Below are 234,180 nucleotides of genomic sequence, written 5' to 3' on the forward strand. Positions count from 1 at the left end.
CCAGCGGGGCAGCAGCCCCATTTGATACCCTCGTTCACCAGCATACCACAGACTGGTCCAGTGAGCGTCGTTCAAACAGACATATCCTTCTGTGACTCAGCCTTGCCTTCCTCCCATTCTCCTGGGTCCTACCTTCTCAGGGGACTGAATAATGATTCCCTTACTCTTTCATCATGGAATGTGGGGTACTTTCAAGGAGAGCTGGGTTCCTCCCTGGTTCTCCAGAGACAAGCCTGCCACTTCTGGAGGTCAGACCCAGTGAGGCGAGGCTTAGGCAATGGGAATCAGGAGAGGCCAGGCTAGGTTTCCAACTGGATCACATCCTTGTCTCTGATGATTCCAGGGAACTGAGTCCTGTCAATCAAACTCGGCAAAGACTGAAACATCTGAATTAGAATTTTTTAGATTTGGAAGAAACTGTTCAACCCCATGGCCAAATTATTTGTACCTGTTACCCAGACCAGCTTTTATTTTCAACTGAAAGAGATTCACATGGCAAGGGTATTTAAATATCAGGGGAGGGTCTGCTGTCAATGGCCTGGCCAGAGGTACAAGGATGTCTGAGTCCCAAGAGCCCATCCATAGCAGGCCTCGGGGAAGAAGCAAGATTTAGGAGGTGAGAGTCTGCCTGGGCCAATTCTTCTGTCGGGAAAAGCCTCCCTGCAGTATTCTCTGTCTCGTCAACGCTGCATTTCATTTTAAATTGCAGCTGAAAGCAGATATTTTCCCTCTTGCCTATTACACCTCTTAATTTGTCTCTCCCTCTGCTGTTATTTGTCTCTATAAAGTGTTTTGCATGAAAGACCCACACAGCACAATGTTGCTTTGCCCTGGGTTAGGCTTAACAGGAAGGAAAGACACAGAGAGACTTAAGTCCAAGGAGGAAGGAGTGACGGCCTTGAGGTGGAGACACACGTCTGGGCAGTGTGCACATGTGCTTGGACCTATGTGTTGTGCATCTGTGGGTATGTGAATGCACAAGTCAATAGTTGTACTCATATATCTATGTCTATGTCTGCTTTGGTATAATCACTTGGTGTCCACACCTAAATTGTTATGTTTGTGTGCAAATACACACACACACACACACACACACGTGCGTGTAATCTATGCATAGGAACAAACAAATGCACATAAACACACTCAGGCATCCAGGTACCCATGCACGCGTGTGCGGTCCTCTGTGCACATGACCAGGTAGGTCTCTTCCTTGCCCTTCTACCGCTGTGGTTAGCACCTCTCCCTGCCCCACCCTGGGGTCCTGGCCCGGCTTGGGGCTGAGGGAAAAGGCAGGCAGAGCAGTGGTCTGCAGGAGTCCAGTCTACACACGGCCTTCACCCGGCCCCACAGCAGCCACAGCTCCCGCCGTGGCCACCCCTTGCTCACAGCCGGCCACAGCAGCACCACCGCAGCTTCTGCGGAAGCTCTGGGGTCCCCGGGCAGGCCCCCAGCACCCTGCCAACAGGGACTGACCCTGAGGGGCGAGAGAGGTCACCTAAGGTGGCCAGAGCCCTCCCGACTAGCCAGACCTCCTGCCCCCAGGGACCAACCACCAAGTGGCGGGGCGAAGCGGGGCGGTCTCGGTCGCTTCCAGGCCAGCGGACGCTGGGACTAACCAATGGGCGACCGGGGATCCCTCCGAGGCAGCCAATGACCTCGCTGCGCTCGCCCCCGCCCCAGCCACCCTCCCGCCCCCGCCAGCCCTGCGCCGCTGGACCGTTGGTGCCGGGGGATGTGGGGTGTGCACGGCGCCGGCCACGGGAGGGGCGGGGCGGGGCTTGGAGTCCGGTCCCGCTCCCGGCCTCGCCGCGGCCCCGCGCTCCCTGCCCCAGACTCGAGGCCCGCGGCCGGGCTGCGGCGCCGCGGCAGAGGTGGACCGTGGGCGCGCGCAGTGGGCGTGGCCGGAGGGCGTGGCCCGGAGGGAGGCGGGGCCTGGGCGCCGTCTCTGTGACAGCCGGGCTGCGGCGGCGGAGGCGGCGGGCTGGCCGTGCGCTCGCGTGGGGCGCAGGCTCGGCAGCGGCGGCTCAGCCTGCGGCGCGGCGGCTCTTGTGGAGCGGCCGCGGCTGGCACCCCAGCTGCAGCGGGGGCGGCGCGCTCCGCGGAGCCGGCGGGGACCGGGAACAGGTGATCCCCGCGGGAACCCGGCGCCCTCCCGAGTTGGCGGGGCGGGAGCCCCCACTCCCGGGCGCCGCTGCGGCCGCCGGACGGCGCCGGGCTCCGGACCTGGGCCCGGGCAGCCCCCGCCCGGCGGGCTCCGAAGTGTCGCCCCCCGCGCCCGGCGCCGTCCGCGGAGGGCAAAGTTGTGGCCGCGCGCCGAGAGCCGCGCCGCGCGCTGTCGCCACCTGGCTGGTCGGCGCTCGGGGCGCCGCTGACCCGCCGGCCTCGCCCCCGGGGCGAGCTCTCGGGAAACTGCTTCTGAGGCTGAAACTTCGGGCCGAGGGGCTCGGCGTGGGGACCAGGCCTGCGGGCGCCTGTGCGTCGACAGCGGGCACCGCGGACGGCATGTGACGGCCCCGGCGGCGGCCGCAGCGCGGGAAGGCGCGGGCCCGTGGGCTCCGGTCGCGGCGCGGGGGGCTGCGCGGCGCGAGGGGGCGGCGGCGGGCGGCGGCCCTCGCGGGCCCGGGCCCTGGGCCGTGCTGCCCGGCTCGCCCGGGCCCCGCCGAGGCCGCGGCGCCCCCGCCCCGGCGCGGGAAGACTCGCTCCAAACTCCCCGAACTTCCTTCGGAGGCGGCCCCGGCCGGAGACACGCGGGGCCCCCGCCCGGCGGCGCCCCTCGACGACCGCCCCGGCCGCCAAGTGCCGGGACTCGGAGCTCCGGGGCCGGCGGGAGCGGACGGTCGCCAGCCCCGCGCCCGGCCACGATGCTCGGGAGGAAAGTGCCCGGCTTCGCGCCGGCCTCGCCGTGGGGGCTGCGGCTGCCGCAGAAGTTCCTGTTCCTGCTCTTCCTCTCGGGCCTCTTCACGCTGTGCTTCGGGGCCCTCTTCCTGCTGCCCCACTCCTCTCGCTTCAAGCGCTTCTTCCTGGCCCCCCGGCCCCGGCAGCCGGGCCTGGAGGCGGTGCCCGAAGTCCCGGGGCTCCCCCTGGCCGGAGCGCGGGAGTCACCCCCGAACCCGGCCCCCGCCGCGCCGGCCCCGCGGGAGGAGGACCCCAGCAGCCTCGCCAGCCCCCGGCGGAGGAAGGGGTGGCCGCGGCGGACCCAGCCCACCCGGCCGCGGGAGGAGGCCACGGCGCCCCGCAGCGGAGGCGGCGGCCGCGGGGAGGGCCCCCAGGAGGGGAGCCCCCCGTTCAGCTTTGACTTCCACGCGTTCCGGAGCCGCCTGCGCCACCCGGTCCTGGGGACCCGGACCCGCGGCAGCGAGGAGCCCCAGAGCCTGGTCCAAACCCAGCGGGAGAAAATCAAGGAGGTAAGGACTCTCCTCCGCCCAAAAGGAGAAGACCCTCCTGGGCTTCCATCCACTTCCCGGCCCGCCGTCACGCCCGGTCCCTGGTCGGCTCTGGACTCGCCTGGCGCCCCCTGCACCCTCCTCTCTCCTCCCAAACTGCCCGCCTCGGGTCCCCTCAGTGATCCCCACCCCTGGCCAGTGGCAGCTGAACCTCTGGACCGCCCCCCCCTTCCTCCCCCCCCTCCCCCCCCCCCCAGGCTCCAGTCGTTCCAGCCCAGGCCCCAGCCCAGGTGGGCTCCCTCCTGCCTGTGGAGTTGCTGGTAGAGTTTTGTGCGGTTTCCGGTCAGGTTCTTTCATGGACATCCTATCTTCCTGCAGGAGTCAAGGGCCCTGTTCTTTCTCACTGGAAATCCCGACTTCCCCCAAACGCCTGTAGGATCTGCTACCTGGAAACCCAGGGTTTGGGGGGGCATTTGGTGCCCTGCAAATCTTTTGCAATCCGGTCAGTAACCTACAAACCAGAGTGTGTTGTGCATTCTTGCTAACTGCTGCTGCTGTTGAGCCTTGGAACAGTTGCACATCATGGTATGTGATGCAGGAAGAAATGATCAGTAAGACCGTAGGAATGTTACAGACGCTCCAGGATTGTTGGCTTAATGAAGCCGTTCTTGGACTTGTTCCCTTATAGGGATTGTACTAGGGGAGTGGTTGAGAAGGATCACTTTGATCCGAATCTTAGTCTTAGTTTAAGAAGCCACAAGCAAACGCAGCCTCACCAGGGCTTGAAGACCGTTGCCAAGCTGCCACTGGTACCTAAATAGTCTGCTCTGCCACTGTTAGAGCTGCCGGTGGGAGGTTTTTGCCCAGCAATGCATAGGGGGCTGCGGTGACACCCCAGGCCACCAGGGGGCCTTGGGCAAGCGGTGGGCCAGGGTCTTCTCCCTAGAAAGGAGAGGATACCGCCCCCCTGCCCGCGCTCTGCTGTGATTTCCAGGGGGAGCAGGCAGCGAGGCCAGGACCTGCGGTGCTGAGACCTACTCAGCCAGTGGAGAGACTAGTTGTCCCCCTCTCCTTGTCCAGACTATCCTCCCCAACGCCCACCTTTCCCCCAACTCCTTCCGTCTGCTGCTACTCAGCTCTTCCGCTCTAAGCCCTGTTTGGAGACTGTCTTCATTAGTATTCGCAGGACATTTTGTGACATCAAGATAGAAAGCCACAAAGATGAGTCCTTGTTGTGGGTGTGTGTGTGTGTGTGTACTCTCACCTTCCAAATTCTTGTTGAAATCTCAAAGGTGTATTATAGGCTGGGACTTGCAGTAGTTAAGGAGGGGGTGAAGAAACTTGTCGAATACTCACCTGGACCACACGCAGCCCCCTTTCTCAAAGCTGCCTCTGAGTTTCTGCCCTTTCAGACCTCCCCAAGAGGGCAGTAACCCCCAGGGAAATGACATATAAGCTGCATGGATGCAGTTTTTCATGGGGTGTCCAGAGCTGCCAGAGATTTTCAAAGGATTAACTATTAACTACCGTCCTCTTCAGAAGAGGTGCTTTCTGCATTTGTGTCTGGATGTGTGACCCATTTCTGAGAGCCTGGGGTTGGGAGTCACGGTGGCCTGGCTAGTGAGGACTTGGTTTGGCCCCTCTATACAATGACAGCCTCCCTCGCGGGCAGAGGCTGTGGGCGTGACTTGCAGCAGCAGCTGGGGATGGTTGGGAGTTGGGAGGTGCAGGGACTATGCTTCGCAGGTGGGTGTAAAATAACATGATGGGTGGAGGTCCATGTTGGGTGCCACATGTCTGGATCTTTCTATGTGGCATCTCTGTGTGCCCCAGTAGTAGCTGGAGGCCTACTTGCATTTGCCTGAAGTTGATGTTCAGTGAGCCCTCTCTTACTGTCTTGAAGACCTTAAGCTCCTCAGAATGGAGGGGCCTGGACTATATACACTATTATGTTTGGAAGCCTATTGCCTCTTCAGACTTCCTGAGTTTGGACTCTCCCCGGGCCCCCACCCTTCCAAACAGCCTGAATAATGTGGGGCTGAGTTTTTGGTTTAGCTCTTAACCCAGAGTGACCTTGTTCCCTGGTGTCCTGCCTGATGGGAATGCATATGACTATTGCTGGAGAATGTCTTTATTTCCTCCTCATTTAAAGTTCTATCTGTGCCATGCCCAGGGGTGGATCATTTCAGAAAGGTGCCTGTTTTCATAAAAGGTACTGTGGATTTTCTCTCTGGCTAGTTTATTTCCAGACATGGATTGATTAGACCCCAGGAGCAGAGGGGGAGCTAGCATCAGATAAAAAGGGCTCTGTTCTTATGAGGTTTTTTTTTTAAGTGAAAGTAAACATCGAGAGAGTCAGAGAGGGTGATAAATGAGAGTAAACGAAGACTGGACACTGGGCTCTAGATCGACGAACTGTATTTATAAACATTCTGGTTTGAAAGATGGACATGGGTGCAAGGTCTGTGCTGATAAGTTGGGTTGGAGCTGCATGCTCTGGTCCATGCATCAGGAAACAATCTGTCACGCAAACCAACTATTTCTCCTCACCTTGCGATTTTGGGACCTTAGAGGAGGCAATGTGCTGTAAAGGGGAGACCCAGAGAACGTGGGGTTTGACAGTGTAGCTCAGCTGTCAGCTGTCTGACTCTGGGCAAGTCACTTCAGCTCCTTCCTGGACCTTATTTTTCCTTCTGTGAAATGGGGTGAGGGAGGGGACAATAGGCTGGCCACATACACTCTTGTTTCCAGACCTAGCCTCTAAGTAGACTGCCAGTCTTCTCTCTTAGCAGATGGGCTTTCCCCAGCTCAATATTCAACATGTCTTAGTTCCATGAAGTCAGGGACAGAAGAGTGTTGCTGTTGATGGTGGCAGTGTTTATGTTGTATCCCTAACACCTAGCTGAGAGTAGATATTTATAGATTTGATTAAGTTAATTATTCCTGTCACCCATAACTTGAGGTTAAAGGTGAGATCGAACAGTGACAGATCTTCAGCTTGGGATCATGAAGAGTAAAGGGTTGGCAAAAATGTAAAACGGCTTGCTAGCTGTCTTTTCTTTCAGATCTGATGATAATCTAGGAAATTATTGTTAAAATTAGTATAGAGACCTCAGCTATAGGTGGGTTTCTGATGAATTTAAGTTCAACAGACTCTTCTTCTCACTCATGACAAGAATTGGGGTTATATAGCTTGTCAGGGTTACATCCCAATGAAGGGATTCAAACTCTCTTGGCCCCTATTAATGAGGATTGGTTGCTGATCTGGGGAGCCTCAGTTGTCCCTTCTAGTAAAGGGGGCTTTTGTTAAAGGGAATTGAGCAGCCTGGACAGTGAGTATTGGAGTGGGGCTGCCCTTAGCCCTATGAAGAATATGGATTAAATTTCAGCCTCGTTCCCATCCCCTCTACCCTTACACACCACTGTATGTGGCAGTCCCACTAAGAATCCAACCTGTGTTCATGCCCTAGCCACACTATCACCCCAACCTAAGAGGAAAATCCCTATTTATCACTGTGCCTCAGTTTTCATGGTAAAATGAACAGACTGGCATTTAGAGGATTCTTATCTCTCCATCACTCCCACCTGTTTACTGTTTTGTTTATGGATCTGCCCACACACCTGGAGTAGGGTATGGTACCTAGTTGGCTCAGATACTTGAATAAGTGGCTACAGCAAAAATCTATAAACTAGCAGTTAAAGTTACTGGTGGCAGAGGCTGGCCCTTCTTCCTAAGGTTCTTGATTCTGAGACTCAGAGTAGGGGGCCACAGCCAGATTTGGGGGCTTCTAAAAGACTCAAGAGATCTTATAGAAGTGCAGTAATTTTCCAAGTCCAAGTTTAACTCGAAGGGAGTGGGGAGGGGGCAGCCATGAGTGAAATCTTTCATGCCAGGGTAGCAGGCATCTGCAGGATGCCTGAGTCTCCCTGGAATGCCTGCAACTTGGCAGGGAGCGCCCGGGCTCTTGCCGTCCGTGCCTGCTGCGTTCAGCCTCCAGGATATTGCTGGTTATGATATGTGGCTATGTCTGAGTAAGTCATCTTGGCAAATGATCTTTGCTCCCCATTAATGGGCTGGTTCGTTAGTCATGTGTGGTTTCTCTGTATGTCTGATTTATCACCGCCAGTGTCAGGGACAGGTAGGAAAATTAAAAGGCTTTGTGTTCTTTGTAGCATGTGAATCTGAGCCTGTGAGATGTTAAGATAATTAATACTAGGAACGCCTCAGATTTAAATAGCTTTCCTTTGAAGAGCTCTGTTTAAAGTGCAGATCCATCGAATGCTGGATGGATCCCTCCCCTGTCCTTCAGTTTCACTCTTGTTCTGCTCTGTGATACAGTTAATATAGATAGGAAGAGTGGCCTATAATAACTGGAAAGGTCCCTTGGGAGACCCTTGCATCCTAAGCTCATTCACAGACCTCATCCTTCCTCCTTAGAGCTGAGTACTGCAAGGAAAGCTTAGAACTCGTCCCTGCCAGGTGAACAACTTAACACCTGCAGGTTGGGTGGATCTCTTTCATTTTGAGTTGCACCATCCCTTGGGGGAATTAAAAGCAGACATTCCAGGAGCAATTGCTTCTTGGGCCTCAGATCCCTAACTTTCCTTAGTGTTTGGTTTAGAAACAAGTAATACAATGACTGTTAAAAGTCAGCTGTTTATTTCACATTGTAGTTAGCAGGGGGGTAATAATATAGATCCTCCTGCAGTTTTCAGAGTGACTGATTTACATCCAAACTCAAGAAATGCCTTTTCTCTAGCTTTCCCTGAAGACTGATCCATTACTCCACCAAAAATAAATATTGTGATAGGTATCAGGCATACTTTGCTCAAAGGGACTTACATCTTTTCTCTTATTGAAAAAAAATAAATAAATCAGGCATGCAGATTGGAAGGCCCTGTGTAGGGAAGCTGTTTGGTAATCTAGGTGGGCACCCAGCCTTGAGGTAGTGCCTCTGGCTGGGGGAAGGTGCCTGCCTCTGCATCCTAAGTTGAGTCTGTGTTAAGGGAGGAGGTGGGAGCTTTAGGAAATTCTCTCCCTACCTTGCTTTCATAGGTCAGATCAGGAAAGCCTTAGCAAGGAAATGATGGACAGGATTCAGGAGAGTAGTTGCCTCAGGTGAATTCATGGGCATTTATTACATTTCTTTAAAAGAAGGGCCATGCACAGGGCTGGGATGAATGTCATAAACCAAGGATTATTATTCCAGTCCTGTACACCTGCAGTCCAAAAAAAACAAACAAACAAAAAAACCCACAAAAAACAGGCTCATCAAACAGTAAGCCCTGGCTCTTGATTTCCCATTACCCTGGGGCCAAGGCCTTATGCACAAGTGTTTGCATAATTTGGGGAAATTTCAGCTTTCTTAGTTCTGTATTTTCATGGCAGGTGATGGTAGGAAACAAACTGGAGACTCCTCAAAGACTCAAAATTCACCCTCACTCAGCTCTGGGGACTAGTTAATAGGTGAGGCAGCATACATGGTTCTCTCTCTCTCTCTCTCTCTCTCTCTCTCTAATCCTCAGCCAAGGATATTTTTCCATTAATTTTTAGAGAGAGTAGAAGAGAGAGAGAAGACAGAGAGAAATAATGATGTGAGAGAAACACATCAATTGGTTGCCTCTTGCAAGGGCCTTGACCAGGGCCCAGGCCGGGGAAGGAGCCTGCAACTGAGGCACGCACCCTTGACAGGAATCAAACCCGGGACCCTTTGGTCCACAGGCCAGCACTCTATCCACTGAGCCAAACCGGCTAGGGCTATACTTGGTCCTTTTAAATGCAGAGATCATTGTAAGCTACACTTGCTTTTTGGTGTCTCCATTCCTGGAGAACAGAAGCTATAGAGATCACATGGCCTTAGTGTGATGGCCCAGTTGAAGATGTTTCTTCCCCTGAGAAAGCTGTTTTTGAAGATTTGGGTTGAGAGCTCTGCAAACTCAGCAGCAGAACAGCTAGACTACAAGGGGTCTGAGTATATCTCTTAACTCTGAATTTTCATTAATTAAAGACCAGGCAGTTGTCCATCTGTGTTAGCCCAGCACTGTTAGTGGTCACTTTTACCAAGGAAACTTTGATATATGATTAGTGTCCTCCTTAATAGATAAGCAATATTTATGCTCTTATCTGGAATGTTCTGGGAGTCAGCTGCTCCACAGGTGAAACTTATAGGCAAACAGTTTTCACTCCATAGCAACCATTTTCGCTGACTGAAGAAGAGATTTTACTCCTCTCCTTCCATCTCTACCATGACATGGTGGTCACATAAAATCCACTGTGCAATACAGCAATGTTCTATAGGGCCTGATGAGGTGCGTAGGTAAGACTGTTAGCCTCTCAGTGCCTGTCCCTTGTGTTCTCGTCTTTTTTTTTTTTTTTTTTTTTACAACAATCCTGTGATACAGGTACCATCTATTTATTTAAGTATAATTTACATATAGCAAACTGCACAGGTCCTAAATAAACAGTTTGGTAAGTTTTAACAAATACAGAAAGCCATATAAACTACTCCCCTGTCAAGATATGGAGCATTTCCACCACCTCAGAAAGTCCCCTCTACTCCCTCCCAGTCAGTCCCCTATCATCCACCCCCAACCACTGTTTTGATTTGTCACCAGAGATTAGTTTCACCTGTTCTAGAACTCCAACTAAATGGAATAGCATAATATATACCTTTTTGCACAAGGCTTCTCTCATGCATGTGATCAGTACTTCATTCCTTTTTATTGTGGAGATGTATTCTGTTGTATAAATATACCACAATTTGTTCATCTGTTGACCTGTTGTTAGACTTCTTGGTTGTTTCCAGTGTTTGGCTATTATGAATAAGCTGCTATGAACATTGTATGTACAAGTCTTTGTGTAGGCATGTTTTCCTTTCTTTTGTGTAGTTATGTATTTTTAACTTTAAAAGAAACTGGGACACTTTCCCCAAGTAGTTAGACCATTTTATACTCCCACCAACAATGTGTGTATGAGGGTTTTGTGTCTTCAGTAACACTAAGTATTGTCCACCTTTTTAAGTTTAGCTATTCTGTGTGTTGTGTACTGATATTTCATGGTGGTTTAAATTTTTGTTTCCCTGTTAATTATTGATAGTGAACATCTTTTCATGTGTTTTATTTGCCATTTCTGTATCTTCCTTTTATGTGCCTATTAAAATATATTGCCCTTTTTTGTTAAAAAAAGCTCTGTTTGCCATCTTACTGAATTCTAGAAATTCTTTACATATTTAGATGTAAGTTCTTTGTCAGATATATATGTATTTGCTCTCCTTCTATGGTTTATCTTTCCATTTTCTTAATGGTGTCACTCAGAGAGCAGAAGTTTTAAATTTTAATGAAGTCCAATGTATCAATATTTTTTATGGTGATTGTTTCTGTGTGTACTTAAAAAAATATCTTTCCCTACCCTAAGGTCATGAAGATTGTCTCTTTTTAATTCTACAAGCTTGATCATATTAGTTTTTACAGTTAGGTCTCTCATCTACTTCAAATTAATTTTTCTGTATGGTGTGAGGTAGGGGTTGCAGTTCATTATTTTCCACTTAGATGGCCCAGTTGCTTAGTACTTGTTCATCTCTTCCCCATTGAATTGCTTTGATGTCCTGTTAGATTAATTGACCATATATACATGTAGTACTGTTTTAGGACTCGTCTGTTCTATTGATTTATCTTAATGCCAATTCATACTATTTTCATGCTGGAGCTTTAGTAAGTGTTAAGAACTTAAGGTCATCTGATTACTCCATCTTTGAACTTATTTTTCAAAATAGATTTGGCTATTACATAGGTCCTTTACATTTCTGCATATATTTGAGAACAAGCTAATCAGTTTCTGTGAAAATTCCTGTTAGGACTTTGGATTTTCCTTGAATTTATAAATCAACTTGGGGAGAATTGATATCTTAACAGTATTGGGTCCATGAATGTGGTATCTCTGTTAATTTAGATTTTCTTTAATTTCTCTGAACATGTTTTGTAGTTTTTAATGTAGAGGGCTTGGATATCTTTTATTAGCCATATCTCTAAGTATTTTATATTTTTTATGCTGTTGTAAATGGTATTCTTTAAATTTTTATTTTTCAATTGTTTGTTGTTAGTATGTAGAAATACAATAGATTGTTTTGTACATTGACTTTTCATCATGTGACCTTATTGAATTCATTTATTAATTTTTAAATATTTTTAGGATCTTTTATGCATATACTCATATTGTCTGCGAGTCAAGACAGTTTACCTTTTCCTTTCCAATGGCTATGCCTTTCATTTATTTTTCTTGCTTCATTGCACTGACTAGGCTGTCCAGTTCAATGTTAAATAGATGTGAGATAGAATAGAGAGTCCAGAAATTAGCCCGAACCAATATGCTCAATTAATTTTTGACAAAGGAGGCATGAACATACAATGGAGCCAAGATAGTCTCTTCAATAAATAGTGTTGGGAAAATTGGATAGATATATGCAAGAAAATGAAACTAGACCACCAACTTACACCATACACAAGAATAAACTCAAAATGGATAAAGGACTTAAATGTACGACAGGAAACCATAAAAAGTCTAGAAGAATACAAAGGCAACAAAATCTCAGACTTATGCCAAAACAATTTCTTCACTGATACAGCTCCTAGGGCAGTTGAAACTAAAGAGAAACTGAACAAATGGGACTACATCAAAATAAAAAGCTTCTGCACAGCAAAAGAAACCATCAACAAAACAACAAGAAAACCCACCTCTTGGGAAAACATATTTGCCAACGTCATATCTGATAAGGGCTTAATCTCCAAAATTTATAGGGAACTCATACAACTTAACAAAAAGAAGATAAACAATCCAATCAAAAAATGGGCAAAGGATCTAAATAGACACCTTTCAAAAGAGGACATTCAGAAAGCCAAGAGGCATATGAAAACATGCTCAAAGTCACTAATCATCCGAGAGATGCAAATCAAAACAACAATGAGGTACCATCTCACACCTGTCAGAATGGCCATCATCAACAAATCAACAAACGACAAGTGCTGGAGAGGATGTGGAGAAAAAGGAACACTTGTGCACTGCTGGTGGGAATGCAGACTGGTGCAGCCACTATGGAAGGCAGTATGGAGGTTCCTCAAAAAATTGGAAATGGAACTCCCATTTGACCCTGTGATCCCACTACTAGGAATATATCCCAAGAAACCAGAAACACCAATCAGAAAGGATATATGTAACCAGATGTTCATAGCAGCACAATTCACCATAGCTAAGATCTGGAAACAGCCTAAGTGCCCATCAGTAGATGAATGGATTAGAAAACTGTGGTACATCTACATGATGGAATACTATGCTGCTGTTAAAAAGAAGGAACTCCTACCATTTGCAACATCATGGATGGAACTGGAGAGCATAATGCTAAGTGAAACAAGCCAGTCAATGAAGGAAAAATACCACATGATCTCACTCATTCATGGATAATAAAGACCATTACAAACTTTTGAACAATAATAGATACAGAGGCAGAGCTGCCTCAAACTGATTGTCAAACTGCAGTGGGAAGGCCAGAGAGAGTTGGGGGGCAGGAGGGAGGGGAGTAAGAGATCAACCGAAGGACTTGTATGCATGCATATAAGCATAACTAATGGACATAAGACACTGGGGGGTAAGGGAAGGTAGGGGTTTGTCAAGGGCGGGGGGGGGGGGGGGGGAAAAAGGACACTTATGTAATACCCTTTGTAATACTTTAAGCGAAAAAAAATAAAAATAAAAAAAAAAAAATAGATGTGAGAATTGACATCTTTGCCTTGTTCTTGATAGCAAGGGAAAAATGTCTTTCATCACTAAGTATGATGTTAGGTACAGGTTTTGATAGATGCCTTTTATCAGATTGAGGAAGCCCCCTTCTATTCCTAGTTTGCTGTGAGTTTTTATCAGGAATAGGATTGAATTTTTTCAAATGCTTTTTTCCCTGTATTTATGGAGATGATCATCAAATAATTTTCTTCTTTAATTCTGTTATTATTGTGATCATAATGATTTTAACAGAATGTTAAGCCCAACATGCATTTGATTTTCTAGTATTTGATATTTTTGCTGGATATAGAATTTTAAGTTGACCTTTTTCTTTTTTTTAACGTAAAAGACCCATTGATTTGTAACTTGCATTGTTTCTGATGAGAGGTTAGGATATATTCCCTTGTGTGTAATCTTTCCCCCTTTCTTTCCGTGCTGTTAAGATTTTCTCTTTATCTTTATTCTTCAATAATTTGACTATGTTGTGCTTAAGTGTGGATATCATTGTTTATCCTTCTTGGGGTTTGTTGAGTTTCTTTGGGTAAGATTTTTTTCATCAAGTTTGGAAACATTTTGTCCATATTTCTTTTTTTTCCCATAAAGAAAAAATTGCATGATTTTTATTAATATATTCAATTTTCTCACTGTTACTAACAGAACAAACCCAAAGTTTTTAGTATAACAATTATGTCCTTCCATCATTGATTGGGGTTTCTGTTTCATCTATCTATCTATATATATATCCTATATAATAAAAGCCTAATATGCTAAGTGTCTGGCTGTCGGGTTGGCTGACAAAAAGCTTGAAGTTGTCCCAGAGGTTCAACCAATCAAAGCATAATATGCTAATGATATGCTAAGGCCGCTCAACTGCTGTTATGACGTGCACTGACCACCAGGGGGCAGATGCTCCAACCAGTAGGTTAGCTTGCTGCTGGGATCCAGCCAATTGGGATTGAGCAAGACAGGCTGGACACACCCTGGAGCCCTTCCATGGTCCTTCCCCGGCTGGCCAACCTCCCGCGTCCCTCCCTAGCCCCGATTGTGCACCGGTGGGGTCCCTTGGCCTGGCCTGCACATCTTGTAATCTGGGACCCCTCGGGGGATGTCGGAGAGTCAGTTTTGGCCTGATCCCACAGGCCAGGTCAAGGGACCCCACTGGTGCACAAATTCGTGCACCGGGCCTCTAGAGAGAGAGAGAGAGAGAGAGAGAGAGAGAGAGAGTGTGTGTGTGTGTATTTAATCTTTATTGTTGAGGTTATTACAGATGTCACTCTTTTTTCTCCCCATTGCCCCGATTCTGGCTCCATCCCGGGCCTTCCTCACCCTATGGTCTGTGTCCATAGGTAATGTATATATTCATATAAGATCTTCGTTTAATCTCTTCCTGCCCTCCAACCCCCTTCCCTCTGAGAATCATCAGTCTGTTCCATTTCCATGCCTCTGATTCTATTTTATTCACCAGTTTATTCTGTTCATTAGATTTCGTAGTCATTTATTTTGATTTTTATATTCAATTGTTGATAGGTATGTATTTGTTGCTATTTTGTTGTTTATATATATTTTTTTAAAGTCTTTTTTTTTTTTAAATATATTTTATTGATTTTTTTTTTTTACAGAGAGGAAGGGAGAGAGATTGAGAGTTAGAAACATCGATGAGAGAGACATCGATCAGCTGCCTCCTGCACATCTCCTACTGGGGATGTGCCCACAACCCAGGTACATGCCCTTGACCGGAATCGAACCTGGGACCTTTCAGTCCGCAGGCCAACGCTCTATCCACTGAGCCAAACCGGTTTTGGCTGTTGTTTATATTTTTGATCTTTCTATTCTTCATCCTCTTCTTACAGAATATTCTTCAACATTTCATATAATACTGGTTTGGTGGTGATGAACTCCTTTACCTTTTTCTTGTCTGTGAAGCTCTTTATCTGACTTTCAATTCTAAATGATAGCTTTGCTGGGTAGAGTAATCTTGGTTTTTGGTCCTTGCTATTCATCATTTTGACTATTTCTTGTCACTCCCTTCTGGCCTGCATAGTTTTTGTTGAGAAATCAGCTGACAGTCGTATGGGCATTCCCTTGCTTTTCTCTTGCTGCTTTTAAGATTCTCTCTTTGTCTTTACCCCTTGGCATTTTAATTATGATTTGTCTTGGGGTGGTCCTCTCTGGTTTCCTCTTGTTTGGGACTCTCTGTGCTTCCTGGACTTGTACTAGTAAGTCTATTTCTTTCACCAGGTAGGGGAAGTTTTCTGTCATTATTTCTTCAAATAGGTTTTCAATATCCTACTCTCTCTCTTCTTCTGGCACCCCCATAATGTGAATGTTGGTATGCTTGAAGTTGTCCCAGAGGCTCCTTACATTATCTTCATATTTTTGGATTCTTATTTCTTTTGCTCTTCTGGTTGGGTTTTTGTTTGCCTCCTCATATTTCAAATTGTTGATTTGATTCTCAAAAATCTCTACTCTACTATTGAATCCCTGTATATTATTCTTTATTTCAGTCAGTGTATGCTTAATTTCTGACTGGTTCTTTTCCATTTTTTTGGAGGTTTTTAGAAGATTCTTGAATAACCTTAATAACCGTGGTTTTGAACTCTATATCCAGTAGTTTGCTTTCTTCCATTTCTTTCATTTGTGACATGTTTCTTTGTCTCCGCATTTTGGCTGCTTCCCTGTGTTTGTTTCTATGTATTGGGTAGAACTGCTATGTCTCCTTGAGTTGGTAGAGTGGCCTTGTGTAGTAGGTATTCTGTAGGGCCCAGTGGCTCAACCTCCCCAGTCACCTGAGCTGGGAGCTCTAGGTACATCCCTTTGTGGGCTGTGAGCACAGTTTTGTTGTAGTTGAGACTTGATTTCTGTTGGTGTCACTGGGAGGAATTGACCTCCAGCCCAATTTGCTGTGAGGACTAGCTGTGACTACAGTGGGAGAGCTGCTGTGTAGGAGATACCCCTATGGAGCAGAACTTGCTTCAGTGGGGCTTTGGTGCTCACTAAGTCTGCCCCTTTAGTGTGTCTCTTATGGTTGTATAGAGTTGTAATCTGCTATGGTCTTGACACTGACCACTGGGTACACTGGCTTTTGGGTCTCCAGGGAGGTCCAAAGTCAGCCACTGCCTGGGCCCACCCAGCAAGAGCTACAGAGAGATCTGCAGATTCTTCCTCTTTGTATAGGGTTTGGAAGTGCCCAGGCGAGGCCCAGCTATGAAGCAAGGCAGGCTGGTGCTAGTGCCAGATCTTGGGCCTTTTATTGATAGGTCTGGGGCTCCCTGACCCAGCTGCAGCTTGTTTGCCAGATTTTAGCCTGAGAAAGAACAGGCCATTGATATGAAAAAGCTGTTGCACACAGGTTGGTTTGGATTGTAAATTGGATGAGGCAGGGTCTTAGGGAATCATTAGGACAGAGCAAACAGAAATGGCTGCCAGTCAGCCCCGCGACATGGGAGGTCCCAGCATAGGAACAATGATCCCTGAGAGCACCTCAGTCTGGGAGAAAACTGCCCCAAGTTCCTGCCCTGATGTCAGACAATCCAGTTCCTCCTCGTATGTGTCTGTGTCTTCCAAAGCCTCACCCTGGTGCTGGAAGTGGAACCTTGTAAGTTCTGTTTGTGGTGCTGGCCTTTTAAGAGGAACAGCTAGGTCTCCAGCAGCCTCTGTGTCACTGAGCCCCAAACAGCACTGGTTTTTATAGCTTGTAGTTACGGGAACTTCTCTTCCCAGCTCTAAGACCCTGGGCTGGGGGTTTGGTGTGGGGCTGGGACCCTTGCTCCTCACAGGCGGCCTCTGTAGAGATGATCTTCCTCCTGATTGAAAAAGTGACACACGTGGGTGTCGGACCAGCCCATTCTGTGCCTCTGCACCTCCTACTAGTCTCAGTGTGCTGTCTTCTTTACCTCTCTAGTTGTAAGACTTCCATTCAGCCAGCTTCCGGCAGCTCTGGATGATGGTTTCTGTATTTTGGTTGTAATATTGATGTGGTTGTGGAAGGCAGTGAGTACAGGCGTTACCTATGCAGCCATCTTGGTTCCTCTCCTGCCCATATTTCTTTAATACATTTTTTTACCCCAATCTATCTTCTTTTCTTTTAGAACTCCAGTTACATATAAGTTAGATTTCTTAATATTTTCCTAGAGGTCACTGAGTCTCTATTCATTTTCTTTTCAGTCTTTCTTTCTCTCTGTGCTTTGGTGTAGATAATTTATATTAACCCACCTTGTAGTTTACTGAACTTTTCTTCTGTACTGTCCAATCTGTTATCAAGCTTGCATCCAGTGAATTTTTTATTTCAAGTAATTTTTTTACTTCTAGAATTTTAATTTGGACCTTTTCTTTATTGTTTTTGTTTCTCCAGTATTCCCTCTCTATTCACTCATTGTTTTCAGAAAGTCTTTGCTATTTCCAACATCTTTGTCATCATCGGGTCTGTCCCTATTGACCATTTATCTCCTGGTTATTGCTCACGTTTTCCTACATGTGTCTACCCAGTTTTTAAATTTTATGACAAACATTGTGAATACTACTTTTTTGAGATTCTAAATTGTCTGCTTTTAAGCAGTTTTTCTTCCCCGTTATGCCAGGCTATCAGCTGTCAGTGCTTTTAGCTGACAGGATACCTGCCTCTTGCTGCTTTATTCCCTACTCTTCCGATTTTGCTATTTTCTAATCTGCAGTTAGCTAGGAAACCATTCAATCTAGCTTGTTAGCATTATGTAAAGTACAAATAAGCAGACTTGAGTAGGTCTCTGAGGACTCCTGAATCAAGTGCAGGAACTTTAATGTACATATTTTAGTGTAGTTTAGATATTTAAAGATTCGTATTCATTTTTGGTAATTGGTATTAGATGAATGAAACACACTTTTGTGTTGAAATCATGCCCTGAATAGAGACAATAGTTCTCAAAAGGGCTCCTAATTTCTGGTTGATGTCAACTTAAGTTATGTGTGCATATTTTTGCTTTTCTGCTTTTAGATGTTAGAAGAAATATTTGTTGATATTTGTGATGTTCCAGCAGCCTCCATTAGTGTGACTTTCCTCTTAGGATTTTTTAATGCGTCTAATATTTTCTCTGGCTCTTTGCCTTAAGTCTAATGACAGCATTTTAAAATTTGGTTTGTAAATCCTCACATTAAAAAAAAAAGTACTGTTTGAGTAGGCCAAATAGCCGAATTATTGATCAGAAGGAAGCTAAATGTACATGGCTAAAGGATTTCCAAGGTGCATCTGTGAGATTTGATCCCTTATTTCCCCTTGTTCAGGAAAGCTCAGAATGAAACAAATGTAGTATATTTTTGAAAAGGCTACCTTTAATTGCGTTTGTCTCATTGGGCTATGTGGGAGTTGAGAAAAAGTTATGTCTCTTACTTAAGATCCTTCTCCCCATTTGCATCCCTAGAATGAGCCTCTCAGAGGTTAAGGGGTGGGCAAACTTTTGACTCAAGGGCCACAATGGGTTCTTAAACTGGACCGGAGGGCCGGAACAAAAGCATGGATGGAGTGTTTGTGTGAACTAATATAAATTCCATTTTATAGTGAACAGAACAAAGACCTTTTTTTTTTAGTTTTATTCATTTCAAACAGGCCGGATCCGGCCCGCGGGCCGTAGTTTGCCCACGGCTGGGCCGTTAAACCTACATTTTACCAAGTAAGTGCTGGTTTCCTGGGAAGACATTTTGGCATCTTTTTGTTTTTCTGTACTTGTGTCCTTGACCTAAATTAGCAAGTCTTCCTCTTTTCCAACTCTTCCCGAAGACACTTTTCATGTCTTGTCCGTGTCATACCTGACAGAGTTCAGGTGTAGTCTTGGTTTTTAATTATAAGGATCATGGGAAAAGAAGACTTTAGTGTCTTGCTTTCAGAACTGGATCTTTTAGAGAACAGCCTATCAAATGCAAGCAAGTTTGCTACTTTAAATGATAAGGAAACCCTCTATCAGAAAGGTTCATGTATTGACAGAAAAATAGAAGTTTGGTCAGTTTCAGATACAGGCTTTCCTGGGTGTATAATATTATGTAAGGGGTAGAGACTTCACACTGCTGTCTCTCAAAGGTGGTCTTGTGTAATAGCCTCCCTATTACCATTCTAGAAAGTCTATGTCTAATTATCCATCTTTAAGTAGTGAAGAATGGCACCTGAGTGGCAAGAGTCCAGATGGGACTGCGGGAGACAAGCAATGTTAGACATTTCCTGTGATTAGGCTGGATTAGATTGAAGCATAATAAGATTTTCTGTGCTCTGAGTAAAGTGCTCTTAAATTTGGCACCAGTGGGAGCAGAATTCCAGTTGGTCAGCCGTGGAATTTGAAGTCTTCTTGCATGTTAGAAAAAGGTTTTCGGGCTCTTTGGCCTCTGTATCACCCATTGTCTTCTAAATCCCCAGGAAAATCTCTAGGGGGCCTGCTTTGGAAGGAGTGGGGCCTGGGTTGGCCTGATGCCCACCCCCGCATGACAAATCAGATCAGTAATTCCTCCTGTGTGTGGTATTCGTAGTAGAGCCCTAGGTTCCCATTAAGAATTTAGCTGATCCCCACAACAGCCACTGGCCTACAGGGCACGTACTATAATTCCATTTTATAGTGAACAGAACAAAGACCTTGAAAAGGAAGTGACCAGCTCCAGGCCCTGCCAGTTTAAATTGTGATGCACTGACTTAAACCTCTTCTCCTGACGCTTAAGTTGACATTCTTTCTGTTACATCATCTGAAAGCTAATGTGTGATAATTAGAGGAAGAGTTCACTTTGGGATGGAATAAAGTAGAAATTTTCAGAGTCTTGGTAGATATTCAAAAGAACTGGTCTCATTAATCTTTAGAACAGGGATTTTAATCTTCATTGCAATCTGGAACCCCCTAGGATAGTGGTTGGCAAACTGCAGCTTGGCAAACTGCGGCTCACAAGCCACATGCGGCTCTTTGGCCCCTTGAGTGTGGCTCTTCCACAAAATACCGGCCCTTCCACAAAATACCGACTTCTGCGCATGGGCCACGAAGTTTCAATCGCACTGTACGTGCGCGCCCGTACGTGGTATTTTGTGGAAGAGCCACACTCAAGGGGCCAAAGAGCCTCATGTGGCTCGCGAGCCGCGGTTTGCCAACCACGGCCCTAGGAGATCTTAGTAAATACTGAGGCCCCAGTTCCTCCCCCCAGAGAGTCTGATTTAATTGGTCTGGGGTGAAGCCTAAGCATTAGAATTTTTAAAGCCTTCGGAGGTGGATCTATCGTGCACCATGCTTTAGACTCATCTATGTCAGTGCTGTCTTCACCTGGGCTGTATCTCCTCTCTGGCTAGATTTCCCTTTTACCCACTTATGGAAGAGGTTGGACATTTTCTATATTTATTAAGACCTCAACCAGGATTGGGAAGAAAAAAATGAGCTGGAGAAAAGACTCCATTAAAATTGAGTTTTCTAAAGTTAAGAGCACATGCTGTTAACATGATCAACAAAAGCCATGAATTTATTAAAACTGTAAGAAAAATATGGAAAACAACAACTAATCGAGCCCCAGTTTTACACTGAAAGCTATATGAGCTGAAGGAACAGCAAAGGAACCTCTGGCTTTAAGACATTTTATAGTGTAAGATTGTCGTGTGTCTGAATCATTCCCACCACATACAGATGTATGGAGGGAGAAAAACATTGGTTAGCTGCATAAATATTTGCCTGTTCCACCTAAATCTCTTTTGGGGAAGCAGGTGGGGCATAAACATCTGAAATGAAAATAGGTGCTTGCCCAGAAGTAGATTTCCCAAAAGGCCGTCACCCTCCCTCCCGTGGCTGCTGCCTCTGCTGCATTCCAGCTAACAGAGCAGCCTTTTCACATTGCTGCTTGGGCCTTAAAATCGAATAACAGCTGCTCAGGAAAAAGGAGATATTGAAGGAGTAGAAGAGCCAAACCCAGTCCCCGGTGTTCAGATTCACAGCAGCTGCAATCATATCATCTCCACCTTGCCAGGAGCCACATGTGACTTAACCTGAGAATTGCTGTCCTGGGTTGATCAGATCAAATCTATCCAGGCCACTTCCGGGGGAAGTTGCAGAAGGTGAGAATACACTGTATGTGAGCGTGGGTGTCCTCCCCGCAGTTTAGTGATGGTCCCCTTGAGAGCTGTTTCCATGTAAGAAACCTTTGAATTCTCAACCAGTGCCAAGTTGCAATCTTTCTTTAATCTGTCCCCACTACTTCTAGCAAATTCTTTGGCCGATGTGGACTATAGAACAAGTCCTTTTTATCCTAAACTTATTTCATTCCAGCTTACAGGGCGTGGGCATTTAGAACTAATGGAGAGTCAGACTTCGGAGAAGAAATTTCCTTCTGTCGTTCAATCTTATGTTCGAGTGAGCTCACTCGGAGGCACTGGCTGCAGGAGCAGTGAGGAGGATGGAGCCTGGCAGATGGCTGTGGCTGCGGCTTCCTGCAGGCCTGTGTGGGGAGATGATTGTTTGTATATTGGTTTTCATTTATGTGTTGGTCTTATTTTCATCTTCCTGAGGTACCCAGATGCTATGGTGATAGATTGGTTGGAAACGACTCATTTGTCAGGGTTCCATGGGGGACGTGGCTTTCCTTCCCGTGTGCAGTGGAGTCTAAAATGTTTAATTAGATGCTGAGGCATTTCTGCAAGGGTCCATTTCTGCCAGTTCTCCCAGGTGGGTGCCAGTCCTTAGGTTGGAGAGGGTTTGGGGCTTTTCTGAGCCAAACCTTCTCTCCCCTCATTTCTGTCTTGATATAATCCTCATCCACCTCCTTTTAGCTGCTGGGATTTTGTTCTCTATCATTTTTGTTCTAGGAACTGCCTTCATGTGACTGCCAGAATCTGCAGAGCTGATGCATGTTGGAAATCTAGTTGTCAAACAGGTTCAAACCAGACTTTATGAAATAATGTAGTTGAACTGATATGTAGTGAGAGGAATATTAACAACCTGCTGCTTATCTGTCTCATCCCAGTTCAACTTTTCCAGAGAACTTACCTTGCTCTGATTGCGTGCCAGGCAGTGCCCTGGAGACTGAGGATACAGAGATGGGGCTCTGCCCTCAACGAGTTCAACATCGAGTCAGGGTGCGACAGACGCGTACGCAGCGTACGTGTGCACAGTTGTGACACCATGAAGGTGCCAAAATAAAGGAGTGAACAAAGGGCTGGGGAGTCATGTCAACGTGATGTGAGCTTTGGGGAAAGGATGGCATTTCAGGCAAATGTGGAGAGTAGTGGGGCAGCGGGCTTGCAAAAAAAGCAAGGTGTTCCATGTGCTGGGTCTGGGAGGTGTCATAGAGTGGGTGTGGGAGGGGAAGTTTGAAATGGCTAAGGTTTCCACCTGGGGTACATAGAGACATCAGGAATTGGGAACGGGGAGAAATCCAGGGAAGGGGACAAGAGTTGAATTCTAGACAAGATAAAAATGATGCGCTTGCAAAATCTAGGTGGTTGGAAATGTGGGTGTGGGACTGATGGGGTGCTGGCACAGGAGATGCAGATTTAAAAGTTGTCATATGGTGTGTCAGGGGTGGAGGCTTGAGCACAAAGCTATCCAAGGAAAACCTGGACTGAAAGACAAGGGGTCACAGCCTTCAGGACAAGGGAGAGTTGGGTGGCAGAGGGACCAAGAGAGCCGGGCCCACTCTTCTTTTCCTTTCACCGGCTGGTCTGTCACACCTGGCTGCCCATGGAGCCCAGTGAGCAGTTCTCAGCCTCATGCAGGCTTGCACCCAGTGCTTCTCCTGGGCTGCCCTGAGGTCCCACTCCTCCCCAGATTCAGATTCTTTAGCTTCAGATTCTTTAGTTGCCCTGCCCTGCTGGCATCAGGGACAGAGAGTCTCTCTCCCCTTTGTTTCCTGATGGAATAGCAGGGCTCACCATCAGACTTCTGCTAAGAAGAGCTGGGTGCTCTGAGCTGTTTGTTCTGACCGAGAGCCCAGGAGCAGCCTGAGGATGGTGTGTGCCTTCTCCTGGCTGATGCTGAGTGAGCTCAGCCTTGTAGCTCGCTTTCTCCTTGCCCAGCAGACACGCAGAGCCACCCTCCAGCTCCTTGCAGGAAGTGGGATGTGTGCCTCCCCGGCCGGGCCACTCACTGAAGATTCACAAGCCAGCTCCTCCATCAGTGAAAGAGGGGGCCACTGTGTTGGGAGAAGTCGTAGTTTAATCTTCATTGCTGTTGAGGAGGAAGAAATTGTGGAATGGTGAGGATGCACGTTGTCTTTTCCTAATGACCACAGCTCAGGCAGTGGCCACACAGATACCACTACGTCCTTCTTGGGTTGTGGCCGGAATCCTCCACTCAAATGGGCAGATTCTTTAGAAACCAAGCCCCTGACCATCGAAGGAAGGGTCATTCGGCAGAGCCCCCCACTGACACTGCGATCTAGGGAGTGTCTAAGTGGCATTCTCACCCTGACCACCCTCCCGGATTTTTTCCTGCCCTCACCTGAGAAGCCACCTGCTTCCTGGCCCCATCCTGGGATCAGAAACAGACTCCTCAGCTGAGCTGTGTGTCTAGAAGAAATCCAGAAAGCTCTGGTGCCAAAGCAGTCCCATCTTTGGCAACCAGGTAGTCTTAGCTTTTTCTGTCTTGCCCAAACCATTCTGACTTCTCCTGTAGCGGTTTGAGCATCCTGAAGTCTGAATGTTTAAGTCTGCTCGCCCCCTGAGTAACTGGTGAAACGCTGAGTGCTGGTCAGTTCTGGTTTATTGTCAGAGAACTGAGAAGCATGTGGTGCTTTTCTTCCTTGTGGTCAATATGTTTCCAGCAACAGCCTGTGTGGGGTTTGCTAGCCTCCTTGAAGGGGTGCTGAGAGTTAAAATGAGTTCCTGTTCCTTCATCCATGCCCATCCTCACCCAGTCTTTTTGTTGGCAGAAGATCTTGTTGCAGTTCCCAGCTTTGTTGAGAAGTGTTTGACTTCCTGATGCTGTATACACTTGCTTCCCCCTCTGGGCCCGAACTTTATGTCCTCAGTACTCCTCTCCAGTTCTGGAGCTCTCAAGACTCCACAATCTCACAGGAGTTAAGGCTGCAGAGCCTGCTGTGTGACGTGGTAAACTTTTAAAAACAATATGTCATTCTAACCACTTAAAAGCATACAATTCAGTAGCAATAAGGATATTCCTGGTCTATTCATGATGGTGTGTGACCATCACCACTGTTTGCTTCCCAAACCTTCTCATCACTCCCAACAAAAACCCTATAACCATTGAGCACCACTCCATCCCGACCCTCCAGCCCCTGGCAACCACTATTTTGCTTTGTAAAGTCTCTATGGATTTTTCTATTCTGAATATTTTACATTTATAAATGGAATCATATACTATGTAGCCTTATAACACTTTCAGGGTTCATTTCATGACGTAGCATGTGTCAGTTTCATTTCTTTTTATGCCTCAATAATGTTCCATTGTTTCTCCATTAACCTGTTGATGGACATTTGGGATATTTCTACCTTTTGGCTATTAGGTAATGCTGCTATGAACATTCATATATACTTTTTTGGGTGGATATATGTTTTCAGTTTTTTTGAGTACATACCTAGGAGTGAACTTGTTGGGCCACATGGTATTTCTGTGTTTAACTTACTGAGGAACTACCCAACTTCCACAATGGCTGCTCCATCTTCCATTCTCATCAGCAGCCTCAAGGGCAGTGGTGACCTTTGGAGCCAAGTGTGTCAGCCTCACTGGCATAAGCCAAAATAGTTATCTGGGGTGAGCCTTAGTGTAGGGTAGCTGGGACCAGTGAGGAAAGAGCAAGGAGGGAACACAGGGCCTGGGGAGCTCTGATCGAGCTCAGGACCCAGCCCTCAGGGGTGGTTGAACCTCTCCAGTTTGATGGGAGTGTGTGAAGTGCAGGGGTAGGTGACTAGTTTAAGGGCCACATGGTGAGCTTCGGAGGGCTGATCCAGGTGGTGCCTGTTGTGTGAGGTGTTAGACCCTGAGCCTGAGATGGTGGCAGAGTAGCCTCACCCTAGGGAAGACTGGTTACCAGCAGAAAGAGGAGGCAGGTCCAAGCCCTGGCCACAGAGGAGGCTGATGAGGGGCAGGGAGAAGGAGCGCTGTGATGCAGGGTGGGGGTACTTCCTTGGACTCCAGTATGGAGGTGCCATGTCTTACCGCAAAGCACAGCCCCTCTCCTGAGGCTAAGACAACTGCCTCAAATCTGGGCTTAGGTTCTGAATTGGCATGTGATTGAAATCTAAGCATGTATGGTCAAAACTGTCTTTGAAGATCTCTCATTGCCAGGATCCAGGCCTTTGGAGCTTCAACAGCCAAATTGTAGCTTTTTGTGTTTGCTTTTCAGGGGTAGTTTCTCTTCCTGGAGCAGAGGAAGCCAAGGTCTTGTTTGAGTGGGAAAAGGGTAATAGGGAGAATAAAGAGATCGAGTGGCAGAGAGGTAGAATTGATTGTGTGTGAGTTAAATGTATACATAATGTGACTCCCCCCTCCTTCTCTCTGCTGTACTGATGGCTTGGGACCTGGAGTAGGTGTGGGGCTGGGGAAGACCAGAAAGGCTGACATCAGAGGCTCTGGGGCTGTGGCACGTGCGCAGGGATGTCCTCTCACCTTGTATCATATCACTCATGGGGAGATGGAGTCAGGCTGTCATAAACCCACAGCAGGGTGGAGGTGGGTCCCGTCACTGGAACCAGCCTCTGGGAGCCCAGCCTGCATCTGGCAGAGGCCTCCTCGGGGGCAGGTGAGCAAGTCAGTGCCGCCTTGTAAGCAGTGTTACAGTTTAATAGTGATGTGTCTACACTCACTGCTTCCTTGGAGCATCTGGTAATCAGGAAGCATATTCCCAGTTTACAGATTGTGGCTTAGAAAAAGAGTGGCTTTCATAGTTCCATGATGAGGAAGAGACAGAACTAGCATACACACCTGGGACTTCTGACTCTAGTTTCAGCGTTCTTTTTATTGTGTTCCACTTCCTGGGGAAGCTGTCTGATGGTGCTAATCTTTTTCTACATTATCTTTGTTGGAACAGATCAGAGTCTTGGGGTCATGAGGTATTAAGAACCTGGGGAAGGATCAGGGTCATGTCTGATTCTTACACAGGTGGCTTTTGCTCTACCTGAGCTCTGGTCAGACGTGAGATGGAGCTGCTTTCTCTGGCTCTGCCAAGGCTACCTTGCCCCCCTCTGCACCCCCCAATCTTTCCCCCCATCTGTCTATGTCCCTTTCTGGGCAGCAGCCTCCCAAAGAGACAGATCTTATCGGAAGTTGGCTGATATTTTGGGGTCGAGCCTTGGTTCTGATGAGGCAGAGGTAGCATCTCCTGTGGCAGCCCCAGCTTTCAGCAAATGGTAAATGCTACTTGAGGGCAACATTCAATTATGAAAATCTATTTCTCTTGCCACATTAAAAAAGTCTCCTAATGTGCCTTTGTGCACACGCAAATTTAGTGACACATCACTAAATGTGTATGTGGTTGCCATGGAAATGTCTCTCTTCTAACATGGCATTCCAAAAGCAAAGAGGAGGGAAGTTTTCTTTGTAAAGAGAAGCAGAGCAGAACTTGGCTAATTGTCATCGCACTAATCCCCAAACTGTCACTCTTCCCTGACTACCTGTCTCCTACTTCCTGTCAACGGTGGAAGCCGAATCAGCCTGCTACTGAGCTTCCTTAGGAATTTCACAAGCGTTGTTCCTAACTTTTATGCCAGGCACGTACCAGGAAGGATCCCAGGACTCTCGATCTGAGTTTTCACCTGACTTAGTGCACCTTCCTGGACTGCCTGGCACTTGAGTCTCATATACACTCAAGTCTCAGAAGAACTCTTGGACCAGGTCTTCTGAAGATGCTTCTGAAGATGCTCTGAGCCTCAGTTTTAGTCTTTGTGACAAATGCATGGTATGATGGTGTACACAGGGTGCTAATACTCAGGTACTTTTTGAATGTCAGAAATCCCAGACATGTTCCTGGTAGCGGTACGAATCTGCAGAGGGTGGGAAAGAGGGAGGACTTCAAAGGCCTCAGTCTGACTGAATGCCCTCTGTCTCTCTGGCCCACGCTTGCCCCGTTTTCAGCTCTGCCCTATTAACTGTCTTGACTGAGCCTCTCTTGGGCAAAGAAGTCCTTGCATTTCTGGATTTTACCAGCACCTTCTGGGAGATCCTTGGTCCCTATTGGCTGATCCTATGCCTACGTCATTGGGCTGTACCAGCTTCCCCAGTCTGGGAGCTAGGTAGCTGTTTTTTGTGGTTCTGAAGTTCAAGATGATGGGTCGTTTTGCTACTATAGTTCACCAATGGCAAGCTCTGAGGCAGAAACCTTAGCATCTTGCCCTGAATACCTGCCCTGGGAACCTGTCATTTCTATTCTCAGTGGCTCTGCATTTCTCTGCAGGCCCCTTTGGCCTGTGAGATGCCCCTGTCATTTCATAGTCAAGAGATGGTTTGGGGGCGGTCAGAGGCCAGTTTGTCTCTAGGTGCATGTTTCTGTCCCTTGAGTACAACACATGGGTGGCTTCTAGGCTGGAGTGTCCCAGCACACTGGACTCCTTGCCTCCAAGGGGACTTTTGTGGTTCCTGGGGTTCTGAGAGCCTGCCTGCTGCTCTTCTCCAGCTGCCCTGCCTCTGATGGAAGCATCTGGTCCCTGACAGTGTCACAGGGTGAACTCCAGAGGTTAAGTGTATTCCAGCCTTGTTGCTTTCAATGCTTTTAAAACTCTAGATGCTCCATCTTGTTCATGGAAATACTGGCTCCTAAAACGATCTTTGGCCACAGGCCATGCCGAGTTGCCAATGGTGTGGGACAGAGCTTCTGACTCAGAGCAGAGGGTATAAATGCTGGTGGACTCCGTGTACACAGATCTGCATCCCTGGTGGGGTCCTGTGCATCTCCACTTACCATGGGCATGAGGCGGGTCTTTTCTACCAGAAGACAGATTGTTCTTCCTTTTATAAATCAGGTCCTCAGCATTGTTTCTTATCCAATATTTATGTATTCTGCCCTAAAGGAATGAATAAGGAGGTATCTGGCTCATTGCTGGGCTGTGACCTTGTGGAACAAGTATAAGTGACCCAAGAGCCAGAGAGCCGAGGGGATTCCAACTAGCAACTGTGTAGGAGTTTGGAGCCTTTTATTTCCAAATCAGTGCCCAGTGCTCACCATGCTGGGGCCTCTAGGAGACCCATCAGCCTCTGCAAGCAACCACCGCTCCAGGCTACTTCAGTGTAGTGGTTGCTTCTGAGGTTGTGCTGAGCTTATTTTCAGGTCTGTGTTGAGAGCTCATGACCTGCCCCGAGAGAGACTAAGTCCGACATTGCCTGCTTGACTGTGTTCTCTCAATGGCATAACCCAGGTCTCCCCTGCAGTCAGGAACAGGGGCTTTTAACAATAGAAAGCTCTATTTGGGACAATATAGAAGTTATCTCTGACATAATCATGTTCTGATTTCTCTCTCTGCCATTTTAGACGCTGATAAATCTGCCACACTTGGATGTATAAATAGCTGTTAGGAGAGCTGGCTGTCCCTTTTTGCTCTTGGCTTGTGCAAGTAAATGTCAATTTAGTCCTTATAGAAGAAAAAGAATGGAGATTTGGTTGTTTTTCTAATCCACAAACCCTGTAATTCTAACCTGGAAAATCTGGCTCTCCTATTTCAAATCAGTTTTAATGGCAAAGGCTAACAGAGGCTTTATTGTTCTTATCTGAGCTTATTTTTAAACTTTTTTCATTTGTTTGTTCAATAAATAAGAACCCCTCAAAGGAGAACTGGAGGAGACTGGCTTAAGAGAAAGAGAGTACATGACCAAGAAAGAGTTGGGTGAGGAGCTCGGTTCTGGAGAGATTCCCACCTGCTGTACACTCAGAATGGTGTTCACCAACTAGTGAACAAACTTTCTAGAAATCAATGAATGCCAAGAACCAGGTGCTGCCGGGCGGGCCACTGCTGAGGCCTGGAGTGCCAGTTGGAAACCCCCTCCCATTCTTTCTTGTGTCCCAGACGGGAAGTGCAGACTAGCTCTTGCTGGGGACTTCTGATGGTAACCAGGCCCACCTGGCCAGACAGACAAACGGCCATGTTTGAGAGGAAGAGGGTTCTTGGTTCTTCCAGACCTGGCCTGAGCTCGCTTAGCTCTTCAGCTGTACCTTAAGCCTCTCCCAGCTCACTGCCCTGTTCCTGGGGCTGGAGGGTTGCTTCAGGCTGCTCGTGGTCCTGTATGAGCTGGACAGATTCCTGCTCCCATTTTGCCTGTGTCATTGTGAGCAGCTTCCCAGCAGGTGGGAAAAGACAGCCATGCCCAGCTATGTGACAAGACTCCACAAAGCAGTGACCTGCCCTTCTGTGTCCGTGGAGCTGTGACCCAAGGAACTCCATTTCTCCAAGTAAGATGCTCTCTGCAGGGAGAGGCTAATGTGTGCGCCTCTCTCTGGCTCCTGTCACCGAGCAGGTCACACAGAATTAACGTGCTCATCCTTTAACCACAAACTGATGCTCCTGGCCTGTGAGTGGGCATTCTAATCCCCGCCCTGGCGGAGGCCTGAGGTCAGCTGTCAGAAAGAAAGTCTCCCTGGGGAAAATGTGTGCTTTCTATCAGGCTTCTTTCAGGTGTTTCCTCAGACTCCTAGGTGTGGGATTTAGAAAAGCAGTGAAGTGTGTTCTATCTGAGGCGTGTTAGCAACATGGTCCCATATCAGTGTCATGGGGTCCTGAGTGGGAGGGAAGCCCCTGCAGCCTGCCAGCCCACTGCCTTTAGACCAACCTGAGCAAGGATGGCTGAGTAGTTTAGGGACTCGGTGGGCCTGTCCCGCTTCCCAGCAATGGCACCCAAGCCAAGTGCTTCATTTTTCCAATATCCCCCTTCATAGTAGCTCCTGACTGCTAGGAGTCTGACCAGCTGACCGCCAGGCCTCCAGGCCCTTCCCAAGGACAATGGTAGACACTCTACTCCTAGATTCCCAGATGAGGATCCTTTGCCCCGAGTGTCAGGGCTGGAAGGCTGTGTGGTCCCCGGCAGAGGCCTCCCTGACCGGAGGTCCAGGCAGCGCCCGTGACTCCTGCCACAGGAGGGCTGCCACCTTCCTGGTTGCTGTGGGAAACAAATGGCTTCTCTAAGGGACACAGGGACTCCTGCGAGTACTATTTGCTGTCCAAGAAGAATACTCAGTGTGGTGAAATTGCACTCTCCTGGGAAGTGAGATGCTGCTAATGTGTTCTCAAGTTCTGTTCCAGCTGGTGTCAGCTGTTCCTGCCCCACCAGCTGGAAGGCCTCTAGCACCCACATGGGCATGGGGCTGAGCTGGTGGCAGCACTTGGCACGTGGATGTTTAGCAAAGATTGCTGCTGCCTCCAGTCATGCCATCTTTCCCCCCTACTTTAGTGGGTTTTTTGAGCTGGGGCCAGAGCCCCACAAGGCACTATCATGAGGTTGTCTCCTCCTACAGTAGAGCTTGGGTGCACAGACATGCAGGATGAACAGGGGCCTCAAACAAGTTACTTAACTGCTGTCTCAGTTTCCTCCTCTGCACAATAGGTGATAACCTTGGGGTTGGAGTATTCATAAATTACTTAGCATAGTTCCTAGCACATAGTAGGTATTTAATCATTACTAGCTTCTATTGTAACATCTCTGCTGAGACCCCTAAAAATTTCCTAGCACTGCTGGTCATGGCCCATCTCTCTAAGGGTTCCTTATAGGAAACCATCCTTTTGTGTTGTGATGTGACTGTGTGCCCCTAATTCAAATGCCTTCTAATCAGCTGTCCTGTCACCCCACCTTGGATGCTCTTCAGACTCCCTGATTTTTCTAAACCCTCTTGCACCCAGCAGGTGTCAGTATTCTGGGCTGAGGGGCCATGTTGGAGAGGGTATTGGTCTTAAGCTACTTTCCCCAGAATTAGGCTGCTCTTGCTGGCCTCAGCTTCCCTCAGCCTGACTTTTGCAGGAAACTTGCTGAGTGGCCCAACTGTTTCCTAGGGGGCAAGGCATGTTTGGGAGGACCATACAGGGGACTGCACTCTCTGAAATCTGCTGTCTTTTCAACTGGGGTAACTTCCACCCCCCCCCCCACCCCCCCCCGGGGAAGGAGACATTGACAATGTCCAGAGACATTTTTGGATGTCACAACTAGGAATGCTATTGGCATCTAGTGGGTAGAGGCCAAGGATGCTGCTAAACATTGACAATGCACAGGATAGTCCCCTACAATGAAGAATTATCCAGCCCAAAATGTCAACAGTGATGAGGTTTAGAAACCCTGATCTATTCCTGGTTGACAGGGAGACAAGTTTGGGAACTCTAAGAATTGTAGGAGCTGCACCACCCAGATAATCAGCCTGAGTCCTTCATTCATTCCTTCCCCCCCTGCCCAAAACCTAGAACTACTTATCTCTTACAGATGTGCTGTGCAACTGTAGACAAATTAATTAACCCCTCTGAGCCTTGTGTACAGTGATACTGGGGGTTGCCTTTCTAGATGAGGGTCTATCAAAGACTTCAAGTCTAGAGATTGTTGTCTTAGGAGACACTGTTGTATGGGTTCATGAGGCACCTGACTCCTTCCAGAGGGTAAGGCTTTGTAAAAGAAAAGCAGTTCTGACTTTATTTTTTGGGGGGAGTATTGAGTTGGATCCAGCCTCTGAGTTAAGGAAGTTATGACCCACAGTTTGGGTGGACCTCTCCACCCTGCCCCCAGCTCTCCCAGGTCCCAGGACCTAGCCATTGCCAAAGCAGTTTTTCTCTTCTGCAAATAATTGTCCTTTCTTCATGCTTAGTGGAGCTTTCACCATAATCCGTGTATGGCCGCATTGGGAAGACTGACTTTATGGCAGCTGCTGTGGAACGTAATCTGCTCACATTTAGGTTGTAAATTTTCCGTGGTTCCACAGTGCTGTGGACTTCACCGGAACACATGCTGTTCTCTGAAAATTGACGTGGCTTAGAACAAAGCAAGGCCTTATTGGTTTGAAATAAACATCTTGTGAGCTCGGCTATTTTAAAATAGAAACAAAACTTAGTGCCTATCTCTGATTGAGGGCTCCAACCTGCTTCATCCCCAAAGGTTGTGGATTAAGGAATTCATTTACTGTGTGACCTTGGGTCAGTCCTTTAGCATCTCCAGGTCTGAGTTTTATATGTAAAATATGGGGCCCAAACTAATTCCATTCCTGCTGCAGCCTCTCGCTCAGCTCCTGGAGGTTATGGAACTTGGGGAGGGAATCTGTTATCTGTGACTGCTCTTTCAGAGCAAAAATCACCCCTCTAATAAGAGTGGGCAGTGCTCTCGCCTCATCTCCATAATTACAATTCTCAGGTGCTCTCAAGAAACCAATCATGCCTGGCCGGTGTGGCTCAGTGGTTGAGTGTCAGCCTATGAACCAGGAGGTCACAGTTGGATTCACGGTTGGGTTCAGGGTACATGCCCTGGGTTGCGGGCTTGACCCCCAGTGGGGGACATACAAGAGGCAGCTGATTAATGATTCTCTCATCGTTGATGTTTCTATCTCTCTCTACCTCTTCCTTCCTCTCTGAAATCAATAAAAATATATTCAAAAAGAAAAAAGAAACCAATAACTAGTTTAGCTACACCGAATGGGCAACACTTATAGTTTAAATCTGTTTTCTTGGCTTCAAAGGAGTGAGCCAAGTTTGACAAATATAAATAGAAAACTGTCCTCTGGCCCGTGGGGACAGAAGATGATCGGCATGTGGGGCAGAGTGTAGCAGGTTAGAAGGCAGGCTCTTCCTCTTGCATCCTTCCTCCACTCCTGGTTTCTCTCCTCGGGTCTATTGTTGGCCTCATATCAAGGGTACTGACTTCTAAGTCTGTTGGTTAAAATCTCTTCCTTTTACAAACTGTCTAGAAGAAGCCACTTTTCCCTCAGGGAATTGTGCCAGTGGTTAATAGGACAACGTCAGGAAGTTCACTCTTACCCTGAAACCTCAATTTTTCCTGTTGTAGTTTGACTTAAAGGAAAAAATCGCATCCTCAAGCCTGACAGTGTGAAATAGCTCCCCTGAGGCTGGGGTGGCCGGGGACCCCGGGGCCTAGACTGGGGTCCTCAGGAGCTGCTTCCTCTTGGGGTGGGGGTATCTGCAAATGGATTGTGTGCAAAGGACTGTCTACAAAGCTGATGTGGGTCTTAGGTTGGCTCATCATGTCCTTTTAAAGACATCTTTTCATAATACGGCTTACAGGTACATTGGCACCTTCTCCAGGGTTAGCGATTTGCTGGTTTTAGCAGTGATTTGCCAAAGTGTTAGCTGAAACACTTGCCTCAGTTTTATAGGGTCAGCTTCATATTTGGAACAAATAAGTATGAGTATTAAATTCCTTTTGGGTCTCTACCTTCTGCAGGCAATTCTGTGTGTGTTTCTCTGCTGTCCAGCTGTGCTTATGCCTGCCTAGTTGTAGTGGTTCTTTTGTGGGTGCTGTTAGAAGTAGAAAATTAAAGGACAAGACATTTTTTGATCATGCCCACGCTGGCATCTTTCTCTCTGTTTAGGTTCCTTGGCCAGGGAGGAGCCAGAGATGAGACAGGGGTTGAGATAGACCAACTTGGGTTGTAATTAGGCAGAGTAAAGGTCTGAAGTGTGGATGTAAAATGGATCCCAGGGCCTCAACCTTCTAAGCAAGAACCTGTCATTGTCATGAAACTCTCTAGGAGTGAAGAACTTTAATTCTGAGAAAGCCACCCTCAATATTTGCCTTTTTCCAGAGATTGGAGAGAAGGAGGGACAAAGGTTATATGGATGGGGGTGAGGGTGTTCTTGTCGGGGAGTGGGGGGCTTGAAATATAGGAACAAAGCCATGAAGCAAGGCCCCGAGGCTCTAACTTCCTTTTTCAGTCAGAGTTGCTCACCTTCTAGTGAATCATCCATACACACAGCAATTTATGGTCTTCATTATTCTTTAGCAAGAAATAATTTCCTACTCATCTGTCACTTTGAGACTAAGGGCCTTACACTTCCTGTGCTGAGAATATAGTAGCTCTTTGTACATCAATTCTATTTATGTCCCATTTGGGGGCTTGGGGATGCCCTTTGACAAACATACAAAAAAGAGATTTAATACAGCAAGAGCCATAGAAAAACAAGAAGGCAGAACCAGGGAACTCAGTGACCTAACGTTAGACCCTGTTACCCACAGAGCTTTGGCCTCGGTAAGTTATCACCGGCCCCCCGTCTTCCTTTTATATGTTATTCTTACTAGAATAAAAACATCCATGTAGCTTGCACAGCAAATCACTGCCCTGTAGTAGAGTCAGGGTAATGAACTCTAGGCCATGGCCTGCCTCCGGTTTTCGAAAACTACCTTCCAATTCAGGAAAGAATCTGCTCACATCATTGACAAACAAAATAAATTCTGGTATGTTTTTGTTATTTCATTTTTGTCTTAGTTTTTTTTTTTTTTTAATCCTCACCCCAGGAGTGAGGATATTATTTTCATTGATTTTTAGAGAGAGTGGAAGGGAGAGGGGAGGGGGTGAAAGAGAGAAACATTGATGTGAGAGAGACAGACACATTAATCTGGGGGGCAAGAATCAAACCTGTGACCCTCCAGTGTGCAGGCCTACACTCTAACCACTGAGCAACGCCAGCCAGGGCCATTTTTGTCTTACTTTTTAAGATAAATGAAAATAACCAGTGCTCATGTGGGAACTACACCTTTGCCAGGACACCACTAGGTACAGCTTTGCTGCATGGCCCATCTGTGTTACCACTTCAGTGCCTTGACTGGCATGCCCAATTCCCCTTTCACTCACTGACTCATTTATTTAACAAATAAGTATTGAGTGTATATTATGTGCCAGGCACCAGAGATGCAGCAGGGGACAAAATAGACAGTAAGCAAAATCAATATGTCAACCCCATAGTTTGCATTTTCAACCTCTTCCCTCCTTCGAGGCACAGGTGCCCCCTCCCCTCTCTGTGTCTTGATCATCCCCACCAAGAGCGAGCTCTGCCTCCACTGTGGTCACATCTGTCAACTTTGCATTGATGGGGCTGAGCCTTGGCTCAGCTTGAGGACAGAGTCTGAGCAGAGTCATGTGTGCATGGCTTGGAGCTTGAATGAAGGCCCAGGATTGAATATTAAAGTAGTTTTGTGGGAGAAAGCCAGTAAGAGGGAAGCAAAGTCACAGTTCTTTAGAGTTTGTGAAAATGGGATGCACCCTCTCAATCTAATGATTTGTTAGCTTTTCTCTGTGCTATGAGCTTGGAGGACATCAAAACTGAGATCTTTGCACCTGAAAGGGCTTAAAAATATTTAATATAAGAAATATTACAGAGTAGCCTGCTGATTCACTCATCTATTTGTTCAGCAAATACAAATGCCTACCCGGAGCCAGGGGCTTGCAAGCTGTATGAGCTGCCAACCCAAATTATCCACGGTCTCTCCCTGTGAGGGATTTTCAGACTCGTGGGGCAGTTTATAATCCAGATTGCTGGCCAGTGAGCAGAAGCCTTCCCTGTCTCTTTGGAATCAGGCCCCGTGGGTAGTCTTTCTCTGTTCTCCCCAGCCTAGCATTAATCTCAGTGTGTACTTATATGTCTCTGTCCATGTTTGATGAATGTCTGTCTCTCTCACAAGAATGTTGGATCCAGAAGGGCAGGGACCCGTGTCTGTCTTGTTTACAGGGTACAAGTAGGCACTCACTCAGGAGAAACTTGTCGAATAAGCAAAAGGAGGGAGGAACAAGCATGGAGGAGGGAGATTGATGTGGGTGAGAGGCCCAAAGGGCATTGGAGGAAGAGGCTTGAGCTAGAAGAATGAGTCTTCATTCTTTGAGTTGGGCCAGGTGAAGCCAAACTCATGCACTTGTCAAAGTCCCACCCAAGCATCACCTTTGTGGCATAGCTTTGTCTTACCGCTTCTCTGTGGCTAGATCTCTGGCATAGGGCACAGCAATTTGCATTAAAGCTTTATGTGATTCTTAACCTTTCTTGAGTCACAGATTCCTGTGTTAATCAGATAAAAGCTATACACCCTCTTCCCCAGACTAATGCTCATGGTGTGCACATGTGTGCACAAAAAACACACACAGTTTTCCTTTAATTTCAAAGGATTCACAGGCTCCCCTTCCAACCAAAAACCCCAAATCAAGAACCCTGCTTTTAAAAATGATTCACTTTGACATAGGCATGCATCCTGTTCCTCTGTAGCCCCACTCTCAAGCATGATTCTGGCATACAGGCAGTACTTAATGTGGAATAGTGGGTGGATGAATAGAAGGATGGATGGGTAGATGATTATGTTAAGAAGTGCCCTGATTTGCTATGGCTTGTTTAGAATTGAGCTAGTAATTCCATTGAGGTCATCAGGGGGGAGACTTCAGCTTTGAGCAGAGAATGTAGTACTCTTTATACCACTGCTCTGTCCTTGCCCTAGGAGTGTGGTTCTGCCCACACCAGGGAGGCCCACCAATTCAATTTTCCAAATAAAAACTTAGGACATTGTGTCTGACATTGATAATGGGACAGAATATTTGAAATTCGGCCTGTCTCAGAAAATCAGAGATCATGTGATTCTAAAGGAATATAACCTAGTCCTGAGGCCGATTGGCTTGTTCTTAAAGCTTCTTTAAACCCAGAAGGGGATGATTAGGGACTAGGCTGCACTCCCCATAGAGATCAGGTTAGTCCTTCAACTCTGGGTGGAGGGAAACAGCATCGCAGGCCATCTGTCCTCCAGATTCTTCTCCATGGTCCTGTGTTGAATAAGTGATCCCTAGAAGTACCGCTAAATGTTGCCCATGTTTTGCTCATTACTGTCCCACCCCCCAAAAGGCAGTGTAAATCCCTGGCTTTAAAAATGTTCAACTCTAGAAGCTTGAACATTTTTGGCTTCTATTTTAATCCCTATTTTTCACATTAGGGCATTTGACAATGTTGATTTTTAGACATCAGAATAGTTGAAAACTATGGGGTAAAAAACCCCACAATACTATCATTTGCTTGTAAAACAGTTGTCAAGGGAATGGATTTTGCAAAAACACTTCCTCCCAGGAGAGCTCTCTTTCCATGTATCCCCACGTTGAACATTATTGGCCTGCGCGATATTGATAGGCAAAGGTACCCTTGGCAGGTAATTTGTCTAGCCAACATCTCATCATGAACTGAAGCCCTTGCTGGCATGTTCTCAGGTCAGCAGCTGATAGTAGACGAAGTTCAAGTTCAATTTATAGTGCATCTGAAATGTTCTTGGACTTTCAGCAATGACGGAAGAGTTCTTGGCCTTGGCTATAGACTGGGGAATAGGATTCTGCAAATTCTATTAGCAGACCATGGAGGTGCCTGATAAATGGAGCTGATATTGCAAAACATTGGTCGATTAAAAGAAAAGGTGAAGGCTCCTGGGGCAGGGGCTGTGACTCAAGGTGCTCACATAAGGAGATACTTATCTCATGATGAGCGTGCTGGAGCCCAGGCCCCAGCCAGTGGTACTTGAAGAATTCGTCACCGTTAGACATGCCAATGTATATATGTGCTGCTCACTTGTGGTCAGACCTTGCAAGTGAGGCTGGCGGGTTTAATTATCACTGGAAAGAGCTTAGTCAAGGAAGTGCTGCCCCAGTTAGAGTTATGGCCACCGACACTGACAGGTTAATACAGACCTCTCTAGTCCCATAGAAGTGCAAGGTCCATGTGTAGACAGGAGAGTTGCTGACAAAGAGGCAGAGAGATGGCTGTGTCTCCATTATTCCCATTTGTGTGGGGGTCTATTGTATTTGCAGTAATCTTTAATTATAAGAGCTATTACCATGGGATGGACTATCAATGTTATTCGTTTTTGTCATGTTGCCTGGTAACATCCCTTGGTGCCCAAGACACACGTTTCTGTAGTTACAGGCGGAAGAAGTGAAACCTTTCTTAGCCATTTTACCATCACAATATTATAAAAAGCTGTTCGGAGAGATAGTTGAGTCCTACCTGGGTGGGTGAAAAATGGACCTGATGACAGCTCGAGTCTTTAAGATTCTTTAAAGACTTTTTTAAAGTTCCCGTTTTCTGGAGACTGAATAGGAGAGCCCCACTGCACCACTGGCGCTCCCCAAGGGCAGGGACCAAGGCTTAGTCTATATTTTTAAAAAATTTTAGAGAGGGAGGGAGAGGGAGGGAGGAACATCTATGTGAGAGCAAAATATCAATTGGCTGCCTCCTGAGCCCACAACCTGGGAATCGAATCAGCAATATTTCAGTGCACAGTACAACGCCCAACCAACTAAGCCACATTGGCCAGGGCCTAAGACTTCTTTTGAACCATAGTAGTTCTTTGTGATGCAACATTCCCCAGTAGCAAGACAGAAAAAAACAAAACACACAAAACAAAACAAAACAAAAAAAACCCACTTCTAAACAGTTGACTGCATCCTGCTCTCCTCTTTCGGATAACATTCTGCCCCATTACAGACCGATCTCTACTGCGGGATCCATTCTGCACACCCTTACAGACTGCATGAGAAGGAAGAAGTTGTGAATCTTTAGGTTTTTGATGATTTCCAACCTCAGAAATGATCACCAATGGAGAAAATAGGAGATCAGATATTTCAAGTAGACTCTATTTGCACTCCTGTGAAGTCAGGTTATCTCCATCACCCTGCTGGTTCTGAAAATGCCCCATTAGTGGAAGAAATGGTGGCAGAGTTATCACCAGAAATACTCAAAATCATTCTCTTTAAAGGTCACACTGGTGGAATTTTCAGATAACACTTGGCATTGCTATTTTTCTTTTAAGTTCGAGGCAGCTGCTCTGGGCACAGGGAGAGGTCATCTATTGGGTTTCAGATCTCTAAGGCTTAGCCCCCCAAAAGTGGTTATCGTTTAAAGATAATTACATTCTACATTTTCATGCTAAACTCTTGATATGGACTGATTGGCATATTTAAATCTCATCTCCTAGGCATTTTCTAATCATCATAGCCTCATTGGGGGGAAAAACACCTAATCAAATAGCTGTTTAGAGATGCTTTGCATTTAAAAATTTTGCTGGGTTTATCTGATTTTCCTCTGGTTCTTTCCCTGACCTCAAGAAAGTTTAAACTTCTAATGGTTAAATAGCCCCAGTGAATCACTCAGGAAATGTTTTTGCATTTACATTCTCTGTCTCTTTTGCATCATTTCCACCCCTGACCCCCTTTCATCACCTGGAATGAAGCTTTCTCACTTAGTGACTTCCCAGCCATGAGGGGGCTATGGAATTCCAGCTAATGAGGCTCAGCCTTTTTTTTTTTTCCACTGTAAGTAGTACCCGCCAGGTCTGGAATCGGATCTGAGAGTGAACAGTGATTCACATCTTTTTCAGGTTCATAAATGGGGCACCAAGTCCACAGTAAAAGTAAGAGGACTTCCTTCCTCTTGCCCAGAAAAAGACAGACACAAAGAGCAGCTTCTCAGTGCTGCAGGTTGAGTAGAAGCCAACCTCCTTAGAAAAGGCACCCGAGGCTTGATATTATTTTATTAACAGTAGCTGGAGAAGACCCCACCCCGCCAGCTGAACTGATATCATTTTATACAATGTTTTTTCAGCATTGTGCTCAGAATTGAGAAAACAGGATGGTCCTCTTCCTTATACATGGCTGTCAGTGACGGAAATTTCACCAAGGCCTTTCTTTTGTCGGGAATGTCTGAAAGGGCCTGTCTTTGAGATTTATGAAAGAGCCCCAGTGAGCCACCACCACCTATAGTTGTACCTCAAAAGCAAGACAGGGAAGAGAAATTGTGTGAAAGCTCCATCACCTGTCACAGCCATCAGTCCGTCTGTCTGCCTTCTGTGAAAGGGTCTGTTTTGTCGGCTCTGCGGGAGCTTCCACCTTCCTGCCACAGGTTCACAGGCCCCAGCAGGAAGCTCAGATCTGGTGGCAGCTTCGTAAAGAGAAAATCCTGATTCCATTAGAAGCCACAGCAGCGGAGCTGGGGCTGGGAAATTCAGTTCTTTGGGAGTGGGATGTGTGCATTTGAGGGAGGTGGGAGGGGAAAGCAGAAAATCAAGCCAGGCCTGTCTGAGCTTTGATTCTGATCATTCAAACAATTCAAAAATCTGTGAAACTTGAGGATCCGAGTTCTCTCTCTCGCTCGCGCTCTCTCTCTCTCTCTCTCTCCCTCTCCTAGTCTGTCCCATTCGTTCATCAAGATTAGAGCCTTCTTGGTTTTCTTAGTTAATTATTCTGTGGTATTCTATTTCAGGGTTTTGGAATCAAATTACTTGAAATTTTACTCTCTCCAGTGTGATTAGGTGATCTTTCATAATAGAGCTGTAGGAATCCTTTCAAGATCATAGCACTTCGGCTCAGCACCATCAAGGAACGTGCCCCATGAAATTCAGTCTTAGAGGAATGAGAAATCTCCATCAGCCCCTGATTATGAATCCAGAATATCTCTGCACATCATCCATCTTCACAGACCTAGAAAATATGAAAAGAAAACCTATGCTGAGCTGTCTGATCAATGCAAAATCAAGGAGCTTACAGGATGGCAGCTACTTGGCTTCCTAGGACCAATGAGCTCCAAGACCTGAGTCACTTTAACAGTTTTTGTAGGGCTGAAGCGGGTCTGTTTACTGCTTTGAATTCTCTCTTCTGGTGTGAATGGGTAACCTTATCAGTGGATTTTGCAAGCCTTTCTAGCCAAAAACAAAACAAAACAAAAACCAAAATATGTACTTTGAAATCTCTGCTGATGGGCACCTAGGAGGAATGAAGAGAAAAGTCAAATGCATTTCTCAGTTACATGTGAGAAGCAGAAGGAGCTTTTATTTCAGATACTAATTAAATCTCAGTGCAGATGTTCTCTTGGAGGCCTTCCTTGGTCACCTCCACCCACTGTCATCCCGTATCCCCTTCCCTTGCTTGATTTTTCTTCATAGAGCTTGTCACCATTCAGAGTTACCCTGCTCATATGTTTCTTTCTTATTGCCTGTCTCCCACAGGAGGGAACACCAGCCGTGAAGGCAGGTGCTTTGCCTGTCTTATTTACTGCTGTAGGTACCAGAACACGGGGTACGTAGTGGATGCTCAATAGTGGATGCTCAATACATATTTTCTTTTTTAAAATATATTTTTATTGATTTTAGAGAGGAAGGAAGAGGGAGAGAGATAGAAACATCAATGATGAGAGAGATGCCTCCTGCATGCCCCACCCTGGGGATGTAGCCCGCAACCAAGGGCATATGGCCTGACTGGGAATCGAACCGTGACCTCCTGGTTCATAGGTCGACGCTCAACCACTGAACCATACCAGCTTGCTTTAATACATATTTTCTGAATGGATTTCAGATGCGGGGAGGTTGAGGAAAGAACAAAAAGAGGCAAAGGTTGGAACCAGACCTGGGTTTGAATCTAAACCTTCCACTTATTGGTTGTATGCCCTTGGAATAGTTTCAGAACCTCTCTTAACCTCAGTATCCTTATCGATAAAATGGGCATAATACCTGCTTCCCAGAGTAGCAGTGGAGGATTAGATGAGATGTATGTGATGAACTCTGACACAGGGGCTGCTACATGGAGATGCTCTGTGGCTCATTCTCCAAGCTTTGATTGACACAAGTTTACTGGACAGGAAACAGGGCCTTTTCCTGCCCGTGAGTGTCCAGGAATGGAATCTCCGAGGATTCTGTACCCAGAGCCGGTTCCTCAGATAGTGATGCTGACTGGAAAACGAGGCTCCTGTCAGCCTGAAGCCTTTGTTCTCATCCTCAGCCAAGGGCTTCCCTGTGAACCCCAAAGGCCCAAAACAGGACACCCAGGCCGCTGACAGTCGAAAGTGATTATCAAGGCTGACCTTCCATATTTCAAATAGCATTGCCTCCCTGGGAAACCTGGCAAGAGAAATTACTTCTCTCCATGGTCCACTCAACGTCTCTCTACCTCTTACTTTGGTATTTTCCTTGTTTTCACTTAAACCTGTGTTTGTTTGTTTTTTCTCTTTAATTCTTGATGTTTAGGCAAAAGAACTGATTCTGCCTCTTTCTCATTTCCAGAGGCTCCAGGCTCAGCTGGGGCAGCTTTAAAGCAGGTTATCCATTCCTTCTAGCAGACTGAGCCTCTGAGAACAGGGAATTTGGACATGTCTTGTTTTCCAAGAGATGCAGAACCTCAGGATGGGCCAGTTGGCCCAGGCACAAGGCAGCAGCCGGTTCTCGTTTTGAGTCTCGGAGGGCCATGTGCTGTCCATAGGTGCCGGGTTGATGTTTTGTTCGTGCATTCATTAGACAGCGAAGCAGCCTGGTGGGATGGAAAGGATACCACAGGCTTTTGAATCAGCCAGACCCCAGCTTCAAACACTGGCCCATCCACTTGCCAGCTGCATAGCCCCACAAGTTGGGGAAAAGAGGCTTGTTGAGTGGGAGGCAGTGTGCTGCCACAGTGAGAGTGCAGGTTCCCGACCTTCCTCCTGCATCCGTTGCCTGGCTCTGCCACGAATTGGTTCTGTGTCCTTTGCAAGTTATTTAACCCTCCAGGACTTGATTGCTTCTTCCAGTAAAATAGGGGCAATAATGGTAACCTGCCATGAAAAGGTTGGTGCAGGGCTTGGCTCAGTGCTCGGCGCACAGTAACTGCTCAACAGATGTCCACTACTGGATAACAGAGGTAACACACGTAGCCATTACTGTTACTATTTGACTTCCTCTGTTTGGCCAGGCTCTGTGCCAGGGGGTGGGTTGCAGAGATGAATAGGTCACAGAGCTCAAGGACACGGGAGGCAGACATGAAAGGAATTATCCTGCAGAAGGGTTAAGTATTATTGAGGGAATCTTCAAGTAGAATGGTACCATCTTCTCTGGGCTCTAAGGAGAACCACCAGGGAATGTAGACGATGCTGATTCCCATCCTCCAGAATATCGGAATTTCTTGTGCATAAAAGGGGCTATGGTGGAATGAAAAGTGCATTGGAGATGTGGTAATTTATTCATTCAGTTTTTCGTTGGCAAATGCAAGGGCCTCAGGGTGATAGTTAGTTTCCTATTGCTACAGTAACAAATCACACAGACTCTGTGACTTAAAACAACATAAATTTATTCTCTTATAGTTTTGAAGGTCAGAAGTCCAAAATGGGTCTCACTGGTTTAAAGTCAAGGAGGACCTTCCACTTTGCAGTCAGGGAACCGACCTCAGTGCAGTGACAGAGCTCGAATTTGCTTTCGATCTTCTTCATCAGCTTCTTTTGTCCATTTTCGAACTCCATACCAAGATCCTAAAGATTCTCAATAGGAAAGTGTCTCATCTGTTTTTGCTACCCCCTGTGGCCTCACAGTTGGAGCTGTTCCTTTGTTGGGCCTTTGGTAAATCCCTGTTGAGGCAAAGCCACTGGGGAGTGTGTTTCTGTCCCAGGCATCGCCATTTTCTCATGGTCCTCACAGCAGAAGGGGGGGCGGGGGCGGGGGAGGAAGGGGGCAGGGAGACTCCCCCTCTGTTGGGAATTTATTCAGCATATTTTCATGGAGGGCTTCTAAATGCTAGGCACTCTGCTAAGTGCTGGGGAACAATAGTGAGCAATGTCGTCTACATTCTGGTGGGGGAAGTAGGTACTAATGAATCAATCACACAATTAATATAAAATTCTGACTTTAATATTCCTCCGTAATAGGGGCATTCAGACAACCTAGGAGGCCAGGCTGCACTAGGACATGGCAGCTAAGTCGAGATCTGAAAGATAAGTGCTATTTGCCAGGCCAAATGAGGAGTGACGGGTGGTTCAGGGAGTGAGGCTGCGGTGTTAAGAGGCCCTGTAGCAGCAGGAGGAGTGGATTTTTGAGGAACTGAGAATGGAAGCTAGTGGGCTGGGACAGAGATGGGGAGGACAAGCTGAGGCTGGAGGCATGAGTGGTGGGGCTCTGCAGCTCTTGATGGGCTTTAATGAGTTTGATCTTTATACTGATGGAAGTGTGTGAGTGTGTGCTGGGGGTTGGGGGGTGGAGATATGAATAAATTTGCATTTCAAATAATCTCCAGGCTACAGTGTGGAGGAATGTGTAGGAGGCCAGAAAGGACTCCTCCAAACCAGTTACAGGCTGCTGCAGGAGTCCCATGGAGAAATGCCAGGGGCTTGGGTTAGAGTGCAGAGAGAAATGGATGGAAAGATACTTAGTAGGTAAATTATCTAGCAACCATCTTATGGCTGCTTTTTATTGAGCACTTATTATGTACCAGCTGCTGTGCTAAACATTTCACATATGTTATCTTATTTACTCTCAGGGCTATTGTAAGGATTAAATATTCCTACCCTCCGTTTACAGATGAGGAAACTGAGTCTCAGAGAGGTTAGGTCACTCATTCAGGCCACATAGCCAATAGGTGGCAGAGCCCTACAGCAGTGTCTAACTTTATTTTCTTATTAATCCTCACCAGAGGATATTTTTCCATTTATTTTATTTTATTTTATTTTATTTTATTTTATTTTATTTTTTAGAGAGAGAGTGGAAGGGAGAGACAGAGAGAGAAACATCAATGTGCGAGAGGCACATCAATTGGTTGCCTCCCGCAAGCGCCCTGACGGGGCCGGGGACGGAGCCTGCAACTGAGGTACATGTCCTGGACCAGAATTGAACCTTCGACCCTTCAGTCTGCGGGCCGGTGCTCTAACCACTGAGGAACCGGCTAGGGCAGCAGTGTCTAACTTTGATGTGCATTTGGATCCCCTGGGGATCTTGTTAAAATGCTGGCTCTGATTCAGCAGGTCTCAGGTGAGATTCAGGATGCTGCGTTTCTAATATGCTCCCTGGGTGTGCCCATCTGCCCTCCCCCAGACCACACTTTGAGTGGCAAAGGTCTGTCTGCCTCCAGGGCCCACACTTGCAACCATGGTGCCTCAGAACAGCTAGAGATGGAGTAAGATTTCTGAGACGGATCAAATCTGAATCTCCATAGGCAGGATGTGGGAGACCTTTGTGGACCTCAGATAGGTAGGGAGTCATATCACATTTTCATTTTCTATATGTGCCTTTTTTTTCTTTCTTTTTAATATACTTTTATTGATTTCAGAGAGGAAGGGAGAGGGAGAGAGATAGAAACATCAATGATGAGAGAGAATCATCAATCAGTTGCCTCCTGCATGCCCCCCACTGGGGATCGAGCCCACAACCCGGGCATGTGCCCTGACCGGGAATTGAACCTGGGACTCTTCAGTCCACAGGCTGATGCTCTATCCACTGAGCCAAACCAGTTAGGGCTCTACATATGCCTTTCAATAATTCATTGAAACCCGAAAGTGAGAGGGTTCTACTCCTCCCCCCACTCTCAGCATATAATCAAAGTCCATCTGCATCCAGCTTCTGAATTATAGATCGGGGGTTATGTCTCATCAGCAGGCGCGAATAAGATCATTTTGTGGAGCACCCATAGATGGGGTGAATTGAGAAATCTAACAGATGATGTTCAGGTACCAAGCTGTCTGCTATTTCCCTGGACTGTGCTAAAAGTGAAGGAAAAATATCAACTCGATATTCTGATCTCTCTATCTGTGTGGTCATTAGATCCCAGGATTATTAGAGACCAAATCCTTTCCCATTCTGCCCCTGCTAACAGGCCAGGTGTCTCTGCTGGGAGATGTAAATAAGGTGTAAGCACATCTTTAATGACTGGGGAAATCCATTTCCCTTCTTGGCAGCCTCGAGTTGTTGCAACTGTGGTTCTGGGCCAGACTTGATCCTGTCTGTGTGTTTGTTTTATTTTAAAAAGAGGAGCATAGCCCTATCTGGTTTGGCTTAGTGGATAGAGCGTCAGCCTGTGGAATGAAGGGTCCCGGGTTCAGTTCCAGTCAAGGGCATATATGTTGGTTGTCGGCAGGCAACCAATCGATGTGAAACTCTCACATCGATGTTTCTCTCTCTGTCTCTCCCCCTCCCTCCCACTCTCTTTAAAAATCAATGGAAAAATATCCTCAGATGAGGATTAACAACAACAACAAAAAGAGCGGCAATAAAAGGAGAATATCTCACTGTTTCCATGCTCACCTCCTTCCTCCCCAGGTGCCTTCAGAGAACTTTCCAGTGCAGACTTTCTATTAGTTTTCCCCTCTGGAGGTGGTCTGCCAGTATTCCCATTGCCTCCCTCCTCAAATGCAACCTTTCTCTCTTGGTTCCATTGTTCTGAGGCTCCCTGGCTGGGGTGGGCTTCTGTGCCTGGGTGACACACTGAATTCTAGTCACTTTTCTACAGGAGAGGATCCTAGAGTTCCAAGACAGGTAGAAAGAGCATCTTAAATAAAATAATAATGTCTGCCTCACACTAGTAAACTATTTTTCACTTTAAGATTTCATGTCATTGTAATTTGTTCCGGTGGACAAGAAGAGCTTTCGTTTGAGAAAGAACTGACAAGATGTCTTAGGACTCAGCTCCGACTGCTCTGCCTGTCTCCCTATCATTGGAGCTTTGTTTGCTGCCTTCGCAGGACTCGGTGAAGGGAAGGCTTTGCAGGCTATTGTTAGGTGTTCTGTGAATCCATAAATCACAGACTGATGGAAGGAAGGGGCTTCCAGAGACCATCTAGAGCTGCCTTCTGTCTCTAGCACAGACATGTGCATACACAAATGATAACTGCCTGTTGTGTAGTTCTAGAACCCAGTGGGAGCAGAGCTATAATTTCTCTTGGTATTTAGTCTCATGTCTCTTGATTCTTACAGTCATATTCTTGATTCTGTCCCAAATTTCACGCCACAGCTCAGGCCACCCTGGGCCCAGTCAGTTGCTTCACTGTCCTGGCCCGTGGTTTGAAGACACAACCAGCACTGTGCTAATGACATCTGTGTCCTGGCCGTGACCAGTCACTTCTCCTGTACGGGTCTCACACAGTCCTGTACAGTGTGGCTTTGGGACTAGATGATGTCTCTGGCACTCTCGTTCTGTTTGACTCTGAGATTCTGGTTCTTGCTTTTACGTACGTTGTTTCCCTTGCTGATGGGCTTTCTCTCTCATCAAAACTCAGTTCCATCCCATCCACCCCATGGCCAGCCACCAAGCACTCCCTTCTGATTTAGGAGTAGCACCTTATCATTTATTCCTTATGTTTTCCACTTTAACAACCTTTAGTTTTCACATTACAAACATTTCTAGATATTAACCATAGAAAACCTAGGTCAGTAAGAAGAAAAAAATAACTTCTGACAAACATCACCACTGTCAGCATTTTTGGTATATTTCCTTCCAGTCTTTTTTTTTTAATTTAATAAACTTATACATAGGCCAGTGAGTTTCATACTATATAGTTTAGTATCCTGCTTTTCCACTTAATATATAGTGAGCATTTTTTACATCCCTAACATTTGGAAACATCATTTTTTAAATTGATCTGAGAGAGAGAGAGAGAGAGAGAGAGAGAGAGAAACATCAATCGGTTGCCTCCCATGTGCATCTCAACCAAGGATCGAACTCACAACCTGGGAATGTGCCCTGACTGGAAATCGAACCCACCACCTTTTGGTGCATGGGATGACACTCCAACCAACTGAGCCACACCGGCCAGAACTGGAAACATAAGTTTTAATATCTGTTTAATACTTTACATCTCATACTTTATTTAGCCATTGCATGGTTATTTCTGAATGAGAGCAATACCTATCCTGTCAAGCCCCTGAACTATCCAGATAAAAAGATAAGCTTTTCTATGTGCCGTCCTCTTCTTGTGCCCCTCACAGTCCTACTTGGCCATCAGGACACTTGGGTACCCACAAAGCTCCCTTGAGATACAGGCTTACTCTTTTCTGAGCACCTCTGTTGCTCATAAGACCCTTCCCTCTGACCTGTTACTTATCCGGTGCCATGTATGGTTCACCTTGAGTCTCCCAGCCATATATTAAGCTCCAGAGCCAATTTTCTTATGTGTTATTATATTCATTAAGCAAATATTTAATGAACAGCAGTCATATACCTGTGATGTCCCTGAGTGAGTTGCAGGGCTTGTGGCAATGGATAAGTATAAGGGGACTGACCAAATAGTTGCAAGCATAAAAGCTTGGCTGCAGGCTGCTAAGGGACTGGGTATCAGGAATGTGGGGTAGGAGTAGGTCCTGACTTGGGCTTGGCTGGGGAGGAGGTCTTTCTGCAGAAGTGCCCTTTCAGCTGGGATCTCAAGGAAGACAAGCAGTTGGCAGGGAAGTAGAGGGTGGGAGTCGGAAGAGCACTCCCCACATAGCTGCAGTCCAAACTGCGGCCAAGCACAGACAGGACATCTGGTGAGTGCTGCTTTGGGTGCGTGAGAAAGAGAAATTAGGACTTCTTGGCTGGGGGTCTTTCCTGTTCCCTGCTCATCCAGTGCCTGGGCTGAGCCACTCATGACTCAAAGTAGAAGACCCAAGGTTTGCGGGTCTGTGTGTACTCTCTGTGTGTGTGTGCGAGCATGCGATTGAGAGAAACTCTGATGGCCTTCTGAATCCAGTCCCCAGTGGCATGGGATCACTGATGCCATCATTCCCTTTCATTGACGTGGATGGCTATGAGAATGGCCCATGTTTCAAACATCTCGGCATCCCTGCAGTGACAGCTTCTTTGAGAATATGTAGATACCCGTGATTTTCTTATTACTCCTGTACACCCACATCTCTCTCCCTCCCTTAAGCAGAGGGGATATTGAGGATAGGGTACTGTCTTTCCCCCTCCAGACCTCTGCTCCTTTTTTCTGCTGTCATTTATGTTCAACACCCTCCTGCTGCTCTTTCACCCACCACCGCCCTTCCCTCCCCTCACACTGACTTACTCAAGGGGCTCCGCATAAGAGAGACTGAGGGAGGAGACCAGACTTTCTCAAGCGCTCATACCCAGCAATTAGTTTCTGTTATTGGCAATTCAAGATAAATAGAAAATAACCGAGGAATGGAACCAGGACCAAAGCCCATGCAAAGTGCTTGGCATGCATTATCATGACATTTACATGTGTGTCACGTGGGCCAGGCACGGGTTGGGGGAAGGGGGGGTCGGGTCCGGTGGCCCAGGAGTTGAAAGAGCTGGATTCCAGCCCTGCTGGCTGTGCCGCCCTGAGCGTTTTCTGTTTGCGGGCCTCAGTTTCATCAGCAGTGAAATGGAGAGGTACGAGGTTATTCTGCCATTGATAGAGAGCACAGGTCGTAGATGTGTCACGTCTGCCCTCCTGGTCTGTGCAGCAAGCACAGCAGAAGTTACTGTCCTGATGTGCCTAGAAGAGATGGGGCTGCAGAACATAGAGGATGCAGGTGGAAATGTCCAGAAGGAGGGGGCCAAGGCAGGAAGGGAGGCCAGAGATAGAAGGAAAACAAAAGAAAGCCTGGAAGTGAGGTGACAAAAAATAAACACATATGATAGATCAGTGGTTCTCAAGTGTGGCCCGTGGACCAGCAGTGTCACATGGGAACTTGTCAGAAAAACAAACTCTTGGGCCCACCCCAGGCTGCTGAACCAGAAACTCAGGAATGAGGCCCTTTTTACAAGCCCTCCAGGTGATTCTGGTGGGCGCTGAAGTTTGAGGACCTATAGGATGGATCGAAGGAGGAGTGGACAGAAGAGGCTAGGAGAACCAGATGGGTATGTTAAAGGCTGACCAACCAGTGTTTGTTGATCACTGGCATTTCATTTAAACCTTTCAGGATTGTGTTAAAGCAGGCCTGTTATTCCCAATTCAAAGATGAAGCAACTGAGGCTCAGAGATGTTTAGTCACTGGCCAAAGTCATAGAGATAGTGACAGAGATAGAATTCTTCCCACTATACCAAGCTGCTCCCCACCCATCTGTCCCTTAGCTCCCTGCCCTGGTTCCCTCCTCGGTCCCACAGTCACCCCAGAGCTCTGCTCTGCTCTCCTGCTCTGCAGCTGCCATGCAAAGGCAAAAAGGTGGCACCATAGAAGCAAATAAAGGAGGCCCTGGGGAAGTGGACTGGGCCCACTGTCACCGTGCATTCCTCCAGCTCAGTGCCAAATGCAGCCAGGGGACCAAATTCCAGTGTAACGCTCCCAAGGAGCTGACATAGTTGCCTTAATGTAGTAACAACTCACACACTCGGTGACAACATTGACAGATACTCATTGCTGCCTACGTGTGCCAAGCCCTGTGCTGGGTGCTGTGGGAGAAACTGAGGCAAGGTCCATCTAGTTTCTGACTTCAAGGAGTTTATAGTTCAGAGCCAGGAAAACAACCAATAACAGTGACCAGCTGGGGTACCAGGGAGCCTGGGACAGCCAGGGTAGGTCCAGCCAAGTGTTGGAGGAGTTCGAAGAGACTCATGTAGGGACAGCACCAAGGCTTTGGGGACAGTCTTAATGCTTTGAGCCAGAGGCATGAGTTCAATTCCCAGCACTGATTCACTGTGTAACATTGGGCAAGTCGCCTCACATATGACCTGTCTTCTTTTCTGCAAAATGGATTTCGCTCTCCTTCGCTCGGGGATTATTCTATTTGATTATAACAGGCATCATTCAGTGAGTTGTTTCCTTCCTTCAGAGGATCGCTTGAGGCCAGAGCAAAGCAGAGGCTCCTTCCTGGACGAGGCGGGCCTCTGCTTTGGCTCCGGCTGTCTTCTCTAGGAAATCTATGCCTCGGTTCTGGACATGTGGGGTTGTCCAAGGACAATGGCCTGTGGGCAGCTGTCACTAAGAATAAAATTATAGCGAGAGGAAGTCATTTTCCTCAATTTGGAAGATTATTTTTTGAATGTGATTTCAAACCCTGTTGCAAAGGGCAAAGCTGGGAGGCCAGTCCACACTCCTGGGAGTCGCCATGCTCATGTTGCCCACCTTTTCTTATAGATGATGCAGTTCGCCTGGCAGAGCTACAAGCGTTACGCGATGGGGAAAAACGAGCTCCAGCCCCTCACCAAGGACGGCTACCAGGGCAACATGTTCGGTGAGTGGTCGTCGGGGAGGCCCACTGCCCCCCGGTGGCTGAGCTGAACTTATTGTTGTTGTTTTTTACCTCCTGAGCTGTGTCCCTATTTCTCCAAGTCTGGGTTCCTTCTGGACTGTTCAGGTTTCTGAGCCTTCTAGATCTGGGGCAACCCTTACTCTCCTCGCACACTTCTTTGTATGCCCTGATCACTTATTTCTTGGATCAAACAAACTTGGAAATGTAAGTGGGGACCGTGAGTGATGGAGACTCGTTTAACCCACCCTTCCAAGGATAGCTGTAAAACGACATTGGGTGTTTTCACAGAGACACTGAACACATTTCCAATGAGATGGCCACATACGCTGCCTTTAGGGTCCGGGGGGTGTCTCTCGCTCTCTGACTCGGTGAAAGTGTGAGGGAGTAGCACAGGTACTGCTGTGTGTCGGTGGCTTGTCTTTGGCCTGCGATTCTCCTAACCCAGCACCTCAAAAGCCTCTCTCAGCCAAAGAGACTGCAAGGTGCCTTATTGTGGGCAGGGCCTTGGGTTTCAAATTTAACACCCGTCCAAGTTGCCAGCTCCCCTCTACGCAGGTTTCTTATGTGAAAAGATGCTGGAGGCAGCCTGGCTCCCTTCTTCCCTGAGAGGCAGGAGCTAGCTGGGGCTGGAGACGGAAAAATTCAGTACCTGTATTCCTCACCCCTTAGAGACATAGGCTCCTGAAATCGAGACCCAAAGAACCAAGTCGGATCACAAGTCCCAGGAAAATCTCAAAAGCAGGTTTACAAGGGGCAGCCCCCCATGTATGGCCCTGGCAGAAGGACTGGTTTTGTGGGAAAAGGGACCTCCCTGCCTTCCTCCCAGCGGTTCTCAACCTGTGGGTCGAGACCCCTTTGGCGGTCAAACAACCCTTTCACAGGGGTCGCCTAAGACCATCCTGCATATCAGATATTCACATTACAATTCATAACAGTAGCAACATTACAGTTATGAAGTAGCAACAAAAATAATTTTGTGGTTGGGTCACAACATGAGGAACTGTATTTAAAGGGCCAGAAGGTTGAGAACCACTGCTTAACCATCCAGCTTCACAACTGTTTTGGCTGTTCAGATAGTTCACTCCCCTTGTGAGGAGGAGGGGTGTATTTGAGTAGCTCCCCTGCTCCCCAATTATTATAGGACTGTAGGGAATTGAGAATGTATCAAAAAAATGTAAAGCAGGCCAAAAAAATCTCTTTCTACCACATAGATGCAGCCTCTATTGACATCTTGGCTCATATCCGTCCAATCTTCTGTGTGCTTTTCTCCCTTCCTATATACAATTTTATGTCCTTTTTGCTTTCTTGACTTAATGTTATATCATAAGTGTTTCTCTAACTCATTTAAATTTTTTCATAAAGAATGCTTTTAGTGGTTGCAATTATTGCCGGGATGTGCCATAATTCATTTAACCATCCACTAATGTTGGACAAAGGTTGTTTCCAATTTTTCGCTCTTAAAAATAATGCAGCAATTATCATCTTTGTGCATAAAATGTTGTCTTAGGATAAATGCCTAGAGAAGACTCCTGAGTGAGAGGGGAGGATGACAGATGTTCCTTTACCCTCAAATAGGCAATGTGTGGATTCCAGGTTAGGTGCACAGCTGCCTTGCCTGCCTAGAACACAGACTTTCCCCACAGCCCACATCCACACTGGGAAAGGTGGCTGGTGTGGGTCTCAGCTGTTGGAGCTTTGGCTTCTAGTGTAAGTCAGGGATGCGATCCAGGAGGCTTCTTCTCTCTTTCTTCCTAACCGTCTGCAGGTAGTCAGGGGATTGGTGGAGGTTGGGGCAAGGCTGTTGATTTCTGACCCTGCACAGCATGGGTGTAGCTAATAATCAGACTGTCAACCGGAGTAGAGGGAGCGCCATGGGGAGCACTCTGGGAGGGATTAGGCTAAACCAAGTCCCATTTTGCAAAATTCCTCAAGGCCGCAGATGTAAACCTCAACCCTCCTGCCCCTTTCCAATCAGTGAGCATGGTGGGGAGTGGGAGCCTGGAATGATGGAAAGACACTGGACCCTGAATCAGAAGACCTGAGTACAAGTTCTCACTCTGCCTTGAACTATCTGTGTGACTAAATTCAGGTCACTTAACCTCTCTGGGCCCCTGTTGGTTCATCCTTCACACTGGGGCTGCTATGAAAGTGGGCCTGAACCTGCAAGTATTTATAAGTGACTTACAATTTCCGTTGCAAGAAATGTGTTTGGCAGTTGCCCATGTGAGCCCATAGAGCAGTGGTTCTCAACCTTCTGGCCCTTTAAATACAGTTCCTCATGTTGTGACCCAACCATAAAATTATTTTCGTTGCTACTTCATAACTGTAATGTTGCTACTGTTATGAATCGTAATGGAAATATCTGATATGTAGGATGGTCTTAGGCGACCCCTGTGAAAGGGTCGTTCGACCGTCAAAGGGGTCGAGACCCACAGGTTGAGAACCACTGCCATAGAGGGTCCCATGGGTTATCTGTCTCCCAAGTGTGGCTTTGGAAGAGCCCTGGGTGCCCAATACCCAGTGCCTACAGCAGTCCTGGCAGTGAGCAGAGCCTTCCTTCTGCAGTCAGAAAATGATCCACAGTGGGTCTGGCCCTTGGGAAAGGAGGGTGTGTACGGACCCAGGCACCAGCCGGGAGAGCTGGGCTTGATTTACTCACTTTTTCACTCAACAGATGCTTATTGGGTGCCTTGCCTGATGCTGATTACTAGGGATATGAGGTAAATGGCACAGCAGAAACTCCACCAGTTCTGCCAAGACATACACTGGTAACCCTCCCCGGGTCTCTGGGGTCTGTCCAGGTGCTCTCAGAGCGAGGGACAAGTAGAAGGTGATCATAGGTGAGCACGTGAGCAGTCCTTCACTGGCTTTACTAGTAGATTCTGTGCCTCAAACCCAACAGACCAGGGTTCAAATTCAGACTTCACAACTTCCTGGTGTGTGACCTTGGGCAAGCCATTTCTGTCTGAGCCTGAGTTTTTCTGTAAAGTAGAGCTAATAAAGACATCAACCCCCAGCCCAGGTCTGCCTGACACACAGCACCTGCTTAACTGGTAGGGTTATGATTACTGTTACCACAAATAGGTCTTGTGATGCAGAGAAGAGGGCTTAGGGGCAATCTAGGAGCCTGGGGGAGGCAAGTTTGGGGTAGACCCATGTGGGGCTTTGAAGCCAGGTGATTCCCAAAGATAAAAGGAGATGAACTGGCCTGAATGACACTCTTGTCTTATCCCACTTCTTTTTCTGGACTCACGGGGGTGGCTGGGCAACATCATTCCTGGACCCTGGCTGCGGCCGTCATTAGTGACCTCCAATAAACTGGGCCCTCTGGGGAGTAATCAGCTGGCAGCAGTGCCCACCCTGCCCACCTGGCTGAGTCGATGTGCAGGGGACCCTGGGCTGCCCCTGGTGCTGTTTGGACACGGGCTCTTGCAGCCTCCTCTCCAGGCCTGCGGGGCCAGGAGGGCTGCATACGGGAAAGGGTAATGATTTCACACCAGTGCCTGGCTTTGTGGGATTTACAGGAGCTGCAGCGAAGACATCAGATGGCAGCCTGGTCTTCCTGTGTGGCACTGCACCAAATTGAATCTCCCTCCCAACCGATCATGTGCCCCTCCCTGAATATGTTCTTACTTTGTGACAAGACCACTAGGTAAGGTGTCTCTCAAGCCAGTTCTTGTGTCCTAAGCAATTCAGTGTCAAAACGGCTTCCTTTTTACCAGCTTCCTGCTGAGCAGGCCCTGTCAGGAAATGTTCCCAAGACTCCAGAGGCTGTGAGCAAAGAGGGCACAGCATGCTGCTCACCTGGGCTCTGGCCCCTTTCCCTTTCCTCTGAGAGGTGGCCAGATGGGACAGTAAGTGTCCAGAGAGGGTGGAGGAGGTGGAAATAGCATGGACTGAGGACCCAGTGGGCCTGAGTGGAAGCTCTGAGTTGCCATTTAGCAGCTGAGTGGCCTCTGAGAAGCACCAGCCATAAGCAGCAGAGGCCCACCTTCCTCACCTATAGGAAGGGGCTACTGCTAGGATGTGGGGGAATTTCAAATAAGCTAAGCGAAGAGCATGGACTGTTGGGGCCAGGCAGCTTGGATTTGCATGCTGTTGTGCCACTTACTAGCTGTGTGATCTTGGGCAAGTTGCTTAACTTTTCTGGGCCTTGGCATCCCAGCTATAAAGCGGGGACAACAGTACCTACTCACAAGATTGTTTTAAGAACTAAATGAGTAAATACATGAGAAGTGCTCATATTTATGCCTGGCACATAGGCAGCAGCATTCTTCAAAGGCAGCTGCTCTGAGGAGGATATAAGGCTCTTGGGACAGTGAGCTTCTCCTGCTTTGACCAAGGTGTGCCCAAGCCCTCTGGACCCAGGGACCACATGAGGACTCCAGGATTTTGTCAGCCTGATCCCTCTTTCCGTTCCCCCAGCTCTTGAGCGTCCATGGCAGAGATTGTGTATGGGCAGCCCACTGGTAGGCATTGTACCTCTCACCCCTTCATTTAAGCAGCTTACAATTGCATTTTTAACAGGAGAGAAGCAAAGGAAGATTAGGGTTCAAGGCCGTGAGATAAATCGGCCTCCTGCTAGCATTAGGGTTTCTGGGTGAGGAGTTAGTGACACCTCACACTGGGTGCCAGCTGCCAGCCTTGAAGCACTTAATGAGCATTCATGCTCCCAAGAAGCCAGAGCAATCTGTGAGAACTTCATCCTGCTTGGCAGTGGGGAAATCTTCCCAGGGCACAGAGTGCTAGGAGGTGGCCACCGAGAGGCCCTGCAAGGCAAGTCTGACTCCCTCATCTTAGAGTTGGGGAAATCAAACTCAGAGAAGGGAAGGGTGGCACAGCATATTAACTCTAGGACTGGCACCACCCACTCTGAGATTGGTGAAATGTCCAAGGCCAGATTGTTGAAACATGGGCCTGTCACCACCAGGAACTAGACATTGTCAAAACATTAGCAGGAGCAAGCTGTGGGGACGTGTATGATTTGGGGACCACGATGCTACCGCTCCCTGTACATGCGTCACATCAGCCATTGTTGCTACACTCTCTTGTATTCTCCTCACAGCCCTTACCTATCTTATCCTCATTTCACGGACGAGGAAACTGAGACTTGGTGACTTTTGGGACTTGCTTGGTCACACAGTTATCAAGCAGGGACTTGATCATAGGTCTGTTGGATTCCAAAACCCAATTCATCAGCCACCATGCTGCCCTGTCCCCCAGCGATCACATACAGTGGCCATGGAGAAGGGAACTGGGCAGAGGGATGGCCTCAGGGTGGGTAGTATTGCATCTTTACTCCTCTGCCCTCCTGGGAGCCGGGGAAGATGTGTACTTCATGGCCAGGTTCTGCAGCCACCCATCTGTAGGCATCAGTATTTATTGGACATCAACTGAGTGGTCAGGGCTTGGAAAAAATGTTCAGGTTTCCCTCCTTTCTCCCAGCACAGGAAAATATTTTAACCCTGCCCAATAACCTAAAAACACCTCATTGACAGCTGAGAGGTGCATGGATTTGGGAACCAGACAAGCCTGAGTTTGAATTCTGGCTCTGCCACTTACTAGTAATGTGGCCTGGGCAAGTGTCTTAACCTCTCTGCACCTCAGTTTCTCCATCTGTACAGTGAGGATAATACCTATTTCACGTAACAATTGTGAGGATTAGATAACGTGGATGTTTGTAAACACCTGCCCATTTACACTCACTAGCTGTAAGCTGCTGCCATTGTTATATTTATTATAAAATAATTGTGAGAATAATTATATTCCAAGGAAAGGATCATAAGAGGCTCTTGATAAGTTTTGTACAATGAAAGAATTGCCTCTTGCGGTCTCTGCCTGCCCTACGTCCTGGGTTTGGCTGGGGAAGGACTGGGCCCTGCTTTGCTCTCTCTTCCTCTCATTCTCTTTGCTGCCTTGACCTCTTCCTCTGTCACAAAGTGCAGTTAGAATCAGCAAACTGACCCTGTAAGAGCAGCCTTCCTGCCCGGTCAGCAGATGTGATCTCAGGCATCTTCTCTGTGGAGGACGGAGCTGCTTGCGTGGCCAAAAGCAACGCCCCCTCTCGAGCTGGCCTAGGATGACTGTGAGAGCCCCAAATTGGATTCTGCCTCTGTCCTGTGAATCCCTGATAGAACTGCCAACCAAATCCCTATTTCGAGGGATGATTTATGGCCCTGGGTGAGTTAAGAGGCAAAATGAACAGAGCATGATTTTCAGATCACGGGCTGGGAATGCTTGGCCTTGGCAGAGAGAAAAATCATCTTTGCCTTGTAAACAGAGCAAATATGATGTTGAAGAGGGAATAAATCCAGGCCCCAGGATGTCATTTTTACAATTGCTTTTTGGCGTGTGACTCAGTAGTGCCTTCTGCAAACTGTTCGCAGTCTGCTACACGTGCACGCCAGTCTCACTGGGTCTTTTTGTGGGTGACAGTTTCTCTACCAGTGTGGCTGCCTGGGGAACTGCACACTTTGCCAGTTTGTGAAAACCACCTGCTTCCCCAGTTTTCCTCAAATCTCCATGTTGTTTCCACGGATCTCTGACTTTGTTTCCGGGAGGCAGCAGTTTTGACTTTGGATATACGCCCAGGTTCAAATCCCCAGCATTTACCCGCTGAATGAAATTGGGCAAGTCACCAAGTTCTCTGAACCTCAGTTTATGCACCTGTAAAAAGGGCAGGGGGCAGAGTTAGGTAGCCCCAGAACACTTTCTAGCACATAGTAAATCCTCACAGAACATGAGTTTGTGTTTTTTTTCTCTGCACACACACACATACCCTTCCTAATTTCCTTCCCTCTCCCCTTTTATTGGGTAACAGAGTACTTTGATGCATCTGGCTGAAAATACTGCAACCTCTTTTTATGAGTTTTGTTTCATGAGTTCTTTTTCTTTTCTGAAGAAGAAAAACAAAATACCAAGTGTCCATAGTCCTTGGGAAATCACTGCCAGTCCGTGGCGCACATTCCTGACCCAGGCCTTGAGTTTGTTTGGAGAAAGAGCTGTCATCAGCCTTGGAAGTGGTGATGTTGCAATTCCTTGGATAGAATGGGTCAGTCTTAAGGGCAGCAGAAAAACCTTCCCGGGAGTCACATGTTTTTGGAGCCCTAGTTGCTCCATCTGGAGGCCAGAGACTGTCACATTGCAGAGCAAATGGATTAGAGGCACCTGGTCCCCGGCAGACGGGCCTTTAGCACAAGGAAGGGAACGGGATTAAAACATGAGCCCCCCATATGGGAAGGACAGGCAGAACTGGCAGTCACGGGTCAAATGCTGTCACCCCGGATGGTTTCCCTGTGGCCTTGAATGACACATCCATGAATCTTCAGCCACTTTCTGAAGACCAGGAGGTCCCATGGGAGCACACTGGGGATTATCAAAGCAAATCATTCACCTCCTAATTAGCCTGCTTATTTTCACACTCTGGTCCCGCTGACCACTCATGGCATGGTGCTCCGCACCCTCCTGCCTCAAAGATTTTTTCCCCAAGCAGTTTCTAATTAAGATGCATCTTGGATGTTCTCTTTTACTTTTTGTTTAAAAGGCTTCCTACCAGCACAGAGCATAATTTATTTCTCTAGAAAATATAGTAGCAGGTTGTAAAAAGAAAACTCGAGGTTAGGAGTCTTGGGTCCCCATCCCAGCACTGGCGCCAGCAGCCTCCTGAGCCGGCGTCCTCCTTGGGGACTCGAACAAAGAGGACCATACTCTTGGCCCTCCCTGTCCTCTCTGTGATTCCTGGTTGGTTACTAGGTTGGTTTTTCACCTCTGCTAGGCTATTTGGGCTGTGCTGGTTCTCCTGAACCTGAAATTTTAGTAGCAGGTCTTGTTCCTGTTGGGAAGGAGTGAGTCAGGGTATCTATTCCCAGAACAAGTTGCTGGGGATACATAAGATGATTCATATTGAAACTGACATTCCCGGTGGCGACGTGTTCCCACCCACTTTCCATAGACCTTTTCTCCCTTAGAAACAAGGCTGAGCCCACAGCAGCCAGCCAGCCCCCTTTTCTTTGCATGGCATTGAGGCAAGCATTTGCCAAATTTCCCAGCAAACTCAGTGACAAATAGGTATGTGAATTCCCAAAATCTCAGACTGGCAGTGCCAGTTGGATTCTTTGAAACCAGCTGGCCCAGTTGTCTGATGATGGGATAAAAGGCACTGAGAGGGACAGGGACTCACAAAGGTCTGACAGCCAGGACTTGAACCCTGCTTTTTAACTTGAGCCTCTATCTTTTTCTTTTCCTTTTAATTACTTTCAGAAATTGAGATGTAACTTATAACTTGCAAACAGTAAAATGCAGAAATCTTAAGTGCACAGCAGAATGAATTTTACATACAGATTCATCCCCGTAACCAACCCCGCAGACAAGAGCTTTCTGTAACCACAGAAGGTTCCCTCAGACCCTCCTAGTCAGTAGCCCCCAAGAGTCACCACTGCTCTGACTTCTATCACCTTAGATTTGTTTTATCTGCTTTAAAATTTCATATCATATTGTATATACTGTTTTATGGTTTACTTTTTTCACTCATAATTATATTCTAAACTGTAGTTCATTTTTCAAGTTTACCCATTCTAGTCTTTCTGGACAGTTTTGTTTCCAGTATTTGGTAATTATGAGTAAAGCCACTATAAACACTTTTATTGTTATTGTTTAAAATTTAGTGACTGGTTATTTTCATTAGCCCTCGGCCATTACTAATATACTTTCCATTCCCATATAGCTTTGCCTATTCTGAACATCTATAATAATAATCTATACTAATAAAAGAGTAATATGCTAAATAGACCGGACGTCATTCCTGACAAAGCCAGGGCTGGAGGGAAGCCAGCCTGGGTCCTGGGTGCCGGAGGGAAGCCAGTGCCGGCAGCCGGGGGAAGGAAGGCCTACTCTTGCACAAATTTTCGTGCATCAGGCCTCTAGTTTCATATAAAAGGAATTATATCTGGCCTTTTGTGACTGCTTCTTTCACTTAGCATATGTTTCAAGGTTCATTCACATTGTAGCCAAGTATCAGTACTTCATTCCTCTTTATTGCCAAATAATATTCTACAGTACGGATATACCATGTTTTATTTATCCATTCAGTAGTTTTGGACATTGGGATTGTATCTACCTTTTTTTTGGCTATTATATATAACTAGAGGCCCGATACACGAAAATCGTGCAAGGGCCTTGGCCCCGGCCCCCCACCCGCTGCCGCTGCAGCCTCTGCCTGCTGCCACTGTGGCCGGAGGGCCTCTACTGCCTCTGCCGTGGACCCTGCCTGCTGCAGCTTTGTCCAGAAGGAAGGATGTCTGGAAGGACGTCTGGTCTAATTAGCATATTATGCTTTTATTATTATAGATGCTACTATGAATATTCATGTATAAGTTTTTATGTGGACATAGGTTTTCTCTTGGGCATATGCCTAGGAATAGAATTGCTGGGTCACTTGGTAACACCATGTATATCCTTTTGAGGAACTGCTAGACTGTTTTCCAAAGTGGCTGCACATGCGTTTGAGAGTTACAAACACTTTTTGCACATGTTTTGGCAGAAATAAGCAATCATTTATGTGGAGATCCACTCAGGATTTGAATTGATGGGTCATACTGTATTATAATATGTTGAGCTTAAGTTGAATGCTGCCAGTTTTCCAAAGTGAATAAACCAATCGGTAGTCCCTCTAGCTATGATGAGTTTTAGTTGCTCCATTATCCTTGCCAATGTTTGCTGTTGTCAGCATGCTTAATATTAGCCTCCTGCTGAATGCTGCCTCCCTCCTAATCAAACCTTCACCTCACCCCGTGTTCAAAGCTCCAGCTTCCTGGGCCTGTGCTCCCTGGAGCTGAGCTGCCCTGCACTGCCTGCTCAGTCCTGGTCTGGAGAGGGTCCCTGTTCTTCCCGCCTTAACTAAGTGGTGAGTCCGGGCTCCCAGGCCACCTGCTTTCATTGAAGAAAGAATGGTTGGCAATGTCTTCCTTCACTACCCCTACTCCACACTGTCTTCCCAGTGAAATAGGGTGGCAGCCCACCCCAGCTGAGATACACAGGCCCAAAAAGGCATGAACTGGAATTTCTCTAGTTTGGTTACTGTGCCTAGACAGGGGAGAAAATGTAGACCTGGGAGTCAGAAGACTTGAGTTCTCCAAATCCTGTTCTACCTATGACACTGGGTGAGTGTCATGTTTCCTTTCTGGGCCTCGATTTTCTCTCCTGTGGAATGGGGATGATGACACCTTCTCACATGATTGTCACTGGGATCACATGAGAACATTTCTTTATCTGTCAAGGATTGTTCAGTGCCTACTGTGTGCCAGACATTGTTCTAGACACAGAGGAAGCAACAGGGATCAAGATGGACACCCACATGGGCCTCCCAGGCTAGTGGGGAAATGAAGGCGTAGACTTATTTGTAACTTCAGTTAAGGCAGTGTGAATGCTTTGAGATACAAACTTATTGCAAGGGCTCCTTAACTCATTCTGGGAGGGATTGGCTTCAAAAAGGTTTCCTGGGGAAGTGATCTCTACACTAGGGCCTGAAACATGAATGAAGAAGTATAACAGGCCCTGGCTGGCTAGCTCAGTTGGTTAGAGCATCATCCCAATATGCCAAGGTTGCAGGTTCAATCCCTGGTTAGGGAACATACAAGAATCAGCCAATGAATGCATAAGTAAGTGGAACAACAAATTGATGTTTCTTTCTCTTTAAAATTAATAAATAAAAATTATTTATAAAAAGATATAAACCTTTTTTTAAGAAGCGTAGTGCACAGGCCTCGAGGGGTGATTGAGCAAAACCATGGCCCCTTGGGGTCTGAAAGATGTTTAGTGGGGCCGTGGCTGGTGTGGCTCAGTTGGTTGGGCATCATCCCATGCACTGAAAGGTTGCTGATTTGATTCCTGTTCAGGGCACATGGACGGATTGGGGGCTCGATCCCTGGTAAGGCGTGTGCTAATTGATGTTTCTCTCTCTCTCCCTCTAAATATCAATAACATTTTTTTAAAAAGTGAAGTTTTCTCTGACTCTCTCATTATTCACCTTGGGCTCCCTTAAAAAAAAATCTGTTTAGTGGGATGCAGGGGCAGCATGGTAAGAGACCATCTGTGAGCACTGCTGGTATATAAATAGGGCCCCAGGAATGTAGCTCCTCAGTACGTTCTCCCCACCCCACCCCAGGCCCCAAGAACCAGGAGACCTGGCCTCTAATTGCTTCTTGGCCGCCTGTCTGTTCTGTGACCCAGACAAGGCATGTCCCTCTCTGAGCTTCTCTCTCCACATACAGCGTGGGTATCTGGCATACGGTCTCTCATGTTACTTCTAGGTCCTAAACTAGGAGTGATTAGGCCACTTTTGGGTGTGTTTCTCCCTGGCTGAAGAGAGCCTGGTGCATCCGAGTGGGCAGCTAACTCAGTGATGGAGGCAGAGATGCCGCACTAGACATGGTGGCACCACACAGGGTGAGGACCAAACTAGAACCACTTTCTGGGAGGTGGGAGCCAGGACTTCATTCCCCTCACCCTTGGGGCCTCTCTGGCAGGCAATTCGGATCCCTGCTCCACAGAGGGCTGCTCTCCCAAGCATAAATGGTCGGACGAGAGCCACACAGAGCTCAGTGGGAATTGTTGGAAATGTCTGAAGAGAGCCTGGAGGAGAACAAGAGACCCGGAAGTGTGTTGTCAGCACAATCTGGGGCTAATACTCAAGTTTGTTTTTCTTTTCATCAAGACTGCAAGGCGGTTGGAACTCCAAGGCTCTTGCTTTTCTTATTTTCAATCACTGGATAAAGCACAATTGCATTTTCTCCCCCAATAACTTTGAATTCTGGAAATAGACCATGTGGGGATAATTGCTGTTGTCTAATCCCACTGATGGCCAAGCAAATGATTAGGACGGGGAGGAAGGGAGCCACCGGGCGGAGGCCGTCAGCCTGCTTCTTATCCAGCAGGCAGGGCTCGGCTCCCCAAATAATGCTGTTCCCGAAATAGAAATCGCCCAGAAATGCATCTGCATATTGTTTTGCAACAAGTAACTGATAGCATGTGGGGACGTGGAGCGTTTAAGTTATTTCTTAAGTTTTAATTTAATTCCACTACTTTGCATTGAGTACCTACTGTGTGCCAGATTCTGAGCTGGGTATGGAGTGGGAAAGGGTGCAAAAAGGAACAAAACACGATGAGCTCATTGAGAGGAGACAGATAACATCTGGCTGTGCTGCCAGACAGAGCGCGTGCCTAAGACACACGTGCAGGAGAGAATGTGTCTCTCGGGACAGTTGCTGAGCAAGTTCCTGAGACTGTTTACCAAGTTTTCATGAAGTTCCCCACATGTCATTGCAGGGCAATCACAGAGATAGTGGCATTTGAGAGGCATCATATGGGAGAGGTTGGATTTTGACAAACATCAATGAAATGTTATAGGTGGAGGAACAGCACAGGCCAAGCCTAGGGGGTCAGGCTGGGTGGAGTGTTTTCTCTCAGAGAGACAGAGGCTGCAGACCTGGAGTGAAGGGACTGAGTCTGAGCATCCGGCACCCAGCTAGGCACTCCCCAGCTGCCCCTGCACCAGGCCAACGTCTCCATTAGGCACAGTGCCCAGCGTTCACAAAAGTACTTTAATTTCTTTTAAAATCAGAAGAAAAATATGAATATAATAATGAACAGATAATAATGACTCCAGCCTGAATTATATTCAACATCATATCAATGCAATTGTAAAAGATCGTTTTTAGTATTTTTTTATGGTGGTAGGGTCCATAGAAGTCAGAGGTCAGCCCTGCTCCTGCGTCCTGTCTTCCTCGCCAGGTGAGGGGCCTAGCAGCCTATGACTGCTCAGACGTGAGGGGCAGGATTCCCTTCCTTCTCCTTGTGATGCTTAAAGCTGGCAGATGGAGCCACCAGCAGCTCAGGTGCTTGGTCTCCGTTAGTGCTGGTGGGAAGGGTGTCGCCGCCGGTGCCACCTGCTAGTACAGGCACCGTTTAGTGAGTTTCATCTATTCCTCACGGTACCCCTCTGAGGCAGGTGTTGTTATGACGAGGAAACTGCGAGTCTGAGCGGAGTAACTTGTCCGAGCCTGCAGAGTGGCAGTTCAAACCAGGCTTATCTACATCCAGAGCCCACGGTCCGGGTTCCTGCCTTGTGCATCACTGGTGTGGCTTCAGGCCCAGGTGTTTTGGCGGGACCCAAAGGTAACAGTGAATGGCAAAGCAGGGTCTTAGTGTGTATTGATTGAAAGGAGGTTGTGACGTTCTCTGCTGACCCTGCTCAGCCTTGGTCCATTGTCCCTCTCCCCTGCATTAGGCTGTAAAAACAAAGCCAGAGTTGTTACTTATCATCCCCAAACCAAGAAGGTAAAATCCCAAGCACCCCTGACAAGGCATGACCCTCTCCACGGTTGGAGGGGATGTCAGGGGACTGGGCTGGGAAATGCCACCTCTCCTGTTCTTCCCACTGTGACGTGGCTTCATCTGCAGGGCCTTGAATTCCTGGGTCACGAATCACACCCAGACCCAGACCTAAGTGCAAAAGCAGGTCCCTCGGCCAACAGACAACGAGACCTACTGTCTGTGCTCCCCCAGGTTCTGAGGGTCAGGGCTGTGGCTCTGCCTCCTCCTTCAGGGTGCAAAGCTGGGCAGCACCACAAAAATCATTTCTCCAGAAACATCCCAGAGTCTGCAGCTCAACTCACTGATAGGAGGAAGCAAAATCCCTGAGAGAGGATCCTGGTGATTTGAGGCAGTTACACCAACTGGTTAGGATCACAGGCTTTGGCACCAGGCTTCCTGGCCATCATTTCACCACTTTCTCACTGTGTGAGCTTGGGCAATTGAATTAACCTCTCTGTGCTATCATTTTCTCCCTTAGGGGAAAAAAAAGGAATAACAATACCTGCCTCATAGAGTGGTTGTGAGAATCCAATTAGTTAGTACATGTGAAGGCTTAGAGTAGTACCGAGTATTAGAGCTGTAATACCATCGTCTCCATCATCTGTTAATAGTCAGAGCTGCCCAGGAAAGCAGGAGAGTTGTGTCCATCCCTGCTCCGCCAATGACTGCATGTGTGACCTTGGACATCACTCTTTCCTCACTCCTCCCTGGGATGGTCTTGCTTTCTATGAAATGAGTGGTTTGCACCAATCTGTGGCTCTTAACCAGGGGAAAGCATCAGAATTACCTGCAGAGCTTTTACAAACACAGACTTCTGGGTTCCACCCCATAAATTCTGATTCAATGGATCTGGAGCTTGCCCAGGATCTGTATTAAAAACAGAATCTCCATCAGTGGTTCTGATGCACAACACATTAGGAACCACAGGACCCTCCTCGTCTAAAGTCCATTGCTCCTGAAGTGATCAGGCCCCCTCCCACAGCCCCATTTGTCAAGGTGCCTTTAGCAAGGGTGATCCCCTGCCCCTCTGTGCTGAGTCTGCCGCCTGGGTTGGGGTCCCGCTTTATCAGAGGCGGCAGGCCCCTGGGTCAGCAGGAAGGCTGTGTGGCCTGGAGAGCATCTGTATGGTGTGAGTGGGTGGGGTGTGTCCAGGGGTTTTCATTCAGCAGATGTTTGGTGAACAGGAGCATTTGCAAATGGCAGCGGGACAGTTGTGAAATGGGGGTGCTTACTGGCCCTTGGAACTTAGGGGCTAGCCCCCTCACAGATAACCCTATATAATAAAAGGCTAATATGAAAATCTCGGAATGACCGGCTGCTATGATGCACACTGACCACCAGGGGGGCAGACGCGTAGGAGCTGCCCCCTGGTGGTCAGTGCACTCCCACAGGGAGAGCACCGCTCAGCCAGAAGCCGGGCTCACGGCTGGCATGCAGCAGCGGTGGGGGAGCCTCTCTCAACTCCATGGCAGTTGGACATCTCCTGAGGGCTCCTGGACTGCACGAGGGTGCAGGCCGGGCTGAAGGACCCCCGACTCAGTGCACAAATTTTGTGCACTGGGCCTCTAGTGTAATATATTCTCCCTGTAACTTGGCACTGTTTCTGAAATGTGCCTGAGAAGGGCTGGTGGTGTGGATGTGTCAGCCCCACCTTCCTACATACCCAGAAAAAATATTTTGGATGCTTTTGATAAGAAAAGCCTCAAGGAGCTTTTTTATCATAAATGGCCCATCTCCTTGGACACTGTTGGACCCTACCTTCCCACCTTCCCCTGGCAGAGCTCATCCTGTTGCCCAGCCCACCTGCAGACCCCTGCCTGCCATTCCGACTTGGCTCCTTACCACTTTAGCATATCTCTGCTCCCTTCTCTGACCAATAGGAGGGAAAGTAGGCAACTTTGGCCCTTGTCTCTCCTGAGGCTCAGTGGCAGAACAGCCTCTCCCTATCCCCTGTATGGTCCTTCCTGCCTCCAGTCCTGCTGTTCCTTTTGTGAGGTATATTAAATTTGTGTTCCTCTCTTTGAAGAACAAGCTCTGTAGTAGAAACTGCTTCCTGAAGGCAGGCACCTCTTTGGACTGACCCTTACATCCCGTGCTGGCTCCGGCAGTCCAGATGCTGGAGGTGGGCAGGTGAATAAACCAAGCCACTCCTGTCCTGAGTCCAGGGGTGGGGAGCAGAGACAAGCAGGCCACTGGGCACGAGCTTGCTGAAGAAGCTCAGTAGTGACTATAGCTTACCCATTTAACCACTGCAATTTGGCATCTGTCTGAGGTGCTGGGTAAGCATCTTGTCAACTTCAACACAGCTGACAAAGTTATGACACGAAGATGTTTAGACTTCTCTGTTTCCCCCGACCTCCAGCTGAGCCTGTTAAAATGTCTCTCTTTCCAGAGAGCTGATTTATGCTCCAAAATTCCTCATCTCAGCGGGAAAGGTCTCTTTTTGGAGTCAAATAGATATTTGCTGTCATCCTGATCCTCCGATGTTGAATTCCCGGGCGGGGGGGGGGGGGGGGGGGGGGGAGGGGGGCATGGTTCATATCTGGGTTGTTGCTGACTTTCAAGGTTGATGTCCCATGGGATGGAGCGATGGGGAAGGACATGTAAGGATGCTGGAGACACTTTCATTTTGAAGCCACTCTTCACAGACACTAAACCTTGAAACGTGGATTTTCCCTCTTCTAAGGCTGCCTTTCGTCATGCCTCTTCTCAGTTGGAGAGTGATGAGTTTGAACAAATCCCTTTATTCGTGTTGGAATTATCTGAGTGTGAAAACCTTTTTCTACCCTTAAAATTACTTTATCTCTTTTTTTCCTTTAAAAAAATGTTAAATGTAATATATGACTATTGTGGAGAAATTAGAAATTACAAGTAAGAACTAGAGAAAAGGCTTCTGAAACCCCACCAGCCAGAGGTGGCCCATCGTTTCATGTGTCTCTCTAGATACAGCCTGTGAAAATGAATAGATATAAATATGTATTTTTGCATCAATAGAATTATATGATAGTACTGTCTTGTTTAACTTATCAGTATTTTGTGATTACCTTTTCAAGCTGTTAAATTCTAAACACCTATATTGTCAGACTTAATGGCTGTGTGGTATTCTGTTGTATGGATGGATTATATATGTATGTGTGTATGTATATGTATATATATCCACATATATATGTACACATTTTATATATTTTCTCATTCCTATTTCTGCAAATTTAGATTATTTTTTATTTTACTTTTTACTGTTCTAACCAACGGTGAGATTAATTTCCTAATTCAGTTCACTAATCTTAATACTTACCCTAATGTTTTCTTAGGGTAAATTTTTAGACTAGCTAGCATGTCCAAGCATTTACCACATGCTATTCTGCTGAGTGCTTTAGATATATTATCTATTAGAACTTACAAATGATTCTGTTCAGAAATGGCTGCATTTTACAGATGAAGCTACTGAGGGCCAGAGAGGTTATGTACCTTGGCCGGGTCACACAGCCAGCAAATTGTAGAGTCAGGATTAGAACCCAAGCCCTTTAACCCAGAAGCTTCTGATACAAAAGGTTAGATCTGTTTCGCCTCCCACTGTGTGGTGTAAGGCTGCCTGTCCCCTACTCCCTCTCCAGCAGCTCTTTACTCAGTGATTGCCTGGCCCTGAGACCTGGTCTCTCAGAGTCCCCTCAGGCCCACAATTGCACAATGGGAGCACTTGTGCTGGGAGGATCTGAACATGCTCCTTGCAAACACTGGGCTCTCTGACTGCGGAATCCTTGCAGGATACTCTGGGGAGAGTTGGGCATTCACAAGGCACCTGAACTCTCAGCAGGAAGTGCTGGGAAAAGAAGGGTATGAGGGAGAGGCAGATTCCGGAACAACGGCTGTGGGCTGTGCTTGTGAGATACTGCTAGACTGGGCAAATCCAAGGTCAGGGCGAGAAGGTAAGACCTGTTTTGCAGGAACTTACCAGTGAACACTAGGACAGGCTTGTGGCCTGGAGGTGAGACCAGGGCTCTCTTCTCATGACCGTCACTGGCCTGGCTCAGCAGCAGCAGCTCTGCCCTTTGAGGACAACAGAGGTCCTGCTGCCTTAGACCTTGGAGCTCTGCTGTGGAGCTGGGGCACGGAGTGTGACCAGCCCTGATACGTGGACATTACAAGGGAAAGCATCTCCGAGGATTCCACTTGGCAGGGAATGTATGTCTTGGCCCAGCAGAAGAGCTGGATGGGGAGGGCTTGCCCTCCACTCGGCCCAGTTTTCTCTTCCTGATTTATCCATAGATTGAGCTTGATGATCCAGACTCATATTCATTCAGCTAATCACGCGAGTTATTTCTGCAATTTAGGTCTTCAAATAAGTGCACTTGGTTGCTGAATATGTGATCAACCACAGATTTCTCATTCTTTAAAACCCAAGGAGCGGAAATGCCAACATAGAAAGCCATCGCACAAAGGCAGAGATTTCTGAAGCACTGAAATCAGGCCGTTCAGTGACCTGGCCTCTGGACCTCCCATCATGCTGCCTCTTGGCCCATCAGTGCTCCGTGCAGAGGCAGGGGTGGGGAGGGTGGGGGGATAGGGTGGGAAGGGGTGGCTGTTAATCTGTAACGCGCCCCCCCCCCCCGGGAAGTGGGGGGAATGACAATCAATAGATAATCTGCTCATATTCTCTTTATTTAACCAGAGTTGGGTGCCTCTGAAGTACTTTATCTTGAGACAATGCATTTGAGAGCTTCCAAAGGGTATCGGCCAACTGGGAAAGCTACTGCAGGCTTTGAGGTTGGAAAGGTCAGCATCTGTTCTCCCTGCCCAGACGCTGTTCTTCTGCTATAACCTTGAACAATTTTACCTCTTCCTCCCTATGTCATCCTCACAGTCCTATCCAGCTGGGCCCCTGCTACAGCGAAGTAGTCACTAGACAAGACTTATCAGTTATTGATTCATTTTTCTATTCAATGAGCCATTGTTGAACTGCAGAGTTCCAAGTATTGGATTAGACACTGGAGATTTCAGAGAGAGATCAGACCTGGGCCCTCTTACATTGCTCGTGATCTCACGGGGAAGACAGCTGCAAACAGCTAAGATGCAGGTGGTAGGAGCAGAAGGGAGCAGGTCTCCAGCCCCTGTCCCAGGGCAGGAGCTCAGCTTCTGTTTCCTGTCCATGGGGGCCTGGGATAGATCGCATCTGAAGTCTCAAACTGGCTATGGAGAAGCTGTTTCTGTTTATTTCTCTGTGAAGTGTTCAGATGCTGCAAACTGGAGTGTTGATAGAAAAGGTGTTCCAGGAACTGGTGACAGCTCCACTGCCTACCTCAGTGGGAATCTTCCCATTCCCCCGGGCCAGTAACACCCACAGCCCCAAAGCATGAAGGAGGTGAAGGTCTCCTGCCAAAATAAGTATTTTGGGGCAAAATCCAAGAGCGTGGCCTGAGATAACAATTCGTACTGGAGCCATAATTCTGGGACCGCGCTTCTTCCTTCCAGACTGACAGTCTTTTATTTGACCTTAAAACTTATTGTTTTTAGCTCGGCAGGTGTGGCTCCATGTTGAGTGTTGACCTGTGAACCCAGAGGTCACGGTTCCATTCCCGGTCAGAGCACATGCCCAGATTGCGGGCTCAATCCCCAATGGGGGCATGCAGGAGGCAGTCAATCAGATGATTCTCTCTCATCATTGATGTTTCTATCTCCCTCTCCCTTCCTCTCTGAAACTAATAAAAATATATTTTAAAAACATTGTTTTTAAAACAAACCTACTAGAATAACACAAGTGACTCATTTTTTTTCAAGGTGCTCCTTAAGAGGCTGACTTATGAGTTCCCCGATGTCACCAGCCTCAAACAGCTCTACTCTCCCACCTGAGAGCTGCTTTCAGAAGTCAGCGCATGACCCACACGTTATTTTGTCCTACTGATTTCTTATTACTCACGGACTGGGACCCCGTTAACTCTGTTTCTAGAAAGTAGGTCTCTGCCTGCCATTGTGGAGATTCAAAACCTGGGTTTGAATTTTTTTGCTTTACCAGTTGTTACTGTCATTACATTGGGCAAACCACTGAGCTTCCCTCATCTTGAAATGGTCACAATACCATCTAACCGGGGTGTGGTACCTAATGTGGTGCCGGGCGCACTATAGTACTAACCCCTCTCTCCCTGTCTCTCTGTTCCCCACCCTGCCTTATTTATGAGAGGGCATGAGATGTTTAGTTGAAAGACCACTGGACTGAGCCAGGTAGGAAGACTATGTGATTCTAAGGAATTCACCTTCAGACCTCACTTTCCTCATCTGTAAAATGGGAGACAATTTTCTAACTCTGGCCAGACTCAAAGGTTAGGGTTAGAAGGATGAAACTAGAAGAATCATATGACAATATTTTTTAAATATAGAATGTTAGAAAACTACATATGTGATCTTAGAACCTGAGGTGGTGGTGAGTTCAATCCCAAGTCAGTACCAAAGGGCTGCTGCCTTGGAAAGTATTTGAGAAAGTCCCTGAAAAAATTACTCATTCAGTTCAAGCCGGGGCATAGGCACTTGCATCTTCCTGAGCCCAGGACCTGGGAATTCATAGGTCTGTCCAGATGAAACACAGCCAATGTCCACTGCCATGCAGGAGTCCAGGACCTGCTGAACTGAGTAACCCCAGGGCACTAAGCAAGGGAGAACTGGAGGGGGTGGAAGATCATCTTGCCCCCACCAAACAGCATCTGTCCTAGTTAGCTGGGGCTGCTATATATAAAAATACCACAGATTCAGTGGCTTAAAGAACAAACACTTATTTCTTACAATTCTAGAGGCTGGGAAGTCCAAGATCAAAGTACCAGCAGACTCATTGCCTGCTTGAGAGCTGGCTTCCTGGTTCATAAATAACCATCTTCTTGCTGTGTTCTCACATAGCAGAAGGGGTGAGAGAGGCCTCTCTTTAAAAGGGCCCTAATCCCATTTATGAGGTTTTCACTCTTATGACCTCTGAAAAGCCTCACCTCCTAATACCATCACATTGGGAGTTAGGATTTCAACATATGAAAATTGACGGGACACAAAGATCCAGTCCATTGCAGCATCACCATGTTCCAGGAGGGAACAGGTCTTCCTGCTTGAGAAATGAAAGGCAGGCATGGATGGCAATCCCTGTTGCTTTGGTTATTTCTAAGTTGGTGAGGCTTGGATTGTAGGTGATATTTCCTCCTCTCAAAGAGAAGGACACTCACCATAATTTTTTACAAATTGGGAAAAGGCTACTGTGGTTTAAGTTTTATGGCAGGACACACGGTTACAATATGTGGGTACCCAATGGCTTTCTAGGAGCATGATTCTAGAACCTCAGAGGTAGCAAGCTGGGAACTAGTGATGTATAGTTTGCTTCTTTACGACTGCTCAGCGAACTTCGAGGTACCTGCTCCTGCCCTTTTGTTCAGAACTTGAGGGCTGATGACTTACAAAGATGAAAAAGGGGTTCTTGAAATAAGGTCAGCGTCCAGTATAGTTGAAAGAGCCCTGGGTGGGTGGTTCCCATACTTGGATTCTTGTCACTGGCAGATGTGGTTTTAGGGACTGTCTCTTCCCTGTATGGACCTCAGAGTACCCACCTGTTTGGAATGCTGAACTCAGTATATCCTGATGCTGTGGAACAAACCATCTCGAAATGTGACCGAAAACCATTTATTATTTCTCGTGAGTCTGTGGGTCTTGGCTGTGCTAACTCGTGTGTTTACAGTCAGCTGATAGGTCACCTGGGAACCCATTGGTCTAGGACAACCTTGCTTGGATGACTAGCTTTGCTACATGTAGACTTGGACTTCTTCTCACTGCAGATACAGGTGGAAGCAGGCACAGCCTCTCAAGACCCAGGCTCAGAACTGCCACTGTCATTTCCTTCACATTCTGTTGGTCAAGCAAGTAAGAAGGCCAGCCTAGACCTAGGAGTAAGGAGTAGATTCCATGTCTTGATAGGAGCTGCTGCTAAGTCATGTTGCCAAAGTCATGGATACAGGGATGGGTGGAGAAACAGAAATACTTTTTCAAACCATCACACTGAGATTCCTTCCTACTCTAAAATCGGATAGCTCATGGATCAGAGTGAGAGAAAGAAGTTGAAGTTCCATCATCTCAGGCCAAGGCTAAATATGCCTTTCCTGGAATTGGGATAAACTGACCAGGTTCCCAGTCGCTGTTGGTGCTGAGTTCAGCTCCAAATGGACAGAACTAAAGAACAGGTTTTCCCTCAGTACCTCACTCTGCCTTTTTTGAGCACCAGGTAATGAGCTAAGCCCTAAGGAGGCAGACTGGCCTCTGCTGGCAAGGCACCCTCATTCCTTCAGGATCACAGACACAGAAGCATTGTAATCAGCACACACAGGTGTTCATGGGTCACAGGTGTTCACGGGGTCACGGAGAAGGCACTATCAGAGAACGCCCTATAGTTTGGCCTTCCTGTAGCCCAGTGCTGAGGCAGATCCACAGGCCTCTTTTCAGAGGACTTACAAATTAGGAAGCCTTAGGGCCCAACAATTCCACTTAAACTCCCTGGCTCTGGAGTTAGCACCATCCAAACCCCTCCAGCCCTGGGAAGCCAGGAAATAGGAAAAAGCACAAGGTGTCCAGAACCAGCGTGTGAACTTGATTAGCCTCCTCCTGTGCTCCAATACTGTCTTTGTCTGCTATTTGCAGCCGCAAACCCAGGCCACAGGTTGGTTACTCATGCACTTGCAAGCAACGGGGGCTTCAGAGGGCGTTAGAAACCGAGGTTCCTCAGCCCCTCCTCAAATAGACACCCAGCTGGCATTTTCCCTTAAATATCACTCATTTTTAAAGTGAGAAAACTGTTGGAGGCATTGAAATAGATCACATTTTAAAACACAGAGAGTCCGTTCAAATTATTCTCTTAATAGAGTTTTTCAGAGTGAGGAAGTGGCAAGGGCATATAACCGCTCGTTTGAGAAAATCTAAGGACTGCAATCCATTCATCTGCAAATGTGTCTCTTAGGTACAAATTGCAGCAAGCAATCCATTCCCAGGGTAAACGGTCTTTAATTAAAGTCGGTCAGTTGTCCCTGGTGTTTGAGGGGAAGGGAAGGTTGTTTGGAGCCGCCTTCCCTTCAAAAATGAAAAAGAATATATTTTTCAACTTATGTTTTTCCTTGATTTGAACATTAGGGACAAGCTTGGTTTATGAATAAAACTATTCTGGCTGTCATTCATGAATAAAAACTTGGGTAGTAAGGCCTCAGGAAAACAGTAGAAGAATTTCCATAGCCATCCTGGTAAAAATGCATCCTCCAGTATTGATTTTTGTGGCTGAAGTGCATTATGTGTTTTGCATGAGCTTTTGAAAGCTTAGATAAATGAGGTGGCTCAGAAAACAGATTTTAAAAATGGGAGGAAATTATACCGATCCAAAAGAAGATAAATGTCCACTAATTCCCAGATTAACATTTTAGACTCCTGTATTTTTATAGGGGGATTTTTGCAATGCTGATAATGTGAGATTGGTTTACAATGTCACATACCAGTAGAATCAAGGAGGCCTTGTTTGAGTTCTGAGTCAGCTACACTCAAAAGGAAGTAGAGTTAAAGCAACAACCTGGTGGTGCCCTGGCACCTGTGTTAGATGGCAACGCTGCCCCCAAGATGACATATTTTAAGGGTGACATTAACCTCAAGGTCAGCTGTGTTAGTGTGCACTCTCTGAGTTGCAAGAGATGAAGACTCAAGCCCATTTGGTTTAAGCCCAAAATGAACTTACTAGATCGCTTACTTGAAACCACTAGGCGTAGACTTCAGTCACAGCTTGATCCAGGCATCAAATGAAGCCACCAAGACTCAGTTTCTCTGTCTCTGGCCCTACTCTCTCTGGGTTGGCTTCATCCTCAGATTGGTTCTTCCTTGACGATGTTACTAAATTAAAGGGGTTTGTTCAGCTGCGTGCATCAAAGCCCAATCAAATGCAAACAGGAGTTTGCAGCCAAGAAAATAAAGCTTCATTTAAAAAAAAAACAAACACATTTTTTATGTTTTATTGATTTTTTTACAGATAGGGAGAGAGATAGAGAGTTAGAAACATTGATGAGAGAGAAACATCAATCAGCTGCCTCCTGCAACCCCCTACTGGGAATGCGCCCGCAACCAAGGTACATGCCCTTGACTGGAATCGAACCCAGGACCCTTCAGTCCGCAGGCCAACACTCTATCCACTGAGCTAAAGCTTCATTTTTAAGGAAATGGCACCATGTCTAGAGTCACAAGTGAGTTTGTGCTCAAAGACTTGGCTCCCTAAAGGCTTCCAGGGAATGGGTTATATGGGGGAAATCATTAATCATGGTGGCTAAGGGAGTTAGAGTCATGGCCAGGGTCATGGTCTCTACTGATTTTCGGTACTAGGGTAGGGGGTAGTCCGTCACTGCCTCTGGTCCTGATATCAGTCATGGCATCACTGTTTTCACAAGGGTGTGGTCAGTGGGGTCATCCCCATTTTCTGGAGCTGAAATACAAATGAGGCCTAGATGTTATCTCTAGTTTGATTAAAACTCTGTCTCTATGGTCAACAGGCCCAAGGCTTTGTTCCTAGGATTATTTAATGCTGACCTCATTGTCCTGAGGGGTTAATAATTAAGGGAGTAGACATGCAAGGGAAGGGAAGTGGGTGAGTCAGGGTGCTAGGTAAGGCCAGTTTTAATAAAAGGAAAGAACGGTGAAAAGTTCATATTATAGAAATGAAGTTTCTGTACAGTTACAATAACATGTTCCAGTTACTTTAGCTTTAATCTGTGTGTGGTATAAAATAGCTATTGTCACTTTCTTGATTGTTTCCATTGAAATCCCAAGATTAGCTCTGACAAGCTTTAATTAGGCCCATGGCTCTGTCTGTCTCTAACTAATTCTTATGTCCAGAGAGATGAAAGGTATGGATTGACTGAGGTCTAGTTCACCTGCGCATTCCCATTGCTGAAGGTTTACAGTTCCACCCCAAGGAGGGCATGGACTAGGAGTGAGGGAGGAGAGAAGGTACCCCAGATGGCAATTTGGGGACCTGTTAACAGGAAGGATGGGTAGATGCTGGCCTTTAAAACCTCAGATTTCTGTGACATCAACCTTTCATTCTTCCTTCAACAAACACCTGAGGTCCCATAATAAGCCTTCCGGAGCTGGGTGCAAGGGTTATGGTGGGGAATGGGAGGTCCAGACTCTCCCCTCGTAGAGCAAGCACATAGTCTATCCTGTGTGTGTTAGTCATCTCCGGCTGCCATAACAGAATACCATAGACTGGGTGGCTTAAACCACAGACATTTATTTCTCAAAGTTCTGGAAGCTGGAATTCCAAGAATAAGGTTCCAGCAAAGTGGGTTTCATCTGAGGCTTCTTCTCTTGGCTTGTAGGTGGCCACCCTCTCTCTATGTACTCATATCTCATATGACTTTGTGTACATGTGGGAGAGGGAGGGAGGGAAAGAGAGAAAGAGTAAGTGCTCTCTGGTATCTCTCCTCCTCCTCCTCCTCCGCCTCCTCCTCACCCAAGGATATTTTTCCGTTGATTATTTTTAGAGAGGGTGCAAGAGATGGGGAGAGACAGAGAGAAACATTGATGTGAGGGACATCGATTGGTTGCTTCTTGCACACCCCGACTGGGGCCAGGGATCAAGCCTGCAACCAAGATATGTGCCCTTGACCGGAGTCAAACCCAGGATCCTTCAGTCCGTGGGCTGATGCTCTATCCACTGAGCCAAACCAGCCAGGGCTCATGTCTCTTCTTATGAGGACACTAACCCCATCAGAGGGTCCTACCCTTAGGATCTCATCTAAACCTTGTTATTTCCCAAAGACCCTATCTTCCAATATCATCTTATTGGGGGTTAGGGTTTCAACATATGAATGTTGGGGAGACACAAACATGAGTCCATGTTATCATGCTGGGGCTTGAGCCATGTTATGGTCTTTCAGGCAACTCAGTGTTTTTCCTGAGCACCTGCTGGGGCCAAGCCCTGGAAGCAGAACCATGAGCAACACCAGTGACCTGCCCTCAAGCAATACATAGTCAGATCTTTTTGTTTGTTTGTTTTTTGTTTTTTCAATATATTCTTTTTTTTTTTTTTTTTTTACACCTCCACAACATACCCATATTATCAACAGATTCACTAGCATACTCACTCACTTTCACTTTTTTCAATATATTCTTATTGATATTTTGCAGAGAGGAAGGGACAGGGATAGAGAATTAGAAACATCAATGAGAGAGAAATATCGACCAGCTGCCTCCTGCACACCCCTTGTTGGGGATGTGCCACAACCAAGGTATGTGCCCTTGACCGGAATCAAACCCAGGACCCCTCAGTCCACAGGCCAACACTCTATTCACTGAGCCAAACCGGTTAGGGCCATAGTCAAATCTTAATGGTGGTGTCCAGGAGTCTATGGCACTGGGGGATTTTCACTTCACCTCTCTTTGCCTTTGTTCATTTTATTGCTTGGTGTTGGATTCTCCCAGAACTAACAGAAAACCCAAAAAAGCAATAGCTTAAACAACAACAAAAGATGTTTATTTTTCTCTGTCACAAGCCCGGTAGTTAGTTTAGGACCGGTAAGGTGACTCCACTCTCATCGGGACTCAGGTCCCACCATTCAGTCTTAGTAGTGGCTTCTACCTTGTGGTCCAAGATGTCTGCTCTGGTTCCAGTCATCATGTCCACATTCCTTTTAAACAAACTCTCCCGAGTATGTTTAAATTCTCTTATCAATTCTCCAGAGTTGGACACACCACTTCCAGTTATATCTCATTGGCTGGAACTTGTGCACATGCCTGCACCTAGCTGCAAGGGAGGCAGGGAGATGTAGTCTCTATTCTCATGGCCCTGAGCTCAGCTAAAATTATGGCTTCTGTGTCTGTAGAAATCAAGGAAGAATGAATATTGGGGGGCATCTAGCAGACACAGCCATGCTTACACTGTTTGCTCTACTTGACAAGTCCATGCCCTTTCTTCGGTATGCCTCTCAAATTCACTTTGTGGACATTTTCAGTTCTGGAAAATTTTCTTGAATTATTGCTTTAATTACAGTATTTTCCGTGTATAAGACACCTCCATGTATTAGGCGACCCCCACTTTTCCAACCCAAAATTAAGAAATAAATATTTTAAACATTTTGCTGATTTTCCTCTTAAGGCCTTCTTCTTTTTTGCCATCTTAAGGAGTTGTTCTTCCTGTTTTCTCCACTGTCTGATCATACACTCAGTGGGAGGAGGTCCAAATTGTCTCTCTGCAGCTCTTTTTCCATGCTCTATTGCATAGCTGATTACATTCCGTTTGAATTTTGCAGAGTAAGACAATCGTTTACCAGTATTTAACTTTTTATTTTTTGACATCTTTCTGAGCTCAGAACGCTCCGGTCCCTGTTGCATCTGTGCACTCTCCACCTCCACCTCCAATTACAGCATCAGCTGACATCAGTAACAATAAGGCTCGTGATTGGAGGAAGCCAATGTTTGACAAGGTATGGGCAGCTACACACCTGCGTGGCTCTCTCCTTGGCTAACTTGCACGGCTCTCTCCTCCACTGATTTCTGTGTATAAGACACTCCTCGATTTTCAGTCTAACGATATTAGAAAAAAATAGTGTCTTATACATGGAAAAATATGGTAATTTTGTCCTCTATTTTCTCCATTCCTAGAATTTCTGCAGTTTGAATATTAGACCTCATGAGCTGGTCTTCTAATTTTCTTATCAATTCTCTTCTATTTTCTCCCTCTCCCTCTTCTTTCCTCCCTCCCTCTCTCTTTGGTTCTATTCTGGGAAATTTCCTCAAGTTTATCTCCCAACTCTTGTATTGAGTTTTTCATTTCTGCCTTAGAGGGTGTATTAATTCTGAGAGTTCTGTTTTATTTTATGAATGCTCTTTTTTGAGCATCCTGTTCTTATCTCATAGATGCAATATTTTACTTTGTGTCTCTGAAGGTATTTTTTGTAGTTTTCATCTTCTTACAGAGCCTTCATGTTCTCTAAATTTATTTTTCCTGTTTGTTTCTTCCTTGCATGTTAGTATTTCTAAAATGTTTGGGGATTCTTGGCTGTGTGCTCATGTTAAATGTGAGAAAGAAAAAAAAAAGATGGCTGGAGCTCCAGGGTGGTGAGTGGGTTCTGTTGGCCAGTGCCTCACTGTGGGATGACGGGACAGGGGCACTCTTGATAATAGGTGTTTGCGATCTAGGGCTGGTCAGGTTCTGCATAGACATTGTTCTCATTCTCCTGTCTAGAGAGTGGACTCCTGGCTGCAGCTTGCTGAGAGCCAGGTGATCAGAAGGGCTGAGGCACACAGTGGGGCAAGGATGGTGCCCTCTGCCTCTGCCATGTGTCCCACAATCCAGAGGACCTTTGTTTTACTCCCTCCAAAGATTTAACCCCTAGTTTTCTGCTGGGATGAAGGGGACATTTTCTTAGCTGGGTAGAGGCAGGGAGGAGACCTGTGGGTTTTACTTCCTTTTGTGCTGACTTTCAACAAATACTCTGTTATTCCACTTCCAGAGATGCCTTGTGTTGCCACCCATCCCAGAGCCTCTGTGGTTTTCTGGTGTAGACCCAAGAGCCTGTTTGCTTTCGGTGTCATGGCTCAGATTCCTTCTTGGCTTTGCTAAGTCAGTACCACATGTCTTTCTCCTTTCCAGCTGCCAAGACTTTGTTGCTATTGTGTTTCCCCTGTTGCCTTAAAAAAAACAAACAAACACAAAACAAAACCTCACACTGAAGTGTTAGCACTGTTTCTGTGGGGAGATAGACGTAATGCATTCCTTCAACCCCTCTCTTAGCCTCAATCTCTTGCTCTTCTAATTGCTTGGTTTCCTGAGCCTCATCATCATCTGTCAAATGGGGCAAATGATCCCTGTCTGACTACTTCCCAAAAGCCTTTGTGAGGATCAGATGAATTTTTGCAAGAGGATGTTCTGTTCAAACACCAAGATACTTGGCTGAGGGTACAGGGTACCTTCTAGAGGCTGTGGCTGGAGAATGGGCCACCCTGGGCTGAGGGATACTATATCATTTACCTGTTGTCACAGTGATACTGCATTACAAACACCCACAGACCTCACAGCATGCAACAGGAAGTGTTTATCTGGCATGGGAGTCTGCATGGCTCAGCTGCTCCAGGCTGCGTTGGCTAAGTGACTCTGCTGATCTTGAATGGGTTCACCCTCATGTCTGGGGGCAGCTGACTTGGGCCGTCCCCTGGCTGGACAACTGGGCAACACAGGTCTCCTCCACGCGTCTCTCCCTTTCAGGAGTCTAGTCCAGTCATATTCTCATGGTGATGGTAAGGGGCAAGAAAGCAAGTGGAAACATGCCAGTGCTTTTTCAAGCCTCTGCTTACATCACATTTGCTCTCATTGGCTAGTGTTAGCCACATGGCTGAGCCCAGAGTAAGAGGACAGGGCAGGACACCCTGCTTAGAGTTGCAAAGGGTGTGGGCACAGGGGTATGAGGACACCGGTGGCATTGTTTCTGCCTCTCGGCCATGGTGCCCAGGCATGGCTCTGAGACAGAGCTCTCCCCACCTTCGAGTTTTCTTCTGTTAAACCCTGAATTCTTTGCCTAAACCAGTAACGTAGGGTCCTGCCACTCTGGCGTATACTGTCGAAAGAGTCACTCCTTTACTTACCACTCAGAAGAAACCGCTCTCCATCTCTAACACGATCAGAAATGCTCTCTCTGGCAGAGAAATGCACTCTCCGGGCTCGGGCTGGGGCTTGGCAACTGATGTAATCTGCTTAATTATTTGATTCAATCACAAGTTGGCTTAATTATTTTCTTGCTTCTCACCTCTTTTGAATCCATTCTGGAAACTAATCATGTCTTTAACACCAGCCCAGAGAAAAGCGTTTCAATTGGGAAATGTAATTAGCCAAGGAAAATGAACGTGGGCGCTGCCCTTTGTCCAAGCACCATTAAAACCCAACTCTGGTCAATACCAGTGTAGTCTGGAGACAGAGGCACAGTTTGTTCCTCTCCTGACTGGAGAGGGAGGCCCAGCAGGAAGTGGGGAGTTAGACATCTTGGGATCTTAGCATGAGGCTCATTCATTCATTCATTCATTCATAAGGCATTTCTAGGCCAGTTCTGGGCTGCTGCCGGAGATGCAAAGGTGAGATAGCTAGGTCCCTTGCCCCCAAAGAGTTCTTCTCCTAGAGAGAAGGATCCACATGTAGTTGAGAGATACAGAGTGCTGGGAACACAAAGGAAGGAGCCGCTGACTCTACCTCTGGAGCTTTATCAAACTGGGTCTCGAAGGATGAGCTGGAGCTGCCCATGCAGAGAAGAGCAGATCGCATTCAGGTAGAGGGCACAGCATGCGCCAGGGCCTGGCGCTGCGAGGGCCCAGGAGCTGTTAGAGGCGGACTGGAGCAAGGCTGCCCGGGGCCTCTGAGGTCATCCTGAGGCCTCCAGACAGGTGTGCAGTGTGTCCTTGGGCCATCCCATCACACTTTTCAGTTCCTCTCTCCCCTTCTTCGTCCACTAGACAGCAATCTGAGCCAGGTTCAGCAGGCCCCATAACAATCATGGTCACTTATTCAGGACATCCTACGTGCCATCCACTAAACTGAGCATTTTATTCTTAATCCTCATAACACTCTACAGCATAGCAAATTCTGTTATCTCCATTTCCAGATAACAGAACTGAGGTTCAAAGAGGTTAAGCAACTTGTCCAAGGTTACACAGCAAGTATGCACTTTGGCTTTTAAAGTGTTTATAACAGAAGTTTAAGATATTTGACATTTAAGGGAGGCTCTAAACAATCTGAAAGGTGGAGGATGGATTCAAGGCAATTCGAAAAACAGATGTGCATTCTAGAGATGAAGAATAATAGGAAGGCAGGCGAAGGGAGGGCTTTCTGGGCAGACGGTCAGCCTGAGCCAAGGCTTGGTGGTATGCTTTGTTGAATTGAGTGTGACTGTATCCCAAAATGAAAGGTGGGTAATGAGCTGCCCAGGTGGGCAGGGGCTAAATCACAAAGTGCCTTTTAGAGGGTAATTAGAGACCAGCTCCTTGGTCTTGGTGTCGGTGATGGGGGTACTGCAGACACGGGGCCTCTCTAACACTGCTTGGATTGTAGCTGCTGCTTCAGCCCCTCTCCTGCAAGTGTTCACTTTTCCTAAAGCCATGTGTCCCAGAGGAGTGGTCATTGGTTTGCTTTGATCTCTGAGACTGAAGCCTGTCTAGAATGTGGTGGGGTGGAGCAGTTACCTGGCCAGGTGGCTCTTGCACCTGGGGAGAGGGCTGCCACCATGGCTAAGAAAGGTTGTTGAGCCACCATACCTGCACCCACTTGGTTCCTATTCACCTTCACCCCCAGCCATCCTTACAAAGAAAAATGCAGCCAAGAGAGACTATGAGCTAACATGTTGCCAGGCCCTGCCTCACTCTGAGACACACACCACTGTCTACAATATCCCACCCATCTGATCTGTGCATACTCATGGTTTTAATGGAGTTCTGACCTGCATGTGTGCAGTTTTATATCCTGCTTTTTCACTTAATAGGATCTTATAGTCTCTTTTCCTACCTTGGTTCCTGCTAACTTGCTCTGTAACCTTGGACACGTTGCTTAACCTCTCTGAACCTCAGTTTTGTCTTCTGGAACTGGAGATAATAGAATTTGCTATGCTGTAGAGTGTTATGAGGATTAAGAATAAAATGCTCAGTTTAGTGGATGGCAGGTAGGATGTCCTGAATAAGTGACCATGATTGTTATGGGGCCTGCTGAACACAGCTCAGATTACTGCCTAGTGGACTCGCTGGGTGACCTTGGGCACCAGTAATTTAATCTCTATGAGCCCCAGTTTCCTCTTCAGTGAAATAGGGGTGATGGCACCCCTTGGGTGGGTATAAGAATCAAACATATGCATTATTGTGTGTGAAAAGACTGTGGCATTGGATGCTTTTTGTTGTTGTTGTTGCTTCATAGAATCTAGTTCAGGGTGTTGATGGTTTCACTCCATCAGGTGATTTGAGAGCTCCTCAAAGCTCCTAGCTAGAGCTGGCAAAGGGCAGCTGCCCAGGGCAGTGGGCAAAGGTGAGGGAGCACAGGAGGGAGGCCAGTGTCTGCACCTGCTCGCCCAAGAACAGGGCAGTGGGGCCAGGTATACAGAACAACGTGGCCTTGCCCCTGACTTCAGGCTTAAGAGGCTGGTAATGCGGCATTCTCCATCCCCTGCCCTCAAGACACGGAAAAGGAAACCCACAGTAAAAGGACATGTAGTGACCAGGGTCCAGTTAAAGCTGCCCAGGGCCAGATCCAGCTCAGCACATCACACATTGCTCAGGCCTCGCTCCTGTCTTCCTTCCTACGGGGTCTCACACCATTCCAGGGCTGGGCTGCAGGACTCCTTAGGAGTGGGGTGCAGGGTGTGCCTCGCCACCCATACAGGCTTCCATCCGGAGCCCCTGCTCCCCATCAGACTATCTGACAGAACACTCAACCACACAAGGTTCTCGAATCTCCAAAGGCAGCAAGTGTGTGCCCTGAGCAACAAGCCTGGCAGGTGGGCACCAGAGCAGAGAATGTGGGGGCTGTGCAGAGACAAGACAAGGTTTTGATAACAGTGTCTACTTGACATGTCTGAAGAATCAGGCGTGCCTCTTCCTGGCAGGGCATGCAGTTTCCTGGTAATGAGTTGTGAGAGGCTGGAACAAGTTACCAGGGAGTCTGGGCTGACTCCACCAGGAGATGGAAGCCAGGCCCCAGGGAGGTCAGCTATATGGAAGGCATCTCTGCAGAGGGCAGAACTTCAGCCTGGAGTGAGGATCCCAGGCAGGTCAGAATCTGCCGGGGGATCTCCACCCCTTGCTTCTCCAAGCCTGGGCTGCATTCCCCCTGCCTCAGCAGTGGCTGGCGAAGTCCCCCTCCTTCAAGCTCTCGGAGAAAACTAAGCCAATAACACTTCGATGAATGGCACCTCTGCAGTACTTCGCTGCTTGCAAAGCATCGCTCACATTTGTCGTTTGGGGCCTTCACAAAAATATGCAGTAGAGAAGCTGAGGCTCAGAGAGGTAAAATAACATGTCGAAGGTCATTCCATTTAGTGGGTGTATTTATTTAAGGTAATGATAGCTGCTGTCACAGATAACCCCAGAGATCTCAGGAGATTGAGAAAACAGACATTTCTTTCTTGCTCATGTAAAGTCCAATTGGTGGGAGGAAGAGGGAGTCTGCTCCTCATGGTCATTCAGGGACCCAGGGTGACGGAGGCTCCATCTTCTTCAGATTATGACTCTCAAGGTTTCTCAGCCTTCGAGGACACCATAGCTGGTGCTAATGGACCAGGCCTCAGAGTGGTGTGTGTAACTCATGCCCACATTCCACTGGCCAGAACTTGGTCTTAGGGCCCCACTCAAATGCAAAGGGGATGACGTGCAGTTCCTGACCGGGCAGCAGTTTCCCCACAACGGCTATGCCCTGAGGAAGGGGAGCATGTGCTTTGTTGGCCATCATAAAGGGTATTTTCCTCAAACAGAGCGGGGGACCTTGGATCAGAGTTTGATGGGTGGCAGTCACTTAAAAATCAATAAACCGCAACATGGGCTGAGACCTGGAAGAAGACACAGGTGTCCCTGACCCTTTGAGGATCTTGGATTGCACACCGTCCCAGCTTTCTCCACCTTCTCCGCAGCCTTCTCATTGCCCCTTAATTAGCTCCTGATCCACACAGCTGCTCACGGGCCTGGCACTGCTAACACACCCCCATGGCTCCCCAGTACCCTCTCAGTAAGGCCCAAACTGCTTAGCCCGGCATCCACAGACCTTCACAGGACTCCAGCTTAGCTTGCAGCATTCTCCCCCTCACTCCCCTTCCCACATACCCTGTGCTGCTCCTCCTCCCTGACCAAAGTCTCCCCACTGGCCTTTGCTGGAATGTCCTCCTTCCAGCTCTACCCCTGCAGACTCCTCCTCATCCTTCCCGATCCAAATCAAAGGTCATCTATGGAACCTCCTTCAGCTGTGTTAGCTGCTTAGCCAGCGCTGAATGAGAACTTGGTATGTACCAGGCAGTGCCTGAAAGGCTTCATAAGAATTAACTCATTCTTAACCTCCCAAGCCTATGAGATGGGCATCCCATTTTATAGATGAGTCTCTGAGATATAAGAACTTGTAAGGTCACATAGCTAGTGAGTGACAAAGACAAATTCCAAACCCAGGTCTGTATGCTCACAGCTGAGACTTAACCACTGGGCAAACTTCTGCCTTTTATCAGCACCTGCCACAATTCATCATAACTACTCGTTCACTGAATCGTTTGCTATGAATTTGCTGTTTTTCCGAGAAAGCAGCTGCAGACTCCTCGAGGGCAGAAGTCACGCTGATCCATCCTGGACTCCTCCTCCCCACCGCCCCCACCACCGCCAAGCCAAGGCCTGGGTGGCGATTTTCTCTCAAATAAATCCCTCTCCTTCCTGAGAACCAGAACCAGAAATTCCTCAGATTATCATCTGTCATAATCCCCTCCCTGCTTGCCTGTCAGGTTTTGAAAGTTAACCTGAAATGATTTGAAAATGATCTAAGAGGCATGGACCAGCCTTCCCTGAGCATGATTAAGTACGATGGCTTTTTAATGATTTGAGCAGTGCCTTCCTGGATTGACAGAAATGGATTACCATAAATTTCTGAACACTGCGCCGCCAAAATCAGATCTTTTTTCATTTTCTCAGTCATCCTCGCAAATCTTTGCTGAGAATGACAAATACTTGGACTTTAATTGTTCAGTCTCGTGAGGGCGGCGCCTCCTGAGTTCCGAGAACTGTTCTTGCTGGGAAAACCTTGAAAGGCTCCTGGGGCTCCATCTTCAGGAAATTGAACTGTGTTTTCTCTGAAGCAGAGAGAGCTGTCTCCTGGGCTGTGACACGTTTGCTGCATTTGTGAATTGCTTTGGCCCCGAGATCTAAAACAGAGGCAGTTCTCACCCAGCAAGCATGCTCAGGGCTGTCCCACCAGGGGTTGAGGACTGGGTGGGCATGACAAGTCAGGTAGGCCTCCTCCACCTCCTGCTCCTCCTTTCTGCCCGACTCTGTGCCTCATCCAAGCTGCCCACACCTTTAAGATATAAGCTCACAGTTCAGAGAGGTTAAGTAACTTGGTTGTGGTCACACAGCTAGCAATATGCAAAGCCAAGACTCGAACATTTTGACCAGAACCTCTTACTGCTGCCTCTAAAAGAAGTCAAATTAAATTGAATAAAAGGTGACTGACAGGCATCCCCAGAAGCCCATTTACATTTAAAGAAAAGAAAAAAACCTTTATTGTGCACCTTCTAGTGCCAGTCTCTCTAATAATATGCATTCTCTGACATTATCCCCATTTCACAGATGAGGATGTTAAGGCTCACATGGGTGAAATAGCTAACCAAAGGTTACACAGCTAGGAATAGCCAATGTAAGATTTTACACTATGTCTAAGGGCCATTGCCCAGCCCACGGGTAGGAGGCACTGCCAGGCCCTGAGGAGATGTCCTGGGGGTTGTGTGGCTGTGGGCACCTCCCTGGGACCCTCATGAGCCCTCTGAACCTGGCCAAGTTCTCAGATATTGCACAGGAGCAGGATGTGACAGTAATGAAATTGCAGAGCCTCCCAGGCAGACAGCGGAGTTGAATTCTGGCCTCCCCATTCAACAGCTTTGAGAAATTTACACAACCTCTCTAAGCCTCAGTTTCTCCATCTGTAAAACACAGACACTAAGCACCCTCCACATAGGGCTGTTGAACTTAAAAGAGGCTCTGCCTGTGGGGCGCTCAGCAGCACGGTGTCTGCCTCCCCATGCTGGTGGCCATTGCTGAGGTCTGCCTGGGGCAGCTGCTGCACCCCATGTTTACTAGTACACACACTGTGTGCTCTCTCAGCCTCAAGATAGTTGTGCAAGGTGGAGGTGTGTTGTTGCTCCCATTGTACAGATGAGGAAACTGAGGTAGCTAGGAAGTAACCTGGCTCCAGGGCTCAGCCCTTTCTGCTGTCCCATACTTTGCAGCTCAGCCATGTCAGTGCCTGGAAGGACCCTCGGCTGGGGCTTCGTTCTGTACCAGGTTCTCCCAGCACTGCCTCTGCCATCTCTTTGTTTCTTGGGTTGAATAGGGCCTCTTTGATTTCCTTTCCTTTCCCCTTTCCAATAATCATCATTCATCTTGTTATCAGAGCCACCCATCTGCGCCTCTTGGCTCTGACCCACAGGCTGAGTTTGCCATGATCAATGCATAACTCTGTGGGGCCGCAATGTATATCCAAGATGGCATTGTGGCCCTGTGCCTGCAGGCCTGGGTGGCCCTGGTGCCGTCAGAGGACAGCTGGCATCTCCCCTGACGGGGCCGAGATGAGGCAACTGCCCGGTGTTGCCCTGTGCTCTGGGCTAATTCATCTCATTCCCTAAGTGGTAAACAGCTGCTTTCGAGGGGTCTCAGTGACAGGCCCAGGTGCTCCCTGCTTCCTTCTTCCCTCCATAAGTGACTAGTGGGCACTCAGCAACCCAGATCAACAGCTCCCTGAATGACCCCACACAGGGTCCTCTCTGGGCCACTCTTCACACAGCTGCAGGAGGATCATTTCAAAACACCCCTCAGAACAAGTTTCTAGGCCATCCCCACAGCCCAAGGCGCTGTGGGGCCCGGCCCCTCCTCCTCACCGCCCACTGCATGCCCTCTTTCTCACTGCCCGGGACCTCTGTGCTCCACAGACAGCCAGACTTGCCCACCTCAGGCTGTGCTGTTCGCTGTGCGTTCCGCCTGACGTGCTCCCATCCCCTTTCCTCCTGTGCTTCCTTCAGGAGGCAGTGCTGCCGCCCCCACCCTCCTGCCCCCCTGCTGCTTGCTCACTTTCCTTTATCACACACATTACTTTGTAGCCAGATGTCATCTGTGTGGCGCCTGATTGGTGTCTCTCCCCCAGCAGCTCTCTGAGGGTGGAGACCAGGACTGCCGTGCCCCACTGTGCTCTAGCATCAGGCGTAACACGCCCCCCCCCCCCCCCATCCCCAGCACTCAGAAATGTTTGTGGTTGAATAAATAAATCTTGAGCAAGTGACTCAATTGCTTGAAGCCTCACTCTTCATCTGAGGGACAATAATAGAGTTGTCATGAGGTTTAAAAAACAAGGTGCGTGTGGCACGTAGCACAATGCCTGGCACCAAGCAAGCGTTTGGTCACTGCTAACCGCGATGGTTTCTATTAGCCTGGGATGGACAGGGGTGGGGACTGGCATTTAGGAGAGTTCCACATCCCACCAGCAAGCCTTTGTGGGCTGTCTGCCCTGGGCCAGGATCTTGGGGTTGATCTCTGCCCCCAGCACCTCACACCACAAGGAGCAGCCTCTGGCAAGGGCACTGGCTCTCAGGGAGGCCTCCTTGTCTGGGTCTGAGGCAGTGGGAGGAGGCTGCCAGCCCTTCAGTCAGCAGGTCGCAGTGCCGGCTTGGAGTGACCAGGCTTAGACTCAGCCTGCAGACACTCGCTGCCTGGGATGGACTTGAGAAACTGCAGGAATGACCCAGGTTACTCTATTGAAAGTTGGACAGCAGTTCTTTTAATAGAATTCAGAGGAAGAAGACCTCAGGTCCACTGGGAGAATCAGAGATGTCTACATGGTCCTTGAAGAAGCAGCCTTTTCTCTAGGACTTAACACCGATGTGTAGCTTGGGACATGGTGGTGACATGTTGGGTTAGAGAAGGGCATTTGAAGCAGAGGGATCAGCTTCAGTAAAGGGCTGGATGGCTAGGAAGAGTGGCCACATAGAATCCATTTTCTAGCTGCAGTATGAAAAGACTATTAAGAAATACGGCTAGAAGGGCATATTATATTAGCTGTTTCCAAAATAACTCCTGTAATAAATTACCTCACAGTGAGTGGCAGACAACAGTGAGCATTTATTTCTCATTTGTCCAGCAGTAGAGGCTGGAGTTTGGGTTATCTAGGCTCCGCTCAGTGGAACCCAGGTCTGCTCCACCTGTCTCTCATTCTTCCTGGACCAGTGGCAACCTGAGACTGACCTTCTCATGACGAGGTGCAGGAGCACAGGAGGGGCATGCCCACTAATCCCATTGGCAAGTCTCGTGGCCAAGCCTAGGTCGGGCAGAGTTTAATACCCAACAAACAGGAGGCTAAAGCAAGTCACATGGGCAAGAGCGAGTCTGATGGGACAGGGATGTTTACTCCTCCCATGGAAGTGGGGAATACTGAGCAAGCAATCATCTGATTTACAGGTAGAAGCCAGAGCATGGAGTGCCTCTAGGTCTGCCCTGAGGAGCTGCCAAGAGTAGCCATTGTGTCTTAGTGTCTCTTGGGGTGAGCAGCTAAGGGCTCCGACTCTGGCTCTTCTCCCCATTGAGGCAAGAAGAGTATTAAAAATGCCAGTGCCTTCCTGACAGCCCACACTTCCTGCCTGCCTGGCACAAAGGCTGTGTCGTCCTTCCTGCTGAGCCAATGATTGATCTGCAAAGGGTCCTCGCTTTGCCAGCCCTGATGGGGCTTCCTCGGCTGGCACTGAGCCTTGTGATAACAGCCCCATGCTTTGAGCATGTACTGTGTGCTGGGTATGTCAGTTTATCTTATATTGAGTGCCTGCTGAATGCTCTTTGTATACATTTGTCTGAACTGGCCATACCGTTCTAAAAAGGAGACCTCATTGTCCCATTTTCTGAGGCCCGGAAGGGTCAAGTCAGTCGGAAAGGATCACTCAGCTGGGAAGGGCGGAAGCTGGGATGAGAAGCATGCCTGCAAGGTCGAGTGGTCCCAAAGGTGGTATCTGGTTACAGCTCTGCCCTGAGCGGCTGAGCCTCTGTGACTTTGGAGAATCACTGCAGCATCCTGGGCTCCAGTTTCTCTATCTGCCTTGTCTTCTCTGAGATGTTCTGAGATAAAAGCCGTGCAGCACTTGATCCACAGCACTGTCAGAGGGAGTTTTTAAGTACAAGTTTCCAGGGCAGACAGCACCCTCAGCTCTTTTTTAACAACAAGCAAATAAAACATTAACATTTAAAAAACAGACCCTTATTTCCAACGGAGGCCTGTCCAGTAGACTGGTTCAATGAACCATGTCCAGCCTTTCGTCACAGTGAACCTCATCCAGCAGTCGACCCCAGCAAGCATTCTCCAGCCGGCCGTGGCAGCCGAGTGGCATCTGTCTGGGAAGCTGGAGGAAGCCATTAGTTCCACCAGGGCCTGGATGTCTGCGACCGCCCATCTTGTCCCTCCACAGTGTTTTCCCTGACCCCTGCTGCCCGTGGCGTGTTTTCTCCGAGGCCATGAGGCCCTGTAACAAGTATTTGGAGATCCCTAGGAAAGCAGTGTAGGCATTGCCACTAGCTGATCATTCATTCCACAGTCATTTGTTCCCATCTTCTCTGTGCCTGGCCTGGGCATGGATGCTGGGGATCTGGGGGGAGTCAAGTCCCGTCCCTGCTGCGGGACTCACAGGCGTGTCAGCACAGGGACAGGCAGCGCTGTGACGGAGGCACCTGCAGCAGAGCAGGACAGGCTTGCAAAGGAGGGGTGGTTAGGTTTGCTCGGGGACTCGACATTCGAGCCAACGCCAGACGATGAGTAGTTGTTTATCTAGCTATCTCGTAAAAGGAAGGCATGCAGGCATAAGGACCCATGTCAGCAGACAGTCCAGAGCTTTTGGGGAGCTTCTAGTGGTCTGATGTGGGTAGAGCATGGCACGCAGAGAGAGCAGTTGGAGAGGCGAAGTCGGAGAGGTTGGCAAAGCCTAGGCTATAGGCATCCTGCTCGCTGTGCCCAGGACTTTGAACTTGGAGAACAGGGCGTTGGCAACTTTTAAAAAGGGCAGTGACATGGTCAGATTTGGTCATCATTTATTAATCAGCCTCTAGTAAAAGCATTCTGTTGGGTTCCAGAAATAGTTCCTAAAAAAATATCATTAGTCCTTCCAGAGGCTCCAAGAAACAAACCTTTGCCTGGAAACAGCCTCTGAACACAACTGTGTGACCCAGCAAATAGCCATTATGGGAGGATTCAAGAAAAGTTCCTACTGGAGGGGAAAAAACACAAAAACCAGACCTGATAGAAATGGAGAGGTCCTAAACCCTACACGAATTTCATGCAGCCAGAAGACCTCCCCATATACTAGTAGATGATGTGGTTTTAAACAATGTACTTTGGGGTAGTGGGGCTATCACTTTAATTAATCTTCCTAGAAACCCACGTGGCAGAACACTTAGTTTGTTATGCTCACAGATTCAGTGAGTCAGGCACTCAGAAAGGACTCAACAGGGGCAGCTTATTTCTCTACCGCCATGTATGGGCCCTCGGCTGGAAGGGCTTAGAGCAGTGGTCCTCAACCTTGGCTGCACATTAGAATCACCTGGGAATCTTTTTAAAATCCTGATTTCTGGGCCTCATCCTCCGGAAATTCTGTTACTAATGTTGTGGCCCCAGCCCATAACAAATAAACAGAATTTCCGGAGGATGAGGCCCAGAAATCAGGATTTTAAAAAAAGATTCCCAGGTGATTCTAATGTGCAGCCAAGGTTGAGAACCACTGGCTTAGAGGCTGTGGGTGACTGACAGCTGGAACCTTTTTCACGCACATGTCTGGAACTGCTGCTGGCTGTTGGCTCAGAGCTCAGATGGGCTGTCAGTCTAAAAACCATACACATGGCCTCTCCCTGTGTTCTCTTCTGTGGCTACCTTGGGCTTCCCCGCAGTATGGTGGCTGTTTCCAAGAGCCAGCATTCCAAGAGAAAGTGGAAGCTACCGGTTTCTTAAGGTCTGGGCCTGGAAAGTAGCACATGATCCTTCTTCTCTATTCTGTTGTTCCAGGCAGTCCCACAGGTCACCCAGGTTCAGGGCGGGGAGCCCTGGGAAGAGTTACTCTTGTGGGATGGGATGTATTTCCCATCTTTGGAAGCGGAGAAAAACAGTTGTGTTGTTTCTTTCCAGATTAAGAAGTCTCTGTGGATTATATCATCAAGTTAAATGCAGCCATTAGTATATGGCTCTGGGGATACTGTGGTAATAGGCTTCGCCTTGGGTGATTTTTTTCTTCTAAATGTTCTTCCTGGAGCTTATGTTGCCCAGCCTGACCCATTTATCTTTGCTAATATAAAATCAAATTTTAAAAACAACACCATTGTCAGTAATATGGCAGAACCAGGAGAGGACAAACCACAGTCTAGCAGGGCAGGGTAGTTCCTGACCAGGCAGCCCTCAGAGAGGAAACTACAGGAGCTGGGCCAGTCCCTGTAGAGCTGACACACGGCCAATAGCTTTGCACAGGGCAGTGGTGCCGAGTAGACAGTGAAGCTGCCCTGGACATGGTCCCCGCAGATGTCCACACAGTGGGCTCAGTTTGTTCAACAGACATGTTTACCTTTAATGCCTCTGGGGACCACGCACTGAGAGATGTGAGTGGACCACTGCCCCCTTGAAGCCTCCCCCGGGGAGAGCGGACCCTGTATTCCCAAATACTTATGGGGCCCCTGTGATGGGCTGGAAGGGGTTCTGGGTGGCGGAGACAGCAGTGAACAGAGCAGAGCTCTTCCCCCAGCAGCATGTGCTGTCAGCAAATAGGAAAGCAGATCCATGTGTACCGTCCCTGGATAAAGGGGCTGAGGAGGAAGAAGGAGGGTAGGGGAGATCAAGGGGGTGCTCTTTTGAGCCAAGGCCTAGGGAGGGAGCAGGCTTCAGGAGGGTTTCAGGAACAGCGTGTGACTGGAGGAAGACAAAGCCATGGGAGGATTTTGAACAGAGGAGTCGCATGATATGACTTGCATTTTCAAAGGTGGTAGCAGGAGGAGGTGAGAAGTGGGTGGAGTCTGGAAATAATGAAGATAGAGCCAGGATGTGGGGGTTGGAGCCACAGCTCTTGGGAGGAGGGGGTTGGCATTAACAGAGGTGGGAAGACTGTGGAGCAGGTTGGGAGGGAGGAGCAGGACTTGCTTTCAGAGAAGTTGAATGTGAGATGCCTGTGGAGCTCCACATGGAAATGGCAGTGGGAGGGGAGTTGTTGGATAGCTGAGCCTGGGTTCAGGGACAAGGTCCTGGCAGGAAGTTTAAAGCTGAGTTCATCAGCATGTGGAGGGAATTTAAGCCGTGAATCACTAAGGAAATGAAGGAGGGTAGAGAAGAGAAAAGGCCCAAACAGAGCCCTGGGCACCCCAGTCTTTAAAGGTCTAGAGATGAGGGAGAACCAGCAAAGACGGCTGCAAAGAAGCAATCACAGGGTTTGAAGGAGGAGCAAGAGGAAGAGTGGTGCCCTGAAGGCCAAGACCCAGCAGAGAGCAAGCGTGATGCCCCTTCTGCCTTCCCACTTTCACTCTCAGATGTTTCTTGAGCTTGGAGATGACTCCAGTGCAGACTAGAACTCCTGCTATTAGGGAGGGGCAGGGACAAGTAAATCGACGAATCTTGTACAGTATGATAAGAATGGGGGAGCACTTGTGCTAGAGATGGGGTTAGACAGCTTGGGGGCATCCAGTGTGGCCCCAGAGGGCCCAGGGAACAGTTCTCATGGAGGAGAGTCAGGCAGGCTGAGGCTCCATGTGGATCATGGGGTGGAGATCACAATGGCTTCATGGGCCAGGGGCGAGCTCTAGATTTCCACAGGAGAAGGTGGAGTGGGCAGGCAATCCCTAGCAATCCCTAGCAATTTGTATAAATGTCACAGAGAATGGTGGGCGGCCCATTTGGGTTGGGGACTCTGGCCTTTGGGGCTGCTTGGAGACACGGAGGGGAAGAGCTGCAAGAGAGGCCATGAGAACCTTTGACCTCAAAGAGACAAAGCCTCACAGTGCAGGGTGGGAGGAGGTTGGCTGGGGAGGATCAGGGAAGGTTGCCAGGAGGAGGCGGACTTTGAGGAATGTGTGTGTACTGAGTATGCCCAGATGCACGGAGAAGCTTTCTTGGCAGAGGAGACCATACATGCAAAGGTATGGAGGCAGACGCTTGCAATATGTATCCAGGAAGCAGAGCCTGATCGCAGATGAGATTAGCCAGATCTTTTGGAGTCAGGCCCAAAAGGTTTCATCTCCTTGTTGCATGGTTACTGGGAAGCCATTACAGGTACCTGAGCTGTGGAGGGACACAGTGGGATCTGGTTTTAGGAAGACAGGTCAGGCAACAATGTATAGGGTGAATTGGAAGAAAAGGGAGGGGCTCCCAGAGGTAGGAAGATACCCAGGCAGGTGCACACCCAGGTCAGGGGTGGTGATGACCTACCTCAGCAGTAGACACAGGTCGGTCCCATGTGACTCTTTTCCTCTAAGTTGGGCCAAGGGTTTGCAAATTGCAGTCTCAAGACCAGACTGCCCTGCAGGGTGTGGAGAGGCCAGAAATGCAGGAGTGCCACAGGCCACCGCGACCCCAGAGGATTTTGTGTAGGAGTGGCCCAGGGCCAGTTGGAGGGAAGGAGGACCACACTTCTATTTACTAGTTAAGCTCACATGGACCCAACATCTTGGATACTTTCTGTCCACTGTCTCCATTTAACCCTCCCTGCAGCCTTAGGAGGCAGGTCCTGCTGTCATCCCATTTGCAGATGAGGCACATGAGGCTCAGAGAGGTACAAAGCTAGTATGTGATGGAGCCATTTTGAACCTACATCTCCCTGGTTAGACCAAGGTTTCAAGATGAGCTGAGGGACCACAGAAATAACCAAAGAGCTGATTTTTAAGTACTTGCTCTGTGCCAGGCACTTACAAATGTCCTTATCAGGTGTGTATGATGCATTTATCCAGGCTCAGGAAGCTGCCGTGTGTCCCCAGTACCTAACCCAGTGGTCTAACTTCACTTACAGATGAGAACTTTGACACTTAGAACAGATGTGTTGCTGGCCTGAACTGAGATCTGAACCCAGAGCTATGTTCTTTTAAGACCCTTACTCCCTCCTGCCCTGGCAGGGAGGGGATGAGAAGGGGATCCTTTGTGAGCAGCAAGTGTTCAGAGCTGGAGCTGGGGGAGTGAGCCAACCTGGACCCACCCCAGGCTTAGGCCCAGTCCAAGCTGGCTGCCTAACTTTTGTGCCCTGTTGGTTCTTTGCACATAAATCATGGGCCTCCTTACTGAGTGGACATGTGTCTTTCCCCTGCGGGAAGCTGCCCAGGCTGCCACAGGTACAGATAGAGTTGAACTCAGGATAGGGCCTTCTTTCCTGCCCAGCCTGGCCGCTGAGCGACCTCTGGCCTGGAATGAAAAGCTTTCCAATAAGTGCCTTGCTGGCCCACAGCCCAGCTGTGTGGTAGGTGGGTGTGAGGGTGAGAGATCTACCAAGAGAAGGATTCAGGAACCTGAGAGCAGGGGCAGAATCTTGCCAACAAATTTCTTAGCAAGCTGCCTTCTCACCTGGTGCCTCTGGAGGGTTTGGGAATGAGAGCTGGTCACGAGGAGCCCTGGCCGCCTTCCTGGCCCAAGGGTCGGGGGCCTTGGCTCAGGCTCAGCCCAGGGGAAGCAGGTCCCATGGGGTGAAAACACCAAGCAGCCCAGGGCAAGAATCAGAAATCAGATATTCTAGGCCACCTCTCCCTTGACCTTGAAGAACGCACAGCACACAGTGTGGGTTTCTCTCCAAGCCTCCCCTGCTCACAGCAAGGGTGGGGCAGGGTCAGCAGTCAGATCTGATATTGTTTTCACAGGGAGCTGAAAGGCATCCTTGTCATGAAAAACACATCACACTTGAGGGGGGCTGGGGCTCCACTCCTCCCTTTGTCTAAAGTCTCGTCTTGGGCCATCCCAGCCCTGCTCTGTGGCCCTCATCTATGACATGAAGGGGTTGGGCAGCAGGATCTTGAAAATCCCTTCAGGCCCTGAAAAAATCAGCCTAAGGCTCTGTGGCCTGGGCGTGTCTCGGACTGTCCATGTGTGTCTCATCAGTGTCCGTGCCTGAGCACCTCAGGAGGGCCGAGAGTTCCGGAACCATGTTTAGCCTTTGACACCTACAGGGGAAGCAACTGGGATAAACCAGGAAAGGCTCGACTTTGTTTGGCTTTGGGTATGTTTTCCTACAAAATCCTTCAGTATAGGAGGGGTTGACATTCTAGAAATTCAGCCCAAAGCCCTCCCAGGTGACCCCGGATTGGGAGGCCCCTCTCTTCCCCAGCCCTCCCTTCCTTCTGCTCTTCCTTGCGAATCCTCCCTTCTGGATGGATTCTTTAACCTCCAGCCTTATCTGTCTCCCAGCTCTCCCTGATCTCCCTCTGGACTTTTTCTAGGTGATGCCCTTTACCACCTGCCCCAGGAGGTGGTTAAGTGTTTGAGTTTCAGAAGGATTCTCTGCCTGCAAAGTCAACACAAGTGAGTAGTTAGGGAAGCAGTAACTAAGGAGATTAGATGCTAACTGAATGCAGAAGTGCCCACAAAGATGTCTGGAGATTCAAGTGGGGCTCAGCGCTGTCGGCGAGCTCTGGAGTTCCACTGGGAGGGCCGAGCCTGCTATTCTCAGTGCTTTGAGCCCCTTGCAAGGAGGACATTGAAGGAACAATTACTTCTCATAAGCTACCCTCTGGTCCCTAAAGGAAATTGCTGCCTTCTGCAATGACTATAGTAGTAAGGAGTTGATGGGAGGCAGCAGCCACCTCTTTCAGGAAGCCCTCCAGAAGACACCAGGTGCATCCCTTTTACCCTCCCTTCCTCCTTCACAGTCCTCTACTCTTCGGTCTCTGGTTGTGCCACATGGGGAGGTCTTCCTCATCACTCTTCTCTCTAGTTTGTGGTGTGGAAAATTCATTTTTGCACAATTTTCTCAGCATTTATTCCCAGGACAAGATCGAAGTCCTGATGGCAAGGGCCAGGCCGCATAGCTCATGCGTGTGTGCTCACTGCCCAGAGCAAGCATCACTATGAAAATCTTTGGTTTGTGCATTTGTGTGGTTTCTTTAGCCAAACTTTCTTTCCTTTTTTTTTTTTAATGGAAATAAATTTCTCATTATAAAAATAATTCATGATTGAAGAAATCAGAAAGCCTGTAATGCCAGAGCTGGGACTGACCACGGAATCATGTCCTGCCAGACAGTTCTGTGCAGACACATCCACATTTGACATACAATAAAGAAATTATACTGCACTTTTAATTTGCTTATACAATCTACTTTTTAAAAATGTTTCTATTAATTTTTTTTTAGAGAGAGAGAGAAGCATTGATGTGAGAGAGAAAAACACCAATTGGTTGCCTCCCTTACATGCCCCAATAAGGGACTGAACCCACAATCTACGCATGTGCCCTGACCTGGAATTGAACCCCACCACCTTTCGGTGTACAGGACAATGCTCGAACCAGCTGAGCCACACTAGCCAGGGCAAATACCTCTTTTATATTTGAGCCACAATTTATATAACTAATCCCATATATAATGGGAAATCCCCCCATTATATATGACACTGCAATAAATACCTTCCGAAGTATATATTTATGAAGATCTTTATATTTTTTTCTTAGATGGAATTGAAGAGCCAGAGGACTGGCATGTTTGTTAAGACTGTGTAAACCACATGTCAGTTCATCCTTACCCCCAGCATCACAGAGTGGTAGGTGCCCGACTGGCACTGATGGTGGACTTGCTGGCTCGTATCAGTGGCCTCAGGTCTGGGAAGTGGCTCAGCCCATGAACTCGGTCTCCCCCGCCTGCTGCCTGCCCTTTACTGCCCTGAGGAGGAGCAGCCCCTGGGGGACACTGGGTCCTGGGCTTGCCTTCCAAGGATGGTGATACTGGATTCTCCCGGGATTGTTCCTGAGCTGGCCTTGGCCTTGGAGACTGCCAGGCATTTAGAGGAGTCCGGGGAATGGTGGCTTGTGTGGCTGATGGGAAGGGTGAGAATGACCCTGGGTCTTGCCTTCCATCTTCTGTGCTGCAGGAGGCCTCAGCGGGGCGACGGTCATCGACTCCCTTGACACCCTCTACCTCATGGAGCTGAAGGAGGAGTTCCAGGAGGCCAAGACCTGGGTTGAAGAGAACTTCCACCTGAATGTGGTGAGTCAGAGCCCTTGGGGTGTTAGGGCCAGAAGCAGCTGGAGAGGTCATGGCTCCACCCTGTCATCTCTGAGACCCAGAGGTGTGGAGGCTCTGGCCCCAGGCTGCCAGCAGAGCAATTCAGCCACGACCCTGCCTTCCCCTCCCTGGGGCTCCAGGCACGTTGCTCACACCCAGGAAGACCCTTCTAGGGCTGCATCTGTCACAACAGCAATAGGGGAAGTGACTGTGGAGAAGTGACTAATCTGCTCAGAGCGGCTCCTACCTGGACCCCCACCCCCTACACCGTGCTGCCTTCCTGAGCTAGCTGAGAGGCCCATGACCTGGGCTGAACCCTCTTGGTTTCCAGCCTCGCAGGTATCCCTGGTCAGGGACCAGAACCTTGGGGAGGAGATGGTAATGTGTCTGGATGGCACAAAACCCTTAAATACCAGACCCCACCCCCACTGATCTCCTAGCCCAGACTAAAGTGACCGACCCATCCTGGAGGCCTCTGCTTAGGTGGATTTGGGGAGCAAGAAATTACGGCAGATAGGAGGGGGGATCCATCAGGCTCCACGAGTGAGGGGTCCTGGAGGGAATGGGGCCAGCTCCTGCAGCTTATGGCAGAAGTGAGGCCAGTATCAGCAGAGATACCAACGGGAGAGTCTGGGAGAGCAATGCTGCAGGGGTGCTTCCCTGGCTCAGCAGGTGCCTGGGGGCGGCCAGCCTCCCTGGGCCTTAGTTTCCCCACTTTAAGACGGAAATGACACAACAGCAACAGTAATGATGCCCGGCGTGCAGGCTTGTGAGCTTTAACTATCACGGAGGTTGTAAAAAGCATTTTATAACCATAAAGTCCAACACAGATGTAAGTGGTGCCGTTATGGTCATCACCATCATGATTATTTTGAGGCTCGTTATGACTTCTGATGGTCTGTGTGAGGTGAGGAGTTTAGAATCCCATTTCCTCCTGCATCGAATGGAAGAAAGGCAGAGGTGGAGGAGGGAGGTGTCTTTATAGACCCACCTTGTTCTCTGCAGATGGTGGGTAGAGAGTGGGCATCAGGCAGCTGCCCGAGGAGCCAGATGGGGACATTCAGGAAGGCTGGGCAGGTTAGGGGGTTTCCCTGGAAGAAAGCAAGACATGGTCACTGCCCCTCTCTGAGCCTTGGCTTTCTCATCTGAAAAATGGGAGTGATGGCATCACCGTGCATTGTGAGGCTAAAGGAGAGTATGGCTTTGCAAGTGCTCGGTCAAGGGGAAAGCTCTCCCAGATAAAGGGATGACCATTGTTCTTGTCAGTAATAAAAGGCCATGACATGGGAAGTGCACCAAGGAGAGCCCTGGGGGAGGGGAGGCAACAGCGGGCACCTTTCTGAAGCCACTCCTGGCACTGGGCGGCACCGCTCAGCCTCTCCCCTCTGCCCTGCCAGGACGAAGGCACCGGGAAAGGAAAGGCTGAACATCTTGTTCAAAGTCCCAAAGCCAAGGAAGTGGCTCAGGCAGATTTTCACCCAGATCTGGTCCTTGGCATGATGCCCAACACCCCTGATTTACAGACAACATTTCAGAGAGAAAATAACAATGATTCTGGAAGGTTGGGCGTGCCCCAAGGGCTCCAGCTCCAGCAGAGAAATTGCTGTTTGCCTACAAGCATCTGCTTGGCGCACCTCCCTCTCGGTCTGGGTCCTGCCCCGTCTGCCCCAGAACCTCCTCTGAGACCCTTCCTCTTGCCCTGCCACCTCAAGGAAGGGTCACACCATCTCCCTGCTAAGCTGAGGCGGCCTGCGGGCTAGAGGAAGATTGCCTCCCCTCAGGCTAAGCTTCAGCCAGCAGCTCCCCATGTGAGTTCTTAAGCTCCTTGGAGAGCAGCCAGGCAGAACTTTGCTCTGATGGCCTCCGGCAAGGGCTGGGGAAGGAAGCCAAACCCGGTGTTTATTTGGGATGTTGTAAATGTGCAGTGGCCGCCCTGTAGGTGCCTTTGTTCTCAAAACCACCACCACTGCATCTGGGAACCGGCCCAGGTGCAGCCAGATCATCGGGGGGGTGGGCGCAGTGGAGTGTGACTGGTCTCAAGGGCCTGGCTGGCCCCAAGAGCCCAGCAGGCATCTCACAAGCGTCCCCACTGCCCTGCCCCTTCTTTCTGCCCTGCAGAGTGGAGAAGCATCTTTGTTTGAGGTCAACATCCGGTACATCGGAGGACTCCTCTCGGCCTTCTACCTGACAGGAGAGGATGTAAGTTGGTGCTTCCAGGCACCTGGACCTTCCAGGCTGGAGAGGGGTTGGGAGAACATCCATCCCCTCCCCTCACTTCCCCTGAGGAAACAAGGATCCAAGAGGAGTTGCCCAGGGCCACCCATGCCCCCCACCTCCGTGATGCCACCTGCAACCTCTTCTGTCTGGTGCTTCTATTCTGCTGCCCCGATGGTAGTAAATTCTCTAAGGGCGACAACTAGGTCTGCTCACCATCCGTGCAGCTCCTTGCAGGGCGTGCAGCAATACCTGGGCTCGCTGTGGGCTTGCAGAGTACTGGGCTGGTTATTGCAGGTGCTCATCCTCAGGACTGATGGAGCCAAGACCATTGTTTCGCCATTTCTACCCAGGGGCCCCTAGGTCTTGCTCTATACTCCACAACCACCCCTTCCCTTTCTTTCTGGGCCAGACACCAGCTCCAGGTCTCGGGGGCAGTAGGGGAGATGGAGCAGCCACATGTTGTAAATACCAGGTGCACTGCGCTGCCTTCCAGAAGGCCGCGGGCACAGTCAGAAACCAGTACCTCCTCCCCACACCACCCCTGCCTGTGGCTTTCAGCAAGTCCCTTTTCCCATCCCTGGGCCTCCCTCCTTCCCCACTTCAGGGATGGTCCTCATCCCCCCTTGAGTCAACAAGTCTTGTGAATGGGGCTGGTCCTTTGGCCTGGGCGCTTTCCTTTCCTCACACTTCCCCCTCTCTGTCCACTCAGAGATGAGTAATTAAGCCTGTGGGGGGCCTTGGAGGTGAGGCCAACCAAGTTCCACTTCACCTCTACAGATAGCTCTTGTCTGAGAGCCAGTTCCCCTTCACTTCATTTAAGGCACACGGGCTGAAGCCGAGAATTTAGAGGCGGCGGGCATGCGCTTTATCTCTCCAGTAGCTTTAGGCCTCTCTCCATCAAACATAATCTCCTCAGCGGAGATTACCGCTTGTACCAATTTGTCCCCAAATAATCATAGATGGGAGCCCTGGGCTTGGAGCCACCCAAGGCCTGAATTTCATTTGAAAACCCCAGGACAGGAAATGACACATGGAGCAGAAAAAAGCATTCATGTTCTCCACGGGCCCTTGCTCACCTCTCATCTACGTCTACGTTGTGGGAGGAGGTGGTGGGTGCAGGAAGGGGAGGCAGTGATTCAGGGGGCTCACGGGGGCTGGTGTGGGGGCCAGCGGCTCAGGATGGAGCTGGTGCTCCCCAGACCTGCTGTCCCTCCCTCCCTGCTCTGAGGTGTCTGGGATTCTGAGAACTTGTTCTGAGGCCTCGGCTCCCTAAAAGGGACTGTCAGCCTGTCTTTCCAGGATGCAGACCAGACAGTGGGATGTGGATAGGAGCACCTGTGACTTAGAAATAGTTTAAAAGGCCCAAGGAGAGGCCACGTGGCTCCGAGTCCCTGAGCAGGCAGGCTCCTACCTCCAGCCACGCCTTCCTAGTCCCCCCTGTCCCCAGCACCTCCACACGGCAGAGATGGGGCGTGTGCACCGTGTCCTCATTCCTCAAACAGCCCATGGGGTGATGTCTTCACCGACTCGCAGGTGCAGGATCTGAGACTTAGAAGTCACTTGCTCAGGTCACAGGCTGGGAGGCTATTTTGGGTCAACTTATGACCCTGTGACCTCTCTGCCATGGGCCCTCGTTCATCCTGGCCCAGGGTCACCCTCCTCTTAGTCCTTAATTTCCCACACAGAAGGTGCCTGTGGAGTGAGGCTTTCTTAAAATCCCCCATGAGTATTTGTGGAATGAATGGTGAAAGAGACCTCACCCCCCCGCCCCCCCCCCCCCCCCGCCCTCTCCTGGGCTGAGGCCTTTCTTTGCTTCAGAGGGAACCTGTGGGAGAAGAGTCCCTGCTATACAGACACTCCCTACAGCCAGCCCTACAGACACTCCCACGGGAACCACAAGCACAGCCACAGCCACACCAGGTGGCACTGACATAGCACTTTACAGTTTATATAGCACATTCACTATTACACCCTCTTATTTGATGTCTAGAAGGATCCTGTGAGCTGGGGTAGCAATACTTATATCTGACAAAATAGACCTCAAAGTGAAGGCCATAACAAGAGATAATGAAGGCCACTTCATAATACTAAAGAGATGGATACAAAAAGAGGATATAACTCTGGTAAACATATATGCACCCAATACAGGAGAATCCAAATACATAAAAAAACTTCTGGACAATATCAAGGGAGAGAGTGACAGCAATACAATCATAGTAGGGGACTTTAATACCCTATTGACATCACTGGATAAATCTTCTAGACAAAAAAATCAACAAGGAAACAGCAATCCTAAAGGACTCACTAGATCAGATGGAACTAACTGACATCTTCAGAACATGTCACCCCAAAGCTACAGACTATACATTCTTCTCAAGTGCACATGGGACATTTTCAAAGATAGACCACATGTTAGGACATAGGCTAAGTCTCTACAAATTCAAGAAGATTGAAATCATATCAAGCATCTTCTCAGATCACAATGGCATGAAATTAGAAATCAACTACAATAAAAAGTCAAAAACAATAGAAGGACCCTGTGAAGCAGCCAGAGCTGTCTCCATTTCATTGTGCAGATGAGGCTCGGAGACAGTGCATGGCTTACCCACGGTCACATGCCTGTTCAGTGACTCCCAGAACAGTGTCCGTTTCACTCTGCAGAATATAATTCTTGCTGGTTTCTTTCATCTCTGTCTGGAGCCAGTAGGCCACTGCCCGTTGCTTACCATGGCTGCCTGATGCCTTTCTGTGTTGGGAAGGCAGCTTGGTGTCCTGGAAAAGAGTCACTTCATAGCTCCTCATCTTGGGCAAATTGCTTTGCTGAGACTCAGTTTAGTCCTTCTCCAAGTGGGTCAATACCTTGCCCACGGCCGCTGCAAGGGATGAAGGCCCTGGAGATGAGACACCTGGCACACTGTGATGTTGTGACTTATAAGAAATAGGTATTTGGTCTTCATCCTGTTTCTGGCACAGAGTTCCTAAAACCATAGGCATTTCCTAAGCGGTGACAATGATAAAAGTGCCTTTTGTTATGTTATTGAGGTGACTTTTGGCCCCAACTAGGATGGAGGCTGGTTGCCAGGAGTAACAGTCATGTGATGAGAAGGTTGGAGCTTTCAGGCCTTCAAGGAGGGGAGAGGGGCTAGGATGAATCAGTAGCCAGTGGCCAGTGGTTCCCTCAGTCGTGCCTGTGTAATGAAGTCTCCGTGAACACCCAAAGCACTGGGTTCAGCAAGCTTTTGGTTGTGAGCAGGTGGGGAGCTGGGGAGAGTGGCACACAGCACGGAGGCTCCGTGCCCTCCCCCATTTCTTGCCCTATGTACCTCTTCCATCTGGCTGTTCCTGAGTTATATCCTTTTATAATAAACTGGCACAGTAAGTAACATGTTTCTCTGAGTTCTGTGAGCCGCTCTAGAAAAATAATCAAACCCAAGGTGGGGTTCCTGGGTAACACCTGCTCTTCATTGGCAGCTGAAGAATGGGGGCGGGCGGTCTTGTAGGCCTGAACCCTTAACATATGGAACCTGATGCTCTCTCCATTGTGGACAGTGTCAGAGTTGAGTTGAATTCTTAGACATGGAGCCGGTGTCTGGAGACTTGCTTGGTGGTGTGGGGGGACTTCCACACGGACATGGGAATTGGGTTCTGAACCCCTTACACACCCACTCACTTCCAAGATGACAAGGAGGAAAGTGGTCCCACTCTCGTCACACACACTCATTCAGCATCCTCCCGGGGTGTGGAGACCTGCGCTGCCAGCGGCAGCAAGACCTTCTGAAGGAGAAGACAGGGTTTGCTGGCTGAGGAGAGCGTCTAAGAGGAGTGAGCGTGGAGTCCTGCGGGCAAAGGGCAGCAGACAGCAGCCTGGCCTCAGCCTTGGGCTCCGGCTCGGTGGGTCCCTGTATGTCTCTGGCTCAGCCTCCTCAAGAGCCTCACACGAGAACTCTGAGTTGTTGCTAAACCAGAGGGTTCTGTAGTGACAGGAGACATTGAAACCTGGATTCTAGACAAGCTCCCAGAAATTCTGACATAGGTGTCCCCGTGCCCACTTCTGGGACCTACTGTCTGGCACTGACATTAGCATCTTCTCTTGCCCGGCACTGCCAGGCCTCATGCGGTTCTTTCCTCCTGCTCCTTCCTCCTACTCTCCTCCTTCACCCCTCCCTCCCCCTTCCTAAGCAAGCACCACACCCACTACTCTGCTCTGAGGCCTCTCACCCACTTCCCACTGCAGTCCCTAAACAGCTGACTCAGCATTAGTAAATTGTGTGTGTTGGGGTTGGGGACCTCAAGATGACTTTGTTTTGCAATGACACGCAGGAGGTCAGCAAACTGGGTCACCCTCGAGCTGCAGAAGTAAAAGGAAACGTGTTGTCCCACTGGGAACGGTTGCTTAGGGACTTGCATCTCATCTTTTAAAAGATACATGACGTTTAACGTGGGTTTGTTTTATGATAAAATGGCACAGAAAATAGATAAGCCACGAGAAGGAAATAAACGTCCTCCGTGAGCCTACCCCTCCCAGGAGACACTTGCTAATATTCTGGTGCATTCCATCCTTTCCCCAAGTGTCCATATGAATACAATTTTTACGAAAGTTGAATGACACTATTTTGACATACTTTTCTCTTAATACATTATAAACCCTTTCTTTGCTATTAAATATTCTCCTATAGCATCACTTCAGTGGCTGCACAGTGTTCCCTTGCAGGGATGAGCTGTCATTTAACCACTCCTGTATTGTTTGCTATTTAGAGTATTTCCATCTTCTCCTCTAACAATGCTGGAATAAACAGCCATAAGGTTAAATTTTCACAACATCCTCGATTATTTATTTCCTTAGAATAAATTCCTGTGAGGGGCACTGCTGAGTCAGGAGGTCACAGATGCTTTTGAATTAATCAGAAGAACAGTTTGACAGGTCAGAGCCTCGGGCAGGGGCCCTGAGGCCTGGGGCCTCCTCACGGCTCCCTGGCCGTCATATGGGTGGTTCAGGAAGAGCCGTTCTCCTTCTGCTTATTCCCGTCGATAAAGTGGAAGCAGCAGGCGGAATCCGGAGGGGAAAGGGAAAAGGCCCTTCCCTGGTTTACAGGTGGAAAAGTGTTGTCCAGGAGGAGGCCATGGTTCACCGAGAAGCACATAGATGCCAAGAGGTGGGACACAGCCTGGAACCGGGTGGGGCCTGGGCTCCCCATCCAGTCCTCTTTATATTCTGTACACACTTTCCCACGAGCACAGCCTGTGACAGCTGGCCCCACAGTGTGGGCAGGCATAGACCCTTTGACCCACTGCCCTGATTGCTTTATCTTCCCAAGGGCCACCCAAATCACAGTTATGGTCACTGAGCCTTCATCGTAGTCCTGACACCCGTGAGTGCTTTATAACTGTTACCTAATTTGTATTCCTCCCAATAACCCTCCGAGGAAGGCAATATTGTCATTATTTTATGACCAAGGAAACTGAGGCTCAGAGAGAGGTGCCTCACCTCAGACCACAGAGCCAGGCTCACACCCTGGCCTGTCCCACCACAGAGCCTGAGGCAGTGCCACCTCCGCTCTGGGGCTGGCAGCGTTGCCGGTTTATCCACCAGTGCACCCTCTTGCAGTGACTGCACCCCACCCAGCCCAGATTCACAGTGTCCTTTGACCCTTCCAGGTGTTCCGAATGAAGGCCATCAAGCTCGGAGAGAAACTCCTGCCGGCCTTCAACACCCCCACGGGAATCCCAAAAGGTGTCGTGAACTTCAAAAGGTAGGACACGTTTGGCTGTATCTTTATGGAAACTGAGGCACAGAGAGAGAGGGACCATACACGCCTCTGGAACCACGGCCAGTCAGCGGCAGAGTGAACACTGGCCGTCACAAGGGCTCTCCTGGGCAGGTGTTTGTCACCAAGCCTGGTTCTTGGGGTTTAGGACACCCAAGACCTGATCTTCAGGGGTGGGGAGGGACAGCTGTTCCTGTGATTGTCCCACAACACTGCCTTGACTCAGCCCTCCAGGTGCCCTCCCTCCCAGCCAGGGTCAGGGGCCAGTCAGGCACACCATACCCTCCTGCCCTGAGAAGGTACCCAGCGCTGCCAGGGGGGTCTCAGGACCCTGGGCAGAGGGACTCCTGGTCTGCTGCCCCCACCCTCAGGGCTGGGTCTCAGGAGCCCAGAGTCAGAACACAGAGGGGCTCGGAGGAGTGTCAAACCCTCCGAGGAGGCAAGTATGTGACTGGCTGAGGTCATCTAAGCCAGTAACTGACTGTCCCAAGACCTAAACTCAGGAGTTAATAATTTTTAATAATGACATTGGGACTTCCCCTCTATAAAATAATAAATTCTCATGGCAGAACATGTGGTTTATATAAAAAATGCTGGATAAGACTGAAAAAAATCACATGTGGCCCCACTAATGAAAGAATCCACCAGTAGTGTTTCTTTCCTTAGCTCGGTCTTTAAACATTGATTTTCATTGGCCGCTTTCATCATTTCCCCTCCTGATCTGTTTGAGCTCGGCGTGTCAGCATTTGGAAAAACCCTAACTTAACGCTGGTGCCGTGTCACATATAGAAATTTTTTTATATTTGCAACCATAGTAAAACAAAGACTTATATTTTGATATTTATTTTATATATTTAAATGCCATTTAACAAAGAAAAATCAACCAAAAAAATGAGTTCGCGTGTCATAGGTTCGCCATCACTGAACTAGGATCTCTCTGGGCCGTCACTAAGTCAGAGCCAGAGTGACACAGCCAGAGCGGGGGGAGCCAGGGCTGCAGCTCCGTCCAGCTCACCTGTCCCCTCACCATTCCCCTCTCATGGGCTAGGAGTGTATTTATATCCACCCATTTTCCAAATGTGGCAACTGAGACCCAGAAAGGGAAAAGGACAGGGTCAGTCAAGAAAACTAATGGCCCAACCAGCTTTAAGATACATTGGGGAGCATGAATCTTGCTCCTGAACACCTCAGATGTGTCCTATCTTACCTTCTCTCACTCTGTTGCTTCCCTGGATTGCCCATCTCTCACAGCTTCTCTGGCCATCAAAACCCAGCCCAGATGGCACCTTATCATTAAGCCAGAAGCGGCCGTGCCTGTCCTGGCCTCCAGGCACTTTATTGCCATTCTCCTGGCCCTCGTCACACTTGTCTTCATGCCCCCCCCCCCACCCCCCGCAGGAGCTTCTCAAGGGCAGGATCCACGTCCAATTCTTTGTGCCTTTGACAAATATTCCTGCTAGACAGTGTGTGGGGGGTAAGAGATGAATAACAACAGTGGTCCTACCACTTATTAAGCACTTACTATGTGCCTAGCATTGTGCTAGGAGTCTCCACACATTGCCTCACCAAACTGATTGCTCACAGCAATCCTTTGAGGGTATTATCCCCATTATGAAAACAGAGTCTCAGAGAGATGAAGTAACTTGCCCAAGTTCTCATAGCTAATAGATAATGGGGCTAAGATTTAAACTCATTTTGTTACGATTGATCAGAAAGCTCTGCTCTTGCGGCCTGCCAGCCCGCCTTCATGCGGGAACCCTGCTGCTCCTGAGGTGGGTGGAGTGGACCCCTGGGAGACCTTGTAGAACGCACCCAGAGAACTCTCTGGGGCCATCCTCGAGCCTCGAGGCCCTCCTAGAACCCCGGGCCTGGGAGGAAGGCTATAACATTTCCATCGCACCAGACTTCCCCCTTCCACCTCCTGCAGTGATTTATCTCAGGGCTCTCAACCCAACAGGGGCTTTAGCCAGCTGCCTGGGCAGGAAGGAGCACACTGGAGGGGAAGGGGGCCCTGGGCCCTGGTGAGAGGCCTGCGGCTCCCTCTGGGTCCTGGGGAGGTCCTGCCCGCGGTCAGCCTGGGCCTTGCAGAGGAGAGAAGACTTGGCATCTTCTCTTACTGTCCTGTGGTCCGAAAGCTTTCTCAGGGTGTGACCTCACTTAGCTCTCACCAACATCTCTGAGGGCTGGGGAGGGGCCCTCAGGGCCAATGGAATCCCATCTCAGGGCCAGGGTTGACTCCCCAGAACTAGACACTTGGATCTCTGCTCAGATTCCTTTCCACAAACACTAACCCTAAAGAAATGAGACCAGCTGGCATGGAGCTGAGACACAAACACCCTTTCTTTCCAGCTCTCTCTCCATGCGCAGCTTCTGGGGCCTTGCTGTCTGGGGTCCCTAGGACCCTAGCTCAGGCACCCTCTGTCCTCTGTGCATGGCACTGCCAGTCCTACAAACCACATCCCTGGCTATCTTCATTACCCAAGTCCCGCAGAGCCCGGACCTGATACACACAGATCTGCCATTTCTGATTAAGAAAGCACATGTATTTGGGGGCTGTTGCATGCTGCCAGTGTGGTACACACATGTATGCACGTGCTGATCTCCTGGCAGCACCCCCTTTCCTTTTCTGCGTCGGAGTCTGTTGCTAAAAGTGCGTCCCTGTTCCCCAGGGAGAAAGTCAGGGATGTATGCGGCCCGAGTGGTGCTGACTCTGCTCTTTGGAGGGTGTCTGGGGAAGCTGGGCCACATGCTACCCTGTTCTGGGCAGGGCTGGCGATGGGCCCCAGCAGGAGGGGGGACTGGCCCTGCCCCAAAACTGTCGGTCAGGAGGACCCTGAGGGGAGGTGGTCCCCTAGTGAGCTTGGCTGCTCCTCCTCCCTAATGGGGAGGTGTGTCTTTGCAGCCTGGCCTGGAAGGTGGGGGCAAGAGTAACCAGGGCCTGTGACCTGCAGGGACACCTGGGCTATCTGGGAGAGCGGCAGCAGCCACTCCAAGGCCCTCTGCAGCTGACTCACTGGCTCTCACACACACATTACACTCTGCTGCCACCCATCCAAACATAAAGGCTCAGATACACAAGCTCGCCTTTGTCACACACACTCTCACATCCATAAATATGTGTGCACACGCACACACAAATATGCATTTTCATATGCATACGCACACTGAGGTACATATCTTATATATATACACTAGGGGCCCAGTGCACGAATCGTGCACCTTGAAAGGAACTGTGGGCCGAGAGGCTGTGGTGGGCACAGGGGCGGGTCTTGGTCCATCTTCCACCTCCCCGCCTGGCCCCTCCCGCCAGAGCCCTCAGTCCCCTGTCTCCCAGCAGCCCTGGTCCCGCAGCAGCTGCTCCCACACGCTGATGGCTCTGGCCCTGCTCACACCCGCTGATGGTGAGGAGCAATTGGGATTGCCCCTCAGGAGCAGGGGGAGGTGGAGAAGCCCTCAAGGGCCATTAGGGCCAGCAGCCACTGCTCGCACCCGCTGACGGCGCCGAGCTATCGGGACCGGCACTGGGCGCTGGCAGCAGGTGCAAGCTGTGGCTCCGATGCCAGATGTGGGTGCGAGCGGGGCCAGAGCCGGCAGCAAGTGCAAGCGGGACCACAGCGTGCAGGAGCAAAGAATTTTCAGTAACCAGCAGAGGTACACCCTGATGACAGCGACTGGTACCCTGCCTTGGTCTGGCACCTCTGCTCACCTGCTCCACCATCCCACCGGGGCCGACTCCCGCCATGTTCCATGCATGCCCCCTGGTGGTCAGTGCATGTCATAGTGACCGGTTGTTCGGTTGTTCTGCCATTTGGTCTATTTGCATATTAGGGTTTTATCTCTATAGATATAGTATTGATTTCAGAGAGTAAGAGAGAGAGGGAGAGAGAGAAACATTAATTATGAGAATCATTGATTGGCTGCCTCCTGCACTCCATCTACTAGGGATGGAGCCAGCAACATAGGCATGCGCAACGGGACAGGGAATCGGACCATGACCTCCTGGTTCGTGACTTTCTGGTTCATAGATTGACATTCAACCCCTGATCCACACTGGCCAGGGATACACATCTTAATAATTGCCACTGTTTATTGAGTTTTCACTGTGTGCCAGACCCAATATGAGCTGTGACATAGATTCTCTTTTGTCAATCTCACAACCACCACATGGATCCCATTTTACCAGTGAAGAAACTGAGGCTCAGAGAGGTGAGGTCTCTTACTCAAGGTCACTCGGAAGCAAAGTGAAGTCAGAATCAGAATCCAGGTCTAGTTGCAAAGTTAAGGATTACATCATACACAGGAGGGCACACAGGCACACACATAGACACTCTGCCAGGCTGGGGAGGGGCATTGTGGAGCGGCCCCTCCCACCAGGGGAGAGAACACGGGCTGCAGGCCCTCTTGCAGGCCTCCCAGGGCTGACCAGAGGACCTCCGGGCTCTGGATGCTGCTCGGAGAAGAGGCGTTTGAGGTTTGGATTTAGACTCAGCTCTGCCAGCTTTATCGCTTCCTGTGTGGCCTTGGAGCCAGTGTCTCCCCTCTCGGAGCCTGAGTATCTCCACCTACGAGATAAGGATTATGGTATCTACCCTCCCAAGTTGGAGGTGAAGTTAAAATAAGACACCACAGCTGCCTGGCACATATCAGGCACTGAATAACTCTAGCAAACAACACATAATTTACATGTGCATAATTGCATAATGATAAAATGACAGTAATTACATGCATAATTTATACCTCACAATGACTCTATGAGGTGTGGGTACTGTCATTTAACGGATGAGGAAACTGAGATCTAGAGAAATTAACCGACCTGCCTGAGGTCCGCGGGGAAGCCAGCATTTGGAGCCAGGCAGGAGAGGGACGGCACCTGCCCGCTGCCCGCTCTGCCCTGGCTGGCATGGCCTGTCTGCCAGCGGCTCCACTACAGAAAGCCCTCCAGGGAGGGTGAGCATTGGAGGGAGGAGGAGAGGAAGGCTCATGTGGGGGGAATGAGAACAAAAGACGGCTGGTGGCTTTCTTTGTACCTTGAATTTCTCTGCAAGGGCAGGAAGCGCCGATGATTCAGGAAACCTGCCCACTGAGATCACAAGCTGGAGAGCAGTCTCGCTTGTGAAGAGGGACTGAGTGGGGACAGCTTCCCCTTTCCTCTGGGCAGAGGTAGGGCCGTCTGGAGGGGAGACCCCTTAGGGAGTGCCCTGCAGATCTCAGTATGAATCCCACCTCCACCGCCTACCAAGGTGACCTTCCCTCTCTGAGCCTCAGTTTCCTCTTTCGCATATTGGAGTTAATGACGCTCTGCCTGTGGGCTGTAAATGAAATAATGATGCAGGCAGCTTGCCCAGTGCCCGCTGTCTGTAGCAGCTCAATAAACGGAAGCTGTTTTATTTATTATCCAGGAACCAAGTGTCCCCTCTACGAACCCATCCCATCCCACCTGCCCCCTGCCCCCAAGTCAGGGAACTGCCCCAGGAAATGGAGACAGGAAATGGAAACATAGAGGTGGTCTCCTCTGTGTTTCTTGAGGTCACCTGCCCCAAGAGATCCCGAAACGAGTGTCCTCTCTTTCTAGAAGCTAGGAGACATGAGTTCCCTGACTTTCCTGGAAACCACATCCAGGCCAGAGAATGGAGTTTAGAAAGGAGAAGGGGAGCCCCGGCCCCACCCCAGGAAAAGCTGCCACCTCAGGTGGCAAACTATGACCTCCCACACCCACGCCTGCCTTCCTAGGCCTCACCCTGGGAGGCAGAGGGACAGACAGGGGCCGTTCCTGGGAGCTTGGGCCATCACAGCAAGGAAGCAAAGGGCTTCCCCCAGCCTGCCTCACGCTAACTGCACCCTGGAGCCCCTGCAAATGGGGAGCTCACTCCTCCCCACTCTGTCCCCAACCCGTCCTCCACCTCTACAATCTCTTGCAGAGGGAGGTTGACCCCTGCCCCTCCCCCCCAAGGGGGTCATCATAGGAGAGGTCATCATGATGCATATGAGGAAACTGAGGCACAGGGAGAGGAAGAAGCTGGCCCAAGGCCATCCCCATTGTGCACCTTCCTCTTCTCTCTAAATCCCTTAAAAAGCCCCAGGACGGGGACTGTGAGGTATTGTCCTTGCCTACTTTGTCCAGTGCAGAAACTAAGCACACAAGGAGGAATGGTTTACCCGAGGCCCCTCGGCTAACACACTTGAACCTGTGCCTCCGGGCTGTGAACCCCTGGGAGGTTTTAAGCGAAAGTGCCTGGAAAGGCAGGTCCTTGCTTATTATTATGTAACTAAAAGCATGGGGATTAGGTGGTTAGGACATCAGCCCAGCGCTGGGTCCCAGCTGCTTCACTTGCCGTGTGATCTCCTCGGGCGACGTTACTGTCCTGTGCCTTGTTTTCCTCTTCTGTAAAAAGGGCAGGTGGCAGGGTTACCCGAGGCCCTGCCTCTGCACACCTCCAGAGAGGAAGGGAGAGGGAGAGAGAGAGAAACATCCATGATGAGAGAGAATCATTGATCGGCTGCCTCCTGCACACCCCCTACTGGGGATCGAGCCCACACTCCAGGCATGTGCCCTTCCCCGGAATCGAACCCGGGACCCTTCAGTCCACAGGCCGATGCTCTCTCCACTGAGCCAAATCAGCTAGGGCTGCACTCTTCCTCCTTGAAAGCACCCAGTGTGTGCAGAGTTCTTTGACAGCCTTGTCTGGCGAGGTGGCAGCGTGCTAGTATGCCTCATTTACTTTATCTAAGGTGTTCTTGAGAGGTGCATGGCTCACCGGTGAGGAAATCTTTGCTCCAAGAGCCCCTGCTTCTCTTACTCCTAACCTCAGCTTCCCCAGGGTCTGGCTCCAGGTGTGTAGTTGCATCAGAGCTGCCTGCCCGTCAGGTGTGGGTTCCATGAAACTCCAGGAGGGGGCCATTGTGTGTCCTTGGGCAGCATTGGCAGTGAGGGGAGAGAAAAAGGGCCTGCTTTTCATCTGCCCCTGTTCAGACCCTCCCTCCACAGGCAGGGCCACTGACTGTGAGCAGTCGGGTTGCCTTCAGCCACAGGGTGGAAATGGAGTGTCTGTGAGTCTTTATGGTCCATGACAGCATTACCGATATCACCTATAATTTAGCAAAGCACGTATGCCATGTTTTGGCCACCAAGACAGCTTTGCTACTGTCCTGCTCAAGCCCAGTCTTAAAGGGACAAAGACTATTGCAAGTCAGATAAGCCTGGGTTCAAATGACCTTCAGCAAGTCACTTCTCAACCTCAGTGTCCTCATCAGCAAAATGGGTTTATTACTAGTACAGACCCCCAGGGGGAGTAACTGAGATTATGTGGCAAAAGCTCTTAGGACAGTGCCTGGCACAGAGTAGGTGTTCCCCTACTAAGCAGTGGAGTTACCCTCAGTAGAGGAGCCAGCAGGGGAGAGGGTCCCACTCCCAAAGCCTTCTTTCCCCCTAATGGTTAGTTAGCCAGGGGGATGGGAGCTCCTAGAGCCACTCTCTACCCAGTGGCTCCCAGTGGCCGGTTAGCCCGCCAGCCTCAAAGCATCACCCTGGGATGTGGGGGTGACGATGGCTACTCTGTCTTTCTAGTGGTTCCAACAGGAGCTGGGGCTGGAGCATGACCGGGAGCAGCAGCATCCTGGCAGAGTTTGGATCCCTGCACTTGGAGTTCTTACACCTCAGTGAGCTCTCCGGCAACCAGGTCTTCGCTGAAAAGGCAAGTCTTCTCCCTGCTCCCTCCCAAAACAGCCCCTCCGCCTTCTCCCCACAGAGAGCAGAAGAGTGGGCATTCAGCCTTGCACAGCCACAGGAAAGGGTCCCAGATGGGCAGGGTGGTGTATGGGGAACACAGAGCCCCCTAAGTTACTGTGGGAGACATGATTGTACCCAATCCCAGGTGGCAGGGAAGACGAGCACAGGGACTAGTCGGGACCCTACAGAGGGCAGGGGAGAGACAAAGCTGCCGGCGTGTGTCAGCTTCTGGCAACCACCCATACGTGGGTCTGGGTCTGCAGAAAGCGCAGCGGCTGGAACCTAGGCACCAGCTCGAGTTGGCAGGAACGGGCCACCGGCTGCTAAAGCCGCCTTTCCAGAGACATTTAACTTTTTCCTGTGAGATCTGCCTGGCCTTTCCTTCCAGATGCCCGTCTAGCTCATGCCATCAGCAGGCTGGCACAGCGATTTCCACTTCCGGGACAGGCACATGGCCGCTTCTTCTCACTGGTGCCAGGCTGGCTAAGGACACGGGGAAGCTGAAAGATGGCGTCCAGGCTGCCATCCATTCTGACAGCGGCCGGTCCTCTGGAGGCCCTCCAGAAGGGGCAGTTTCTCCCAGCCTTGGCAGTCCCACTGTCTGGAGTGTCACTGTGGGTCTAACCCTCAACCCTCAGATGTCACTCGGGCTCCATGGCAGGGAGGTGAAGCCCTGCCCTCCAAGAAGAACCCTCAGGAGCGCCCCACTCCCAAAGCCTTCTTTCCCCCTAATGGTTAGTTAGCCGGGGGGCTGGGAGCTCCTAGAGCCACTCTCTACCCAGTGGCTCCCAGTGGCCGGTTAGCCCGCCAGCCTCAGAGCATCACCCAGCAGGCCCTGGCCCTGGGATCTGCATTTTTAACAAGCGCTCATGTACTTTTTGACACGGGGTTTAGGAGCACTGCTTATTCAGTGTGGGAATCCACCCGCCTTCTTGAGAAAACGCTTAAGAAGAGCAATTCAAATCTTTGACCATTTCCTCTGTATTGGGGCTCACTACCACCCTTAAATAGCCCATCACGTTGTCAGACCTTGTACGGAGAGGACTCTGCCTCCCCGTGACACTCCACCTCTAAGGGTCATGCAGTTACTTTAATCCACTTCCCAATGAATCTTACTGGCTGATCCTTTTTCCCACCTCCACGTCCTCCCTCCCCTCCAGCTTCCCAGTTGCCATTGCTCCTGAGCCAACTCCGCCAGGAAGATTGTGGCCGGCTCAGGATGGAGCAAGACCAGCAGCTCCCTCTAGTCCCTGGCTAGTCAGGAGTTAATTAGCTACTACTGCCTGAGCACCTACTGTGTGCTGGGCACTTAGAGTGTCTCTAACCCTCCCAACAGCCCTAGGAGTCAGGTCTTCCTGTCATCCTCATTTTATAGGGAAGGAAGCTGAGACTCAGAGGTTAAGGCACTTGTCCTGGATCATCCATCTGGGAAGTGCTAAAGCCAGGATTCAAATCCAGGACTTCCTGTCTCTGAAGCCCACGCTCGTTCAAGAGCAGATTAATACGACAGGCTTCAGGCTTTTCCTCCAGGGTCCGCGCTCTGTTTCTCTGTCTCCCTCTACATTTACATTCTCCAGCTTTGTGCATCCCCCAGCCATGCCTCCCACAGAGGCGATTATTGGCAGTCAACAAATTGGCCCAAATTCTAGAAGCGCCCGCACCCTCTGGGGGAGCTCATTTAGCCTGCTCCACTGCTTTCCACCAGGACAGCCGCGAATAAGTCAGGTACAAGCACATTCCTGTCCCCGTAATGGACTGCATTAACATAAATGGATGTGAGATCTGATGTGGCAGAGCAATGCCGTCCCCTGAAAAGAAAGGGCTGACAGTCAAAGGCTGCTTTCCCTGCTCCTTGCCCTGTAGGTGAGTCTGAGCATGATACAGTACGGTCCCCGCAGGCCTTTCTCCCACAGGTCTGCACTGGGAGGGTTCGTGTATCCCTGAGGGATAAGGCCTTCCCACTTTTATAGCCCAAAGCCCCCTTGCCCTTGGTATGCCCAAAGGTTGCAAATCTAGCTTCCTCTTGCTCAGGTGGGGCAGCCTCCGCTACAGGTGGCTGCATGGTCCCCTCCTGGTCCGTGTTGGACCCAGGGGCTGCTCCGTTTGGTCAGAAATTGTCCTGGCCCTGCCACTTACCTAGTGGGTAGCCATGGGCAATCACTGACTCTCTCTAAGATTCGGGTGTCTTGTCTGTTAAACTGAGCTAGTGATACCACATAGGTTGTTCCAATGATTGGAGATGATATATGTAACAGTATGGCTCAGAGGAACTGAGAAATGTTGTCATTAAAACCTGAGGTGCCGCCCTGATCGGTTTGGCTCAGTGGATAGAGCGTTGGCCTGCGGACTGAAGGGTCCCAGGTTCGATTCCGGTCAAGGGCATGTACCTTGGTTGCGGGCACATCCCCAGTAGGAGGTGTGCAAGAGGCAGCTGATCGATGTTTCTCTCTCATGGATGTTTCTAACTCTCTATCCCTCTCCCTTCCTCTCTGTAAAAAATAAAAATAAAAAAACCTGAGGTGCCTATGGTGTATTGAGCCCAGGCCTCCCCTCTGGAATGGTTCCTATGGTGTCAGAAAAAAGAACATATTACCAGGTTAACCATATGAAATTGCCAATGTTTGACCATTTCTGACCTATTAAAAAGGCAGTTTTACCTGGTACTTAGAAAACAGCTACCATCCCTTATGTGAATCCTCCCTCCTATGAAGACTCTCCCCGCCAAAAGCAACATGCAATGAGGAAGGGGTGAGATCAGAGGGGTTGGGGGGGCGGGGTAAGGAGCCTGGCAGACCCCAGGCAGAGTGGTCAGTGCAGACATGGTGAGCCAGGCCCCGCCCGCACAAGGGCACAGGTCAAGGCCATCCCCCCAGCTCTGGTTGGAGCCTGCTTTTGGCTTGACCGCTCCCCCTTCCTGCCTCCTCGGGGTCTGAACCAGCTGCCTGGTCCTTGGCGAGCTGGGAGGGGCTGGCTTCTTCGGAAAAGTGAAGGTGTGCCCGGTGTCCATCTCCTGGCAGGTCAGGCACATCCGCAAGTTCCTCAGGAAGATCGACAAGCCATTCGGCCTCTACCCCAACTTCATCAGCCCAGTGAGTGGGAACTGGATACAACGTGAGTACAGAGACACGGCCCCGTCCTTAGCGGGTTCCTGGCCAGCTTCCCGGTGAGGCCCCTGCAGGGCACAGACCAGAGTCACTCGCTCAGTGCTCCTGGGTGCCCCGCCCACCAGGTAGCTGGGGCTTTCACTATGGTTGTCATTGCTGTGGGGACGCCCTGTGCATCCCCCTCACACCAGCTGTCTCCAGCCTCCATCAGGGCTACACCCTCCATCTCTGTGCCCGCTGACACCTCCATCATCCCTCACCCTTCCGGCATTGCTTAGCCCCTTTGATTTTAGATTTAAAACTTAAGCAGAACCTACCTAATACAGCGATATAGAAACCACGAATCCACTGCAGTGTCCTACACGTGCCAGCACAGGTCCCAGGGCTTCCTGCTGTTCTCCGTGCAGAGGCTTCTCAGCCAGAGATGTTGGTCACCTGGTCACCTGTGGAGCCGAGTTCACAGCCCCCAGCTTCACCTGCTGAAACAAAATGGGTCTCGGGGGACACTCAGGCAAGAGTGTTGAAAAGTCTCCAGGCCCCTGGCACTGCCCCTGCTGAGAAGCCCTGCTCCACCTTGCCCTCCTGACCAAGGCCCCGGTCGTGTCTTGTGGTCTTCGCACAAACTGGTGGCAGCAGGTTCCATGGGCCCTGCTCAAGGGCCTCCCCAGAGCCCACACCTCACTGCCTCTGCCCAAACAAGGGCCCCTCTCCCTCTCCCACCCCCTCTAGCCCCAGCTGTTATGGCATCAGCCAGGGCTGGCGTCAAAGGAGACATGGGTCTGATTACTGCATGGCTGGGAGTGAGGGGGGGGTTCATTTTATCTCTTTGAGCCTTGATTTCCTCTCCTGCAAAATGGGAGAAGAACTGGAGATATGTTCTTTGTGTGCTGTGGAAGGGGTTGGAGTAATGGCCAAAAGCTGCAGGAAACAGATTTCAGTTCATCTGCTGGAGACGGGCCCATGAGTAACAGTGTGCAGGCAGGGCCTGTCCTTCCAGCCCCAGCCTCCCTGATCGCAGGTCTCGAGGCCCAGGAAGTTGGACCCAGGATGTTTCCCTGGTGATGACCTCACTCCCAAGTGGCCTCCTGCGAAAACCACTTCTGGAAACGCACAGTATTTTTAACCAAACATTCTATGAAATCCAAAAGTGCAGGAGAAAACGAAGGGTTGAATTAAGATTATGGCCACAGGAAGAGACCGTTCAGTAACTGTTACTGCTTTTAATTGCAAGGCCTGACTGGACAAAGAGATAAACTGCCGGGCTGCTGGCCTCCGCTGCTCCAGGACAACGCAGCAAACCCACAAAAGGAGAGGGTGTGGCTTCCAGCTGACAGCCACCTTGGCAAATTGCCAGGGAGCCCCCACCGAGAAGCATAATTTTCTTTTCAGGCTGCGCCAGGGGTCACAGGGCTGGGCCAAGTCGGTCACGTGTGAAAATTTGTTTCATATTAATAAAATATGAATCCACAGCCTGCCAAAGAGCAGAGGGGGTTACATCTGGGCGCCTGCTTCCTCCTTCCCGGGCTCTGGCGCCTGGGGTCATCTCAGGTTTTCATCAGGGCGTTTTTTTGTGATTGTGTATTTTTCCAGATGATAACATTCCCCACTTGCATAAGCTAAGTGTGTTCACATTCTTTTTTCTCGTTGAATCCTCTGTTTAGCCAATTTGCAGCTGTAGAAATTGTAGCTTAGAGAGGCAAAGGAGGAACTGGGGTGCTCTTGGCAGCTCCCCACTCCTGCTTGAAGCTGAGCTTCAGGGAAACAGGGGAGACCAAGACCTCTGGCTGCTAGGATCTCAGCCGGAGAAGCCACCAGGCTCCTGCTGGCACCCATCACGGATGAGAGCTCAAAGAGCTGCCAGCCCTGGAGGGCTCAGCCTCCTTGTCCACTGCCTGAATCCCACTCTCTCCTCGGTGGGAAGGCAGTGGCAGGTCTAGATTCTTCCAAAAGGGAGCGCGAGCCTGGCGGCCTCCCCAGTGCATGCTGTCTTCTGCCGGCAGGTTTCCCAGCTTGTTGGGTGGTTGCTTCTGGCTGCCCAGTGTGATGAGATGTTGACGTGGTTAGGAAGCAGCAGAACCCACCTCTGCTCTAAGGCCTGTCTACACCAACTCGGGCTCCCCTTTAAAAGCATTTTACTGGAGAAGACTGAGGACTGGCAGGGGAAATGGCTTGCCTGGAGCTAGTAGCAGATCCGGCCTCTGATTCCCACCCAGGCCTAGGCTTCTCCCAGTACATCACCCAGCACCGAGACGACACCACACACACACACACACACACACAGCCACACGGCAGCTAGAAAGCAGTGGGACCTCCAAGTGAGAACTGTCCACTTCAGTCAAGGTCCCCTGAGAGACTATCCACACCGCCCCACGTGGGTGTCCAGTCTCAGTCGCCTGTGGAGTCCTTGCCACCCGGCTCCCCTCTCCTGCACACACCGGCCAGGTGGAGCCTGCTCCACGACACACGTGTGATGAAATCCAAACTCTTCGGCTTGGCGTCTGAGGCCCTTTCCAGCACAGCTCAAACCTACCTTCCTTTCATTCATTCAGGGCGGCTACTGTGTGCAGTAAAGGTCCTGAACATAAAATGTGAATCCTACGCAGTCCCTTCCACAAAGAGCCCACAGCCTAGTCCGGGAGGCAGACCCCAAACAGGTTCTGACAACAGCATCAGGCACGCCCCCAGCAACCGGGGGACAGCCCCCACTGGGTGCTCTGCCAGGCCAGGCTGTGTGTGTGTGTGTGTGTGTCTCACTCTCCCTCATGGTCACTCTGCAGGGAGGAAGGGGAGGGGTCATGAGAGCACTGGGGAAAGCCTTTCTGAGGGGAGGAAGCTGAGGTATCCAGTGAGGAAGCCTAGCCTTACAAGGTGAGAAATAGCATGGGAAGGCTGGGGGCCGGAGGTTGGGGTGGTGGAGAAACAGTGAGGGGAGGCAGGGCCAGGAGATGAGTGTGGAGATGGCAGTGCCCTGGCTGCCACCTGTGAGCCAGGGCTCCTTCTGTGGGCTGTGAGCTTCAGCGGCTCGAGGCAGAGGCTGGCTCAGTTTGCTTACAGCCTTCCCCCCATCCCTGCTCCACACAGACCTCCTACTCCAACATGGACACGCCATCGACATGCTGAGCCTGGCACCCTCCGCCCTGCCCTTTGTGTGCCCTCCACCCAGGAATAGGGGGTGAGGGGTGTGCTGTGCTGGTTCTCGCTTCCCTCTTCACTGGCAAAGTCCAGCCCACACCTACCCCCTCCCACTCCTCAAGGCTTAGGCTTTACCTGCTTGGTTCCAGTTTTTGCAAGTGTTTGTGCCGTTCCTGAAACCTCGCTGGCCAGGATCTGTTTGTGGAGGGGCTGAAGGCTGGTTTACTGTGGGGGCCTCCTCTCAGCCCTTTCCCTGGCCCGGCTGCCGTCACCCTCTGGTCCTTCTCTGTGCACTGTGCTTCTCTGTGCCTCTTTGGTCTCGTCCTCTGGTTGACTGTGTGAAGCTGCAGAGTGAGAGCTCTGCCAGCTGGGTGGCCTCGGGTGAGCGGGTTAGGCTCGCTCTCCTTTTTCCCATCCGGTAAATGAGGTTGATAGTGCTCACCTTGCAAGGTTCTGGGGAAGATGTTATAAATAATACAACAAGCCCTGGCTGGTTTGGCTCAGTGGATAGAGCATCGGCCCGCGGACTGAGGAGTCCCAGGTTCGATTCTGGTCAAGGGCATGTACCTTGGTTGCGGGCACATCCCCAGAAAGGGGTGTGCAGGAGGCAGCTGATCAATGTTTCTCTCTCATCGATGTTTCTAACTCTCTATCCCTCTCCCTTCCTCTCTGTAAAAAATCAATAAAATATATTTTAAAAATAATAATAATACAACAAAACCCCTAGCCCACCATCGACCTGGTAGCTGTCAGTGTATTCTCTATTTCTTACTCTTTTTACCGTTTCTACAAAGGAGCTGAAAATATTCTTCCCATTCCACCCACCCTACCTTAATCCATCCCCATCCCCTCCCTCTTCCTCTCTCTCTCTCTGCTTAAGTGAATCCTAACAGGGAAGTGACGTTTGCTCTGCATTATATCATTAAATGCCTTTATGTTCCCCGTTGTTACTTTTTAAAGCATGTGAGTGTTTTCTGTCCATGTCTTGCTTCTGTGGTTCCTTGGTCACCCCGTTTTTCTCCCAGGACAGCCCTGGGTGGAGATGCCTCCTCATTCAACCACAGCCTGGAGGTCCTGCTCCGTGGGGACTTCGGGCGATGCCACCAGGCAGAGAGGGGCGTCCTCAAATCTCATTTGTCCTCCCCCTGCTCCTTTGAACTCCATTCATCCCAATTCGCTAAATTTAAATTCAGTTTTTCCAGAAAGGCTCTGTACCCTGACCGCCTAAATCAAGCCTCTCCTTCCTCCTCTTCAAAGCCTTTTAGGAACCTTCCCAGCATTAATTACCATGTTTGTCACCAGGTAATAAAAATCTCCACTCCCTGCCACCAGATTATCTTTTTAAAGAAATGCAGCTCATTTCCAGTTAATAACCAGAGGCCCTGCCGTCCTCGGCCTGCTATGGCGACATGATTTATAGCCCTGACTGAGCCCCTGCACCTGTGTGCAGGGCCATTGCGCTGGAGAAGGCCTGCCTCCCCGAGTCACAGGCTGTGTCTTTCTCTCAGCCGCTGTTCCGGGCTGGGGGGCTGCTGATTAAATGCTGCTCCACCCGCACGCTCCGCCCGCAGGCCACGAGCCCAGTGGGCAAGATGTGCGCTCCACTGGTCCTGCCGCGCCTCGGCGATGGAGATAATGTTCTGTCTGCTTTCCCCTCACAGACCACGTCTCGGTTGGAGGACTCGGGGACAGTTTTTATGAATATTTGATCAAATCCTGGTTGATGTCAGCCAAGACAGACACGGAGGCTAAAGACATGTACTACGAAGCCTTGACGGTAAGACAGCACCTTCACGGTCCTTCGCCCCCCGGCTCACACAGGCCCGGTGCCAGGGCCTTGTCTGTCCCTCCCCCACAGTGCGCTGACCAGGGGAACCACAGACAGCTCCTGCCCCATCGGTCACTGCACACCTGTCTCGTAACTCTTCTCAACGCCTTGAAATTAGGGCCATGTTAGCAGCCTTGTTTCAGATAGAAACCCAGGCTCGAGGAGGGGCGCTCATTTGTCTGAGGCCTCACGGGAAGCGGCAGGCAGTCTGATTCAGAAACCTCGGTGTCTGTGCTTCAGCTGATGTGCCGGAGCCCAAAACGCAGCCAGGCGGTGGCTGGCAGCCCCCAGGCAGGAGGCGGCAAAACAAGACCCTCAGCCACCTTCCTGCCAAGCCAGAGGTGACAGCTAGTACATCCAAGTGGGAGGGGCCTCTGTCAGTGGAGCATCCAGCTCTGTCCCTTCTCTTTATGTGGATGGAAACCAAGGCCCAGAGAGGAGAAGCACTTACTCAAAGCCTCACAGCACGGCACTGGCAGAGCTGAAGCCAGAGCGAGGTCTCCTGGCTCTGGATAGATGGTGGAAGGATGGACGGTGGATGGGTAGGGGAATATGGGTGGGTGGATGGATGATCTCTCACTGCCCTCCGATCACATGAATCTAGGCAGCAATGGCAGTGCTTAAAGGAAGCACATTGAACCAGGCCTGCAGGGCTGTGGACTCTAAGCTTACAGCCTCACTAATGAGTTTTCCCTGCCCAGCGCCCAGGCACCAAGACTCAGTCATGAAGCAGCTCCTGGGACTCCAGTCCCAGCTCAGCCTGGCTCAGCCCCATCCACACAGCTTCTATGGCTGAGCCCAGCCCACAGCCAGTGTTTCCTGTCAGATATGGTTCAGCTGGGGGCCAGGTGCTGCCCTTCCTGCCACCCACATGCAGTTAACGAGCAGCCTAGTTCCCTGCCCTCAGGCGCACAGTAGTTGAGGCTTCGGGGAAGAAATGGCCACGAATTATTTAAGCAAACTGGGAGCTTTATGGAAACACTTGATTGAATAGGAGACAACTGGCTTTGCTCCTGTATTTGATCTTCTCCTGCAGTGTCTCTGACGCTGGTAAGGGCTGGGCCTGTGCCAAGTTGGGGGCTTTGAAGAGCGTTCTGGTGGTTGTCAACCTTGTTGGCCTGTTAAAAATCCTGATGGTCAGCCCTGGCTGGTGTGGCTCAGTTGGCTGTGCCCCAAAGGGTTGCTGGTTTGATTCCAGGTCAGAGCACATGCCCCAATTGCCGGCTTGATCCCCAGTAGGGCATGCAGGAGGCAGCTGATTGCTGTTTCTCTTTCTCTCTCTGAAAAGTCCATTTAAAAAATATTTTTTTTAAGTCACACGTTAAAAATCTGATGGCCAGCCCTGGCCAGTGTGGCTCAGTTGGTTGGGGTGTCATCCCATGCACCAGAAGGTCCAGGGTTCGATTCTGAGTCAGGACACATACCTAGGTTTCAGGTTTGATCCCCACATCAGGGCACATACAAGAGGCAACTGATCAATGTATTTCTCCCACGTCTATGTTTCACTCTCTTTCCCTCACTTCCTCCCTCTCTAAAAATCGGTTTAAAAAAAATGTTTATCCCAATGGCCAGTCTGCACCCCAACAAGGTTACATGAGAACCTCTGGGTGGGACCCAAGCAACAGCCTAGAAAAGCTGCTGGGCTGGGGGCTGGGGGCAGTGTCGGTGTGCAGGTTAGACCAATATCTCGTGGGGTGGGCATGGGGGCTTCAGACAGGCTGACTGGGCAACCCCTGAAGGTCATGGGAGAAAGGACAAGAAGGACAGGGACTAGGCACTAAAGGTCATTCTGACCTTCTCTGGGCAGTACATTCAGTGCCTTAGACCCCGTCTTACAGGTGATGAAACGGAGGCTCAGAAAGGCTCACGATCACACATGTCAGAGCCAGGGTGCAGACAGGGTCTGGCTGCCTCAAGGTGCAGTGCTCCTGCCTCCACTTACAGCTGCAACTCACAGAGGAGCCTGGCTTGCCAAAGTCCCTCTCGGGCGGGCACAGGTCGGGTAGGGTCCCCTCCAGGAGGCTAAGGAAGCCAGAGCCTCTGAATAGCCTCCCAGCCAGCCCAGAAGTTAGTCTCATTTTACAGATGAAGAAAGGGAATCTTCAGAAAAGTGAAATAAGTTGCCCAGAGTCGCCCAACACCCAGAATGCAGAGCTGGGGTTCAGGCCAGGCCTGCCTCTCAGTCCGCTCTTTGCTGTATCTCTTGCCAGGATTTAAGCCTCCTGACCAGTCCATGATGCCTGTGCTGTCTTGTTTCTCTTGGAGTTTGAGAAGCCTTGGTTTTTTTGTGTTGTTATTTTTATCTTTGCATCTGCCATCTCAGTTGTCTCTTCAAAGAGAAACTGCGTTGTTTCCTCTTTACCAAAGTTACTTAGCTTGGGGTTAACCCCAAATAGAAATAACCTATGGGAGACTGTCTTGAAGATGAAGATTTTCGGCTGCAGTGTGAGACTTTCTGGGATCCCCTCCAACTCATGTCTGTGTTCTCTCCCAAGCATTAACAATGGGTAACTGAACCATGTTTCTGCACCTGGACTGGGCCTGCCATCCCGCCCCTGCACCTGCACGCTCAGGGATGCAGAGCAGCTGCCTGGACACAGCTCTGCCCAGCCATGGCCAGCTGTCCACGCCTCCTCCCCGTGTGAGCAGGTGCCCTGGCCTGGCCATCAACATTGCTTCCTCCTCTGCTGCTCAGGGAGGTTCCTGCAGCCAACCCACCAGCCCAGACCTTACAGAGAAGAAGGAAAAAACCCTCAGGGAGCACATTGGCTTTGAGCACCTTCTGTGTTCCAGGCCCTGGCTGGAGGTTGCTGGTGGTGGCTTCTGCTGTCACACGGCAATCAGAGTCCTGGGAGAGACACGTTCCACAGAAACATACATGAACATGTGTACACAAAATGGGGATGGCACCACGTAGGGAGATAGTGGGATAGTAGAAGAACATGGCAGCAGTGGCGTGGGCTAGGCTGTCCTCTCCAAGGATGCACCCCGAAGAGGCTCCAAGGCCGGGCTGGAGTTAGCAGTGGGACGGGAGCAGCGGGCAAAGCCTGAGGCAGGAACCCTCATCTGCTCCACACGCATCCCCGTGGCAGAGACCTCTGACCTCACTGCAAAGCAGGACCCCCTTCCACATTTCCCTGGCCTGTCCCCTCAATTTGTTTCATTCAAAATGCTGGTCACAAATGGTGATATTGGTGTGTATTGACTTGGGGGGAAGTCACTGTGCTCACGGGTGAGCTCCCTAAGGCAGGGTCCAGGCCCATCTTCAGGGGCTGTATCCCCTGCACCTACACAGCCTGGCACTGAGGAGGTGCTCACAAAATACTCATCGGGGCTGGAGTGCATGAGTGAAGAGGCCAGTGGTGCAGAGGAGGGTGGGCAGGGGGCCGGCTGGAGAGGAATTGTGAAGGCCAACGTTGATGGAGGACTCTCCTGTGCTGGGAAATAGGCTGAGCTTACAACACATCTCATGTAGCCCTCATGACCCTATGAAGTGGCTCATGTTCTTACCTGCATTTTATACACAAGGAAGTTACAACATGGAGAGAACATAGAACCCGCCCAAAGTCACACAGCTCCAAACTGGAGTCTTGGGCATCTGGGGGTCCTTGTCCCAGTCCTGGTCTGACTGCATGACCGGGGACAAGGCACTCGGCCTCTTGTGGAGAGCACTGCAGACTACGTACCTGGCTTGTCCTGGGCATTAAATGGGAAGGCGTGTAATGAGGGGCTGTAGAGAGCACCTCTCAATTTTCTCTGGTTTTTGTTTTGTTTCGTTTTGTCTATTTTAGAATCTGATGAAATATATGGGCCCTTGTCCCATGAAAATGCACATACAGCCCTGGCCGGTGTGGCTCAGTAGGTTCACCGTCATCCTATGCACCAAAAGGTCACAACTCAGTTCCCAGCCAGGGCACATGCCTGGGTTGCAGACTCGATCCCCAGTAGGGGGCATGCAGGAGGCAGCTGATCGATGTTTTCCTCTCACATGGATGTTTCTGTCTCTCCCTCCCTCTCCTTTCCTCTCTCTCTAAAATCAATAAAAACCAATTTTTAAGAAAAAGAAAATGCACATACACAAAAGTGTCGTGTACAATTTTAGGGGCATTTGTGACACCCTGAAGCCCATCCACAGGTTAAGATTCCCTAACCAAGGAGGGTAATAATTCTTAAAGATTTTTTGAAATTTTTTGTACATAGATTTTCAAGTCTGTGTGAGACTCACCCTGGGGAGCTACCTTATGTCTAAGCCCCCAGCAGGCCCCAGGCCTTAGCTGGGCGAGCGGCAGAGCTCCCACCGGCCCCAGTGGGCCAGCGGCCGGCTGCGGTCAGTGGGCCCCCTTGGCCTGGGACAGAGGGCTCGGTAGAGCTGCATTTGCTGCTGTCTCCAAAATCCTCACTCTCTGTCCTCTCCGCTCCTTCCCTGTGCCTCCCACCCACACCCCCTCCCTGCCCACTTCCCACCTCGCTCCCAGGCAATCGAGACCCACTTGGTGAACGTGTCTCCCGGGGGCCTGACCTACATTGCCGAGTGGCGCGGGGGGAACCTGGACCACAAGATGGGGCACCTGGCCTGCTTCTCCGGGGGCATGATCGCCCTGGGTGCCGAGGATGCCGCCGAGGACAAGAGGGCCCACTACCGCGAGCTCGCAGCCCAGATCACGAAGACGTGCCACGAGTCGTACGACCGCTCAGGTAACCCTGCCCGGGGCGGGCCGGCAGGACACACCGAGGCCGGACACCAGGAAGAGCTGGGAGTCCAGCAGAGTGGGGGAGTGCAGGGAACCGTGGTCTTAGGGACGTCTCGCCCTCTGCAGTTAGGCAGAATTTGAACAAGGGACGCACTGTCTGTGCACTGAGGTTGTAACTAAATTAAAGGGGAAATAGGGTGACGTTTTAAGCCCTTTGTGTGTGCCAGGTATTGTTCAGCACTTGTTCTGAACCTCACAACACAGATGAGGACACTGAGGCTCAGGGATGATGTGGCCATAGATCACATGACGCGGCCCTATGGGTGGAGCACAGAGCAGAGGGTCCTCCGGCCCCTGAGGCAGAAACATTGGCCTCTGGAGCCTAGAGAATTCCTTCTCCCTCACCCCCTACCCTCCAGCTCCTCTGCTTTTCCTCCTCAAAACCCCTCCATTTAGTGGGGCTGGGCACCTCCTGGCACCACCTTTCATCACCCTCTTTGATCCAAGCTTGAGCGCTTCTTGACCATCCGCTCAGCACTCATGCAGAATGGTCAAATGCCAGAGTCAGCAGTCACGTTAGAGAACATGAACCCGACTTCCATTTTACACGTGGGGAAACTGAGTCAGTCCAGAGCCGAAGTCACACCGCTGTGAGTGGCTAAGCCGGGCCAGAACCCAGGTCTCCTGATGCTCAGCTCCCCGCTGTGTGCTGCCTCTGAACAGCGGCCCTCAGAGCAATCCCCAGCCCCCCAGGGCCCCAGGAGGTGCCCACTACTCTGAGTTTAACCCCAGTCTTGGCTGGAGCAGATGACCCAAGATTTGCAGTAAAAAATACCTGGTTCAGGTGCCACTCCGCCACTCACCAGCTGGTGGCCTCCATTTTCTCATCCATTCAATGTGAACAGTAACACAGGTCACCAGGATGGGTCTCTCCCTGATCCCAGAAAGCACGTTGCCAGCGCCCTCAGCCAGCAGCATGGGAGGGTTTGTTAGGTCCACCGAGATGTGTCTGTGACCGCAGCAGCTGAGTCCTGACTGAGCTGTTCAGAAAACCAGCAATTCACAACGGGTCCTAAAACTGGTCTCCAAGTCCCCTCAAAGAGCTCTCTCTGTCAGCACCATAAACAAATAGGAAATCTCAGGAATAATAAAAAGCTTGCTATTTGTCTGGGACAATCAGCCCCGACCATAAAAGACGGTCCGCGTAATAGAGCATATTGTTCCAGCCAGCCTGGCTCGTCCGCGGCGGCTGCAAGAGGCGCTCTCGCCCTCGCCCCATTAGCAGCTTGGCAAGACGACTGTTTTCTGATGGTAGGAGTGTCTGCACCATCTGAGAGGATCGGAAGGGCCTGGTTCTGGCTAATTCCTCTCCCAGGAAGCCCTCCTCGGAAGAGAAGGACATCCTGCAAAGCGCGTGTTTTGAGGAAAAACAACTCAGGGCCTCTAGGGTCCTGAACCATGGAGGGAGGAGGAAGGGCTCACAGTAGAACCAGAACCAGGCCCTCGGCCAACCTGGACAGGACGTGCAGGCATTGAAGGGAGGAAGACCCAACCCACATACCCTAAACTTGAGGCCTGGAGAGTCAGACTCAGAAGGGAAAGAGAGAGGACACAGCGTAGGGAGGGGGCATCAGACAAATCCCGGGTAACATCCCGCACAGCCACAGCGCGCTGTGTTCCCCTGCACAGATTACTTAGCCTCTCTGATCCTCAGTTCCCACATGCATAGTAGAGGAATAATAACACCTCCCTCACCAAGAACACATTCCTTTAAGGACTGAAGTAATGTATAGTAAAGCACCCAGCACAGCCTTTGACATCACAAATGGTGGCTGTGGTAGTGGTTATATAATTGTGGTCATCCACAAAACAGGACCGGCAGTAAATTGTCCACAAACTAACAAAACAATGACAGCAGCAAAGCAGACCCCACCAGCCGGACTCAGTCGGCTCCCTCTGCCCGAGGATGAGTGTGCTTGTTCTGGGCACTTCTTTCCCTCCTCTCCATGTCAACAGTCTCCCAAACTGTCAAACCAGAAGGCTGGTTCTGAGAGGAGCTAAAAGCAGCTTCCTACGGTCTGTGGAGAAGCTTCATTGCATATTAGCACGTGAAAGGATCTGGTAAGTCCTGCAGGAGTGAGACTGTTTTACTTTTAACCCACTCCTCTCCAAATGTGTTGAAACCTGGAGCCCTGTCTTGGCTGAACTCTATGAACATCTTGCAGGGCTTATATCTCAAAACACACAGTGAGGGAACACCACCCCAACCTTTGTCTCCCCAGAGTGCTGGGTAGTTCATCTGGATTCTCACATTCTAAAATTGCAAAATTTTGAGGCCTCAAGGGTCTTGCTTTGGCCAGTCTGGGCCAAGAGGGAAGTTGTATATCTGCCAGGCTCAGGCAATCCAGGCAGGCCCACCCACACCCTCCATCGCCAACCGTCACCCCCGGATCTATCCTGGGCAGCAGGTGAGTGGTCTGACCCAGGCCCTCTGGTTGGTCACTCCACAGATACCAAACTGGGGCCCGAGGCCTTCTGGTTTAACTCCGGCAAAGAGGCGGTGGCCACGCAGCTGAGTGAGAGCTACTACATCCTGAGGCCCGAGGTGGTGGAGAGCTACATGTACTTATGGCGACAGACCCACGACCCCATCTACCGGGAGTGGGGCTGGGAAGTGGTGATGGTGAGTGGGCTGGGCTGGGCTGGGGGAAGGAGGGTGGGAGGCTTAAACGGGTGGCAGGTGCCCTTGAGAAGTCACAGTCAGACTCCAAAACCCCGTGGCTCAGGCGCTGAGGGGAAGGTTAAGCCAGGTTGGCATCTGGCTGAAGTTCAGAAATCAAGGGTCAAGGTTATGGTTGCAGAGCCAGGAGTCCCCAGCTGGGCACAGTCAACCCAGGAACTTGAAGAGGGTTCTGAGGCCCGTAGCCTTGAGGCTCTGGCCCCGGTGCCAACAAACGTAGAGGGGCAAAGGCAGGGCAGCAGCCAAGGGGGCCAGAGCACATGCGGTCGCTGCCCTCTGACCCTGAAGCCTGGACCAGTGCCTCAGATGTCGCCTCTCAAACAGGAACAGCTGCTAGGCCAGCAGCTCCCCTCCCTTCTCTCCCCAGAGCCAGCCCAGCCCCTTGCCACCCCCGCCCTCTCTGGGCTCTGCTCACCCACCCACTCACCCCACCTGTCTCTCCTCTTGTCCCCAGCTACCTAGTGGGAAATCTCATGCCCACTTTAGGACAAGTGTCAAAGGCAGGTGTGGGGACTCTGGAAGGTTCCTTGATGGATGCTGAGCCTTCTCTGTCCTCTCCTCCTTCCCCACCCACTGCTCTCAGAGGCAGGTACTGTCCTGGGAGAGCCACACCCTGAGTGTCATACTCAGGTGGGCACAGGCCTGCTCAGGATCATTGTCATGGCTTGCTGGTCAGTCTCTTGCTTCCCTAAGGCCTTGTTCTTGGCCTCTGAAGGCCAAGTGTTTGTGCTCCTGGGCCCCATCTGCAAACCGTCCGTGGGTGAGAAATGCATTTCTATGCAAAAGACAGAGAGCCCATGGCCTACCCACCTGCAGCCCAGGGACCATATCTTCATGGAGAATCCTGGGATGACAGTCCCACGGCCCAGCCACAAACACTACCAGCGCCTTCCTCTGTCCCCACTGGGCAAGTCTGACATCAGTCTATTCCATGAGAGGCAGAGAGAAGCCTCCTCTCTGCTCACACCAGGTGGAGAGCCCGGGCACAGCTCTCCCGTTGGGACTGAACTGGCGGCAGGCCCCCCAGCCTGGCGGCAGGCGCTGAACCTTGAGAATAGCTCGGCCTTCTGCTTCCACAAACGCCAGGGGTCCGCCGTCGAGGGGTCAGGGGCCTGCCTATTGCGAGCTTGGGGGGGTCCTCTCCTCTCGCCATACCCAGGCCTTGGAGAAATACTGTCGGACAGAAGCCGGTTTTGCCGGGATCCAAGACGTGTACAGCAGCATCCCCAACCACGACAACAAGCAGCAGACCTTCTTCCTAGCGGAGACGCTAAAGTGAGCCGGGGCTTGGTCACTGTTCTTTCCAGCAGACAACGCAGCTTTCCTAGGGAGGCGGGCGGTCAGCAGTCTGTCCCTTCCCCAGAGTTAGGGTCTGCAGTCACAGGAAGGGGGCCCAAGGGGTGGGGGCTTGGCATAGTGTGAGACCCCCGCTCCCCATGGGTAAGCCTTGGGCCAGGCCGGTTTCTACTCAGAGAACGAGACTGGGTTGGACTCTACCCACTAGTATAGCTGAAGTATTAGCTGTGGGACAAGTTCAGTTCTGCAACCTGTCTCCTCAGGTTCCTTAAGGTCCATAAAACTAAGCTCCTTCTGCAAAATAACAAGGGTGATGGTGTCGATATGCTGGTGACTTTCCTCTGCAGGGTTGCTGCACTGTCCCCTGGGCTCCTTGCCGTTCCCCAGAGCAATGCCCTTGAGCCTTTAGGGTGAACTGGAATGGTCCGTTCCTTCTAATAAAAACCCACATGGCTTGGGAAGCTGGGGTTCTGGAGTCACCACTCCCTGTTCATTTTAGTGCCCTCACATGTACTTTACAGAGTCTCCTGAGGGGCACATCGGGGAGAGCCCAGGAGACTGGGCCAGTGCAGGGCTCAGGCCACCCTGCACAGCAAGGAGAAGCTAGGCCATACGGTGCCCTGGCAGGACTCCCACAGAGGCCAGGGGCAAAGGACCTGAATGAAGCTGTTGGGTGTGAGGGCCGGGGCAGGGCCAGGATTAAACCAGGGCTGTCTGCCCCAAGCCCAGTGCGCGTCTCAGCATCACAGCATCTCCCCTGGGTCCAACCCTCTGAGTGGATTTGGGATCTTGCCCACCCTGCACCGTAGCCACAGGCCTGTTGCAGAGGCCCCTGAGGTTCCTTCCCGGGGCCCCTGTTCCCAGAGCACTGACAGCTGTGTCTCGCCCCCTCCCTGCCTGGCACAGGTACCTCTATCTTCTGTTCTCTGAAGATGACATGCTGTCCCTGGAAGACTGGGTGTTCAACACGGAGGCCCACCCGCTGCCCGTGAACCACTCAGACAGCACTGGCAGGGCTGGGGGCCAGCTCTGACCCCAGCTCCCTGCCGCCCCGAGCTGCAGGGACGCCTCGCCTTTTCAGGTTTGGGGACTGTTCTCAAAGGGATTGGGAACGTAGGCCCCACTCCAGACAGATGTGCTGGACACGCCACTTCTCCTCTGTGAGGAGACAGGCCCGGAGACAGCGATGTCACTCCAGGCCCAGACATTCCTTTCTATGGAGAATTTCTATGAAACCCACGCAGTTGCCATTCCAGGGCCAAAGAACTGGAGGTTTGCATACCGACCCCGTGTATTTGGTTCACTTCCTTTCGTATTGGGGGCATTTTGGGTTTTGCTTGATTTTGCCTTTTCTCTACAGTTGTGTTTTATCACAAATTATAAGTTAGTTTTCAAAATCCCATGCTTTCAAAAACAATCACCTTCATCAACTAAACCTTAAAGTATTTGTACGTATACAAAAACCTTGACCTTATTTCTATATTTTAAATGCCTCTTGCCCAACATTTACTATTCGTTCAATTACGTGTCATTTACCTTATAATTTGAGGAGGGGTTTCCCTTTGATTTGGGTGTAAGTGTTACGAATACTAGTGCTATTTTCATTATTGTAATGGAGAAATCTAAAAACTTACAATAAAAGAGTTTATTGAATAAGAAATACGATTGGGTTCATTGCACATCAGTGATTCCTGGGAAAACTATTGCAATGTTTTCAGAATAATCAACCAGCAGTTGGCTTAAAGTATAATTTAGTAAATGACTCCAACTTCTATTACCTTCCCTTAAATAAGACCTAATATATTCGAAAAGGGGGATATCTTTTGAAGAGTTGGACATTTATACTTAGGTCAAGGCTTGGAAGAGGCCCAGAGAGAGGCAGCAACTTGCCTGAGGTCACACAGCCAGTGAAGGCAGAGGTGACCCGGCCCCTGTGATTTGCCCACCACCCAGGCCTGTGTTCATGTGCTCCACCCTTCAGCAGCTGCTCGGAGAGGGCCGCAGGGTCAGACAGGGGAGATGCCAGAGACACCGCCCTCAGGAAGCCTACAAGTCAAGGAGGCAGAAGCACAGTAAGTGATGTGCCTATACATCGTATGAAATGCGGCAAAGGAGACAAACCGCTGAAGTACCAATGGCCAGGGCCTGTATTAGCGGTCAAGGAGAGGTTCTCTGACCAGGTAGCCTTCAAGCTGAGACCTAGAAGCTAAGAAGGACAGTGGGATGAGCACCCACAAATCGACTCTCCCCTGTGACCAGCCTCTGCTTCCCTGAAGCCCCCTGAAAGGAATTCAGGCCCCAGCAGTGAGGTGAGCGCTCGTCTTCCCCTCCCCGCCCCCCTGCAGCTGTCCACACAGCTTACTTCGCAGGGACATTGTGAGCCCTGGGGTGTGGGGCCCGGAGCAGGGGACCTCACCTCTCTGGGCCGTCTTTTCCTGCACCTCCCGTGGTTGCTGTGAGAGTAGGTGGGACGCCACTGGTGCCTGGGAGTGTGGGAAGTGGAGGACAGGGACTCTGGTGTTTCCAGCCGCTTCCACGCAGCAGCCAGAGCTGTCGGTGACGTCACCTGACCTGTCGCAGGAGCCCTGCACTGGGCGAATAAGTCACTGCCTGAGTCCAGCGAGTCACTTCACTCCTGAACCTGTGGCTTTGGTGACTCACCTGTGCCCACAAAAAATAAACAAAAACCGCCAAACTACCTTGGTTCAGTGTATAGAGCATCGGACTGCGGACCAGAGGGTCCCGGGTTTGATTCTGGTCAAGGGCACTTACCGTACCCTGGTCAGGGCATGTGCCAGAGGCAACCAATCGATGTGTTTCTCTCACATTGATGTTTCTCTCCATCTTTCCCTCTCTCTTCCACTCTCTCTAAAAATCAATGGGAAAAATATCCTCAGGGGAGGATTTAAAAAAAAAAAAAAAAGGAAGGAAGGAAAACAGAAGACGTTACACAAACTCTATAGAAAGGTTAGCAAATAAAGATAAGCTTAAAGAAAAAGCATTCACTGTCCAGCCCTCCAAGGGGTAGTTTCTTCTAGACCTATTTCTGTGAAATGTGCAGGATATATTTTTTTGTAAATACTATGCACCCTGTTTTATTACAATCTGCTTCTATGCTAAACTATGCATATGAACATATTTTCATGTCAACAAATATATATTTATCACATTGCACAGTATTCCCTCATGTGCTGTCTCATGCGGTGGGTCCAAGCCCTGATTGCTGGGCATTGGGGTTCTTCACTGCAAATAGAAGCCAACTCCCTCTGACTTAAGCAATAATAATAAATAATAATAATAATAATAATACCTTGAAATGCCTTGGGGAAGCTTGTGAAATCTCAAGAGAGTGAACAGCCAGACCTCAAGAAGGATAAGGACGAGGATTTGGCCGGGGATCCAGGCTGCGGGAGCCAGGGCAGCCTCCCCGGGCACGATGCCAGGACAGGTGAATCCAAGTGCTTCCAGATCCTGCCTTTTCCCTTTAGGACATGAGCTTCCAATCAGCCAAGGGAGGGCAGGGCATCTTGACTGGAGAAAAAAATAAGGTGGCTACCAAAATACTAGACCTGCCTATGGGACTAGGCACCCAACAGCGGACTGTTTGAAGGTTTTGCTTCAGTTTTTCAGTATCATAAAGAGAGTAACAAAAGCATAGCTGGCCATTCCTTTTCCTCTATCCAACTCCTCAGAGTCAATTCCTGGACTATCTCCCGACTACAGAGTCACTTCCAAGTTCCCCGAGGCCCCAGGCTGCCCGCTGGGCTCATGGCCCTGTCCTCCTCTCCTCCCCCAGCATCTCCTCTTCTCCATCTTCTCTGTTACCGCTGGGAGCAAGTTGTAAAAATGAATATTTTAAAATTCATCCTCCAGGAGGGCCCTTGAAGGTGAAGAAACATCGTCCTTTAGGCAATTTAACTCCATTCCAGGGATAAAAATAAGTAAGACCCAGGGTAGGCTGAGAGGAGAGAGGAATTAAAGGATGAATCATCCTCACTGAAGCAGAATCCAAGCTCCAGAACCAGGCCCTGAGCAGATCCTCCTTCGGGGCCTGGTCAGCGTGATGCTGGGCTCATTGAAGCCTCGTTTTTGCCCTCGCTGTGACGGAACCCTTTGCACCTGTTCTCGTCATGTAACAGCTGGGTGCTAGTTCCTTCCCAGAAAGCTCCACTAGCACCTGGCTCCAGGCACTGAGATGTGGGAAGCCGGTCCATCCTTGCTGCTTGACACAGTCGCTGCAGGGAAGAAACATCTGCACAGCATATGTTTCAAGGGACCTGGTGTATATGGCATACTGTTCTTAATATGTTTGCTGCCCTTCTTGGCGCCATGTGTTTTAACCAAGGTCACCTTTCTGAAGAAGGTTGTTTCCCCAGGTAGGGATTTTTCCCTGAAGTTAGGGAGGGAATAAAATCCCCTAAACTAAGTGTCAGGCTGGTAGTTAATCGCCTTAAGCTACATAATCTTTACTCCCTGGAATGGAGATGAGAAATGCCCTAGCCTTTGGAATAGAAATTGACAGGATTAAAGTCAACTGGTATAAATACAGATGTAACAAGACAAAAAAACACAGAACTTGGCTGGAGGTCCTGGCTAGAGATCCTGGCTAGGCTGCTGATCAACTGAACACTGTCTCCATGTCATTCCTTCTTTGTCGACTCCGTCCACACCTTTGGAGACCCCTGGACCTGCTGGGGTTGGACCCAAACATCTGGAGCCTGTACAGGGACCCGAGTGCGCATGGCGCCGAGCAGGCGTTGTGTATAAGTGAGCAGTGTGGGCGGCCGTACTCTGGGACTTGCTGCTGACTGTGCGCTCTCGTCTTCTGAGGGTTGTCTGAGTCGCCTCCTTGCGCTGCCTGTCGGCCGACTTTCCTCCGGACTCCAGCACTACCTGCTGTTACATCCAGCCGGCCGCTTCCGGCCCTTCTTCCTGCAGGACCCAGGAGTCTTCCAGAAACTGAAGGCAGCTCTACTGCTCTGCAAAGGAGTGGGATCCCTTCAGCTATGAGGCATTTATTGAACCTCTATCTCTTAGGTGTGGCGCTGACCCTGCTTTCCATCTTTGTTAGACTGATGGAGTTACTGGGGGGCTCACTGGAGAACCCATCGCCTGGCAGCTCCAGGACCACCAGAGGTCAACTAGACATCACAGAATCCCCAAGAGCCTTCCAGAACATTCATCCAGAGGGGCGTGATAAGACCTCCCTCCACCAGCTATAAGAGCCGTGGGCAAACTACGGCCCGTGGGCCGGATCCGGCCCCTTTGAAATGAATAAAACTAAAAAAAAAAAAAAAAAAAAGACCGTACCCTTTTATGTAATGATGTTTACTTTGAATTTATATTAGTTCACACAAACACTCCATCCACGCTTTTGTTCCGGCCCTCCGGTCCAGTTTAAGAACCCATTGTGGCCCTCGAGTCAAAAATTTGCCCACCCCTGAGCTATAACCTTGGAACACTTGGCCTAAATCTGTCCAGCCTGGTGTCCCAGTTTCCTGGGGAGGGAAGCTCAGCATCGGTGTTAGCAGAAAACTGCTACTAGGCCCTGGGAGGGCTCCTCCATCTGGATGCTTCTTGCCCTGGAAAAAGACCGCTTAACTGTTGATCCCCAATGTGAGAAAGGATTCCATTGGGCAAAGGAATGTAGATCAAAATACCATAAAAACGGTCGGCGTTTAAATTCCACAAACCGGTCCCAAGGAGGTTCTATCCCATCACCTCAATTGGGAAACTTGAGAGGCGGCCAGCCCCAGACCCCGCCAATAATAGGGGCATCAACCCTCAACCCCTCTGCAAATTTCAATCAGTCAGTGACCTCTTCAGGGCAACCCCAGGCAGTGCAGGATTGGACCTCCATTCAAGCACCCAGGCAATACTAACCCCAGACTCGCCAGTAGCAGCCATTGCTACAGGGGTGTCCCGACCCGCTGCCGGAGGGAACTGTAGGTTTAATATTAGGACGGAGCTCTACCTCCTTACAGGGGATCTTAGTCATCCCAGGAGTTGTTGATGCAGACTACACAGGAGAAATACAGATTTTGCTTTCCCCACCCACCACAGCTATACAGATTCAGCCCAACCCGAGAATTGCCCAATTACTCCTGTTACCAATACATAAAATAGGGACATATCTGTGCCGTCCAGTAGGGTAGCCATTTGTGGATGTGGAGCACTTAAAATGTGGCCAGTGCAACTGAGGAACAAATTTTTTCTTTAATATATTTTAATTGATTTCAGAGAGGAAGGGAGGGGGAGAGAGAGATAAAAATATCAATGATGGGAGAGAATCATTGACCGGCTGCCTCCTACACGCCCTATACTGGGAACTGAACTGTGACCTTCTGGTTCATAGGTCAGTGCTCAACCACTGAGCCACACTGGCCAGGCTGAGGAAGGAAATATTTGGTTTTGTTTCATTTTAATTAACTATGAATAGCCACGTGTGGTTCCTGGTCGCCGATCTGGACAGTGCAGTCTTAGAACTTAGAAAGCCTGTCCTCTGCTCACTGATTCCCTGGCCCTCCACCAATGGCATCATTACAAAAACAATCTTCCCTTGAACATACCTGGTTATTTTTATACTCATCCCAGCCTCTGATTGTTTTCTGCAAACGCCTCTGGCTTTTATTTTTTTTTGTTCTCACTCACTGTCTGTCTGCAGACCACTGTGCATTAGGGCAGGCTGAAGATGAGAAAAGCAGAGTGGCAGGACGGAAGAGACCAAGAGCAGGGTGAAACCTTTCCCTGGGCTGTGTGACCTTAGGCAAGGCCCTTAACCTCTCTGAGCCTCTGCTTCCCCATCTGTGGAAAAGGAGGGTGATTTCCAGGGTTGAGCTCCCCAGTGTAGAAATTCAATACATACAGTGATAATTGCTCTATGAGAATGTCCTTTGTAAACTATAAAGGCTTGTGAAAATATGAGGCAAAACATTGCTGTCAAAATTCTTTTTGTTTTTTTTTAAACAAAATGCTCTGAAACCTGAAGGAAGCTGCGTCAACCAGGCCCAGGAGACAAACCAAACTCTCAAAGCAATAAATCTGAACATTTTATGCCTTTCGCATTGTGCAAGCATCTTGTTGTTGGCCCTGAATCTATGAAATTGGGAGGAAGATTTGTTGACTGTCCCAGGGCTTCCAGGGGCCGGCCTGGCCTTGGGGGGTGCTCAGATCGGGGTGGAGGGTTGAAGGAGGATGCTGAGAGCATGCCCAGGGATCTGGCCGAGAGGTGTCTCTGCTCTGGGGGAAGGTTGAGGTCCAATTCATATTTCCTCTTCATGGAGTCTGGAGTCTTGACAAATCCTGCAGGCAAAGATTCACAGAGGAGGAAACCGAGGCCCAGAGAGGCCTGCTCAGGTCTAACAGCGGCTCTTGGCCTCTGGGCAGCTCTGTGGAAGCCCAGAGCTGAGTCCCAGGGGTGATCCTTTCCCCAGAGGCTTGTAAACCCACCCGTCCCAGCACCCGCTGACCTTCCCAGTCCCAGCAGCGCATCTCCAGCCCTAGGTCCAGAGACCGGCAGGGTGTCTGTGTCTTTAACAAAAAGCAAGTGTAATAAATAAAAGTTATCTGGTAAAGAAAACGTCCCTCATTTGTTTTCCAGGGGCTTTGGCTCATCAATCTTCCCCTCCTAACCTGCTTTGTGCTCTGTTAGCTTTGCTTCCTGACAGAACGGAATTTGCTTTTCTAATGGCATCTGCCGTACGCTGGGTGTCCCCAAACGTTAATGGTAACGAGCTGGAAGTGGCCCAGTTGGAAGCCAACACCAGATGTCAGGCCCTCAGCGGGTGCCACTGAGGATGTGGGGCCAGAGCACTGGGCAAGGGCTGGGTCCAGGACCCACAACTCCTGGTCCCTGGGAGTCATTCATCCAAAAGACATTGGCGTGCCCACCACGTGCCAGGTCCCACGTGGCGCTGGGGAGACGGGGCCCTGCGTGCATGGTGCTGTCATGGCTGGTGACCCATGAGGGACAGGAGTGGTGGGAGAGGCCAGCCCCTGCCCCACGCAGTCGGCTGGGTCATCCCCTGGGAGGTAAGCACGGCAAGAGATTTGACTCCGATAAACCTACGTGCCAGAACTCAGCCCCCTTCACTTTAAAAAGAGGCAAATCATCCTCCCCTCACCCGGTGGCTCGAGAGCAAAATGAGATCACGTGGGGCACCCAACAGCCAGTGCCTTACACAGTGGGTGCCTGGTGCCTGCCAAACCCCGCTGACCTCCCACACCTGGCAGGTGCACCAGCACGGGGCTGGCGTCTCCAAGGACGGTGCTGCCCCCCTGGGCTCCGTTCCATCCAGAGGCTGCCCTCTCCTGGGAAAGTGCAGACAGAGCTCCCAGCTCCTGGGGACCTTGGCATGAATGAGGAAGAGAGCGCCAGTGGATCCAGGGTCCTGGGGGGGCGGGGGGGGGGGGGCAGTGACTCCCAGCCCAGCCCCCAGGTGAGGGTGCCCTCCACCTCCCACAGAAAGGCTCCTGGACTCCTCCTGGCGGTGGGGAGCGGGGCCCTGACAGGTGAGGGTGCCGTGAACACGCGCTCTCCATCCCCGTCCATCCCAGAGGTGGCCTTCCAGCTGCACCACGAAGGGAGGAAGCCTGGAACTCGGCCATTTTTCTAGCTGACATGTTAGCAGTGAGCGGGACAGGAGTGGAGAGGGGCTGCCCATCTGCTGCTGCTGGACCGGCAGGGCCAGGAGGTGGACACGAGGCCGGGCCCAGGACCCGCTCCCCAGGACCCCGCTCCCCAGGAAGCCCTGGGCGGTGCGGCTCCCCCTCGCCCCCGCCCAGCCCCTTCCTTCTCGGGGCCTCCGCCTGCGGGTGGGGTGGGGGCCTGGCCGGGCTGGGAACGGACGTGCAGGAAGGAGCGCGGAGGCGGCGGGGAGGCCGGGCCGAGGACAGAGGACCGAGGGCCGGCAGGAGCTCGGAGCCCGTTCCCGCTCGCTCAGACCTGCGCCCGGCGCGCGGTGGGCGGACGCCTCGCCACGCGGCCCCCGAGGGTCGCGGCCCCGCCGCCCAGAGGCCGCCCGCCCCGCCCCGCCGCCCGGGCGCCCCGCCCCGCTCCTCCCCGCCGCCGCCCGCCCGCCCGCCCGCGTCCCCGCCGCCCGGAGCCGCCGCCATGGGCCGGTCCCGGCCGGGCGAGCGCGGGCCCCCCGGCCCCGGCCCCGCCGCGCCCCCCGCGCCCCCGCCGCGCTGCGCTCGCGCCCTGGCGCTGCTCGGGGCCCTGCTCGCCGCCGCCGCCGCGGCCGCCGCCGCCCGGGCCTATGCCCGCTACACCGAGGCCCAGGCGGCCGCGCGGCAGGTCCGGCGGCGGGAGGGGCGCGGGGGCGCGGGCACCGGAGACGGGGCGGGGCGGGGGGTCGCAGGGACGGCGGGACTCGCAGAGGGGCCGGCCGGGCGGGCGGGGAGCCCGCGGAGGGTGCGCTGGGCGGGGGCGGGTGGGAGGGCGGCCGGAGGGGGACGGCCGGGGGACCGCGGGGCGGGGTGAACGGCCTGGAAGAGGGTCCCGGGCGGGGCCGCCTGGGGAGGCCGGTGGGAGGGGAGGCGGGCGGGGGCGCCCCGGGACCGGGCGGAGGGACAGCAGGGAGGGAGCAGGGAGGACGCGGGCCCTGGGGGGGGGGGGGGGGGCGGGGATGGGCAGGACGAAGGGATGGGGACGCGGGCCGAGTGGGTGCGGCGGGAGCAGAGCGGGACCGGAGAAGGAGAAGGGGATGGGGTCTGGGTGGGGGCATTTAGACAGAGGACCTGGGGTGTGGAGCCCCCGGGGCTGGTGTCCAGCTGGTGCCCACCCTCCCTCCCCCGCAGGAGTCGGCGCTGAAGGCCCTGGGAACCGAAGGCCTCTTTCTCTTCTCCTCCTTGGACACCGACCGGGATCTGTACCTCAGCCCCGAGGAGTTCGGGCCCCTCGCCGAGAAGCTGACAGGTACCCGGGGCGGGCAGGGCGGGTCTGCTCCCAGCCAGGGGCCACCCGAAGCAGAGGGAGATGTGGGTCCTGGCAGCCCCGTCACCCTAACCCTGACACCTTCTAGCCTCCGGTTGGGGGGAGCTGCTTGCACACACACACTCACACACACACTCACTCACACACACACTCACACTCACACACACACTCACTCACACACACACACTCACCCACACACACTCACACACACACACACACTCACACACACACTCACTCACACACACACTCACACTCACACACACACACACACTCACACACACACTCACACACACACTCACACACACACACTCACACACACACTCACTCACACACACACACTCACACACACTCACACACACACACTCACACACACACACACTCACACACACACTCACACACACACACACTCACATACACTCACACACACACACTCACACACACACACACTCACACACACACACATACACACACACACACTCACCCACACACACTCACACACACACACACACACACTCACATGCACTCCAGTCTGTCCTCCTCACATCCGAATTCCTAGCTAGCATCCCCTGGCCACTTCCTCGGGGCCAACATGGCTTCAGGCACCTCCTGTGAGTTCTCTCTTTACTCTTTGCAATGCCCTGTGAGGCTGACACCGTCACATCCCCATGGGTACAGGTTGGGAGCCTGGGGCACAGGGAGGCTCACCGGCTCCAGCTAGAAGGGGCAGAGCCAGGGACATGGGCTCCAGGTCCTGCCGCAGCTCACAGATTTCAGGATTAGAGAGAGTATCAGCAGTGGCTGGCGAGCAGTAGATAGGCCATAGGAGCTATTCTGATTATTTTACTGAACATTAAAACTCTTAGGTGCTGCCAGATGCCTGTCCCATCTCGCTACCCATTGTTGCCTGGCTGTGACCCATGGTTGTTGGGTTTTTGTTACTGTTGTGTTTTGTAAAGATGAAGGCCTGAAACATCTAATCTATATACATAGAAGCCTAAGCGACCGAATGACCAACGACCGGTTGCTATGATGCCCACTGACTACCAGGGGGCAGACCCTCAATGCAAGAGCTGCCCCCTGTTGGTCAGTGAGCTCCCACAGCCAATCTCCCACGGTCCCTCCCCCACAGCTGGCCGGCCCCAGGGGTCCTGACTGGGACTGGGCAACACCCCGATCGGCCCAATCGCCGGCCAGGCCAAGGGACCCCACGCATGCATGAATTCATGTACCAGGCTCCTAGTGAATTATGAAATGCTCTCTCACCACCACCCCAACCTCTGTGTCCATTTCTGGTGACATTTCTTGAACTTACGATCTTGGGCACCTACTTGTTACCCAAGCGGCCCGGCGTAAGGAGGTCCATTGATGGGAAAGGCAAGAGCGATGCCAGCTGCTCTCCGGTGAGTAAGCACCAAAGCCCGTGGTGAGCTCTCTGGGTCCCGGGGGCTGTGTCACTGCCCAAGGAGAAGCGTCGGAGGAGAACTGCTAATTCGCCGGGCAGACGTGGGCCAGTGTCTTCGTGACAGTCAGTTCTGTGGTAAAAGCAGACGGCGGGTATGCGGGTCGGCCCCCTGCGGGTTGGCTCCAGCCTCTTAATTCCACACGCAGCCACGCAGCCACACGGCCACCTCCTCGTCCTTTTTTATGGCCAGTGAGCAAGAGTAATGACATGCTGGCCAAGCCTACTGGGCTCGGGGGCCATTTTAATTTTTTTTTAAATGAATCCCCTTACCTTTGAGGCCACCGTGAGTGCAAAACTGGACCAAGTTTTGGGAAGACAAAATTAAAACAAAAACAAAAACATGAAACACCAACTCTAAGCAGTGACAAGGGGCCAACAGTCTCTCTAGTTGGTACATTTATGAGTGTTTAATTTTCTGCTTTATACCTTAAAAGTTTTACAAGCTGTCTAGAATGAGCAACTGTTACTTATAAGTCAGGAAATAAAACTTTTTATTAAAAAACGAAAGGGCCATAAAATGCTGGGCCTTATTATTAATAATAATCTGGGACAACAGTAAAATAAGCAAGCAGACTAATAATCCTGCTCATTCCTACTGTCCCCGCCTCGGAGGTCCCCAGGTTGCCGTTTTTAGGGAAGATTTGCCGCATGGACTTACAAATGCAGAAATAGCAGTGATTCTATAGGACGGGGGGGTTTGCATCGGGAGCGCTGGGAGTGCCAATTAAAGAGCAGTTTGCTGATTCCAGCCCCTCCGGATTCCTGCTCAGTAGGTCTGAGATGGGCCCGGGGCATCTGTAAGTGCAGAAAGCATCCTGGGGGATTCTGGGGATCCCGGGTAAGAACTGCTTCGAACGCACCCATGCAGTCTGTCAGCAGATGCCGCTCACGGTCCCTCCCAGGAACCTGCCCTGGGAGAGCAGGTGTGACAGCACCCACCGCTGCTTTATTCCATTCTGTGTCCTGGGGCCCTGCCCCTCTATTTGTCACCTCCTTTGAAATAGGCTTCCTTTCTCCCTTAAACCTCCATCATGACTCCTTCTACACTTGGAAGGTTACAGACTTAGTCGGCCCATCTCTGAGCAGGAAGAGATTTGGGAAATCAAGGCCAGCCACCGCCAGTCCAGCCCTCCTCATGCAAACGTGGAAATGATGCTACCCAGGGAACCAGGGGGAGGCGAGTCTCCTCACTGCCAGACCAGTGCTCTTTCTGTGACACCGAAGTTGGCCTGATTCTGTTTCTTTGAGGAAACTGAGGCTCTGAGATCTTAACTTCCCCCGAAGAGGGTCGTGGTTAATCGTGGGTGTGGAGTGAAACAGGCCTGGGTTTCAATCCTGACTCTCCCACTACCTCGCTGTGTGACTTTGAAGAAGTGATATCACCTCTCTGAGCCTCCAGTTTCTCAATCATAAAACAGGAGTTGGTAGTAACGGTGTCTGCCTCACAGGGCTACTCTGAAACTAAAATGTGACACATGTTGGTTCTTACTTGGGCGATTATTAACTGTTACCCACCCAGCTCCAGGCCTAGTTCCCTTAGTCACTGGCCAGAGTGGATGCTTACGGGCAGGGCCTCTCCATCTGTGTCTCGTAGGGTCAACTCCTACAACCAGCTACGAGGAGGAGGAGCTGCCCCCTGACCCCAGCGAGGAGACACTCACCATAGAAGCCCGATTCCAGCCTCTGCTCCCGGAATCCATGACCAAGAGCAAAGATGGGTTCCTAGGGGTGAGTTGGGGTGGGGCCTTAGATAGGAGGGCCATCTGTGTGCAGTCGCCGCCTGGGAATGGGGCTGTGTTCATCTTTCCTTCTCTTTCCATCTGCCTTTATCAGCTGCCCTCTGTGCACCCCGTGTGCCAGGCCCTGGGGGTCCAGAAGCAGGTGTGATGCCATCCCTGCGGTCCAGGCACACAGTCTGGTGGGGGAGGCAGGAGGGATAAGGTGAGCCTGGAACCCAGGTGGGATCTGGGAGGGCTTCCTGGGGCAGTGACACCTGACAGGATGCGGGAGGAGGAGGGTTGGCCAGGTGAGGCCGGGGCAGGAGGGACCTGGTTGGAGGACACAGCGAGTGCACTAGAGACCGTTGGTGCAGCCGCCTCACTAGATCATTGCTTTCTGCAGGGCAGTCTTTTCCCCGCAGGCGGTGCTTGCTGAGGGCCAGGCCTGTGTCCCCCCACATTTGTCACCCCATCCCCAGGCCCCTAGCACGATGCCCTGCACCTGACAGGTGCTCTGTTGAACTCTGATGACGCAGACCTGAGGTTCTGCCCCTGGCAGGGGTTGTGGGGTGGGCAGGATGCCTGACAAACGCTTTGCTGACCAGCCCCGCTCGGGCCCGAGGCCCTGTGGAAAGGTCCAAGCCCATGATGGGACCTAAACATCCTGGATGAGGACCCTGGGAGCAGGTGATGGAGGAAGGACAGCCCTGAGGCTGCGGGTTGGGAGACGCAGGGCGTGGCCACTAATGGAAAGTGACCGGGAGGATGACTCAGGCTTCTGGCTGGCGGCCAGGTGGGTGGTGGCCGTTAGCCCCATGGACCGGAGGAGGGAAGCAGGTCTGGTGGAGACAGAATGGGGGCAGTTTGGACGGATTGAGGTTGAGGCACATCGGGGATGTCGGGGGAGTCCAGTAAGTGGTTTGAAGCACAGGTTTGACCTTCCATGCCAAGTTCTGGGTGGAGATGAGTTTGGTGGTGATGAGCCTAGAGTTGGGTTGAAGCTAAATGAGCAAATGAATCCCCTGCAGAGGAGTGAGAACCTGCACTTACAGGGGAGATGGGGGAGGAGCAGCACCCCCAGCCCGCCCCCTCGCAGAGCCCCGCAGAGCCCAGCCCCTTTTGCAGGCAGCTCCCTGCAGGGCTTGCCAGCCAGTGAGCGGGACCCTGTGAGCAGGACCCAACGGGCGGGCAGTGCCTGGCCCTGCACAGCCAGTGCTGCTGTGAGGACCTGCCTGTCCGTCTCCCTCAGTGGGAGCTCCCTGCCCCTCTCTTCCCAGTTCCTCTTCTCTCTGAGCCTGTGCCCCCACCCACCGCCATCACCATCAAGGTGGGGACAGGAAAGGGACCTGCTGCTGTCAAAGACAGAAGCAGCGCCTGACCGGTTTGGCTCAGTGGTTAGAGCGTCGGCCTGAGGACTGAAGGGTCCATGGTTCGATTCCGGTCAAGGGCATGTACCTTGGTTGCGGGCACATCTCCAGTGGGGAGTGTGCAGGAGGCAGCTGATCGATGTTTCTCTCATCGATGTTTCTAACTCTCTATCCCTCTCCCTTCCTCTCTGTAAAAAATCAATAAAATATATTTTTTAAAAAAGACAGAGGCAGCTTCCTGGTGGCTGAGTGTCCCAGGGGAGTGGGCTGAGGCCTCGGTGGGAAGGGACAGCCCCCTGTAGCCCAGGGCAGGGAGGAGCAGCCGAAGAGGGTACTCATCAGGGGGCCTGCATGCTCCACTCCAGGCTGGTGTGCGGACTGGCCTGCACAGTCTCTGGCCCTCATGCTCCCTGCCTGTTGGCCCATCAGATAGAAGTGAGCCGGGTACCCAGCCAGGGTGGCCCAGGGCACTCTCTGGGGGGTGCCTTTCCTCCCCCTAAAGGTGGTGACTGCCTCTCTCCTCAGACTTGGCTCCAAACCCAAACTCTGACCTTCGCCGCCTCCACACATGGGACAGGGACCCCAAAGTCATGGTGCCCCTGCCCCAGAGCTTCGGCTTTCCCGCCCCAGGTCTCCCGCCTGGCCCTGTCTGGCCTCCGCAACTGGACAACCGCAGCCTCGCCTCGTGCACAGTTTGCCGCCCGCCACTTCCGGCCCTTCCTCCCGCCGCGGGGCCAGGCAGAGCTGGGCGAGCCCTGGTGGATCATCCCCAGTGAGCTGAGCGTCTTCACCGGCTATTTGTCCAACAACCGCTTCTACCCGCCACCACCCAAGGGAAAGGAGGTGAGGGAAGCCCCGGGGAGCCCTGGGCCCTGCACCCCGCCCAGTCTGCACCGGATCCTGTGCCAGGCCTACCCCCTGCTGTCCACCTCCCTCCGGACCCACCTCCACCCTGAACCCCAGGCCTGCAGGGCCCACAGCCACCCGGGTCCCGCTGCGCTGCCCTAGGTCATCATCCACCGGCTCCTGAGCATGTTCCACCCGCGGCCCTTCGTGAAGACCCGCTTTGCCCCGCAGGGGGCAGTCGCCTGCGTGACAGCGGTCAGCGACTTCTACTACACCGTGGTGTTCCGGTGAGCGGCCCTGGCAGCCCCGCCCTTCCCTCCCTCTCAGGACCTGGGGCTCCAGGCCGCCTCCCTCTCGGGACCTGGGGCTCCAGGCCGCACAGAGGCTCGGCAAGCGGAAGGCAGGCCTGGCTCAGAGCCCCCCTCCCCCACTGAGCACCCTGGGTCTTGGGCTCTCTGAGCCTCAGCTTCCTCCTGTGAGGATCAGGGAGGTGGTGACTTCCTCCCAGGAGGAAAGTGCGCAGAGCGCGCTTAGCACAGGGCTGGGCTGTGATGGTCACCCACACAGAAGAGGGGTGTATGGAGCTGTGACCCAGTCACACACACAGACTGTGTGAGCTCAGAGGAGGGTCGGGCAAGGCTTCCGAAGGCAGCATGTGAACCAGGCCCTGGGGATGGGCGGTGCTTGGAGGCCCGTGCCGTCTCCCTGCCCCACACTCTCCTGGCCCCCTGCCCAGCCCTGTCCCCAACACAGAGCCTGGGTCCCCGGCTTTGGGGCAGCTGTGGGAGGCCTGCTTCCAGCTGGGCTCCTTCCCCCCAGGATCCACGCCGAGTTCCAGCTCAGTGAGCCGCCCGACTTCCCCTTCTGGTTCTCGCCCGGCCAGTTCACCGGCCACATCGTCCTCTCCAAAGATGCCACCCACGTGCGTGACTTCCGGCTCTTCGTGCCCAACCACAGGTGGGAACTTGGGCCCAAGCCTCCAGCTCCAGGTTGGAAACAGGTGCCCAGAGGCCCCTCAGTCTCTGCCCCTTTGCTCCCAGAGCCCCCTCTCTCGGGAGGGACCTGGCGCTGACCAGGAAGAGGCAGCTTGAGGAGGGTCATTTCATCCCTTGACAAGCGCGTCCCAGGTGCTGCAGGGCCTGGCCCACCAACTCTGTGCCCAGGACCCAGTGCAGCTGGAGCCGCCCCACCCTCATAATGCTGACCATAACCCAGCCTCTCAGACCGCCCTCGGGGAGGCCAGCAGGTGGGCAGGGGCTCGGCTGGTTGAGATCTAGAGGCTTCTCAGAGAAAGGAGCATCTAAGCAGAGACCTGGGGGTGAGGAGGGTTTATCCAGGCAGAGGGAACAGCACAGGCAAAGGCCTGAGGACAGCAGGCCCTCACTGCCAGTAGTTGCCACCACCGGGTCTCAGGGGGCTCCTGGGATGGCTCTGTGCCAGCCACTGCCGACCTGCCCATCTGGCTCAGGGTCAGCCTCTTGTCGGGGGGGCAGGGGACCTGGAGACCCGGGTTTCAGGTCTTTCCTGATTCCCAAGTGGCTGCCTAGTGACTGTACAGGGACAGAATGTGGGCTGGGAGCAGGGAGGCCAGAGTTAAGTTTCAGCCGTGACACCAGCGGACTGCTTGTCTGTGGGCAAGACCCTGGCCCTCTCTGGGCCTCAGGTCCCTCGTTTTCTAGACAGAAGGCTGGCAGGGGCGAGGGGGTGGTCGGGACAACCTGGGAAGAGAAAGTGGCCCCAGGAGCAGAGTGGCTACCTCGCACTCCTTTTAGTCCTCCTCCCGCTGCTCAGCACTGTGTTCCACTGGCTCAGCCCAGCCACACCTGCCTCCACCCCAGGGCTGAAGGTGGGGGTCCTGGCCTGGATGAAACAGGAGGAGGGGGGCAAATGACCCGGCCCAGGGACTGCTGACCCCTCCGAGGAGGGCACCCAGCTCACTGTGCCCAAAGTGGTTGGTTGTCAGTCCTCGGGCGCCCCCATGTGGCAGACCTGCAGGTGGCACCTGGTCAGGCCAGACTGTGCCAGGTTTTCGCTCCACTGCACTGTGTCCTGGGGGATGCACTGGTGACCTCTGCCTAGAGGGGTTGAGGGCAATACAAGAGTCACGGATGGGAAAGCCCTTGGTGAACGGTGAAGGCTGGGCCACTGGAGGGGCTGCGGTTGCCATCTTAGGAAGAGCTGCCCAGGGAGAGGAAAGGGCCCGGGCTCTGCAGTCCGAGTCCCAGCAGCGCTGAGCCCTGGGTTCAGCTTGCCACGCCTCAGGGTCCTCATCTGTAAAACGGGCACAGCTGTGTGCTTTCAGCAACATGATGTCTGGCATGTGGTTCGTGGGCCTTGCTAACAGTGCTCTGCCCTGGCCACCCCCTCACCCGACCCAGGTCTCTGAATGTGGACATGGAGTGGCTGTATGGGGCCAGTGAGAACAGCAATATGGAGGTGGACATCGGCTACATACCCCAGGTGAGCACACACCTGGTCCCTACCCGGCTAGGAAGGCAGGGCTGGGCTTCAGGGGGTGCCCAGCTGGCGAGGAGCCTCAGCGCGGTGCAGGGTGGAGGGCGGAGCTCCTGGCATCTGTTTCTGCACACAGAACCCAGCATCCGCCATGGCCCTCAGGCAGCTTCACGCAGTGAAGGAGCCCTGGCTGGACACGGGCCTGGACTCACTACGCAGCCTTGACCAGGCCCCCCCTTTCCTGGGCCTCCATTTCCCCGCCTCTGCAGTGGATGGGGTATCTTTGAGGGCCTATCTCTGAGACATCCCTCACTGAGGTCATCCCTCACTGACCTCCGGCCTAGATGGAGCTGGAGGCCACAGGCCCCTCAATACCCTCCGTGATCCTGGATGAGGATGGCAACATGATTGACAGCCGCCTGCCCTCGGGGGAGCCCCTCCAGTTTGTGTTTGAGGAGATCAGGTGGCAGCAGGAGCTGAGCTGGGAGGAGGCTGCCCGGCGCCTGGAGGTGGCCATGTACCCCTTCAAGAAGGTGAGGCTGGGCATGCGTGAGGGCAGGGGCAGGATCCATGGGGCGGGGGCTGGAGCTATGGGAGCAGCAGGTGGGCACAGGACGGTGGGCTATGAGTAGGGCAGTGATGGCGAACCTATGACATGCGTGTCAGAGGTGACACTCGAACTCATTTTTTTGGTTGATTTTTCTTTGTTAAATGGCATTTAAGTATATAAAATAAATATCAAAAATATAAATCTTTGTTTTACTGTGGTTGCAAATATCAAAAATTTCTATATGTGACACGGCACCAGAGTTAAGTTAGGGTTTTTCAAAATGCTGACACGCCGAGCTCAAAAGGTTCGCCATCACTGGTGTAGGGCTTGCTTCTTGGGCTTTCTCCCTGCAGGGCCCAGTGGTGCCCGGGGAGCCTCCCTTTGCCATTCAGAGCTTGGAGGAGGTATCCCCCATCTCAGCAGCACCCCTTCACACACACACACACGCACACACGCACACTATACGTGCATATACACACATACACATTACACACTCAGCACCTGAATGGGACCCAGGCTGCACACAGTAGCTTCTCTCTCGGCTTGGCCCAGGTCACCTACCTGCCATTCACCGAGGCCTTCGACCAAGCCAAGGCCAAGAACAAGCTGGTGCACTCGATCCTGCTGTGGGGGGCCCTGGACGACCAGTCCTGCTGAGGTGAGTGAGAGAGACCTGGCCATCCCCAGGGGAGGACGGGAGAAACTTCACACTTTGTGGGGTGCAGGAGGCTAAGACCTTGGGCCTCCCCCGTAGGAGGGGACTGCAGGGGCAGGGGCAGGGGCAGGGGGTGAGGGCTTGGGAGGTTTCTGTGCTGAGCTCAGAGGAAGCTGCTGGATACAAGCTGAGCCCAATTCAGCCATTTTCAGCTTAGAACCCTTGGCCAAGTGACTTCTCCCTGCGCCTCCGTTTTCTCAACAGTAAAGGAGGGAAACACACTTACCTCCCGGAGTTATGAGAAATGGCTGTGAAAGCGCCTGTGCTGGCACAGTGTGCACACACGTGAGATAACAAGGACAGTGCCGGAGGCAGGGCGTGCATCCGCTTATGCAGAGCATTCACTGAAGGCCTGCTGGGCGCCAGATTCTTTGGGTGTCACCCAGTGGGTGAGGATGAGTAAAACGACGAGCCCGTCCTCGCCCAGTCAATGAGCAAACATCCTGGGGGCCTCCCGGCCCCGCCCTAGGCTGGTGCTGGGGGCCTTGCCGTGAGGAAGTCAGCGTGGTCCTTGTCCTCGGGGTGTGCACAGTGTAGAGCAGGAGGCAGACGCTGAGTGAATAAGTACAAGGCTGGTGAGCGTTACACAGGCTGGTCCAGGGGGCATGAGGGTGTGTAACTGGGGCGCCAGGGGAGGCTTCTTGGAGTGACATTTAAGAGGAGACTCTGGAGGATGAGTAGGAGTTTGTCAAGTGACGGGAGGAAGAGTATTTCGGTGGAAGAACAGTCTGTGCAAAGGCCTGGGGCACAGTTTTGTGGATTTGGGACCACAGGTCCCTGGGTAAGGCTCACCCTAAGTCTCAGCCCAGATGCCAGGATGTTCTCGACGTTACAGCTGCCATTTATTCAGCACCTACAGACTCTGTTATTTCACCCGGGTGCATAGTCCATGAGGTTGTTTGCTGATGGAAGCCCAGTGAGACGTGGGGTTGCCTCACTCTCCTGGCCTGGCCTCTCCCTGCACAGGTTCCGGGCGGACTCTCCGGGAGACGGTCCTGGAAAGTTCGCCCATCCTTGCGCTGCTCAACGAGAGCTTCATTAGCACCTGGTCCCTGGTGAAGGAGCTGGAGGACCTGCGAGTGAGTGGAGGGTGGATGGGAACAGCCTCTTGGGAACCCCTAGGACCATGCTGGGGGCCAAGGCCTCAGGGTGTGCCCCACTGTCCCCACAGAACAGCCGGGAGAACCCCTCCCACAAGAAGCTGGCAGACCTGCACCTGGAGAAGTACAGCTTCCCCGTGGAGATGATGATCTGCCTGCCCAATGGCACCGTGGTAGGTCACCCCACCTCCACCAGCCCAGGCCTGGCACTGGGGAGAGGAAGCAGCCAGCCAGGGGCGCAGGCTCACGACCTCATCAGGCTTCGGGTCTGGCTCCACCACTTCCTAGCTGGGCTCTTAGCCAGCCTGAGCCTCAGTGGTCACATCTATAAAATGGGGATCCTGATGCCCAGTCCGCCTGCCTCGTGCAGGGGTCAGGACGCTCCTATGGGAAGGGGGACCCCAACAGCACCTAGGGGGCCGGGAAGCAGTAGGCACAGTGTAGCAGCAGCGTGGAAAGGACCATGGCCTGGAGGGAAGGCTCACCTGGACCACTGCGGTCCGCCCTGGGATGGAAGGAGGAGGGACAGGCCAGGCCTTGTGACAGGTAGAGAGGACCAGAAACCCCCACCCCACCCCAGGCCCAGCCAAACATCAAGACCCTACCTGTCCCTGAGGGCCCCTCACAAGCACCCAAGCGCATCCTGTAGTTGGATTCTCACAGCAGCTTTGGGAGCTAGATGATTACAAACACCCACTTTACAATCAAGGAATCCGAGCCTCAGAAGGTCCAGAGATTTGGAGACAGTTGCACAAGTAAGAAGTGTAGCTGGGCCCTGGCCGGGTGGCTTAGCTGGTTGGAGCACTGTCCCGTACACCCAAAGACTGCAGGTTCAATTCCAGGCCAGGGCACATACCTGGGTTTTGGGTCCAGTCCCTGCTCGGAGTGCGTATGGGCAGGTATAGGAAGCAACTGATCAGTGTTTCTCTCTCACATCGATGTTTCTCTCTCCCTTCCTCTCTCTAAGAAAAAGAAAAAAAAAACATATCCTCGGGTGAGAATTAAAAAATAAAAAAGGAAAGCAGTGTAGCTGGCTTTGAAATGAGGTCTGCCTGGGCCTCAGCATCTCCTGCTCTTCCTGACAGAGGGGAGCAGAGTTCAGGGGTCACGGGAGCAGAGAAGGGGTGGGGCGAGGGACAGGTGAATTGAAGGGCACTAGGTTTTCTGCTAGTGGACGAGGTGTGTGAGCTCTGTGGTCGGAGGGCCCCGTGTGAGCAGAGGCAGGAGAGGGAGGCAGCCAGCCCCGGGGTCGGTTCCGACGGTTCTGCCTGGCTGCCGTCCGCCTCAGCGAGGGCAGGTGAGGCCTGAGGGTGGCCACTTCTCCCACGAGGGGCCGAGCAGACGGAGCAGGGGGCTCTGAGCCTGGGTGGCCCCGCACCTCACCCAGCCTTTCTCCAAGGTCCACCACATCAACGCCAACTACTTCTTGGACATCACCTCCATGAAGCCTGAGGACGTGGAGAACCACGCCTTCAGCTTCGCGTCCACCTTTGAAGACCCGTCCACGGCCACCTACCTGCAGTTCCTGAAGGAGGGCCTCCGGCGCGGCCTGCCCCTCCTCCAGCCCTAGTGCGCGCCCCCTGGGCCCTGAGAAGGGGCTGGGCAGGAGCTGGGAACAAAGGCCTCCAGCAAGGAGGGTCACATTTAACTCAGGCATTCCCACCCCGCCCCTCCCAGGATGCCTGTGAGGTTGGAGGTCAACTAAGGTGGCTGTCCTCGCTTTGCATCTATTTGGGGGGAGTTGGCAAGGAGGCGCCTGGGCTGGCCGGTGGGTGAACCTCTAGCTCCAGCTGCCACCATCGGCCCTTTACTACCCATCTGGCTCCGGAAGCTGCTTGGGACCCCCCAAAACGGAGCCTGGGGCCATTTCCCTAGACGTCACCCTCTCGGACACATTGTCCAGGCCCTTGTGGGGTGAAGAATAGGGAGAAGTGGGCCACCCCTTTTACGCCACTTTCACCCCTTCCCAAAAGGAACATCAAGAAGCCCTGGCGTGGGGTGGGGTGCCAGAGAAGTGCTCCTGTTTTTTCTGGAGCCTTCTTCCTGGCCACAGCCCTGGCTGCCCTCCTGTGCCCGCTCCCCAGGGGGTCAGGCTCGCGAGAGACAGCCATCTGGAGGCTCTGGGCAGAACCCTCCTTCAGAAGCAGAAACCATACAGCACCCCAGGCCTTGGCTCCCCAGACCAGTGTAGTCTATTCGACTTGATGAGAGGCCCCCAAACCTGTTTGGGGACTTGCTGGAGGCCAGCTGCCTGGGAAGATCTCCTGCCCTTAGGAAAGGGGTCCCTGAGGCCTAGACCCAAGGCACCACCCCGCCCACCTCAGCACAGGGTCACAGGAGCACTGCTGGAACCAGAGCCCTGGTGTTGCTTCCTGCCCCCGAGACCTCAGTTCCACAGAGTGTAGCCCAGCCAAGGAGCAGCCGGCTGTCAGGGCTGTCAGGGCAGCCCAGACCAGCTTGTCCACCCCGGACGGGTGTTGACACTCCTTGGCCAAGCTTGGGGCCTCAGTTCGCATCCCAAACCACTGACCACGGCCAGTCTCTTTTTTATACATGCAGGAAAGTCTTTTTACGTGAACTTTCTTACCGTTTGTAAGTATTTTTTATAACCCCGTGCTAAGGAGAAGGAAGGGGCAAAGGCTTCCTCCAGCAGCTGCGCATGATGGCTGGGTCTGAAATCCTAGATGGGCCCAGCTTGATGTCCCTGCAGTTGCCCCCATGGGAAGAAACAGTCCTCTCTCCTTCTCTTCTAGTTTTTTAAAAACAGTCAGAGGGTCTGACTGCCCCAAGATAGCATCTACCACATCCAGGAAAGATAGATAGAGTAGATTTGCATCCTTGCTCTTCACTCAGCCCATGAGGGCCCTGGCCTTTCACTAAGGCCTTGCACCCAAGCCTGCTCCCCACCCTAAACCTGGAAGAGGAAGGCAGGCAGACGCTTCATCAGACACAGTCCCAGGCCTTCTCTAGCTGAGGCACTTTGTCAAGATTACATGTCTTTTCTCACTTAATCCTCACAACAAGCCTGTGAGGTGGATATTAATTGTTCCCGTTTTGCAGATGAAGAAACCGAGTCTCAGGAAAACTAACTGACTTGCCCAGCGTCACTCAGTGGTAGAGTTGAGATTCAGCCTGAGTCCTGATTGCGGGGTGTTTTGCACCCTTACCACGCCCCTGCCTGTTTTCTCCGATGTGAAAAAGAAAGCCTTTCAAACCAAAATGTCTCATTCCCTTCTGATCTCTAGACCAAACGAGGCATGAGTTAGCGAGCTCAGCCAAGTTCATGTCCTGTTCCATGCCCTTCACAGGGAGGGACGACCCGAAACCTTTCCCAGTGCTTCCAAGCACGGGAGGCAATAAGGTACTGATTGTTCGGCTTTCGGCACCCTCCTCAGATGCTTCTGCCTGACCCCATGTGCCTCGAAGCTCATTGGGGGAGGGCCCCCAGCTGCCCTCTTGTCACACCTCTGCCACTTTCCTCCCTGTCCCCAACACGTCCTGTAATAAAATTGGAGATACGAGGGTGGTTTGAAGGGCCTTTCTTTGAGTGGGATGTTAACAGTTCAGTTTTGTCCTTGGTATGACTCTTGTGGGATTGGCTGGCCAGGGGGGTAGGGAACGCTGCTGGAATGCCTTTGGGTCTATCTTACCTGTCACCATGGGCTTGAGTGACTTTCTGAAAATAATATTGTGATGGACCTCCAGTGGAACTTACTATATTTAGAATCTGATGCTGTGTTTATCAAGTTGAACCCCTTGTCTTAAAAGCACAGCTCAAGACAGGTACTAGGTAATTTTTTATTTTTTGAGGGAGTGCACTTCAGGAAAAAAAACTATAAAGAGTGAAACAGAAAGGGAAAAATGCTGGGTAGGGATGGAGTCGAAGCCTGGCCTTGGCCTGCTCACAGGGGAAGGCTCTGGAGCATAAACCACAGCACAGAGTTGAACCAGCTTTTTGTAACCTGTATCCGTCAGTCATTGGCTGGGCGGGTGGGGGGTGGAGTAACTTCCCAGGATGGGGCCTCCATTCTCCCTCCTGCAAGGGCAATTTTCCAGAAAAGGGGGCAGCTGAGTAGCTGACACAGCAGCTGGGGAATGGATTCACTGGCAGAGTAGAGCGGACCTGAGCGGGGCACCAAGACAGCATCTGCCACATCCAGGAAAGACAGCTAGGGTGGATTTGCAAGATCTGCCATGGCCCTGGAGAGTGAAATCAGTGATTAAGCAACAGTTTGCCATCCTGGAAAAAGGGCTGGACCTAGAAGTCAACATCATTTGAAATATGGTAGGACTCAGGGACAACCTCTGAGGTCTCTGGCCAAGGCCACCTCACATAATTTGCAGGATCCAGTGCAAAATGAAAATGCTTGTTTTTTTAAAAAACAATAAATTTCAAGAGGGCAACAGCAGAACATTAAAGCAAGTATGGACAGACTCCTTACCGGAGGCCGTGTGTGACTGGCCTGTGTCTGGCAGCTGGGACTTGAGGGATTTGAGACCCAAAAACTGCAACCTGGGTGTCAGGCACAGCCACGTGTTGAGGTCAGAGGAGGGCATGTGACCCAGGCCTGGATGCCATGGAGATCTGAGTGCCGGTGAGTGGGCATGGAAGGAATGTGGGTGGTTCTCTTTCCCAATGCCTCTGGGATCTACCCTGCCCATCTGATCAACCAAGTCACTGAAAATAGCTTGAGTGTGTGTGTGTGTGTGTGTGTGTGTAAAATACATAAAGGCTAAAATAGAAAGCTACAAAGCGCTGGAGGGCAGGAGTCCGAGAAGCCCATTCTTGCCGGAGAGAAGGCTGTAGGAGTCTTGGGGGGAAGTATGAGCTGTGAGGGGACCAGGGCGATGTGCAAGGCAAAGGGCCTGGAACGCCGGGGCTCTCAATTTGCTGCCGGGGTGGGGACAGTGGACACCACCGAACTGGGGGCCCAGCAGCGACAGACCTCGGATTCCCGAGGCCGGACCGCCACTAAGAGCCGACTGGAGACGGAGACCTGAAGGCTTGGCGACCAATCAGGCCTCTGACACCTCGGGCTCCGGCAGGGGGCGTGGTCTCGGGGGGCGTGTCCTTCCTTAGGGTCCGCACGTGCGGCCGCCCTCCGCCCCGCCCACGCAGGCGCGCGAGCCCCGCCTCCCGCGGGGCCGCTTTCCGGGCGGGGGGGGAGGGACGGCTCGGTGCGCAGGTGCGGAGGACCGCTTCCGGGGGCGGGCAGCGGAAGTGAGCGCCGTGGAGGCCGGGCGGCCGGCCGTGGTAGGAGGGGCTGTGAGGTGAGGGAGTCCGGGAGCCGGAGTCTTAGGTGAGAGACCAGGTCCGAGTGCGCCCGGGAGGAGGGAGCGCGGCCTAGTGCGGGCGCCGTGCGGGCTTCGCTGCTGCTGTTCCCGCACCAGTTCTCGCGGGAGCCGGTGTTGTCGGCCTCATTGGCGAGGGGGGAACTGAGTCCCCACGGGGTAGCGGCTCGTCCGCGTCCCCAGCTTCGGTGGCCGAGCTACCCCGGAGGCTTCTCGCTTCGACCGCGGTCCTTGCGGGCCGGGCCGCCGCTGCCTCCTCGCTCCTTCTGGGCCTGGCCCCGGCCTGTGGGTCCGGGACCGCCGGGCGGGCCGCGAGGACTTGGCCGACCTTGGCCCTGTCGGGTCGGGCCGTGGCGGGGGAGGGGAGGCGTGGCCGGGCAAGGTCCCCCGGCGGCCCCCGGCGCCGCTGTCCGCCCAGCCAAGTTCCGCTGAGCGCGGCGGCCCCCGTGGGGCGCCCGGGACCCAGGAGTGATGAGACCGGGCCCGGCCCGGCTCCCGGGAGACCGGGTGTAGACACGACCCCGGCCTCGAGAGGGGCTGTGGGGGCGCAGAGGCGGTAAGAACCAGCCCGCGTCGCCAGTGGACGGGGGCAGGATTCCCGTAGCCGGCCACACGGTGACGGTGGGGGAGGGTGTGCAGGCCACGTCGGTGCTCTCGTTCATTCATTTCTTCATCGGACGAACGCTTACGTGTGTGCGGTGCCTGGGGACGGCCTGCCCGCGGGACAAGTGGCCCGTCACAGTTCATTACGGAGGAAACAGGGTGCGGGGGTGGGGTGGGCAGTAAAGGGGGAGGGATGCTGGAGCTGAGCTCGGAAGAATCATGGAGAAGAACTTTGGGAAGGGAATGGCGTGGACACGGCTCAGGTGGCGTCAGGGGCCGAAAGGAGGCAGGGTGGCCGGAGGGCGAGCACCAGGCGGGGCGTGTGCGGGGCCAGGTTGGAGGCCCCGGAGCTGTGGGGTTGGTCTGCTGGGCTGGGAGGCCTGCAGGAGTCTAAGTCTGTCGGGGTTTTAGGTGAAGGACCAATGTGACTAGCACTGTGTCCAGGAGCGTCTCTGGCTGTTGTGCAGACTTAGGCCCCGAGTCTCTGGAGGGTAGGTTCCGAGAGGAACAGGGAAGCAGGCGTGTGCCCTGTCGGCACTGACGGGCACAGCCTGGCACACGGCGGGACTTTGACAAAAGGCTCAGCTGCGCCTGGAAGGTGAGCCCCTGCAGGGCCGCAGGGCTGGGACCGGACCTGAGGTGCTTTCTACTGGCAGAGTGGCCTTAGACAAGCTTCTTCGTCTCTGGCGTCCTTTCCCCGCGTGAATGATAATTCCTTTTTTCCAGCTTTCTTTCTCCATAAAGTGAGGGATAACTCCTTTCGGGGAGAAGGAGAGACTCGACAAGGGAGGTTTCCAGAACAGCTGCGTTGGGGTCCAGTCCCTCCCGTTCAGAGCCTCCCCCTGGCCCCCCGGTTACTCTCACGTGGCCGTTCCTGGCCCTCATGAGTGACCCGAGCATCTTTACCCCGATCATACTGCGCTCCTCTCGGATACCTCACCTTCCTGTCCTGGGCCTGTGCTACTGTTGCTGGTTCCTTACCTTCTTCCCCCTCCAAGCTCACAGGGGACCTTGAGGTCAGGACTAAATTCACTGGCCACCTGCCTCTGTGCCTTTCTCACACAGCGACTGATCATCAGCCATGGCCAGAACTACGTATTCACGTGCTGTCTCTCTCCTAGATTGTGAGTTCCTTGAGAGAGTGGCTCCTTACTCCTCCATAGCCCCTCCGGTGTCCAACACAAGGTGGACATTGTTAGTGTTTGATGAGCCAGGGAATGAGAGCTCACTGATTGCCTCTGCTCACCACACAAGGGCAGCTGTGAAGAATCGAGGCAGGAGTGACCCTACCAGCTGTCACATTTTAACAGTTCATTTAAGCCCTTTAAGATTCCCTAGTTCACTGATGCACCCTTAAGTAGCCTAGAGTGGCACCTGTTCTTGTCCCCTTTTTATAGGTGGAGAACCAACATTTGTAAAGGTGAAATGACTTGCCTATGACGGCGGAGCCAGGATAAAGAATTTGGCTCTTTTCCTTGTAGCCTAGTAGACTGATAGGCTAGAGCCGTGGTCGGCAAACCGTGGCTCGTGAGCCACATGCGGCTCTTTGGCCCCTTGAGTGTGGCTCTTCCTCAAAATACCACGTGCGGGCCCACACGTACAGTGCAATTGAAACTTCGTGGCCCATGCGCAGAAGTCGGTATTTTGTGGAAGAGCCCCACTCAAGGGGCCAACGAGCCGCATGTGGCTCGCGAGCTGCGGTTTGCCGACCACGGGGCTAGAGCATGCTTTCATTCTGTTGTCTATTTTACCTCTCTCCCTGCGGGGCCCCGCAGTGCCAGGGGGGTGACACATGCTGGGCTTTTGCATCTCATCTTCAACAAGGAGTGTGGGGCTTGGGTGGTACCTACAGTTTGCCTTTCCCGTGAGCTTTTTAACTACAAAAGAGTTCTATTTCATCTTTAGAAGTTTTGCCTCAGGAAACCAAGGGCCCAGGAGGGCTTCCAGGGTTGTTCAAGCTCATGCAACAAGTCTGAAACAGACCCTTGAAGGGTCTGGATTTGGAAGAGCCATTAGTGGGCGAGGGCAGTCTCTTGAGCTGGTTTTCTCCCCCATGAAATGGAAGAGAAGCCTTGGTGTTAGTCATTGCTCTGCAGGTTCTGTGGGGCTTGTGTGGGGGCCATCAAGTCCCCACTGAGGGTTGTTTCACAGGAAGGGAACTCTGGTGTCCGCAAGATGGCCTGATATGAAGGAATCACGCCTCCCCAAGCTGCCTTGTCCTTCAAGTGCAGGAGCCGGTTGAAATGTCGGGAATGGAAGCCAATGCGGTAAGGGGCATCACGGGGCTGTGGTGTGTGGGGAAGGCGGAGCACAGGGCCTGTTGGGAGGTGGAGACTCCCCAGGTGATTCCTTTCCCCTGGAGGCCTGGAGCTGGAAGGAGGCCACCTTCCCACCCACTCCCCCAGTTGGCAGAACCAACTGTGACCTGGGGGCAGTTAAAGGGTCCATGTATCTCTTTGCCTTTCTGTACAGAGGAAAGGAGGGAAGCCGGGATGATCCTACACCCAGCTAATTCCTCAGGCCTTACTGGACCCTCCCAACAGGGACTGTGCCTTGGCAGCAGCAGGTATCCCTTAGGTGGCTTGCCAAGGTGAAGGCTAACAACAGGGAATCCTGCCCTCACTTACAGTTGAGACTTGACTTCTGCCCACAGGGTGCCCTCTCCCTGGGATTGAGGAGTCCAGGCTCCCTGGTAAAGGGAGTGGGGGAGAGGACGGGGACGATGCTTGAACTCATCTCTGAGGTTGTGACTGTCCCTCTCTGCTCTAGACCATCCCGATCTGGCAGAATAAACCGCATGGGGCTGCTCGCAGTGTAGTGAGAAGAATTGGGACCAACCTGCCCCTGAAGCCATGTCCCCGGGCGTCCTTTGAGGTGAGTGCACTGGAAGGGCCGGGAGACTAGAGGCTTGGAGAGTATGGAAGGGTGGTGCTGCTCTGTGCCCGTCTCCTGCTTTTGTTGTTGTTGTTTTCATTTTGTAAGTGTTGATTAATGGATCATGGTCATTGTGCCTTCCTGATTGCACACAACCCTTGACCACACAGTCAGGTTCCCAATTTGCTCATAAATTCATAATCTTTTATGTTTGATCACTCTGTTAAGTGGCTCAGATTTCATCAGACTCTAGCAGTCGTTCCTCAGAACAGGCCAAAGGCCCTGGCCGAACCACATCGCCACACTAGCCAGGTCTGTGCTCTGAGGTGTTTCCTACAACCCTGGCAGATCCCCACGTGGGACACTGAGTACTGTGTTGTGACTGCGTTGAACTCTGCTTTTCTTTACTAGCCCTGAGACTTGGCCACTTAGCCATCTATTTCCAGTTTCACTGAGGCTCAGCCTCTTCTTTCTGGGCAAATCTGGCCTCTCCTTTACTAGGCTACTTCAGTCTTACCTCTGGGTCTATGGGCCTTCCTTTAGCACCCACTCTGCAGTAGAGATTCTTGCGTGGCCAGTGTCGCTGAAACCCCTTCTGCAATAGCATTTATTAGTCCCAGCTGCCTCCCTCTAAGAACTAATGATTAAGCACCAGCTTCAGACTACTTGCTTAAGGTGTATCTGGGGAGCTGGGCCACAAAAGAATAACTTCAACGTTCTGCCTACACAGACGAGGCAGAAATATATGCCTGAAAAGACATATGGGATACATGGGCCCAGTGGTTACCGAAATGAAGGAGATGAATTTGTATATTAGATGTTGACCTGTGAAGTCTGTGTAGGAGCTGGATCTGGCGTCAGAAATAGTGTCAGGGTTGGTATTAGAGTCAGGAATGGGGTTAGGAGTGTGTTACGGGATGGAGGGGGACCATCCCACGGCCCAGATTATCCATAATTGCCTAAAGGGCACGAGCGGGATGTGGCCCTAACTGCCTAAAGTATCAGAAACAAGGGGAGCACAGCTAGGGAGTATGGGGGACTTGGTGGAGGATGCTCCGACACTTGGTTATAATCTCCCCAGTCCTTTGGCCAAATGCTGCCTGGCAGAGCTAATCAAGGGCACAGGTTCCCACAAGGTAGGGGGAGTATGTTAACTAGTACAAGCATACCTCAGAGGTATTTTCAGGTTTGCTTCCAGATCACCACAGTAAAGCAAGTTATAATCTTTTTCACTCATGGTCTTGCCCTCAATTGTAAAAATGCAGTGTCTGTGAGGCTCAATAAAGCGAGGTGTTTTTGTATCAGTAACACCAGCTAACCTTTACTGAACACATGCTGTATGCTAAGGCATTGTGCCCACTACTTTATGTTCTCATTTAATTGCCAGTAGTAGAGCGCTGCTCTGATCAAGGAAAGCTTCCCTAAATGGCCCACCTTAGCAGCAGCTCCTGAGTCAGTGGAAGATCACTCCTGTGAGACCCAGGATCCCTACCTAAAAGTGAGAGCCATCAATTCCTGATCCACCTGCCAAACAGTTGGTAGCAGGGACAGCTGAATTTAACGTATGTATAGGTGGCTTTTTGAGAAATTATCCCTGAATTTCTGTTGTAAATCACTCTAAAATATTATTTAAGGAAATCTTTATTTTTTTAAATTTACCCATATAAAAACATTAAGTTATGGAAAATAAAGAGAAAAGAGCCCAGACGGGGTTGCTCAGTTGGTTGGAGTATCAACTAGTATACCAAAAAGGTTGCAGGTTCAATCCTGTATTGGGGCACGTACAGGAGGCAACAGATCTCTCTCTCTCTCTCTCTCTCTCTCAAATCAATAAACATATCCTAGGGTGAGGATTAAGAAGAAAAAGGAGAAAGGAAAATAAATTACTTCTAATAACATAGTTATGACAGTAACTATTGTTTTGGTATAGTTCTTTTTCTAGATGTATGTTTGTTTTTTTGTTTTTACACTCAACATGATTGAATACTAATTTTTTCATTTAATTTTAACAAGTGTCACTCAGACTCTGTTCCCTGGTTGTCGTTCATTTGGGTTGAATGGTTATTTTAAGGAATCCTACTATATTCCTTTTATATAATTGTGTCTTTTTATTCAAGTCTAAATGCTCAAATTACCAAGTTGGCTTAAAACAATGTCGCGCCCTAGCCTGTTTGGCTCAGTGGATGTTGGCCTGTGGACTCAAGGGTCCCAGGTTCGATTCCGGTCAAGGGCACATGCCTGGGTTGCAGGCTTGGTCCCCAGGCAGGAGACAGCCAAGGAGATGATTCCCTCTCGTCATTGATGTTGCTATCTCTCTCTTCCTCTCTAAAATCAATTAAAAAAATATTTTTTTTAAATCTTAAAAAATAAATAAAACAGTGTTGCTATAACAGTGTAAATCCCAATTAGCTACAAAGGTGTGGTCAAGAGCTAGCCAGAGGAAACTTCCTGTTAAAACTTCCTGTTGATATCAATAATCCTGATATTATTGATATCCTTGCACCTGTATTCTCACAACCAGAGGGCAAGACACTGGTAGGCAATAGCCCTTTCTGTTAAAAGGTAACTGGCCTGTTCCACTGAAGACCCCCTTTTCTGTAAAAGACAAGATTAAAACATTTAGGCTGTGGGCTATAACAGTGTTACAACTACTCACTTTTGCAGTTACAACTTAAAAGCCATCACAGACAACACATAAATCAGTGAGCCCTGACTGGTGTGCTCAGTTGGTTGAGCGTCATCCCAAGCACCAAGAGATCGCTGGTTGGATCCCAGGTCAGGGCACATGCCCAGCTGTAGGCTCAATTCCCAGTAGGAGGCATGCAGGAGGCAGCCAATCAGTGTTTCTCATCAATGCTTCTCTCCTTTCCTCTCTAAAATCAAAAACATATTCTTAAACACACACACACACAGAAATTGGTGAGACTGTTTTTCAAGTAAAAACTTTATTAAAACAGAGCCCATCCCTCCTCTAGGCCACCTGTTTTGCTTGGATACAACAGCCTCATAACTGGTCTGTTCACCCTCCCATCCGTGTTCCACACAGCAGCAGAGTAATCTTTTAAAGCCTAAAATCGAATCCTTACTTAAAACTTCCAGTGGCTTATTACTGATCTTAGAATCAAAGTTCCTAATTTGTCCAACTTCTTACAACCTCCTCACCCCCCATCCTCTGTTTTAGCCATGCAAAACTATTTGTAATCCCACAAACTCGCTCTGGCTGCTCATTCAAGCTGTTTCCAACCTGGAACCCTCTGAAAGAGAAAACAGTAGGCATGGATGGGGTCCAAGAAGCCTTTCTGACACCCCAGTGCTGACCTAGGTGCCCTCCTATGTATTTTGCCCAGATTGATTGTCTCATCATGATGTGTTTTTTGGTGAATTTTGCTTCCCTATAGACCCTGCCCAATGTCTCTGATCTGTGTCTGAGAGATGTGCCCCCAGTCCCTACTCTGGCTGATATCGCCTGGATTGCTGCAGATGAAGAGGAGACATACGCCCGGGTCAGGTAGGCAAGGCAATGGCCAGACTGCTGGGGAATGGGGAGCTCCTTCCCAGGTGAGGCAGGCAGCAGGGGGAGGGCTTGTGAGAGGCTGAGGGCAATAGGAATAAGATCTCTGGGCTCAGAATGGAAGCAGAACCTGGCTGTTAATCTTGTAGGGGTGGGTCAGCGGTTCTCAACCTGTGGGTCGCGACCCCTTTGGGGGTCGAACGACCCTTTCACATGGGGTCACCTAAGACCATCAGAAAACACATATATAATTACATATTGTTTTTGTGATTAATCACTATGCTTTAATTATGTTCAATTTGTAACAATGAAAATACATCCTGCATATCAGATATTTACATTACGATTCATAACAGTAGCAAAATTACAGTTATGAAGTAGCCACGAAAATAATTTTATGGTTGGGGGTCACCACAACATGAGGAACTGTATTAAAGGGTCGCGGCATTAGGAAGGTTGAGAACCACTGGGGTGGGTGAAGGAATTTTAGAAGGGGCGAGTGGCCAGCTGACTCTGATATACCCGTCTTTCCCTGGTCCAGGAGTGATACACGCCCCCTGAGGCACACTTGGAAGCCCAGCCCTCTGATTGTCATGCAGCGCAATGCCTCAGTGCCCAACCTGCGTGGGTCCGAGGAGAGGCTCCTGGCCTTGAAGAAGCCAGCCCTGCCAGCCCTGAGCCGCACCACAGAGCTGCAGGATGAGCTGAGCCACCTGCGCAGCCAGATTGCTAAGATAGTGGCAGCGGATACAGGTGGGAAGCTCTGAGTCAGGGCCAGAATATAGCAGGCTGTTCCTTTTCCCCTGGCTCTCAGACAGGATAGTGGTAAAGAAAATGAGGGTCCCTGGTTCAGGTGGACTTGGACCCAGGACTCGGTTGCTCTGAGGCCTGGTTAGTCTATAGTACTACTTGGATGGTTTTTGTCAGTTATTTTGAGCTTGACTAGCTTGGTCAGGAACAAGATCTTCACTTAGCCTGTGACCCCAAGCAGGTTCTCCCGTGGCCACAAAACCAACACCCTCTGCCAAGTGTCTCTAAGATCGTGTCTTCCATGAGCCCTCAGCAGCTTTCCTTTTCCATATAAGAAATAAGCATCCCCTTTGAGCACCTGTCTTCTCTTCCCTTGTCCTGTCTACCAGAGACCACCTCTCCATCCCTCCACTTTTCTGTCTGCAGCTTAGGCAGAACAATGGAAAAGGATGGGAGTCTGCCTTTACTGGTGGCATGAAATACCAATAGGTGTCTCTCCCAAGCAGCTCAGGGTTTATTCATCCCCATATTCCTTTTTTTTTTCCCCCTCCTAGTTGAGCTCAGTCAGTTCCTAAAGCTTACCAGGTGGTAGAACATGAAAATTAGTGTTCTTTTTGAAATCGTTTGTTGTTTTTTATAGAGGAATTGCATTTATTGGCAGCTAAAAGACAAGCTAAAGTAGTTTATGAAAAACAAGAGTGTTTCTTAAAAATTGAGGAAATTCGTTAACATTTGGGGAACTAGGAGGATGGTCACCATTCTGTTGCTACAGAATGCTGCTTCTAGCCACGGACATTTAAAGAGGGCAGTCAAAAGCTCTAGCCCAGTTAGAGGAAGAAACAAATTCAGGCCTTGGTCCTGTCGTTTCAGTCCAAACAGGCTGTTACTCCAGAGCTCACTGCGGAATGGGAGCTTTTAGGAGCCAAGGTCTTTATGGGGGGAGGGGGGAGGTGCTGTGCTCTCCTGGAACATGGAGGAGCCCTGCTTCTACATCTTGAAATCCTGAGAGGGAAGCATAGTGGAGGAACCTTCCTCTGGCTTACAGAAACCACCCTGGGCTCTTCTGGGATATCAGCCCAGAATGAATGAATGGTAGGCAGTGCTTGTGAGCAGAAGATATTACTGCTGTGCTCTAGCCCCAATGTCCATCCATGCCTGTTGTTTTCTCTTTCAGCTTCGGCTTCATTAACGCCAGATTTCTTATCTCCAGGAAGTTCAAATGTCTCTTCTCCCTTACCTTGTTTTGGATCCTCATTCCACTCTACAACTTCCTTTGTCATTAGTGACATCACTGAGGAGACTGAGGTAGAGGTCCCCGAGCTTCCATCAGTCCCCCTGCTTTGTTCTGCCAGCCCTGAATGTTGCAAACCGGAACACAAAGCTACCTGCAGCTCATCTGAAGAGGATGACTGTGTCTCTCTGTCCAAGGCCAGCAGCTTTGCAGATATGATGGGGATCCTGAAGGACTTTCACCGGATGAAACAGAGTCAAGATCTGTAAGTATTTGATAATGAGCTCTGGTGATCTATTTACTATTTTAGTTACCTGTGGCCAATGATCTAATAAAGGGTACTTACATAGCAAGTCCTCAGTAGTTGCCATGTGTTAACTTCATTCACAAACCTTGCCACCTGCTTGCTAATGCCTGGGGCCCCAGTTTGAGGAGTAACACTTTACATTTGTTGGGGTGATCTAACCCAACCAAATGTTAGACTAGTGGAATTTTACAGGGTTCATCTAATCCCACTTCTGTCCCAGGGACTTTACCATTACCATACTGCTAATAGTGTCCCCATGTCCCACCCTTCAAAGTTGGGTTGCCTAATAATTACTTTAGTATCTCAAATTGGTAGACTTCTTTGGTGGAAGAATTTCATCAGGTTGGGAGTTTCTGCTTTGAAATAGTGGTGTTATGCAAACTAACCCTGCAATTTCAGAGACTTGAGAACAAGAATTTTTTGAGAAGTTTCTAAACCTGGCTGCCTATCAGAATGCTCATATTGGAGGGGTGACCACCTTGCAGTGTTCAGTGGGGTCTGAGCACCTGCATGGGACACACCAAAGGAGCTTATTTGCAGGTTTCTGGGCTTTAAAACATTTAAGTTTGACATCCAGACTTCGAAGGCCAGGATGTGCAGATGTATTTGTTAATGTAGATTAAAAGCTCTTGTGAGAGAAGAGGGCTCTCCCCCAAGTTCCTGTTGAAGGGAAGGTTACTCACCTTGTGCAAGGACCCCTTTGTGTGTCTGGCCATTTCTGTCTGAAAACCAGACAAGGCTGTGATTCCCTCATTGTTTCCTGGTAGTGTATCCTTTAGGGAAGTCACTTTCACCTTCCTTCTCTGGCCCTAGCCAGGTTGGTCTTGGTCATACCCACAGTTCTTCGGTCTCCTGCATTCCCAAATTCAGCTGCTACTCTGGAGCTGTCCTGAGTCCTTCTCTTCTGGTCATTGACTCCCAAACTTTTTTACTTGCTTCTTGCCCCATATTAGATCCAAGCCCCTCTTCCCACTTGTGTCCTGGGATCTTTTGTCCCTTGTTCATTGGAGGAGATGGGTTAATGACAAAGAGTGGGAAAGTAGCCCCACTAACAAAGGGGCAGAAATGTGACAGACTGAAGGCAATTACTCTTGTTTTTGCTTTCAAGGTTTAATAATCAATCTTGACCCTTATATCTAGCAAAACTTCATGAGGATATATGGATATGGATATAAGTCCATTAGGATTTCAAGCAACTATTTTCCAGATATCTAGGACATACTTTTATGATGTGTCAGGTAATTTGAACCTACGCCAATTTGGAGTGGGTTTTGTTCCCACTGGTCCCTTATGTGAACATTTTACTATAAATTCTAGATCTCATTTTAAAAAGCTCACAGACCCCTTGATGGGGAGACAGAATAGTAGAAAACTTTTTGAACACCATTTCCCTGGAACTAATAAAGGTCAAAATGGACAAGAGATATGTCACTTCTTCTGCTGATCTGGGGAAATGTTACTAAGAAAATATAGCACCAAAGGTGGGAGCAGAAGCTTGGCCATCACAGCCAATTCTAACTAGTTGATGGTCCTTTGTCCACATTTTATAGCCATCTCAGGAAATAGTAAAGCATTCTAGTTAAGAAATGAGATTTACAATCTGCTAGCTTGCTTTTGGACTCTGGATTCACCACTGACTGACTTAGTAGCTTTGGGGAAATTGTATAACCTTTCTGTGCTTCAGTTTCCTCATTTGTAAGAGATTGTAATAGCACCTAACCTCATAAGATTGAGAATTAAATGAGATCGTATTAAAAGACATGGAACACTGCCCAAGACAGAGCAAGTACTCAAATTATTAAATTATTAATAATTATGCTATTATTATGTCTCTAGGAACCGGAGTTTACTGAAGGAGGAGGACCCTGCTGTCCTTATCTCTGAGGTCCTAAGAAGGAAGTTTGCTCTGAAGGAAGAAGATTTCAGTAGAAAAGGAAACTGACAGCACTCAGCTCTGCACAGTCTCCTGCTCCTGGAGTTCCTTCAGTAGCTGCCTTCCTCACCGCAAATGTTTGTCTCTCCATCAGAAGTTTTCTGCAACAGTCTTGCCGAAAGCTGGAGCTTGGACTGAAAGAGCTGGATTATATGTTTCCCATACTTCAAACCTTAGCAGAAGCTAAGGCCTGTTGTGAGCTCAGAGACTTGTTACAGGTAAATGTATAGATTGGAATGTTTCGGTCTAAAGGCTGAGCTAGAAGTTTCTGGTTTTTCCTTGCCCCTGTGTGAAAATAGGTCCTGAATGACTTACTTCACTGCATAAGACCCTATAACTGGTCTTACCAGACACTTTGTGCCCAGCTGTCACTTACTCTTAGCAGCTTTCTTGCAGCAGAGAGAGCTATCAGTGTTTATGTACATGTTCACAGGGCAGGAAAAATCTTATGCTGCTCCATCACAAACCAACACCAATGCCCAGCAATCACCCTCTTCCCATGTCTAACACCTAGATGTAGAGGTCGGCCCTCTGGACCAGCTGACATTTGGGCTGCTTCTGGGAGGCCTGGGCTATTTTTTTCTTAAATATATTTTGTAATACTGTACAACCAAATATACCCTCCAAGGCCCCACTGACTGAACTCCTATTCTTCCATGGACTTTTAGTTCAAGCCCAGTAGGAAACAGAAATGGGGAGGGGAAAGAGAATACCTTCTTTCTTTGAGGCCCTTGACTGCTTCTTTGCATTGGGCCAAGGTTTGTATCCACAGCATGCATGACTCAGATGCCCTCAGGTCCCTTTCTCTGCAGTATGTATCCCGTGTGTGTTTGGGTTGAAGTACTACCTGACATTAAAGGATTTGGCAAGATACTGCATTTGCTGTGTCCATCTCTGAGTTACAATCACCTGATGTACCCAATGGGTATAGGATTCCTGTTAATTTTGTAGTATATGAACTTTCATAATAGGCTCCTGATGTACCCCTTTTCCTTTTAAAGTCCTGCCTTTTATTTAAAAAAAAAAAAAAAATGGAGAGATTTTGTCCTAAGCTCTTAAAGTGGTTCCATCTTATAACTTGCAAGCTTGCCCCCTAGGAGCCTCTTAGGTACTACACCTGCATCAGAGAAAACTGCTACCTGATGGATAAAGTCTTGGATAGAACAAAGGTCAAATTAGACTCCTGTTCAGATCGGACCTACTGCAGTGACAGCATCTGATATTAAAAAGTTGCTTTTCGCCCTAACTGGTTTGGCTCAGTGGATAGAGCTTCAGCCTGCAGACTGAAGGGTCCCAGGTTCGATTCCGGCCAAGGGCACATGCTGAGATTTCGGGCTCAATCCCCAGTAGGGGGTGTGTAGGAGGCAGCCAATCATTGATTCTCTCTCATCATTGATGTTTCTATCTCTCTCCCTTCCTCTCTGAAATCAATAAAAATAATATTTTTTTAAAAGGTTGCTTTTTCAAAAATAAAACTGGTAATGTTTTAATTACCACAAGAGCCGCTTGGTAAACAGTCATTTATTTGGACTCAGTTTTACAAAGGGAGTTCTCACCCACTTTGTAATAGAGGAGTGTTACAGTCACATCTAGATTTCTATATAGCTCAGGAATTTTAAGGAAGAGATGTTTAAACAGAGACTATAAAATGCTGTAAAGTCACCACAAGAATAAAATAACAAATAATACTGCTACAATTCTACCTTCTACCTATCTCTCTATCCCCCTGCTCCTGTTTACCACTCAAAAGTGTTAGGAATTAGTGGTCCCAAGCTTAGGTTGAGCAAGTATGATTACAACCAGAGATTAAAAGTATACACATCTCTAAGAAGCAATGTCCCAGCCCTAACCGGTTTGGCTCAATGGACAGAGCATTGGCCTGCAGACTGAAAGGTCCCAGGTTCGATTTCGGTCAAGTGCATGTACCTTGGTTGTGGACACATCCCCAGTAGGAGGTGTGCAGGAAGCAGCTGATTGATGCATCTCTCTCATCGATGTTTCTAACTCTCTATCCCTCTCTTCCTCTCTGTAAAAAATCAATAAAATATATATTTTTAAAAAAGAAGAAGAAGAAGCAATGTCCCAGTTAGGCATCTGAAAGAGCAAAGAGTTGCTTGAGTAATAGGCCCTTTAGTGGAGAGATGAATACCTCCCTTGCCTCCTCAGTGCTCACTGAATTCATACAAGGAATTTACTAGCCACCTGTTCTTCAGGGAAAGGAATGATGCCAACCATACTGTCTCAACAAGTATCACCACCGGCTTTATTTACACAAAATGTTCAACAATAGCTTCATTCCATACCTCCCCAAGTATTTTTAAAACCAAACCCTCAAAGATATTTAGACTTGGTGTCTGATAACTTGGTTACCTTCAGAGTCCTGGGTAAAGAGCAAATCAGGCTGGTTTAACTGAGTGAGCCTATCCTGGCACTGAGCCCCAGGGCTGCTAGGAAACTGCCCTAAACCCTGATTCCAACTGTTGGTTACCTCTCGGAAAGGAACTCTGGAGTTGTGAGCAATGACCCGCTGGCCCTGAGAATCCTCAGTGAAAAGCTGACTCCAGGAGTCCCTGTCATCCTTCTCACTGTCCCAGGAGACCACAGGAACAGGACAAGACCTTTGTTTCACTGCCTCTGTGTTTTCTCCACTCCAGGACTCCCTGTAAGTTTGAAAGAGGACAGGGGCCTGCCTGTTTTCTTTGGCAGACACCTTTTCCAATTTAGGCTTGTCCCAGGGCTGTAAGCCCTTGCCCCCAGGTGGTTTACTGCGTCTCTCCATACCCTGACGGTTCTTTTTCTTAGATCCATGAAGCCATTCCCTTTTCCAGGAAGAATCCTTCTCTCCCTCCTTCTGGTCCAGCAAGCAAGAACTTTCCACGTCCTGGGTGAAGGAACAAGCCAGTGAGTCTTGATTCTCTCCAGCACAGACTAAGTTAGTCTCAGGCTGGAATGAAGACAGCACAGTCAAGAATGGGGTTCCCAGTCTGTGGTGGCCAGAAGCCTGGAGGGACTGAGGAGAAAGTCCAGCTTCCTGGATGTCTGTAGGGGTTGAAGAGGCTAAAGGGGGTGCCACACAATCATCGCCCAAGCCCTGGGTCAGATGGTCTAGCTGGGTTGCATCTTTCTTAGACTCTCTGTTGGTCTGACTTTCTATATATGATGAAACACTCCTCTGATCACCATTTTTCTTTCCTAGTGAAACAGACATGAACACATATTATTCTGCAGGAAAACTCTGCCCTGAGCAGGATTTAGCTGGTTCTTTCTGAAATCAGTATCAGCTATTATAACTACCTTGTGCAAGGGTCTTAGACTCTTCACATCCCTTGTGGCTGAGCTTCTAGCTTTCAATCTCTATTCTTGCCTGAATGATCTTTCTAAAACACAAAGCTTATATATCCCCCTACTCAAATACATAGATGCTTCCCATGAGCTCCATAATAAAGTCAAACATGACAAAATCAGACCACTTTTCCAGCTGAGTTTTCATATGTGAAGTTTATCACACTGCAGAAATTGTTTTGTGAAAGATTTGTCTATTTTGCCTAAAAATTCTATATAAACAGAATATACCAGGATTTTACAATTTGAAATGGGAAGTGTTTTGGGGGAAAGAAAAAAAAAGGGGGAAAAAAAGCCTGTCCTTGTTAAAGCAAAAGAGCTTAAGTTTTTGTTTGGGGTACGGAGAGTGCATTTTGAAGTTTTATGCAAAGCAATCCTTGGTACCGCACCAAGAGTTAGAGCTCTCCTTTCACCTTGCAGGAACCTTGCTCGGTAAGTCCCAGCCTGCTCTGAGTCAGCTGGTCCCCTGAAGTGGGACATGCAGGCAAAGAACTGTCAAAGGATGTTGAGACACAAGCCAACTTTATGCAAACCTTTCTAAGGAAAAAACATTGTTGAACCTTGGCTAATCTGAGACGCTTCATACAAAAATATCAATTATCAATTAATCATGCAGACTACTCGTGGCCAATCCAAGACATACCCCTAACTAAAGGTCAGCTCCCCTATATACCCTCAACTCCCAAGTATACCCGTCCTCACTGCTCTGACAGGGAATACAAATACTTAATATTACACTGAGCAAAACAGAACCAGAAAAATATGTTTGTAAAAGTATGTATATATTGCTTTTCAGAAGGCGATGATTTTGTTTTATAACCTCTTCTAATAGGTGAGCTATGCACTGGTGTCACTTATAAATGTTCCAGCATGAAAAAATGAATGCACTCCTTTTTGCTCCCTGGGTGCGCCCAGGCAGGTCACCATACCCGACTGCAAGGTGAAGAAGGAAGCGATGCTGGTCTGCCGAACGCCTGCAGGTGGAGTTCTTGGAGTAGCCTTTCTCTCTCTAGGCAAGAGTGGTAGCATTTTGGTGCTTGACTTCATTAAATGTATCTGAAAATTAGGAGAAAAAGAATAGAAATTATTAATATCAAAACAGTTGCCAGTCAGGAGAAATTCAGTAAACGCCAGTGACCCCTCACTGGACCCTTTGGACTCCCCTCAGATCCTATTTCCCAGGTAGTTTTTGCTGTATATCATCTTCCATCATTTCCTGCAATACTGATGGTGTGTTTTTCTCAGGAATCACATATTCCAACTATAGCCCAATCTTTCTGCTTCCTCATGGAAATCAGGCTGACTAAACAAACAGGGTTTGTTGAAGGGATTCTGAGGATGAATTTACAGTTACAAACAATGATTCTCCATCAGCAGCAATTGATGCATTTCAAGTTTTCAAATAGTCACACGGTGGTTAAGAGCGTGGCTCCTGAGTCACACAGCTTGGGTTCAAATCAATTCCAATTCTGCCTCTGCCACTTAGCTATATGACCCTCTGCAAGTTGCTTAATCTCTGTGTCTCATTTTCATGTGAGAAATGGGGTCAAATAACATTACCTATCCCATTGGACAGTGATGAGGATTTGGTGAGTTAATTCACGTAAGTCTTACACAGTTCCTGGCACTCAGTAGGAGGACAGGGAATGAAACAGCATCGGTCTTACCATACTTTCATTTCAGGCCCCTTTATACTTTACAAAAAAGTATGAATTGGAAGATGGACCAAAGAGGTTTTGGAAGTGTCAGCTTTTATAACCTCATCCTTATTTAGTGTGGTTTTTTATTTCTATTTGCTTGCTATGGAATGCCTGAGAACTAGTGAGAATAGGGTTATATTCAATTTAATTTGGCTGTAAAAGTCAAAGAAGAAATGGGATTTACCAATATTCATGCAGCAAGTTAGAAGTAGGCGTGAAACCTGAACCCAAATTATTAATTCTAGCCCAAAGCTGACTTCATTTTATTTTTATATTTGGAAATTAAAAACTTAAGTGGTTGAAATGAAAAAAGAAATCCTGAATTTAAAATTCATACTTTGACTTATAATAGTGTATAGAACTCTCCCTTTTACCATACAAAACTAGAAATCTGGATAAGTTACATGAAACAACTGGCTTTAGACAATGGGTAACATTCAGTGCAGGACTGTGATCCCTGAAAAGGATTTTTAAGAAGGAAAACAAATAAGGTGAGCCCTGTGACAACCCTAGTTTTCTGTTTGAAAGAACTTGCCAGACTACAGTGTATAGAGTGGCAAGAGTACCACATCTTGCCCTAACCCAGTGGTCGGCAAACTGCGGCTTGCGAGCCACAGGCGGCTCTTTGGCCCCTTTAGTGTGGCTCTTCCACAAAATACCGACTTCTGCACATGGGCCATGAAGTTTCAATCTCACTGTCCGTGCGCGCCCGCACGTGGTATTTTGTGGAAGAGCCACACTCAAGGGCCAAAGAGCCACATGTGGCTCGAGAGCCGCTGTTTGCTGGCCACGGTGCCTAACCGGTTGGCTCAGTGGAGAGAGCGTCGGCCTGTGGACTGAAGGGTCCCAGGTTCGATTCTGGTCAAGGGCATGTACCTTGGTTGTGGGCACATCCCCAGTAGGGGTTGTGCAGGAGGCAGCTGATAGATGTTTCTCTCTCATCGATGTTTCTGACTATCCCTCTTCCTTCCTCTCTGTAAAAAAAATCAATAAAATATGTATTTTTTAAAAATTAAAAAAAAAGGTACCACATCTTGCTTGATGAATGGAGTAAATTGTGATTAGAATTTGAGGAAGCTGAGGTGGCTGGGATTTGCAGCACAGAGAAATACATCCAGAAATCTATATAGAGATCCCTTGAGTCTATTACTGAATACTAACCTACACATGTGTTAGGTGACAACCCATGGGGCCAAAGAAATGCCAGGATTGCAAACTGATTAATTCCCAGAGCTCACACAGGTCTGGGATAGTTTATAGCCACAGTAGAGAGACCTCCTTAAATTTGGTGGAGTTCTCAGAAGGATCACCCCTAGACTTAGAGCTAAACTAGCCCTAGTGCAAAAGCTATTCCAAAACAGCCTTAACAAAGCTTAAAAACAAACATTTACAGTAGCAAGCTGATTAGCAAGTAACTATTTACCTAAACAAGTTTCAATATTCTTTAAAGACAACAAAATCTAGACACCTAAAAATGTAGCACTGAAGTTGCTAATATACAATAAAAAATTACTAGATATGTGAAGACGCAGGAAAATATTTTATTTTTATATTTGGAAATTATAAAAATTTGGGGTGAGGGGAATCAGTTAATAGAAACAGACCCAGGGATGACAGAATTAGCAGACAAACCTTAAAACATATATATATATATATATCTCCCTAATACGCAAATATACCAAACCGGGTGGAACAACCGGTCACTATGATGTGCACTGACCACCAGGGGGTGCTCGCGTAGACCATGGCAGGCATCAGCGGTGGCAGGATGGTGGAGCGGGTAAGTGGGGGCGCCAGACCAAGGCAGGGCACCGGTCACTATCATCCGGCGAGCCTCTAGTGGATACTGAAAATTCTTTGCTCCTACGTGCCACAGTCCCACTGGGTGCTCGCACCTGCTGCCGGCGCCAGAGCCACTGCTCACACCCACTGCCGGCACCCAGCGCTGGCCCCGATCACTCTCGCGGCACTGGCCCCAATCGCCATTCAGGGCTTCTCCACCAACCCCTGCTCGTGAGGGGCAACTGGGGCAGCAGCCGCCACTCGTACTCGCTGCTGGCACCGGCCCCAATTGTTCTGTGCCACCAGTGGGTGTGATCGGGGCCGGCGCCATCAGCGCGTGGGAACGGTGGCAGCAGGAGCAGGGCTGCTGGCAGATGGGGGCCGAAGCAGGAGGGGCCAGGCAGGGGCGCAGAGGATGGGCTGAGACCCACCCCTGTGCTCACCGCAGCCTCGAGGCCCACAGGCCCTTTCAAGGTGCACGAATTCATGCACTGGGCCCCTAGTTTAATATAAATATGCTCAAAGGTTAGAGACTACTGAAGAACATAGCAGTGAACCTGAAGACAATATAAACTATTCAAAATGAAGAGAGAAAAAAAACTGAAAAGAATAAAAGTTTTAATGATCTATGGGATATCAAGCATACATATAATTAGAATTCCAAAAACAAGGCAGATGAGAACAAAATATACTTGAAGAAATTATGGGTAAAATTGTTTTTTAATTTGATGAAAACTACAAACAACTGTAATTGACTGTCTTTGTCAAAGATGGCCAATACAAGATCTCCTATTTCACATGCTCTTATAATGTGAACTTGCCACTCCTCCCATCAAGTGGTGAGATCTCACCTTGAATTTGGTTCTGAAGAACTCTGTCACTACCTGACAAAGTATGATAGAAGTAACAGTACATGATTTCCCAAACGAGGTCACAAAAATGCCTTGCTTTCTTAAGATGCTCACTATTGGAACCTGGCTACCATGCTATGAGAAGTCCAAGCAGGCACATGAGTCTCTAGATTTTTATGAAACATACATCCTAGATATATGAAATAATGTGTTAGTATGTGAACAAGTATTTGAGCACCTATGTGATAACTACTGGGAATATAGTGATGAACAAAACAGACTGTTTCTGCCCTGGTAAAGCTTATAGTTTAAGGGGGGTTGTGGGGGGGGGGGGGGGACAAACTAATAATAGCTATTAAAATTACTACAAGTAGCCCAGCTGGCGTGGCTCAGTGGTTGAGTATTGACCTATGAATCAGGAGGTCACAGTTCGATCCCCAGTGTGGGGCATGCAGGAGGCAGCTAATCAATGATTCTCTCTCATCATTGATGTTTCTATCTCTCTTTCCCTCTCCCTTCCTTTCTGGAATCAATAAAAATAAATATTTTTTAAATTTACTACAAGTATGCTAAGTCCCATTGAAAAAACAAAAAACTACTGTTTATCAGATGACAAACAGTAAGACCTCAATTAGCAAAACATGTAGTAATAAAGCTTTTCACCAACATGACCATACTTAGCAGGAGTAAATGGGACGTTTATTCCTTAGGTCAGAGTGATGTCCTGAGTGATGTTGCCCCAAATGTAGATTTCTTAGAAGGATCCACATTTATTTCAATGGAATGTTAAGACTGAGTAAGAACAGGTCATCTGGAACTGAGAGGGGCCCAGGCTCAAAGTCCTTCAGTAGGTTATCCCCCGCCTCAAAACAAAGGCAGCCCCAGTGTATACAGTATGCCTGTCTAATAGGCATAGGGTTCCTATAGGATCAAACCCCCTTGGTGAGCCATAACCTAGGTGTTAACAATTCTTACCCTATAAGAATGCCCTAAACAATCCAATCTCAAGGAACATATTCCCTCCAAACCAAAGAATCTCTCGTTCTTTGGTATATCACATTCATGGTCCCATCAAGTTTTCTTCTTTCAGAGTGGTGGAAGGAAAAACTGACTTCCTACAATGACAGAGCTCCTGCTCTTCTTGTATTATAAGTATCCTCTGTGATATTTTCTTATAGAATGTGATGTTTTTTATTTTATTTTTATTTTTTGGCTGCAAATCATCCCCAAATTGTGACCCTTTCTTATACTCCACAAAGTATCAAAGCAGATCTGGGATCATATACTTCACTCCTCGTTAGAAAATGTTTTATTCTTCCACAGAATTTAATTTCAGTTTAGCCTTCATTCTATCTTTTTCTCTTTTGATTATTTACCTATAAGCTTGTCTTCAAGTCCTGCTTTCAAACCAATTTAATTCCTTTATGATTCATGTGGCCTTTAGTACAAGTCTAGTACATAATTTGATCCAACTTCCTTTTTTATAATGGTCGCTCTGGTCTTGAATTTATATATAAGTCTCACTTTCCATATAAACTAACATAGTTGTGAAATACATGAATGTGTGTATTTCATTCTTTTTGCCATACTACCGCCTTTATGCTTCCCAGGGCTCATACTGATTTCTTCCTGCTTCTAGTCACTGACAGCATCATCACCAAGTCCCCCCTTCCTCCTTAATCTCTTATAGCATTAATTTGATGACATTTTGAACAAAAACCTTTTCCAACCAGTCACTATCATGCCTCATCAAATCAGGCTGAAAGGATGTGCTATCTAATAAGGAAAGTTATTTAAGGAGTCTGACCAAGAAAAGCTATCAGGATTCTCATCATCTCTAGCACTATAAATAAGCTCTGTTGAATTAGTAACAAAGTTTTAAATCAAAACTTACTTCAACCTTTCCAAACCTGCAAAACAAGTAACACCCTACCCTAGTTCAGGATTTCATAAACTCTTGCCTAGTCCTAAACTATTACCTACCTGTTCAATCAGTCCCACATATAGATCAATCTTCTTAAAGAACAACTGTGATCATACCGTCACATTGTCTGTCAATAGCTTCTCTGCTACCTATAGCATAAAGGGTGGACTCTTAGACTGCACACATTCATATTCCAGTCTACCTTTCCCTCCATTACCAAAAACCCTTCATGCACCCTGTATCATAATACTGAGCTAGATGCCAGTTCCTATTATGGCCTCCACCTTCCTCACTTTGTGCTTTACACAGAAGGGCCTTTTTCACACCCAACTCTGAAATGCTACATATTCTTCAGCTCATCCCCAAACATTTCTGATTCCTACAGCCATATGTGACCTCTTCCTCTTTTGAACTTCATATTTATCACTTGATATTTCAAGACTTCTCCTACAAAACCCTAGGATCAACATTTGACTCACTTTTCTTTCTATCCTCCACACAACTAGCTTAATATAGTAAGTACTCAATTCAATAAATATTTTACAAAGAGGATGGGTATATAGGAAGGATACATTCCTGTTTCTGTTTTATATATACCTACTCATTACATTTTCAACATCAACAACGCTGTCAGAAAACACTAACTAAGGCTTTTCTAATACTATGAGCAAAGCTAAGATGAGCTCCTGTAACTGTAAAACTGATGTCACACATAAGGTCCAAAACAGAGAGGATGAAAGGGTACAGTCACTGAAATTGTGAATGTTTACTCTCAAGGTAATCTAACAAATTACCAAAGTAATCTAGAAACTGATATTTGAAAGAGAATACAGAGCCCAGAAATAAACTCTCAGAGAAGATTCAATGTGAATTGACAGTCTTTTCAATAAAACCAAAGGCAACAAAAGAAAAAAATAAATTGGAATTTATCAAAAGTAAAAATCTTTTGTGTCTCAAAGGACACTATCAAGAAAGTGAAAAGAGCCCTAACCGGTTTGGCTCAGTGGCTAGAGCATCGGCCTGCGGACTCAAGGGTCCTGGGTTTGATTCTGGTCAAGAGCATGTACCTTGGTTGCAGGCACATCCCCAGTGGGGAGTGTGCAGGAGGCAGCTGATCGATGTTTCTCTCTCATCAATGTTTCTAACTCTCTATCCCTCTCCCTTCCTCTCTGTAAAAAATCAATAAAATATATTTTTTAAAAAAAGAAAGTGAAAAGACAACATATAGAATGGGAGAAATATTTGCAAATCATATTATCTGATAAGGGATTAATATCCAATATATGTAAAGAACTCCTACCCTAGCCAGCTTGGCTCAGTGGTTGAGTGTCGACCTATGAACCAGGAGGTCACACAGTTCTATTCCCAGTCAGGGCACATGCCTGGGGTTCGGTCCCCAGTAGGGGGCGTGCAGGTGGCAGTCGATCAATGATTCTCTCTTATCACTGATGTTTTGTTTTTTTTTTAAATTTTTTAAAATATATTTTATTGATTTTTTACATAGAGGAAGGGAGAGGGATAGAGAGTTAGAAACATCGATGAGAGAGAAACATCGATCAGCTGCTTCCTGCACACCCCCTACTGGAGATGTGCCCGCAACCTAGGTACATGCCCTTAACTGGAATCGAACCTGGGACCCTTCAGTCCGCAGGCCGACGCTCTATCCACTGAACTAAACCAGTCAGGGCTCACTGATGTTTCTATCTCTCCCTCTCCTTTCCTCTGAAATCAATAAAAATACATTAAAAAAAAAAAAAAAAAACTCAAACAAACCTGTGTTTATTTCATAGCTACTTCAGGAAGCGGCAGGTTTCTACATTGTGTAAAAGGGAACCTTTAGTATTTTGCTATGGGCTGGAAGTCTTAAAGTCAGAAAAACAGGAACTAGTTGGGGAACCGAAGTTTTAAACAGGACTCTTTGGGAATAAACTAATGAGGCAGGAAATGGTATCAGTGACTGTGGTCATAAGGTTCAGGCCTCCAGAAATCAGAGGATGGTAAGGGCCTAGAGATCTTGGAGAGAGGATTCCCACCATACACTAGATCAGCAGAACAAATGTTTTCATCATTAACAGCATGAAAGAAATGGAGCCCTGGCAGGTATTGTTCAGTGGTTAAAGCATCAATCAGTCTATGGACTTAAGAGTTTCCAGTTCAATTCCTGGTTGCAGATTCTATCTCCAGCCTTAATCGATGTGTCTCTCTCATATCAATGTTTCTCTCTCTCTCTCCCCCTCCCTCCTTCAGGTGAGGATTAAGGGGGGGGGGGGAGGGAGGGAAGGAGGAAGGAAGGAGGGAAGGAGGGAGGGAGGGAGGGAGGAAGGGAGGGAGGAAAGAAGGGGTGTAATTTGGGGTGACAGAGTTGTAGACCTAGAGACAAATTACTGGACTCCTCTGTGGGTTACTCCCTTTCTCTCTCCTGAACTCTTCCTAATTCTCTTTCATTTCTCTCCTCTTTCTAAATTAAACAAGTATACAGGTTTTCCACTCAGCACATGTGTCATTCCAGAATGTATTCTAATAATAAAAGGCTTATTCCTAATTCAGGAGTAATAAATACCCATTGCACATTTTGATCATTTTTTATAAATATGTGTATTTTCCCACCAACCATAAATTAGTCTTTTCTTCTATATTTGGGGAAAAAACAGTCACCATTCTATCTGTGCTATAATATGATACAACTTATACTTTTTTGCTTGTTAATTCACAAACTAGAGAAGAACAAAAAGATTACCAAGGAAGCAAGATAACTTTAAACTACTAATTTAACAAGCTTAGTTAACACAAGGTGCTCTCTCAGGAATTCCTGCATTGTAGAAAATATGTTTCAGGTTTCTGAAGTGATCCAAACTTTAACTATTATATAGAAGGGAGAGACTTTTGTATTTACTAAACAAAATCATAGGTTTCATAGTCTTAATTTTAAAAACAGATACATTCCACTACAGACCTAGTGATTCCACTTCTAGAAATTCATCCTACAGATACATTCATATATTAGTATATGCAAAATAATGTGTGTATAAATTTTTCATTACAGAAGTGTTTTTAATAACAAAAGATTGGAGATAATTTTTCGTCAGTAAAGGACTGGTAAACACACACACACACACACACACACACACACATACACACACACACACAATGCTATGGACTGAAATGTATCTTCCCAAAAGTCCTATGTTGAAGCCCCAACCCCCATAAGTCAGGATCTGTCCATGTATGCCCTCTCACACCTTTTAGATCTCATTCACTCTTGTCTGCCTCATTCTGTTCAGCCATGCTGGCCTTCTTGCCAAATATACACAAATCTCAGAGATATTGCAATTTGGTTTGACAAGAACATTCTGAAAAGTCCTAAATTAAATTGCAGCAGGCCAGAGAATGGAAGGAAGAGACAAGAAGGGGTTAATCAGTTAAAACTGCAGGCAAAAACCAACAAGACTGCTTACATTCCTGAGTGTGAGTTGGAACTTTTTTTAAGTCCACACCAGAGAGAGAAGAGGAAAGGGAGGCAAGGGAGAAGGGGGGGAAAGGGGGAAAGAGAGGGAGAGAGAGACCAAGAGACCCAGATGTGCCTGACCAGGTGGGAATCAAACCAACAAACCTTCTGTGCTTGGGAGGACGCTCACAGCCACCCATGTGTGTGGTGGAACTTTGAATTAACTTCCAGGTGGCTATTTCTGTCATTATCCAAGAGAACAGCCAGGTGCAATTGAACCCTAGAGCCATCTCATCATGCATATGCATGAACTTTCTGGACTGTTGCCCATCCATCCAAAGGAGCAAACACTTCCTCCTTACAGACTGTGCTTATCCCAGAACTAGCTCCCCTTCCTCTTCTCCCTCTCCCTTTATCTGTATAGCCAATGTAAATTCTTTCCAAACAACTCACATCTCTGTATGCGCCCCAACCAGGGTGGAACCCACAACCTAGGTTGTGCCCTGACAGGGAATCAAACCCAAAACCTTTTGGTGTATGGGATGACACTCCAACCAACTAAGTCACCTGGCAGGACAACCCTTTTTTTTTTAAAGATGTTCAGCTGTGGAAGTTGAATTTTTTTTTAACAGCTTCTAGACCACCTCAATAAAATGAGAATCAGAACTGTAATCTTTTTGCTAGCAGAGGATTTTGCCTTCAATTTGTAAAAATTGCAACATCTGAGAAGAACAATTTGTATCTCTTTCTCCCCCCCATCTCTCCCCCACTTTCCCCCTCTCGACCCACAACATGCACCAAGGAAAGGCCATGTGAGCACACAGTGAGAATGTGAGAATGTGGCCATCTGAAAGACAGGAAGGAAGTCCTCACCAGAACATGACCTGAACAGACTACAACAATAATGTCTCATGGATACACTGCTCAATGGGTACTGTTCCATGTAATGGAATGCTATATAGTCTTTAAGAAGAATGGAGCAGCTCTTTATGAATGCATATGAAATGATCCATAATGTGCAATAAGTGAAAAAGCAAATTGCAGAACAATGAATAATATGATCCTACTTATAAGAAAGAAAATATGATTTGCTTGTAGATGCATAGAATAACTCTAGAAAGATACATAAGAAAGTCATGGCCTCGGAGATGGGGAAGGATGGTTAGGACTATTAGGGAGATACTTTACTGTATATCCTGTACATTTTAAATTATGTACCATGTGACTGTATTACCTATCCCCAAAACTTTAAGTTTAAATAAAATTAAAGGAGCAGGTGGCTCATTTGCTACTTCTCAAAAAATGGCTTTAGTTGTAAGATGTGTTTGGGTTTTTTTCCTCTTTTTAAAAATATTTTTTTATTGATTTCAGAGAGGAATGGAGATAGAGAGATAAAAACATCAATGATGAGAATCATTGATTGGCTGCCTCCCACACCGGGATCAAGTCCACAACCGGGACCCGGGCCCCAACCAGGAATAGAACTGGCGACCTCCTAGTTCATAGGTCCACACCCAAACACTGAGCCCTGCCGGCTGCACTTTTTTGTTTGTATTGAATTCAGAGAGAGGAAGGGAGAGGGGAAGAGACAGAAACATCAATGATAAGAGAGAATCATCTACCTCCTGCACGCCCCCTACTGGGGATCCAGCCCACAACCCAGGCATGCAACCCAGGTATGAATCCAGACATGTGCCTGGACAGGAGAATCGAACTGTGACCTCCTGGTTCATAGGTCAACGCTCAACCACTGCGCAACACCTGCCGGGCTGTAAGAGGTTTTTTTTTAAACAATACTCAATTGTTTTTACTCAAACAAGCTGTAGCCACCCAAAGAAAAGACTGTCATTCATGGTTTAGATTAGGTTAACGGTCCAGTGGTTGGCAAACGCATTAGTCAACAGAGCCAAATATCAACAGTACAATGACTGAAATTTCTTTTGAGAGCCAAATTTTTTAAACTTAAACTATATAGGTAGGTACATTGTTATTAACTTAATTAGGGTACTCCTAAGGCTTAGGAAGAGCCACACTCAAGGGGCCAAAGAGCCACATGGGGCTCGCGAGCCGCAGTCTGCCGACCACTGGGTGGTTAACCGTTAACCACCTGGTCTTGAGACTATTATCCAAACTATCCAGATTCAGCACACCTGGCTAATCTCAAGTCCCGTTCGACCTGCTCAGTTAAATCTTCCTTGTTAATCCCAAATCATGATGATCCCTCTCGTCTCTAAAGTCCCATTTCCCTTGAAACCACCCACCTGGGCCGATACTCTGCCTTTAGTGTAGAAGAATAAGAACACTGGCCTCTGCACAGTAAGAACGGGGCTTGAGCCCCTGCTTACGTGGGAATATTTCTTAACCTAAGCCTCGATTTTTTTTCATCTTTAAAAAAAAAATAACGGCAGTATCTACATCACTGTGTTTTTGTGACTACCTACCATTAATGAGACGGGGGATACTTCAGCCAAGGGCACCTCCTTTCTTCCCACTCTAGAGCAAGAATCCTGCCTTCAGTGTGTTCTGAGCCTCAGTTTTCACGTATAAAATGGGTATCATTAGCCTCCCTCCCACATAAAGCTGCACCAACAAGATAACGTGTCTGGAACACTCAGCACCATGCCCAGCACAAAACGCTCAATAAGCACTGAAGATGACCTCACACTTTTGCTCCTTTGTAACGACTGACACAGAATCTTGAACGTGCGGCAAACCTGGGTGTGATGTCCAACCTTCCCGGTTGGACGCCCGGGCGGGTGGCCGCCTCGGTCCGCAGGCCCCCCGGCGATGGCGCCGACACAGGTGACGCACATTCGGTGTTTAGCACCGTGTCCGGCATCCGGTGGGCGCTCAGTAAGCGCGGGGCCGCTCCCTTCCCGTCTCTCCCATTCTTTTCCCCCTGAAGTTCCTGGTTCTCTCAGGTAGACCGCCCGCAAGCCGGCGGCTACTCATAATGAGAAGATCCCAATACTTCAGCCTTTTCTTTCCTTTTTTTCTGTTTCTTTCATTTTCAATATTGCCATTATTGCAGGGCCGCCCCCCCGTCTTCAGCCTCTCCGGCCGCCTCAGGGCTCCCAGTCCGAGGAGTCGCCCCACACCTCCGAGTCCCAGTCTCTGCGAATCCCTCCCGTCCGCCCTCCTCCCGCCCTCCCCGGACTCCATGTTTCCCGCTTCTGCAGACTCCGCTCCCTCTCGCCTTTGCATTCCCAAAGCTGTCTCCTTCTCAGTCCCTGACTTTGCCTTCAACACCTCCCGGTCCCCCAAAATGTCCCTCCCCGCTCCCAAACACCTCTCGCTCCCCACCATCCCACCTGCACCTTCCGTCTCTTCAGCGCCGCCGCGTCCAGCCACACGCCGCAGGCCTCCTCCGGGTCTGAGCGCCCCATGCCGGCTGAGGAGGCCTCGCTCGCCTCCCGCCGGTCGGTCTCCAGCCGCCTCGGGAACCGGCACCACCGCCTCCGCCAACGTTCGGATCTCGCGCCACCGCTGGGGGCGGAGCTACGTCGCCGTCCTGACGCAGGCACCGCCCCCAGCGTCTGCTCCAGCCGGCCCAGGCTCCGCCCCCTTCTAAGCCCCGCCCCACGCGAAACGACCACCGCTAACCCATCTTCTCCTTACCCTTTTCTCTTTGGGAAGAGACTTCGTATTCTTCTCTCTTCATTCAAGGGTTGTATTCCAGGAAATATGCTGTGTGGACGCGTTCGCGACTCTGCACAAGAAACGTGCATTTTCTTCTTGCTGAGTTAGTTGTACTTCCTTATTGCAAACACTAGAGGCCCGATGCACGAAAATTCGTGCAAGAGTAGGCCTTCCTTCCCCCGGCTGCCGGCACCGGCTTCCCTCTGGCACCCGAGACCAGGCTTCCCTCTGGCCACTGGCAGGCACCCAGGACCCGGGCTGGCTTCCCTTGGGCTGCTCACAGGCACCTGGGACCTGGGCTTCCCTCCTCCGGCCACAGGCAGGCACCAGGAACCCAGGTGGCTTCGCTCCAGCCCTGGCTTCCTCAGATGTCTGGAAGTCCCGTCTAATTAGCATGTTACCCTTTTATTATCTACTAGAGGCCCGGTGCACCAAAATTTCAAAAATTTGTGCACTTGGGGGGGGGGGGTCCCCCAGCCCAGCCTGTGCCCTCTCCCAGTCTGGGACTCCTTGGGAGATAACGACCTGCTGGCTTAGGCCTGCTCCCGGGTGGCAGAGGGCAGGCCCAATCCCTAGGTACAGCCCCTGGTCGGGCTCAGAGCAGGGCTGATTGGGGAGTTGGGGCACCACCCTGTCATGCACAGAGCAGGGCGGATCGGGAGGTTGCGATGCCACCCTCAGTCACACTCAGGGTAGGGCCGATTGGGGGGTTGGGGCACCGCCCCCTGTCACACTCAAGGCAGGGTCGATGGGGAGGTTGCGGTGCCACCCCCTGTCACACACAGAGCAGGGCCAATCAGGTGGTTGGGGCGCTGCCCCGTCACTCACAGAGCAGGGCCCATCAGGGGGTTGGGGCGCTGCCCCCTGTCACTCACAGAGCAGGGCCCATCAGGGGGTTGAGGAGCTCCCCCCTGTCGCTCACAGAGTAGGGCCGATAGGGGAGCTGGGGTACCACCCCCTGTCACACACAGAGCAGGGCAGATGAGGGGGTTGGGGCACTGCACCCTGTCACACTCAGGGCAGGGCCGATGGGGAGGTTATGGCTCTACCCTGTCACACACAGAGCAGGGCCCGTGGGAGGGGGGGGCGGTTGGGGCGCCTCACCCTGTCACACACAGAGCAGGGCCGATCAGGGGGTTGGTGTGCCGCACCCTGTCAAACACAGAGCCACAGGGCAATCAGGGGATTGGGGAGCTCCCCCCTATCAGGCACAGAGCAGGGATGATAAGGGGGTTGGGGCGCCTTCCCCTGTCACGAACAGAGCAGGGCGGATAGAGAGGTTGTGGCCCTGCCCCCTGTCGCACACAGAGCAGCAGGGTGATCAGGGGGTTGGGGAGCTCCCCCCTATCAGGCACAGAGCAGGGCTGATCAGGGGGTTTGGGCGCTGCCCCCTGTCACGCTGATCCCGGTGCCGGGAGCCTCGCTGCTCCGCTGAATCCGGTGCCGGGAGGCATACTACCCTTTTACTATATAGGATAGAGGCCTGGTGCATGAGTAGGGGCTGGCTGGTTTGCCCTGAAGGGTGTCCTGGATCAGGGTGGGGGTCTCCACTGGGGTGCCTGGCCAGTCTGGGTGAGGGGCTGAGGGTTATTTTCCAGAAGCGGGTAACTGAAGCTCCCAACCGCTCCTTTTTTTCTTTTTTTTTTTTTTATTCTGGGCCAGCTTTAGCTGAAAACATCGATACAATGTTGCAGTCCGGCTGGCTGAAGGCAGGCTGACTGAAAGCTGGTTTCGGGGGTTTTGTTTAGCTTCTATATTTGCAACATAGTACATAGTTGCTTAGAGTTGCAGCTGAGAGGCCGGCAAGTCAGGCGGGGAACGTTGGAGTTCGCCGTCACTGGAGCAAGCAAGCCTCCCTGCTCCCTTCAGTGCATGGCTGCCAGCCGGCATCTTGGCTGAGTTAATTTGCATAACGATATGCTGATTAGCCAATGGGAAGGGTAGCAGTCATACACTAATTACCATGTTTCTCTTTTATTAGTGTAGATATATATACAAAAGCCTAAGCAACTATTACAACAGGTTGACCGGTTGCTATGATGCGCACTGACCACCAGGGGGCAGCTCCTGCGTTGAGCGTCTGTCCCCTGGTGGTCAGTGCGCTCCCACAGCCAACCTCCCGCAGTCCCTCCTCCTGACTGGCCGGCCCCCAAACAGGACTGGGCTAGAGGACCCCTATTGGCCCGATCACTGGCCAGGCCAACGGACCCCACCTGTGCACAAATTTGTGCACGAGACCTCTAGTTATAGATAATAACTACTCCAGCGCTCAGGGTTTTCTTTGTCTCAAAAAGGAAGAGTGGAGTCGAGGCTCAGATCCACGGGCTCCAAATCTGGGGTCCACCACCCTACCCTTAAATGGCTAACATGCCCTGGAGTTTATCAGTTACTGTTATAATTCACAGAAAGGAAATCAAAGCTTGACTGTGAAGCCACATAGGAGAGGATTTAGAAAATGTTAAAATGAAAACTAAAAATTTGGAGCCAAGATCTAGCTTTCAGTTCTGCCTTCTGTGGCTTCTGTGGATTTTAGAGAAGATCAAGTGAAGTAACGTTTGTGAAAGCCTTAGACATGCAAAAATGATGGCATCCAACCCTGTCCTTCCATTCCTAACCACAATCTTCATAGATATTACATATTTCTTAGGCATTTGGGGAATTTTCTTACCTCTAACTTTCTAATTTTCCTTCACTGTACATATATTGCTCGTGTACTCTGAAGAAAGCATTATTATAAAAGTTAACCTATAGCCATGCCATGAAAAATTGACATAAAATCCTCCTTGACTGAATCCAAAAAATGAAATCTTCGGCAAATTATAAAATGGGATGATGTATTTTTTTTATGTATTTTTATTGATTTCAGGGAGGAAGGGAGAGGGAGAGAAACATCAATGATGAGAGAGAATCATCGATCGGCTGTCTCCTGCACGTCCCCTACTGGGGATCGGGTCCGCAACCTGGGCATGTACCCTTGATGAGAATCAAACCCGGGACCCTTCAGTCCACAGGCAGACGCTCTATCCACTGAGCCAAACCAGCTAAGGCAGGATGATGTATATTTTTAAAACATTCTTTTAACTTCTAAATTTTACTTAATAAAATTACCCCCCCCCACTTCCCTTCCCAAAAAATTAAAAAGTTCATACATATAGTACACAAGGCCCCAATGTCACCTCAGGCAAAGATAAAACAAACAAAACAAAACCACACCATGAGCAGGCCCATGGGTCTCCCTGGAACAGGAGACAAAAAAACAAAGAGGCAGCTGTTATCACAGTAACTTTATTGCATCCAGGACATACCAAAGTCCAGACCGCCCCTAGCTCCAGCCCCACTGAACTCCTTCCGTACCCCTTGTCTTTGTACAGGTTTTCCCCTCTGCCTGGAATACCTTTCCTCTTCTCCGTCTGCAAACTCCTATTCACCCTTCCCAACCCAAAACCCCGAGGGCCAGGCCATACTGATTATTCCCTCCTCAGTGCTTCCCCTGACAGTCCATCCCAATATTAAAGTCTTTGATCCAGAGGGCCCAGTGGAAACCAGGAGAATGGCTGGGAACAGGACATTTGGAACATGGAGGCCAAAGCTAGGAGGGTGAGCTGCAGGGGACAGTGACTGAGGGATAGGGGGCACTGGGTGGGATCCACCTGCACCTCGCACAGTCTTTACCTTTGGGGACTCTGAAGCTCCAAAACTCCAGGCTGGGGTTCAGACAATGGTTAAGATCCTGCACACACTTCGGTCCTGCCCCTTCCCCACCCACCAATGAAATCTGGTACATGGGCATTGCTGAGGCCTCCTCTGCCTCTCAGCTCAAATCTAACTCTAGCCTAAATTCCACCTTCACCCCCTCTAGATAATCTGGAAGCCCCAAACCAGAGTCCTGGCCCCAGCTGGCCCCCTTCGCCCTCCCCATCCTCACCTGTAGTGAGAGGCAATGTGGGGGGGCAAACCAGGGTAGCCACATCTTTATCTCTTTCCCACTCCCAAGTCAGGGAGTTAGGGCAGGCCCGGGAGTGGACCCCAGAACTCCAGGCCAACCCCTAAACCCAAGGACTAGCCAATGCCATCCTAGGTAGCCGAGGCGTGCGCACAGAGACACCGCAGTGCAGACACAAACAACTTTACCGGGCCTTGTTCCTATATGGAGCCAAGCCCGGACCCCTGGGCTCCCACTCTACCTCCCTCCCTACCAGCTGCCACCTCCCTTCACTGGGTCTTCTGATCGAGTTTGCGCCGTACCAGCTGGCTCAGAAGGAATGCCGTGAGGACACTGCTGCCCACGGTGAGCAGGAAGAGGCCGGAGAAGTTGTGGGGCCAGCGGGTATGCAGTGGCTCATAGATGGGCCGCCGGGTCTCATAGTCCAGCGCCACAGCCTCTAGCTGAGCCAGAGTGCAGAACACCAGGAAGACGTGGAAGAGCTGGTGGCCCTGCCCAAAGAGGTGGCAACTGCCAGGAAACCAGCGCTCAGGCATGAGGGCCGAGAAGAAAGCGGCAGCCAACAGGAAGAAGACGACCTGGCACTTGTGGTAGAGAAGAGCGAGGTCATCGGTGGCAGCGCTGGGGGACACCAGGATGCGGTGCGCCACCGGGCTGATGTCCAGTACGTAAGCCAGCGCTGAGGGCACCTCCTGGCACGTGCGGCCCAGCAGGCCGGGCTTCTGGATGTACTTGTTGTAGCACGAGCCAGTGCAAGAAAGCCAGGCGAGAAAGGCGGCCGTGGGCAGGAAAATGGTCTGCACCTGGGCATGCCAGGCAGGCTCAATGGTATAGTAGAAGTGTGCCAGGGCACTGCCAAATTGGTACACAGCCACACCCACGTAGTCCAGAAAGAAGAAGCTGTAATGCCAGAACTCGGACTTGGCCTGCAGGAGGTGAGCCAAGGCACTGAGGAAGAGGTAGGTGAAGGAGGCGAGGACGATGATGAAGAGGGGCAGTGCGTGGGGGTCTCCCCAGAAGTCCACGGTCCCCACAAAAATGGCCAGCCGCAGCAGCACCACCAGGGCTGGCAGCAGGTGGGTCCAGACGTTCACCGCCTCGTTGTGCTGCTGGAACAGCGTGCGGAAGTAGAAGCGCCAGGTCTGGTGCAGTGGCCGATAACCCACGTAGATGTACGGCTTCCAGTAGATGGGTGGCACCTTGGCTCGGTCTACCGTGAAGACAGGCTCTGGCTGCACAGATGGCTGAAGCTCCTGGTGGGCCTGCTGAAAACTGGGCAGAAGGTGGATAAGCTTCTGGGCCACCAAGGTGGCCATGGCTGTGGACTGGGAAGGGAGCTGGGAGAGGGACCAGAGCAAAGTCAGGGTCTGGTGTCTTCACCCCCATGCCCAGTTCTCACTCCCTCCTGCCCGCCCCCTTATCCTACGCTGAGTTTCAGAAGAGAGGAGTCGTCCGTCCGAAGGGAGAGCTCAGCTCTGATTCATGATTGTCCTGCTCCCTGATGTGTCCCAAATGCCTAGAACAGTGCCTGGCACTTAATAGGTGCTCAATAAATGTTTGAGGAATGCATTCACTGATAAGGCTCACTGGCTCAGCCACTTCCTTTGAGTCCAAGCTCCACTGAAGAGCCCCATTGTTTTCTCCGTGTTTAGGCTGCCACCAGCGTTCACCTGGTGGTGACAATGACCTTGCTAACAGACCAGCTGCCTCTGTTTTTAGCCCCTTTAGTCTCCCACTGACCCTCCATTACCCTACGTGATCTAGTCCCTGCTGTCATTTCCAGCCTAGTATTGCTCAACCACAGTGTATTCAAATCCAGCCACAGCCTCACCAACCTCCTGGGCCTGTTTCACATTTGTATAAGTTTGCATAAGCTGGTCCCCTCCACCTGAGATATTTGCCGCATCTTGCTTATCTGGCAAACTCATATTCATCCCTCAAAACCCATTTCATCTGTGATACTTTCCCTGAACCTCAGGTGATGACCTCTTCACTAGAGTTCCTACCATCAGGTATATCCTTTGACCATATGACACTTCGCACGGGCATTAAACTTGTTAATGGGAGCTCATCGAGGCTGGGCAGTTTGTCTCATTATGTTGTGAACCCCTGGTGCTTAGCAGGTAGTTGACACTCAGTGGTTGTTGAGTCAAAGAACAACTAACTGCATTCTGATAATACCTCATACCCTTTGAGACCCAACAAAAAAGCCACTTTTTTGCTGAAAATTCCAGGAACTTTATCCTTATAAAAACAGCCCTTGCCCTCAGCCACACCCCCAACACAAGAGTTCCCTCCTCCAGCCCTTCCATCCCAGCCATGGCTGCCAATTCCCAAAAAAATCAAAATCAAATCTAACCCCTCACCCTAGCCTTCAAGACTTTATGACCTGCTCCCACCCTCGATCCCCATCTAACCCAAATGTCACACCAACTTCCTTTCCCTCCACAAGCTGCCACCCCCAGGGGACCTCCTTACTGCCCCCTGCCCACTTTCTCCTGTGGGAAACTTATAATGGTTATACAATTTAGTATTTAAAACTCATTCATTCATTCATTCATTTATTCATTCAGCAAACACTGAGCTCTTCTTCTGCCTCAGGTCCTGTGCTGGACCCAGGGGAGGGCAAAGTGAAAAAGAATTTGAGCCCCGCCCTCAGGAACTTCCTGATATGGTAGAGATTATAGAAAGGAAAACAAATCATAGCAAATGCTTACACTATACTTGCAATGTGCCAGACACTGTTTTAAGCATTTTAATGGACTCATTTACACTTCATAATACCCTGTGAAGTTGATACTATCCCACTTTTCAGATAAGGAAACTGAGGCACAGAGAAGTTAAGTACCCTATTATCCACCTAGCTAGGAAGCAGCAGAGGCACACAATCTAAATCCTGCTTCCAATCTTTTATTTTAATATGTTTTTATTGATTTCAGAGAAGAAGGGAGAGGGAGAGAAAGAAACATCAATGATGAGAGAGAATCATTGATTGGCTGCCTCCTGCACGCCTCACACTGGGGAATCAAGCTCAAAACCTGACCAGGAATCAAACTGTGACCTCCTGGTTCATCAGCTGATGCTCAACCACTGAGCCACACCGGCCAGGCCTGTTTCCAATCTTAACCATTACCCTAAACTGCTCTTTGCAAGATAAGGTGGCACGTGCCATTAATCATTTCATAATTATATGCTATAGTTTTTTAATAGCATTTGCTGGTACCAGTTACTTTATTTAGGCCAGCGGTTCTCAACCTGTGGGCCGCGACCCCTTTGGCGGTCGAACGACCCTTTCACAGGGGTCGCCTAAGACCATCCTGCATATCAGATATTTACATTACAATTCATAACAGTAGCAGCATTACAGTTATGAAGTAGCAACGAAAATAATTTTATGGTTGGGTCACAACATGAGGAACTGTATTTAAAGGGCCAGAAGGTTGAGAACCACTGATTCAGGCTATCATTATTCAGCATGTCATTCATTAAATCAAATATCTATTGAAAAACTGGCACCTGCCAGACCACTCCCCTCCATCAAGTAAGTTCCCTCCAACAAGCTTACTGAACTCAGCATCCAGGTTTTCTGTCCATCATTCATCAGATTTATTACAACTACTCTTTGCATCAGATTTCATTACAACTACTCTTGTTCTGCAAGAGGCAAGGAGACCTGGGCAGGAAGGGCATTCATATTCTCTACCACCAGCAATGGTCCAGGCAGGCCACATGCCTCCTCGCCCCCTCTCCCCAGCCCAATTTGCATCTGTAAGCTCCTCCCACATGACACTTCTGGAGTCGCTCTGGTCTGTAGCCTTTCCTAGTCCAGTGGGGAGACAGGTGTGAAAGAAGTCATTACTCTACCGCATGAGAGATGCTACAGCAGGGGAGTCCAGGGCTCTTCCACTTCCTATTCCCTGGACAGAGCAGGTTGAGGAAACAGACCTTGCTGATGGACTAATGAATGGGACCACTGCCATCCCAACCATGAAAACCCCTGTCCTGCCTTGCTGCCTGGGGAACCAATATTGGATCTTCTCCTCCTCAAGAGAGTGGGCTTCCGCCTCAACCATCTGGCCTCCATCCTTGTCTACAGCTTTTTCTTCCCAACTCAGAACCTCAGGGAGCCAAAAAGCCCTCTGAAAGCATCTCATGCAGCTCCTTTGTGAGGAAACAAGAGCCCAGAGGCAGAGAGGCCTTTCCCAGAGTTGCCCAATCCAGCAAGGGTTCCGTCCCACCACAAGGGCAAAGACCAGGGAAGGCTGACATGCGACGGTGGCCTCGTTCCTGGGTCTCTGTGATCCATTATGTCAGTCAAATGCTCCCTACCCCACTCTTAGAACTTCCCCAGGCATCACAGTATATTAAAGGCTCTTAGAAGTGCCCTGACCGGTTTGGCTCGGTGGATAGAGCGTTGGCCTGCAGACCAACGGGTCGCAGGTTTGATTCCAGTCAGGGGCATGTACCTTGGTTGTGGGCACATCCCCAGTAGGGGGATGTGTAGGAGGCAGCTGAATCGATGTTTCTAACTCTCTATCCCTCTCCCTTCTTTTCTGTAAAAAATAAATAAAATATTTTTTTTTAAAAAAAAAAGGCTCTGAGAAGTCCTGCAGTAAAGAAGCCTGCTTCGTTTTGTTATTGAACCTATATTTGCTGAGCTTACGTGACCGAGAATTCCTTTCTCAGTAATAATTATAAAGCTAGCTGAAATGTAATAAGTGTTTATGCTGACTCTTTACAACCTTGTTGCAATTAATTCTCATAACTAGCCTGTGAGGTAAATATTATTATGCCATTTTGTTGTTCAGGATAGTGAAATTCAGAGGTTAGCTTCTTACCTGAGGTGACACAGAGACACAGAGAGAGAGGTGGAGCCTGGACTGGACCCAGCTCTCTGACTGCGGAGCACACACTCTTAGCCACTCTGCTGCTGCCCCGCCTCCTGTCACACCTACCTGCATCCCACAGAACTACTTTGGAAAATACTGGTCTAAAGCAGGCAACCAAGTCCTTTTCAGTAAATTATTCTCTTAGGCTTCTAGCAACTGACTCACATCCAGGGACCTGTCTCCCCCAGTTAGCAGCTACCCACTGGCTCTGCACCAGTGAAGCCCTGGCTCACAGCTACCTCCTCATCCACAGCCTTCCCCCTCCCCCAGGCACAGTGGGCCCTAAATACAGAACCCAGAGGCCACGCACTGAGACGGCAGAGGTCCTGCTGCCCTACTTCCTTTAGACCTCAGCCAGAGGATGAGGGTGGGTACACCCTCAGGGCAATCTCCGAGGAGTGCCCACCAGGCTGCCAGGACCCACCTATTCCAGGCCCCCTTGCACTGCTTACCTAGGGGTTTCTCTAGAGCCTGGGGTTGATGACTTCTGTGGGACTAGGCAAATTCACCAGATGCCAAGCACTGGGTGGCACTTCCACAGGTCAGGGTCACTAGGGGCGGGGTTTCAAGGGACTGGAGGTGTCTTGTGTGATGTCACCAGAGGGTGGGGCTAAAAACAACCGCCACTCCTCTCCCCTCCCCCCATCACCACTCCCACATTGGTCAAATCCAGGCTAAACTCGGCCCTCCTAGATGGACCTAAGCTGCAGAAGGAAACTCGCCATTAACCTCTGCATGAAACACCCGGGGAAACCAAAAGCTGGCTAAAAAGCTGTGACTTACCCAAGACCACACAGCAAGGCAGCCGAAGTTGGGCTGAGACCAGGTGTCCAGGGCCTGGTTGATGGATATCAGGCAAACTTGAATGGCTTTTGTCCCTTATCCTAGATAATAAAAGGCTAATATGCAAATCGACCGAAAGGCAGAACAACCAGTAGCTATGACACACACTGACCACCACGGGGCAGACGTTCAACGTTCAATGCAGGAGCTGCCCCCTAGTGGTCAGTGCACTCCCACAGGGGGAGTGCTGCTCAGCCAGGAGCCGGGCTCACGGCTGGTGAGCAGAGCGACAGTGGTGGGAGCCTCTCCCGCCTCCGTGGCAGCGCTAAGGATGTCCGACTGCTGTGGGCCTAAGCTGTCAGTCACACATCCCCTGAGGGCTCCCAGACTGCGAGAGGGCACAGGCCAAGCTGAGGGACCCCCTCCTCCCGCCCCCCGCCTCCGAGTGCACGAATTTCGAGCACCGGGCCTCTAATTCAGAATAAAAGGAAGTTAGGAATAAAAAGCAGATACTATAAAGGCTCATGAGTGAACTTCAGATTCAGACAAACCAAGTTTGACTCCTGATTCCACAACACAGTAACTGTGACCCACGACAAGTGATTTACCTTCTCTGATCCTTAGCGCCCTCACGGCAATTATAATATCTACCTTATCGGCTGCTGGAAAAATTAAATGTATTAGAACAAAGTTTTAGCACATTTTAGGAACGCAATAAATGACTGCTATTGTTATTAATTATTAATAGTAGTAATTAATTATTATTAACAGCAGTTGCAGGCTCTGTCTTTCCCTCTCTCGTCCACTCTCTTTAAAAATCAATGGAAAAATATCCTCGGTGAAGACTGATAAAACAAACAACTCAGTCCTCTTTTAGCTCTCAATCTCTGGTTCCACTGGATTTGGGGCCTTTAGAAAGTTAACTGTGTCTCTTTAAATATTTACCTTTCTCTGAGGGTACATTTAGAGACAGGGAAATTTGGCTAGAGTTTGAAATTTGGCTAGAGTTTGGACTTCTGGGACACTGACCTTATTAAATAAATTGTTCTCAGCAAAGACCATTCAGAGTAACCCCTCCGGATTCACAGAGGCCTGAAGACTTACATGTGGCCCACAGGCCCAAGAGGGGTGGCTGGGAAGTGCAACCCCCGGGGAAGGGGGCTGCAGCCCCACAGCCCCAGCAGCCCCATCCCTGAACAAGCAGGGGAGAGAATCAAGCAGGGAAACCGTGCTAGCAGGTAATCCAAAAGGCATGTGGCCTGGCCGGGCATGTCTTGCAAGTTTGGAAGGCTTTCAGGTTGGCAGAGCCTCAGAACTGAAATCTCGGGGCCCTAGTGGAGTTCCTATCAGTCTGAGCAGCTCCTCCCGCCTCTCCCCTCCCACCTCCCCAGCCCTCCCAATTCCCATTCCCCTTTTCCTAAACTGAAGGTCAATCTCCTCAACTCGCTCCTCACCCAAGGCTTGCTACCCTCTGTTCCTCGGGGCTCACCACCAGATACACCATCAAAGAGTCCCTTAAGGCCTCTGGGGACAAAAAGAGGACCAGGTGTGGGGAGAGGTAGTAAATGGGCGTTGGAGGGGGGAGAGCGCCCGGTTATACCCATCCCACAGGTTTTACTCAGGGCCTGCTATTCGCCAGGCACAAGGACCACCACCAGGGCTGGAGCACATGGTGAATGAAGCAGACAGCAGCCTGCCGACAAACCCAACAGACCAAATGCCCGAGGGCCTAGGAAAATCCAGCCCAGAGAGAAGCCACCCGGGGGGTGCCTGAGAGAACTGCTGCCCCAAGGGAGGGTGTCCACCACTCACCTGAGCAGACCAGTTCAAAAGAAGCCAGGCCCCCACTTTCGTGTGAAAACTGGGTCTCAAGACTGGAACTTAGCAGCTGTGTGACTTGCCTCTCTGAGCCTGCTTTCCTCATTGATAATCAGAGACTAACAATTAACCACCTCAAGGGCTCTTGCAAAAGCAAAAGAGCGAAATAGTCACAGATGCTGGGTGTTGGCTCTGGCACAGCCTGGGTGCCACTGTGTTTGTTGGGTTCTACTCCTGGCTCGGCCACTCGATCCCTGTGTGACCCTGGACAAGTCCATTCCCCTCTTGGCTCTTTTTCTCCAAATGTCAAGGAGAGTGACTTCACCGGTAACTTCAAAGGGCCCTTCAGTCTCCCTGGAGACATACCAACAGTTGTTTTAGGCCTACTGTGTGCCAGGCCTGGAGCTTTCACATGAACAAAGCAGTTAAAATACCGCCCTCATCGAATAATAGCCCAGCTAATTAACAGTTAAGGGCAACACCTAAGGATATTAATTTCTTGACCTTTTGGAGTTGAAGAGCCTACCTAAAAAACACCCATTCATAAATATTATTTGGTTATAATTCCACTTCTTCTTTTGCCTCCTGGTATGCAAAATGCAGTTGGCCCTTGAACAACAAGGTTGGCAGGTCCATTTATACAAGGGCTTTTTCAATAAATAGGTACAGTATGTACATGTACTTTCCTTATAATTTCCTTAATAACATTTTTGTTCCTCTAGCTTGTTATTATGAGAATGCAGTATATAATACATATAACATAAAAACCACGTGCTAATCAACTGTTTATGTTATTGGTAAAGCTTCCAGTCAACAGTAGGCTATTAGTAGTTAAATTTTGGGGGGAATCAAAAGTTTATAAGCAGCCGTAACCGGTTTGGCTTAGTGGATAGAGCAGCCGTGGGCAAACTACGGCCCGAGGGCCGGATCCGGCCGTTTGTTTTATGTAATGATGTTTACTTTGAATTTATATTAGTTCACACAAACACTCCATCCATGCATTTGCTCCGGCCCTCCAGTCCAGTTTAAGAACCCATTGTGGCCCTCGAGTCAAAAAGTTTGCCCACCCCTGGGATAGAGTGTCAGCCTGCAGACTGAAGGGTCCCAGGTTCGATTCCGGTCAAGGGTATGTACCTTGGTTACGGACACATCCCCAGTCGCAGCGTGCAGGAGGCAGCTCAGCTGATCGATGTTTCTCTCTCATCGATGTTTCTAACTATCCCTCTCCCTACCTCTCTGTAAAAAATCAATAAAATATAAAAAAAACTTTTTAAAAAAAAGTTTATAAGCAGATTTTTGACTGGGGGTGGGCAATCCCCCAATCCCCTCCTTGTTCAAGGTTCAAAGGTATTGTTGCTTTTCTAGGCTCTGATTGTTCAGCACACTCCCTTAAAGACAACCTTAACTTGCCATGGAAAGCAAAGTTTAAACTCATTAAGTACAAATAACAGTAAGGCCAGACCTGAGTTCACACTGGGGTTGTCAGAGGTGAACCCTCTTGAGCAGCAGTTCTCAACCTGTGGGTCGCGACCCCTTTGGCGGTCGAACGACCCTCTCACAGGGGTCGCCTAAGACCATCCTGCATATCAGATATTTACATGACGATTCATAACAGTAGCAACATTACAGTTATGAAGTAGCAACGAAAATAATTTTATGGTTGGGTCACAACATGAGGAACTGTATTTAAAGGGCCAGAAGGTTGAGAATCACTGCTTGAGGGGCACTGACAAGGATGACATGGTATGACACAGCCTGAAATGTTAACACGGTTAGGCACTAGGATTAATAATTTACAGTCACTCGCTGTTTACAAAGAACTTTAATAATTTACAGTCACTTGCTGTTTGCAACCTTTCAACCTGCATCTAAGCAGGTGTCACGGCCTGGGGATGGCAGAGCACAGCCCGTCCACCTCACTCTAAGCCCAGCTCTCCTGCCCTTCATCCTCCGTGGTCAGCTCCCAGGCAGCCAGTGGGTGGCCACAGATTATACAAGCCAAGTTTTCATCCCTGGCTGGCAGCAACTGGGTCACCTCCCTGCATGCAAACCAGTTCCCCAACTCAGCCCAATGCAGTTAAAGAAAATATCTCCCAAAATCGAACAGAAACCATTTTTTTTTTTTTTGTAACTGCACTTGGGGCCTCCATTTGTACTGAACAATGTAGTCAGAATGAAAGAAATAGCTTCAAGGAATTCTCCTGGAGCTCAGACTCCTCAATGCTCTGTATGCACCCTCTGGAGGAGGAAAGCAGGCCCAGAGAGGCTGGGTACGCCGGCCACAGTCACTCCGCACGGGAGACAGACACAGCGCGAGCTCCAGCACCAACCAGCCAGCAGCCCCTGCGCAGGGGAACGGAGCTGGGGAGGGGCAGGTGGCCCAAGCCCCCGGCACCCCCCTCAGGACGCGTGCTGGGCACCCACCCAGGTGCCGCCAGGCTCGGGAACCCATCAAACTCAAACTCCCCAGCCTTGGCCTGACCTGGCCGCCATCCGGGCCTGCAGGGGTCGTCGCATCGCAGGGAAACTTCTGGGTCCTCAAAGCCTCTAGGCTTGAGGCGAACGCTGTGGGTGGTGTGGGCCCCATCTTCCCCTCCCGCACTGGGAGCGGGAACCCCCTCGCTCTCCTGACCCCAAGGAAGGCTTCTCCATCGCAAGGGGCTCAGGCTCCGTGGGAGCAGGAGCCCCTCTGCGCCCCCAGCCGAGAGCCCCGCACATGACCCAGCCCCAGCGACTCGCACCCCTTCCTGCCCCGTCTCCCTAGATCCCTCCCGGGTGGGAGCAGCAGCCCTGCCTCCCGCCCCCTGGTCCCCGAGAAGCTCCCCTCCCCCGGCAGGGACGCCACTCCAGCGGGTTTCCCGGGGAGACCCGAGGAGCCACAGCTCCCGCAGCGCTGTCCTGCCTCCCCTCACCCCCTCCCCGTGTGACCCTCCCGCACCCGCGCCCCAAACTCCGGTCCTGGGCTGCCCCCCGCGCCCCGCGCCCCGCGCCCCGCAGGAGCGCCGGCTGCGCCCCGCCCGCTCCTCCCGCGCCCCCCCGCCGCCCCGAGCCGGGTACCTGCGCGAGCGGAGCGGAACCGGGAGGCGGCAGGGCGCGTCCGGGCCGGGAGCGCGCAGATAAAGGGGCGGCCCCACCCCGCGCCGGAGGAGGGCCCGGCGGCGGCGGCCGGGAGCGAGCGGGGCAGCGCGGGGACTCGGCGGGCGGAGGCCGGGGCCTGGGCGACTGCCAGCTGCCCCCTCCCCTCCCCTCCCGCCCTCTCCCCTCCCCTTCCCTCCCCTCCCCTCCCGCCCTCTCCCCCCGCCCCGCCCGCCCCGCCCCGGCGTCCACGAGCTGCCGGCGGAGGCGGGCAGGGTCACCCGCACCCACGGTGCAGTCGGAGTTCCTGCGGTCCCTGTGCAGATGGGGGAACGGAGGTCCGAGTCCCAGGGCTCAGCGCGGCGGCCCCGCGGAGGCTGCAGTCGAGCGGCTCCCACCGCCCGCGGCCTGAACCACCAGCTCCGGAGTCCGGGCCCGTTGGCTTGGTCCGGAGGGAGCCAGCCGCAGCAGGAGCAGGACCGGTTCCCTGCTAGAGCTCACGGTAGCCCACACTCCCCACCCCTCCTAAATGACTTCTGCTTGAGATGGCCTGGCCTCCCCCATCCTCATCTGTGCCTGGGGGGCTGCACCCCACCTCTGCACCCCTGCCTTATTTATTCAAGTGCCCCCCTAAAGCCCTGTCCGGGCAGCGTCTCCAGATCTGCCCAACCCCAGCCACTTTGTGGGAGCTGTAATAAAACAGCCACAAAATACTCCCCAGTGTAAGTGTACCTCTCCCAGGAGTGGGAGCACCTAAAGGGCGAGGGATCCCTGCACATAGTAGGCCCTCAGGAAATGTCTCGTTAACTGGCAGGCACTGAGCAGTCCTCAGGTGTGCAAAGACCTGGACCAGGCAGAGTGGGGAGACACAGCCTGAAGGATCCAAGTCCTTGCCCTACCCCTAACTCGCCAGTGACCTTGGGCAAGTCTCCTTGTTCTCTCTGGGCCTCAGTTTTATTACCTGTAAAATGGAGATAATAGTGCCCTGGCCGGGTGGCTCAGTTGGTTCCAGCGTTCTCCCTACGAGGAAAGGCTGCGGGTTCCATTCACAGTCCAGGCACATATCTGGGCTGCAGGTTTGTTCCCTGGTTAGGGTGCATACAGAAGGCAGCCAATCAATATTTCTTTCTTCTCTCTCTCTCTCTCTCCTTTCTCTCTGAAAATCAATTTTTAAAAAACATATCCTCAGGGGAGGTTTAAAAACACTGGAGATAATACCAACCTGACTGGGTTGTTAAGAGGATAGGAAGATTCTTTGTCAACTGCAATGTACTGGAGGAATGTATATTTATTTACTATAATAAAATGTATATAATTATAATATGATAGGATAAAACAGGTCTCTACTTCAATAGGTTTAGACAAAGCCATAGAAATTTGTTAAATCTCCATTACTCATGGGAATAGGAAAAGTGTCATAGAAAATCTATTTAGAAAAGGTAGAGTATAGAAAATGGAAACAAGTAAGGACATTATGGAGATTGTATGCTCTAAGATGGAATATATTCTATCACAGTGAATAAAAAATTAAAACTTGGAAGGTTACTTGGATTCAGCTTCCCTTTTTGGAATACCGGCTTTGTACTGGACTTAATTTTATATTTTTTAAATGTATTTTCATTGATTTCAGAGAGGAAGACAGAGAGAGGGAGCAATAGAAACATCAATGATGAGAGAGAATCATTGATCGGCTGCCTCCTGCACGTCCCCACTAGGGATGGAGCCCACAACCCAGGCCTGATTGGCCACTGCTATATCCCCAGGACTAGAACAGTAGGTGCTCAACAGAGATAAATGGAACAGCGATCAATGGAGGGAGAAAGGTGGGGAGGGCGGGGGAGAAGCAAAGATGTCTTTACATGTGGAGCAGGCCTAGGCCTGGGGAGTGAAAATCTTTGAATAGTCTGAAGTTGTGCCTCTTACGCTGTCAAAATACTGGAACTGTTTCACGACTAAGTGACTGGAAACTTTTTTCTTTTTTTTCATCTGAGCTTGTCCAGTAGAGTGATGGGACCTGCTCCAGGTTTTAATCAAGGGACAAGAAGACCCCACCCGCAGCAAGTGTCTACACAGGCAGTGGGGGTAAAAGACAAAGCTGTTTCCCTTGCTACGACAGCCACGTGTCCCCCCCTTGTTCTATCTGCTGGGACCACATACATATGTATGCTCCCCTTCCCTTTGCATACATGTAGTTACCATTCAGATTTGCTGCCTCCCTTTTCTATTTAACTATTCTTGGAGATCTTTCTTGTGTACACATAACAGGCTTTCTCATTCCCATTAATGGCTGAATATCGTAGTTTCCATTGTATGAATGGGTCATAATTTACTTAACCAATCTTCTGTTGATGAACATTTCAATAGTTTCCAGTTTTTTGCTTGTAAACAATGCTGCTATGAGTAACCTCCCCTTCACCTACATCATTTTGCCCGTGTGCAAGGACATTTGTCACATGCAGTCCTAGAAGCAGAATGACCAGGTCAAAGGGAATCTTGGGAGATGTTGCTAAGTTGTGCTCGCATTGGGCTAGTTTATAGTTTACACTCCTCCCAGCAACGTATAAAAGTGCCTGCTCCCCAACCTTTTGGTCTCTGCTAATTTGTTAGGTGAAAAATGGAATCTGGGTTTTCTTTTACTTTGCTTCCTGTAACACACATGGTTTTGAATGCTGCAGAGTGGAAGAGTGTGTCTAGGTTAATGCAGGACTCACAGCTCCCTGGGGAACAGTCACGAGGGGCTGTACATGATCCAGGCACACTGGGCGTTATTCCCAAGGGCTCCGCCAGCAGGGAGACTGTCCATCTTCCCTATTCATGCCAAGGGGGCCACCCAAGATGAAGCAGCTGATATGCTTTGCATGCAAGCCATTCGGGACTGGCTTTATGATGACCGGATACTTACCTGCTGACTGCGCCCATGACCCAGGTCATGGTAAAGGTTGTAAAACAAACATTTGGTGGCAAACACTAGTGGCCATCACACCGAGCATCTGGCTGGTGCCTGGCTCTCTGCTCAGTCCTGGGAAAAGGAAGATGAATTAGATGTCCCTACCCTCAACATTCGTCATGGTCAGTGTGATTTTTCCAGGGAAAACACATAATCACTTTTTTTTAAAACTTTATTGATTTGAGAGAGAGAGAAAGGGAAAGAGAAAAACATCGACTTGTTGTTCCACTTATTTATGCTTTCATTGGTTGCTTCCTGTATGTGCCTGACGGGGATCAACCCCACAAACTGGGCATATGGGGAGGATATTTTAACCAACTGATCTACCCAGCCAGGGATGGTCTTAAAATTTATATGAAAATGCAAAGAATCTAAAATAGTCAAAACAATTCTGAAAAAGGAGAAGTAGAGGATTTTCACTTCCTGATTTCAAAAGATAATATCAAACTATGTAACTAAAACGCTGTGTTACTGGCATAAGAATAGACATATAAATCAATGGAACAGAATTGAGAGTCCAGAAATAAACCCTTACATTTCTGATAAAGTAACTGAAAAAGGATAAATCAGACTTATATTTGCAAATATCACATATCCGCTAAAAGACTTGGATCTAGGATATAGAAAGAACTGTTACAACTCAATAAAAAGATAAACAATTTAATTTAAAATGGGCAAAGGATTTAAATAGACTTTTCACCAAAGAAGTGAAGTATGGTAGCAATCATCTCAGGTAGAAACTATAGTTTAACTTTAACCCTGCTGTTTGGCTTCTGTACTTATTTGCTTTGTTCAATAATAGAAAAGTTATTTTAATTTTCTGAATTATATAAATTACCCCATTCGATTAAATACCCTATTGATTGTAATGTGACTATCCCATTGGTTGTGGTCATACTGGTCTTAGAAAGCACATTTTCCTTTACCTGGGAAGGACAGCACAGTTATCCCAAGGTCAGAGGGCTCCAGTTAACGTGTCCCTGTTGACTCAGTGTTCCGGAGACCCCAAAACTGTAATTTAGAGAACATGCTTAAGTCTGACCAGGTTCCTCATTCCAGACCCGAGGGCTCTAGATAATGTGTTTCTGTCAATTCAGTGACCCAGAGACCCAAAACTGTAATTTAAATAATATGCTGCTTCTGCTTCTGTAAACTGCTTTTTGCAAATCAGTTTCCTCATTCCAAACCTTGGGATGTAATCAATACCTTTGTGATCTTTGCCTATATAAGTCTGGTATTGCGGCCATCTTATCACTATGAGATTTGGGGAATGGAATAACCCCTCATAGTCCCAGATTGCAATAAATGTGACTCTTTAATTTGACTTCTTGAGACGTCCTTCTGTGATTTGTGGGATACATTACAACAGAAGCTGTATGAGTGGCCAATAAACACACGAGTAGATGTTTGTTCCGGGGCGTGTGCTCCCTTTTCCTCGACCCGCACGGGAAAGAGAGCCTGAACCGGTTCCTTCAAATGGAGGTGTATCGGGTATTGAGAAAATGAAAGACAGACACAAAATAGAAAGGAAAGCTGGGCCTGGGTGGGCTTTGTTATGCCCAGATTTCAGGATCCCCAAGAAACCAACAGGGAGCCAGCAGTCCGATGCAAAAGCATAAGAGTCTGCATTTCAAGCTAGCTTGAGCTCCCCGTCCACCAGACTCACCGACACATCGGCTAGCCAAGTGGCCAAGAGAGAGAACCCCGCCTAGAGACGGGTTTTAAAGGGGGAGTAAGGGGAGGAGAAAGGACTGTGCTCTGCCGATTGGCCAGGCGCAAGTCGATGTCTTGTTCCTGGGTGTGGCTAGCAGAGTCTTAGACTTCCGGGAAGAAGCTCCTTGCCAAGCACGTGGCCAAGGTAAGATGGAGGACGTAGCCCTTACCCTGGGGCAAGATGGAGGGCCTAGCCCTCGCCCTTTCAGGCTTCTGTCCTCTTCTGGCAGAGAGGCAGAAAGACCAAGTCCCAAGACAGTGTGTTTATTTTATAGTCCCAATTCCCCCAAAATATCAGGAGGTTTCACCAAAACTCAAGATAAGGGAGGTATTCCAGGTACTTGACTGAATTTACGTAATAAAAACCCATTCCCCTGTACCTGGGCTTTGAAGAGTCCAGCTGAAGGCATCTCACCTTTTGGCCAGAAATGCCCTCAAGGTAGGGCTATGCCCAAGCCTTGGGTTCAGTCAACATAACTTAAAGAAAGCCATGGCACCTTCCCTGGCAGGGGGCCTCCCACACTACATTCTCTGGCAAACAGTGGCACTCTCTAGCTGACCGCTTATGACCTCCAGCCCTCTGCTTCTGCACCTCTCCCATTGCCCTGTCCTAGGAGGAGGCCCCGTGGGCGGGGTCCTTTTCAGAAGGTTCACAGCCACCTTCCTTCCTAAGGTTCTAGTTCCCACCCATGAAAACAGTATCCATTCGCCACCACCAGCCTGTTCTCAGAGCAACTGGTTTGTGAGCTGCTGGGCCCTCTCCGTCTATTTGATCCTGGCAACAAACTACAAGGTGGGCATTTTCACCTGCCCCACCCCCTTCACAGACAAGTAAATTGAGGCCCAGGCCCAGCAAGCAGAACTGGTTGGTATTAGAATCGAAGTTTGCCTGACCTCAAAGCCTTTTTCTTTCTTCCATGTCAAGGTTCCTCTTGGCCAGACTGAGGTTATTGCCATCATTAACAGCAAATTTTTTTTAAAATATGGTTTTATTGCCCTGGCTGGTTTTCTCAGTGGTTAGAGGGTCAGCCTTTTGATCAAAGGGTTGCAGTTTCGATTCCCGGTCAAGGGCATGTAACTCCGGTTCAGGTTCTCCAGCCCGGTAGGGGTGCATGCGAGAGACAACCAATAGATGTGTCTCTCTCACGTCGATATTTCTCTCTTTCCCCCTCTCCTCCCTCCCTTCCACTCTCTCTAAAAATCATTGGGAAAAATATCCTCTGGTGAGGATTTTAAAAAATGTTTTATTGATTTTAGAGGGAGAGAGGAAGGGAAAGGGAGAGAGAGAAACATTGATGAGTGAGAATCATGGATCTACTGCCTCCTGCACACCTCCGACTGAGAACTGAGCCTGAAACGCAACCCAGGCATGTGCCCTGACCAGGAGTCAAACCAGAGACTTCTCATTAGATGGGATGACGTTCAACTAATTGAGCCATACCAGCCAGGGCCACAGAAAATATTTAATTACTACCTGGTGAAGGTCAGACCAGGCAATCTAAGCAGACTGGAGGCCTAGGGTGAGGCAAGAGGCAGCAGCAGGAGGGGGGAGGGGTTCAGAATAGGCCTCCCCAAGATGTACCCACACTTGGGCATGACAATTATCTTGAGCTAAAGACCCTGTGGGTTCAAGAGAAGCCTTCATCTCTCCCTTAAAGAGTGTAAATTGGAGTGAAGCATCCATCTTATATAAAAACTGCTGTTTGAAATGTTAACCCTGCTATTTCTGGCTTCTGTAAATGCTTGCTGGCTTAAATAATAAAAGGAAAATAAGACTACTCCCATTCCAGAGAGGCCATTAAACCTTCCCCAGACGAAGTTATCAGTGCTGGCACCAGCCAAGCCTTTGGTCAAGGTCTCAAAGCCCCAGCACAGAGGGGCTCTTTAAGAACTTGCAAAGGGGACTGGAAAACCCCATATTTGGGAGACAAAGAGGGTAAGATGGTATAAATACAGGAAACTTCCTGTGTGACTTCGCCCAGAATTCTAGAGACATTTTTTTCTGGGCCCGCGCATAATAATAAAAGAAACTTCATCTCTCTAAGTGTTGCTTGGTTCTTCTCTGGTTTTCTGTAACAGGAGGCCTTGCTCAGATTAAGAGTTATTGCCAGAAATAAATGTTATGACCTATCTGTATGTCGGAGCAAACATCTAATCACTGAACATCTGCTATTATTGTCCTCCCGTCTGAAATCCCAAGACCCTCTCCTATTCCTTGGCTCAAGACATTATATGCACGGTATAGAAACGCCATATTACTTTTCATCTTGGAACCTGTCACATATGTGGGGTTCCCAAATGTACAAAATTAAATTTGTTTTTCTCCTGTTAATCTGTCTCATGTCAATTTAATTATTAGACCAGCTGAAATAACCTTTGTCTTAGGGAAAAGTTCATACTCCCCAACAAAGAGAGGATTGCTCAGCCAAAGTCTGTCCTGGACCCAGGCTCATGTGTTCAGAAAGATCTGGGGGGAAAAAGTCAGCAGGTGATCTGCAGCCTGGGGTCCAAGGGACAGGCGGTGGAGGCGCCATTCATTAAAGCTAGAACAGTGGTTTCCAAACTTTGCTGCAAATAGAATCACCCTGAGAACTTTAAAATGCTGATGCCTGGACCCCGCCCCAGACACTCTGACCCAATTGGTATGAGGAACAACCTTGGCTTCGGGATTTTAAAATATGTAGCAAAGTTTGTGGCAGGTACAGGGTGTGGGGAGGAGGGGCAGGCAGCTCCGGAGAGCTGATGGAAGGCAGTGGCAGTGACATAACCTTCAGGGAGCCTGAGGTTCCAGGGCAGGGCGCTCCTCAGGGCTGGGACACTGCGCTGGCCCAAAGTGGCACGTGGGAAAGATTAGTTGGAAGAGGGTGGAGGGGTAAGAGGGAGGGAACAGAGGAGAAGCAAAAACCCGGGCAGTGCACTGAGTTTGAGTCCATTGTCTCTCACAGACTTCCTGTATGACCTGGGACAAATTGCTTCCCCTCTCTGGGTCTCAGTTTCTCCATCTGGAAAAGGAGGAGATTGAACTTGATGATGATGAATGATCTTCTGGCTCCAGGGTGGAGGGTGCTCCAGGCCCCACACGCTGGACACGCTCAGACGGAGTTCCTGATCTGCAGATGGTGAACAGATGCTGGCCTCCAGTCTGGGCAGGAGGCAGGCAGAGGTTCATGCACCACCACCACTCCCTTACCCCCGCCATCCTGTCACCCTTCGAGACACAGTTCATGGAAATTTCCTCTTAGTCCCTCTAGCCCAGCCAGGGAACATAGTTGTTTTTCCATCTTCAAGTGGAAATTTCCGCTTTTCCCCCGACAGCTGGTAGGAGACACAGAGCCTTGGAGCTGGAGACGAGAGCGTGGCAGCGGCGGGAGAGACAGGCCACATAGCGTGCAACGGGTCCAGGCATCCTCCTTCCAAAATAATTTATGGAGCAGCTCGCCTGCCGTGTGCTGGGCCCTAAGCCAGGTGCCGGGGACACAGGACAGGACAGACACCGTCTCTGCCCACAGGAAACCTATCTCCTAATGGGGAAGAGAACAGATACGAAGACTGTGAGTAAAATGAGGCAGGGTAAAGAAACAGGCATGAGGCTGGGGCAGGAAAGGCCGATCGGATAAGGTGACACGTGCTCTTACAGGAGACAGCAAGTACAACAGCCCTGAAGCGGGTCTTGGCTGGCATTCTGAGGGTGGCAGGGGAGGAGCAGAAGGTGATAAGATCAGAGTGTCCTTCAGGGGCTCCCGTGTAAGGACTTTGGCTTTGATGCTTAGTGCTACGGAGTCCCCACCACAGGCTTTTGAGCAGTGGGGTGGCAGCTCTGACTTATGCTAATTAACTGACTGACTTTACAACCCAGGGCTGCTATTTCTGTCGATATCAGGGCAGGCTTCTTCTCAGAGGCTTGCTCTAGGCTCACGAGGCCGGGGCAAATTACACTCGTGAATGAACTCAGGCAACAAGCACGGTGCAGTTGCATCATTTGGAGGCATTGCGGTGGACAGGGAACGGGCCCAACTCCTCCTCCTGCTTCTTGCTGACCCACGTCTGCTGGACGGAGATTGTGCCATTGGCTCTGACGTCTTCCTGGCTTCTGCTGGCACCCCAATCATGTTGGACGTCAACATCACACTCCAGGACTGAGTTGAAAGCTGTTTCATGAAATGCCACTGGACTCCAAGGCCAGGAAAGAGGGCTCGAGGAGATGCTTTGGGCATCTGGACCTCTCTTGTTGCCAGGGGAGACCTGACTATCAGAAGCTCACAGCCCTTCTCCAGGGAGGACACAGGAGGGGCGTCTCCTGCTCCGGGTCCAGGGTGACGGAGCACAGCATCCCCTCCACGTCACACACCCACACACCGTTCCCTTGCAGCTGGGTGAAGCTTGAACCTCTTTTTGTCAGGGTCTCTGTGAGGTCCTCTCTCATGGCCAGCTGTGTACAGATGCTGGCATGGGCAGGACGTCACCCTCACTAGTGGGCCCTGAGGGTGGCACCACAAGCATCCTGGTGATGTGAACGGAGGCACACAGGGAGGCCAGGCCTGGGCAGCAGCCATGTGGGAGGTATTGAAGGTCTCAGGCCTGATCTGGGTCATTCTGCCCCTGTTGGCCTTAGAGTCCAGCAGAGCGTTGGTAAAGAGAACAGGGTATTCCTCAGGCAGCTGTGGGGAGAGTATGATGCCAGACCTTTCTCCATGTAGCCGAGTTCAATGGGGCACTTCAGGGTCAGGACGCTCCTCTTTTTTAAAAAAAAAAAAATTTTTATTGATTTCAGAAGGAAAGGGAGAGATAAAAACATCAATGATGAGAGCAAATCATTGATCGGCTGCCTCCTGCATGCCCCCATTGTCGTATTGGGTTGAGACCGAAACCCGGGCATGTGCCCTTGACCGGAATTGAACCCAGGACCCTTCAGTCCACAGGCCGACGCTGTATCCACTGAGCTGAACTGGCCAGGGCTAGGATGCTCCTCTTGCTCTGAGCTCCTCACCCACATATCTGTCCCCGTCCCACATTTACGACGACACTCTGGGGGCATCGTTCCCACTAGATCCAGCTTTGCCCACGCCAGAGCCAATGCGGGGGACGAGTGCAGCAATTTCTTCTTCCATTTGCTGGTTTTTGTTTTTAAATTTTTCTTATTGATTTCAAAGAGGGAGAGGGAGAGAAACATCAATGAGTATAGAGAATCATTGATCAGCTGCACTGCCTCCTGCACAACCCCCAATGGGGATCGAGCCTACAACCCAGGCATGTGCCCTGACCGGGAATCAAACCATGACCTCCTGGTTCATAAGTCGACCTCAACCACCGAGCTACACCGGCCGGGCTCTTCTTCCATTGGATGTAGCTGAGGTGGCAAAGGCATTGGGCAGAGTGGGAGCCTGACTTCAGGTCCCCGGGTGGCTGAGAGCACACACTGCAGAGGGGCCAGGACAGCAGTGGGGGCTGGGTGGGAGGATCCCCTAAAGATCCCAGTGAGTGATGGTGTGGCCCAGGCAGGGAGGAGGTGGTGAGGGGAGTGGTTGGCTGGTATCCAGGCATCTGCTCCCATCGTCAGGTCACTTAACCAGCCCCTCCCTGGAGGACACATGCATGGAACCCCACAGTTATCATTCCTTTCATGTGTTCATTCCATCAAGCAGGGAGGGCCCAGACCTACCCTGCTCATCAGCCATCGGTGGCTCCCCAGTGCTTACCAAATCCAATCCAGACTCCTGTCCTGGCTGACAAGGTCTTGCGTGACCTCCAGCCTCATGCCCCCCTGCGCCCTCCTACTCCATAGTCCAGTCGCCCCACTTACTGTTACCTTGCCTCTCCCAGCCTTGTTGGTGCTGCTCCCTTTGTCTGAAATGTCCACCACAGCTTTGTTACCTGCTCGACTCCTGCTTCTCCTCTGGGACTCAGCTCAGGAGTTGACTCCTTCAGGAAGCCCTCCCTGACTGGTCCCCACCACTGTGGTCTGGCTTGGTTGCCCTTCTCTGTGCTTCTGTTGGCCTGATACCCTACCAGCACCCATCACACTGCGATGCCTGTTAATTGCCTGTCCGCCTCCTGGGCTGGGTGTGCTGTTCTGTAACTTGTCCTGTATTCCTAGCACTTAGTGCAGAAAAAGCTTCTTGAAAAGTGGGATGAATGAATGAAGGGTGTCAGGCCCTTGTTAGGTGCCTGGAAGAGAGAGATGAGCAAGAGACCTACTGCCTGTCCAGCAAAGACAGAGGAGAAATCAGGAAGCAGTCTGCCAGAGAATGGCCAAAAGGGGTGCAGGAAGGAGGGGCCAAGAGTCTACCCAGGAGGTCAGTGCAGTGGCGTTTCTGGAACCCGGAAGCCCTGGGTTCACATTCCAGCACAGCCACTGTGTGAATGGGGCTAAGAATAGCATCTCCCTGCAAAACGGGGGTAACACACCTCCCTCATAGAGAGGAAGTTAGCCCCATGGTCAGCTCATAGAGAACACGAGAGAAATATGCTGATCATTATGATCTGCTAACATAATGGGTGGGTGAGGGGAACAGACATTCCACATCCCACCCCCATCTCACATTTATACTTCAACTCAGACCACCTTTGGATCAAACGGAGATGCACAGCCCAGAAGTCAGGTCTGGCTTCTAGTTGACAGCAGAGTATCAACTCCTCGAGGGCAGGCATTGTTGCCTGTTTCATTCGCCACTGAATTCGCAGCACCTAGAGAGTAGGTGCTCAATAAATATTTCCTGAAGAAATGACTGCGTTTTGGTTCATCCTCCAAAAATCTCAAGCTCAACATGACGCCATAGCTATAACTAACTGATTCAGCAGCAAGCAACGAAAAGCCACAGAACAGTGGCTTAAATAAGGACTAACTTGCCTCCTACAACAGGAACCTAAAAAGGGGAAACCAAGTCTTTGGAGCCACCCCTGGAGCCAGAGCTGTCCTATCCCCTCCTCCCTCCGCTCTTCCACTTCCCGTTACAAACAGTAAAGGCCATTTGTACTGGAAAGAAGCAAAGAGAAAAGGACTCGGCAAGCCAAGACCGGTGTGTCAGCTCGGTGGTATTATCGAGGAGGCTAACAGGCTAATTCCAATGTAACCCTGATATTTGGGGAGAGGGGGCCTAGCAATCTGAATCCATGCCAGCAAGCTCAGTGTATATTCTTGATAACCTATAATTAAGTCACTACCTCTTTCCAGAAACTGGTTTTGCAGAACCTGTTACAGAGGCCATAAAATTGTGAACAGTGCACTGCCCCGGAGGGAGGGTTATTAACGATGGCGCCAGGCCAGACCAGCAGATATGGCCTGGAGACCCCCAACACTTGCAAGGCCCATGCAAAGGACTGGAAACATAATCCTATTTGTGGGACAAAGACCCCAGGAAGATATAAAAGAGAAGCCCCCTGCATGTTACTTTACTCAGATTTGGAAAGTTATTCCCTGAGTCCGCTGGCGTAAATAAACAGCGTCACTCCTTCTCTCTAAAAGCGTCGCTTGGTTTTTCTTTGGTCTTCTGCAACATTATCAAGGACCGAGCTTCATTTATCTCCCAGTTCCAGGCACATTATCATGTGGCTTTTAGCCTCGTGATCACAAGATGGCTGCTGTGCCTCTCATATCCTGTCTCCATGCAGGAAAGAGGAGGATGAGAAAAGAGCAAAAGGCAGAGAAGGGGCCAGACAGATCAATACTTAAACTAAAAATAAAATAAAAACACAAAACCTTCCAGCTTCTGTTCTAATTAAGGAGAGAAGGGAGATAGCAGGCTTCTTCATTTGAGTAGATGGCACCTCCATTCATTCAGCTGTCCAAGTGAAAAATCCTGGAGCCATCTCACCCCACGGCCCACAACCAGTTCATAAGCATCCTATTGGCTTTGCTGTGGCACAGATCCTGAGTCTGACCTGGTCTCTCCATCCTGTTGGCCCCACTCTGGTCCAAGCCACCCTCATCCCTTCCTCCCACACTCCTGCTCCTCTTACATCCATTCTCATCCTTTCCAAACATAATCTCATTATGTCACCCCCACGGTAAAGCCCCAAAGGCTCCACATCACACACAGAGAATATAATGCAACCCCTCGTCCTGGGCCATAGGCCTGCATTGCTTGGGCCCTCCTTGCTCACCTTTATCCAGCCATGGGGGCCTCGTTTGTGCTCCTTCCTCACACCTGCTGGCACCTGCCTTTAGGTCTTTGTACCAGTTGTTCCCTCAGCCAGGAAAATACTGCCCCTACCACCTTGTCTGTAGAGACCTGCACCCCCGTACAGCACTATTCCGCTACCCATTTTCATTTTCTCTTTTGCACGCATCATCATCTTTTTGTCTGCCTCCTCAACCAGAATGTAAGCTCATGAGGACAGGGGCCTTATCTGCTGTGTGCACAGCTCTGTGCCCATGGCCTGAACTGTATCTGGCATATAGGAGGACTCAGTATTTGTTTAATGAGTGAACGAATGAATGAATGGAGAGGTTTGTTTGGGGTAGTCCCTTAGGAGACCTTCTGCTCTTGTACATCTAAAGAGAAAGGAGAGAAAAAAAGATTGGGAGGGAACATAACACCTGAGATACAAGTCAGAAACTGGAACCAACAAGTGACCATCTTCCCACCAAGCGCCAAACCCTCCTCCCTGATGCCCAAGTGACCCTGCCAGTGGAGCATGTCCAGGATGGGAGTTGAGTCCGTCTGGGGGAAACAGGAGGGAGGGGTGAGCACTGGCATATTAAACCTGCCAATTCAGGCCCGACCGGGACCTGACCGACTGGGGATTGGTGTTAAGAACACCCGCCTGCCGCCTAGTGCCTTAACCTCTCAGAACCTATTTCCTCCTCTGGAAAACGGGATAAGAATAGTAGTGACGTCACAAAGATGTTTTAAGGATCCAATAACATGGATGATGTAAAATGAATATACAGCCTGTCCGGCTTGGCTCAGTGGTTGAGCATCAACAGGAGGTCACGGTTTGATTCCCAGTCAGGGCACATGCCCAGGTTATGGGCTCGATTGCCAATGTGGGGCGTGTAGGAAGCAGCCAATCAATGATTCTCTCTCATCATTGATATTTCCATCTCTCTCTCTCCCTCTCCCTTCCTCTCTGAAATAAATTAAAAAAAAATTTTTTTTTAAGTGAAATGATAGACACATGCTTCTTTAAAAAAATAAAAATAAAATAGAATGCATAGACAGTGCACAGCAAATAGTAAGCACTCAGAACACCTCCGCCATAAGAGAGAGCCAGGCGACAACAGAGAGAGGGACTCGAAACCCAGGGCCAGCCCAGTCGGTGCTGGGAGTCTGACTCCCAGAAAAGACACAGAACTTGGAAGCATCCACACTTTACCCCCTTCCCAAGATGGACTTTTGAGTTCTGGTTCAACTCTCTCATTTTACAAATATTCTGAGTCCCAGCAAAGACAACAATTTCTCTAAGACACTCAGGGAGTTGGCAGAGAGAGATGGCGCCTGCTCATGGGGGCTGGTGCGGTGGACTACGAGCCTCCCTGTCCCCTCATCTGCAGGGAGGGCGATGACAGGCTGAGAAGCCCTGCAGTGGCAGGAGCAGCACTGGGCAGCGAGGGGCAGGGAAGGACATGGAGGGCCGGGGACTGACTTGTCCTGCCCACCCCCTGCGCGCCAGGCCCTGTGCTAGACGCTTCGTTAACACCAGCACAGGCTCAATTCTCTTCAGCCTGTGTGGGACTGTCCCCATTTTTCAGATGAGGGTATGGATGCCCAAGGCCTCCGAAGAGCTAGCGAACGGAGTTGGATCTTGAATCCCATTGTGTGTGACCCCAAAACCTGTCCTGCTTCTGCCTGGAAATGGAGAGGCCTGGACTTGGGACCGCCACGAACTGGCTGTAGCGTTGGACAAGTCCTCTCTCTCTGGACTCAAGTTCTTTCTCTAAACAAGGAGGGTAGACACCAGGCCCTTCCAGCTGGAGCTGACATTCTTGGAATTCTCAACTAACCCCTCCCAGCGTCCATCCGGGCTGAGTCAGAGGAAAGCCTGCCAGAAGGCCCCCAAAGCCTCTCATCCACCCTCATCCGCCCTCATCCGCCCTCATCCGGCCTCTTGCCGCAGGAGCCCTGCCCAGAGGAGGCCTCCACCGGCCGCAGCCCCAGGCAGTGCAATGCCTCCTGCCCTGCGCTCCAGGGTGGTGCCCATCCTCCACTCCCCAGCCCACGCCACCCTCTGGGGCAAATCTCAACTCAACAGTTTGAGGAAATGAAGCCAAACAATATATCAAGACCTTCAATGAGGTGCCTGTTCCCCCCAAATCTTTGAGGCTTTGGGAAGCCCACAGGTCGAGATTTAGGCCAGTGCTTCTCAACCTAAATTTTACAAATGTTTTTAATCTGCTAGGAATTATACTTTTGTAAAAATTAAATATAGTAGATCGTAGTAATGGTTACACAACATTGTGAAGGTACTTAATGCCACTGAACTGTACCCTTACAAAGGTTAAAATGACTCATTTTGTTACGTATATTTTACAATAACAACTTTGTGATGAAATTAAAAGATGCAGCTTTCAGTGCCCACAGTGCTCTTGCAAACATGATGAATGTTCCTAAAATCAGCCGGACTTCCTGGAGGAAGTGTGGCAAGCGCCAAGCCCACAACGCAACACAGAACAAGAAGGGCAGCATCCTCTCTGCGCAGGGAAAGCTGTGCTGTGACAGGAAGCAGAGCGGCTGTGGTGGGCAGACTAAGATGACTTTCTGCAAAAAAACTAAAAAACTGCAAAGAAGATTATGCTGAGGCTTGAATGCATAGGGCCCAACCGCAGATCTAAGGGAATGCTGGCTACTAAGAGATGCGAGCATTTTGAGCTGGGAGGACATAGGAAGAAAAATGGCCAATTGATCCAGCTCTAAGCTTCCTATTTTGTCTTCTTATGTGGCAATAAAACCTTGAGGATATGTTCACTTTAAAAAAAAAATGATGCAAAATACTAGCCTCTAATAGTATTCAACAGATTCTAAGTTTCCAAATGCTTACTTTCCGTTTCTGTACTTGTCTCCTTGCAGATCAGTAAATCTGTGGACGGGCCGCAGTCGGAAGACTGCTCTGTGACTGCACTGAGTCAGGCTGCTGAGAGGTGGGCCCTGGCTTTCCAGAGCCCCTAGAGCAGCGGTTCTCAACCTGTGGGTCGCGACCACTTTGGGGGTCGAACAACCCTTTCACAGGGGTCACCTAAGACCATCGGAAAACACATTTATAATTACATATTGTTTTTGTGATTAATCACTATGCTTTAATTATGTTCAATTTGTAACAATGAAAATACATCCTGCATATCAGGTATTTACATGACGATTCATAACAGTAGCAAAATGACAGTTATGAAGTAGCAACGAAAATAATTTTATGGTTGGAGGTCACCACAACATGAGGAACTGCATGAAAGGGTCGCGGCATTAGGAAGGTTGAGAACCACTGTCCTAGAGGACTTTCCAGAAGTAACAGTTCTCCTGCATCTCTGTTCCTCCAAGCAGGTGCTCTGGATGCCATGCAGCCTCAGGCGGACACACCGGTTCACATGAGGCTGGACCCCTCCTTCCACCCCAGTCCGTCCATCTCCCAGGCCTTCTTGATGTACTTGGTCAGTGTCCCCATCAATTGCCCCTGATAACCGTAGGGAGTTGTGGGGTGGGTGAGCTGGAAGGGAGAAGTACCCATAGAGGTGTGCCTTCTTTGCTTCTAACCCATATACCAAACTTGGCCCAAGCATCACCTCCTACAGGAAGTCCTCCTGGGCCTGCAGGATGAGGAGCCTGTCTGTGCCCCCACCTCACAGCACAGATCTGCCTGTATTTGCACTGAATGGTGGATATGATACATTTGAAAGCAGTGCCTGCTCCTCCGGGGGGTGGGGCACTGTTGCCATGTGCTTTGGTTCAAGGGGATGACCAGATTTCAGGCCTTGGCTGGGTGCCCCATGCAGCATGCTGTCTGCACAACTCTAAGCAGATGGTTGGAGCTCCGGGCCCGACTCCGCCAGACTGTGGGGGACTGAAGAGCAGGAATTGGGTTTGGGACATCACATCTTGAGTACAGTAGTCTCTGCCTGGCTGAGCAACAGGAAACACTGCTGGCTTTAAAAAATAAAAAACTACAAAATAAATTGCCCAGCCAGTGGTTGAGCATTGACCCAGAAACCAAGAGGTCCCCAGGTCAATTCCCAGTCAGGGCACATGCCCAGGCTGTGGGGCTCGATCCCCAGCAGGGGGTGTGCAGGAGGCAGCCGATCGATGTTCTTTCTCATCGATGTTTCTGTCTATCCCTCTCCCTTCCTCTCTCTCTAAAATCAATAAAATTAAGACACCTAGCTTCCAATTTTAGAAATTCTAACTCCAAAGGTGAGACGAGGGTCCTGAGTCTCTGAATTTTGAAAAAGTGCCATGTGACTCTGGTGCCCAGGAGGTGTCTGGCCCATGAGAGGTGACAATAATTGCAGCTCACAGAGGTGCAGCGCGTCTGTGGAAGAGGAGTTGGGGGATGTCAGAGGGAGGGAGTCACTTATTATACTGTTTACTGTTTATTATGTCTTTTCTACTGACTTTGGACCTAAAAATAGTTGGACTGACTGATGAAGTGGCTGTCCTCTATGTCAGTTACTGCAAACTCTAGGCCTACAGCAGGGAGGCGCCCACAGTCCTTAAAGAACAGATGGTCCAGAGGAATGGAGAGCTGTAGAGTGCACATCCTACCTCAAGGGGGCAGCAGCTGCCCAGCGCCTGCTGATTGTGTCCAGGTAGGAATGTGAGCCCTGTGTTGCCAGATCTTCCGGTTTTTCAAGATAAGCCTGAAATTAGATTTTCAAGAGGAATTCATGATCAACTAATTCAAAAATGTAAAACACAACAGGAGCTGAACACAACATGCCTGTGGACTGACTCTGGCTGCAGGCCACCTGTTGGTGCCTTTGGATCTAGGTTGCCAGCAAGGACTGGGCACCTCCGAGGCAAGTCTGCAAAGCCAGAGCAGAGCCATCCTCTGCTTCTAGGAAAACGGGTTGACTCCCCATGAGGTCCACAAAGAACGAGGGCAAAGCCAGTGCCTAGAGGTGGGCCACAGGGATCACTCACCCACTCGAACATTTAATTGGATACATTTTCTTAACCTCCCACCATGTGCCAGATCCAGTGGTGAATGTGACAGGCACAGTCCCTGTCCTGGGGGACCCTTTGGTCCAGCCAGGGAGACACACTTGAAACCAGTAATTGCATAATAGTTCATTCATTTGTGATACGTGATGGGCGGCAGTATAGCATGGGAGTTACAAGTTTGGGTTTGACACTAAGACTCCAAATAGTCAAAGCAATCCTGAGGAAAAAAAGAACAAATCTGGAGGTATCACACTCCCTGATTTCAAAGTATTCTACAAAGCTATAGAATTCGAAACAGTATAGTATTGGCAGAAAAAGACACACAGGAATAGAACTGAGAACCCAGAAATAAACCCACACATATACGGGCAACTAACTTGTGACAAAGGAGCCAAGAATATGCAATGGGGAAAGTCTCTTCAGTAAATGGTGTTGGGAGAATTGGAAAGCCACATGCAAAAGAATAAAACTAGACTGCTATTTGACACCATACGCAAAAATTAACTCCGTATGGACTAAAGATGTGAACATAAGCCCCGAAACAATGCACGGAAGAAAACATAGGCACCAGCTTCTGGACCTTGGTCTCAGTGTTGTTTTTGTGCATTTGACCCCAAAGGCAAGGGAAACAAAAGCAACAATAAACAAATGGGATTACATCAAACTCAAAAGCTTCTGCACATCAAAAGCTATGAAACCATCAAAACGAGAAGGCAACCTACTGAATGATTTTTACAAATGATACTTACCATAAGGAATAAATATCCACAATATATAAAGAACTTACACAATTCAACAACAACAATCTGATTTTAAAATGGCAGAGGATGTGAATAGACATTTTTGCAAGGAAGACATACAGAAGGCCAACATGCATGTGAAAAGATGCTCAACATCACTAATTATTAGGGAAATGCGAATCAAAACCACAATGAGATGCCACCTCACACCTGTTAGAATGGCTATTACTAAAAAAGATAAGAAATAACAAGTGCTGGAGAGAAGGTGAAGGAAAGGGAGCCCTCAAGCACCATTGGGATGTAAATTAACGCAGTCACTCGAGAAAAGACTATAGAGTTTCCTTTAAATAGTAGGAGGGGATGGGGTAAGGGTAGGGAAAATTGGAGAAAAAGGGTTAAATATGTGGTAACAGAAGGAAACTAGATTTTTGGTGGTAAGCATGCAATCGAGTATACACATACTGAATTATAATGCTGTAGAGAGCTGTGAGAGCATTAAAAGGGGTGTCTAGCTTAGCCGGGAGCCCCACCAAGCCCGCCCCAATCCCAGGGATACTGGGGCTTCTTGCCAGTAAGGGGAGCGGAAGGCCACAGGATGGAAGCCTGGGCCCGAGGCCGCCTGCACTCAGAGGCTCAGTGCCCCTCACACCCACCATTCTGCTGTGGCCACAGGGATTTGGCTGATCTCCCACCTGTAGCTTCTTCACTTGGACCCATTTCACAGCCCACTTGTCCTCGTGGGCACTTGTCCTCATTGGACTTGGTGCCCAAGGACAGGGAAGGTACCACTCTTGACCACGCTGCAAGGCTGGGCCTTTCCTGCTATGGGCCAGAGCCCCTCCCTTTTGGAGCTCATCAAATCCTACAGTTAAGTTTTTAAAATCTGGGTGTGCACAAAACAAGTCAGAACACAATACCAGCTTCTGCTGGCAGAGGCCTCAGACGCAGGGACACTGTGGACCTTCTGTTTGACCTGAGAGAAGAGCGAGGAGGTGGCAGGAGACTTAAGTAGCAGCAGTTTCTGGGGCCTTGGAGTTCACCTCAGTGGGGGCATCCTGAGTGGCCCCTGACCTCGGGGGTCTGCAATCTAACCAGGTAGAGAGGACCCAGAACCAGGCTTGGATTTGGAGGGATCTTCAGGGCACTGAATGTAACTTCCTGCCCAAAGGGGGAGCTCTTCTCTGAGGAGCTAGGCCTTCACCTTTGTATTGCTCCTAAGTGAATGTTTAACAGGGACCCGGACAACTGCATTACATAGTTGGGTAGCCAAATTGTACCTGGAAGGACAGACGCACAAGGGGTGCTAAAACATCCCTGGAAATCAGGACTCTGCACTGGGAAAATAGCACCCAGAGTAGAGGGGAACCTTCCTAAAGGTCTGGTGGGTCAGGGCCAAAACCTCTCTTCTCCAGAATAGCAGGTTACTCCCTCCACCAAACCACTAAAGCCCCTTGGTTAGTGTGAGCACAGGGTCCAGAACAGTGTTCTTAGCTGTTGTAAACTCTCCCCCTTCCCGCAGAAGCACATGATACGCTGGGACCCCATTTCATCTCTCCGTTGCTAGCATGTAGTCCAATGTGGTCCACATTCTAGGTGTTTGTTAAATGTAGATTTAAGGGCTTCTTCACATCCCTCAAACCTCTTTTCCACCGAGGCCACGCAACCACCATGTTCAAGTGCAAAAGCTTCAGGAAGAAGGGACAAGCCTGATTTTCCACTCAAACCAAAGGGAGTGGAGTGTGCTCCCCGGAGAGGCCCTGCTGGGAGAGAGACACACGCTGAGGCCAGGAGAGAACCCCTGGGCACCCACCGTTCCTCCTTCCCCCCAAATTACATGCAAAGAATTTTGGAGTGAAAGGTAGTTAACTAACCTAGCTCAACCTTCTCTTTCATCCAGGAGAAAACCAGGCCCAGGACTAAGTGTCTCTCCAAGGTCAGAGTGAACAGAAAAGTGGGGCTTCTGACTTTGTGGGTTAGATGCACACCCTTTAGCCTGACATCATTGTCATGAGGTGGGAGCGGAGGACCACTTTCTGATACTGTCAGGGCCTCCGCGGCTGGTTGTAACTAAAAGGATCCAGCTTGGTCCTTTTCTTGCGTTTCCCTTCTGAGCCCTACATAAACAAAAGCTTACTGCCATCTATAGGACACCTTGTATCATTACTCCGAATTTCTACCTTTGGGCCATCTTTATATCCCAGCTACTCAGAATTTGTTTTAAAGATTCCACCATCTCACCCAGGCAAACCTCTAACACCTACTAAGTGCCAGAGACTGAGGACCCGAGTTCCTGCACACAAGCCTCACCGTGACCTCTACTTAGACACTGTCAGAACCCACTGTATTACTAAACTACACTTGATCTTGTTCCTTTCGGCTCTACATGGCCATAACTCTTTAAATTCATTTTTATTTTGAATTCCTATAATTGATCATTTTGGTCTAAGTAAATATATCTCAGTTCAAGGTACACAATAGCTGCATAATTATTTCTAATTCCAAGTATAAACTTAGCTTCACTCACTGGCCTCTGGACAAAAATAGTACTTTATGTGTCGTGCTAAATACGTACTAAGTAGTTCTAAGCGTGCTCTTTACATATACCAACTCACTTAATCCTAACATAGAGGAAGATTGAGAGAAGCTGTTATCCTTCTAAGTTTGGTAAAACCCTCATCAAGATAAAGGCAGAACGGCAGAGCACTCGCGGAGGCATGCAGACCTGACTGCAGTTATTAGCCCTCCTCACCATAGGTGCTGGCTCCCAAGAGCTGGTACACAGATGGCTGAGAAGCAAATAATCATATTTCCCAAATACCCTGGGAAAGCTGCCAAAGGCTTTCCCTGAACTGAGAGGCAACAGTATCACACAGCCTCTGGATACAAGATGAAGTAACTGCCAGTCTTAACCATCTAAGTCAAATGCTGCTCCCGGGAATGCGGTTCCCTTTAATCACGTCACAGGAGTTGCTACAGGGGCACAGAAAGTTTTATGAATATTCCAATTCTTGAGTCATAGGTTCCATAGCAGGAAACGGTTAATATGCACCCCACCCCCAACTGTAACACCAAGCAAACTGTCAAATACCTTTAACTAGGATCTTAAGATTTCCTCTAAACTATTCTCTAGAAACATCATTTGTGGCTTGAAGTCTGCCTTTTTAACAGGGACACAGAAACAAAAAAACGCTTGTTTGCAAATAAACATCAGAAAGACTATGTAACAGCTGATCTGGGCCACAGCATGACAACAAAGTGACGATTGTGGAAGAAGACAATGCAAACAACTCTGGTGCAGAAGTCTCAGGGCAGAGAACTTGCAGGATGGGTACTCCCGCCAGCCCAAAGGCCCCACCCAGCACAAACAGAAGCTAGGAGGGTCTCCATCACTGGGCAATTTATTACCTGGGTCGAAATAAGTCACTGCCACTAACAGCACTGTGCAGTTTTATTAACCATTCAAGTACAGTAGCATCTGGTAAGATCGGGACAGAATTGGGATTTAAAAGTGAACAGATATTCAGCATCTAACAATTTAAAAGAAGCCACTACATACTCTTTTCACAAACATGTTTTCACAGAGCCAAAACAGTACTAGCCATTGACCCAGCACACCAAGTGTACTGAAGTAGAAAAGGTACAACAAGAAAAATAGCTACATTAGAAAGACCTCAACACTTTAGAAAAAGAGTAAAACACTTTCAGTTTCTCCCCTTTAACCCCTAAAACAACATCATACAATTTGGATCTACCTATGGTCCTACATCAGCTTCTAGAATATTTGTCAGGAGGGCAAAAATAAAATGACACTGGCCAGTACAGTCTTTGGATATTTAGGAAGGGGAGGGGGAGAAAATCAGTTCTCAAAACAAATTAGTCAGCTTCAGTCTCATCAGCAGGATCTTTGGATTCTTTGTTCTTCCGCACTTCTTCAATGTGCTTGTCCTGTAAAGAAACAGTATATGTCATCAGTCAAATAAAGCGGCCTGCCAAGTCACGCTGCCTGAAGAGGCCCAACACAGTGTCAGGACGTTTATTATATAAGTAATAATATTATAAATATAGTAGTCACTCATTTCCTCGGTTTTGCTTTTCATGGTTTCAGTTAACTGCGGGCAACTGCAGTATGAAAATATTAAATGGAAAACTCCAGAAATAAACATTTCATAAAGTTTTAAATTATATGTCGTTCTGAATGGCATGATGAATTCTCATGCTGTCTCGCTCCTCCTGCCGGGATAAAATCATCCCTTTGCCCAGCGTATTCACATTGTACTACCTGCCTGTTAAGTCATTTAGTAGCTGTCTCAGTTATCAAATCAATTGTCACGATATCACAGTATCTATGTTCACGTAACCCTTCTTTTACTTAATGACCTGAAAATACAAGAGTAGTAATGCTGGCAATTTGGATATGCCAAAGAGAAGCCGCAAACTTTATCACAGGCAAGTATGCACAGGAAAAGGCAGTGTATACATTCAGAGTTTGCTACTATCCGTGGTTTTAGGCATCCATTGTGGGTTCTTGGAACACAGCCCACACAGATGAGGGAGGACTACTATATAATTATATTATGTGAATCACATAATTAAGAGTTCTAAGACATAATCTTCAAACTTCCTGGATCACCCAAGGAATCTAATGATTGAGCCTCCTACTGTTCTTCCAAAGAAAGTGCTATTATGCTGGAAATTGTTGAATATTCCATCTTATTTTTTTAAATTGATTTCATTTTTTAAAAATATTTTTTTATTTCAGAGAGTAAGGGAGAGGGAGAGAGAAACATCAATGATGAGAATCACTGATCAGCTAGCTGCCTTCTGCATGCCCCCTACTGGGGATTGAGACCACAATCAGGCATGTTGCCCGTTACTGGAATCGAAACCTGGACCCTTCAGTCCTCAGGTTGATGCTCTACCCACTGAGCCAAACCGGCTAGGGCTATTCCATCTTATTTTAAAACAAGATACCTCTCATTTATGTTTTTATTTTATTTTTTTGGTAAAGAAGCATGAATTTATTAGGTCATCTGGAAAACCAGATAGGCTGAGCCCCAAAATGGCACCAGCGCAGGAAGGACACCTCTCATTTAACATGTTAAGCCCCCAAATCGATGACAAAGATGCCAAACACCTTTGATCAAGGCCATTGGTGGAAGCCAGTTCACTGGTGCATGAAACTTCCAGCCTCTTCAGGCGGAGACACCCACCTTCTCTCGCAAACGCTCCAGCTTGGCAGCCATCTGTGCCTCGCGGTTCTCCTTGTTGGCTTCCATTTTGTGGGTCAGCTTCTCCTCTGCCATTTTACTGAAGTTGTTGTTCTCTTCGATGGCTTTCTGAAGCACTTCCTTCTCGTGCTCTCGTTTCTCAGCAAGCTGCTTCAAGACCTCAGCTTCATGGGACTAAAGGCAGAACAGGAGATCTCGTCAGATAACACTGAAGCCGGGCCCTGGATTATCTGTATCTAAATATTATGAAAATCATTTTCTAGTGTTTGTGTTTACTTTGGCAAACTGTTTGCTCAGAAAACCTTATCCAATTACTCCTTAAGGAAATCCTTATAAGATTTACTGCTTAATGGTATCAAGATGACTTGAGTGAGATGCACTTAAAAATGGAACTTTATTATAAAGAATTTTGTTCTTTAACTTCAAAGGCTATCCAGAGAAAATTAGCTCATTATAAAAATCACAACTCAATGTAACCAGAAATTTTAAGCCTCCAGATTACTATTTAAGCCAGAAGGATTTCTGTCTCAAAGAAAAGCTTTCCTCTGTGGAAGCTGCACTAACTTCCAGACCCTGGAGCTTGACTACCATGGTGTGCCTCCTTCAACAGACTCCGAATAGCTTGTTATCCAACAGACTCCGATGTGTTTGGAAGCACTGACTTGCAGGAAAACGACAGAGCATCTGCCACTGGTTCTGTTAATTCTCTTTTGCAAAATCCCAATCAGACAGGAGTTTCCCTATATTTAGTCAGTCCCTATGTAAAGCACAGGCTAATGGCTACAGGGCCACGGTGGATTGGATTTCTCAATGCTTCTCTGTCCAGCCTTAGGCTGCATTTCTTCCATGAACACAAACGACAGAGGAGAGCAGGTAGGGGGCGATGCGTCACTGCACACACTGCCATCTTCCTGGGGAAAGGCTTTGCAGTGTTGACAGTGGGCCAGTGTACGTGCATTCAACAGTGGCACTGAAAAGCGCACAGCACATGCTACAGAAGCTTAAAAAGGGGCCTATATGGGGATGTGTGTGGTTACATGTATTGGACTTAAATTGCACTTGCTGTGTTGATGGGGGCAGGTTATTACTTTACCTTTTTCTGATTTAGTTTCCCTAATTTCAAAATTAAACCCATTAACCCCAATCAGGGTTATTGGTAAGGGGGACTAAATGAGAATTTATGTAAAATTCTCAATTAATAGAATAATGTTGAATGGAAGGAAATATTCCAACATGTTAATGGTTATTTCTAGGAAGTAAGATAATAAATACTCAATTTCGTATTTATAAACTTCTGGGTTTCCCAATTTTTCTATAACAAGCATATTAATGCTTATTGATTTTTCTGATTAGTTATTTTTAAAGATGTCTACTTTAAATAGAATAGCTTATACAAGAGAAATGCTGCCACAATACCAGAATGCCAGCTGAGCAACAAAATCACACTACTAGCAATTTAAAATGTTTTTTCTTTTTCTTTCTTTCTTTTTTTTTTATTGATTTCAGAGAGGAAAGGAGAGGGAAGAGAGAGACAAAAACATCAATGATAAGAGAGAATCATGGATCGGCTGCCTCCCACACGCCCCCCACTGGGGATTGAGCCTAAAACCTGGGCATTTGCCCTGACCGGTAATCGAACCTGGGACCCTTCAGTTCGCAGGCTCTATCCACTGAGCCAAACCAGGCAGGGCTGAAGTTTTTATTGTATAGTTCTCAAGGAAACAAAAACAAAAATACTACACAGGCACACACACAAATCAAAAGAAACCCCCCAAATCTAAAAAGACAGAAAAAGAGTCATCCGCCAACAATTCCTTTTCAAAGAAAAAGCATGAGAAGCATGAACTCTGGTTTCAGACAGACCTGGGCTTGACTTCTGGCTCCAATACTCACTGGCTATATGACTTGGGAAATGACAACATTCTCAAGACCATTTTCTAAGCTTGGTATCTATCACCTACCCTTTTAGAGTCACTGTATTAAAAGAGAAAAATATAAGTAAAGAAGTTGGTGTATAACAGGAGCTCAATAAATGATGGTTGGTGTTTTCTTCCAGCCACTGGCATTACGTAATTTTCACGTAAGCATAACCACTGTCTAGCTACAATTCTGTTTTCCTCCTGTTGTGGAAATAAAACTGATTTGCCACATTACTTTAATAAATACCATTTTCTGTGAATTGTGATGTTTACCTTGCGTCTTTCTTCTGCAGCTTCTAATTTCTTCTGAATTTCCTCCAGGGAAAGATCCTTCTTCTTTGGAGGGGAAAGGGGGAATTCTGGGACGGATTCTTTTGATCGAGGGCTGAGAATCAGCTCAAAAGCCTGGCCTGAAGCACGCTTCTCCAATTCTTTCACCTGGATATCTGGATTTGATCGTATTTATAATGTACTCAGAAAAATAGGGTTTTCCTATTCTAATAAACTGTTCTATAATTTTCTAAAAGCCAAATCAATGTAATGAATAGAATTAGGGCTAATGAAGCTGTGTTTGCAAGCAAGAAATTATGTAAATACCACGTCCCCAAAAAACAAAGTTCAGCATTTTCTAATTAATAAATACCATTCTGATATATCAGTATTTGACAATCACTTTCATGAACAAAAGAAAGACTTGTGCAAAACTCCACATTTTGCTTCAGAGCAAGCCAAATTGTCTAATAATGAAACAATTAATTATAAGCTCTCAGTACGTTCAAATGATAGCCATTTTTTCTTCTTTAATTATTCTCCGATTTATAAAATATATTTTTTATAAAACCAAAACACAGGTACCAAATTAATGGCTAAGACTTAAGCCACCTCCTATTCTTAAACCATAAGCCCATCACAATTTCCGTTTTCCCAAATCGTTTACCTACCAGAAGAAGCCATGGTGAACAGAAGACAAGAGCCTGGCAATATATTCTACACAATCCACTGGCAAGGAAAGCCCTGAAAATGATTTTCAAAAGCATGCAATCAATTTCTTTGCATTTCTATGTCATCAATCCCTTGGGGACCACAAATCACATCCACATAAATCAATGTCAGAAAAATCACTATCGTGTAATTAAATAAGACATCATTAACTAGAAATTATGGAAATCTCAAAAAATACCAACCATTGGGAAATTTCAACTGAATAGAACGTTGGTTGTAGTTCACTCAACAGTAAGACCGGAGCCATCTTAATAGTGCCTACAACTCATTGTGCAAATGAAATACCCACCCCTGCTTTGTCTATGCCTGCCATGGTGGAAAACAAAACGCCCAGGCTAATATTAGCCAGTAATGTTGAACTCCTATTGTTCTTGGGGCTTAAGCTCCTCGTCCAACAGCAGGCAAAATTAGTTTTATGAACGTCTACGTTTTACGTGCTATTTGCTGCCTTATGTCACGAAAAATTCTACATCCTATCTTGATTTTTTTAAGGTCATGATTCTTGTAGGCCCTACGCTAGTATCAAAAACCTAAGATTACAGGTCCCTACCGGCTGGAAATTAAAATCAGAGGCAGAGAAATGCTCTAACATTAGCAGAGCGTTGAACGCAGCAGCGGCCCCCAGGATGGGCGTGGCCCTGGCCCGAAAGCGGCCCCCGGCCAATCAGAACACGCTCAATGCTCCGGCCCCTGACCCCGCCCCCTTCCTCCCCGCGCCTTTTCGAATCCGAACTCACAACACCCAGGAGCCCGCGAGCGTGGAAAGGGGAGGGGTGGGCGGGACTAACGGTCCTATCGGATAACTCCGCCCACCCCGGGCTTCTCCCCGTGGACGCCCCCCCCCACTCCCGCCAAAATCACCTTGAAACCACCCCCCACCCAGCCGCGGCTCGGGAGCAGGCCGTGGGCCAGCCTCCACACCCGCTCACCACCTCCTCCCTGCGCTCCCACCCAACCCACTGCCACCCTGGCTGTCCGCGCCCCACGTCGCCAGGGCAGGAGTCTCCGTGGGGTGTTAGCCTCTCGGGCGCGGCCGCACAGTCGCTGGGCGAAGAGCATCGCGGGGAGCGGGCGCAGCCTCAGCGTGGCGCAGTCTGGCCCTAAGGGCGCTGCTGCCAGGAGGCGCCTCCCTGGCCCTTCAGACAATGGGGACCCCAGCGGGGCCACGACTGGAGTAGGTGTGAGGGAGGCAAACGGGGACCCACGCCCCCTATTGTCTCCTCGACAGCACCCGGGGGCCAACGTCGGAGGCTCGCCCAGCTGGCCGCGCCCCTTCCCCACGACAGCCGCACCTCCAGAGAGTTGGGGACAAAGCCCAGGCTCCGCCCGAGCCACACACAAAGCGCAGCGACCCCCCACCCATCAGCCCCTCAGGGGCCCGCGGCCCCGCCCGCCGTCTCTCTGCTGGGAGCCGACTCGAAGACGCAGCTCATCCCGTCCATCCGGTCCCCCTGGCTGCCTGCAGGCTCCTCTAGGAACCCCACACCCACCTGCCCGGTCCGAGCCGCCTGGCCGCACTGAGCACCAACAGACCCGAGCGCGCACAAAAGCGCCAAACAGCGGCACGTGACCTCCCCGAAGGGCTCTGCATTGGCTGAGAGGGGCGGCACGTGCCGGCCCCTTCCCCCGACAGTGCAGTGGACCCCGCCCCTGTGGGCCCCGGAGCACCTCGGGAAATGTAGTCCAGGCTGGCGTGGCAGGAGGACAATGCGAGGGGTGGGGGCGTTTAGGGGTCTCTCCAGGTGTAAACCGGAGACCCAGGCGGCTGTCTAGCGGCGGAAAACGACATGGTCCTTGGTCTGGATCTGAACCAGCTCTCCCATCCCTGGGAAAAGGGCGGGGCGGGGCGGGGCGTGGTCCCTCCGCACCTCTCCGAGGGTGGCTGCCTGGACTCCGCCTCGGTTGAGCTACTTGCTCCGCTTCGTCGAAAGGACAATACTCAGATGGCGCAGTGCCCCAACGGTGTCCCATCCGGTGCCTCTACCTAAGATGCCCAAGCCCTTGTGACAGGACAATGCCACTCTGCGCCCCTTGGAAAGGCCCCCTGCACCCGAGGCCGTACCGTGGCACCTGCGTATCACCTGTATTGTGACATCATCATCATCCCTAAACCACCCCGCCCTAACAGATCCCGGGCGTGGCCCTTTCCTCACAGTGTGCGTTCTCGCTACCATCCTACGGGTCCCCACACTGGCGATCAGAGCCGAGGAGGAAAAGCGTGAGTGACTTAGACCAAAAGCTCTGGAATTTGATCTCCTTTGGTCTAACAGTCACTTGGCTTAAATGCAGACTCCATCTGTTCTGCCTGCCTTTGGCCAGATGACAGGGAAGGAAGAGCAAAAGCAGTTACACAGACTGCCCTTAGTGTTGCTTTTGTTCTCTGAGCACGTGCTCCCCAGAGCGATGCTGGGCCTTTTTTTAAAAAAAAAAATTTAAAACAAAAGGAGCCACAAGGTCACTACTCCTCCATGCCTGGATAGATCCAAGCACAGCAGAGGTACAAAGGAAATTGGTCTGACCCTGGCTATCTGATTAGAATGATTGGCCTCCTTCTTCCCACAAAAAGGCCCGAGGGAAAAAAAATAAAATGAATATGGTTCCCAGGCCCCTCCTCCCATTCCCCTGACCAAGGCTGTGTCCTCAGGTAGTGGTCATTACACTAATGCACCTGCTTTGACATCCTAACTGGGTAGAAGAACACCTTCATTTTATTAATCAATGGGCTCCCTCTCCCCAAACCCAGAAACAAATATGTCCAACTCTGCTGAAACAACAGTCCTCATTTTAAAAGACTCTCCATGTCCTGCTAGTCACTAAAGATGTGCTGGAGATAAATGCAGTGAATCGGTGCCGAGACAAGGAAAACTGGATCATACAGGCAGCAGACACACCACACAAAGCAAACAGTTAGCAATGTACTGTGGCCTGAAATATGCTTGTTGCTGCATTTTCTACAACAATTGCCCTTCTGTGGGGTCAGCCTTTCCCCTGCCCCCAATCCAAGTGGTTTTCCCTTAGCATGTGAGCAGGACCAGAAATTACTCAGATTCTCAGCCCTGAAAGGCTTCTCCCTCTCAGACCAAACTTGGCCACGAAGCAGCCAGGTGTTTCCATCTTTTTCAGTTTTCTGAGTGAAATTTCAGAAATCGTTAGAATAGCTGGAGAGAGGTGAGGACTCGACCTCCCTGAAGTGACAGATTGGCAGGCAACACAACCGAGCAAGGAACCCAAGACCAAGAGTGCTATTATCCCCGGAACCACCCTTTATCTTGAAGTCTTTGTACTTGATCTGGAGGTTTCCAGCGGAAGGTCCCACCCATTTGCTGCATTAAAAAAGGAAAAGGAAAGAAATTGCCACGCAAAAATCTCACATTTCTGACTATTAATGTTGTGACAGGAAAAAAATTAATCTTTCAAAACACTGATTATTTTAAAGCATTTACAACGCCCCCCCCCTTTTCTTTCTCCTTAGAGCAGATGTCTATTTCCATGGAAACCATAGCTAGCAAGAAGATGTCAGAACTCATGTAGATTTCCAATCCTTGTTAACGATGCCGCTTAGCTTCTGGGCTTGTTGTTAGATGCCTGGTCCTGCCAGTTTGGTGACAAGGATTTCCGGAGAGCCTCACTGTTGCTTGGGGACTGAGGAGGGTGGGATAAGGTTTCCCCTAGAATGATCCCAAGAATAAAAAGGTGCTGGTGCGGTGGGATGATGCCTGTTTTTAGGGTAGGGTTGTCTTTCTGAGAGCCAGACCAGAGCTATCTATTGTCAGCTCTTATGGGTGTTCATATATGAGCCCTGGAATAGGAAGGGCTGTCAACTATAAGGAGACAAAACAGTTTTGCCACTTCACCATGGAGAGGGACAGAGCTCCCTTCTTGGACGCTTCCTAAAACTAACTCAAAACCTAGTCCCCCCTGAAGTGGCAGCACGAAGTTAATGCTCACATCTTGGCTCTGTCTCTCCTTCCCCATGAGAATTGCTTTTGCCTCTGCTCAGATGGTTTGGTCGGATTGCACTGGAGCTGGCTGGAACTGCATCAGCACAGAGTGAAGTCAAGATAGGGCAGCCACCCAGCTTATTTGATCTGTGTAGACAGCTCCAGGGGAGCACTTCAGGCTTCAAAGTCCAGAAGGGATGTCTACACGGATCAGTCGCGCCGGGGCGGTTGTCAGATCTCCTCTGTTCTTACGGAGCACCGGCAGCCTTTGTCCACTGTTGGCGCTGAGGCTGCAGGGGTTGTCTCCCACATAGGCGCCCCGCTCCACCTCGCTTACAGGGCCTGTCCTTGGCAGAAGGGTGTCGTGGGAGAGGCTTTCTCCTTGTCCCCGGCCTCTCTGTTCCCTTTGTCCCCTAACATTGTGCTCTAACACTCCCCTCCCTGATCAGATGCTGTCTGTGAAGCTGCCATTTCACACGCTTGGCTCCCTCATTAGAGTAGTACGTCCAAGAAGGCAGGGGCTGTATCTTTGTCGTGATATCCCTAGTGCCCAGATCCAGGCTGAGTCCAGGATGGTGGGGCCTGGACATTGTAGTTGACTTTAGACAAGAACAACTTCTCTCACCCGCAGCTTCCTCTTCTGTGATGCTCGAGGATTATAATGAGACTGTGTACATGAAAGTACTCAGCACAGTGCCTCTCAAAAGTACCTAATTTGATCTGTGTAGACAGCTACAGGAGTACCTAACGCTTGTTAACTATTATTGCTAAAGAAGTTTTTTGATTGCTATAGGTTATTGAATGAATGAATGAATGAATGAATAGCAGACTTTCACCCTTTGGTGGGAATCATAGTCACTGGGTTAACTCTTCCCATGGGGTATTTTACAAATTTCAATTCCTTTAACATTTTGAATAGGTAATACATTCACATAATTTAAAAATAAAGTATGGAAAGTCCTTCTCCCTTCTCTATTCCACCTGCCAAATTTGATACCTCCCCCTCCCCCAGCATAACCATTGTTCTCTTCCTGTTGTCCTAAAGTTTCTTTATATGTACACAAGCAAATTTGTAGATATGTATTCTTCCCTTCCAAAACACAAATGGTCATCTACTGTAACTATTTTGCACTTAGGATTTTTTCACTCAACAATATATGTCAGGAATCCTTTCATACAGAGATCTGTTCATAGATCAAGCACTTCCTTGATCTGGGATTCACTGTATGAATGACTGTTCCATAACCTAACCCTGTCTATGATTTTTAAGTTGTTCCAAATTATTTGCTATTCAAACAATGCAGTAATAAATATAACCTTGTATATAGAGCATTTTCCACGTGGGTGAGTATATCTGCAAGATATATTCCTACTATATATATATATATATATATATATATATATATATATATATATATTGCAAGCTCAAAGGGAAAACGCATTTGTAATTTGAATAGTGCCAAATTGCCTTCCATAGGAGTTGTACCAGTTCAACACCCACAATGAATTACCTCAATTCATTCAAAAATGGTTTGAAAGGCTTTGTCCCTAGACATTTCAGGCATCAGGGAAAAGGAGGGGGAGGACTAGAAATCCCAAGAAAGAGGTGGCTGTCAGTTCTGTCTATATTAATAACTCCTATAAATACTTGACAAGCAGCTGCTGATCTCCGAACAGAGCTGGTGTCTGCACTGTAGCAGTTGTCTCCGTCAGTCTGTCGGTTTAGAAGTGTCCGTCGGTGTCGCTATGAGATTGGAAGCTTTTTGAGGGCAGGGTCTTTCTCAGAGCTTTATCCCACTCCCTTCCTCCTGACGCTTGGCACAATGCCTGGCATATAACTTAATTAATTCTAAGACATATTTCCCCCACATTTCTGTATCTTTGAAATCAGTTGTACCTCATAGTCAATAAATAACATGTCATCATTATTGACAGGATATTTTCTTAGTGGTACATAAAATAATGGTATGTCTTAAAAATCAATGTCATTTTGAGTCAGTGAAATATGGTAAACACATATTACATGTGTGAGTGGAATGGGGTGAAGATGTCACTGCCCCTGCCAGTCTTCCCACTCCATGTTCTAACCCTCATCCCTCTTATTGAAGTCCATGCCTCCTTCTAATGATTCCTTTTATGGGGATGACTCCCTTTTGTTTCTTGGGTTCTCATTTCTCTCCTGAACTCCAAAACCACACTATTTCTAAATCCTAAAGGACATCTCCTCATGAATGCCCCTACCCCATAAGGCCCTCAAATTCCATATGAGTCACATTGAACTAACATCTCCCCACCAACAACATCTAGGGTTTCCCATTCAGCTAGTGGCTTTGCTGGACTCTTGCCCTCCAGGTTTAAAACTTCAGTCAGACTCAACTCTTCCCTCTTTCTCACCCTCCATGCCTCCAATTATAGAAACTTAGCATTTTCTAGTAGAATGGAACCTTTAAAATGATAATAGCTACAAGAAGAACAACGCTGGAGGACTCATACTTCCTGATTTCAAAACTTAATACAATGCTGCAAGGATCAAAACAATGTGGTACTGGCATAAAGACAGACATATAGATCAATGAATAAAATAGAGAGCCAAGAAAGAAACCCTTGCCTATATGGTCCAATGATTTTGACAAGAATGCCAATACCATTGAACGGAGAAAGGACAGTCTTTTCAACAAATGATACTGGGAAAACTGGATATCCTCATGTGAAAGAATGAAGTTGGCCTGGCTGGTGTGGCTCAGCAGTTGAACATTGAACCAGGAGGTCATGGTTCAATTCCTGGTCAGGGCGCATGCCTGGGTTGCAGGCTCAACCCCCAGTAGGGGGCGTGCAGGAGGCAGTTGATCAATGATTCTCTCTACTCATTGATGTTTTTATCTCACTTTCCCTCTCCCTTCCTCTCTAAAATCAATAAAAAATATATTTAAAAAAAAAGAAATTCCAATTCAAAAATGGGCAAAGGACTTGAATAGACATTTTCCAAAGGAGACATACAAATAGCTAATAAGTACACCAAAAGATGTTCAACATCACTAACATTAGGTAAATACAAATAAAAACCACAATGAGATAACACCTCACATCCATTAGAATGGCTACTGTAAAAAAATAACAAGTGTTGTAGAGGCTGTGGAGAAATTGGAACCCTTGTGCACTGTTGGCAGGAGTGTACAGCCAATGTGGAAAACGGTATGGAGAGTCCTCAAAAAATTGAAAATGTAATTACCATATGATCCCATAATTCCATGTCTGGGTATACAGCCAACACAACTGAAAGCAGAGTTTTGAAGAGACATTTGCACAACATGTTCACAGCGGCATTATTCACAACAGCTGAAATGTAGAAGTCACTTAAATATCATTGACAGATACCCAGATAAGCAAAATGTGGTAGATACATACAATGGAGTATTACTCAGCCTTAAAAAGGAAGGACATTCTGACACATGCTACAACATGGGTGAATCTTGAGGATATTATGCTAAGTGAACTAAGCTAGTCACAAAAAGACAAATACTGTATGATTCCACATATGTGAGATACTTAGTCAAAATCAGAGAGCCCTAGCTGGGTAGCTTAGTTGGTTATGAAGTATGGTACCTATTTGCTTTGTTTAACAATGGACAGGTTACTTGGATTTTCTAAATTGTATAAGTTATCCCATTCGATTGAATGCCTTATTGATTGAATGACTATCCCATTGATTGTGATCTTACTGGTTATCGAAGCACATTCTTCTGTACCTGGGAAACGGGACAGCACAATTACCCTAAATTGTTTTAGTGGCCACAGGTGGTGCGTTCCAGTTGATTCAGTGGTCCTAAGACCAGGATAGTGCAATTACTCTAAATTGCCTCGACGGCTCTAGATAATGTGTTTCTATCAACTCAGTGATCCGGAGACCCAGAACTGTAATTTAGATAACATGCCTAAGTTTAACCCAGGTTACCCAAAGGCTCTAGATAATGTATTTCTGTCAATTCAGTGACCCCGAGACCCGAAACTGTAATTAACATGCTTAATTCTGCTTCTGTAATCTGCTTTTTTGCGAGCCAGGTGCCTCATTCCAAACCCTGAGATGTAATCAATACCTGTGTGATTTTTTGCCTATATAATCCTGGAACTGTGACCAAATGACTACTATGAGATTTGGGAATGTCCCCTCATAGTCCCAGATTGCAATAAATGTGACTCTTTAATTCGACTTCTTGAGGCATCCTTCTGTGATTCACGGGGTACATTACAACAGTTAGAACATTGTCCTGATACACCAAGGTTGTGGGTTCAATCTCCAGTCAGGTCACATACAAGAAGCAACTAATGAATGCATAAATAAGTGGAACAACAAACCAATCTCTCTCTCTCTCTCTCTCTCTCTCCCTCTCTCTCTCACACACACACACACACACACACACACACATCAACAAATAAACATTTAAAAAAACCCCATAGAAATAGAAAGTACGATAGTGGTTGCCAGGAGCTGGGGAGAGGGACAGATAGGAAGTTAGTGTTTGATGGGAATTGAGTTTTTAGTTTTACAAGATGAAAGTGTTATGGAGACGAATGGTGACTATTAACTACATTGTGAGTGTGTTTAATGCCATTGAACTGAATACTTAAAAATGTTTTTTTTAAAGTAAAAATTTTGTTAAGATGGCATATTTTATTACAATAAAAATAATTGGAAAAAAGATAATAGCTAACATGCTAATACATGCTCATAGAATGCTTACCATGCAGCAGTCACTGGTCTAATCACTCCACATGTAATAACTCATTTAGACCTCATTAACAATCTTATGAGCTATTATTAGCCTAATTATAAAGGTGAGGAAACAAGGGTGACCAACCGTCACAGTTTGACTGGGGCTGAGGGCTTTTTCTGGGATGCAGGATTTCCAGTGCTAAAACTGGAAAGTCCCAGGCAAACCCAGATGAGGGGCCACCCTAATGGAAACTGAGGCACAGAGACAGTGTCTTCTGTAGACATGTCAAATAGGGTCCTGGCCCTAGACTCTGCACTTTGAAGGGCTGTGTTCTCTCTGCCCTTCCTCCTCCAGCTGTGCCCCTTCTCACAGGCAAGACATCCCCCGAGGATCCAATTCAGGACGCCACCTTGCATGTGGCAGCATGTCTCCTTAACCAGCGACATTTATTTTAATGCGGAGGCTGAAGGTGATTGCTTTCTATTGTTTCTTCCAATACACCTTTTCCAAATAATCAAAACGTGAGCAAGAAAAATGAGGTGGGGGATGGTCAGGTCGGAGCTCTCATCCTCTGCTGGGCTTTTGGGGGCTAGGAGGTTGGTTTTCATGTGAGATCTAGTCCTTTTCTTGCATGGCCACTGGTGGGCCTAAAAACAGCCCGGCTGGTGTGGCTCAGTGGTTGAGCATCGATCTATGACCCTGGAGGTCATGGTTCGATTCCCCATTACGGCATATGCCCAGGTTGCAAGCTCAATCCTCAGTGTAGGCATGCAGGAGGCAGCTGATCAATGATTTCTCTAATCATTGATCTCTCTCCCCCCCCCCTCTCTGAAATGAATAAAAATAAAAATTAAAAAAAATCTATTTATTTAAAACAAAAATGAGGAGGGGTCTTATCAGTTACTTTTAATTCAATAAATTTCTGGGTCATTCCATAGCCCATTTTCCCATGGCCTGGCATGGGAACACATTCCCAGTACTCACAAAACTCCAAGCAGTTGGCACTCATCAGCATCTTAGCAATTCAGTGAGAACAGAGGTTACAGCTATCACAGGAAGTTGAAACCAAGACTGCTGAAATCACACCCATTCCGAGGCGAGGGGAGGGGGGAAAGGGAGGAGAGGGGGCGGGGAAGTATACACTGAGTAGAATTCAAGCCTGGAAGGTGCGGGTGGCTGGGGTGTCAGGCAGAGAAGGGTGGGATGCTGCGTAAGAGGAAATACACGAGGGGAAGAAAAGATGTGTCACTGGAATTCAGGGTTGATTTACAGACCTTCGGGGGCTTATGGCTAAGCCCTTGCATCAGTTAGTATGCATCAGCACTGCAGGGCATTCGCAGACCCACTGGATTT

At 49.6% G+C, this 234,180-nt stretch overlaps 6 protein-coding genes, 1 long non-coding RNA gene and 1 pseudogene across 13 annotated transcripts; 4 read left to right on the plus strand and 4 right to left on the minus strand.

The window, feature by feature from the left end:
• Window positions 1-2,653: 2,653 nt before the first annotated feature.
• On the plus strand, window positions 2,654-131,359 carry MAN1C1 (mannosidase alpha class 1C member 1). The gene is made up of 12 exons (XM_070404397.1): window positions 2,654-3,404; window positions 50,784-50,880; window positions 97,067-97,182; window positions 99,319-99,399; window positions 105,073-105,167; window positions 112,747-112,873; window positions 115,926-116,019; window positions 120,806-120,921; window positions 125,448-125,667; window positions 128,174-128,346; window positions 129,563-129,678; window positions 130,606-131,359. The coding sequence occupies exons 1-12, from the start codon at window positions 2,862-2,864 to the stop codon at window positions 130,730-130,732; spliced, it is 1,905 nt and encodes a 634-aa protein (XP_070260498.1). The 5' UTR covers window positions 2,654-2,861; the 3' UTR covers window positions 130,733-131,359.
• Window positions 131,360-133,993: 2,634 nt separating this feature from the next.
• On the plus strand, window positions 133,994-135,935 carry LOC139001669 (hypoxia-inducible lipid droplet-associated protein-like; annotated as a pseudogene).
• A 70-nt stretch (window positions 135,936-136,005) lies between these two features.
• LOC139001670 (uncharacterized) lies at window positions 136,006-138,240 on the minus strand. 2 transcript variants are annotated; one of them, XR_011470086.1, is made up of 4 exons: window positions 138,155-138,240; window positions 137,925-138,047; window positions 137,169-137,229; window positions 136,006-137,001 (listed from the first exon to the last, which is right to left on the minus strand). It is a non-coding gene; the product is annotated as an uncharacterized lncRNA (long non-coding RNA). The 2 variants fall into 2 exon arrangements; XR_011470085.1 differs by having other exon boundaries at window positions 136,006-137,229.
• Window positions 138,241-138,811: 571 nt separating this feature from the next.
• SELENON (selenoprotein N) lies at window positions 138,812-153,366 on the plus strand. Its single transcript, XM_070404398.1, has 12 exons — window positions 138,812-138,994; window positions 139,498-139,615; window positions 142,690-142,823; window positions 144,811-145,023; window positions 145,189-145,313; window positions 145,846-145,983; window positions 147,405-147,486; window positions 147,825-148,013; window positions 148,583-148,688; window positions 149,712-149,824; window positions 149,917-150,018; window positions 151,245-153,366. The coding sequence occupies exons 1-12, from the start codon at window positions 138,812-138,814 to the stop codon at window positions 151,413-151,415; spliced, it is 1,674 nt and encodes a 557-aa protein (XP_070260499.1). The 3' UTR covers window positions 151,416-153,366.
• A 1,686-nt stretch (window positions 153,367-155,052) lies between these two features.
• On the plus strand, window positions 155,053-167,219 carry MTFR1L (mitochondrial fission regulator 1 like). Of its 5 annotated transcripts, none has more exons than XM_070404402.1 (7): window positions 155,053-155,145; window positions 157,892-158,007; window positions 158,510-158,614; window positions 162,013-162,122; window positions 162,667-162,878; window positions 164,050-164,371; window positions 166,250-167,219. In XM_070404402.1, the coding sequence occupies exons 2-7, from the start codon at window positions 157,984-157,986 to the stop codon at window positions 166,353-166,355; spliced, it is 879 nt and encodes a 292-aa protein (XP_070260503.1). In that variant the 5' UTR covers window positions 155,053-155,145; window positions 157,892-157,983; the 3' UTR covers window positions 166,356-167,219. The 5 variants fall into 5 exon arrangements, with proteins under 5 accessions (XP_070260503.1, XP_070260507.1, XP_070260506.1 ...); XM_070404406.1 differs by having other exon boundaries at window positions 164,086-164,371; XM_070404405.1 differs by having other exon boundaries at window positions 155,067-155,116.
• A 539-nt stretch (window positions 167,220-167,758) lies between these two features.
• Window positions 167,759-197,140, minus strand: AUNIP (aurora kinase A and ninein interacting protein). The gene is made up of 6 exons (XM_070404399.1): window positions 196,945-197,140; window positions 192,645-192,745; window positions 183,009-183,099; window positions 182,702-182,876; window positions 170,618-170,744; window positions 167,759-169,538 (listed from the first exon to the last, which is right to left on the minus strand). Exons 1-6 carry the CDS (start codon window positions 196,977-196,979, stop codon window positions 168,688-168,690), a joined length of 1,380 nt encoding a protein of 459 aa, XP_070260500.1. The 5' UTR covers window positions 196,980-197,140; the 3' UTR covers window positions 167,759-168,687.
• PAQR7 (progestin and adipoQ receptor family member 7) lies at window positions 186,168-192,725 on the minus strand. The gene is made up of 2 exons (XM_070404400.1): window positions 192,645-192,725; window positions 186,168-188,309 (listed from the first exon to the last, which is right to left on the minus strand). The coding sequence occupies exon 2, from the start codon at window positions 188,286-188,288 to the stop codon at window positions 187,242-187,244; it is 1,047 nt and encodes a 348-aa protein (XP_070260501.1). The 5' UTR covers window positions 188,289-188,309; window positions 192,645-192,725; the 3' UTR covers window positions 186,168-187,241.
• Window positions 197,141-219,455: 22,315 nt separating the features above from the next.
• STMN1 (stathmin 1) lies at window positions 219,456-225,702 on the minus strand. 2 transcript variants are annotated; one of them, XM_070404407.1, is made up of 5 exons: window positions 225,665-225,702; window positions 224,114-224,186; window positions 223,446-223,618; window positions 221,236-221,427; window positions 219,456-219,970 (listed from the first exon to the last, which is right to left on the minus strand). In XM_070404407.1, exons 2-5 carry the CDS (start codon window positions 224,124-224,126, stop codon window positions 219,899-219,901), a joined length of 450 nt encoding a protein of 149 aa, XP_070260508.1. In that variant the 5' UTR covers window positions 224,127-224,186; window positions 225,665-225,702; the 3' UTR covers window positions 219,456-219,898. The 2 variants fall into 2 exon arrangements, with proteins under 2 accessions (XP_070260508.1, XP_070260509.1); XM_070404408.1 differs by lacking the exon at window positions 225,665-225,702 and adding an exon at window positions 224,357-224,700.
• Between the last annotated feature and the right edge of the window lie 8,478 nt (window positions 225,703-234,180).

The sequence above is a fragment of the Myotis yumanensis genome, unplaced genomic scaffold (assembly GCF_028538775.1).
Source record: "Myotis yumanensis isolate MYYU_CA2020_CCGP unplaced genomic scaffold, mMyoYum1.0.hap1 SCAF_2, whole genome shotgun sequence".
NCBI lineage: Eukaryota > Metazoa > Chordata > Mammalia > Chiroptera > Vespertilionidae > Myotis > Myotis yumanensis.

Coding starts and splice junctions, on each gene's coding strand:
- MAN1C1 (XM_070404397.1), top strand. CDS start 2,862: ATGCTCGGGAGGAAAGTGCCCGGCTTCGCGCCGGCCTCGCCGTGGGGG. Junction 125,668..128,173: donor CGAGTCGTACGACCGCTCAG/GTAACCCTGCCC, acceptor GTCACTCCACAG/ATACCAAACTGGGGCCCGAG. Junction 128,347..129,562: donor GGGGCTGGGAAGTGGTGATG/GTGAGTGGGCTG, acceptor CGCCATACCCAG/GCCTTGGAGAAATACTGTCG.
- STMN1 (XM_070404407.1), bottom strand. Junction 221,428..223,445: donor CTGCAGAAGAAAGACGCAAG/GTAAACATCACA, acceptor TTCTGCCTTTAG/TCCCATGAAGCTGAGGTCTT. Junction 219,971..221,235: donor TGGAGCGTTTGCGAGAGAAG/GTGGGTGTCTCC, acceptor GTTTCTTTACAG/GACAAGCACATTGAAGAAGT.
- AUNIP (XM_070404399.1), bottom strand. CDS start 196,979: ATGCGACGACCCCTGCAGGCCCGGATGGCGGCCAG. Junction 182,877..183,008: donor CTCTTCCCAAAGAGAAAAGG/GTAAGGAGAAGA, acceptor CTCCGCCCCCAG/CGGTGGCGCGAGATCCGAAC. Junction 170,745..182,701: donor TGAAGAGACGGAAGGTGCAG/GTGGGATGGTGG, acceptor CCTAATTTTCAG/ATACATTTAATGAAGTCAAG.
- PAQR7 (XM_070404400.1), bottom strand. CDS start 188,288: ATGGCCACCTTGGTGGCCCAGAAGCTTATCCACCTTCTGCCCAGTTTT.
- MTFR1L (XM_070404402.1), top strand. CDS start 157,984: ATGTCGGGAATGGAAGCCAATGCG. Junction 158,008..158,509: donor CGGGAATGGAAGCCAATGCG/GTAAGGGGCATC, acceptor TCTCTGCTCTAG/ACCATCCCGATCTGGCAGAA. Junction 158,615..162,012: donor GTCCCCGGGCGTCCTTTGAG/GTGAGTGCACTG, acceptor GCTTCCCTATAG/ACCCTGCCCAATGTCTCTGA.